This window comes from Streptopelia decaocto (genome assembly GCF_964273445.1).
Source record: "Streptopelia decaocto genome assembly, chromosome: 9".
NCBI classification, from domain to species: domain Eukaryota; kingdom Metazoa; phylum Chordata; class Aves; order Columbiformes; family Columbidae; genus Streptopelia; species Streptopelia decaocto.
Genome location: NC_138664.1, coordinates 14,672,066 through 14,960,423, shown reverse-complemented (window position 1 = coordinate 14,960,423; position 288,358 = coordinate 14,672,066). Strand labels below are relative to the sequence as shown.

The 288,358-nt window shown below is 39.0% G+C and overlaps 6 protein-coding genes across 20 annotated transcripts; 2 read left to right on the top strand and 4 right to left on the bottom strand.

Annotated features, from left to right (window-relative positions):
• Positions 1-35,991: 35,991 nt before the first annotated feature.
• On the bottom strand, positions 35,992-71,807 carry CHRFAM7A (CHRNA7 (exons 5-10) and FAM7A (exons A-E) fusion). The gene is made up of 10 exons (XM_082061280.1): positions 71,306-71,807; positions 70,150-70,289; positions 53,021-53,065; positions 49,764-49,873; positions 45,158-45,237; positions 43,800-43,967; positions 43,217-43,411; positions 41,819-41,905; positions 41,054-41,163; positions 35,992-38,951 (listed from the first exon to the last, which is right to left on the bottom strand). Exons 1-10 carry the CDS (start codon positions 71,358-71,360, stop codon positions 38,433-38,435), a joined length of 1,509 nt encoding a protein of 502 aa, XP_081917406.1. The 5' UTR covers positions 71,361-71,807; the 3' UTR covers positions 35,992-38,432.
• Positions 71,808-87,609: 15,802 nt separating this feature from the next.
• FAM81A (family with sequence similarity 81 member A) lies at positions 87,610-99,873 on the bottom strand (the record flags this gene model as incomplete). The annotated part of the gene is made up of 8 exons (XM_082060916.1): positions 87,610-87,749; positions 88,159-88,354; positions 88,726-88,861; positions 89,907-90,013; positions 91,129-91,258; positions 97,446-97,564; positions 98,323-98,596; positions 99,827-99,873. The coding sequence occupies 8 exons, from the start codon at positions 99,871-99,873 to the stop codon at positions 87,610-87,612; spliced, it is 1,149 nt and encodes a 382-aa protein (XP_081917042.1).
• A 9,131-nt stretch (positions 99,874-109,004) lies between these two features.
• On the top strand, positions 109,005-194,893 carry MYO1E (myosin IE). Of its 2 annotated transcripts, none has more exons than XR_014184861.1 (28): positions 109,005-109,128; positions 141,143-141,286; positions 143,977-144,066; positions 144,988-145,082; positions 151,938-152,025; positions 153,590-153,679; positions 154,638-154,769; positions 155,824-155,958; positions 156,890-157,022; positions 160,556-160,752; positions 161,776-161,856; positions 162,237-162,323; positions 163,551-163,637; positions 164,667-164,834; positions 165,581-165,666; positions 166,267-166,348; positions 167,143-167,249; positions 170,844-170,942; positions 174,726-174,870; positions 178,780-178,894; positions 179,576-179,745; positions 180,170-180,315; positions 183,695-183,841; positions 185,101-185,258; positions 186,075-186,167; positions 189,013-189,217; positions 192,499-192,706; positions 193,122-193,260. XR_014184861.1 is itself a non-coding variant. In XM_082061059.1 (28 exons), exons 1-28 carry the CDS (start codon positions 109,126-109,128, stop codon positions 193,878-193,880), a joined length of 3,330 nt encoding a protein of 1,109 aa, XP_081917185.1. In that variant the 5' UTR covers positions 109,005-109,125; the 3' UTR covers positions 193,881-194,893. The 2 variants fall into 2 exon arrangements, 1 of the variants encoding a protein (XP_081917185.1); XM_082061059.1 differs by lacking the exon at positions 192,499-192,706 and adding an exon at positions 193,804-194,893 and having other exon boundaries at positions 193,122-193,291.
• A 1,521-nt stretch (positions 194,894-196,414) lies between these two features.
• CCNB2 (cyclin B2) lies at positions 196,415-203,376 on the bottom strand. Its single transcript, XM_082061061.1, has 9 exons — positions 203,218-203,376; positions 201,412-201,540; positions 201,206-201,331; positions 200,620-200,790; positions 200,388-200,546; positions 199,817-200,053; positions 198,604-198,744; positions 197,010-197,120; positions 196,415-196,708 (listed from the first exon to the last, which is right to left on the bottom strand). Exons 1-9 carry the CDS (start codon positions 203,245-203,247, stop codon positions 196,604-196,606), a joined length of 1,209 nt encoding a protein of 402 aa, XP_081917187.1. The 5' UTR covers positions 203,248-203,376; the 3' UTR covers positions 196,415-196,603.
• Positions 203,377-203,945: 569 nt separating this feature from the next.
• RNF111 (ring finger protein 111) lies at positions 203,946-259,356 on the bottom strand (the record flags this gene model as incomplete). 9 transcript variants are annotated; one of them, XR_014184849.1, is made up of 15 exons in its annotated part: positions 203,946-204,052; positions 206,865-207,075; positions 207,639-207,766; positions 208,637-208,732; positions 209,671-209,763; positions 217,400-217,526; positions 218,307-218,432; positions 221,450-221,807; positions 221,938-222,193; positions 223,061-223,380; positions 224,244-224,441; positions 227,027-227,190; positions 228,509-228,635; positions 238,338-239,230; positions 259,136-259,356. XR_014184849.1 is itself a non-coding variant. In XM_082060925.1 (14 exons), the coding sequence occupies 14 exons, from the start codon at positions 259,354-259,356 to the stop codon at positions 206,958-206,960; spliced, it is 3,225 nt and encodes a 1,074-aa protein (XP_081917051.1). In that variant the 3' UTR covers positions 206,233-206,957. The 9 variants fall into 9 exon arrangements, 8 of the variants coding, with proteins under 8 accessions (XP_081917051.1, XP_081917046.1, XP_081917045.1 ...); XM_082060925.1 differs by lacking the exon at positions 203,946-204,052 and having other exon boundaries at positions 206,233-207,075; XM_082060920.1 differs by lacking the exon at positions 203,946-204,052 and having other exon boundaries at positions 206,233-207,075; positions 207,639-207,742.
• A 78-nt stretch (positions 259,357-259,434) lies between these two features.
• SLTM (SAFB like transcription modulator) lies at positions 259,435-283,501 on the top strand (the record flags this gene model as incomplete). 6 transcript variants are annotated; one of them, XM_082060929.1, is made up of 21 exons in its annotated part: positions 259,435-259,629; positions 260,398-260,485; positions 267,667-267,731; positions 268,025-268,210; positions 268,655-268,702; positions 269,685-269,712; positions 271,093-271,561; positions 272,126-272,175; positions 274,130-274,248; positions 275,291-275,440; positions 275,531-275,640; positions 275,729-275,889; positions 276,226-276,317; positions 276,537-276,700; positions 277,752-277,926; positions 278,540-278,664; positions 279,819-279,989; positions 280,835-281,149; positions 281,609-281,747; positions 282,507-282,661; positions 283,032-283,501. In XM_082060929.1, the coding sequence occupies 21 exons, from the start codon at positions 259,435-259,437 to the stop codon at positions 283,138-283,140; spliced, it is 3,114 nt and encodes a 1,037-aa protein (XP_081917055.1). In that variant the 3' UTR covers positions 283,141-283,501. The 6 variants fall into 6 exon arrangements, with proteins under 6 accessions (XP_081917055.1, XP_081917053.1, XP_081917058.1 ...); XM_082060927.1 differs by having other exon boundaries at positions 281,597-281,747; XM_082060932.1 differs by having other exon boundaries at positions 267,667-267,740; positions 271,321-271,561; positions 281,597-281,747.
• Between the last annotated feature and the right edge of the window lie 4,857 nt (positions 283,502-288,358).

Genomic DNA, 288,358 nt, shown 5'->3' with positions numbered 1-288,358 from the left:
GCTGCTGTTTGAGCATGGCAGCAAATCTTGCAGAGTTCTAAATGAGAATTTGGGGGCCTGTGCAGATCAGCAGAGAACAGGGTATTGTATGTGTTTCTGAATACAGTATGAGATTAGAATACTTGAGGCGAACAAAACGGTTAGACATAGGAAATATACACTAGAATAGACAACCAGTCCTAATATTGTAAATCTGCTTTGGAAAGTGTAGCATGTGTCCTCATTTCCAGCAAGAGAGGAAATTAATGGGTAGAATTTAAATTATTGGCATCATATGATGTCATATGATGACTCATCTGGAAACAGACCTCAAAATGTCATTCCGGTGTCCTGAACAATTCTGGTTTTTAAGTATATCCAGTAGCCACTAAATAAAAAAAAGGAGTTTTTTCCCCCCCCTTCATAAACACAGAAAAACAAAGTAGCAGTTAGAGAAAACTACTGAAAGCTAGTTTATCACACTACTTTTTGTGTCACAGCAGAATGAAAACAGTACCAGATGTGAAGCTGGCTAGGCACAAAAACATTATTCTGACTGCCTTTTTTCTTAATTCTGCCCTCCACCTCCCCACCCTTCCCAGATATTCATTTGGCTTTGTAAGTAAAGTAGTTTTGAAAATGTTTTATTTTGCCCATCAATGCTGGGAGCAAATACACTGAATCCCAGTGAAGTAGGGCCACTTCTGCATCTGATTTTGCTGACCAGGCAGAAGATGCAGAGTTTCACAGTAGTGGAACAGGAGGCTTTCTCATGGTAGAGCCGTGAGGAGACATGGCAGTGATTCGGAAGCACCTGGAAAAAAAGAGGCATGTTGCTGCATTACCTCTGTGTGTGTGTATCCACAGGTGTGACAGTTTACAATCCAGGTGGTAAGTAGGCCTCTAGGTATGTCTAGGTGGCCACAGTACAAGTCGTTCTAGTTTTGGACATTGCTACTTAATCCTCTAGTTATTATTGTACACACATGTAAACCATGATACTTTTGCCTCAGTATTGCACAATACAGTAAAAATACACCTGAGAATGTGTTGTCTTCTTGCCTGTATCATTGTATCCATAGTCCTAATGTGCAGTGTTGCTCAACTCTTCTGCTGAATTTGCTGGAGTTTATGTAAACATCGGTGTCATTTATGTCTTCTGACATTAAGGCCTTCCATTCCTGTTGTAAGAAGAAACTCTGGTGTTTGGTTTCGGGAAGGCATTCCTCATAAAATTAAAATACAAATGAGCAATAGTAGCAGATAGGGTTCTACAATATCATGAAAGGAAGGCAATTTTCCCAGGGAATGAAAATTGCCAAAGGGCTGTTACAGTAAAATTATCTTGAACTAGGTACTCTTCTTTCATAAGATAATGACTTTCTGTCTTCTAATGTGTTCTGGTAAGATCCCTCAGTCTTTTAAATTAACACTGACATTGCAGGCAAACAAACAAAAAATAATCATGTTAGCTATTAGTGGTATAACTCGCTATCTGTGTCCCAGCCAGGGCCTTTTGACTGTTATTGTCAATAAGAAGTAACCAGCTGTTTAGTTTGGGATGTTAACCTTGCTGTTGGTGAGTCTTCCTTTTTCTAATACGATTAGTTAAACTATTGGTGTATTTTGGAAACCATCTGTCAGAAACACATAGTGGACTTAAAAAAATTTTCCAAACTTGTCTTGTTAGCCTTCAGTGTCCACAAAATCTTACACATTATAAATAAGATTGAATTGTCTTTATTTTTTGTATATACTCAGCCTTCTTGCTAATTTGGCAGGGGGCTTGGGGCAGGATGGGGAGAGTATGCTTAAGCTGTTAGAAGTAGAAAGATCAAAATTCAGGAGGTAATTAAAAAATGATTGTTACTGCTCACAGAATGAAGTTGATTTACAAGTTTGAAGGAAAATGGATGTGGAGAGTTATTGATTAAATATTTCAATATCTCAGAATAGATACATATTAGTAGGCTTACAGCTCGCTCCATCACATCTGTAATGTTTGTGTCATCTATAGTTATTAATGTTACAGCCTTTCTGCTGACAGATGGACTTGGGCCCCCCATGTAATGGTGGTGTCTTTTGGCAATGCCCTGGGCAGATGCTGTGCCAGCCCTGGGTTCTTCTGTAGCTCTGCAGGTGAGCTGCCATGTGGTGCTGGTGTCTTGATTTTTATAAGAGGTGTTACACTGAAGCTGCTGGAAATGTGTATCTGCAGAAACAAAACTGACATTTTAGTTTGCTTTCTTTGCCTTTATAACACATATTAATATAAGTTAATAAATAAAATGTAGGTTATTATATTTTAATGTGACAGCAGTGGAGGAAAGACCATCATTTCTCTGAAAATCACTGTTGACTAGCACTGATGAATGATAAGGGGAAGTATGTCAAATTAAGTGGTTTTGATGTATTATTTAATTTAAATAATTTTATCCCAACAAGCAGGTAGTTGTCTTTTTCTGACAAGAACAGCTAGTCTGTACAGTCACTCATTTATTTTACTTGGACACATCCATATGACTTTGCTGACACAAGCAAAACTTGCTCATTATCTTCTTTTGTTCTTTCCAATTCATCACCCAGGGGCAGCCTTGCCCTTTTATCATTTATTAAATCTTACGACATTATCCTTAAGGCTCTGAGCACTCTAGGCTGCGGTGTGTCTACTAGCCTTGAATCTATTTATTGATGTGAGCACAAGCACACTGTGCTCAAGGATTGCAAATGGTCTCTTAAGACATAATTTTTCATCTGTCTGTAAAAATACAGAGCTGCTTCTCTAATTTTGAAAACGTTTTCCCTTGTATACCTTAGTGGGGCTTTAAATTGTAATTTTCCAATAATTTCTTTTATCTGATAATACAAATACTACAATATGCATATAAGATTATTCTACTTGCTGTATTTTGAAATAAGAAAGCAAAAGGATGAATCTTCCTACAGCCGTACTCAATAGAAGTTGCTTGGTTGAATGTCTGAACGTAGACAGCTCTGACGGTGAATGTTCATTAATATGCTAATAGAAACTGCTGGTAAGAAGATGTATTTCCAGATATGCACAGTGTGTTTGAGACCCTGAAAAGCTCAAAGCTATTCTCAACTGCTTCATCAGTTTTGTGTACAAAACTTGTGGAGTGTTAGAAGTCAGTTCAGCGTGTGCTGCAGTGGCATGGAAATGTGCTTTCATTAGAATAATTGTATTTTGTCAGGTTCTGGGTTCTCTTAGGCACTAATGATTTGTTTTTAATCATAACACAGTGGTTGCTCAGAAGTATATTTCAAACTACTCACCACTTATCTTAGTATATTTTATTATTTTTCTACACATAAATATTTGAGCTGTTGAATCTGAATTACAAAAATGCATAGTAGTCATAATTTAATGAGCCTGTGCTCATTCTTGTTTCTTGGTCTCCTTCCTCCTTAGCACCCTTCAGTACTTAACTGTCAAGTTTAGAGCTTCAGGCACCAATGAGGTGTTGAAATTGCTTCATGGAGGTGACAGGTGTGTTCTTACTCTGTAACAGTAATTCAGTGCTCAACTACTGCCAGGTTCAATCTGTGATGCTCTAGGCAAGAGCAGATTTTTACCTCTTCAAGTCTTTGAAAGTCAATTTGGTAGTAGGAAGGCATAGGGGGAAACAAAAACAAACCAAAACTCCAAAACAAACAAACAAAACTCACCAAAAAGCCCAACAACCAAACAACCCTGTAAGCTAGGCCAGAGGAAAAAACAGGATGAGTTAATAAAGTAAACGTGAAATACAGTCTGGATTAAGGTAGAAGAATGCTGACTGATATTATCAACAGAATGCAGCCATTATTGAAGTGGCACTATAAGATAGTCAGTAAAACCTTTATTGTGTGCCAGTTCAGTATGAAGTATCTATGAGAGAGATCCACTGAGGACACAAAATGAGTTTGAATAACAAGAAAAGCCATGAGAAAGTGAAAAACAGATAAACTGCAAACTAATTCATACGGCCTTTCAAAGTGGTCAGAACTCTCTTAACAAATTCAGTACTCACCAAACAGTATGCTATGTGCTTATACTAGGAGACCTAATACATATGATAATTGATCGTATACTTGCATAGTTAGTGCAACAAATGAATTATATTTTCTGTTAGTGTTTTACTCTTTCGAGTCTTATAACCAGCTTACACTTCACGTATAATTTATGTTGCAGTTCATAGATTGCTCTGGAAAGTGATACAAACTTATATTTGCATGGAAAAATGACAGGATGTTTTGCATTTGTCAGATAAATGTTTGAGATGACAGGATGTCCTTTCATCTCTGTGTCACATTAAGTCACTGTTTCACCATTATCATTTTATTACTGTACAAATTTATGTTCGCTTTGCTGTTCAGATCCTTTCATATTCTCAGCGTTACACTCCTGTCAGAGAGCTGTTTGGGTAATGCATTCCTTTAAATAATTTTACAAAGTAAATATTTATTCACGCTCTTGATGTGGTATTTACCAAATGGCACATGGCCTTGTAGAGTGTATTATAGTTGAATTCCTGTTGGATATTAGTTTCTACTTATCTAGTACTTATCTAAGTACTTAGTACTTAGACTGAGACTTTTCAATGTTACAAGGTCTGTCATTTAAGTTCTTTTGTCTTTCCTATACAAAAATCTTCACTACAGTTCAGACTTCCTAATAGTAAGAGCAGCAGTATGTGGACTGTGATGCTACTGATAGAGCGTTGCCATAACCTTCACATTACTCTTCAAAAAAGAAAAGGCGCCTCAGTGGCAACTGAGTCTATGTCTCAAGCATCAGAGCCAATTATAAGCTCCTAAAGAAAAACAAACCTCACGATATTCCTGATTTCATGTGACCTTACTACTCTATATTGTTAGACTTTCTAATACTTTTTTACCTTCACTTCTTTCTCATACTGATTGTATTCTGTGCAATCAATTTGTCTTTCTGTATGGATCATATCAGTAATCTGTTCTTGTAGAATTATCATATCATTTATCAGTGTTCCTGCAGGGCTTCCCAGGCGCCTGCTGCAGTGTTATGTAAGCTGTTCATAAGATCAAAATCAGCTTCTGATAACAGTTCACCTGTCTTCTCTATATTCTTCCCCCTTCTCTCCTAAGAACAGATGCAAATTACAACTACTTTTATACTTTTTAGGATGAACCAGCTGAGTGAAAGCATGACTAAGCTACTTGTGTCTATGCAGCACATCTCTACTGATGTGCAGGGTGGTTTCACTGCAGAGGTAACCCAGAGTTTCAACCCCCGGATTCCTTTCCTTCAGGCACATGCAATCTATTATGCAGATTTGTTTACACTTAAAATGTAGTTTTGCAACAGGGGCTGGCTCAGTGCTGTTCTGGTGAGTGTTAATGTTCTTCAGGGTCACTCAGGCTGTTAACTTCCTAATGTACTAGCAATATTGTGCGACAGGCTGTTAAATAACAGTGCAGTCTTTGTCCTCTCATTAGCATAGATATGGGGCTTACTTAAAACTACTTAATGTTTGCACAAAGTCTGTCTAAGTACCATTCACCTTGAAATACAGGTATGCACTTGAAGTTACTTTTTTGATTAGTTACAGTCCGAGAGGGTGAAGGAAGGCATTAACATATATATTCTTTTTTTAAGATTTTGTAAAACAGATTTGGAATCTTGTCCATGGCTTTACAGAGGTTTCCCCTCTAAAGATGTGAACTGTTTGTGGTTGAAATCAATTGAAGATCTCCCCTTCAACAGGAATTATGTCAATTATGCTGATGCTTTCATTAATTTTTCAGTATAAAACAGCTTCTTTGTGCCTTAGTAGAAAAAAATGAATTGGATTTTAACAACGGTGGCTTTCTAGATAATGCAAGTTGGACAGTCTTGCCAAGCTATGCTAAGAGCATCTGCTTGCTTGTTAACAGATTGTATGGTTTGCCATGGATGTTCAGTGGTTTACACTAGTCATGCTTATGGCCTCAGCACGTCACTGTTACATTTATTTATTTAAAAAAGAAAATAGAGTTCTAAGGACTTGGGCTGTCCTTTCTGTAATAAAATATACTGAGCTTTGTCCCCTAGAATGTGTGATTATAGGTTTCATGGGGGGGAAAGTTGAATCTTTTGCTTCTCACATACGTTAGACCAATTAATTGCTATATTTTTTTGTATTTAAAATGTCACTTTGACAATTAATTTAAAAAAATAGAAAAAGAGTGAGAAGGAAAGTTTCTGAATGGATGCAAAAAAGGTAGAGTAGGTGATTAAATATCTTTAAAACTATAGATTGCACAGTGAATATTGTGTAATTTGTAGAGAAATGCCATTGTATCTCCCCTGTCATAAATTTCTGTGTTGATGTAATAATACTTGCACATGAATGCCCTCTTGGATTCCAGTTGTGTGATTTAAAGTCCATCCTCTCAGTTGTATGCTGTTGTCCAATTGAACACTGAAATGTGCTATAAAAGTCAGCGTTTAAAATTAATCATCAGCCTTGAGCATGTAAAGCAAATACACTTGAACCCCTGGTGTAAAGTAACATCAGTGCTGTCAGGGATTATTTCATTAAGTGTAACTCACAAGGAGAAACCTTGAAATGCCTTCTTGGATCATCTGTTGTCATTTTCTTGACTTGGAATGAGCTCTACAAGCCCTATGATCTTCGTACTGTATTTATGTTCTCAAAACTAAGGTCTTTCAGAGCATATATTTATTATATATAGAAAGATAGTTTTAATAGTCTGTTTAATAGTCTTGTTTTAAAGTTTGTAACATCTGTGATTAAATTATATTTCATAGCTGAGAAAGAGTGAAGGGTTTTTCAGGTGTGGTACACTGGCTGTTTCAATAAAATAAAAAAAATTATGATGCAAATTAAAATGTCCATATTCCTCTCAGCTGTGACAGTCAAGAATCAGCTCATTCCATTGTGTGAAATACATCTATTTGAAATGCATTATTCATTCTGGTAGTGCTTAAGTGGATCCCCAGTCTTGAAATATCTTTTCTGGGAACACTTACTGTCCACAAATAACCAAAGTCACTCTGTAAATGTAATATTTGTTAGCCTACAGCTGTGTAAACTATATATGAATATACTAGTCATTTCCATTCAAATAGAAATTTTACTTTTAATGCTGAAAACCATCCAGCCTGTGCTATTAAGGTTTTCTTTGAAAATATTAGCGTAACAAAAATGCAAAAAGGGCTGTTTGAATACTCCAGAAGCAAACAGTTCTTTCAGAAGAATACAGTTATTTTAACGTTGTGCAGATTTAAAAAAACAACAACAAACATTTTTTACTGCAGGTCTTGGGTGAGATTATTGACAAAACTAGTTGTGTTTACTTTAAAAATACACAAATTTAAAGAACCTCTGACTGAAATATCTTTAAGTCCAAAGCCGGTTGCTACACACAGAGAATACTTCGAGTTTGAAATCTGGCACATATAAAACAGTTCAAGGTTAGATCTATTAATGTTGTTCCAGGTCACCTGAGCTCATGAGAACATGGCCTCTTCTGAAGATGTATTATTGCACAGTAACACGGACCAGTTCTTAGGGAACATAAGAATCTATGTCCCAGCAGAGACAAAGGTAGGTGTAAGGTTTTTGCCTTTTTTTTTTTTTTTTTTAATTCCATGCCCCTGCCCTGTAATTTGGGAAGGTATATTTAATATATTGTTCTTATGCACATTTTCCTGGTGTCTAACTATTGCTGTTTTCATTTTGATGTTGCAACAGTCTTGTCAGTTCAGCTTTTCAATCAAGTTGAAATCAGTATGAGCAATTTATTCTGATTGATAGTCTGGTACTTGAATATCAAGTTGTGAGTCAGGTATTGCATGGACTGGCTTGTGCAACTTTCGGGAGAGTACTTGAAAGATTGAGAAGCAAGCTAGTCCGTGGTGCTCTTCCCGATCCTGAGTGCCAGTGTGGGCTGAGTGAATCCATCCAGAGTTTTTGAGTGATGTGTTGCTCCAATTAAACATAGATAGATTCCCATTAATCTGTGGACAGGGCTTTTTGGAAATCAGCTATTTTTCCTCAGCAGCTGAAGCACAGACCACTTTTTAAATGGCCAAATATTGGTTTGTCTAATAATGAGATTAATGCTGCTTTTACTGGACCCAGTGGCAAAGCTTAAGTGCGCAAGGCGGGAGCTCCATCTCGTTGGCGTCAGTGGATTCAAAGTTAATATGCTGTGCCTCAAATACACTGCTGCAAATCTTGAAAAATGCACTACTTTTGGTGATGTGAAAGCATACAGATAATGTGGAAATTGTGAACATAGTGCACATACTCTGCATTAATCCCTGATTTAATTTTCTCATAGACTTCATATGCATAGAGAGAGTTTGAAGATTTTTCTGATTACTTCATTACGTGTCCATACACCAGTACATGCTAACTGAATAGATGTTTTAGAGATATTGCTGTCCTGAGGTAAAGCTTGCAAGTGACAGAAAAAAAACCCCACAACATTTTTCTTGATGCATTTTCCCAATGGTTAGTTAAATATATTTAAATTAGCTCCCTTTGAACTTATTTTTCTTCTTATGCAGTCCTTTTAGTCTTCCCGAGATCAAGATCCACCCACAGTCTGGTTTTAAATTTCATTCAAAATACAATATCTTAATTCTTCATCCAAAACACTTAAGCAGATATCCAACATTTGATCACAGGGTTGTTCTCTAAATTTGCTTTTTTAAGTGGCTAATTGAGAAGTGGTATATGACTTATTCAGTTATACTTTCTGACCGTAATCTGTGTTAGATTCTGCTCTCTCCTGACATTCAATTCACAGAAAGTGTCAGATGCCCGAGATGTGGGTTTAAAACAAACAAAAAAAGACCATAAAAAAAAAAAAAAAAAAATGCTTGCTTGCGTGCCACTATCTTGAAGTGTCAGGTAGTGAGAATGAGGGCTGTAGCATGTGATTCAAACTAGCACCATATGGTTAATGTAGCTCAGTGTCTTATGATGCAAAGAAATCATTACAATTCAATGCAAAATGACAAGTAGAAAATAAAAAGTTTTTTTTATATTACAGTGCCCACTTTCAAAATAAAATGCTAATCTAACATTCTGCCTTGTATAAGATGTTTTTATTCTATTTGTGTAGTCAGAAAGTTCTGCTTTCAGATGCATCTGATTTTCGGCAAGGTCTTGCTCTTGGTTGGATGACCTGATTAGAGTATAGCAAGACAGCTGATTTGCTCCGAAGTCCAAGTACTGTAGTTAAAATACAGTTAACTATAAAATATACTGGAGTCCAGAAGTGACCACAAGTCTTACCTCAAAATTTCATTTGGCAACAATATATCCATCCCCTACACATAAGTAGAGGTGTGTTCTCTTGCTGTGACCTTTAGTGCCTTCCCAGTTTTGTCTTTTTTTTTTTTTTTTTTTTCTAAATCTATCAGTTTCTATGTTGGGAACTGCCTAATGCAATTCTGATAGATCTAATCATGTGTGTGCTGAGTAGGTATAGCTGTGGAAACATACACAGCTGCCTGGGCTGTGCAAAGCCTGTGTAAAAGCCTAAACAAAATGGCAAGATCTTTTCTGTGCTTGTGAGTGTAGCAGAAAATCAGTTAAAAGGGGAAGATGGAGGATTATGTAAGGAGCTGGGAGACTTGGTATACCAATTTGCTGGGTTCTGATTAATCATTTTCAAAATATTAGTCTATTCCTTTTTTTTTTTTTTTCTTGTAATAAAATTCTTATTAGGGATTATTGTGTGTGTAAATACTGTGGCATATGCTTCTTGATATACTGATTAAGCATCTATACAATTCAGGAAAAGATTTATGTTCAGGTTATCCCTGAAGTGGTGTTCTCAATATGGAATTAGAAAGTACTGTACTTATGAGTAATGTTTCAAAGAGTAAGCAGCTCACGTGTTGGCACTGGATGAATTCTCTCTAGGTGATTCAATTGTCTGCCAGCATGCCGTTATACTTATGTGACTCAAGGTTTTCTGTGCCCTATGCATTGGAAGATATCTATGCATACTTTATTTCCAAAAGAATTTGAAGAAGTGGGTTTGGTACAGGGTGATCATTTTGATTGTAAAAAGGCTGCTCAATCAACTATGAGCTCAATAGACTGATAATTCTTCAGACATAAAGCCTCTTCTGTTTTAGGTACAAATAATGTCTCTAAAATCATGTTGAATACAGTGATCTGTTCTTGGCAGATCATACCTAATGTCTCTACAGCTATGAATTAAATGAATTAGTGCCAATAAAGCATTAGCAAGCAAAGTTTTAATTTTGATTTTAGCATTAAAGCACTTTCTAGCCAGACCTGCCTTAGCAGAGGAAGCAGAATTTACAAGACACGTGGAAGTGGGCAGAGGAGGAACAGATTTTGTAATAGATGCCCTTCTGACAGCATTTCAGATCTTTTAATTCGTATTAAGACTAACAATGAGGAATCAGGAATATCATGCTATGTGGATCTGCCAGCCATTTTCTTCTGCTTGGCAAACTACACAACCAGGGAGCCTCATTCTTCTTGGCACTGGGGGTGGGAAGGCAGGCAGCTCTGGACACTTCTCTGCTAAATCTGCTTCTCTAGGCTTTGTTTCAAGGTGCAGGGTTTCTTCTTCAAGAAAAGTATACCTGTCAATCCAAAACTCTTAGGAAAGGCATTGCAGCCTTTTCATTTTCACAGCGGAAAAGACGCCTGTTTATAGCAACAATTCAAACTATTTAGTATGCTTGGCAATTAATAGAACTACTTTGTCATCTCTGTTATCCAAGGTAGTGGGAGGTAAGAATGGGAGGGAACTTCAGTGTTGTACAAATTGGGTGCAAATTAGTCCTATGAAAGTGTTACAAATTCAGTAAGATCATTTTTGAAAAGCCTATAAGCAGTATTCTGTACAAAGCAGGTGCTGGGTGCTTTAAACAGCAGAAAGCAGAGCAGAGCCTGATGCAAGTGGCTTCTGTGTGTGACTGCGAGCAGGGAGAGCAGCAGAGCAAAGGAAGGACCAGCTTCATCCCCCACACCGGTACTGACTTCTGCATCACTGAGAATGCGCTGTAGATCCAGCCACAGCATCAGACAGGCAAAGGGTAGTGACAAATTAGAAGTGTCACTGAAGCACTAAATCAAACATAGATGACGGTTAATGCAAATGAAAAAGTGAAGAGAACTTCCTAATCATAAGGCTGTTGCTGTAACTACCTCAGCAGAATCAGAACTTGTGTGAGTTATGTGCCATCATGTCTGCTCCACTGCTGTTCTGATTATAACATGTGCCAAGGGCATGATTCTAAGTGGGTTATAGGAAAGGTTAGAAAGCTCAAAACTCCACACTGTTTGTTTTTTGTTTTTTTCTTCTCTTTTTTTTTTCCTTCCCTCCTTTCTGTCACTTAGGAACAAATGCTACATACTCCCCATGTTAGACTTTTATATGTAGGATCACACATTTTCTTCCTCAAGTATGCAAAAAAATCATTAACTGTTCACTAAAATATATTGAGAAAGTCCAGAGGTACAAGAGAAAGCCATCTGTTTCGTCATCAGGGGATTTTGTTGCTGTCGGGATGTGCATTAAAGGCCACATATTGTCTTGACACACAATCTCTCCTCACTGGGATCAAGGGACAATATAAATGAGATGAGGCAGCGGTTTTACTTAAAATATTCAGTACTGAGCATACAATTAAAAAGATTTGTATAAACAAGTGATTTAGCTGTGCTGGGAATCACTGAGATTGATAATTATCCCCATCAGGTATATTCTGTAATAACTAGTCTTACATGTTTGTTAACAGATTGCACAGTATCTTCCTATTTAACTTGACATCGTACATCATTTTGAAAAGACCCAAGTATAAACATTATGCACTTTCTCACTCCGAAAGGTATTTACAGTTACAGACTACAAGCTTCTTCCTCGCACTTAGTCGGTTTTTTAATTTCTTTTTTTTCCCAAGAAGTATCCCTTTCAATAGATGTCTGAGCTGAATTCTACTTTTTTTTTGTGATTTAATCTTTCTGATTGTGAGGGGGACTAAAGCATTATGTTTTGCCATCACATTTGGGTGCTGCATAAACGTGCAGCCTAATGCCCAGGCATATACCATTTCTTGAATAAGAAATAAGAAAGGGAAGTAATTATCCCCTAGTGTTCCGAATAAATCAAAGCATGTTTTTAATGGACTTACTTGCTCTAAGGATAATACGACTCAGAGTTAGGTCTTAACAACAGTCTATTTTGTGTCACTGTGATTTACAGACCACAGCAGCAATCTCTCAATATGTATTGGTACCATTTATAAATGAACCTGTACTAGGCAGCTGTGCATCATTGTCTACCTATAGAAGTTTTTCTAGTATTACAATTTTAGAAATGTGTATCTGTCAGTGACTGGGAGAGCAACATATACGACCTTAGGCAACAAACAGGTTTTGATGTGCTCATGATGAAGCAGTTGAGTAGCCTGACTGACCTAAGTACCCAAGCATAGAGTGTAACTCCATTCTCAATGAGATCAAAGAGCAAGGAGTAATAAGCTGAAGGGCTTACATTTTAGGTTACTGCAGTAACAATGAATGTCACCATTATGGTCACTGAGCAATGAGAAGTAAGTTTTAAAAACTAATTAAAATAGTACTTTTGTTGTCGTGTCATGTGAAAGCGTGTGTTTTGGAAAAGTTGTTCAATTTGCAAACAGGCATTTAATTAGAGTTATAAGTTAATTAAAAATTTTAGGGTTTTTGGTGATTATGTGACAGCTGAGAACTCTGAATTAGTTAAAAATGTGATTGTGGTATTTCTACTGTGCAAGGCTCCACGGCTTTTCATTTTTAATACTTCTCAGATAACAAGTGAAATAGAATAGTAAATGTTCCTGATGAATAGTAATACTCAATAATTATTCATTTAATTTAGAATTTGCATTTGTATCTCTTTAATTAAAATGCAGTATACTGCAATTAGTCTATATTCAGCTGGTAATATCATCCAATACACACAAGGAAATGCAAATTTAAGGCTTAGTCTGTATTTAAATGTTATCAGGACTCCTCGAGGGTAATGTCTTTAGCATCTAGCTACCCTGGATGTCCTTTGCACTCTGTGTACACTCAGTAACTTGTAGAGACTGTGGTTTTTTCTTCTTTATATTACAATAAATCATACTAATTACGTTCATCTCAAGGGGTTTATAGTTCTGATAGGCAGAAGAGATCAATATCAGGCCCTTCATTGCAGTCAGCAGCATTTTACTTTCTGACAATGCCTGACACCCTGAAGAAAGGGCAGTTTTATTTTCAGTGTTTTGAAGTAATCTATTTGAGGATGGTTACAAACATTTCTGTTAAATGTCATATGTGTTAGTCTGCAACCCTTGAGGAAAAGCAGGTGAGTATGTAAATAGCTTAAGTTCTGCTGGTCAGGAATTGAAATCTCTCCAGACTATCTGTCTGCTTTACTAGAGAGCAAGAAAAGCGGTTTTGTGACATGGTTTTATCACCACTGGTCCGGTGAGTTTGAGTGACTTTTTGAAGAGCATAGCTATGTAGCTATGCCTTTAAACTGAAAGAAGCAGCCATTTCTTTTATTTCTCCCAACAAAAAAAAATAGTTTTGGAAATACTAATATTGTGCTCACTGGATATAACGTACTGACTCTTCTGAGAAGCCATAACTTTTTTTCTTGAGAACATTGCTTTTCCTCTATTATTCTATTTGGGAGGGAGACATTATTTTGTGAAATATAAAGAGGTTGGCCTCTCTCTGTTAAATTTTAGGATTAATATGCAGACTTGATCTGAGCACAAGCAAAATAATTTTTGACTAATACAAAATTTTTTGTATTAGTCACTTGTATTTATTCTGTGGCTGATGGAACACTGATTATTTCTCTAAAACTGTTTATCTAGTAAAAAATCAAGGTCCTTCACAATCTGGCAAGCCTTAAAGGGAGTATATGCATCTTACCATGTTATCCATGTAGCTTAAAAGGTTGGTTACTTCTCACAGTAGTTTTTCAAATGAGAATGTACTGAATGACCTCTCTGTGAGGCTTTCTGATTGAAACCAGTTGGAACTGGAGGTAGTAAGTGTGGCAAGAGCTGTGGGACTTGAGTTGAAAGTATGAAAATTAAGTTTGGTCTGTAGTTATAATAGTATTGTAACTGGATATCAGGACTGTGCCTGTGTGCATACTCAGCGCTTGTAAGTCATTAATTGGTTATCCAGGGGATGCAGTAATTCCCTTGTTCATCGTCTGTGTAGGGGAGATAATGGAGTAGTTGCATCTGGGTGATTGACAGGACAGCTTCTTTCCAGGTGGGAATTCTAGTCTGTTCCTGCTGTGTTTAGTGCAATTTTTATGCTTAAATTACTGCCCTGGGTGCAGTGTCCCAGAGTGTTCCTGATGCAGAATATAGATTGAATATAGATAAGACATTTGTATTTAGTCTATAGAAACTCTTCCTGTGGGTGTGAAAATGGTCATATATAGTTAAGATAAAAGCAGTGGATTACACATGTACTGGAGTGGTTAGGCTGGGCCGTGGGGCAGCTGGGTTGTGAGAATGTGAACAGAACAATGGTCTGGGTACTCCCTCACAATCCAGATGAAGATGACACTGCAAGTATCCTGGCAACGGAGACTCCCATTGCCTTCCAGACAGAAACTGGCCATCCTGGTAGACAGATTTCATTCCCCATGTGAGTGTTACCTGATATTGAGGTCCTAAAGAATTAAGCCTTTCATTTTAACGAACACTCTGTCCATGGCTGTTAATGCAGCAGTAAGCACCATTGAACATCAGCATCCTTTTCTGTCATGGCTAAATGAAATGGTAAGAATGCTCTATTTTGTTTCATTTCATTCACAACTTGTTCATAAATCTGCTTCTGCAGTGTTTGTCCCCACTTTACTCTCCCAGATACCTGCCACCCATCGGATCTGTCAGCTCAGCTGCTTAAAAGAGCCCTGTCTGACCTTCCTCTCTTAAAGCAAGTACCTGAAATAGAAGATCAGAGGGAGCTTTAGCAATTCATCAACTTTTTCATAGTAGTGATCAGTTTCTGTTTATTGGATTAATGATTGTGACCATACTCTTGCAAATATGCATTTTGGTAGCAGTTGAAGGAGATTTATATTTTTTTCCAAGTAAACAAACAAGACTCTTCATCTGCCAGTCTCACTTTGCCAGTGGCTGCAATTTCCATTGTTGTCTGTTCATTCCAGAAAAGAAACAGCTTGAAAAAATTTTTAAAGCTTGTTTTCATTTATAGCTTCTGTCACTTTTATGATGCAGCCTTAATAAATATCGCTCATTGCTTTCTTTGACTTACGTTGTTTCTAGCTGCCAATAAATGTGTTATTGAGTGATTATGATGATGCCATCATCACCACTTTTGCATTGGAAGATTTCTGCTAACTTTTTTTTGGACATGGCAGCAATTTTAGATGCATCAGAATACAGCAGTGTTATTACCAGTGTCGTGTTTCCTTTTTTTTTTTTTTCACTAGGAAACCTTGTAAAAGACACAATGGTGACCCTCTTTTGTTTGCTAGAAATGGTGTTCTGTTTCCCACTAAGCTGTAAGACCCATTTCTAGCTTTCACTTAACAACTTTTGCTTATGTTATTCATGGCTTAAATGGTAGTAATTATTCAAGCGTTAAACAAGTATGCATCCCCTGTGATAGTTTAATGTTTTTCCACTGTGCAGTACTGTCTGTTGATTTATAATGGATAATCAGAACCTATTTATAGAACCATATTTAACTGCTTATAACCATGTTTATATAACCCTTATAACCATGTTCTGCAGAGGATGAAATGGAACATATATTGCAGGTATGTGCTTTCTGACTATGCATCCAGAGTAATAGCACAGAATCAGAATAAATTTGGGTGACTGGGAGCCTTTTACAGCAAATACCTATGGAGTGTTTAGGAGCTCATGTTACTCAGTGAAACTCTCTAGAAAAAGTTAATGATATCATAAGTGAAAGTAGGGTGCTTATGACTTAAAAGTGAAGGGAATTGTCTCCACAGCTTCTCTTCCTGCTTCTGCTCAGGCAGAAATAAACCAGTGTTAGACCTTCTATAAGGATCAAGGGGGAGGAAGCACAGGTGACATGAATAGGGTGACCAGATATCCCAATTTAATGAGGGTAGTCCTGGAGTGAGAGCCACTTTTATGCCAGACTTTATTTGTGATGTAGCAATTTTTTTCTGCCTGCCCCCGCCCCCTTTCAAACCTTATTGCCATGTAACCCCACCCTCCAAGGGTGACTTCTGGGATCTGTTTGTGCTCTGCAATCCTGAGCCATCAGTGCAGTTCTCAATATCTCACCAAGGCAGATTAAGATCCTGTGGCATAGCTCATGTAGTCTGCTCAGAGCCTGAGACTCTTGGTACTAAAAATCCTTGTTTGCATAAGTTTCACACTCAAGGACTGGATAATTTTAAACCACAGACGAAATTGTGCAACTAAACTAGCAGAGTGGAACACAGCTATCACACCTATAGCATCATTTCTAGATAGTGGCTGTTGTGAACATGCGGATCTTCTCATATGCTTCAGCAGCGACGGGTGTTTTTTACAGCCACTAGATGCTGTGTCTCTTGTTGTTGTGAATCATGGCTCTCTGGTAACCATCGAGAGCAAAACCCAGTATACGCTTCAAGCTTCCATTAGTTTCCAAGCCAGGTAGGCTTGAGTTGTTTCCAAACCAAATACAAGAGATTCACAAAGCAACACTGAACAGCTGTAACTCCAAAAGGGAGACTTGCCTGACTTTGTATGCATACAGCATATTGCTATTAGGAAGAATAGGGCAAAAACATGTGGTGGTTTGCCTGTGTGTAGGTTATAAGAGAATCAACTGTAGGACCACTGTAACGTTAACAACGAAATTGCTGGTTTTCACCCAGGTGCTTTGTCTGGTTGGTTGTATGATACACCTTACCTAGGCAGAGAGTTTAGAAAATTGTTGTTCAAATGGAAAGATTGGAATATAAACAAAAGGATTAAATTAGAATAAATACATTGCAGTTATTTTTTCTCTAGACATAATACTAATGCCGTTAGTAATGTTGCTGATGTTTTCAGAGTTGCAGATGATTAACTAGGGTAGATGAAGGCTATTTGGTGCATTCTGGTTTTAGTATAAGCTTATGGAATATTGGAAGACACTCATAACATGTTTACTAGGAAAAGAAAATACTACTTTTCACTTTTCTCGTGTTCCCCTAGTGGAAATCTATAGCATCATGCTGAAGTATTCTGTGTGTGCCTGTTTGTGCTGGATGCTGACAGAGAACAGCAGCTTGAGGGGCTTGGATACAAGCTTCAAAAGAAATGTATTTAAATGCAGACAGACAAATAGGGCAGTTAATATCCAATGTATGTATGTTTATGTATTATTTTATACATATATATATACATGCATGCATAAATATATACACTTACATATACAAATTTGGTTTTTGCCAAAGTTTAAAGCTCCAGAGTATGTTTCATAAACAACCAGCAGAATTCTCCTAGCTTTTCAGGGGAAATTTATAAATGATACTCATGTATGCATCAATATCAGCTAAAGATTTAGCTTGTACTCTTCAACAGGAATAATTGCAAAACACTTCAATATTGTAAAACTGCCATTCAGCAGTTCTGACCATATAATGGGGTTTCTTTATGCTTAATTGTTTAGAAGGACTTCATTTTGTTTTAGTCTTCATCTCTGTCTTCACAGCTGGATGCTCTCTGGAAAAAGTAGTGTGAGGTTTTCTGTTTGTTTTACATCTGTTGCCTGTTGTACTGTGGGAAAAGACATTGTGAACTTTGTCTTGGGCTCTGGGATAGCCTATCACACCCAGTAAGTTCTTGCAAGCATTAGCCAAGAATTCTTTCTGCCACTTCCTTGGAAGTGATGCAGAGGCAGGATAGCCGCTTGTATTATGTACAGTTATTGCAGTCAAACAGTATACTTTAGTAACCAAGGACATTATTTTGACAGGTCTCCACCAACTATTTGCAAGCAGGTAGATGTAAAGAAGCTAGGGTACTGTTCAAAGTTACAGCAATGATTGCTTTAATTTGACCAAGGGGAAAAAAAAAAATCAAACCTTTATTACTTATTTGCCTTTTCAGATAGCTGTGAATGAAGCAGACCTTTTCACAAAATGTCCCTGCAAATACATAATTAGAGAGAATATTTACAAGAGGGAAGAAAAGAAACAAAATCTTTTTTATTACATTTTACAGCAGTGGGGAGCAAAAGCATTAATGTTTCAACCGGGAATTAATGACCAATTAAGAAATACGGCAGTTGTGTTAAAATGATGTGATGCTGCTCGTGCTTCTGGTGTATTGTTAGTTCATTTCTTTGACGCTTTCTTGTTCCCTAAAGAAAATATTTAATATTATGGGATGAATTTTGCTGTACTCTGTGTGCTTTGTCATTCATCTCTAAAATCATGGCCTGTTACTTTGGCTCTCAAGAAAGAGAAAATTTTTGCATAAGTAGCTTAAAGATAATTGCTAGGAAAAGGACTACATCCATTTCATCGGTGTCTATATGGATATTCTTATCAATTTCCAGTCAGATTTCTTATCCTTATGGTCTAAATCAATAGCTATATTCACTTAATGGATAGTTTGTTCAGTGCACAGAGTCCTTGTGCCCAGGTGCCTCCAAGCAGTCAATGCTTGGAGGAAAGTGTAAACGCAGTAACAGACTGAGCGTGTTTTACTGGTCTGTGTTGTGAATCTGGTCTCCATAGCATGCTATAGAAGCAGTAGACAGAGCCTCCTTCAAGGGACATTCCAAGTATCTTGATGACTCAGTCCCCTGTCCTGAGCTTTCCCCAGAGCAGCTCAGCCTTGCATTGCAACTGCCGAGTAGCTGCACTAGCTGGTGAACGAGTGTCTCCTGAATATGCGTCTATGGACTCATCCATTCTGTACAAAACAAGACACCCTGGATAGACGCTTCCACAGAGAAGGGTGTTAGAAAGATTCCTCCATTGAGAGGACGTGCAGACTTCATTTATAATCATGTTAAATCCAGATGAGAGATTGTAATTAATTTTTTTTTTTCCATGTTAGGAATGTGAGTTTATGCAAATGTGACCTTTATACCTGCTTTAAGTACACCTTACAGGCAGAGCACATGTTCGAGAGGCTGCAAACACTAGGAGACAACTGACTTGGTTTAAATGCAGAGCCCTCCTGCTGTGGTAATTAGCAAAAAGATGACAGAGAATTAAGCATGAAGGGCTTGTTTCTTAAACACTACCTTTTGGATGAAGCATAAATAATGAAACAAAATATGTCCATAATTAATATTTTGTCATTCCTACAGTTCATTGAGGATTAGATCAAACTGCAGGAGCACCAGAATATTAAGTAGCTTGTTCTGCTCTTTAAGGAGCTGGTATCAGATTTCTGATCACACTTCTTGGTTTTGAGGCTGTAATGCAGACCTATTTAGAAATGTGTAAGAAGAATTCAGCTTCATCTACTGTTGGGGACTAATTAAAAATTATCTGCTGTTCACAAACAGCCAATTTTAGTATTATCTGGCAGAAATTCAGATTAGATACTTGCTTTCCAAAGTAACAGTGAGGAATATCTCTTCTCCTTTGGCAATTTGAAATATCATTATGGGTGTCAAATTGTATGTTAAATGGTAGGTAGGTGGACTCATTCTGTAATGGTGAAAATTTATCTGAACTGTAATTTTTTTAATTAAAAATAATCTGAAGTAGCTTTATGAATTTGGAGAATGGTAAAATAAATGCTCTTTGAAGTACTGCAACTCATTGCATAGGAATGCTGTAAATACAACCTATATATCTATACATATATATAAAACATAAGTATATACAGACCTGAATGACATGGAAATAATTGCTCAATTTTAACTCAGGAACAAATTTTGGAAATTGTGAAGCATTTGTGAATTTATTAACTTGCTTCTATATAACATTCATAGTAAATCATTAAAAATGTGAACACACCAACATATTTTCATGGATACATTTTCAGTTTATGAGTGGGCCCTTTTGCCTGAATACTGTCATTGAACTCCAGAGGTTCAGGCACTATCTGCAGCTTTGGCCACACTCATTACTTGGAGAAACCTGCGTGTTGCCTTCTGATTTGTATTGGCATTCTCCTCTGGATTCAAAGACGCGTTGTTTTGATTCTCCAAAGACATACCTGCTCACTGAAAAACTGAGTAGAATTTGGAAAAAAAAATCTGTTCCAAATCAATATGATTTGTAAATGAACTCAGTTACAGGTTTTGAAAGAAGTACTTGTTAGGACTGTGCTTGGATTTTAGATAGGCTGTAGTTTTGTCATTTGTCTACTTATCATAATTGGAAAGGGGATTTAAATAAAATGCATGTTCATTCATGAATGGCAGCCCTTGAAAAAGTGGCTGTGAGAGTTTTATGCCTGCTGTCAGACATCAGGTGAAGGGATGGATGTGAGGATACCTATTGTCCTGAAAGTAACAAGTTAGGAGGGCCAAGGGGGTTGGTTGGTTATTTTTTCTAATCTAAAAATAAATCTAAAAATTCCTCCCTTAGTATTTAATTCCTGAATCTGGGATCCAGCAAAGAGCCTTGCTGGAACAGGAAACCTCGATGTTCTTTCACTAGGGCTTCTGCTGCTTCAGCAGCATCTATAGTGTGCAACTGCCATTTGCAGGCAAGAATTAGCAAACATGGTTTTCATAATACAGCATTAACACAAAAGTTTGAACTAATTGTCTGGGTTTAGTAGCGCACAAGCTAGGCAAAATTCTGATTAGGACAAACAATAACCTTTCACTTCATTCAAGGCCACTAAATAATTTAACTGTAAGAATATGGAGGTCAATCTTTCAAGCTCAGTTCCCAAACTCATCAACCAAAGTCCAGTCTTACTAGTATACTTAATTTTGAGGATTTTCACTTCCTAGTGATTTCTTTTTGTTGATGATTAATCTGAGGCCATCAAGAGTGTTACTCAGAAGTTGATGGTATATAGCTACTCGTCACAGGGGAGAAACTTCAATTTACACGGTTTAAATCAGATCAGGATCAAAGTGGTTTATTGGCTTATTAATGACACATAATTAGTCAGCAATAGGGGAACTGTAAATTCGGAATGAAATGGTTTCTATCAAATCCCTAGACGCAGGTATGCTTTGAAAAGTTGCTTATTAAAATAAGATATCCAAATTCCATAGCATCTCCATTAAACACCACAACAAATTTCCAGTGTTTGAAGTAAGTTTATTTAGAGTAAGAGAAGCTGTTATAGCTAAATACAAAGTCCTCTCTGCCTTCCACACCCTCGCAGGCAGCAGTGGCCCTGCCATCAGAAGTCAGTCACCACTACTGCCAATATGCTTCTTCTGCCCTTGTGACCAAGTGCTATGTGAGTCGAGAAAGAATGGGTCCTTTCTGCAGCCTTGCTACCTATGGGGAGAGGATCCTGCTTGATCTCCAGCACAGAGAGAAGATGATACAGAAACTTAAGAGGCTATGCAAGCAGCAACTTTAATTATCCTTTCTAGCTTCAAAATACAACATTTGGGAATTGATTAATTAATTGGGGGAAAAAAGTGTGACACTACAGTGTTTCAGTGACAGCATAGCTGAGAAGCTGTGTTTAATATAAATGTAATCTGGTAAACAAGTTTAAGCTCTTTGATATAATTATATGGGACCCCACGCTGATCAAAGTAGAATAGTCTGGTAATTTATCACAGCAGTAGCCTGTGCTGCTTTGTATAATGTTTACTATTTGGTGAGTTCAGGTCATGAAAAGAACATGATGACCTTGGATCCATATCTCCAGATTAATTTGTAGTTAGCAGGGTGCTGTCTTGGAGAGCTTAGCTGCTTGAATTCTGTTTTAAGTGAAGAACCTTTAAAATGAATTTATCTTCATTTGCAGCTTTGTAGGTCATGGTTTGCAGTTCTGATACCAAATACTGATACTACTAAGTGCCACATACTCCACAGCAAGTCCATCGTACTCATCAGGTCATGTGAGCTGCATCTGCAGCATCTGAGCTGTGCTACAGAGGTGGCCGTCTGGGCAGCACATAGCCAGGGTGGGAGCACATAGCCAGGGTGGGAGCACATAGCCAGGGTGGGAGCACATAGCCAGGGTGGGAGCACATAGCCAGGGTGGGAGCACATAGCCAGGGTGGCCGACAGCTGTGGGCTTGGGCATTGGAAATCAGAGTTAACTCTCTTGGATATTATAATCCCTTTTAGTTTTATTAATTGTCAATGTTGTTACACCAACCACTATCTTGGAACTACATTTCTGATTAAGGGCATAAATAGTCATTACATGTTAAATAATTGTCATTTCTACTTTAACTTGGATTTTTCCGATGAAGCTGTATTATAAATGTAGGATTGCATTAATTGTCATCATGCTCTTTAGATAGTGATAAATTAGAGATAAGACAGAAAACATGAAACTTATGGAAAGCTGAATCTTCAGTTAGATATGAGGAGCAGGGACTTTAAGTGAAAGGGTTGGTGTTTTGGTTACATAATCATTACAAGACTCTTAAGATAATTCAGAATGATTTAGAGGTCTCTGTAATAAGACTGACTGCTGATATCCTCTAAGGTCTCTAATGGCCACTTGATATTTAAAAGCAAAGGAACTCTCATATCAGTGCTCTCTCTTCTGTTACAGAATTCCACCCTCGCAGTAGTATTCTTCTCTTTGGATGTAGTGGTTTTTACATGTTGTGAAATGTAGCCATTCCAAGCAGGTGACTGTGACGGCAGACACGGGGACTCTTAATGTGCTGGCAGTGGCTATGCCTAAAGTAACAATATGCTAATATTGTTCCTAATGAAGCCAGCACTTATCTGGATTTGCTCACTATGCTGCATAATTTATGCTTGAAGTTTATACCCTTCTCTGTCATTTAAAAGTGCAGCATATTTTTTCTGGTACTTTGTGTTAGTTACTCTATGTCAGCTTTTTAAATTTAGTAGGGTAAGTAGGAGGCCACCCCACATACAGGAGGAATGCCAAAGAGTTGAAGCTTTTGGAGGAGACAGGAAATAGAACAAAGCTGGGTTGAAGTGCTGAATAATTTACTGCAGCAAAGGTCATTTTTCTCCTCATGAAAACCATACCTTTCACTGTCCCTTTGGCCTTCACACTAGTTCTCTGTAGACCTGCTTCCAGCTGCAATGGAGTTTCATTTTCTCTTGAAGTTCTTGGATACTCTGCAGTTGCCATCTGGCTCAGCAGTGCTGTGAGATTGGGACTCCTGTATTCACTTATTGAAAAGCTGTTCCTTGGGTTCCTGTGTCCTAACCACATCCTGTCTGGTCAAAAACACTGAACAGATCCTTGTGTAATGTTTTTTGCCTTTTCCCACCATTTCAAAGAGATCTGTTAATCTTGATTAAGGCCAGCTTCATCTTAAATGCTGGCAAAAAAGAGTGATCATCTGGCCTGCTTCTGACCCCTTAGTGGTAATGGTGGATAGCAGGCACTTTAAGTACAAACTAATTCACAGGTTGGCTGCCTTGAATTGTGTTTTGATGAAATGGTGAAATTCCCAGAAGTGCAGTGGTGAGATTGAGGTAGGAGAACATTTCAGGGATGTTGTGAGTATGAATGAATTCATGTTTGTGAGGTGTTACTGTTCTGTGGTGCTTGAAACCATATTGAGTCAAAATAAAGAGTGGTATTTATAGTTTCATTGTTTAGTATTTTTATTCTGATGTGTTTACAGAGAATTTGGGATGTATTGGAATGCCTGTCATAAATCAATCAAGGAAATGTTGTGATTCTGTTTTGTTTAATATTTCATCAAGTTATTCTGCGTTTGCTGAGTCTTTGTATTTTGTGGTTTTAAGGGCAACAAATCTATTTGAAGCTGAAGTGTACTGTATTTTATTTTTCCTGTTTCTTTCTATATATTTGTTTAAAGATCCTTTCCTTTTTTCCATTGATTAGCGTAACCAATGGCAGATTTTGCAGTAGCTGCAGTCAGATCAAGTCCTTTCACCCTGTAAACAGAGAAGTCCTTGTACTCGCATTGTCTGTTTAGTCTCAGTGAGCATTTTGTAAGATTTAAGTGCCCTTGCAAGATGAAATGCCAGACCTTCTCATAAATCAGCTCTTTTACATAATTAAAGAAACTGTATCATATCATTTTATGAAGAGGTATGAATGCTAAGTGAAGAAAGCTTCCATCAATTTGCTTTTTCATTACATTGTAGCATGGAGTTTAAACCATTTTTAAAATTCCTATGCTTATGTTTAACATTTCAGTTACATATATTCCAGTTTATATGACTATTTAATGGTGACAAGTTTTTATATATTCATATATTCTTTTATATATATAAACATAGACACACACATATATCAATAGCGTAAGAGAGTTGAAACATTCAGCTTTATGATTTGTGGGAAATCTGTTGCTTCATTGTTGGCAGCTTTGTAATAAATGAGTAAATTGTTTATAGTTGACACTGCCGGGTGCTGTAAAGTGTACAAAGATACGCATTATGTTACAGCAACTGATTTAGCAATTTTTCTTTCTGAGCTTTAGGAGAATGTCAGGGATTGCATATGCAAATATGCTCCTGTGACCTCTCACCAAGAAATGGGAATGCCTCGCTTTTCAATAGTTTCTCTTCAACTAATGTAAAAAAGTTATTGAAAATCTGTATTACTAGTGAGCGAGAACACTCCTCAGTCTCCTTGTGTAACTTCTGTGAAGTAAACCAGTGCTTTGGCCACCTATTTCAGATTGAGGGGAGTGAAAAGGGGAAGATTCAAAGTAAGATTATTTTATTGCTAGTTTTACCTAAATATTAATATTAGCAAGTCATACGTTACTTACTAAGAATGAGATTGGTTAGGTTTTTAGATTTTGTGTGTAATTTTTAACTTTAATACAATTCATCATCACACACAATAAAGAGATCAGTAAGAATAAAGTGTGAATTCTTCAGTATCAGCATGGAAGGTTAACAATAGTTGCTTTAGCGCTCAACAAGAGAAAGAATACGGTTTTCAGAGTTTACTTGATGATGTATTTAGAAAATCAGAGAGAAAACTTAACTGAATTCAGGCATACTAAGAGAAGCATACTTTTTCCCGTTTTTCTTCACCTGATAGGAGTCTAAACGGTCCTTGTAATGATCACTTGGAAAGTTTTCTATCACTTTTAACATTAGTAACAACACTGTTCTGTCCTTGCATCCCAAGTTGTCCTTTATGCTGACTATAAAAAGTCTCTTAATTCAAGTGCAGATACTTCTGTGGTGGCACCATAATGTAGGAGAGGAAATGAAGAAAAGCATCATTTCCAATTAATGCTGCAGAGAGAATTTAGGTAGGTGGAATGTAATTACACAGATTGGAATTTGTCCAGTGTTCCAGGTCTGACTGCTCTATAATGAAATAAAAATCTGTTGTTTACAAATATTTTATTCTTGTGAGTGCATCTTGCACTCAGTTCCAATCAGTTTCAGTATTACCCAAAAGAAACAAATGACAGCTTGATGCTGTGAGTGGGAGTTACGTTGTAGGGGCGTTCTTTCAGTGATACGTTCTGGGATGCTTATCTCCTGAACCATAATTTCATTTTTCTGGTTTTTTTCACTGTAACATACAGAATGTAAAGTGGTGTGGTGGGGTGACCCTTATGGCCTTAAACACTGACTTGTAGCCTGTCATTCTGATACTGCCATTTAAATCCTCAGTTGTGTTTTTAGCACACTTGATGTGAATTTTGTGTGTTTAAAAAACAAGCAAAACCACAAGCAGATATTCCTAAATACAGTTCCCTTAGCTGTCTCTAAAAGGAATAAGCCAGCAAACTTGTTTGTAATGCTGAAAATCTGTTAATTTCAGCCATAGCTTCATCGTTCCAGCTACACAAAAATTGCAGCTTACTGAACAACTGCTGCAGAGAGGCACTGGAGTCTTTTAATTAAGTACCTGAAAATAATCTTTTGCTGCAGATTATTCCATGTCTATAAAATGCATAATTTCTAATTCTCCATAGTAAGAAGTAATCATGCAACAGATTCCTCTCATTTTTTACTGCAGGCACTGGAGATTTTAAAAAAGGAAGCATAGTAGATTAAAAAAAATATCAGTAACCCAGTCCTATAGCAATGGCCTGTGGAGAACAAAGTCCACATGTTGTGCCCCCAGTGCACAATGTGCTGTTTCAGTGAGGTGCAGAGTTCAACACCCAGCCAGCTCTTTAAACACTTGCTTCTCTGATGCTGATACATCAGTTCTTTAGGAAACACTTGTAGTGGAAAAAAGGTGTGTGTGTGGGGGGGTGTTTACTTAATTAAAAAAGTAACTGCAGCATAGCATATCTGCACTTTGGAGACTGCCACATCGCTGTGTCTCCATGAATATAGCCTGCCTTCAGCTCTACCTCTGTGTCCTCAAAAGAGACTTCACAGCAGACTCCATCATCCGTGTATGAGTGGGAACTTGAAAGCATTGACTCCTTTGCTTCTGCTCAGGACAGGTACAGACAGGCTAATCTGGAACTGGGGAGCCGTGAGATGTTTTTCATGGTTGACAGGCATCCAAAGAAGGGAGCACAGCCTGTTACTGTGGTGGTTTTTTTATTATCCCCGATTTTGCGTTGTTGATTCAGACAAAAGGATGTTGGAACTTGAAGCATATGATTATTCTTGGTATTTGCTTCTCAATCCTTTTGTACTTAGTCATGTATCTCTATAACATAGTCTTCTATGTTTGCTGTCCCAAAAGGTATGGTCTTTTCTTCATTTGTGTGAAGTCTGGGTCTTCACAAACTGTTCCCATTGCTGGTGTAAGAAGGAGAAAACAAATGTGACCCAACAGCATACACAGACCTCCAGTGGTAACGGTTGGCTGGCTTCCCATGCTCCGTTCACGCATTTAGGTTTTCAAGCCAGTAAATACAGCAATAGGAAAACAGCGGGCACGGGTAGGCTTCTTATTCATTTCTGCCTGAGGAAATACCTTCATATCAAGCTGTCTTGACAAAAATAAAGAAGTCTCATACATGGGTGTGCACCTTCATATAATTATTCTGTAAATAATTAATCTCCCCAAGCTTCCAGGAGTCATGGAGTAACTATAAAATTAACGATGTTGTAACACCACCTTCATTTATATTTCCCTAATCATGAAAATCTGTATCTGCAGGTGGTGACTTTATTCTTTATATCTGATAATTATTGTATGAGCTTTATATTAGTTGAGAATAATGTATAATCATGCAGACTAGTACACTGATGGTCTTTGTAGTTTTTCTCATTATTAGATATATCTGTGGTGGCGGTTTGTTGTGGGTTTTTTAATATATATTATTAAATGTCTCTTTCAACATATATTCAAAGGTTATTTTCCTGAAGGTATGATAGGTGCAGATGTCTCAGTGAAGCTAACACATGGATCCACCCTTTTATTTCACACAGTAGTATATATTCAGCTTGACTTAAATTTCTGTAGATCTGCAGGATTCAGATCCTGGAGTTTCAGTAGAATGTCACTGCCTTGTGTGCTTTTTCCTGTTCTCTCTTTTCTTCACATTTCCTTCTTTCAGTCCCTTAGTGTAGAAATCAAGTCTAAATGTATCCCTCCTTGATAAGACCTCTTCTTAGGAGTGCTATCAGGACTATCAACCCTGCTTGGAAGACTGACAGAAAGAGAAGCAGTGAGCAAAGGGCAGAAGACATCACTGAAGCTCTGACACATGTGAAATAGGAAGATGGCAGTGGAAAACATTAAGCCTACGTTTAGTCATTTGTAGGATCTCCGCAGTAGACATGCAATTGAGTTTTTTTTTTTTCCTGCCTACCAATCCTGTAAATCTGATGAAGCTGCATACTTTCTCCTTTGTGTTCTCCACGGCAACTGCTGCATGAACACATTATGGGCCAACTTTTGCCTTGTTTCAAATGGCTCCAATGGTTTGAAGCATTGCATGTACTCAGAATGAAGTTGTTGTGTAAGAGGTTGCCTTGTTTTACACAGAGATAGATCCAAACTCCACTAGACTCAGTGGGAGTCTTCAGCGTTAATGGCTTCAGCAAATTTTATCTCAAGCCTGTGGTCAATTTTTTAACCCTACTGCAGTATAAATTCTGTCTTGTGCCCTCTAACCCTTTTACCAGTCTTATTCCTCATCTTTAAATTAGCTTCCTTCTTCAAAGTGGGTCTCTCAGTTGAGGCTCACTATACATTTTGTTTAAGCTGCTTGCAAAATTTTTAATTAGAATAGTATAAGAACTGAATCCCTCCAAAGATTTTTTTTTTTTTTACTTGGCTTGCTTTTTTCATCTGCTATTTAAGATTATGCAATTTTCCAAGGAAATACCCTTCTGGAAGACAGAATGAGGTTAGCATTGCAAGCTTCATAGTGGATTTAAAAAACGTTTGCTAAAATATAAATTTCCAAGAAAGTCTCAAGATAATACTACTTTTATACTCCTTGCAGTAGCCATCATGGGTTTGAAAGAAGGTAATTACTCTGTCTAGATAGTTCCTGTGATGATACTGTGATACTGAAAATATGATAAAATGCTGCCTTTTAAATGTAAAAATGACATGTGTATACCTATAGTCAGTCAATATATAAGCTACAAAGTGAAATTAATGCATTTTCAGAACTGTATTTACAAATTTACAGAGCAGCATATAATGTTGGTTCTTCAAAAAAATGACCACATAAGTCTCTTTCTAATTTATTTCCTCATGCCCAAAATAATAACGGTTTTAAAGAAATTAGAAAGCTGCAACATTACCTTCTTGCAGTTCCCAAATGCAGGCCACTTCCAGGCTTATGACATTCCCTGTCAAGGCAGTTTTAAACTGACATATTTGATAAAAGTGTATATCCCTTCTCCAGTTGCCTGGAAAGCTTCAGAAGCACAACTTTTCTGAAAACCTAAAGAAGTTGAAGTCCATAGACAGATACAGTGTTTTCAATGAGTTTTGGAATAAATTCTGAATTCCCTGAGGATGGGAACTTGTGATAAACTGCAAGTATTGGCTGCTTACAAGCTGATAAATTTGAACTTGAAAAGACAAACACATTTTGGAATGGACAGTGTTACATCCAAGAAGTTTTGCATTTCACAAATTATAAACTCCAGCTATTACTGTGCAATAAATACTATGGGCATGGATACAAGAGGAGCATGTTAGGAGTTTGCAAAACATACAAAAATTGTTCGGGATCGTGTAATAAGTAATGAGGTTTCCTTTCTATTGCAGTTCCCGATCTTTTCAGCTCATTTCCTTATAATGGATAAAAAATACTAATGAAGAGAAAATAGTGAAACTCTTTGCATTGTGAACCTTACCTGCAATCATAATAAATGCGGTTTGTCTCCTTAGAGACGTGGGTCAATCAAATTGAAATTCTTGAGCTATCCTGAAAGACCAGCTTCATTTACAGGGAAATTGTTACCCATACCCTCCACTAGCATTTGTGGTGGAGGAATTAATGTCAGAATGTAAAAGATCAGTGTGTCATCAGTACCAGCCTGCTGCCCAGCTCTGTTCATCACACACCACCATTGTACATTTGCACTAATACCACCACCAGAGATTATGTGAGCTTTGCTTCTTTCCATCTAAGCTCTTTAGTACACTTCATGTAGTGACTTTCATAGTGGAAATGAATGTTGACCAGACTTCTAGTTTTAACGTTTTTGATCCGAATTATTAAAAGCACTGAGATGCCTCTGAGAATACGAGCCCTTCAAGGCTAAGTGTGCAAATCTGATTGAAAATTGGGCTGAGGTTCTTCAGGCATTTTAACTGCTTTTAAATTATTACCTAAAACCTATGTGTTTGAAAAGCTTAAAGCTTTAACAATTTAGATAAGAAAATTAATTTTTAAAAAGAAGAGAAAAGTTTTATTCAATATTTAGGTAGTAAAAGACATTAAAGGTTTAAATTTGCCTCAGCTCTGGTTCTTGCCAATCAGCAAGTGAAAAAAAAAAATAAATAAAATTTGCTCACACCTTATCTAGAAAATACCTTTTTTTAAAAAGAAAGCTAAATATACACATAAAATCATGCCTGGAAAAAAAAAAGTACATAAATCTTTCCAAATACACTGTGATAGAGTGTTCTTCATATGTGCTGACAGACTTTGACAGACTTGTTAGCTGGATAGGAACACCTCTTGGAGAAAGGGTTGAACTTCTTCATTGCAGTTTTCCTTCTCTGAAGTTCTGCCTAGTCTTTTCCTTGCAGATTATTGGCTTGTATCGAATGACTGTATGACACACTTTGCCTGTGTGCAGACCAGCATTTCTACACTCACGCATCCTCAGCAGCTTTGTGACGCAGCAAGAGCTCGTGCTGGGCTCTGTCAGAGAATGGCGGTGTGGGAGCTGGAAGTTCACTGCCTTACAGCTTCCTTTGAGCCACTCTTGTGATGACAAACACATCTCGCTTCACCAGCTTAAGTACATCTGCTTTCCTGGCCTGGGTCTGCTATCACATATGTTGTGTTCTAGCTACTCTGTGATTTCATCATTTAGGCTAGAGGAGTGTTCAAAAACAAAACAAAATCCTGTAATAATAGTTCCACTTTGGGCTATAATCTCTTGCATTCACTCATGGTACCAAAGTTAAGCAAAGAAAATATGCTTGGGGCATAGGCCTGTGTGTCAGGTAACATGAAGGATGAGTTCTTTTCTTAGTGTTTTAATTTTCATCAGGTGAATGGGAAAATCAATGCTGCTACGGTCTGGGGAAAAATAGCATGGGGTACCCATATCCTCATGATGCTCTGTAGCACAGATCATTTTTCCAAATCAATTACACAATTCGTGGCATTACAGAAGGACTGTTGAAGTTTCCACACTGACCTGTCTTTAAGAGAAAACATTTAGCACCCTCCCTAGAGGGGAAGGCCCCTTACGGAAATTGTCAGTAATGAAAGCTCTTTGACCAAACACTGCATACTAATGAGAAAACAGGGACAGGAAAAATGCCATCTCTGATATCTTAAAGAACTGGAAAATAATTTAAGTTACTTTTGAGCCCACATGGTCTAAATTTAGGTGTATGTATCAAAGATGACAAATATTGCAATTCAGAAAGTGCTCTGGTTTTGTGTAAAAAGTTCTGACATTATTTAGCTCTGAGAAAGCATCTTTCTGCTGCTGTTATTACTCTGCCTGCTGTGCAAAGACACAGTACCACTGTTCTTGGGGCCTTTGGAGCATGGGCAGAAGAGTTTAAACTTGCAGAGGTTGAAAAGGAAGGTATGTTTTGTATATAGTATTGGGATAAATCTCCTGATGTTTACACTGAGGTAGGGTTACTGTTAAAATATAATAAAGCCAATGCCTGGAGACGCAAACTGCAGAATTTGCACTGTGCAGGTTTTATATTGCTGCAAGTAGATAGGACCTTTCCAGCGCACCAGCGAAAGTGCATAAGAAAATAAATGGGCTTTTATTACTGTATTTAGTGGGCATGGATCCAGTCTTTCAGAACTGAGGTTGGATGCTTTAGATCTCTGCAGTGCCATTCATTACAGGTTGGCTTCCGTTGTGTGCGCAGAACAATCCATTAAATGATTACAAATGAACAGTGAGCTTTTTTAAAAGACAGGCTATAGTGCACTAAGGCTAAAAGCTGTGCTGGCTGTGGGGGTTTTCCCTTATACCCTATTCAGCCCACAGAGATTGCTTCAAAATTTCAGCAGGAAGGTTGTTAACCCATCCCATTTGTCAGCTGGCCTTCTAAAAGCCATGGAATATTACTGCAACTGAAAAGCTACTGGAAAGCTATGAATTCCAGTGTATCTTTAGCAACTGAAATAATATAGATTTTGAGTTTCTTCTGCATACATTTTTCAGATTATTTTTCAAGTTTTTATTTACATCTTTGAGTATGTTTTAACTTTGTCTCCTTGAAGAAGCAGACTTTATTTGTACTGTAGAAACAGGAGGAGGGCAGAGACATGTTCTCTGAGTTAGATAAAAGGGACAAGAGGGCTTCAAGCTATGACCAGCTCTAGATCTTTGCACATGTGTGTCATGAAATGAAGTGCAGTTCAGATCATTTGTCTCAAATGAGGCTCTGCACATGTATGTGAAAGACCTAAACTGAAGTGTTGCCATTTGTGACAAGTCTGTCCCCAGTCAGTGTGGACTTGCCCTCTCTCAGCCCCCACTTGCTACAAACAGCACAGGCTGTTGCTTCGGTGCTGCTGGTAAGGAACCTCTCCTATGGCTGGCTGGGCTTTGGAGTGCAGCTGTGGTACTGATGCCCTATGTCACAGCTCACTGTTGCTGATGTTATCAAACCTGCCTTGCCACCATTCTCTACCAGTCTTTCTTATGCCCTTTTACCTTGTACAGCTTGTTTTAGAAGATTCAGTACTGCAGCAGCTTATCCTTGGTTCTGGTCTCTTCACTGCAAGATACTTTTGATAATGAATGAGTGTTAAACTCCACTGCAAAGAAAGTCACAGTGGTTTAACTTCAATAAGTTTTAAAACTGGCTTAGTGAAGAAAGAACTACAGCCACTGTGCTTAGTCCAGGTTAAGCCAGTTTCTGGTAGTCTTAAGAAAAGATCAATTGAGCAATGTACTTCAACCCATCACTTCCAAGTCACTTACATTATTACCTCATCAAAAGAAAGAATTATCTTACAAGCTGAGCTAAGCACTAACCAGTGGGGACAGTATATTAATCTTGTACCCATGCACACAGCATAGTTGGAAGAACCAGCAGAGCTTACTCCCTTTTGACGCAGCGCAGTGGAAGTGGCGAGGCTGCTCTGCCCTGCAGGTGTGCTGCTGAAGCTGGGAAGGCTCCTCCGCCGTGACAGGCCTGAATGTGTGATTGGAGCATATTCCTTCTCGTGCACACGATAATGTCGAGTTTTGTGACTACAGTCTCTCTTGGGTCAAAGGTTAGACTTACATACTCTTCCTGAATCTTGGTCCTATAACATTTATTCTGACAAAACAGTCTGCTAATTAGGTTTCACTTGGCAATAATGTCTGAAGGATGTTGTACATATATCTTGCTCTAGGATGCAGATTTTATATTTCTAAGCCTGAAGTTGATTTAATATAAATATTTAATATTTGAGAACTAATAAATTATAACTGTGAGGTTTGTTGGACTGAATATGGTCCTTATCCCAGACTTCTGGAGTCAGTAGAAAGATTTCTCTGCTTTTTATAGGCACTGAGGCACTGGATTGTATCCTGAATTATTTAGTCAAGAGGAAAACCTCTATGGATGTTACTGGGTGGGTTTGGTTTGGTTTGGTTTTCAGGTAAAATATACACATTGTACAAATGATTTTGGAGTTTAAACTGCTATTCCTGTATAGCTTTATTACAGGGACAAGGCACAGCAGTTCTGAAAACCCAGTGATTTACTAGTAATAGGTTTACAGTGAGGGTATAGATAAGACACTGATGCTACGTTTTGGACTTGAATACTTTCATGTTCTGTTAATAAATTGCAATTTTGAAAGTGGTCATTGGAGTGTGAGAGACTGTTGTTTTCTCTCTCTACCATCATCTGCAAATTGCTTAATAGCACAAATAAATGTTACATAAACGTTGAAATTTTCTTCTAAGCAGCAGAAGCAATGTGGAAAAAAAAATATGAAAAATGAAACACTTTCATTTGTGGCTGTGGTTCTTTTACGGTCCTGTTTGATTACCAGGTTAGATTTGTTGTAACATGCAGGCTCTGTTCATAGCGTTTTAAGATTTACTGGTATTTTAATATCATGAGGGTAGGCTAAGAAATAATTTTGTTGAAGAGAAAATATATTCTGATTGTCCTTATAGGATTAAAATCGGGTGGCTGATACTACTACTCTCTATAGCCACAGGACCCAGTGCTCTGATGGACATTGCCACCCACAGGGCAGTGATGTTGGGTCTGTTAATGTGTAAACTCCTACACCAAAGCAGCTTTCAGCCTGATGTTAACCAGCCAGCTGCCTCAGAGTGGTAGCAGACAGCAGCCAGATGTTAATCCCCATTCTCAGGTGCTTCAGAGCTGTATGTGTGATGGCAGGTTTATACGCAGTGCCAGGAAATGGCCTGGTGTGTGCTGAGCTGAGCCTGTCTGACCATGCCAGAGTCTGGCACTAAGTCTGAGGTGCTGTGTACTGCTTGTCAGCACTCTGGAAGAGAGAGGGGGTGGGTGTGGTGGCTTTGGAGGAGTGGGCACCCATCAGCATGGCCTCACTGGAACAGCTGACATTGTGACCCTGGCAGCTCTTAGCCAAAGACAGGTTGGATTCAGTAACAATGGCATGCTGTATGACTTGGGGTGTTGACCAAACTGTTCTCCATCAGCTGTTCCCTTACAAGCTTTTGGAAGTAATAAGAGAATAAAGTCTTGCGTTCAGCAACCCTTGATTTTCACTACTGGCAGATGCTCAGCAGGATGTTGTAGGGAGAGAAGACTTTTCAGGAAGCTGTTTCAGCATGTGGGCAGCACAACTCCTCTGTCTGCAAAATCTACTGACATGGTTTTTTTCCTCCATTTGGGGGATATTCTGCTGATTAGATGCATTTTCAGCAGTAGTCAACAAACACTTGCAGCTGGCAAAACCAACAGTTTATTCAGCTGGAATGCTTTTATTTTTTCTCTCTTGTTTCTGTCTTCTGTGCTAAACTTCAAGAAGTAAATTAATATTGTCACTGAGGCCAGTCCAAAACTTGTATGGTATTCCCATCCTACTCAGTTAACTTTGATCGTTTATGTAAGACTGAAGAAATATATGTTTGGTGTGGGACTGGTGTACTAGGAGGACATTAATGTATTTTTAATTATCAAAGACCTTTGTCATCCTGGATCAAAATATCCAAAGACTTTTTTTTTTTTCTCTTTTATGGCTATTTATGTTTTCTACCACTTGAATTTATTTCCATCTTAGCAAAATGAGAAAGAATCAAAAGTCTCTTGATCTAAATATTTTATTTGTACTGGACTGAAAAGGTATTGAATTACTTATACGACAATCAGTACCTGACAGATGTAACATCTATTTCTAATGCCCTTTATGCAATGTTTCTTGATGTAAAAAATAGTATAACAAAAGGAAGGAAAATCTGGGACTTTGGTTTACCTTCTTCTCCTGTTAGAGAAGGTGAAAAGTTGAATTGTCACAGGTGAGCTCAGATTAAATCCTGCAGCTAGTGAGAGTGCAGAGAGAATTTAAAGAAACCTTCAAAAAGTCTTAAATAGTATTATCAATTCCTATATAAAATAATTTAATATTTTAAATACTGTTTAAATAATTTATCTTTATTTAAATGTCATATTTGGAACTTTTTTGGAATTAACACTTAAATAAAATTTGTTAAATATTAAAAAATCTTTTAAATATTTAATACAATTCAATATAAAACCAGAAAAAGTAATATACATTGTTCACACATAGTATTGTACCTGACAGCTGAGCTCTAGAGTGAGCTTTTGAATTTGTCAGACAAGTCATAGCTTAGTTGTGGTGAACCACTTGCTTATTCTCTCTCTGGACTCGTAAGATGATAACAAACCCTTACCACCAATATTATATACACATACTGTATACAGTAATTAATTTTAATCTCTGTGCTCAGAGCTGTAAATAAGTATTTTTCTCAGCATTTAGATCAAAATATTGTTTAGTGGATACACATATATGTTTAAGACACATACAATTTGACAAGAAACATAGCAAATTTACTCAGCTCAGTTACAGGAAAATTTAATTTCTATGCAAAATAATGTAACTGAGAAGCTGTCACTGTTGCTTTTAAAATTTATAATAATCTTATTACCAAATGTTTACAGGTTGTTTTAACAGTGGGAAAATTAGGATTCACTTGTCCCCTTGGTGCCTTTTCATTAATCCTGCCCAGGATAAAGGCAGTAGCGTAGGCGTGGTGCTGGTGTCTCACAGCTGGTATTCACTGACAGTATTACAAACTCTGTGCTAGGCTTTGGCAGGACTCCTCTAAAGGCCAAATACCAGTCTCCAGTTTTTAAGCATAGGTGTGTCTGTCATTGATATTGAAGTTTACTGTCAAATTGTGAATTGCTTTTTCCATCCTTCTGTAGAGAACTCTGTATTTAGCAAGATGATTTCTACAGATACTGTAAATGGATTCAGGTGGAAAGAGGGGGACTCTCATGCTTTCTATGTTACATGCATCTTGTATTGTGATTGCAATAGTTGTGTCCCCTTGCACAAGGCGGTCCCCAGAGTCTTCGTGTCTTCTTGAAAAATTCTTCTCCAACAGGACCCCAAAGACTAAATGGAACATTCTATGTAGCTACTTAAGGATACTTGCAGAAGGAAAAAATACCAATGCAAATCAACATTTGCATCAGGAAGCCTAGTCTAGAAACAATACTCAGAAGAGCAACACATGCCACATGATATGTGTAGTTATTCACAAATAAACAAAACTCACATTTCCAATTTTGGACTCATAGTTTCCTATTCATATGCAATCTACAAACTAGAAACTATTTGCAGGAATTATTGCATGGCTAATTCTTAATAATTATTCCTGAAAGTATAGCTTCTTCACAGATCATGTGAGGCACAGTTTCAAGATGAGCTTTCAAGAAGGATCGGAATGCTTTGCTCCTATCTTCGCTGTGCGAGATTCTGAATGAACCTTGAGGAAGACAGAATTCTCAAACTGTGAGAAATACCCTGCCTTCCTTTCACTCCTCCTGCCCTTTTCCCGGGCATGAAGGTGCTCGACCAAGATGTTCACTCAGGTGATGCACTGTACCTGTGGTGACTCTGGGCTTGGTTTACATTAAATTTGATTCTCCTGCTTTCAGGGGAGCAGACTCTGCAAAGGAAATAGTTACCTAGGGAGAATGAGTATTTCAGTCACTTTATTTTAGCCCATCTTAAGAGAGAAACTGAGGCCTTGAGTTTATTTCATAGTAAAAACATGGTACAACAACAGGCCTCCATTTGTGTCTCTGCGGACCTCAGCCAAAAATCTGGGATTCTGTAGGATAAAGCAAGCAGTCAATGCTAAAAGTAATGCTCCCTCACATCTTTTCCCACTTACATCACTGGTCAGGAATACTGTGTGTCAGCAACAGGCTGATTCTCAGCTGTTTGTAGACACAAAGTTTCTGGTATTCTCAGCTCAGCCCTTTTCATTGAGATATCGAAGTCACGTGAAAACTAAGCAGATTTTGATGGGAGAATTTCAGAATCAGAAAAAATGAAGTTATGAACTATTAGGTTTGTCTTTGCAAATGTCTGTGTAGACAAGATAATTTGTATTTAAGTCTTAACCTTTCCTTGGACATATATGCAGTGTGTATATATCAATATATATTTATACAGTTCATAGTTTATATCAAACCAAAGAAAGCTTTATTATTCATTAGTGCTCTCCAGATGATAAACTGAGCAGAGAAGGTGAGGTTTTCTTGTAGAAACATGTTATGGTGACTCAACAGAAGGAGGTCTATAGAGAACTAAGCATACAACATTTGATTTTTAAATTAAAAACTTAATCTCAGGATTTAATGGCTTCTTTTCTGCTTTAGATAGTTCATTTATGCTTATGCCTGTAAAAGACACTGAGTTACTTTTTCCATACTGGAATCTGGTTAACAGTAAAGAGACGAGTATGTGTAATTTTTTGATAGTTAAAAGGTCATGAGTCTTTCTGGGGAGAAGGAAGAAGTAGTAAACCCTGCAAAAATTACTGTGAAGCCTGTTTAAGGATTCAGACCAAACTTCTAGGTCAAATCCAGAAAGATATAAAAGGACAAGTTATGTGATGTATCACCTCAATTTTCAGATTTCTGGTGTCTCAGACAAATTCAGAATGCTGTAAAGGCCATGTGCTCTATGTAAAATGCATGGTGGAAGTTTATGGGTCTGACTGTCTATGAGTGAGCTGGACAGTTGCATACCATAACTCAAGAAAAAGCAGTAACTGAAAAGCAACCTCTTTCTCCCTTTTCTCTCTGCTGTTTGAGCTTCCATCTATTGGATTTAATCCTCTCCTAAATGTGTTTACAGTCACTCTTCCAAATAGTTAAGATGGACCACCTTCTATCGTTTATAACCAAGTCTGAAGAAGTGACATTCCTGGAATTGCCTGTTATTCTGTAACAGGCAGTTCAAAAAATGTGTAAGAGACAGTGGTGCGATACCGTGTCATTCTGAAGGGGCTTGCAGCCGCTTTGCGTCTCCTACGGAAGAGAGCTCAGAGGGGCTGCGCACGGGCAGCCTGGGGGAATCCTTGGCTTCCCCTCTGAAATGGTGCTGCTTTTCCGAAAGGAACTCGGGACCAGACCGGGGGACAAAAGAAAGTGGACAATGAGGGGCAGCATACTCGTTAAAAACAAGCGGTCAAACAAAACCCACACTCTTATTTGCTACATATGAAATTTCAGAGAATCAGATTGTAGTTAGGAGTTAGGCAAAATCTTTAGACACAGCCTCTACAAAGTTTGGTGCTGACATTAAAATACCAATTGTACAAATGATTGTGAAGACTGAAAAAGCCATCAAGCAGAGCCGATCCACTACAGAGGCTGCGAACTTCCATTCATTGCAAATTGCTTCCACTTCATCCTGGTCTCTGAACCGGTTTGCAATGTACCTGACCTCTTCCAAAATTTTTGCCAAATCTGGGTCACCTTCAGAGGGGTGCCCACTGTGCAGCAGGTTTTCTTCATCTGTTGGTGAGCACGTCATCCTCCCACAGATCACTCCTGAATCAGTGGTAGGTGTACAGTGGACCCCTTCCAGCCCCCTAAACCCAATGTACAGCATATTCCCATTACTGGATTGCTGTCCACTCACAGTGTTCATCTCCATGCTGGACAGGCTGCATCGACGCTGTTTATGTTGACAGGCAGGACGCACTTTATCTTCCCCTGGTCTTTTCATCCTCAGAAACCAAGCACACCAGTTGAGAAGGATGATTCTTGTCTGAAAGAAAATTTTTGAGAATAAGCACATCTTGACACAGCCACCGTCTTTCGTATTGGTATTTTTGCAGCCTGGGTGACTGTCTGGTCCATGGTCTCTGCTTAGCCTGCACAGGAGTTCTGGAAAATGGTGCCAGAGTTTTCCAGCTGATTAATTTCCCAATCACTGAGGCTGCTTTCTTATTCTAGCAGTGCTGTTGATCACTATTGGGAGTCCCCCCTTGTCGGACGGGAGTCTCCACAGTGTTGATTCTTCCTTGCACTTGAACTGCAATATGGCAGCCTTGTCCATCTTTACTAGAAACCATGAATTAAAAAGCAAAACAACACACAAAACCCCACAAACACTTACTGAAGAAGAATTACTTTATAATAGTCTTATTATAAATAATTACAATTCTTTGACTTATATTTGTGCCTTAGTATTAAATTCACATGACATTACTGTTTGGAGGGGGCTGCTAAAAGAGATGCCAGACTGGACTGGACTGAATAGAGCATACATGCATGAAGCACCAAGCTCTATAATGTTTGAGTTCTGTTTTCACGTTGCTTTCATTACAGTTGATTGCAGAGTTTAGAAAACAGATCTGGATATAGCATGGAGAAAAGATGGAAAAATGATTTTGATTTTTTAAAAATATTTTGCAGATTTAATCAGTGTATATACCATTTTATTGTTTTCCACGTTGCCTTATTCCAGCCTTACAGAAAGTGCAGACAAGACAGAGACTGTTCCAGTTCAGATTCAAGCTTCTGTAATTTATTTGTCAGATTTTAAGAGCTCATTCCAGGGTTTCTTTTCCAGAGAACTAATTAAATATTATTGTCTCATATAATGTGAAAATCTTACACTATAATTAATATTAGATTTGGTCCATTTATTCTGACTGTGGATTGCTACTCGGAGTAGATATTATATCCAAGCAAACATCCCAACCAGAGACAGATCTTGCCCTGTTACTCTATTTACATTCTGAGGCTTTACCAAGAAGGATAATATTCCATTAACTGAGGGCCTGATCCAAAATCCACCACTATCCAAATAATGTTTCATGGACTTCAGCTTCTCAACACTAAAGCTCACTCCTCCACCTCAAGTACACTGTTTCCTGAGGATGTCCGGCTCAGTACTAAACATTGGTCCCCTTCAGGTCATCAAACACGTCTAAAGATATATCTTTTATTAATTGAAATTTATTTTAAAGTCACTAACCCAGAATAGGCCAGGGAATATCTCATTATCTCTTGACTGCAGGGCACTGCTGTATGTACATTCTTTTTGCCTAATCAGGATAATAATAACTCATTGTTCTGGAGAGAAGAAAAAAAGGGAGAAAGGTCTTTCCATCTTCAGTAATGCCTGATGCTGCCATGAGCTGGGTGAAGTCAGAAGAGTGGCCAGTTAGCTGATAATACTCATCGATATTTTGTAATCCAATATCAGTGTAATGTTCTCTGTAAAAACAACCACTCGCAAAAGTATAGTATAAAGAAAGTTGTATGTGCTTAGGAAAAGACTTAAATTTTTCTTCACGCTTTACAGATGTTTTTGACAAGAAGTGTAAAGACGAGGATTTTCAGAGCAAGTTTCTTTTCCACTTTAGCAGCCATTTTTAACAAGTGTTTGTTAGGCTCCTGATGTGTCTGTATGCGCAGCAGCTAAATATGTAGCAGTTGCACAGTTGAACCTTGAGGCTACTATATTTCATGCATTTATAATCTCCATCAGCACCTTATTCTTTCCTTCTACTTGTTTCACTTCTGACATCTGCAGCTTATTAAAATATCACCTTCACTTATATATTTAGGTTTTAGCAAAATCCTGAGGTACTTCTAGCTGTTGTGAAGGAGATTCTGAATATAGAAGCAAGTTGAGGCATATTCATTCTCTCTCTTGCACATAGATGCTCTCTGGGAATCAAACCACGTGAAAGGTATCTGGCCATCTCATTTCTGGTGAAACTACTTTTCAAAACAAAGCCTTTAGGAAGGATTTTTATGTTTTTAACAGTAAGAAGTAGACATGGGTCACTAGCTACTCTATCACATCCTTGAACTGGACGTTTATGCAATGGATAGTGAACGAAAATCAAACCTTACCCATTTAGGCATTTTCCCCCCATCTGGATCATGATGATGATATTGTAGAACAATAACAGTGACAACAACAGAAAGACCAACGATAATCATAGTGCTGGCAAAATACTGAGCTGCAAAATAAACAGATAATTACAGCAATATACTTTGGTTGATATAGCTTTGTAGCTATAAGAGGTATTCATATACATGCATACATGGTGCTATGTTCTTTTTCCAGTGTAGTGATACATGTGCTGCTTTAGGTATTTGTGAAACATTTCTCAAAAGCAGACAGAGCAGCAGTCACTTGAGAGGAGACCAGTCTTTAGTAATTGTCTTTGTGGAACTAAGCACCTGCCTTTCTAAGCAACCTTGAAAACAATTGTCCTCCTAATTTTCTTTCACCAGTATTGTGGGGACTGGCTAGTACTACTTTTGAGAAGTTTATCTTTGTTTGAGCAGTTATAGTGGGAAGATTTAATCATGTTTAGCTTTGTATTCCTAATGTCTGGTCAGTTGTGTCAAAACTGCAACAACTTCTTCCATGGCTAACTGACTCCTTTATGCTTTCCCAAAATACACATATGTTCTCTGTTTTGTTCAGAGCAGAAAGCATGAAAGTTGTATAGGGAATCAACCTATCAGAGCTTCTCATCAATTGGCAACATTTTTCTAATTCAGTTGCAGTAGGCCATTGTAAAGGTAGTAATTTGCCTTACTGCTGGTAAAGTCACTGCCCCTCATTTGACAAAAGATAAAAGTGAATAAAAGCTGTAGTTAGCTTACCAATTAAGGGCACAGAATCAGATGTTGCTGGCATAATTTCAGCCACAAGCAACATGAAGACAGTGAGAGACAATAAGACTGTTATACCTGAAAGATAAACATGAAGTATGAAATTAGATCAGCAGGTTGTGATTACAAGGCAGCAAAAAGCAGAAAATGAACCTGAAGGAAGGCTCTTTGCAAGATACATTCCCACAGTTACCCTTGCACCAGCAAATTAGTAGTGCTCCTGTCCTTTCTTGTATTACCTCAAGTTCAGGGTAGCAGTGCTGCCAAACTAGTACCAATGCTTGCACAGACATATATATTTTTAGGCCCTTGTAGCTGTTCAGCTTTTATCACCATTTGCTAATTAGCTGAGGTAATTCAAAGTAATTCTTGCTGCTTGTTTGCTTTAGAAACATGGTGTGATTTTGAGTATTTGAACGTATGACACTTGAATAATTGACAGGGAAGCTACAGGTGGTGTAATGCATAATATTCCTGAAAAACAGATTTGCTCTCCTGGACAGACTTTGATATCTTCTGATATTAGCTGTTGGGTCCTGCACGTGGCTATGCCCAAGCTGTCTTTACAGTGGATCTTTGGAGTTTGACTTCTGCTGCTCAGTGACAAGTTCCCATCTTTCTGGAACAGAACTCACTCAGGACTGGTCTCAAACAATAAGTCATTGTAAGGTGGAAAAGGATTTAGGGACAAAGAATCTTAAAATATGAAGAGGGACTTCTTGATTAGAGAGGCTATTACTCAATTAAAGGATGTTCTGGAGAAATGTCAGTTCTGTTTCTACCTTCTAACAGCTATTTTCACTTAGTAGAAGCCAGTGTATCTACAGTTTTGTATGAGGCAAAATGTTTCATGACATATTTAACCTCCATCTTAAGGACCAAGTACTTAAAGTCATCAGATTTGTTTCATGAACCAATACTGTAGTTAAAACTTGCTACAAAAATTAGAATAGTAGCAGTTAGAATCAATATTTCTGATAAGGCACCTTAGGCTCTTAATACATCCCACTATTAAAAAGAAATATTAAGAAGAATTCCATGTTAAAGTGTTCAAATGCACATTTGTAAACTTAAGCTTTACTCAGTGAACATGAGATTTTTCATCAGCAGATAAACATCAAAAAATGAAGCCCTGCTTCCTAAGGAAGCCAGTCAGGAATTGTTGTGCTTCTGCTCGGTTGGCTGGAATTTCTCCATTTCACAACTTCAGCATAGCCAAGGAAGGCTTAAACATCACATGGCTTCAGCATCAAACAGTAAAAATAGCTCATGAGCCAGAAAAGGGCACACAAGCTATTCCTCCTTGCCTACTAAGACTGTTCAAAAAACTTTAAAAAGGATGACTTCCTTTGGTTCAGTCATACTTAAAATGTCCTATTACAGATTTACCTAGTGAGATCTTTTCTCCTGAGTCTGCAGGAAGCAGAAAAACTAACAAAGCAAGTGCTGATATCAGTACACAGGGAATAAGAAGATTGAGTCCATAATAGAGAGTCCTACGTCGCATAGTTACTGTGAATGTTACATCTGGGTAAGGTTCTTTACAACATTCATAAAAACTCTCAGTTCTCTTCCCAGGAACTCCTGTGGAGGAGGGAAAAGGAAGAAAAGCATAAATTAATGTGAATAAATTATGTTATGTAGTGATTATTTTTAAAAAGGATAAATGTAGCTTCCTAAGTTTTACTATAGGTAAAACAACTTCTTTAAGCTTAAATCCCAATTAAGTCATTTTTGTCAGATAATAAAGGAAAATCAGATAAAAGATACTTAGTGAATTCAAGCAGCAATTTTGTGACCTACTTTTTATGTTGATTTTCACCTGACATCTGTTCTCAGACTTTCAAATGTCACTAGCTAGGTCATTTATTAATTTAATTTCTGTCTTCATTTCCCAATCATTATTCCATCCATTTCAGCGGTGGAGACAAGGTTACAAGTTCACAGTGTAAATAAGAAATCAAGAGCTTACCTACTAAATCCCACTCTCCATTTGAAATATAGCCAGATATATCTGCTTCTTGCATTTGTAAGTCCAAGGACCAGCCTCCATAAGTCCAGGATCCAAACTTGAGGTTACACTTCTGAACGTCAAATGGAAACCAGCGCACGTCTATGTAGCACGAGCTTTTAAATATGCCTAGGTTGGATTTGAAATACCACTTAATTTAAATGCTTGTTCCACATAATTCTACCTACATTTTGTCACCATACCTTTTTCTACATTGTGCCCTCGTTTTTTTATTTGTAAAGCATATTTAATCTCAGTTGTGTCTTGACTTGTAAATAGCAAAAGTCAGGCACAGAAAAGGGAAAGAACTGCACTATTAAGGTACTGATGTTATAAACTATTTCTGAACTACGTTTCCATTTTGTCACATACTGGGAGAATATTTAGAGGAGAGCTCAGGTTTTCTAGATACTATATTTCAAAAAAGATGAAGCAGAATATGCAGTCCATTTCTTCTGTTTCTTTTACTGAATAAAATAAGAAATCTTGAAAGATTATTGTCTATCTTTTACATTATCTTGATTTATTCAGGAAAGCTAGCTTCTTATTTTTCTCTTGTTGAGTCAGGCCCTGTGATTTAGCAGCTTTCAGAATTGAACTGAAAACCCCCCATCAAATGGAACATCCTAAATCAAAAGAACAGGCAGACCCTTGAAATCCTCTGGGGATCTTAGATGGAAAACCTCATTTGTCTGGAAGGCACTTGGCTCTGTTGCTGTAGTTTCTAAAATTCAGATTCTAGGAACAGTTAATTCTAAGAATTATGCTAATTGAGTTTGGGACCAGAAACAGTATTTCAGTGCTATACATCCAGAGAGTCAGTGATGTATTCCTGATATCACATGAATGTCAAACACAGACTACTTTCCTTTCAGACTAAAAATTACTTTGATGAAGCATCCAGTGAATCATTTCCAATAGAAGATACATCCAAGATGTTACTAAGAATCTTACTATAAAGTTCATATATTAGTAGAAGCAACAGCCAAATTAATGATTTTTTTTAATTAAGTATTGCCATGGCTTTCATAAACAAGATCTTTTTTATATTAAGAGTTTTTATTTTTCTCTTCTTTTATACTTCTGCACTTCTGAAATAGTGCATTACAGAAGAATTTACATAATTGCAATAAAAAATGTATCACAGTGGTTTTCTTACGGAAGTGTTAACCATGTAATTCATGATGCATCTAGGCTTAAATCAGTAAGATAATAGCTAGTTAAATTAAAAAAAAATCAGACAATTGATGTTAAATTTGAAACCTCACCATATATAAGTAGTCTGAGTTATCAAAATTTATGGCATGCAAACAGCCTACCTGGTGGCAGATACTGGCAATGTCCTGAAGAATTGACTAAAACATTAGTGTGAAATGTTGCATCAAATCTTTCATCAGCACTAGAATAGGGAAGAAACAAAATGGGTTATATGCTCTTTGGCTAAGAATATGTGAGACAAATCTGCGCTTCAGAAAAGGACTTGACAGCTTTTCTCCTGTCACCAGTTCTCTGTGACCTCAGAGTAACTGGCCTGATACTGTTGGGTTTGTTCCTGAAGAGCAGTGGTGAGGGTGAGCCACCTGGCTCTCGCTGCTCACCTGTCCCGCTGCGGTCCTTACGCTGCCGTGGTTCCATTTATTTCCATTTGCAAAGTAAGCACTTTTCGCAAACTTCTCAAGCAGCCATACAGGGAAATCTGTTCTCTTGCTGTCTACATTAACAGCAGCTAAGGAATACTGAGGAGATGGATACTCCAGTGCTCATCCTACCTATCTGCATGGCTGAATGTTATTACTATAATACATGTCATACGTAAGACTGTTTAATGCAGCTCCAGCCTTCATTATCTACTTCAGAACCACAAACTGATTTCAGCAAAAAAAAGAAACCCTACTAGAGGTGCCAGTGTAGTGGTGCAGCCGTTCATAATGTTACTTGGAGAGTGCTTCAAATCATGAACTGACAGCTAGTGCCAAGGAATATCTCAACTACCTATCTGACACTATGAACCAGGAATTTACTAGGCATTAACATGTTAAGAACCTCTTGATGGGAAACAACCTATTTTCAAACATTTAGATGATGAAATAGAGACTCTTTCCTATGAAAAGGTTAGTAAGTTTGCTGACTTAAATCACTCTAAGATGTTTAGATTACTTAGCTTTGCTATGGATATACACTCATATAGCATTGTGCTCTATTTTACAGTTCTTGTTTACTACTGCAGGATTTTGTGATAAGGTATCTCAGATTCTGATCTATACCTCCTTTAAATATCGGGGCCTAGGTGTTCAAGAAATTGTCATAGCTATTTAAGTTGGTCTCTAGATTAAATTGCACAGAATGTACTGGCAAGGTACTAGCAGTGCGTGATCTTTGCATCTCAAAATTAATTCAGGAACTGCCGACTTGGGGTCACGTCTGATGGCTGTTGGCCCTGATTGTAGACACAGGCTCCTTTCTTGGGCTTCTGTTTGTGCAGGGGATCAGCAGAATGAGATACAGGCTGTTGCACTTTGGTGTGTTGTTTGTAGTTTCCCAACAGTCACCTTGTGAAGATGGGTTGGTGCACAAGGCAAATCCAGTGCCAGCTGCCCTGGGGCAGGACAAAGGAGGTCGCATGAGCCTCAGGGTCTGGCTTCTTGCTGCAGTCTGTGCTTTCTGCGTTGTCTCTAGGACAGTTTGAGCATGAAAAGTCTCTGATGTCTCTGCCTATTAGTGGTTTAGCATTTCATAATTTTCTAAAAACCTTCTAAAACATCATCATAAAAATAAGGTAAGAATCTGAGATGGAGAGAAAGTGAACTATTTGAAATTCTGTCAGAAAATGAAGTATACTAATGGTATATTTTTCCAGTAGGAAAACCTGTACTGAAATATTTCTTTTTAAAAGAGGACTTTAATATTTGATATATTCTGATGCAAATTTTGTATCTCACAGGCTAAAATGAAGCAATCTTTATTTTAATCATTATTACTTTGCATTTTATTTTCATCTTATGTATTGTAAGAAATTACATTTAAATAATATCGGGAGTGGTCTGTGAAATACGCAGACAAGAAAAAACTAAATCCAAGTAATTACTTTCCCACCTGTTCTCTTCCCCACAAGCAGAGGGCAGTTCAGCATCAGGGGTGCTTCTAAGACATTGCTACTCTTCCTGGTAATTGGCAAAAATAAGTTTCAAAAGGACATGAGTGACCAAGGAACCTAGGTTTCTTTGCCATGTGATTTTGCCTTCAAGAAAACACATTCTTGAAAGAATATCAAGAGGTACATAGAATCAAATATCAAATGATTTTTTCTGAAAAAGGAGCATGTGTTTTTCTACAGTGTGCTGCTTATTGTTTTTGAAATCCACCAAGTAGCTATGCATTTGCTTGATGAGACTCTGTGCTCAAATGTAATGATAGAAAACCATTTCTGCTACATTTCTTCTTCAGGATATAACCACTCAAAAGCATATACTGACTGCAGTACATTGAGATGACAAAGCTGTACATAGCAGATATAATCCCACTGGGACCAATCTGGAGAATCTCAGGTTTATGAAACTGGAAAAATGAAACTGCTAAATGAGACATAACTACCAGGATTGTTGTTATTCCATAAAGTACTGAACACTATATAGGTGTTTGGAAAATAATACCACCAGAAATGAGGACTTTCAGTAACCAAGTGGAAGAGAGCCACACATGACACTAACTCAATCCTAGAATTTGTACATAGGCCAAGATTTTCTTCCCTTAGAAAAACTACAGATGAACTGGCGCCGCTCTCTTCACAATAGACTGGTTCTAAAACTTAATACAGCTGCCACTAGTTTCTCTGTACAAGGCTGCAGCAAGATGCATAAAGGCTCATGACATAGTGAAACATGCATTCATTAAAATGAAAAATGAATTCATTCATTTATTTGTAACTGCAGATGCATGTTGCTAATGAAGTGTATAGAAATTGAAAGCATCTATCTCAGAATAAGATGACGCTATAAGAGAACACCATAACATTCCCAATCCAATTTCTTTCAGGACTAAGAATTTATTTTAAATAGCTTTGCTCTCTGACTAAACTCTGATTAAGATTTTTAATTAAATATGTGTTTGAAATATAAACACTGTAGCATAATTACTTTATGATTGTGCCATAGTTAAAATCACAAGATTAAAAAACCTGTATTAACAGAAGGCTAGTGTTTTTGGTTTTTAAGCTTATTAAGTTACCCTTCTCATTCTATAATGCACTTCACCTACAGTTAGCACGTATGTATTAATATTACTCATTTATAAATAAAAATACCCTTCTATTTTGGGTATACTTGCTTAAATCAAGCATAAATCCTAAGACACACTGGAAGTGTCTCTCAGGTATGTGATGTATGCGAGCAAGAATCTTGTCATAATTTATTCTTTTGGAAAGCTCTTAGCCGCTGTTGTAGACTACCAATTTCATGACATACACAGCGTGTTATTCAGCAGAAAACCAGGAAAGAGTGTGTGATTTGTTGGATTCTCCCAAGAATGCTGCTGTTTACAGAATCAAGTTAGCTAGGAATAAATGCTCAAGAGAACAAATTTGCATTGAAAAATACATTAAGCAAGGTTAATGTTGCAAAAACACCTGTCCGGGTTGGATGCTGCTCCATTTTGTGTACAGAGCTTTTGAAAGGTTTTTTAGGCTGGTGTGTGGACAACTGAAGTGCTAATTGCCATGCTTAAACCTAAACAAGAAGTAATCTTGACAGGCAGCTACCATAAGTAGTGTGAACTCCAGTGGAGATCACCTCGAATCATTTAGTGTTAATTGTACCTTTGAGAGGAGCACTGCAGCATGCTGAGCCAAGCAGGAACGCAGGCCCTGGGGAGAGGCACTAAGGAGCTGACAAGTGCTGTCACTGCCTGCTGTTGCCATGTCATGACAATTCAACAACACCTGTGACAGTGACATTGATCACAGAAGTGATCATCAAGTGGCAAAAGGGAGCATAACTGCAGCTGACACATTGGGTACAGCTCTTCTCTAGGGCTTGTTGCAACAAAAAGCAGCTCCTGTGGGGAGGGGGAATCAGGTCGATAAACACAGCAGGGCTGTCTTCTTACTAGTCATATGGCAGAGAAGCAGAAGGAAAAAAGCCTTCAGGAAGACAAAAGGTTCATGTGATCTGCATGAACAAAAAAATAACAACATACCCTGGCTACCACAAAAGAGCCAGTTCAAGATGGACAAAGCAGATATGAGGCCTTTCCAGTACATGGTGAATAGCACACAGGCCCACAGCTGCAGAAAAAGGCAGGTTGTTAAAGAGCAGACAGCTCTCAGCATTTCATCTTTTTAAAGTAAATTCCACAATAGGAACTACCATGTAATAGTGCAGCCAAAGAATCTCTCAATGTCAGTCAAAGGTTCTGCAGTGGATTGATGGCAACCTGTCTGTCCCAGAAATAAGTCCAGCTCAGAACAGGTAGTTTGAAGAAAAGAGCTGCAAATATTCTAGCTGCTTTTGTAGCAGGAAGACAGAGTGACACCAAAACTGGACATGGGAAAATGCAAACATGCTCACTGGCATTTACCTGTCCTGCCTCTTGTGAAACCCAAGCTAAAACTAGGCAAGCAGTCAAAAGTCAGATTTGAATTCACCAGTAAACATTTAGACCAGACAAGTAATTTACAAGGAAATCATTGCTACCTGTGCCATTAAACAGGGGCAGAAAAGTTTCATTTTTTAATCATCTCACAAAACCTAACTGGAATTGGTGGTAGGGAGGATGTTGTTTATATTAAGTATTTGTAAATATGACTTTCTGTTGTGTAACAGGAGACTGGTAATTTTCCAGTATTCTAAAAACCTAGAAAGCTTTAGAAAAGTATTTTAAAGCCTTCCCTCCTTTCTCCCAAGAAGAAAAAAAAAAAAAAGGTGTGTCTACCTGTTATAGAGAAGAATATCTGGCTTCCAAATCAGTCCATCAGGAAAACGGACATTCTTCACTCCTGGGTATTCAGACACGTTCCATTGTAGATAATGATCTATCCAGTACTAAGAAATACAGAAAGTTGGGTCATCTCATGCACTGATTTACTATAGTTCTCGAGGGACTGGATAGCCTGAAACAATAGGTGTTCTCTTGTTAGAGAGACGCTATTTAGCTTCAGGCAGTGACATGTTTAGAAGGGGTGAATTAGGCCACCTAGAGCTCAATGAAAAGCTTAAAAATCTCATTTTCAGTTCACACAGCAGTGCACATAACAGCCTCTAAAAGAAGATTTGAGGTGCTTGTATTTTATTGTTCATGCTGTCTCAGGTGCCAGTTTGGGATAGAACAGATTTTCTTTCACAATTCATACATTAACTTCAATTATGTTTATCTTCATAGGCAACTTTGTTTTCTGTTGTTGGAAATTCTCAGGTTGTAATAATTTGATTACAGACATGAGGTGGAGCAGCCAATAGTCTCCACTGACAGGGAAAATAGCTGTTCTTCCATATTTATCTTGTTCCTTTTTTACTATGAATTTGTAGCACCTTGTCACTTGGACAATTGATCTGAATTTTGCATCGTTTTTTCCTTTTGCTTTACAGATCATAGTTTTCTACAGAAATCTTCAATCAGAATATCTGATTGGCTCTGCTCATAGATTTTTCTTTTCCCTGTCTGCTCCATTCATGGTTCTCTAATTAAACTATGTGTATTTCTCATGCTTATCTCTACACAGCTTCTATAAGCCTCTCATCTCTTTTTTTCAGAAATTTTACATCAATTTTTACAGTAAATTTAAGTCTGTATTAGAGATAATGTTAAGCAGATTCTGTGGCTGCTCTGTTTCGCCATGTGTACAAAGTGCTTCCCATCCAGCTGGACACGAGCTGCCTCATTTTGACTTGAGAGCTACAATCTCCACTGTAGATGAAGTACATTTGATGTGGATTAAAATAGCCAACAGCTTGGGGTACTTGCGTTAGTATTAATCCGTATGACTAGGCAAGGCTCCTGCTGTAACTTAGACCAAGTGTAAGATTTTGATACTGAACAGCATTGCCATGGAGATAGTGGTCAGGATCAAAGAGTATGCACATATAAATACTAGATTTATATTCCCCTTTCTCACAGGTTAGTTTTTATATTTACGTATTTCAGCAATGATTAGATTATACAGACATGTATATCAAGGAAGGGAGTGGAGAGGGATATTCAGGGAAGAAATTACTTCAGACCATGTAGCATAATAAAATGATATATGATTGCCGTAAGCATGCTTTGAATATGTCTAGTATACCATTAATAGACAGTTAATACAGAAACACATTTATTATTTTTTTTTTAATATATACAGAGGTCATGAAGAGTGGCTCCATTTTTGTAGTAATCAAGTGATCTGCTCTTTACAGTTTTAACACGCTCCACACGCAGTATGTGCTAAGGTGAATAAATCAAAAGAAATACAGAATATATAAAAGAATCAAGAATTTATTTAGGGCAAAAAGTCTTTATAAGGATGCTGAGGTATAAAAGAGAAGGAAAATAAGGGATAGATTCTTGAGTAAGAATTGTCATCTGTTTCCTGGTAAGAAATCACAGCAGTTGTTGTGATTGTAGCTCAAAGTCAAAAACGTATGATATTTGACAGTTTTAATCTTACTGTACAACAAACCTGTAAAATAACATGAGCTGAATGCTTCTTTCATGTCAACTTTTCTTTGTGAATAAATGGAATAGCCAAGCTATCCTTCGTAGGTCATTTGTTTGTAAGGCCTACCACAGTACAAGAGAGGTGCTGTACAAAAAATGTTACAATAAAAGAAAAATTACATTTTAATTGAACGAGCTGGTGAAAGAGACTGAAAAGTGTAAAGTTTCTGTGGAAGCAGCAGGCTTGTCTTGAATAATGTAACTCTTCTGTAAACCTTTACTTAACACAAACAGTTCAGTTTCGGTAATACAGATGGGAATTAAACTAATGGCAAATTCTCACCCTAGCTGCTATCATATGCAGAAAGCTCCCCTTATCACCCCGTCTTTGTAAAGCTCAAAATGATGGTAGAAATGTTTTGTGGAAGCATCAGGAGCCCACAGTATTCAGCATGGTAAGAAGTATCTTCTTCATTTTAAGTCTTAGTTTTGCAGCTTTCTCACTAGTTAACTTTACCGAGAAAAGAAAGTCAAAATACTCTCCCTCTTGAATATTCTGTTACCTGTTCCATTTCTTAAAGAGGGAGTCAAACTTACTCCTGCCCAGCAACACTTGCCATGAGATAGTGGGGGCAAAGTTCTCTGCTGTGCTATCTAATGGTAGCAGTAATTATGGTTAAATAATAAGAGAGGATGTGAAATTCTGTGACAACTGTAGCAACTAAACATTGCAACAAAAGGTAAAATAAAGCCACTGTTTGAAAAATGAACATCCTGCGTGGGCAAAAGGAACTGGGAAACCAGGAAAAATTATACTGCTCCCAGCTGAACATTAGGAAATGGATGATCCTATACCTATTTAGTCATGTAACTGAGACAGAATTTGGAGATGTAACATAAAAAACCCTCTCATGTTCACAGTTAACTTCTGATGACAATCCTATGTTTGAAAAACAACATTTCGAACAACATGGGAATAGCATAGCCATTTTAATTAAAATCCTCTTGCATTTCTTAAGGAGATGGACAGCAAAGGAAGTAGGATGGCAGGGACATTCAGTTGGGACAATGGCAGCAGTTCTCAGGAGATAATGAACCTCTTTGGAGCAAGGTTTCCATTTTCAGAGTGCTGATCAGAACAGCTGTTACAGATGAAATGCATTTCTTGCATGTATAGTTCTCTTTCACAATCAAATGATTTATGACATAATGGATTTGTCAAAACGGATGATAAGGCACTTGCACCTGGCACTGGGGACTCTTAGGACACTGGTATCTTGTGACAATCAAGAGTTTAGCATGACTAAATCAACTACAATGAGTTAGTAACTTACTTAGATGTAGTGACTCCAATTATTAAAAGTTTTCAGAAATACCTGAAATGACGTCAAGACCTAAATCTCAGCTTCACAGTTTTCCATTCAGTTTAGCTTTGTCCACTATGTAGCATGATATAAAACAAAAGCTTGAAAGTTTCCTAAAATTCAAACCCCTCACCAGATTAAACTCAAAGACCAAAGGGGAAAAAAAAAAACATGCTTTGTTTCAGAACTCACCATTTGTAGCCAGATGTTTGTTGTTAATACTTGATTCTTTTCATCCTGAGAGGAAGAAATAAAAAACAAACTACAGCTTAAAAGCATACAATTAAAACAATACTGGTAAATATATTTTATTATTTTAGAATAGCCAGTTGTGCTAAGGTACCTTTTAAAGCAACGGGAATCGTTGCCTCTAACTTACTGCAACAGAAGTTTTACAGGTACTTTTTAATGTATTTCGTATTACCACAGTCTGTTTCCTGAGGGTATCCTGCCAGACTCTTCCCTGGGCTTTATTTATTTCATAATACTCTTTACTAAAGGTCAATACTCTTTATTCTTTTGCTGTTGTTTGGTGGACTTGTAACCAAACAGAAGTCCTGAGACACCTTTAATTGAGACCATTTTAGAGCAGCACAATAGGAAAAAAAGAAGTTACACAGCATGTAGAATCAAACACAGTGCAAAGGACAATTTTATTTTTAAAGCAAGTGAAGCCTTTTGAGGAACAGCATCAGTAAATGTATGCCAGTGTTACTAGTCATGTATAATCACAACTAAATATACAACATACAGACAAAAAGATTTTAGGAAAAGATTGGTATAGTGCATGAATAAAGTCTGCCCTCAAATGCACATTCCTACCTTCCCTTAAAATTAAAAGTGAAGTAAAAAATATAAAGCAGCACAGACCACAGGTAGTTATTCAGCACTTTTCCTCTCTATTTTCTGCTTCATCACCTCCATGAACCTTTTTCAAAACTCTCAAGTGAACAACTAATTTAAATGGCATCCTGGGGAAAAACCCTTTGGTTTCGGAACTACATTATTAAGCTGCATTGAATTAGCATGTTGAAGGCATTGCTGAAGATGCAGCCAGCCAAAGCAGTAATTAATTTGCAATAGTAGCTGTTATTCTCTAACCAAACAAACATTAATTCGGTGCCTCTCCCAACAACCTGCTTATAGTGATACAGCACAACAAAACTAGTTTGCATAGGGTATTTAATTCATGAATGAAGAAACAATCCTTAAGAAATCACTCATATCACCATGAACTAAAGTCTATAGACAAGTGTTTTAAATTAAGGACATGTAAAACCTAAATACATTTCTATTAATTATAGCCATTTTGAGGTCAGATGTAAATAACATATGTGATACCTTAGTATTAAAAGTTTGATAGCATCTTCTCAAAGCTCTGTGTGCTGTCCCAGATGAACGTGACAGGTTCCTGTAATGCAGTGTCCCACCTGCTGCACCCGAGCAAAGCTGAGAGCACCTCTGCTGTGTGGTTTCTCTGCAGGGCAGACAGTGGTTGTGCTGCTTTGCAGAGGCACAACTGGCTACTCAAAGGTGCAGAGTGATTCAGAATCCATTATGTTGTGGGAAGCTTGTTTCAGGACTATTAACTGAATGGCATGTACTTCTGCATGGTTAAATTCTGAGTTAAACTCACATTTTATTCCCAGTATGATCTCTTTCTACGCATGAATGGCCCCAGCCTTAGATGTTTCAAAACTGCCTTTTCAGTAGTAGGAAAAGATGTTACTAACGCTGGAGTGCTGCTGATGCTTAAGCTAATGATATGCCGTGGGGGTTTATTTTGAAGCCCTGAGCCCACAGGAGAGTCAGATGAACTATTTTAGGAGTACCAGAAAGGAGGTCTACTATCAACCAGCAGACAGAACCAGGCTAGAGAGCCACTATGGAGCAGTCGAGCTGGCAGAGCTGAGGGGGACTTTTAATCCAGCAAACTACATTAACACTGGTTTTCATTGGAGTTGTGCAGTACTTCACCATAAAATCATGGGTGGGCTTGAAATGCTTTGTAGAACTTCACCAGTTTTTGTCACTCTGCAATATTTTGTAAACACCTACAGAAAAAAAGGTTGAACACAAAAGCAAGGTAGTTCCTATTACAAATCCCTTCTACTATAATAGAGCAGAGAAAAAGGACTTCACAGTATATTCTGAGATGCTGGGAAAATTAGTCAGAGAATGAGACCAGAAACTATATCATGTTGTTTGGATTGTTGTGGGTTTTTTCCCATACCAGCTACTTTAGGTTGCTTGCTGGTCGGGTAGTGCTGGCCAAGCAGCGGAGTTAATGAGGAGCTGGGTTCCATTCGCGCAGTGGGAGGTGGGTGGGAGGCTCCTTTAGTCTACTTGGTTCAGAACTGTAGTCATGATCTGTGAGGGCAGATGGCAAATTGCTGCTGGCCTGCCTATCACATTATTTTATGGCAGTGCACTTAATGAAGGGATAGTAGCTGACATCAGGAAGACTCAAATGGTCCTCCATTTTTTGAGGGTAGAGTTAACAATTTCTGGAAGTTATTGAAGGGAATTGTACTGTTTCCATTCTTCCAGTTCCCATCTCTGGTTTTGTCTCTCTTTTCAACTGAAAAAGTCTATCAGACCAATCACCATTGGAGAAAGAATATAAGATCCTCACATTATCCTTCCCTTACCCTGAGTTCAACAGAATATATAAAGCAGAGAAGAAAATTTGACAATGCTTTGTGAAGGGCATTAGCCTGGACATTACATACTTTGTAAGGAACATTACCTGCTGACTTTCAAAGGGATGTCAGTGCATCTAGCATCCCCACAAGAAAATATATGCAACAAAAAGCAAGGGGAAAAAGAAGTAAAATAAGCCTGCATGCCTATAGACTGGCATGCAGACAGTGACATGCAGCACCCAGCAAGAGAGACACACCTCTCAGAAGACTTGCGTAAATTGATGTACTGACTAAAATCTATCAGCTGTAGTTCTTGTACTTCAAATCCAGATTCTTTATGTTTATATGGTTGAGTCTCACCTAAATTACAGAAAAAGTAATACTTCTTTGAACTGGGCTTCAATTACTATGAACCTTAATAACAGAGTTCATAGAAACATTTAAAGACATCTGTTGTTATAGCAATACTGCTAGGTTTCTGATTGGTACCTCGTAGCAAGACTGATGTTAGTAACTATAGTCTGAAGTTAAAAATGGGCTGGCAGCCAGTGAGATACATGTAAGGCACTTCCTATATAGATTTTCACTTTTGTTTGCTTGAATATTATGCTACTGAAACCAGCAGGTTAATCAGTTCATTAGCTCTTATCTTATTGTCTCAGCACTTACTCATTAAATATTCTCAACATCTTCTGATCCACATTGTGAAATTGCTAGCACCTAATGACGTTTTTTTCCCCACGTCATTTAAAACCCTGTTATGATTAATTTTTGCTTCACACAGCTTGGGGTTTTTTCATCTTCCTTTTAAAGGTCATGCACTGAGCTCACTGAACTGTGTAAAGTAAAAAAGCCCAAATTCTTACAGGATTAGTACTGAGAGAATGGGCTGGAGGGTGAGTTAAGCACTCATAAAAACACCAGGTGACAAAAGATTGATGCTATGGCCAGCATCTTTGGCAGTCATAGTAATATAGTACTTTGGGCAGTCATAGTAATAAGATGAATCTGAGCTCCTAGAACCTTATGGAAAGTAGTGAAGGGGCTGGACTTCTCCATTCCTGCCCATGGTGCTGGTGCACACCAACACCCTGTGTGGCCAGCCTCCAGAAGAAGCCAGAGCAGCATATGGTCCAGCTTCACCCTCCTGGAGTGCATCTGAAAACACCATAGAGGCCTCACATTGCAATTGCAATTACCCTCCTTATGTGCCAAGGTTAGTGCTAAACTTTTCTATTGACGGTGGCTCATAGTAGTGCAGACAAAATTGAATTTTTCCATCTCAGGGGTGAGGATAAAAATCAGTTACCTAAAAAAGTCATCTTCTGCAAGGACACTGAAATGAAAACTGCAGCTGCCTGCCAAGGACTGCCTCTAGTCGTCCATCGGTGGGGGCTGAAGCTGCAGCAAGTCTTGATTCTGAAAAATGTAGTAGAGGGTGCAGAGTCTGGCTGCCCTGTAAGGGGTGCTCATTCATTACCCTAATGCCTAAGGCATCACCTACATTGCACCTGCCAAATGGCAAGATTAATTAAAATGCAAATCTGGATGGAATTAAGGAATCTTGGGGGGAGGGGGACTGTAGGAATGAAGAGCTAGACAGAGTTGGCAATGTGAAAGCTTTTTTAGGTATCATAAAGATGAAGAAAAAGGCAGTGTACAGGATTGGTGAGATGAAAGAGATTTGAACTCCTGGTAGCTCTTCCCCACTTGACTTCCCTTTTACCACAACAGGAATAGGTTAGTGCAGTTACCTTTCACTTCTCCAGTAGTCAGCGATATACCTTTTAACATAGTAAAATGCGCCTACAGCACATATTTCCAATTATATAGAAAATGCTGTATAAACAGGCATTGCCAGTGCATAAATAATAATATTCCATGATCCAGCACGTGAGGGTCAACACCAGGAACAGGACACAGTGATTGTTTTCTTGAAAGTAGATGCAAAAAGTGCAAAACTGTTCAATAAAAAGTCAGAAGTGGAAAACATAAGTCTGTTTTCACTGTTTCACTGCATTTTTCTCAAGACCACTTCAAAATTAAACACCCATTTGTATCTGGTGTTCTGACTTTTGCCCTATCAGTGAGATTTTTATATAAAAAAAGAGCTCTGACATCTATGACTTCATCTTGTAGTGGTACAGCCTACTGCTGGGAAGCCACACTCCTTCCAAATTACAGCAGCTGTCGCGATCTGTTTAAACAGAGTTTAAGCGACATGTTGTACTACACGGCCCAGTCAGCATGGTGTGCCAGTTCTGCCTGACTTGGCCGTGGGCTTGTGCCTGCCTTAGGCCAGCTCTCTTTACGGCAGCTGCTAACTTGCCCTAATTCTGTTGGTGCGAAAAACCTCCTGAAAGTTGGTCTTCATTACTTTATGCTCAGCCGCTCCATGCTGCAAGTGACCTTAGTGAAAGCTGAAGGCATTTAGGACATCACCCTTTCTTCCCCTTTCCACTTCAAAGGCAAATTCAGCCCTGCAGCATGGTCGCTGCTGGGATGACACCTGACTCTGTGACTTTCTCACCTTCCAACTTAGACTCTCTCTGGCTCTTTCAGACCTTCAGGGATAAGGTATTGTAGCAGCGCTCAGGATTTAGTGAAATATCTCCTGTAGCATTAAGGTGAGTTTTGCAGTTAAAGCTCTGAAATCCATCCTCAAAATGTCTTCCTTACTTTGTGTGCTTCCTGATCTTTGATTTATTTTTTTCTAGTTTTTTTTTTAAATCAAAGAATTAAAATCTTGAGGCAAACCAAAATGTAAGTAGTTAATTGAAGTGAAATTTGAAAAGAAAACCTTTTTTGTATTGAGCTCTTAGGTTTATTAGACTTGTGGTGGATGGCATATTAATTGCTTTTCATACTCTCTACATGCTGAAGGTCTTTGTGAAATAAAGAATTGCTCTGTAGAATTATTCCTGACTGGGGAAAGGGGAGTTTTGCTGCTGGACTGGCACATGTTGCTGCCGCTATCAGTTTTTATTTTTTAAGAGGGCTGAATTTGGCCACTAAATTCAAAGAAGAGCAAGGCAATAAATGGCTATTCTGGGACTAATTGAAGTTTTTAGAGTTTGCCTGTTGGGACACACCCTCCTCATTCTCCCCAGCCCCCATTTCATTTGTGATACAGTGAGTAAAGTGTATTGAATCCCGTAGAATACTGCTACGGAACTGTTGCACAGCATTACAGATTTCAGCACTGCTATAAATATCCTTAGCAGCGCAGTCTTTGCACACAGTTATACAGCTCAATGTGTAGCAGCTTAGACTGCCACATCTGCTGACATTAGTTCCAGATGTTTGTTTGTGGTAACAAGGACAAGCAGAAGAGACGGACTGAGGAACAGAGCAGAAACAGCACAGAGTGTTACCACGAAGGAAAACAAGCAGGGGGCCCTGGGGTAGGTTTTGCAGAGGTGCAAACGTTAGCCATGGTGAAGGCCATTATCGTGAGCTCCTGGTTTAATGTGGAAACACGTAGAATGGTCTGCAGGTCACTGGCCAATACTGGTGGGAAATGGCATCCAGGAGCTGGGAGGAAGGGAATGGGAGAGGAGGAAAGGAAATGTCCTGGTGTGAACGGTGGAAAAATGCCCTGAGCGCCAGACTAGCTACAGTTCTGGTCTGTAACACCTGAGCCAGCACATATTTAATACACAGTTTGCTATGAGCTTACCCAGTTACAGTTCACACTTAGTGACTTCAGAGCTTGACCTATGTTTAAGTAAAAAAAAATGGGGATTTTCAGATGCGTTCTGCATGGATGTTGAACAGTGCACCTGACCTGTGCACTGCTCAAGTGCACAAGGAGAGAAACGAAGGAGCAAGGAAGTAAACCTGAATACAACAGACAAGTATGCTTCTGCTTATAGCTGAAGTTCTGTGAAAGTTTAAGAGTTTCTAGACTAGATGCTCATTTTTGGCCTTCTGAATATCTTAATTTTTTCTTAAAAATAAAAATTAGAAAAATGTCATTTGAATTTTACCTGGGTTAAGGTTGAGTTTGGAGTGCGAGATGAGGAGTCTGACTGCTTAACTTAATTCAGGAGAAATTCTGGTTTCTCCACACCGACTAATCTTACGTGCTTTTGCAAGAAGCATCTGCTCTCTCCCCAACTACTTTATCTTACTTCAAAAGAAAGGCAGAGTTTGCTCAAAATATACAGAGGTCTTCCCAGGTGGATGCAAATCTTACACAGCAGAAAAACTGCGGGAGAAAGATCATAGAAGAGCCATCTTAACTGTGGGCAGAGCATCTGCGCAAAGAGCCTCCTTAAAATGGGGGAATGTGTTTCTCTTCCATATACACTCTGACAAGATCTGACAGTCGTGCTTGCCATTGACTGTAATAGGGCTTTGTCTTGGCTGTGGGCTTGAGATGTATTTTCACTGAGTTACACAGAAAATAAGCGAGATTATAATATGTGTAAGAGCCTCATGATGTACCATTTCTGTTACCATGGGGACATAATTGTAATAGCAGTATTTTTTTCACTACATCATTGTTAACAAGAGATTGTATTTAGATTTGAACACATTCACCTTTGCAAAGACAAGCAGGAAACTGGGTGTATGAAATGAGCAGAATACAGCATAGCTAATAACATACTTAAGCACACCTTGTGTGGAAAAAAATATTCTTTTGAAGAGTAAGAGGGAGACGTTGCATTTTTTCAAGTTAGCTTATGAATTCCCATGATTCACTGCATGTTTCACTCAGTTCAGATATTAAATATAGCATAGACCTTAAAGTGCAGTTACATTTATTGCAAGCATGCAAAGTAACAACTTTGTTCTGTTGCTTTATGTACAAACAATTCTTGACTCCATTGTATTCTGCAGCAGACTCCCACTGAGAGGACTGAACCCTGAGTTAAATACTGGCTCTAGGTGCCGATTATCAGTGTCAGTCTGACACAGGCTTCCCAGCTCTGAATGCGCACTGGGATCTGGGAACTACCAACCATTTCTCAGGCTAAGAGGGAATAGTGGAGCCCCTGTAGTCCCACTCCTCAGACAGCGTTAAAACAAGAAGGAATGAAAGCTTTTGAACTTGATTTGTTTGCCTAGAGCTTAGCTGCAAAATGTAGAAGTTGAACTGCTACGTTGTTATGCTCAGATGTAATGCCAGAACAGTATTGTATCAAAGGATTTGACTCTGGTTTTGTTCTTGCTACCCACCTTTAAGTCATATTTGACTTTTTATTAAGTCTTTTTCCTCAAAATGGTCACAAGTCATATGGAAATGCTGTTATAGCATGTATATTTAGCCTGCTGCTGGCATTCTTCTATCCTATTTTTTGTGAATAACAGCAACAGAAATTTCCACACCTGTCCAGAGCATGTTGTCCATGTTTTAGCATCAGTTCACAGCTGAAACAGCAGAACCTTTGGGAACACCAGAGCCAACATGTGACTAGGACACAACCACACAGGATAGCTCTGTCCACTACACATGGACATGGTTAAAGCTGGCTCCAGAGGACCAGTTAGAAAAGTGCCATTACCCATCCCAGACAGACTCTCTAACTATACTGTCTCACCTCCATCTTTCCAAGTGTAGGCAAATTAAACAAAGAGTAGCTCCAAAATTCCTCTGATATGTAACATAATCCATTATCCTTGGTGTCTTGGGGTCTCAGTTCAATCTAGGATACAGCATAGACATCACCATGGCAATTAAAAAATGCCCTGGAGAAGGGTATAGCACAAAATACACTGCTTATCCTGCTGAACGCCTCTGCAGCTCTTGACACAGAAGTTTTACAAAGGCGCCTTAATAACTCAGGAAGAGAGGATGAATCAGCATTACAGAAATTCTAGTTATTCCTTAATCTACGTCCTCTGAGAGACAGGTTTGAGAGTCCTCTTTTAGTGGGCCTCTATTTTCAACTTTCTCTAAAAATCCATACAGTTCCCTCTTCTCTTTAATGCCTGTGAAGAATCACTGAGAAACGTACTGAGAGAAATAGAGAGATGAAAATCAACTGTGTGTCTCTTTCTGCACAAATGCAACAAGCGTCATGACTGAAATGTCAGAACACCTACACAGTCCTTCAGGCTGCTGTTTTCTGCAACACAAAAGAGCAAACTCTCTTCTATGAAATTAACACTTCTGTCTGGTGGGGTTAGACATGGAGTGAATGCTACAAAATCCATAAAAAATGCTTGTTTGAATTTCTTTAGCTCAGTGAGTGGTTCAGTCAGGCTTAGCAGTGCTCGTTATTTTTACTGTCTTCATTCTTGCATGTAGCAGCATCAGTGGCAGAGGGTAAAAGGCCTGCTTCTTTGCTCTCAAATACTTAACTGGCAGAATTGTGTAGTTATTGAGAGTCATTATGGGGATGCCAACCACAGAAATATGTTAATACTTGTGGCTGAACACAGAAAACAAGCCGCTAAATGTCCAAAATAGTAGCGCTGTATAATTAAACGTGTGTGGGTCCACCAACTCTGCACATGGTCATTGACTGTCTTCCCTTCAGGCTACTCCATTATCAGGATCATAAAAGCAATGTGGAGACGTGATTATAGGCCATGCAAATATGGCTTCACCGCTACCAGAGGTGAACTGGATAAATATCATATTCCCATGTTGCTGCCAGTGAGCAGCACCATGGCCTCGTGCCATGCCCTTAGCACTTCCCAGTTAGCTGTTCTTGAAGCCAATGTTAACAGCCTTTGCTTTTTACAAATTGAATTCTAGTTTAAATAACAGGCAAGGACATGAAAGCATAAGTGAAGGTTAAATCTGAATATAAGTTTAGTTCAGACTTATGTGGTTTTTTTTAAAAATAATACTTTTAATTTTAAAAAATCAAAATAAATTAGTTAACACATTAAAACTGAATTATTTAAGTAATTAAAATTCTAAGTGAACTTTAAAAAATTTCTTTTCCTGTTTAAGTGCTTGTACATATATGCTCCCTGCTGCCAGCCCATTGTGACATCTCCTTTTTTTTGTAACTCAGAGATATATTTAGATTGGGAACAGTTGGATTGTTTAGTAGTCTATTCAGGCGAACAGAGTGAGGAGTTCAGGAGAAACTGAAGAATTCACATCTGATTCATCTAAATTTGAAGTGATTAACATCTGAATGTTTCTATGTTAATACACCATTCATAGATAGAAAAGTGTTTGTGTGCAATCCATTGACAATGGATTGGTCTATTGACTTTGTTCAACTACTGTCAGCACTATTAGATTTGTAAATTACTGAAAACTTTTTCTAGTGTGTGCTTTTCTGAGGGAAAAGCAGGCACTGTATCTGCACATCCAAGAATACAGCCCTAAAATGAAACAGAACACAAAGAGAATGCTACCTGCTGCATTGTTCAAGGGCCAGAGCCCCTGATAATTCAGCCCACAGCATTCCTAGAAGCCTTCCCAGAAAAGAAATAGATATGAACTTAGGTGCTAAGTAGGGACATCATGTACTGTCTACTACTTGAATGACAGAAATAATGTCATTTTAACTGTATATAGTCTTTAAAAAAAAAAAAAAAAAAGGAACAATTCTGAGTATTACAGACATTTCAATCCCCAAACTTCTGCAAATTAAAAGCTTCGTGTAAGAACAAGTATTAGTTAGCCAGACCTGGCTCCCAGAAGTTATGTTTTGTGCTGTAATTTTGGTTTATTAGCTGATCTCTGAGGAATAGTAACGATTACTAGATGGTGATTGCAAAATCTGTTGTTCTAATAAGAGGTCCTGTGTAAAATGTGAAAGCTTTTTGCTCTGATGCCTGTACTCTAGAGCAATCTGTCACAAAAGAATTTATTTTCTAGAACCTTAATCATACTTTTCCCAGTAAGGATGCAAACCTTCTTCATCATAAGTGGCATACCCAGTAGGGGTCCACTCACTGTTTAAGTTATTGGCGCATCCATACCAATGTCGTTAGAAAACAAAGAAATTAAGTACTGAGCTTTTATGATTCATCCTGATTATTTGTGTAACAAAGGATAAGAAAAATGTTAGAGAAACTGCTTTGCTTTACTCATATTAAAAAAAAAGCCCAAACAAACAGAAAAACCCCAGGTGACTTGTATTACATTTCCAAAGAGCTCTCCTGTGGAACCAGAAATGAGAACAGAAGCTCTGTTGTTCACATAAAATGAACATCTCTAATGTCCTCCTGTTACCTATTATCAGGAGGTTTTTTTATAGTCTTTAGTCAGTTCTTTTTTCCTTTCTGCAAACTGCCTTAAATTAAATTCCTTGCTTCCCATTCCATCCTGCAGAATAAAGACTGTGTTTAAAGTATCTTTCCAGATCTAATACTGCTTGAGAAGACTAGGTGAAAGAAATGCTGAAGGAAAAAATAGTCAAAAAAGCCAGAAGATACAGAAAATATTTAGAAGCACAGGACAAATATGACAGAAAGAAGGCTGCAGTTTCTCGTAATATATCAGTATCTCACCATAGCAGGACAGGGAGAGGTGTTGTCTGCTTGTTTAAATAGATCAATTATCAGAATATTTCAGACTGTTATTTGAAAATATCTCTTTTTCATATTTCATGGGGAAGCAGAATGCTCTTATTTCTGTTATAATCCAGTAACTTTCATAGGTATTAAACTAACTAAAAATATCAGAAAGCATATCTCAGCACAGTTCCAGTTCTCTAAACTCTCAGAAAAAAAACATGGTAGAATAGAAATGGCCATAAGATGAAAGTGAAAATAGTTTCTCCCTTTAGCATGGAGGGAATAAAGATCGAGCAGCAAAGTGAGAGGAAAATAAAGCTTGGAGAGACTTTTTCTAATGTACACAAGTGGATGCTAAAAATTAAAATAATAATGCAGATTTTATGAGCTTTTGCCATAACCATTGTTTGCAAAGAGGCTGCTGAGGTTCGATAAACAGCTTAGGAACTTCTTTAGCACCATTTCTCAATGATCCTCTTGATTTAGTTTATTCGTCTTTCCAGATTTTTTTTTTTTTTAATGGCGGGGGGATGTTTGGTTTATAGTCTGTTTCTTTACAGAAGCTGTTCTGCTTCCTTGACTACCAGCATAATTTCCTTTTCAAAAATGTCAAGTTATTTCACATTACTCTCTTGCCCGGTGGGTTGAGGGTGTTTGGTTGCAAATACTGAGTTCCAGATTCTTATGCAGAGGCTTTGCCGCTAGGCGCTGTATGTAAGTCATTGAAGTCACCTGTATCACACTATGTAAAATGAAACAAGGACAAAAGCCCTTGAATATATAAACCTAAGTCATACAAGTAACCAAGGGCAATGTAGGATGAGCAAACTGACTGAGTTCAGATAAACATTAAAAAGTTTGCATGCTTTCATATTTCCTTTGGTCTGCATTAGTGAGCTGAAGAGCCTAAAGGAACACGGTTTCTCTTGAGATCCTGCTGCTGCTCACCACGTACAAACAACTATTCAGCACTTTCTTTTTCTCTAACTAGTAATTAAAAAGAACAAGCAGGAGAAACTGGTAAATAAGCAAAAACTGTTGTGTAGTAAATGATTTAATTAGCTAATAAATGTCTGGAGGAGCCATGAAAGATTTCTGACTAAATGGTGTTACGCAACATAAGAACTTGAATATTCATGTAGATAAATTACTAAATTCAACTTTCTTAAATAAATTCTTAAATGTTGATTCATCTGCTAGTTAAAAAAAAAAAAATCAGAGTTAACCAAAATGGACAGATTCATACCCACCAAAATGTCTGTCACCATCAGTCTCAGTACAGCAGTCACAAGCTAGGATAGTATTGATCCAGCATTTTCCCAGGTTTAGCAATTTGGCTCAGATAGAGATGGAGCTAGCTTGTTTTTTTGCTAAGTATATGACAGATTTTAATTGAAGAAGAACCACTGGTAGGGGTTTGTGAGCCGTTTCAGCTAATCTAAGTCCAAACTAAGTACAGCTCATCTTGAAAAATGACTACTCAAAAAATGGGTACAGCTAACTGCTCAGTCCCAGAGGCACCGGGCAAGCCGAAGGGTGGGTTTACCAAGGCCTTATCCTGTAGTTTTTTGCTAAGAATGTTATTCAGAAAGGCTTTTGTAATGTCAAAATATGTACCTTGCTGCAAATAGTCAAGAAATCTGGTTTCACCAACAGTGTCTTATGCTCTGTACTCAATTTTGTTGAAGAAGGAAAAGTGCCTCATTTTTCCATAAGTGTTTTTAGTGTTGTTCCCAAGTTGGGACATGGGAGGTTCTGCTTAGATGTTAGAAAAACAAGTCTAGCAGGCTGATAGTTGAATCCTGAAGTGGGTTGCCCAGGGAATCTCCATCTGTGGCTGGACACAGTCCTGAGTAATGTGGTCTATTTAAACATATTTGGAGCAGGAGCGTGGACTAGATGACCCCTGGAGGCCTCTTCCAAACTAAAATAAGACTGTAGGATTCTTCTACTTGTTTAGATAGCAGTAAAAATGGAGTTTGAACCATCAATGTATCTCTCAATGTATTCCAGTTCTTCATGTCCGTGTTATCTAAGCAGTGTGAATATATGATCATTTTGCATTATTTCTAAAGTGTCATCTTCCGATTTTTGAGGATGGAATTCCCTAAGATACATTTCTCTTAATTCTGTTAACTTACAGTAGATACGAACATGTCTGTTGTAAAAATGTCGGGCTAGGCGCAAAATTAATACCTGCATGACCACTTAATTTGTTTTTCTATGCCACTCACTATTCTGCAGGAGATGCAGCAGAGCAGGAGCAGCACTGCTGCTGTGGCTGTGCCTGGGGTTTGCTCTGAACCCCAATACATGGCAGCTCAGTATTCTACTCTGATGCCACTATTGGGATGGATGTTACAAGAGAAAATAAGAATTTTAGAAGGTGTTTGCCTCCACATAGTATTCTAAAAAGTGGCTTTCATTGTATCCAGTGTTGACATTGTATAGCATCAGCATATTTCAAATTCTGTTTCTCACAAATGCATATGCTGGAAGTTTTTCCTAAGTGTAAGTTAGGCTCATGCTCCATGACAACACTGAAATACCAGACAGGCATAGGCCAAAGACTAGCTTTTTGTGCAGGTAGTGGCGTTTCCATGAGGTGAGTTGTAGAGAAAAATATGTAGCTTCTCTACATCATGTCCCTTATTTTTTTGATATTGTACTGAAGCTATGACCTTGACCAAACATGACCATCCATTAAAGTCCCCTTTCTCTCCTGCCACTAAGGTATGCAGATACCCTTAGTATTTGTCTGTTAAGACTTTCCTTCTGTCAGAGCGGAATGGCAGAGACCTCAAGTAAGGCAGAGCAGCAGCCAGGATCCAGCCTGGTTCAGTCTGTTCTGCCAGGGATTTGACAGATCTGCTCTGGATAGGTCTGACTCCCAGTACAGCTTGTATCAGCTGAGAAGCCATTAAAGTGAACACATAAACTACAGGAAAATGTGATGGTGACATGTTTTGTTTCTAGCTTGTTAAACCAGTAATTGTTATTGCAACTTAGCTGTCATTCCCACCAGCATTTGCTTCTTGTTGACAATGAAGAAAACACATTTGTTTTATAGTGTGAAGCTTAATTTCCTTCATGGTTGGTTTCTTTCTTTGCCTGTCAATCCCAGATCTCTGAGAAAGAAATGCAGTCAGTTTTATAGCAAGCAGAATGATCTGTAACTGAACTGCCAGTACAAAAACTATGGCTTCTTGCTGATTTTGAAGGGATGTTTTGAAAGGCACATAGGATCACAAACTCCCTTTTGAATCATATTGCCTAAGACTGCCAGTCATTCACTGTGCACAGATTGGCTAGTGATGTGTGGATATTTGCCCTTCACTTTGTATGGTTTTTAATTACACTTGACAACTCTGGAAGAAAGTAACTGTGTGAAGTTGACTGCTTGCTGGCCTTCAGGCATTTGTGTCTCCAACAGCCAACTGTTCATCCAGTAGTCAAGAACATGGTATGGCCATGTCAGGAGTGTGGGGAACAGAGAGCCGTAAAGAAGAGAGAGCCGTAAAGAAGGCTTCTGTAAGCTGTGTCATCACTATAGGAGGATTTGGCCATACAACAAACCTTTCTCTGGGTGGTTAATACTTAAAACCATGTTAGGTTAGCATACTCAGGCCAAATGTGTCTATATAGAATGACACCAAATGTGCAGTTTCTGAAAGCCAGGAAAAAAAAGTCTGTTCATAGCCCTGTTCTGTTTAGGATCAAAGTGTTTTTTTGAGCCCTCCTCTTCTGAAATAATTCTGAAATAAATTGTATGTAGTCTTAACCAAAACCCCCACAGCATCAGGGTTTTTATCCTGGTTATCAAAATAAATTAAGCTCTAGAGAAGTGTTTCCTGAACACAGAGTTATACAAAAATCCTATGAAGGGGACTGTGCTGATCTCTACCAAAGCAGGAGATCCTCCAGTAGCCATGAGAAGGCTCATATGTGGCAGGAGGTCATTTCCCAAAAGGGAGCTACAGAAGGCGGCCTTTTCAACTAAGTCCATAGTTGGTAAGGGGTTTTATTAAAGTCTGGTTTAAGATTCAGTTGAAGCACCATGTACTGTGCTGAGTTCTAGAGATAAATTAAATTGTGGAGTTTTGTTCAGGTGCTCAGTTTGACCAGGCCTTGAACCGACTGGCTAAGCTTTCCTGAATATATTGGCCTGTTACTACCAAAGATAAAAATCTAATTAAAGTCAGAGACGCACAGAATGTGTAACTACAGCTGGGGACTAGAGCCAGTAGGAGCTGCTGCAGAAGCCACTAGGTAGCTTGATGCATTGGAAAGAGGAGCTAGACCAAAGCTCCATCACACAGATGATACGGAGCCAAGAGAACCAAGTGGTTATTTCTGCCCTGTCCTCCACGGCAAGAGACCCATGAAGGTTTGAGCCAGTGAGAACAGCTGCAGCAATAGCCCCGGTGGGGACCTTCAGGCATTCAGACCTTTGAAGCACTGCCTGTCCCATGATGTCCGTCGTTCTCTTCAGCTTGCTTAATTTCCTCTGACCTGCCTTGTCCTCATGACTCCCACTGCCCTTCTAATGCTTCTTTCTTTGTGTTACCTTGACACAATCTAAAGGAATCCAATGAGGAGATGAATCATTAAATTAATATATCCCTTATTAACACTGTATCATTTATTCCTTTTGCATTGTTTCTCACTTTTACGCCTTTTCAGTTGTCTCTGATTGTCCAAAGGCATTCTTGCTTACTTGTCTATTTAGACTGACTCTTTGTGCCAACAGTCACCTACTACTTCTACCTGCAGAGTGTTCAGTGTGAGGAGATTCCCTTTTTTCAGTATCTCTAGGCCCGTCCATAATAAACATCATTAGTAACAACAGCGTGCCTACATACAGTTAGTGGGATGTTAGTGTCATCTGTTCTATCAGCCCTGTGGTACAGGCTTCTATATCACACCCAAGTTCTGGTGTGGTGCCTGGCTGTCCTCGCCTAGCTCTCCGATGCCCGTGCAGTACAGCTGCAGTCTGCATCCGTCTGCCAGCACCTTGTGAAGTTGTTGCACTCCACATAAAGCATATTTTTCACTTGCCATCAATCAAAGAATATACAACTCCATATAGCTTCCGTTCTGTTCGTTGGTATCACATATATTAAAACCTCAGGTGCCACAGACAAGGATAAAACTGACATATTTTGCCTGTTGGCTTTAGTGGCACTGACACTGAAACTGCTCACTGACTACAACTGCCTACTCTCACTATAGCAAATAGTAAATATCACACTGGAAATACACAGCCTAGTTTTTACCTTAGGTCTAATAAATCTAAAAGTTGAAAAAATGTGCAGAGAAACTGTGAGCGTTGAAACCTGCGGAGTTCTGTGTGTGTGTGCTGACCTTTAGATATTAAATGAACAGTGAGTATCTGGATTTTGGCAATTGGCAGCTTGCAAGAGAACAGAAAGTAAGCTATTTGTCGTGAATAATCCCACCTTTTTTTTTTAAATTTTGTTGTGCCTCATACTTTTAAGCATCTGATGGAAAGATAATGCCATTTCGAGGTTAACTGCTAGTTTTAAGTAATTAACTTGTTAGTGGCCATAGCTAGTTGAATTCAGTAAAAATGAATACTGTAAACCCACTTATGTGTAGAGTTTGATCTCTGTGCCACAGTGACAGAGTGAAGCTTAAATTACTCATATTTGAACCCAAAAGATCCTAGAGTGCATTTTACAAGCCTGTCAAGCACTGCACAGGAGTGTCTATTGATGTACCAAACAACTGTGGCTGCAAATACAGCAGCTAAAATTTAAACAGAAAGAATTTAGCAATGTTGTCTAAATAAGATAAGAAATAATACCACTTGGATTTTGGCCAGGATACCCCCTTCCTCTCAGTTCTCCTCCATCTCCAAAATGAGTAGGTCTTCAGTGACCACCAGAAATCAAGAACTTTGGTTTTGCACATCCCCCCCAGACTACACTTCTTGTTGGTTCTAAGTACAGTTAGGAATTCAAAAGGCAAAGTATGCAGTTCGAGCTTCACTTTAAATATTTCATCCTGCTAAGAAGGTTGGGAAATACTGACAGATGTAAGAAAGTGGAAAACTTTATTTTTAAGTTTACTTCTTTCAAAAGGCAGTCAAAACCTGGCATTGTGTCTTGAATTATTTGTGCTTTCCAGTATCTTGCTGTCTTCCTTTGCTATCACAAATCTCCATTCTGGGAATGAAAAATCCACCCTTTAAAATAGTTTCCTAGAAGGTTACAGACTCACCACATCCATGATCTGCATGAGGCTGAGAGTGAAATAGACAGTGAGCGGCTGGGAATCATTTGCAACTGGTCGCTCCAGAGGGTTGTAATTTTTCAGCAGCTCCTTATACAGCTTCCTTTGGAACTCTCCTTGCAGGGACTCTTCAGGCACAGGAATAAATAGATAAATAATTAGGATTCTACAGCAGAAAGTAAAGCTAGAACACATGTTCTTTTCCTGCTATTCTGTATCTATTATTTTACCTGCTGCATTCCCAGGAAATGCCACTGTAATTCATATAGTCCATTAGCTACTACAGCAAAATCTTATCACAAATGTATCATTTCCCTTCCAGATCAGCCTGTAAGGAGAATTCCCTCTTCAATCATTTCTTGGCTGGCCAGGAGTAATAAATTCTAAATGCTAATGATGCTTTGTCAACATATGCACCCTTTGGTGCAGCAGCAAGAAGTGATTAAGAGGAAAATACACTGCCCGTATTTTGACACCTGTCCTGGTACAGCTATAACCAGGAAAGCAGAACAGAGATATGGCAGAGGGCATCAGCAAGGCAACGGTAGAAAAATGGCCACAGGTTAGACTGAACCTGAGAGACTGCTTCAGACTGAGAACTCTGCGGGGCAAGTGCTCTCTGCTTTGTTCTCTCTGTTCATGCAACTACAAAGAAAGTGGGGGTACAGGGTTCCTGGCAGAGATGATAGGCACTACATTAATATATGTGATAATAATCAGGGATTTCTGTCTTCTTTACACTTCAAATCCAGGGAGGGTCTTTATTCTGCCATTTTTCTATGGAGGGAACGGGAGCAGGTCCATATGGATGGAGCAGAGCAGTGTCAGAAGGAAAGGAAATCTGGGTCAGGGTAGGAACAGGTCCCCTGGATGCAAGCCCTCCCTGACCCCCCTCCAGACGGATTTTCCTCTCCCTTCTTATTTTCTAGCCCTGAATTCCCTCCACGGAAAGCCACAGTCCCAGCCCTGAGGCAGCTACCACTTAAGCTTCTTGCCGGAGTTTGCTCCCCCATCCCCATCGCTGTGTCTCTTGCCGGCAGCTCCCAGCGCTGCCGAGCCCACCGAGCTGCCCGGGACAGAGCGGGGGCTCCGGGGCAGCCCCCCCGCCCGCCCTGCCGGCCCGCGGCAGCGCGGAGTCACTCACCGCGCACGAGTCCCGCCGCCGCCAGCAGCCAGAGCGCCAGCTCCTGCAGGCCCATCCCGGGGCACCCGCCGCGGCCGGGGTCGGTGACGGCAGCAGCGGCTTCTCCCGCCGACGAGCCCTGCCGGCCCCGAGCAGGGCTGGGGCGCGGGCCGAGGCGCGGATCGGCGCCGCTGGGAGCCGCCGGTGCCCCGGGGACCTCCGGCAGCTCGGCCCCTTCCTGCGCCCGCACCGGAGCTCGCCCTACGGCGCTGCCGGCTCGGGCGGAGCGGAGGAATGCTGACGGCCCGCCTCCGCGTCCTGCCTCTCCGCCTGATGGATTTTCCTCTCTTCCCTAATCCTTGAGCGGCCCCGGGCCGGAGGGGAGGGGGTGAAGCCGCTCGCTGGCTGTTACCGCAGCCGGAGCGATGCGTTGCGCTGGGCAAAGCGGCCCCGGCATTATAGGGAGGAGATCTGGAGCAGCCCCCTCCCCTGCTGGGCAGCCGCACCCCGCAGCCCTCCCCGCTCCGCGGGGCCTGTCCCCGAGCCCTGCCAGCTGGCGCCCTCCCGCAGCAGTCTGGGCTCCCCGGCCGCGGGACGGAGTCCCGGAGAGCGGAGGCGGCTCCGGGCGGGGCAGAGCTCAGCCCAGCTCCCCGCAGGGCAGCGCCCGTGCCCGGGGCCGCGGGGACGACGCCCTGCCCGCGCTTGCCCAAAAAGCCAAAGGGCATCAGGTCCCTGAGCGCCACGGAGCTGCCCTCCCAGCTCCCTCCTCAGCCCAAGGGCTTGGCCAGTCTGTTTTGCCATCAGCAGCGGCTGCTGCTGTGAAAGGCAGGAATTTAGCCCACAGGGCAGCAGAGTCCCCTGGGCAGGGTGGGGATCCAGGGCAGGGCCAGTCCCTGCTGGCCTTAGCCAGGAATTGGGCTTCGGTCACATTTGGGAGAAGTGGGAGATGGGCAGAATGATGTTGCACACATGGCTGTTAAATCCCCAGCAGAGACGCAGAGCTGGCGGCTCAGGTGCCACATGTTTTGTCTAGATATAGGAGAAACAACCATAGCTGAGCGGTGCTGTGTTTAGTGCTTGACAAACACGACTGAGTAAAATGATGCCTGAGCTCCTGCCTGCCGTAGATGTAAGTGCAGCGCAGTTGGAAAGCAAGCCTAAAACATCTATTGCATTTTGTTGATTGTTTTCCATTTGCATCTTTAAAGCATATTTTTGAGACCATGCATGGGTTATTTCTTTCAGTCCAAATCCCTGCCTTTCAAATCCAGTTGCTGCCTTAAATTAATGTCTTAGGTAGCTGCATTTGAGGAAAAATGGTATGGAAGAGTGTGCTCATTTGCAAGGGGTAACTAAATGCTTGTTTATCAAATAACCCAGCAAACAGCAGTTTATTAGTCCATGTTAATTCTCAGCTTTAAAAATCCAAGTGGTCTGTTTTGGCTGAAGCACTGAATTAATTTATGTAGCCACTGTTTAAGTATTTTTAAATGTTGAGCACAGGACCAGAGGAAACTAGGGGCAAACCAAGTAGTCAGCACATTGATGCATCATGTGTTCCAGCCATAACATACAGGAGGACTGAAACATTCCCCTTTGCAAATGAACCAACATCCGAACAACTTTATGGAGAGGTGGTAGAAACCAGCAAGTGGCAATGATAACTCTCCAAAAGCCAAGCCACAGCGGATGTAGGGACATACACTGTCAAAGTTCTCGGGTACCTTTTTTTTAAAAAAAAAAAACTAGGTTGAGCTTATTGTTTCTCTCCTATGTGTTTTGTTTTGTTTATTTGTCTTTTCCATGAGATGTTGACCTTTTTGGATCAGCTAGCAGACAGGAGCAAGTTGCTAGGGGAGCTATGTGTTTTTCGCAGAGAAACCAGTGTTATTTTCCATTTGTATTAATATTTCAACCCTACCATGGCAATGCTCTTATTATGGTACCCAGATTTGTGCATTGTCTCATTTTGGGAAGGAAACTCATTTTCTTTCCTCCTGCTCCTGTTATCCACTGCTGTTTTGGCAGAGGTGCCCCAGATCTTTCTGGGTGTACAGTAAACAGCATCAGTTCTTCAGGCAAGAAATCTGGAGAGGAAATGTACAAGTCATGGCTGACCTCTACTGTTGGCTCGCTTTTTTGCTGTGCACATTGCCTTGTTGACAACTAGCTCACCCAGTGGTGGTGGCCGGGGCAGAAGCGTGCACAGCCCAAGGTTCCTAAAGCTGTTACAGGACTCAGAAGGTAAAGCCTTCAGGGGATGGTGCTGAAACCTCAAATTCCAGTAGCATAAGCACTGAAAGCATAATTCGTTACTATTTCTTTGATAAATCTTGATTTATTTTTTTTTGTTTGTGGTAGTCTCATTTGTTTTTGATGTTAGCAGATTGAATTTTCTAGGCACTTCAGAAATTCTTTTCTTTTTGTATTCTTTAATAGCTATCAGCAGCCCAGGTGCTTGATTAAACTGTGTTCAATCAGGTGCATTCCATCTAGAGGGTTTACCTTTTTAGTCAGGGATTCTGGTGTGAATGCACACAAAGGGCAAGAAAGGGTTACGTTTGCTTTCTATAGACATCCTGGCTAATAAAATTTACTTTCACAAATATTTATATGGGTTGATTGCCTCGATACTAGCAAAGAAACATTAACAAACACTATACTGAAGCTTTTATTTATGGCAAAAGTTACCTTGGTAAAAGTCTACTGTTTACAACTTAAAAGTGAGCTGTACAGGCTGTTTTCTTTGCCTCCAGTGCCCACCAGAAATAGGACCCGCTCTTGTCTGAGCTTTAATTCTTATTCCTGTTGTGTGCTGTTCAGCCAAGTGATTTGGAGGCAGCTGTTTCCCGTCTCCAGCTAATAACTTTCTAGTCACAATGATCAATGCAAGTTCATTTTACAATTGCAGTCCGTAGAAACTATTGTGGGTCTCCCAGTTCACCTCCCATGGCTGGGTGTTTGCCAGGATATAAACAAGCCCTTAGTTTCTCATATACATTGGACGTAATCAGACACGGCCAATTGTGTGTCTGTTTATGAGTACCCAGTATATTCCCGGAGATAACAGTGTGCACAGATCACACATTTTCACATGAAGATCAAGCATAAGAAACTGTTTGTGGTAATAGTATGTATTTAATACCAGTGTGCTGTCTATTGTTCCTTTATTTGGTAAGCAAAGACATAAATATAGCCTTGTACAAAAGGCAAACATCCTCACCTGAGTAGTATTTTGCATCTATTTTGGTAGTCTGAGTGAGGCGCAGAGCTATTAGAGAAACAGCTACAGGGTTCTGAATTAATGTGTCTATAGAGAGGAACCTCATCATAATTGTAAGGTGTTTGTTTATACCCAAAGAGTATCTTCCTAGTTTCCTTTACAAGGCTAATCTCATACATTGGTCAGTTAAAAGAACCAAGGGCTGAAGAACATTCAGAATGACTCGTGCAGTCATTAGAAGGTGTTGCAGTTGTCCAGGGGTTATAATATCCGGGAGTGTGAGGAATATCCTCTTTTTCTCTTTGCAGAGATTTACAGATGAGCAAAAGCGTGCACCTTACTAATTGTGGCAGATGATAAAATAGCCCTGAGATTAGGCTGATGGTGCAGAAGTGACCGTCTCCTACTATATGCAACTCAAGTGACTGCAGCACTTTCTGACTTGGATCTAATTATTGTGCAACTGCAATGACCTGGCACTTCCATATCCACAAAAAAATCTGCTTTTCCTTCTTTTTAGAGAAGGTGGTAGCATAGGCTAGGATTTTAAATGGCAACGTACAGCATATGTTAGATGAGACATAGGCACTTTTATTTGCATGTTATTAGAATTTAATTACCTTTTTAATTGTTACCTTTTCGAAAAATTCTTTTTAGGTAGCCGTAGTAATTGCATCTCTTGTTATTAGTTATTCTCTGTTGTTTATTTTGCACAACTCTAGTCTTAGTGATGGAGAACGTGTATGTGTTGGCATTGATTTTTTCCTGTAAAATATCCTGAAACAATATATTGCTTCTTGATTGCCAAGAGGTGGCAGGTAGTTTTGATGTTGAGTTTTCTAATTTGAAGGACAAATTAGTGATCTGAAATTTGGTTAATTTTGTAATTAAACTTCATATTCTATACATCCAGTCTTGAACGGAGGTTCACAAAGATAACCTCTTCCCAAATTCTTAGCTCCTGCACTAGTATGTGATTTCCAGAAAATGATCCATTGCCCAAATGTTTTTTTGTTGGGAAGGATAAAGAAGAGCACAAATGATTCTGTTATTTAAAATCAACAAAGCTTCTGCTCTCCCACTTTGTAAAAAGTACAGAGAAGAGCATTTCTGAACAGTGCTCCGCTGTTTGATTGCTTAAAATTTGCCTAATGCATTTGTGTAACTAACAAATAGGGCCATGGTAATTTCTATAATGCCAACATCTTTCAAAATTCATTCCTGTCTTTATTACTGTTAGCATACACTCACATTAAAGTGTGGGCATAGTTATTAAACAGCAGCGGTAACACCACTGTGATATTGTGAATGGAATATCTCAAATGAAACAACTGCAGCATATCTAGCCTACAGGTGCTTTTCTGTGTCAAAAAGTGTCACGGGTTTTCCTTGACATCATGGTTAGCACATTTCCACTTTTTGTGTAAGAAATTATTTGTTCCTCTCATTTCAGCCTCTGTCAGGTCCTTCTGAGTCATTTTGTAATTCCAAGGCTTGGCGTTGGTTTCTCACTGACACAGAATTCACAGCATTACAGAGTCACTTTGCTATCTTTTTGCATGAGTGTGAACAACAGAAAGTTGGCAAAACTGCTTTTCTTCACCCTGGTTAATTTTAAATAACTACATAATTTACTGTTCACAGAAGCTAATTAAAGTTGACAAGAAATCTGCATTTTAGGCCTGCAGCTTTAACAGATCCTCACTGTAAGCATCTGAAGATCAACCTTATTTATCTTGTCCTAAAGCAACACACTAGAAGTTTTTATTTGCTGAAAAAATTACCATCTGCTACAATTCAAATAACTAACATGCGTTCCACAAAATGGTCATTTGATCTGTAAAGGCTGTGCTAATAAGGCCTTTGACCATAAAGCTAATTTCTAATCCTTTCAAAGACAGAAGTGTTTGAAACCTTTTTTTTCCTGGCAATGCTGAATAATGTTGTTTCAAAACTGGGAGTGAATTCATTTAAACTTCGGAGTTGTAGTTGAGGCAGAGGATACGATACAAGTCAGTCTTCTGAAAATAAAAGTAGTCATGGTGTACTTTTCTGCTAGAGAATACTGCATTTTGTCTTGTAGAATTCTAATGGTTAAGTCTCAGTTCATCAAATGCATACAGCTTTAATATAGCTGAGGGGAGAAATAATTTCTTATTTGTCTCTGCATTTTGTCTTGGAATGCACAAATTGCAGATGTACAACTGTATTTCTTACATTGCATAAAACCAGCGTTCCTTAATATTCCCTCCCAGCTTCTCTTGCAAAATCGCAGTGTCGCTCCTAAAGTAAATCAGTCCAGTCCATGTATGATTTATTTTAACTAATCACTGGTGAAGGTGAAGGTGATGTTTTTCAAACATGTGGAACAACAAACATCATGTATCCATTTCTGTTTTAAATAAGATCTCGTCCTTTCTCTGTAATTTTATCTCTTACACTAGCACAGTGCACTGATGCCAGCCACAGGCTACAAAGGGACAAATGCTGTGGTAAGGCACTGGAGACAGGAGGAATTTATCGCTCTTGGCTCTGTGTAATGGCAGCCAGTCATGGCTCCGTGAAAAATGCTGTTTGTCTCCAAACAGCTGGTGACAGCTTCTTCAAGGAAAGTGTTGCAAATGGTGGCATTCAGAGACGGGAAACAAAAAATGAACCGTTTTTGTTGTCAGAACACAGCATATTTGGAGGCCATGGAACCCTCAGAGACAGGGAGATGTTCAGAATGAGATTCCTCCCTGGACTCAAAGGAACTCTTGAATCAGCTATCCGATTGTTTCACCGATGAAGAGCCATGGGAGGAGCTGAAACCACTTTAAATACGTGTTTCGATGGAAAATTCATTACAAATAATTGAAACCACTAGATGTGATCTGTTTTTTCTGGGTCCCTTAGACAGAGAAATACAGCCTTAGGTGCTGCGTGTCCGAAGGCCGGTGGTGGTTTTGCTGAGCTGGGTAGCACAGGCTGTGTTTTTCCGCATGGGCACACGGCAGCGAGCAGCCGGCTCTGCCTCCCCCGCGGCCGCAGATGTGCCTGCTGGCTCTGGGCTGGCTGGCATGGCCACGGGCCGGGGAGTCGCGGGTCCCTCTTCCAGCTGGACTTGTGATGTTATTGTTCGTGACAAAGTGAGTGGGACTTTCCCCTACTCATTCCTGGTTTGAAAGACCAGCCAATCTACTCATCACATCGACTGCAAAGCCAGGGACTGTAAGTGGGCGTACTGAGTGTCAGCAGCATAAATCATGAAGCAGAGGCGTGTGCACGAGCAGTTCTGGCTGTTGTCAATGGAAGTGAAAAATCAAGCCTAAAGCCATGTGTATCAGCACCCACTACCTGGCTTTCGACTAAAATTGGGCCTTGCTGAACAGCTAGTGCCAGAGAGATGGGTTATCACCAGCGTGGGGATGTTGTATGCAAATGAATGGGTATTTTACAATCAGATATTTAAGTAAAACGTAGAAAATATAGCCCTTAGTCATATGTGATTCATCTCCTCAGCACTGAAGAACATGACAGAATAAATGACTGACTAATGGTCCCAGCATAGATATCTGAAGTCAACATTTTATGAGCAAGCTGCGTGGTAGCAGTGAAAATAGACACATGCACTGAGGAGAGACTTTTCAGTAATAAACCTGCCTTTGATTTTAGTGATAGCTGGGTCTCAAAATAAAATTTCCCTGTTTTTCAGTGACATCAAAAGGGTTTTGTTAGTCATGAGTGAATGCAAATTGCTTTCAGCGTGTTTTTCTTGAACTAGATTTAAAAGACTGAGGTTAGTTCAGATAGTTATTATGGACAATTTTTTCTAAAACTTCCTTTTAATATGACAGAGAGGATGAAAAAGGGGAATATGGGGCCATAAAGCAGAGAGAGGAAGGAACTGCCTGTTTTTTGCAGTGATTTTAGTTAAGTTGGAGGATTTTTCAAGCTTGGATAAGCTTCCTTTGTTTGTTTTGCAGGAGGAATTTTAGACCACTGGTTGTTTTAATGACTATTTATAAAATAAAATATATGATAAAAATAAACTAAAAACCTGACCTAGAATTTGTCTACCAGTTAGATGAACATGCTTGAAATGTCTTCTTACCATCAGAAATAATCTAGTTTCACAGAGCTGTAGGACTTTCTTCTTCTGCATATCTTGCTAGTGCAGATATAAGAGGCCAAATCTCTCGTTTTGTATCTCTATTGATTTTGATCCATTTGGTATATTGTTAGATCAGAAGAAAAATTGTCATGGTTACCTGAGTCAGGCAAATAAAGCAAGAAATTTATGGGACCTTATTGAAAGTGTTCTGATTTCATATTTCAAGTTGGTTTCTTTACCTAGAGATGTTTGGATACCCAGACTTCTTTTAATGAAATTAAACTTTCTGAGATTTGTCTATTTTTGCTCTATACATAAAATGTCTACCTAACTAAAACAGTGTTCCTGCTTTTGCTAATTGACATAAGTGAACCTTAGTTTTTAGTTGAAGCTGTTGCTCCTAATAAATCCTCTGGGATGCCTAAATAAGAATGCCACGGGTCTCTTTAGTGACTGTAATTCAAGGCTATCTTTTTATCATGGTCAAAATTGTTCTGGTTTCCCACTTAATTATGAAGGTAATGCAATGTGGCAGGCCAGAGGCAACGATGATACTGCTAATGCCAGGCTGCAGGGATAGCTTGTAAGTAGCTGAGACGGCTTAAATATTTTAAATAATAATTTAATTTATCAGTTTGCTGATGCATTGTCTGTGGTACTGATATTTATAACCCAAACCTTTCAGTGGTTTCACATTATGATGAAGATAGAATATGTTAATAATAGTACCACTTTCAAAAGCATTTCAGTGATTTAAAGCCTGTGCCATACTTTTTAAAGAGACTCTGATCACCTGGGAGCTTAAGTCTTTTGGGAACCCAGTGAGTTTATAGGCCTAAGAGCAGGCAGCTGAGGTTTTTTATTCTTAGGAATAAAAAAAAATAATAAATCAGCAGAAATTTTAGAAAATATTAGTATTTAAAGTTCACATATTGTGTAACAAACTCATTTAAATTATTGATCTTGAAAGTTCTGGATGTCAAAGCCCAGAAATCCCCAATGAATGGTGTCAGAAGAACAGGGTCTCCCCAGATGCCCCTCGCAGAGTGGAGGTGAGCTGGCGTGTGGTGTGTGGCCGCGCAGCGGTGCAGAGTTGTGCTGCTGGCTGGAGGCGATCTGTGCCGGGCTGGAACTCCCCAGCACCATCCCAACAGGTCACTGAGCACCGCTTTGCCTGTGACAGGTGTCTCCTCACTGCCGACCTGGTTTGAAGTTGAGTTACCACACCAAATCCCTCTGTTTCCTGAGGGGCTCTGAGCTGCTCCAGGTTTTCTGCTGCTTCTTTATCCCTGTGTAGCAGTTTTGTGCATCGCTTTGGTAGGTTCAGCCCCAAGTTCCAGTTTTATTGTATTGTTTTTGTAGTTTTTAGGAGGAGATGGCAGGATTCCTTCCAGGTGGAGGAAATAGGGTTGTTGTGTGAATGTGGGAGTGCCCAGGTGAGAAGGAGCAGTGTGCTGAGAGGGTTCCCACCTGAGGGAGACTTACTGATTTTAGGGTTACGGACAGAAGCAGGAGGGACAGATGTGTTCTCTTGAGAGCACTGGCGTTATTACAGTAGTAGCTCACCTTCCCTCTTTATATACTTATATTTTTTTTCTCTTTTTCAATTGAACTGATATCTGCTTAACCAATATGGCTTACCTCTAGTGGAAGGATTAACTGAATTTTGGATGAAGTTTTAATATGACATTTGGTTTGTTAAGAAAGTGAGTAAATGTAGAACTGGTGGTTTTGGGGCTTTTTCTTTTTTTAATGAAGTCTTGGGATTCATAGAGCATCTTATTGTTGGTGGTAGCACACATTCAGGTTAATTATGTGAGAAATGTTCTTCTGTAATTCATAATTCAATGGGGATTAGAGAGATATTTTCAATGCATTTGATTTCTTCAACAGGGACTGCATAGACCATGAAGAAAACAAGAATATTGTTGTCCAGCTGATGAGGCTGAGATGCAAAGCAAGTTAGAAGAGAATGACAGCCAGGTAAGTTTTGAATTTTTCTCTTTGAATGTCTTGCTAGAGTCACATGGTTCTAGAGGGTCTTTCTTTGGGAAAATTCCATTAAATTCAAACCAAATTGAAGTATGGTAAAATACTCAGCAGAGCTCCGCTGCTGAATCTCTACTTTCTTAGGCCCGTAGGGCTTAGCTGCATCTTTCAATGTATTTTGAACTATGTAATTTAACTGAAAGTCCATGGTTTTAATGACCAGGAGCTAAAAAGAGGAATGCAGATTTATAGAAAGCTGTGGTACTACCCATGCAAGGTCTCCAGGCCCATTCAAGTGCTGGGAGGTACCTGTGGGAGATGTGGGGTGGGCTCTGTGAAGAGTGTGTGGGCACAGAGCCACCCCAGGCAGAGTGCTGAGGAAATGCTGGGCATCCGTGCAGACCTTAAGTGTTGTGTTTCTCTCTCTCCATGTGTGCCAAAGGTGTCCATTTCCTATGTGTCTGGAGTGCCTTATAGAAAAGAATTCAGTATTAACCAATGTGTGCTTCTGTGAGCAAGAGTATAGCTAACAATTGAGCTTGTTTATCATTTGAAATTAATGATGATGTGTAGCCTTGGACTGAGAAGACCCTGAGAGCCAGACCTTGTGCCGCTGTTCCAACAGGCCTTTCATGGTTTCTCTGCTGCTCATGAATGGTTCTCAAATGAGCATAGCTGTGCATTTTATTTATATCTCCTTCTTAAACTTCTAAATGATTAAAATATCTCAGTGAAAATTTTGCTCTTCTTTTTTTAATACCATAATATTCCATTGTCTTTGTGAGATGTGAACACAGATGATTACCTTGCTGTAGCATAGATTATTCCATTCTTGTCCTCGTTGTTTATATCTCACCTTGAATCCTCAGTTGTTTCCCCATCAACTTGGCAAGGACTCTTTTCAGGGCCAATGACAAGCAGGAAAAGCTTCACAGTCATCATGAAATGTATGAGGTTCTTTGGTCTCTGCTTGGACTTAGATCTTGTGTGTCAGACAACTATCTTCTTATTCATGGAGTTTCTCCTGTTTCACGGTGCTTTACTGGGAAGGCAGCCGTGGCAGTGCAGGTGGAGGAGGGTTTTTCCCTGGGCCGTGTTTGCCGTGTGCAGTTCTGCCCATTTGTGTGTGCACCAGGGTCAGGCAGTCCCAGCCCATGCCCGGCAGGCCACAGGGAGACTGGCAGTTAACTGAGTATTTATTTTGTCTTGGTTGATAGATTTGTCTTAACAACTACCCTCCATAAGGCATTATCTTTTGGCTTACCAAAATAATTTGTATGACTTCCCTAAGTGCTTCCTACCTGCTGAAATCCTTCCCAGAGCTGTCAGTTCTGGCAGACATGCAGCCTGCCTGCCTCTGCCTGACAAGAACAGTGACATCAGGTGGCAGGAGGGCCTCTGGGACAGAATACTACTCAATCTTACTTCTTTTTTTTTTTCTTTAATTTACTGTAGTGTGGGAGTTACTACAGCCACAGGGCAACCTAATGAATGTAAATAATCAATTTACCACTAGGTACTTCACTGAAATAAAGGGCACAGAGCTATAGATAATGATTGCAAACTAGCCCCAAATCTGTCAGGAGATCCAGTATCTCACCACTGTGCTCTGTCTCCTGGTGCCAGTATTATTTGGATTTTTCTAGTCTCCCCTCACTCTGGATAATCAAAATACATTACTACAAATTGTGATAATATTACAGTATTCATTTTTTGTCTCGTTAGCCCATGATTACTTAACATTTTGGGTTTCCAGTTATGGTTGAGATTTTGCTAACGTGGCAAGATACCAGGAGACCATAACAGAGACCAGCAATCCCTTTCAATTTGCAACATAAAACATTATACATGCAAAGAGGTAAGCAAGCAGTTTACTGTATGCTGTGAGCTGCCACATTCATTTTAGGGAGATTAATCTCTCAAAGGAAAGCATATGTGGAATTGGGTCACAGCACTTCACATATTCAAACTTGTGTAAGATACAAAGTGATCAATCCCCATAAGGTCTTTGCGAAGTAAATAAGCTCTATTATTTATAGTAGCAAACAGGTTAGCATTTATCTTTTCAAAGCATGGTGGTAGCATAAAATCTGTTTTAACTTCTGCATTTTAAAAGCTCTACTTTGAGGTGCTATACCTTCCTAGAATTTCATAGTTTATGTGTGATAAGATACTCGCAATGTACTGAAATTACAGTTCTCAAGACTAGTAAAGAAGAAAAGAACGTGGCACACATGGAAATTCAGTGTTATATATGCAGATGTATATTCCGATATGCTATTAGTGAACCGTTTAAATTATTCTCAGTGGAGGTAGCGAGATGACAAAGGCCACCTAGCAAAGTGGATGCCTACCTCACAGTCCCCATACCATCAGGAGATGGTAGCACAAGAGTGATATGGCAAAGCCAGTAAAATCTGTCTTCATTTATAGGGTGGTTTAACTCAGCTGTGTATAATGGAAGCCTGTTTACTGATGGCATTTGAAAATGACTCTTAGCAGAAACTGAAGTCAGGTTTAATGAAAGTAACTGTTTGGAGGATGTGCAGCAGTGCGTGATGCATGTTATTTTCGTTCCTGTAGCTCTGCAAGAAGCAAATCTCCTTTCTCTTCTCTCACCAGCAGTTCCTTCTCATCCTCTCATACAGTTCAGGCTTTTAGTTTTATGACAATTACTACTTCAGTTTTCTTGTTAAAGGAGATCATAGTTCAGTATACATCACTGATGCTCTGCTAAGATCAAAACAATTTTTTCACTATTTTTTCACAAAAGTTATGGCTCTCCCACATACTTTGCAATGTTTGAGGCTATTCCACTATATTATTTACTGAGATAACCCTTGCATGGATTAAAAGCAGCTTTTTGTCCTAGGCCCAGAGCTTCATTTGGGTAGTAACTGTTCAGATTATCCTGTGGTCTTTCAGCCAGAGTCAGGCTTGGAGAGGGAGGCAATGTGGGGAGAGGAACCTTTCTTTTTTTTTTCCTTGCTTTCTTTTTTTTAAATGCTTTGTGTTGACCCAAGTTCTGCTGACAAAAGGTAGCAGCAAGCTCTGGTTCCCACTCAGCATTCCTCGCACATTGTCTGAAGGACCATCACAATCACCCTCAGAGACTTTTGCTTAACTAAGCATCTGACTTTCTTGAGATTTTACACAGTGATGTCTTTAGAATGTTGTGAGGGTTTTTTGGTGGTTGATTTGTTTGTTTGTTGTCAGAATGCATAATATTGTTAAATATTTTCAGACCCACCTCAGTGGTACTGCACCATCTATGGATCACACAGAGTGAGCAGCTTCTTTTGCTTGCCAAGAGTAACAGTGACACCCTGTGGCCAATTCAATAGACGCTTTGCACTAAATTTCCATTATTTTCTTTCAAATTCACCTCTGAATGTCTTACACTGTGGGGAGTATCACGGGAGGAATCTGTCCTGTGCACATAGGAGAGCTTCATCGACTTGTCATGTCTCTCATTTGACGTTTCCATTACGGGAATACATGTCTAAATAACACAATTAGGAACTTCACTGCAGTGCACTATAGTTCTACTGTGTTCTCACATACTAATGTCAAAGGCATGTACCCAACTTAAAATTGTTTAGTTATTTTATCCTTTGACACTTGCTATGTCATTCAGACAGCTTACTGAATATTATGGTTTGCACACTGCAAGTGGTTTAAGCCTTCTGCATGCTAAGTAGCTGACAAAAGAAAGATTTGGGAACTTCAGGAGAGGAAGTGGTCTGGTTTTGGCTGGGTTTGGTTTGTGGTTGTTTTTTTTTTAGAGAAGTAGGAAGAAGAAAAAAGTTTAGGAAATATTAAAAATTCCTGTGAAACTTCATCTGAATCTTCTGTAAAACACAAATTGCTTAAAAAATTAATGGATGTGGAGGAAAGAACGTCATAAATTAGGTTTTGTGTCCTCTGTGCTTGAAATTTAATCCCATTACATCTTGTCCTATCAAGAGTCCACTTAAGTTAGGTGTTTGGGTGGCAGAGCAGTGGTCGTAGAATCATAGAATGTCCTGAGTTGGAAGGGACCCACAAGGATCATCGAGTCCAACTCCTGTCCCTGCATATGACAACCCCAAATTTCATACCATGTGTCCGGAGAGGGGGTTTTGCCATACAACTTTAAGATGATTGAAAGATACAGGGAGTGTAATTCTCCCTGGAAGAACTTGGCTGTTAATTATCACATATGAGCCCTCCCTGACAGACTAGACATTGTTGACCTGTTTTGTGCAGAAAACTTAACAAAAAATCCTCAACAAAAAACCCCACCACAACCAAAAAGGAAAGTAACTTGAGAGAAAACAGACTCAATTTGTTTTTCCAACTGAGCGGAGTAAAGTGCAGCAGGCAAGTAAGTAGGGAGCATGAATTGTGACAAATTAACTGATGTTCACATCCTTGTGGATTCTGTGTTTTGTGTCAAATATATTATTTTTTGTAACTTTTGGTTCTTTCTAAACTCTGCGCGCCTGTTCTGTGCTTCAGCAGGCAGCTACTCTTCCTTGCTTTTGCCCATGCAGCTGCCATTCCACTGCTCCACTCTTCTGACTCTTTTTCTCTGTGACTTCTCCAGAGATTTCAGTCTTTCTTCATATTGCTGTTTTCTATTCTGGCTTTTCTTCACTTGTTCTGCAGAACTCTCTTGGTCTGGAATACGTGATTCCCTTCCACAAGTGACTCTGGAGCACTGGGAGAAGAGCGTGGGCAATAGACGTGCTGCAGCTCTCTGTGTCCGTGTGTACAGCCAGGTTTCACTCACCCTGTCTGTCTGTCCCAGCATACAAGTCCCCATAAGGCACTGCTTGACAGTAGCTTGTACTTCAATATTGGTTTAGTTGGGCTTTTAGTTATTTGCCTTAGCTGAGATTTGGGAAAAAATAGTTTCAAAACAGCAAAAGTAAAATTGGATGGGGTTTTATATGTTGTTTTATATCTGGATGAATCACACAATATTTTTACAAGAGAACCATTTTATTAAAGTCCTATATAAATTGTTTCTCTGATTCCTTGTATGCTCTTCATATCATACCAGATTCTCTCAGGTACAGATTTCCAATTACAGAAGAAAAAAATTGTTGGGTTTTTGTTCTGTCTGTTTTTGCTTCTTTCTTTGTTCTTTTTTATAAAACACCGGTGATAGCTTTTCCACTGCATATGGCTAAATATTTAAGAATATATAAGAATACAAACATGAAGAATGAATGAATTTTAAAGACAATTCTTAAGAAATATTTGCAAGCGTTTCATTGTCTCCCTTTAGTGAACTGGGCTTTCCCCTTAGCTGCCATTGTAAATACATTTCACAGCACATGGATGATACAAGATAGGAATAGCAGAGGCGATTTTGTTATCAGAGAGCATTGGAAGCCAGACTTGCAAAAATTCCATGTATCTTTGATAAATTAAATTACTTTCAACTCTGTAGGAAGTGAACATAAACTTAGGTGCTAATCCTGTAAGAATGTATGCATTTCCTCGATTCTTACGCACTAACGCTGTCCTACTGAAGTTAATGAGTTTAAGTTTTTGGAAAATTTATATTTCTTTTTTTAAAAGGTGACTCCGTGGGTCAAACCTTCTTTCATGAAGGTGATGAGAAATTTGCCATTGATTTCCCGAAGAGCGATATGGTTTTGCAATACTGGCTGAAAGAAAGGTCCAGTAAGGACAGTGCAGAGACATCATAGTAATTTATTTACATTAACAGTAATTATTTGTAAATTAATTGTATTTGTGTATATGAATTACTGTTAATAGTATGAATTAATAGGATACTGCATGAAATCTTTTCATGAGTGCTTAGTCCTGCATGACTCACAGACATGAGGATCATTGTCAAGCTATGAATGAAGATATAAAATCAACATAATATATATTCCCTGTCTAGATTAAGATGTGTTTTGGGTGCTGATTTTTGTTATGTAATCCGTTCTGGGAACGGAAACAAGCACCATTGTTATTTGCAAATAATGTGGATGCAATTAGCAATTTGAATCTGCTAAATTATTAAAGTCTACTTAAATTTGAAGGATGAGTTGTTTTACTTCAATAAAAATTTCTAAGCAGATAATAAACTGCATTTTATTTTACATTACATTCTCCAGACTCAGTTAGATTATCACCTTCTCTTTTGTTTTCAAACCTTTCAAAGTTTTTATTAATATAATGAAACAAGTCACAGAAACACATATAAAATACTCTATATACACTTTTTACCTTGTCTCACCTCCACTTGGTTATTAATTTTAAAAGGTCACAATACTTAAGACCACGTGAGTTAAGTCTTTACGTTATGCATGAATCTTCTTAGTCTACAACTACATTATATAACACTACTTAGTTTACACACATACACAGAAGATATTTGCAAAATTAAACAAAGATTTTCTGATGGTATCTTGATTTTGAAAACTGGTCAGTTCAGTGCCAATTCTGTCTCCCCAGGAAGCCAATAGTAGAGAAAGTCACTGTAAAAATGTCTCTTGACTTCAATTAAGTGATTTGTATAAAGGTGGAAAGCCTTGCCAAACTGATGCTAAACAAATGATATAAACTTGTTGTGTTTTGTTTGTTGTTTGTTTTAGTTGAGGGTTCTTTTTTCATTTCCTTATGTTTGTTTGTTTTTAAAGAGGTGTGTGTGCAGGCGCTTTTCCATATATAAGCATATACCTTCCTGATCAAGCCTGCAAAACTGGGGAGCACTGGAATGCCTTTAGCAAGTTAGGTGCCAGCTTTACCAATATATTACTCCAGTTATGCATGGTGCTTAATCTCCTGAGAGCAACTAGAGTAGTGCAGTGGCAAATCAGCACCTCAGCCTGTAAAAGCCTGTGGTCAGTTCATCTATGAAGAACTGACGTTCACTGCTCAGAGTAAACATGCGGACCTGCGCAACAGCAGCATGTCATTTGGTACATGCACTTAATCTGGGTTACAGGCTGGAACAAGATTATAGTCTGCCTGTTTAGCCAGGAAAACATGAATCTCTCAGGCAAAATCTTGCAGTCATGGCCCAGCCTCTCCCCATGTGGGAACCTCCTGCTTCATTTGGTGGATCTGCTTCTGTAGTTCATCTCTGTCCAGCTTCATTTTCGCTTCTAGAACTTGCCGTAGAGACCCAATGCTCTCATAGATAGCTGCAAATCCTAGTTGCAGGTGAGAATCAAATTAGTTAATAAGCAAAAGCAAGAGTATCGCATAATTTCTATCAGAATGTGCTTTCTACCATAACGTGCTCTCTGCTTTATAGCAGGAATATAACAGACGTTCTGAAGAAAAATAGGCCTGTAATTGTGTGCTGATGGCAGAAATGCCCCCGATGGCAGCCAGGCTGTGCCTATGCATGCCGTGGGGAGAGCACTTATAAGCTAATAAGATGTCACCTCTCGCTGTGAATTTCACACTTAGTAAAAATGCTTTTTAATGTCACAGGTGCAACCGTTACATCTGTCCCCAAAGTCTACTTCGATACAAGCAAAGGCATTTTGCATATTATTATGAGTCAGTAATTGTTACCACAATTCAGAATAAAGAACTTGATAACTATGGTCCTACCAGCATTAACTTCAGCTTTCATTTCTTTTATATCTTCATTTATCTCATTTTGAAGTTTGCCAATGCGAATATTTATCTTTTCTTCTGACTGTTTTGCTTCATGTGCTTCCATGGTTATCTTCTGTATTTCTTCAATTTTGTCAATTTTCTCTGCCATTTGGTTGAATTTCATCTCTATATTTCTTTCACTCATTTCCTGGAGCCGGGAAAAATAGTTTTGATTATTTACTCTGCATCTGAAATTGCAGTAGTCTTTCCCAAATATGCAATAGACATCAATTTATCATCTTTTATGTGGAATTCAAAGGGGTAAAGAATTATAACTTTTTATAAAATGGTTTAAACTGGCTTGATTACTGTAGGCTGAAATACTGATCTATTTAGAAGTGATCAGATTTGAAGGTGCTCAGACTGTGGGGATGTTGTACTTGACATCAGTGAAAATACAAATATTGAGGAGGTCTGAAATCTCACTCAAATAATACCTCAATTACATCATCTTAGCTATTAGTAATGCTTTTGAATACTTCCCAAGAGATATTATTAGGACATTTGAATGAAACTTACAGTGTTTTCCTTAAAAGTCAATGAGAGTTGGTCAATTTTTTGGACAAGCTCTTTTTCATGCCTTTCATGTTCCTGTTCCATCCAGCTACGTGCAGACAAAATCTGGTTGCTCAGTTCCTCAATAGCATTTTTTAATCTAAGAGCATAATAGAAATGAGCAGATATCAGAGAGCAGAATTTTTGGTCATTCAGCAGTGACTTTCTTTATGAATATGTTCATAAAAATAAATCCATGACAATTTAATACATTCTTGACAGCATATTAAGGTGAATCTTTGAACTTTAATGCTACTAGACTGAGGCACAGTAGATGCAAATTTTTTGCAGCACTGAAAACAGACTATGGTCATCCATGCAGATGATAATCTTCTTTTCCATAGGTGTTAAATCTGAACAAAGATTTAGTACCCATTTATTTTAGTGGCAATGCTGGTTCATATAGCCCCACTTGCATTGCCTATACCCACCTCGAGTTAACACCAACCAAGTGTGCCACTGAAAGTGTTTCTTTAGACAGTCTTTTTTCCAGTGAATATTTGAGATCTGGATGTATTCTTTCATCTGGTTTGCAAATAGTTTTACTGGTGTAACTGACGGGATTACAGGAGGAGGGCAATAAGCGGTAAGGATGTGGATGGCTTAAGCCGGCACTGCGACTGAGTGAAATGCCTGGAGACGAATTAGTATCTAAATTGAATGTATCCCTGTATAATATCTAGTAATAGCAGAGTAGCTTATCGTTAATAATTTAGGTATTTGAGTTATCTATTCATATTTGAAGCCAATTTAAAGCAATAACACTTTGTGAATGCTGTGCCTTGCTTCCGGGTTCCTTGAGTTGAACTTCTTGCCCTGCTCTCAACAGCCACCTCCAGCTTCTTTTGCTTTCTACAGTTCTTGCAAAAAGGCACCAGGCTACTCTTGCCAAAATCCTTACTTGTGTTCTTCAATACAAGTTCTGCCTGGATACTTAACTAGGGACTTAATGGGCTTTTCAAAATGGTCTTACCACATTAGGGGCAGAATTCTTGTTGAAAGTGAGTCCTACCTGACAGACCATTGTGCTCTTGTAGTAACTCTTGAGCACACATATGTATTTAAACAGGTTCATGCTTTTGTAAACCTGAAGACGACAACAGCCAAGCTTGGAAAACGGAGCAGCAAGGTTTCCTGGCACTCACTTCATATCCAGAAGATGGAGCTGTTGGTTGCTCTCTTTGTAGGCAATCTTCAGCTTTGCTTCTTGTTGCATTATTGATTGCTCTACTCTGCTCAGAAGATGAGAAATCTGAAACAAAATTCAGAATTTACTATTTTTCAACGGTGTTTCATCACAGTCTCATTTGGGACGTTTTCATACCAGTAGAGGAGATCTTAAAGAGGGGCTATTTTTGCTGACATTTCAAAAATTATTGAATTTGCACGTTTTACTTGATCATGAAAAATATACTGTCTCACAAGATGAAGGTATCTACATTGTGAAAACTGTAATTTTTCAGCCATAAATTATTTTAATAGTCTTCTCTTGAAAGCATCTGCCTGCTTCCCCCTTGAGACAGCTGAATTTGCATAATACGTACATCTCTATGTTGTCCTATAAGCAGAATAAAAGAATGGCAAAGCACTCCACCAATACTGAGTAATATTCTTCATCACTTCATGTATAATGGCTACTGCAGTGATAAAACTGTTGGATTTAACTGGGCATAGGCCATTACTAAAAGCAAATATTTCTCACTAAAACAATCATCCCAGTTTTACAAAACCGACTGTTCTGTTTCACAAGATTAATGGCAATATGCTCCTGGCATGCTGATGCGTTACATTGAGTCTTCTGAGAAACACAAAGTGGATTTTAACCATTCACCTAGCACAAAATGAAGATGTAAAATACTTTTGTTGCCCCCAAAAATGAGGCCTTGAGATGGACATAGGAAGAATACTTTTCCTAAGTGTTTTAAGTCTCTGCTTGCATCTACTGCTCACTATTGTGTTCAAATACATATGAAATTATCCTGGGCAGCCCAAAACATACAGGGAGAGACACTGATGTTGCATTGTTGTGTTGGTTTCGCAGAGCATCCATGTCATGTTCACATTCCAACCTCAAGAAGCTGTTCAGTGATCACTGACTTCATTCCTGGACACTTTCAGGTGCCTTTAGATACTATCCCCTTCTACACAGCATGCTAAAGGCACCAAATTGAGGGCCTCTTCTCAGTTAGACCAGTGCAATATTGCACCTGGGTACCAATATTTGATCTAATAAGGACTGTGAGCACATACACCTCTCCATTTGTAAATATGTGACCTCCCAGGGTAATAACAAGCAGTAATGGAGTCTGTGTGAATTAGACTACAACTCTCACCCGTACATGAATCATTCTGATCCAAATACCATACCTGTATTTCTGCCTCTTTGATTTTAGATTCTAAGATCAGTTTGGAGGTGTGTTGATCTTTACTTAGGCTCTGAAGTCTTTCATATGTAATTTTATGCTCTGCAGACAGTCTGGCTAACCCAGCATCACATCTGTTTGAAAAAATAAATACAAAAGCAACAGCTGAATAGAATACAAGGTTCAGGCTTTTTAAATTATCCATTTTAGACTAGGCAGTTCTGTGAAATTGCTGGCTGTCTAGCAAAACAATGTCTTATGAGACTATAAGAATGGTGATATATCTCATAGTATTCAGCAAACTGCGCCCAAATAGGACTGGAAGTCAAGTTGTCTGACACATACATTCCTCTTTTCTTGGCACTGATGCGATATGTATAAACTGTGTTGTTATCAGTCAGGAAAATCACATTAGAAATGCAAAGATGCAGAATTTCAATACCTTGTATTTTTGTCATACTCCAAAAGACATCTAGTAACGTGTGCATGATTTCACCTACATGATTAGAAGCCTAAATAATTGAGGACTGTTTTTTCATTATTGTAGCTATGTTCCTCTGAGTTTTACATCTTTTTTTTTTAATTTGTGAAATAGCAGTATACAATTAATGTATAGTAAACAATGCGGGGCAAATTTTACGGTTATTAGTCTTTATTTAGGTAAAACTGTCTTTGAAAGCAATGTCTCACAAAAGACTATGAATTGTAGATCTGGAACTGTTCAGGATAAATGTGCTGTAGAATCTGTGCATTTTCTACCACATTTCAAAAATCCTTTGGCCAGGTCAGTTTCATCTACATACAATAAGGACATTAACTGAGCTGTAAAATATAAGTACTGTAATTTCAAGAGTAAGACTGCTGTGAAGTATGACTCACGTATATTTTTTTGTTAAGGGAAATATGTAATCGGCAATGTTACCATATTTGATCTATGAAACCAATGGGGAACAGATAGCCGTTACAATTTAAGGCAGAAAAAGGCAGTAAAACGGAAGAACGAGCTGAGGCACGTTAAATCATTACCTAAACCAATGGCACATTTTAACCTCTTTTTAGTAGATCTCAGTTTGAAGGCTTTCATTGCAACACACATTTTCATCACCTCGGTTACAGCAACTACCATTATCATTAATCGTGAAGGGAAAGTAACAGCTAAAATGACAAACACAGCATCTGCTTAGTATTATGGTAAAAGTTCAACATGAAAATAATCAGTAATTCAAAATAAGACAAAGAAATTATAAAACGTGTGGAAAATAATTTATAGTTTAGCAGTTCAACATTGCAAGACTGATTAGTAATATCTGTAGAAAGACCAGCTATGGTTTACGTAGCAGTGAACCGTACTTGTAGCTCTTACAATCAGGCAGTTTCTTTAAAAGATGAGAGAAGCCAAATCTCTTCATGTTGTTGTGATCAATCAGAGAGAATCAGAGGAATGAAATCATCTGCATCGAGTCACCAAAAGCCTATGAACTCACAAAAATGGTTAGTTTGTTTCTCTGAGGCACCATAGAAGAAGTAAAAAGCAAGAGCTTTGAAAGTACTGTAGCAAATGTAAACAGCAGGCATCCGCAAGTGTTTTTAAGGCAAATTAATGTTTTGGGTTTAACCACAATTGATCTCGCTTCTTTGCAGAACTCAGTTACATGATCAAAGAGGCCATAGAGTTGCATGGTAACTGAAACATTAAAATTCTGGCTATGTTAATTTAGTGTCAGCTTGGTATGTATTAATCGGAATATTTCATTTTTCTACAGGGATATTAAATTTTCACCCTTTTAAACAAAGTTTGAATAAAGTTTAAATCCCATTTTCTGTTGTTATGCAGTGTTTAACCTACATTCTTTTTTTAAAAACGATATTCTATATGTTGAAGTAGTCAAAGAGAAGTCTCTTTGCTGTATATATTGTACATACACCCAATTAGTTTTGACCTGGAAGAAAATATTAGAGTGCTCCAGACACAAATTAGATTCTGATATTAATCATGTGAATATGCATTTTGAGTTAAAAACTTACAACAATTACATAACTTTAGTCCATGCTTCCACTAGCTTTCAAATGCATGGGGAGGTAATAATAAGATGAACATATGGAAAAACATGGGCTTTCTACCACTATTGGTTCAGGTTTCTACTGCATGGTGGGTCAGAAGAACATCAGTAATCTAATCAAAAGGGCACATCATAGTTTGGAATTTTTCCTTGTTTTTTTTTAATTAAAATATTTTTAAATTTTAATTTAATTTTAATTTAAATTTTTTTAAAGGAGGGGGGAAAAAAGGCACACTGCAATCCCCACTGAATTTCCTCTGACAGTTCTGGTTTGATACTTCTTTATAATATCATGATAAAATTATACCAGAATTCTTCTTAAAAATAGAACCAAATGTTTCTGAACACTGGGTTTAAGTTCCTGGGTAATTTAATCAGACCGTCTATATAAAGAAAGCCAATGGACTATGGATATGAAGACAGAAGTTGAAAACAACTTTTTCAAACATTAAGTTTTCTAGGAAGAACACTAGTTTAAAAATATAAGAGCTCTATATAGAACCATGTTTTATCAGGAAATGCACAATAAATGATTCTGTCTTCACATCTGAAATGCTGAAGCTGGTCATACAAACAATCCAGTGTGGTTTTTCGTGTGCAGTTGCACACATGCACTATTGAAATTTGGGCCAAGGATGCACTAGAATGTGTTCGTTTTACTTCTGTTTGATTCTGGAGGACATTTTCTGAAAGTTCTGATTGCCAAGCTGTGTACTTATCTGAAATTACAAATAAATTGAGAGATTTTGTAGTGCCAAGTATCATTCTTGGTTTCAGAATACAGTATAATTCTGAAATATAAACCAGTAATGTTTAATATAAGCAGTGAATTCATCAAACAGCTGCCTTGCAAGTCATAGTAAGCAAAAGCAGTAGTTATTTTTCTGGCATGCTAAGTAATATTTCTGTTGCCTTCAGTCTCTAAGAAATAAATACACAATGGTTGCTCTATTCAGTATCGCCAAGTAGTAGATAAAGCTGATGACTACACCAATACTCTGCAACAGGATGCTACATAAATACGCTAGAACGGTACATACAAATTTTTAATGTTCCTGTTTTATTATAGCAGGAGATTTTTCAGTTAAAGTACCAGTGTTTCAGTGAAAAACAAGTAGCTGAAGAACAAGTAGTGAAAAGCAAGTTGATGTGTTCAGGGGACCCAGTGGGCAGCAACAGCAGAGCTGGTGGATTCTGGGCAGCCTGGAGCGGGATCGCAGTCAGGCCGTGTGAGCGGCTCCTCCGCAGCTGAGTGCAGCACTTTCGTTGTGCCGATGAGGTTCGTAAATGCACTGCATCCCAGATGCATCAGACTCATTTTCTGTGCAGTGTAGGAAAATCTGCCTACATGTAATGAGTCCAGAGCGTCTGGAATGAATCAGATCTATAATGTAATGCATCTACATATGCAAAGTAGGCCCAATTTGAACATGCATAGCTGCCATTTCTCTGCATGTTTCAGCTATCAGGAAGCTTCTAGAGACAGCTACTGCTATGGTTTTGACCAGGCTGCTGTATTTAAATTTTCCAGACAAATTATCATAGTCCACAAGTTATTCTGTAAATAAATAATAGGGCACTACTCGTGAGTTTTATGATCTAATATCGCTAGAAATAGAACTGGTAAATCTGCATTATATAAAATTGCAGACATCAGGGACAGGAGGCTGGAGTAATGGATCTATTGGCATGTATCTAATTTTCTGCTGAATGTGTCACTGAATTTAATAGAGGTAATATTTTTCTTACAGTTAATGCTGATTCTCAGGAAAATGTACAGCATCATTCATGGTGAACACTATAATGATGCTTTACAAATTCATCAGTAAATTATGCTCAGTGAGCAATGGTTCAGAGACGTGAGCTGTAATGTGTACTCAGTCTTCTTCTGCTAGGGATATTAGTTGATTTTGTGATGCAGGTGAGCTTAATGTGAAGGCTGTTGGGATCTCCCTGCTCCAGAGCTGTCGGTAGTGTGGTTGTGGAGCCGTGCTTCAGAACTGTGTGTGCGTGTAGGGAACCCTGCTCTCACCAATGAAAGCAGCAGCCCTCAAGAAATAATGAGGCAGTTGTTCAATGATATATTGACATGCTACAGAACAGTTGGTATCGGGAAATAAACACCACTCTCTCCAATATTGAAATTAAATAGGATGTTTAGTATGCCTGTAATTACTGGAACTGAAAATTGGCCAGAATCCTGAGATCGATGTTAAAATTATTACATGACCAAAAGGCTCAGACGTAGGTGATGTACTATCATGTGTCATATAGAAACTGATGGACACTGATTGTCCAGCTGCACACTTCCAGCCTGGAGCTACTGTGATGCACTTGGAGTTAAATTAGCCGACTGTCACTCCAGCCCGAGCCACACACCATCCCTTGGCTGTGGCTGAGAGCGGATGTGCAGTAAGTTGGCAACCTGCAGTAATTCAGTCGTGTTTCTGAGGTTTCACTCTTTGAACTTATCTGAAAGCTAGCAGGACCAGATGTAAAAGTAAGATTATATTAGGTGAGTTTAACTTATTTTCTCTAAGGAACATTGGCTAGAGTAATCAGAAGGTGTTTGTCTCAGGGCAAGTTTCTGGTTAAGTATCTGTAAAGTGCCAACAGCATCACAAGCTGCCAGCTTGACCAGGATCTCCAGATATTACTATAGTCATTATTCACAGGAACACTAATTTTCAAAGTAGAATATGTCTGTAAAAGAAGGCAAATAGCTTTCTCCATGGAACACTGCTTTAACTTGATTTCTGATAAAGGAAAACTTACTTTCTTCCTCATTCAGGGAAAATTTACCATAGAGAACGTAACGTTGAATTGAAGTAACCATTACAAGACAATAAACTGATTCTCTTATGGAAATGAATACAAATACCCAACATTCATTGCACAATCTAACATAAGGCAGATTAGTATAATCTCCTACAATTGTCAGATAAATTGCAAGCCTGTCACAGTACAAGGGCATTGCCCTCAGTAAATAAAGGAGGAATCCTGTTGCAGACTGTGCTAATCCCCCCAATCCCCACACCAAATACTTGGGACAGGCAAAGGCCTCATTATCAAATTCATGCTGGCACGTGTTTGTTCTCTTGAGTTCTGTTATGAAAAGCAAAGGCATTATATTTTGCTTCACAAGGTGTCAATAACTCTATTGCTCCAAATACAGACCTCTCTCAGGATGTCATGTGATCTCAAAGTGGATTTTTTATATAAAGAAGCAGGAAGATCTAAGCATGTGAACTTGTCAGGGATTTCTCAGTGAGATAGGTATAAATGTCTATGTTTATCACTCTATATTATTTCAATCAATTTTCTGATTTGACAAAATAAGCTTGTCTAGTCCATTCCTGTTTACTTAAGGACAGTGCATAACTGAAATAAAAAAAAATAAGTAAAATCTCTCTAAAGTATTCTTTACAAAATCGGCTATGAAAGTTACAGTGGAAACTTCAAAAATCAAATAACTGATGAGAAAACTTTACTTTAGTTATCACTAAATCACTCGAAGTACCAAAAAAAAAAATAAATCTGTACAGTATAGACAATAGATCTAATTCAGGACAAGTATAATTCCACTGACGCTATTAGCCAAGCTGCTCTAGGCCAGATCAGGTAATTTTTCTATAGCTGTACGTATCCTCTACCTTTTGTGTTCAACTGTACAGGCACTCAAGCAAATGTTGTTGTACTGGAGTTTGTAAATGTGTCATTGATGGCACAATGTGAAGTCTGTGTAGTTCCACAACTGTAATCTGGAGTTTCAAGTAGCTTATGAAATCTCTGGTTTATAGATTTCTGTTCCTTAATGTGTCAGGTAACCTATTTTTAATTTTTAATATGACTGACTAATTACTGAATGCACAGATTTTTACTTCTAAAACATATGCAAAAATGTGCAGCTATTCTGTTCTTTACAAGTGCAGATTGTTCCATGCTGCCTTTATAATTGTGCTAATTAGTTTGTTTCAAAGATAGACTGCTCTAACCATAGTACTTTTCAAAGCTGAACCAAATCCAAATTCATAAGGAATCTGATGTAATTTATTAAAAACTAATTTCAGGAATTAAGGGTGAGTTTAATGTATAATACTGGAATGCAAAAGATTATTATTCATTTTCTTGAAAACACTGAGCAACATTATCCTGGGAATTTTGCCAAAGTTGAATTAAGCCCATTATCATTAACATTCATACTTCAAGATTACAGCAATATTAGCCAGTCCCCAAAACATACTTCTGTGTTGACTTTTACCTTGCAACTCTTCCCCGAAGATCCCCTAAGCCAGAAAGCTGCCGCATTTCCAGACTCTTCAGAGTAGAGTTTGTTCCATAGCTGAGATTGTCTCTGACACGGATCTGTTCCTGCAGCATCTACAAAGCATTCATATGGAAATATAAACTCTATGTCACATGTAATGTACATATAAAATGTCACATGTTTGTTTTCAGTAACATCACGTACTATTTGATTATTACTTTATTAAAACCTTTTCTTGTACTAAACAAGGCACTTTTAGGTCATTTATTATTTCTTATTCTTAGTATCCAGTCTGCACATAAACACCATAATATGTACAAAGTATAACTTGACAAGCGAATGGAAGCTTAAATATTAATTTTTATCCTTTCGGTTTCCCCACCACACCCCTGTTGCTCATTGCGGCAGAGCTCAGACATGAAGTACATATCTGCATACGATTAGGTCATAAAAATGAGCAGTTGGGTTGGGCTGCTTGGTGTTGTCAGAAGTCGGAAGTGCAAGAAAGTTTATTATAGATCAAGGCATTTCCGAGTGTTTATACAGCACAGCCTTTGGACTGAACTTGAGCTGGGTATTAGTGTCGCATTAATTCATTTTCTCAGGGTTTTCCAGCGCAGCTTTTGAAAGCAAGCTTATTAGTACCACAAAGTTTCTGTGTTTATATGCTGACATCCTGTGCTATTTTCACAGCCACTTAAGGAATTATGTAATTTGTGAACAGTGTTTCAAGTTATAAAAACAATTTATAAGCTTACAGGATCTTCAGACCTTGTCTGACCTTTACTTATCCTCTGGCAAACTTTCTTACTAAATTAGAAGGAATAAGTAGCCTAAATGGCATTAGTCCTGTGAAAAATTCTTAACATACCTCGATGTCCCGATTAAGCTGCCTCACGATCGCCGTTATGTTTCGGATGTGTTCTTCCAAGAGTTGCCTAGCCAACCGGTCGCCCCCCCCTTTGTTCTGCATTCTGTGCAGAGTGGAAACAATGTCCTCCTTAATGCGAAAAGCGTGTTCCACAAGAGCCGCCGTTGTTTTTTCATGGCTTAGGATTCTGTCTTCCAGCTGATCCACCAGGCTTGCAGATGCCAGCGGGACTGCTGTCAGCGCCTGGCTGTGCAGCGGGATGTTTCGAACCCGTCTAGTAGAGAAGAATATCCAGATATTGTGAAGGTCTTACACTAAAGTCCACGATGTCTTTTCCCTGGAGACAGTGCGATGCTGTCTTAGTAGCAATACTGGGGAGAAGCACCAAAGTACTCACAGCAGGAGGGCCCCCTGCTACAAAAAAGTGGGTGCTGTGTTTGCTACTGTGCATATCTTGTACAGAGACAGGACGGGCTCTTTAAGGAAGCTTACAAAAGTGTAGGATCTTAAGAAAAGGACATTAGCATTGCCAAAGTAGTTACAATTCAGACCTCTAATTTGACTAAGAATCCAAATTCAGGACCCCTTTACTGAGTTTGAAATGTACTGCTATTTGTCTCTACAGTTTTCAGGCTTAAAGCAGTAACTATATAGAAGGTAGATGTTGCAAGTTAAATGAAACCAGACCAAGATTAAAAAAGAGTTGCTTGTGCCCATTCCTTTTTTCAGTCTCTACAGCTATCCTGTAATACCATACAGAAGCTTGTCCTCCCATGGAACAGACAGGAGCATACGTAGGTGTGGATAATAAGGAGATACCAAAATCATGACAAGCTTCTCGTAATCTTAGTAGTCAAAATGTCCCCCCAGAATAGCTTGCATTTGGATACCTTCACTGATTGTCTAGATTTTTCAAGAGAGCTCTGCATTGCATAGCTTCCATGGAAAGCAAGGGAGCTCATGGGTGCTCAAAGGAAAAAATTAGGCTGCTAATGCATGCAATCTTTTCCTGCCACTATATTCTGGAAAGAATAAAGACATTTTTCAGAAGCAGAAGGGAACATACAAGTTCAACCCCACTTTGAAAAAGATCTTTTTCTTTTACTATGTATTCTCCATTTTGTTTCCTGTGGATGAGCCAAATTAACAGTTTATTTTCACCATGGTGATATTGATGCAGATGCATGAGGACTCTAAAAAGGTCACTTCTGACCCTGAGTATTTACCCTTACTCCATGCTATTAGAAGACTGGTTAAAGTATAGTAGTCTTGGACCTCTACTCAGTTACAGTTTAAGCTATTTAATTTCTTTGGGAAAGGGTTAAGTAAAAGCTGAGTAAGGAATTGTGATTTGGGCCATGATTTGAATGAATCTACAGTATTTCACTTTGCTTTGCATACTAATGCCAAAGTCCCAAGTCACAGCATTACAATAGATAGGAAACTGAGAGACACATAATACTCTGCAACATGAAGATTTTATTTTTTACATTCCAAACCGTACCTTTCAGAAGGGGCAAGAGTTGGGAAGATTGGGCTTCGCTGGGCCATTTTCTGGTCAATAACTTGTCTGTTGAAAAAGTACACATTGAATTATTTAATAGCTTATATCTGGCACTGAAATAACTTAATGCTTCTGCTTTGAGTGAACCTTTAAGTAAAGTTTAAGATTACGCTGACAGCTCTGATCTTGGAGTTCAAATATTGCTTATAGAATAGAGGCAAATAAAAATCAATACAAAAGAACAAAAGAAGGAAAACTGAAAACTGGTAGAAAGCTTTCTATAGTGAAAATGATACTCTAAAAAAAGGCAAGGTTGACAGCCTTGAAACTGAAATCTGTTGTGGACCCACAGAACTGGTTTGGCAGGACAAAGGCAAACAAACTTCTTGTCCCCAGTTGGTCTGCTGCCCTCAGACTTCATCAATCTATGACTAAAAAAGTAAAATCTGCAGGATTATCATAAAGCTTAAGAAAATATTGGCTAGAGAATTAAATAAAAATATTTCACAACAGCAGATTATTAGCAGTGAGGTGTTTTTCAGGTAAAAGCATTGGCAGTTGGAAACCTAAATAGAATGTGTTAGACATCAGCATAGTTTAGCAAAACTGAGTCTTTTATTAATTTGTCTTCAAATCTAGATGACTGCACTTTATGTTTTAAGAAAATTCTTCTGTGGTAAGAATATAGATTCTGTTTTTAATTTTTAGACATAGCCAGCCAGACTGTGACAGACGTTGCAGCAGGATAACTGTTAAATAGCTTCAGAAAGACATTTTAGATATCTGACTGTGAGACCAATACCTGGCTCAGTAGCTTTGTCCTCTGACAGAAGTTAAATTTATGAAGAAGATGGTAGCCTCAATCAAATCCAGGTATTCCACTCTACATAAAACAAACATTTTTCATTATAGAGATGGCATGAATGAGCATATCCTGAGCCTGAATTCCTTGGAAACCTAAAATCCTCACTGAAAACTGAAGGCTGATCTAGGAAAAAAATTTTGCAATTGCTGATGAAATCCAGTGCAATATACTGTACAAATAGAAGCGGAAAAATAGACTTATTGGAACAAAATAGTCAAATATTGATTGTAAAGCAGTGATAGGGCCATCCTCCAAGATCTTGAAATGCGAAGAATGATTGTGCTTTAGAAATGTATGAAAGCCCTGCCTAAAAGCAGAGAGCAAACATTGTCACAGTGTGTGTGTTCTATTTATAGCACAGTGCTTCAGAAACTACAAATTAGAAAAAAAAAATGTTTTAAGAGAAGCTGGGTTGCTGAGCAGCAATGACACTAGACTGGAATTCAGAAGGTCTGATTCTAATTCCTTGCTCGATTTCTGATCCTGATGACTTTGGACAAGTTATTTCCATTTCTAATGACTCAATTTCCCTACATGCCTGTAAGTAAAAAGCACGGTATAAGAACTGGATATCATTATCATGATTTCTGCATTCAAAATCCTGCGCAGACACAGAATGTCCAGTGCTGCAATCTGTTCCTCACACTCTGCTTTCCCCGCTCAGCGGGCTGTCCCCCAGCTGCACCGCCAGGTTAGACAGGGCCCAGGCACCCAGTGCTCAGTGCATCTGAGCTTGCTCGCTCTTCATCCTCTGGGCCATAACACATTCTAATGATTTTCACGCAGCAAAGCATTTAAGTACAATTTAACTGTAAACCCCAGAATACCCTACTGATTTGAGAAGAGCTATGCGTATCACAGCACCATAACACTGGACACTACCTGGAAAAATGAAGAACAAATTAAAGTAAGGTACATCTAGCAGTATCTTCTTGAAATACAATTTATAAAAACCAGCCAAACAAACAAAAAAACCCCTCCACTCAAGCATTTTAATTTTACAGTCTACACTATCCATTTATTATCAATTGAAAAAACTGTTTGGAGCAGAGTAAGCATAGGATTGTTTGAGGTTTTTACTTTTTCTGCCAGACTACCATTAGACATGCAGCTAATTGCAGATGTCTGGAGAAACTGTGCACATGAAAGAAAAGTTACACAGATGGACTTCTCGTTCATTATTGCTAACTTAAGCACATCACTCGGTACACACTGAAATATCAATTATCGGATTTCTTGATCTGATCCGATATCCAGAAGGGACGTGTTAAGATCTTGTTCAGCAGTTGTACAAAACTTTTCTGCAGTTTGGAGGCAGGTTTTTGCAGTAAACAATAATAGATGGGTGTTGGAACTAATGGCAAATTCCCTCTCTACCTATTTAGACTAATAAGTATAAAATAAAAGAAAAAGTTGTTCTAATGCCTAGATTTAGGAGAATGTAATTTCACATAGCTCAAATTTTAGTGGCAGTAAACTAGGATTAGCTTAGATTGCAGTTGAAATACTGGCTTCAAGTGTTGGTTTTTTTTTTTTCTTCTTAAATGATGTTGTTTCCTGCTTGATACTGCTATAGCAACTTAAATCATAATATATTAACCCAGTAAATTTTTATTGATTGATTTAATTTACTGAATTTCCAAATACTCTTGTCATGTTGACAAGGTAAAGATTTGTCCCTGTTGTAAATGTTATGGCCAATTGCCAAAAATAGCAGTTAACTTGATACATAAGGCAGCTGTTCCGTGCAAACATAGGCTACTTCTTTATCGTTTCTTTAAGTCACTGACATCAGACATGTGAAAGCTTGAAAAAACATCATACATGGGACATGCTGAAAAAACACTTCTAGCAATGCAAAGTTCACTCCTTGCTATTTGTACTGTGGCATCCCTTCCCGCTTCAGCAGACTGCCTTGCATGTTTATTTTCTGCAGATTCTCCATTTCTCCGGGTTTGAAGGATAATTGCATCTGTAGTGTTCAGTTCTCCATCTTCCATTATCACCTACATCTAGTACTTGCTCTAATGTCTGTGCACCTCAGAGCGTTTTTCACGTTCATCCTTGCAATATGCCTGTGGGGTAGGAAAGCGTTATTATTCCTGAAAATGTTATTTTCCTTTTGTTGCTGGTAGGGAGATGAAGCACGAGTGAGACTATGTGACTTGCCACGAGTCACACGGGAATCAAAGCAGACTGAATACCTGCCTAGGCAAACACTTTGATCACTCTTCTTAAAATAGAAACCACTTTGGTTGCTATACAGGGAGCATCTGAGGGTGCCATCCCAGGAACGGCAAGGTCCTGGTGTTACTCTGAGGCACTTTGGGGCAACATTGTGGAGTAAGTGCCAAAGTCCCTGGGTCGCAGCTCAGCAAAAAGATGGGTCAAAACCCGAGTGTATTCGTGAGTCGTGTGAAACAAACCCGTGCAAAGCCCCTCTGTGCTCTGTGGCGTTTGGGAACAGTTACGCGGTGTGCGGTGGAGTGCGTGAGGAGGCTCCGCGCAGGGAGCGGTCACCGTGCCGGCCTGCCGAGCCCAGGCTGAGGGTCCTCTGCAGAAATAGGTCTGATCAGCTCAGGTGCTTGACTGTGCTAATGCAGCTCTGCAGCACTTGAGAGCCCAGCTGGAATCCGTGCCCGGGCTGTGCCGTGTGGATGCACCGGCGCTCCGCCGTGCCAGCTGCTCTGGCGCGCCCGCGGCTCTGCCGGGCAGGCGGGCCCGGGAGCCCGGAGGGGTCACCGGTACACGCGGTGGTGGCTGTAGAAACATGGGGTATACAAAAGCTGACAGGACATGACAGCGCAGACACCACTCTATGGCCATGCAACACGGAGGGACGTTGTTGGGACAGGCTGTCCGGCGGGCGCGGAGCGCAGCGCGCACTCACCAGTGCTGGCTCAGGGCAGGGCAGGGCTGCCCATCGCTCCCCTGCATCCCCGCGGCCGCCCGGGCCCCGCTCTTGAGCGCGCTGCCACCGCTCCAGCGGCCGTTTGCGAAGCGTCGTGGCTGCCCCTGCGCAGCCGGGGCGTCAGTCCGTCCGTCCGTCCGTCCGCGGCGTGGCAGCCGCTGCGCGGAGCGGGGCGGCCGCAGGCCCGGCTGCGGGAGCGGGCGCGGTTGCCAGGACGCCGTCACCATGGGAACCACTCGGCGGGGGCCAGCGCCGCGCAGGCAGCCCTGGGAGGGGGGCGGCGAATCTTGCAGCCGCCGGGGCAAACCCCTGTTGTCATCGCTTCCTCGCAGGTATTTCATAGCAGGGACCGCTCCTTGGGAGGGAGGGAAGGACCCCTCGAATAACAGCGGCGTTCCCTGCGGCGCGGCAGATGAGCAATGGGGACGCGGGGCAGGGGCCGTGCCTGCAGCCCCCGCACCCCACATGTCGGCCTCCAAAAAGAAAGTTTGATGCTGGCAAAACAGTGGTTACTCTCAATTTCTAATGGTGCTGAAGAGCTGAGAGTGTGACTGAAAGTATGGATTTTTCCAGAGCATATAACAAACCTTGGCAGAATACAAGATTGTTAAAATCGATGGTGAATAATAGTTTTGTTTGTAAGATTTCCAGGTTATATATTCAAGCAAGTTCTAGCGTGTAGCTTCAGTAAAACTTCATGTATCACATAAAGGATGATCTGTCCCTTTGCACAGCAGAGGCGTATGAGCTAAGAGAAAGTATTACTGGAAAAACAAAGTCCATCGAGGGTGTGTCTGCCTTCACTGCTGTTTCCTCCTTGTGTCATTCTTTGGACTTTGGTACAACCACCTTAGGTAAACAAAGGGTAAGTGAAATCAGAAGCAAACTTAACTGCGTCAGTTCAATCTGCAATAGCAGATTGTCTCTGATTTTGCTTAAAATATAGACATTTTGCACTGTTGTATAGGCAGACTATTGCAGGCCTGGGTACCTGGCAGATGCGAAGGACAGAAGCGCTATAGCATGCATATGCCATTGTAAAAGCAAGGCAGGGTCTGAATCCACACTCTGATTGACCTATTTATTTTAATACAATTCCTACATCAAAGGATCAGGCCAGAAACAAAATATGCCATAAGTACTTTCAAAATGGGATCATAACCAAGCTGAGAGTCATAGGATTGTGGTATAAGTCAGGTTAGAATGGACCTCAGGAGGACACGTGGCCAACCTCCTGCTCCAAGCAAGGTTATTGATGAGGCCAAATGCAGTTTTTTGCAATTTTACAGAGCCTGCTTGTGAAAACCACCAAGGATGAAGACTGTCCAGCCTCTCGTGGCAGCCTGCTCCCATGTTTGATTGGCTGCTGGGGGAAGAACATTTTCCTTGTACCCAGCCTGCACCTCTCTTGTTTGCATTTCTGTTGTCTTCTGTCCGTGCACCACTGTGAAGAGTTCAGCTTTGCCGTCTTGGTGACTTTCTCATAGGTACTGGGGGCTCCTGTCAGGTCCCGCAGAGTTTGCTTTTGTCAGGCTGAGCAAGCCCTGCTCCCTCAGCCTCCCCTCAGGGAGGGCCCACTGGCCTCTGCTGAACTTGCTCTAGTTTGTTGCTGTACACAGCTGGATTCTCTGACCCAGCGAATACCTAGACTAACTTCATACACCTGTCTAGTGATTTTCCTTGCTAAATGACTGCTCAGATACTCAGTGTTTTCTTGAGAATGTATATCTGCAGGAGTGGGGCTTGAAAGCATATTTTTATTTAAAGCAAATTGATTAAAGTTCTTTTAATTTTAAAACAAGTCAACATTTGTATGTCCTACTGCAGTCTTGAAATCAACTTTAAAAGGTACCTCCATACTAGCTCTTGGTCTGCTTTCTCTCCCTGTCCCTTGTCTGACAACAGCGTTCAGCATGGTGGGGGCTGAGAGGCGGGGAGGGGACATGGAAGTGCTTGTCTGTTCCTCTGCTCTTCCCAGGTACCCATCCTGACCACTGGCCAACACAGGGTATGGAGGTGAATGGTCTTTGATTTGACCCACACAGATACTCTCTTCATCAGAGGTCTTAAAAGCAAATTCAGATCTCTTTTCTTATCAAGGCACAGGATTAACAATAATGTTTATTTATTCTGGAGTGTTGAACTGTCTCACTCATGAAAGGAGCCCCATTTTAAATAATCATGGAAGTACAGAGTGGAGCAATTTAGGCTGGAAGGGAGCTCAAAAGGGAATCTGGTCCAACTCCCTGCTCAAAGCAAGGCTAATGTTGATGTTAGATCAGGTTGCTCATCATAACATAAAGTTTTAATCTTAAAAGCTTGTGTAATGTTTCAAAAAATTTCCCTCTGAGGAAAAAAAATACAATCCTTGTAGTTTTTTTGATGTGAACCTACGTAACGTAACTGAAGTCAGTCACAGGAACGCAGGAGGCAAAACTCCTCGGTTACCAAGTCCTTGTGGACTTCTTCCAGATTTATACCAGCCTTGCAAATAACAACATTATTCATACATTTTGGGTTGCAGTTGGAGAAAATTCAACTCCATGAATTCTGAGTATCTTGTACGTCTGAGGCTTCTCTTAATCAGATCCAGAGTAAAAGAGCTACATGCTATTTTTCCTCAAAAAAGCCTCAGTGGGTGAAAAGGCGCTGTTGACTTTGTTCCTGTACTTTTTACTCTTGTGGCATTTTAGATGGACATGTTGAACCTGTTAATAAGCATGTTTTCTGGACAGGTATGCTTCTCTAATTTAAGGCTAACGAAAGAGAGGAAAGAAGGAAGATGCTGTGTCAGGTACAGAGAAAGGGAGTGGCAGAAAGCTAAAATGGTTATACTGTTTTCTATAACTGGAAAACAGTCCTAATCATTGAAGTGATTTCATCACATTTTAAGTCATAAACTTCTGCCTTTGTTTTTTATGTCTTTGTGTTTCTCCCTACATTTCACAAGTAGAAATTGCTGAATCCCTTTTTTATTTTCTGTAAGTAGAATTCTACATTTGCCAAGTGTAACTGAAGGCAGAATGTAACCATCTGCATTGTAGCAGAAAACATTAAGGTTATAAAATGACTGTTTATTCTTTGGAAAGAAGATACAGCAAAAATTGAACTGAATTTTTAAAGTTTCCCTAATTTTCTACTGTTTGTTTTTATGTGACACAAGTCCTTCCTCTTTCTAAGAAATACTAGATTGTGTGGTTTTCTAACTAAAAGTGTGATGTCTTGTTAAGGGTAGTAAGCCTTATTTTAGTGGCTTTCAGGCATTAAATTATTAATTAAATTATTCTGATCAATAGAAGGCAAATACATTCTAAATGTATTTTGTAAGTAAGAGGAAAGCAGTAATGCCTTATTTTTTCCTTTGCTGTCAGTTTTAACCAATTAGAAAGCAAATTCGTAGTCTTTTCCAGATTCACTGACTTCTCATAAGAGTTGTTTCTTTCTGAAGCCACATTAATGTTTTTAGAATGGAGAGCAAGGGAAAGTTGTACTCTGTGGCACTTCCAGAGTAAGGACCATGTTCTTTTTTCAGACAGTTTAGTCTTTACACACTTCAGCACCAGCCTGATGCCTGTTGGTGTCACACATGGTGTCACTCGGGCAATGGGAAGGTGGAAACACACGTGTGGGTTACCAGACGCATTGTGAAGGCAACAGCTTCTCCCTTGTGGCGCTGCCCAGTGCTGGGCTCTGAATCAAGGCGCGGCAAAGAGGCCGTCATCACTTGGTCAACACCGAGCCTGAACCCACCTCTGAACCAGTCCCAAGTGCTGAGTCAATAAACCCCCTCAGGCACTGGAGTGAAGCTCATCCTTAAATGCTAAGCCGAACCTTAGCACTAGTGATCAGTATCAGGAGGATCAAGCGCTGAAACTGCTTGCAGCCAGAAAATATCCTCAAAATGATAAATGCTCAAAATGATAAAAATGCTTGATGTTAGCACTTGTGTGCAGGAGCTGGTAGATGTTACTAACCAAACACAACACTATCAGACAATACATGCACTGAAAAAAACAATTAAAGCTCTTGCTGTTGGGAATTTTTCTTAGATATTTTCAAGTTAGGTCTCTTAAAGGTAACCTGTCCATCTGAATTTTATGACAGAAATGTCACCATTTCTAAGTTTTGTGTGTCCTTTAAAAATACAAACATTCCTTTTTACTCTGCTGGAGCTCCTCAAGATGAAAATGTGGGTTCTGCCTTTCTCAGAGGTGACTGTTAGATGTTGTTGGCAGGAGGAGCTGGGCATGCAGACCATTCAGGCACTCCACCGCTGGCACTTGAAGGGAAATGCCTTCCCCTCCTTCTCCATGTGGATGTTGAATAAGTGTCATTCACCTAATACAGTCCGCTTGGGAATTAGATGTTTATCATTAAAATAAGCAGAATTAAACGACTATGTTTAAAACCATGAAAAGAGTTCATTGTGAATTAGACTGTGCTTGGTACACACAGTGCTTAGCAAAGGTTCCCGCAGACACGGAGCACTGATGCCTTCAGCTCTAACATTTTTGTTGAAGGTCATCTAGAGTAGATGTGCCCCTGTAGCACACATCAAATGCAGTGAACTCGGGACTAGTTTCTCAGTTAGCTATACAATCTGAATGCACTTTTTTTACTCTTCATCCACAACCTAGTTTCTGTACTTCTTTCACAACTTGTTATAAAGATGTTTCTTTGTATGTAAACACACATACAAATATATGTCTTCGGAAAATGAACATCGACATTAAAAAGACCCGCATACAAAGCAAATAGAAAAACCTACACGACCTGTGAGATTATCTTTCTTTTGTGGGCCTGTATGCTCTCTCTGGATTCTTACAGGTTTTTTTCACCGCTTTTTATCACAGATTTTATCATAGATTTATGTATCCCTTAGAAAGCACAGTCTCTGGAAATCGTATTGATTGTATTCTGATCAAAACGATACGGGCAACATGGAGCAGGTGCCAACCTCCAGGCAAGCACTGTTCGTTTTTTTCGTTTGTGCGGTACAGCTGGGACTGGTTTCGGTATCCATTTGGTATCAAGGTGCTGCGTACTGTCCAGCATTGCCAGGCACTGGAAGCATCTTGGCGCTGTGTGTGTGAAGCAGCTTGCCGGGTGCCCCGTGCCCGGCTGCGGACCCAGCGCGGGGCTGGGCAGAGCGGGTGCTGCGACTGCCCCGGCGAATGTCGCGAGCACCGGCCCCGCAGGCCGCGCGCACGGGATTCCCTCAGGGAATGACGTCCCGGCGGCGCGCGGCGATTGGCTGCGGCGCGGCGAGTTCTCCATTTATGGGCACGGGGCAGCCGCCCCGCGTTCCTTCCTGCCGTTCCCGCCGGCCCGGCCGCAGCGCTCGCGGGGCCGCCCCGCCCGCTCGGGGCCGCTGCGCCGGGGCTGCCTCGCGCCGCCCCGCCCCGGTCGCGAGCTGCGCGCGCGGGGAGGGCGGGCTCGCGCCCTCGCTCCCTCCCTCAGTCCCTCCCGGGGCGCCGGCGTGTCTGGGCAGAGCCGCGGGCAGCGCAGCGCCGAGGAGCCGCGATGGTAGGCGCGGGGCTGCCGGGGCTCGGCCGGCTCTCGCGGGCGGAGCGGGAGGCAGTGGAGTGGGTGGGGGCCGCCCGGCGGAGGCTCTCGGCGAGGAGAGCGTGGCTGCTTCGGTGCCCGTCTGCTGCGTTTCCTCATGCTTTGCCGGGAAGGGGCTGCGGACAGCGCTCCCTGCCCCGCGCTGCAGAGGGGCCGCGGCGAGGGGGGCTTGTGCAACCGGCGTGTGGGGAGCGGGACCGTGCCCGGCGCTTGCCGGGGCGCAGCCGGTCAGGGGCAGCTGGCCCCGTGGAGCCCGGGCGGGTGCTGCCGCCGGGGCACGGCGGCTTCGCTCGTCAGTGGCGTCCCGAGCAGCCCGCGGCCGTCCCCAGCCTGCCCTGGCCGGGCTCCGTCCCGTCCCGCGGCGCTCGGGCAGGGCCGGCTGAGCGCAAGCTTCATCTCCCGTCGTCTCTCGCCGTTTGGGGTCTGAAGAGGTTTTGCGCGGTGTTGTCCTCAAGGAGGAAACATCTCGTGGGAAGGTAACGCGACGGCGTTGTTGAACAACAGGTGACGCGTCTCCGCTTCAGAGAGCCCTTCTGAAGGGGGTTTTGTGTGAGACCGCCCCCCCGAGCTGCTGTTCCCGGGCACCCGTGTCCCAGCAGCGGGGTCGGCTCCGGTCCGCCTGCGGCGGGCAGCGCGGAAACTGGTGCGCAGCAAACGAGCAACCGAAGCCAGGGAATTTGGGCACTGCAAATACTGGGTCTGTTAAATGTCTGGTGTGATGAAGGGGTGTGATACCAGTAAAACACATCAGGGCTAGGCTGAAGAAAAAACTGAGGTTAAGCAGCTGATCCTGGTTTACCTTTAGTAATTGACTCCTGATGATTAATAAATAGCTTTCATTCTGAAGTAATCCAAATAATGGTTATGACTACCTGTTATACAAGAACCAAGAGTCAGTAGTGAAAAATCCTATGTGGTAATAAGCTAGGCTAAAATCCATAACCTTTAAATAAGTAATTTATTTAAAAAGCTGTTCTAAAGTGGAATGCTAAAGATCTGAGAGTTAAGAAACTTGGAAAACTTTTGCATTATTCCTGCTGAAGCTTAACTAAGGTTAAGTTTTAAATACTCATCAACCTAGGTCGTGTGTATTGAGAGCTTTGCTGACTTAGGTGGAATGTTAGCTTGGGCCCTTCACTCCCAGTATGTTTTAAAGGATGCTCATCTTATTACCAGTGTCTGGGCTTCAACTTCCTGCAGCAAGTACAGTTGTACCTGGCTAACACCTGTGTTGAGTACAAGCCTGTGCTTTAAATGAAGCATTGTAGAGATTAGGAAGCTAAAATTTCTGTCACAGTCAGGGATAGGGATACTACCAGATCATACAGCCCTGTTATTGGTAAGGAGCTTTGAATAAGATAAGGTCATCTGTTCCCCGAGAGTTGCCAGGTGGTTCAGATCAACTCTCCAACCATAACCTTTGCTCAGTACTTGCTGGGTCACACACACCTGTGGCACTTACAGACTTCCTGGTAGAGACTGTGTCATTGCCTGTGCTGCTGCCATGTGAAATGGGGTTGAAGTCCTTGGTGCAGAGCCTTCTGAGATGTCTGCCTCTTAACTATAATACTTGGAGATCAGTGAGTCTGTTAGTTGATCTGCTGTGGACTCCATTGATTCCCTTTTAATGGAAGATTTTAATCAAAATGTAGTTATTGTAAATATATGTAACTAGTTGGTAACATACAAGATTAATTTTATGTTATCAAAGAACTAGTTTCTTCCACAAGATGTAATTTCCAGGGAACTATTCAGGCAGTTATTTCTCCAGATTTAGTTTGCTACTGAAGTAGTCTTGAATTAATCTTTTCACTGTGAGGTTTCAAGCTGGTGTTAACTCTATTTCTTAAAATTGTCTGAAAGTAATGATTACAACAAAACCAGGAAAGACTGTTTTTAAAGTACTGCGTTTTTTGTAAGAATTATGCACAAACAATTGTTTGATAATCGTTAGAAGTTAATATTTTGTAACTTAGAAAACTGGCAGAAGGGTTGCCTGGTGGGACTTGCAATGGCTTCTTATGAACATGAATCAACTTACTAATATCCTGAAACTTTATACTTGTTCTCTGTATGCAAAATTCATGTGATTTCCCTTAGTTTTGTTTAGACAATTTTGATTTCCATGGAGAAGCAGAATGTCATAGGTGTGCTTTATGTTCTCTAAATTGAGTCTTTTCTGCCATATCATCTCCGTAGGCCTCACAGTGAATTTTTCCTGTTCTGATGGTGTCCACAGTGCAGGGTGCTGAGATAACGCTGCCGTCGGTTGTGGTTGTTTCATGCTGTTGAAGCAGTCTGATACAGCAGAGTGTATAAAGATGATGCTGGTGTAGATGTGCCGCCTTGTCCAGCCTCTGAGCTGTGCCATGCTGCCTCGCTTAGGTCTGCAGGCAAGGCTGTGCAGATCTGCGCAACTTAGCAATACATTTGTGCTTTTTTGCTAATTTATTTTTAATCCTGACCAAGATCTATATCCGGTTCACGGTGTGGTTTCAGGAGGAGAACTGCAGACATGGAATGGGTGGGCTGTTTTGTGACTATACACTGCAGTACAAGGTGGGAATGAGCATCAGTGGGGCAAAACTGCATTAAAGCAGCCAGTTCTAAAAAATACAATATCTGAAATTTTTCTCTTGAATTGCATCCATTTTATTAACTTTGCATTTAGATTTTTAATATTAAAAGTAAACCAGAGCCTCTAATAGTTCAGCTGTAACTTTTAAGTCTTTCAAAATGTGTATTATATAAGTGTAAAGTAGTCCCGCTCCAGTGCAAGACTGGGTCCCTGATGTTCAGGAGACCTCTCAGCAAAACTAAGCTGAAACTTGCTTGAAGTGAAAAGTAAGATCAGGTGAACTTTATGCAACTTTTGCTTTTATTATGTGAGTTTGGACCTTTGTGGTGTCATTAAGTAGTTCATGGAGGTGCACTGGAGGATCTTGTGTGGAGTTGGATAGAGAATTTGTATCATGTTACAAAAGTAATCTTGTCACGGTAACATGACAATGTGATCTTCAGCCTTTTGTTTAAAGCAGCTCTTTAGTCTTCAGGGAAAGATTGTTCCCCTGAGTACTGTCAGCTGGCTTTGACTTTCTAAAGGATAAAACTTCGAACACTAATCAGCAGACATAATACTATTTCTGAGGTATAAACTGGCACCATATTTATTAGAAAAAGTAGAAAACAAAAACATAAAACCAAATAAACACTCCAACAACCCATCAGTGATAAACTTTGCCTGATTTTGCATAATCTCTGTTCTAGAGGGAAGGTTCCAACAGAAAGCAGATTCATCAGTACCTGGAGTAACTCACAAATTGTTGAGCAAGCCAGGGTTGTCTAATTCGCTTAAGGAAAAGAAAACAAAGTGTTCATATGTTGCCTCTAACCAGTATTTCAATGCTAAGCATTTTTTGTAGCACTGCAGTCAGTACGTGCGTTTTGTCTGGGCATATTTGGTATCTTCATGTTTCCACCTCGTCAACAAAAGATGGAAGGTTGAGTCTTAAAAAGGAACCCTTTTATAGCAGTTAAACATAACTTGACATCACTAAAGGTCAGATACTTATGGCCCAATCCAGCAAGATGCTAGGGGTGTCTTGATTACATGTAGTGTCTGTGAAAGTCTGCAGAAATGAAAATGACTCAATTAGCCTGGAAGGACTTGCTAGCCTTTAGGATTTTGTCCTAAAAGAGCTGATGTGAGCTGGGACCTTATACCATCTTAAGTTTTTTTTCTGCAAGAAAGTCACAAGGAAGACATGGGTGCTTCTATATCTGAAGGGAGCTTTTCTGTCTGGTGCTGCAGACAGTAGCATAAGCTTAAACCTTGTTCTCTGCCAAATGTGGAATAGTAGGGAGGTTAACAGCATGTGCTTTGCATTATGTCTAGAGGTGCATTAATGGAAAAATCTTCTAGCTATATGGCGTTTCTGTCTGGCCAATACATAAAATACAAAAAACACAGTAGCATGTTAAACAGCAAAGCAAGGGACTCATACTTGATGTGTTTTTGTTTATGTTTGAATTGTGTGCGTGCTTTTCTCTGTTTCTTTATAGTTTAGACCTCTAGAATGGTTTATGGATATATTGGGCATGTTAGAGCACTTTTTCAGAAAACACTAACATATGCAGAATATTACCCAAATGCAGCTTTTGCAGCTGAAAGCTGAACACATGATTGTACGTGTGTACATCTTAAACATTTTTCTCATAATTTCTTTTGCCCTACAGAACTGTTTTTTCCCCCTCCATACTTAACTATCTGCTTGTGAAGGAAATGGGGTGACAGTGCTATTACTAGTTTAACTAAACTACTTGCAGTAATTTTTTTCTTAACTTAAAGGGATAACTTGCCCTAGTTTTACTGCCTCATCTTAAAACATTGTTGCATATGCGTAATGGCAGAAGTTAAAACAAGCTTTTTAGAGCTGTTGTGATAGCCAGTGAAATCTAGTCAAGCTTTTACTGAGTTCTCAGTAAAATCTTAGTAATATTTTCATCTTGACATGGAAAGTATGTTTTTGTGCTTGAAACCTTAAGAAGTTGCAAGTCTCTTTAGAGAAGTCTTCTCAGCTCCATTTGTGATAATTTTAAGTATTTTTTTCCTTCATAAATACCAGCTTAATCTCTTCCCAGATTTAGTGTGAAAGTGACTGATCTAAATGGTCATGCACTGCTCTATCCAAGTGATATCAAAGAAGAAAGGTTTTTGTATTTTTCCCCGATTTCAACCTAAGGAATTGCTCTGCCAAGGACCTGGGTAACCCTGGGAGTGACTTTACTGTGGTAATACTAAGAGATCTGAGACAGATCGCTGTTGTTCTGCCAGAGACTAGCCTGGATCTGGCTTACTGTCTCGGCCTGTAAGTTGTCAGGTTTTCGCTTATCCATTTATTCTGGTTGTTACCACAAAACATGGTTTATGAGTGACCAGTTGACCTGTTTTTCAGTTTCCTAAAACACTATTGTAATGTAATACTTGGCTCTGCTTTTTTTAGGAAGCTGGATTCTAGATCTAGATGGTGTGTGGCTACTGGAAAGTATTAAGAGCTATGTTAGAAAGGTATTTTGCACCTAATTAAAACAGGTTTTGTTCTGTGAGTTAACAGTGCAAGAGCAGGAGGAGTAAAATCAAAGCAGCAGTTCTCAGAACTGGGACGTGTGTGTGTATATGTTTGTTTGACAAAAATAAGGATTTGGAAAATAGTTCATTCCCTTTGCAAATGCAGAAATCACCAGGCTTTGGCAAGAACTTGCGCTATTAACTTTTTGAATTAAGCCACTTCGTACTATCTAAAGTCTCACCTTGAATATGAGCAACAACGGTTTACATCAGTGTAAAAGGTGAAACCTTTGGGGGAAGGTTCTCTTACACATTTTCTCATCTGTTGGATGTCATTAATTTCCTCTCTATTTTGTTGTCTGCCAAGAAGATTTTTCTGGTGGTTGCAGGTCACTAGCAGATGACCAGCATTCCAGTGCTTCTGTGGAAGTCTTTTTTTTTTTTTTCTGCTTGTGTATGGAGAAGTATTACAGGTGTATGGGATGCCTGCTAATTTTTGAAACTGCTTGTAGCCAAAGGATTCTGTTAGATGTTGTATGTTGTTTGGCTTTTATTATTCCTACTATATGGGTGTGAAAGTATTCACAAATATTAGAGAAATATGGCAGAAAGTAACCAAGAATTTTCTTCCCAGCTTAAGATCAGAATCGAGAGCTGTCTCTGGCAAGTTGTTTAGACATTCACCTCACCCAATCACTGGGACTCTTGTGCAATCTCAGCCTCCTGTTGCACTCCTGGGGGAGCCTGGGTGTGAGGAGCTGTAGTTAGTCAGACCTTCCTGGGCTCAGGCCAGTCTTTCCCATTTCCCGATCCCTTCCCCACGTTCCTGAGATGCCAATCACTGACCTGCCCAGGAAGTACGGCTATCGCTCATCTCCTGACTCACCTTATCTTCCAGCTTTTCTATCCTCCACCTCCTGATTTCCTCCCCTTCTTCTACCCTCACCTCTCTAAAAATGCAAGAATAGCCCTTGGGCAGACCAGGTGCACTGTCATGTTCTGGCAGTGCATGAGATCTGTTTTCTCCGCTTGACTAAGTCATTACTGTTGTAGGAAAAGGTTTCGTGGTCTGAAGTATTTCCACATACTGAACCTTGCAGGTGTTTTCTGCCTATTTTATTATATATGCTTCATACAAATATCTAAATGGCTTTGGAGTTTGTTGGCTTCATGTACGACAGCAAGTACATCTGAGCTCAAGATTATTTTTCCAAAGACACAGCGGCATTTAATTTGCATTAAAACTATTGGTTACTTGGGTTCATAAACTATAAAGTGTATTTCTAAAAAAATTTCTGATTTTTTTTTTTAAATTGAAACTGAAAATGCCATTTTAAATAAAACAAATGGGAGATCTGTCATGGAAAGCAGTATTGGTAATTGGATCATGAGTCAGAGTTATCATCAGAAGTGATGCTTATTAGGAAGCATGCTTAAGAGGTGCTTTTGAGTACAAATAATTACCTACTAACCTAACTTACTAATATCAACAACTAAATGTGAACTTTAAAGTCAGGTGCTAGCAGATGTTGAGCATGATTTTTGATCAACACCATTATGGAAGCACAAAAAGACTATAAAAAAGGTCTGGTGCTCTTCGCTCCTGTCATCTGGGTGATTCTTCAGCTGCCAGAAGTGTTTCTGGCAAAAGCCACTTCAGGATGGTCAGGGAAGGTGATGGGTTAATGCTCTTGGGGTGAGACGATGATAGATTTTTCTTTAGCTTGCTTCATCAAAAAAAGGAACATAAATGGTTTATGCAAAAGAATGCGCTCCTAGAAGCTATTTTGGTGCTTTGTTCAGCAGTCTGAAGTCTAAGTGTGAGGTTTTTGTTGGCGTCATTCAGACAGCTCTAGCAGTCTTGCAGTGACTGGCTGCACTTGTCCCTGCACAGGAAGCGTGAGGGGTTTTCCTTGCCAGCTCAGAACCACTCACTGAATCACCTTCATCAGCTGAGCCTGAGTCTGCAATCAGTTCTTGGTCAGCCTTGTCTAATTTAAGTGTTGAAGTCGTATTTGAGTCTGAGCAGTGCAGCCTGATATCCTTTCTAAAACATGTCAAATGTTCTTAACACTCAGGATTTCGATCTTTCATGCTTGTCTTATGAAATAATATGCTGCCAGATGTTTTATCCTGCACCTAGGACAGTCTTCTGTTTCCAATCTGACATTCCACAGCACTTGTGAGGCTTTAAATTCTAGGCAGTTTACCAGTGCATGCTGTTATCTTCTGCAGTGATTTATGTCTTTTCCTGTGCTTTGAGTTGTATATTGCTAATAGCAGAAATATGGAAAAATGGAAGCTGGGACCGCTTGTCAGTAATACATTCGCAGTGCCAAGCAGTAGTCAAGAATTTGTCTCATCTTGTGTATGTTCTTTTTTCTTTTTACTGCCTTGAAGGATACAAGTCTGCATAAATGCCTAAGTGCTTCCAAATTTGCTTTTGCAGTAACTCTTAACCCTATGTTATTCCCAACTTTGTAAAGAAGTACACTGCTAAAAAGTGTATTTGAATTGCTTTTAACAAATGCTACCAACACATTTCTTTAAATCCTTTGCATTGTGGCCCCTGTACACTTTGATAGCTCTTCAGTAGTAAGATTCTGAGGACAAAAGGTTATCTGGTTGTCATCAGCATGTATATGTACATAATTAGCATTCTGTTAACTGTTGGGCTTTGAGCTGTTATGGTTCTTCTGGCATGTACTGAGCACCTGTTGATCACTCAGGTTTTGGAGGATCTTATTGCAGATGTTGGTATATGAACTGGAAAACACTTTGCTAAGTGAAAGAACTGTGTTCCTTAGGCATACTGAAGGAGCACTTTTGTTAAACCTAATCTTAAAGGCCTTTTCATGGTATTCAAAAGCAAATGCATATTTTTAAGTTTGAGGTTTTTTTTTTTTCTTTTAGTATTTGAGAAGAATTTGATTTGTGTGTTTATCAGTCATGAAAGAATTTGTTTTCCTGTACTGGGTCCGCAACTGTTTTCAGTACATACCTGAAGAAAGGGAAATACACAAAAGTATTTATAACAGGAATTGAACATACAGTACAGGTATAATTAAATTCAATGGGGGATTTTAAACTTGGTGAGATTAATTCCAGAAAGGATACAAAGTTACAAAACCAGCTAGTTGCTTTGTGAGCACAGTGGTACTGGCTGGCTACAGAGTCTGAATTACTAAATAATTCTGCAGTATCTTATGGTAAGGGCAATGAAACATGGATTTTGTGTAATTATCTGTCTTGATATTGGCACTTACAAATTGTTATCTAAATATATATCATGTTTTAGAAGGACTTAGTGAAAGGATGTAATAATCTAGGAAACAAGCTAATTAATCACAGGAATCCATAATTGTATTAGACTATTTTATCATATTTAGTTCTAGAATTCTTGTTGATTCTTGATAGTACAGTTTTTATGGAAGCAAGTTAGACTGATAAAGTACTTATGTCAGGAAAGTTCTCATATATTCCCTACCATAATTTGAATTAAAAATGTGGGTAGTGTGGAAACTGATGTATTATAAAGCATGATTTTTATTACATATAGCTTGAATACCATATAATATCCTGCTGACGCTGTTCTTGTGTAAACTTGATTAGTTCCTGAATTTTGAAGTGCTTTAATCCACAAAAACAAATATTTGACTTTATCAATTAAAATACAGCAGTCCACTGAGAACAGATTTACTTTAGTTAGATTTTCTTCTTCTCTACTTAAGACCCATGCTTCTGCACAGTCATGTTTCCAGGACTTGATGCTGTAGTGTTGGTAGTCTCCAAAGCCTTTTTCAGTGCTTCCCCTCAACTTTAAATATACACTGGGAGCTACTATATTGGTCAATAATTGCTAGATTCAGCAAACCAAAGATTCCTACAAAAACATGGTCTTTGTGGTGGAAAAATCAAAATAACTTCTCAGGGTAGGGCAATTCAGATGTTTTCTGTTTTGGAGGGTATCCTGGCTGTTCTTTGTGTAACCTGTAGGACTTGAATAGACTGGAAAAAGGTGACTCTTTGGAATGGATTAGCCCTTGTGTCAGGGGCACTATAGACCTACTGCTGCAGCTTAAACCTCCGGAGGTATCTGTGGCAAAAGAGCTAAAACTGCGTAAATCTCCCTTGGTCTGTGCCCAAAGCGTTAGCTGTTTACTTGCTCTGCAGTGGCCATGGGCTTTGCAAAGCATCTCTTCTGCTTCTTCCTCGGGTAGCCAAGAGTTCCTCATTACAGTTGTTTGAAGCACACATTTTTCTAGCTGCTCTATCAAGGGGTGGCATAAGCACACAGGGCTTGTATGGGGAAGAACACTTTTCTTCCAGTGAATTGATGTGACCCAGTGGGCCCCTTGGTGTTAGTTTTCCATGGTCAGTGTCACATTCTGCTTCCCAACAGTTGAAGGCAAAGTCTCTGCAAGAACAACATTTCAGAATCCTCTAAGGACCCAAGTCCCATTCTGTTGGTGAACCAAGGTTGTAGGGATAGGCTATCAGCAAATAGACTTTGCTCTTAAAGTTGGTGTTGTGCTAACTTCTACAAACTATGCTATTTTATTTTTTTTAAGATTAATTAGGCTTGACATGGGAAAAAATGAACTTGAGTGTTTTTTGTAACAAATGGAGATCCTGTTTTGACACTGCTTTTGTCTGTGGAGGTCTGATTTGAGATTTGGCCTTTAATGAGCAACTTGAGTTCCATTTAAAGCAGGGTTCTGTGGGGGAAGGGAGAATGACTTCATTGTAGGCAAGCCACTGCTTTTGCTATTTTGCTGTGTCCCTTTTTTTTTTTTTGTCTCAGCATTGGGTTGCAACCACAGAGTTCAAGGCATGATCGTTTTCAGATGAGAGGATAGGGGTAGGTCTTCAGCAGAGCAAGGCAGATTAGAAGTGTATCTAACCAAGTGAAAGAGGACTCGACAGTGCCTGAATATACAATATGTGGAACTTGAGATATGTTGAGTACCTGTTGCTAGTAACTGAGTCTGGCTTGTGAAGCAGCTTAGTTATTTGTCTGTAACTGTCAGTCTTGCCTTACAGCACTATGTAATAATGTATATCCGCATGGCAATAAAGGACTAGATCCAATGTACTGGAGAAAATAAGAACTTGACCAGTTTGATACTTGCTTTAAATAACAACTTAATCTGCATTTACAATGCTATGTGGTTGACAAAACTTGATTTGATACAGTTGAAATGGGTTCTGTTGTGGTTTAAAAAAGTACATACAATAATGGCGACTAATCTGTTCTAGCTTAAAGCTGCCTTCAAACACACAGGGTATGTACTCTCTGCAGAACTTACTCCAGTCTCCACTGCCCTTGGCATCAGTCTTGGGAATATGTTTAACAAAGTGTGTGAGTAGTTTCACCCTGGCATAGTTTCATTCTAGGAAGACTTGAGAGGAAGCAGAACAACAGTGGCTACTTATTCCCATATTTGGTATTGTTCTAGGCAAAAAGAACATCCTTCTTCACTAAAAGCGAGGGGTGATACAGAGTTTCTGGGCAATTTAACCTTCTTCAAACCATGGGTTAATCTTGATGGGGTCTATTTTCTTTGTAGCTGTGTCCAGTGCAGTTTTCTACATGGAGTTATAGTGATGTTAAGCAGTTAGGTGGCACTAATGGAATGGATTAAAATAAGTGGGCTTGCAGCTTCACAATACTAGAGGTTTGTCTTTAAATGCTACAACTCCTTTTTCTACAGAGAGCTTCCATTGGTCTATACATTAGTAGTGGTGTGTAAAGAATTGGAATTACTGGAGACTACAAAGTACTTCTAGTGAAAAGAACACTGATCCCTTAATTGCTGATAGTGGAAGAGGGCAGAACAACTAGAACACCAGTGTCAGCTGTACCTCCTTGCTTGCTCATTGTTTTCTCTTTCTCGAGACCTGTACATGAATGGGCTCATGTTGTATTCTGTATTCCCAGTGCAGATTTGGGGGTGGGAGGGGAACCCCAAGCCCTAAATCTGATTTCTTAAACAGTCACTAATAAATACTGAGGAAGCCTAAACCTGATTTCTTAAACAGTCACTAATAAATACTGAGGGAGAGGCAAATACAGTGTAGTTCAGAAAGGCATTGCGTTTACTAGAAATGTACTCCCTACTTCTGCTGCCTTACCTGCTCCTGTGCAATTCACCTGTAAAAATACAAATTAATTCTGTGACAGCAGATTTTGATCTTCAATTTAGGAGTCCTGAGCTTGACCTCTTCTTGTTCTTAAGTATTGCAACTAAAAACTTCCCATGCTGGAAAAGAAATGCCTGAAAACCACCCAGAGGAGCAGAACATAATACAAAACTCTTAAGTCCCTGTTTCAGTGACATAGGGTAAGTTTATAGACTTAACGTCTTTTCCAGTCCTGAAAGCTGCTTTTGTGGAAAGCAATTTAAGAGCTGTTTATTCTGAAAACAGTCTTAACTGTGTGAAAGATGACAGGTGCTGAAGCAAGTGTTATATGTTTGGCTGTACTGACAGTACAGCCTGTACCCTTAGTTTATAGGCAGATACGTCATAGACTTCTGCTGTTGCGAAGGATGTTCTGATGAACCTGTACTGAAGGTAGTAGTTTGAATGTAATAGAGAAGCATGTTGTTACCACAATTAATGAATTAGTCATGAATAGCTATTTAGTCTGACACACCTCGAGAGTGTTCACCTACTGAAATCAGGTTTTCTTTTGTTCAGATAATTTCTTAATGATAGAGGCTGAGGCATTTCTGCACCTGAGGCCATTAGGTAACTTTTTCACCTGACTTGTCCAGTACATGGGTCTGTTCTCAGACCAGAATACGTTTAAACTTGAAAAAGCAGTTAGCAGGCTTATCCTGCTACTGTTTGGTGGGATTGTCTTTGTGCTGAGTGTGGCTAGATCCAGCCTGGGACTGCAAGGGACAAAGCAAGTTTGATTGTAAACTGCCCATTGTGGTTTGTACTGGATCTCTGATACTCAAGAACAGTTAAATAGCTCATAACTTACTTTGGGGGAAAAGGGACTTCAATAAAAAAAATATCAGTGGTAACTTTCTATTTTTCTACACTGCACTTGTGGCGTTCTTCCTAGTCTGCACTTCAAAATTTGTAGCTGGAGAGTCAGTAATTGGACTGTTAACTACCTGTTGAGGTAGCTACGGTTGTGAATTCTACATCTGAAGCAGACAGTATTTTGAAAGAATATCCATTTTTATTTCAGAGTTATTTTACCTGGAGACTACAGTTAAGATCTGAAAGTTAAAGTCAAGGTTATTCCCTTCCCCTGCCCAGAGTTTGAAAGTAATTAGTCACTCTGCTCTTTACAGATGTGGAGTGGTAGGCTAACTCTAAAATACTAATCCTGCTGCTGTTTGCTCATTGAGAGTGCAGGTGTACAAACAGGAAAAGAAAAAGGGGAAGTTAATAGCATTTGATTGCCAAAACAAAAAAGCACCCATTCAGTAGCTAAAATTATGTTCAAGCTGGTAACAGGATACAGTGAACAATGAAGAATGTTTTTTGCATTCTGTAGCTAAATGTGTCCTTTTAGGGCTTGTTTTGCAATTACTTTTGACCAATTGAAACTCCTGAGGTGGGTAGAAGTCTACCTCATTTAAATGAACCCACTTTTTTTGGCATGATGTCTCAATGAGATGCCTAGTAACTTTTTTTTCATTATTGGTATTTTTGAAGACTTGGGAATATACTTAAGAACTGAAACTACTCAGTTTTTAATTTTTTTTTTTTTTTGTCAGGGCAAGTCAGGACATGTAAGTAATAGAACTGGCAGGTGGGAGAGTACTTTCTGTTGTCCTATCCATTTGCAACTGTAGCTGTAATAAAACATAATATTCTCCCCCTTATTCCTGTTGCTCTCTTCCAGTCTCTAGTGTGACAGTGTGTGACAACCTTGCTGAAGTACCAAAGCTGTGCAGAGCCTCAGTAATCTCTCTGTGGATGTTGTTTTGTTCTGCTGCTATTTTAATAAGGAAGTACTGAGGAATATGTCTAAGGGGCATGTTCTTAGCAGCTGCCATGGTCACTCTGTTGTGGAGTTCTCCTAGGAGCCTAAATAATCTGTAGTGTGTGAGGGCTGGAATCCTATGCTGGTTTTGACAGACAATGTATGTCCAAACTACGTTGTGTCCTCCATAATGGAAGTGTGACTTGGCAAGTTGGTGGGAGCTGCCTGATCCAGGAAAGCTGCTTCTAATTTTGATGTGAAGTTCTGCTCCTTCAGTTGTACCTTATTTCTCTTTTCATTTGTTCATAAGCCTTCAATATTGCTGATGGAACTGGTTCAGTGTGTGAAACCTTATGTATAGGAAGCCTCTGCTTGTCTTCATCCGCACTGATCAGCCATGTGACTTTGAAATGCTCTGCCTGACACTGTGGTCTTACCTCTTAGCTTCTGCAGTTGTCTTCCACAAGCTTTCCCTTCTACGTCTCTACTTTCAGCAAGCCTTCACCGAGGTCCTCTGTTTGCAGCTGCAAATCCCAAAGGGCATGCTCACTTTGTTACAGTGTGATTGAGTTTTTTCACTTAAATGTTATCCGTAATACTATGTAATGTAATGTGATGTGCAATTTTGCGTTTACTAGTAGTTCTAAATGATTTAGCCTTGCCCAGACAATGGTTCTTAAATGGTGTGTGTAAACATTGAAACATTTCTTTGGTCCCTTTTAAAGTTCAGCTATGTTAGCACATACTAAATGGAAACTTGCAATGAAGTACATTGCATAAAGGCAAGGAAGTTCTATTTTGGACTTTGCAATAAGGTGATGGAGATGAAAATGTATGTACAAATGTTATCTCCATTCATGAACCTGGTTATATAAATAAGTCATGTTATTACTAGAATAATATGAAACATGTGACTAACAGTAGATTAAAAATTATTTGTTATCTTTGTAGTACTTCTTACAGTTATTGCTACAGGGTGTTGATGAATTTTTAGGAGTGCAATGAAATATATACACTACTCAGTTTATGCATTACCACTAAATTAGCAGAACACAGAGGGTAAATTTTTAAAAAGAATCTATGGTATAGTTGGTGTTAGATATTGCCTGTATACCACAGACCGTGTGTGTGTGTAAAAGATACAGGAAAGCCCTTTTGTCATGCTTAGCTATTATCATATGATTTAAAATGCAGAGTATTTTTTGCAGCTGCTGTTAACACTACCTAAAAGCGATACAACTACTTTAGAAGTGGAGTCCAGAGTAAAAAAAACTATTGCAAAATGTTCCATGGCACTTTTAATCACTACAAATAACTGAAACCTCTTTGACACTATTTGAAAGGTTTTGTCCCTTTTGATAGCCCTTCTGCTGAACCATTGGGCTGTTATTGACTTGTGACTAAATTACTAGTCTTGCTCTATTTACAAATTTGGGCTTTAACTGATGCTGTCCTATGCAAACACTATGTAAATCAACCATTGCTAAACACTGAGATTTGACAGGAGCAAACTGCAAAGCAGGATAGCTGCAGGCTGCCTCCTGTTCTTTCTTTACTGTGTTTTGGTGGAAACAAAATGATTCTGTCAGTCAGACTTTGCACGAGGAGTGTGCAGAAGCACATCTGCATATCTGATAGCCTAATTACTTAAGCTACAGATTTTAATAGGTGCTTTCATTCATTGGATGAGGCATGCTTAGTTGCACAACATAGTTTTTCATATGCTTTCTGGGATTAACATTTTGCGGAGGAAAGAAAAAGGCACAGGCAAAGGGCTGGGATGGGTAAAGATCACATGCCTGATGTGTGATGTATTTTTCCACTATTGCTTCACTAGATGATACATAGAACTGTACATCTTAAAGGAACCTTCTAGAAAACAAGCTTCTCTCAGTTGCTGTACTTCAAATAAACCAAGGCACATAATGACATCAGTGGGGGTTTTGAGAGTGGGAGTGTGAATTCCAAATCTACATCACTAAATCACCATCCAATGATCCCACCTCTTTGCTAAAATGCTTAAAGCATTCCTTGCCTTTATTCCCTTTTCCATCATCTGCCATATCACAGGACAGCACGCTGCCCTCGGGTGACCATGGAGGGGGTGAGTGCCCCCTCGCCAACACCAGCGCTGTCCCCAGCAGCATTAGAAGCGGGATGTGCCGTGGCTGTGAACTGGGCCCTCTTGCCTGACCCCACTCTAGGGCTGCAGCGACTTCCACACACTGCAGGAATGTGAGATAATATGTGTTAAAACCTAACAGTTTTTCAAGAAATTAAATTGAAGGTAAATCAATAGACATCTGAAGTGATAGAATGAGATTTTATGGTACTGCATATAAAACTTAATAGGAAACTATAAAGTGGGTTATTCATCTGCATATTTAAAAACTTAACTAGATAAGGCATTCTAGTGCACAAAGGCTTTTAGATGCATGTATTCTGCATTTGAATGCAATACAACCTACAGTGGAGGCATTTTGTTTTTCTTATTAAAAACTCGCAAATTTTACTAAAGAACAGTTTGTACTAATGTGTTTTTTTTGTTTTGAAAAACCTAAAGAAAAACCCTGAGGCTTTCCTTAATTACTATACATGATTCTAATAGCTTTTGTTAATGGGCTGTATTAACAATGAAATACTAAAAACTGTATTATCAATAGCAAAATAGCACAAACTTGCTGATTTGTTTAGTTGCTGGCAGGCTGTACACCTTGCTTGTTAAAAAAATCTGTGTATAAGTTACTCTGGTCTTGTTGTATTTGGTCTTATTGAACTTAGGTTTGTTGATGTTCTCTTGTGTGTATCTTTGAAAGGTTACCTCTGAGGATATTTGAAGCTCCAATTCCATAAGCAACAAAACAAATGTCCTTCATTTCTGTGTGACATATTAGATGGAATCTGTAACTTAAGTTTTCAGCTCATCTTCCAAAACCAGAAATGTACAGACAAGGAGGAAAACTTAAGATCCGTAGGTTATGTTGTTGTGGTGTTTGTGTGTGTGGTTTTTTTTTTGTGTGTGGTGAGGGGTTTTTATTATTATTTTTAAAGAGGACACTATCTATAAAAATGGATAGGCTACCTCAGAATTGTCTTTCCTTACAGTCCTGCAGGGACAAACATTATTAATTGGCCTAGATACTTCTTGCAGAAGCAAGAAGGGAATGGTTTTCTTTTCAACAAAACCTAACTAGGCATAAATAAAACTGGAAGAATATGTTGGCAACTTATTACAAACACTTGGATGTTTCATGGTTCTTTGTTCTTTATTTACATGTTCATAATTAGAAGTAGTTTGTTTTTTGAAAACCTCAATGAGTTTCAGTATTTTAGGTGTTGAATAATTAATGCTAAACTTTGTTTACGCATTGTTTATGGTACCAAAGAACCTTAAGCAAGTGATGAAAAGAAGGCTTGCCGCATTCCTTTATTTACAGTTATCCTCTGGTTAATAGCAACATTTAGACACAACTATCTTGCCAAAATCTTAGCAAAATTTACATAAAGACTGGTGCTATGCCAAGCCTCCTCATTGAATTCTGAGGGCTGCCCAAATCTTTCCCATTTGATTCTGCCCCCCCCCGAAAAACATTCCAACAGACTTTAAATTTGTTTCCAGTTTGGCACTTTTCAGTGCCACTGTTTCCAGTAAGGGCACTTTTCTTTATTTTCAGGTTTATATGGATGCTATGCCCAAGGACAAGCAGCTTACTAGAAAATGAGCTGTGCTGGAGTGTTTATTCATAGATGTTAAAATGATGTTTGTCCTTAAACTTTCTGAGCACTGACTTCTTCTGACCATGCTAGAGTGATGGTTTGTGGTAGTATCAAGGAATGGCTTAGTGCTCTCTGAATAATTATCAGATGCAGTAGCTGCCATAGGGCACAAGGAATTGTCTAAGATTAAATAGAAAAAAAACTCACCTGGAATTTCTCAGAAGAATTTGCCTTTAAGTTCATATCTAAATCTTTTTTCAAAGGAAGAAAATAGATTTTAATGAAAATAGTCTCATAAATATAGAAACATGTACTGCGTCAGTGCCTTGGAATCTTCTCATGTGCATTCCAACATCATAGGTCAATGCTCCAAAAGTTTATGGCATTGACTTAAATTCTTGGTCATCTAATATAATCTCACATAATCACATTGACATGAAATTTAGGGAAAACACAAAATATGCAGTAGTTGTGGTGTCTTTGCTGCACGTACCTGCCTGTCTGAAGGGGCAGGAGGTTGAAAGTCTGTCCTGCTTCTCACCTGGCTCGGAGCTGCCTGATCTGCACCATTCTTGAGAACAGCCGAGCTGTGGGCATCTGCTTCAGAAACCCCGTCAGCTGAGTATTTCTTACAGGAAAAAGGACAAAATAAGGTACATGTGTAGTAGTAGAATTAGAGGCTGATCTTAGACAGTATGCCTTTTCCAGCAACTGTGGTGAAAGCCCTGAAAATGGACCTGCAGGTTTAGGATTATGCAAAGATTAATACAGCATGCTGAACCCGTAGTTAGCACCAGGGAAGTCTGTGGAAAGTGTCAACATTTCTTTCTTAAGCAGTGTGGTGGGGTTTTTTAATTATTTTTTATTGCTCTTAGAATGTTCCTGATACTTCTATTTTTTTCCTTATGGTTCCCAATCTAACTTACAGGTGCCATGGTGTTTCTAGGTCAGGTGTGAGGAAGGTGAAGAAACCAGTGTGGAAGAATAAATATATTGGGAAGGTTTGTCAAAGTTCAGGACAGCCCTGTATGCAGTAATTGGCAGTAATGTCAAGTTGAACTCTAATGGGTATTTCTGGAATTTCTGTGTGCGCCTCGCTGGTGATGATGGCTCACAGCTGAGGGGTGTGTGGCAGAACACACTCTTGCTGACCTGATACAGCATAAGGGTACAGCTACTGCTTGTGTCTTTGGGTCATGTTTTTAGGACATCACCTTAAATTGTTTTTGTTTTCTGCATGTTAGAGTGAAAGGCAGCCACTCCTGTAACCGTGATGGGGTCATAAGGAATACATTGCTTAGCAAGATGACATGTAAGCTTAGAGGAAAGCTACTTATTTTTAAACAACTGCAAATCTTGGCTTTAGTATGGAGTGTAGAAAAAGGTTAAGCTGCCTCTAAGTTATTCAATGGTGTAATGAATTGCAGCAGCTCAAAGTTAAAGGATATCGATAATCTGAGCATCCATTTTGTGTCCAGATTGTTGAAGAGTGGAGAGAAAGAAACAATATTCACCTAACAGCTGTCTTAGCAGAATCAGAATACTATGCTTAGATTAAAAGTCACTCAGCTGCTTTTAGTTTACATTTAAAATTATTTTTTAGTTTATGTTGGTTTGACTTGGATCTCGGAGTTTGAATGAGCCTAGAGGTTGAAGGCAAGGTATGTCACAAACATTTAAGTTTAATGTGGTTTTATGTTGATGCCCTGCAAGCCCAAGTCTTCAGCCATGGTTTAATACCTGAGACTTAAGGGTTTTTTCCTTAATTCCTCCTGCCCCCAATTTTGAGACCATTGTGATTTAGCTTGAATTTCACCTCTTCTGAGTTTTCATTATGAAGTTTAGCATTTTGCATAAGATGGTAAAAGCTAGCTAGCTTTCTGTTTTTGAGGTAAAATGCTAAACTTTTACTGTTATGGAATATAAACAAGTAGTTGGATTCATAATGTTTAAAGTTCTCTAACAGAAGTCTTTGAAGATATAAATGAGATGTACAGGTTGATAGAGATACAGATGATGGTGATGAAGAGAACCCAATGTAGAATATAAAGTCATGTTGAATACAGAATTGCTTCAATATGGTTGGGGGGGAGAGAAACGCTTATTTGGGCTGGGCTTCAATTTTTGGATGCTTTGTGTCCTATTAGCACCATACTTGAGTGTTCAAATGAAAAAGACTTTTAGGTAAATGAGGTGTCTTCAACAGAAAATGTGAATAATTTTCTGACAGGAAGCCAGGGTCAGACGTAGCATCACACTTCACTGCAGAAACTCTTTTAAATAAAATCAGGGTAACTTATCTGCAGTGGGTATACAGCAGTTTTTCTTCAAAGCTGACCCTTAGCTTTTCACTTGGTTTCCTTTTAACAGAAATGGTTTGAAACTGATGTTTATTTATGATGCTGATACTGAATTACAAGTTGTAACAGGCACTTAAATATGGTCTTTTGCATAATTCTGCAAAATCAGTGATAAAATTACAGGTTTGTGAAACAGCAGCAATTTAAGTGTACTGGAGTGCATTCAGAGCTTCTTTGGCATCTCTCTGCAAAGCAGAATTATGCCAATGTATCGTCTGTGATGCTTAATCTAATACATATCCTGATACTATCAGTTTCTTATAGCAAATGTATGAAGTTTGCAAGTGAACTTGCTTGTTCACACATCTGGTAAAAGCCTATAGTTATGAAGATAGCTAGATGTCTGAAGTGGTTTTCAGTTATCTTTCTTGCTCCAGAAATCATTTGAATGCTAGACATTAACATTAAACAATCTAATGTATTTTTAAAAGCAGGGAGCAGGGAATAGCTGTTTCCATGCTAAAACCTGTCTTTTGTAGACTAATAAGAGCTATCACTTTACCTGTTAAGTGAACTTACACCCATAGTTAATAAAACAAAGATAGTACAGATGCAGGAGTCGCACACGTGCATTGTTGCAGCCTGCACAATACCCATGAAGACCCAGTTTCCCAGCTCTTGAAGGTTATATTAAAAAATGTTGGGCCAGAGACTTCCATTATGTAATTCAACTAATAACCATGGTGTTCCACTGGAGCAGAAGGAACTCTTTGTATTCCCAGTGTATCTCTATGCTACCACCTTTTCAGGCCATCAGCTTCCTTTGCAGAATGCAGTCAGCTACTTCGCCAGTGGAGATCAGGTATATGAATTTGTAGTATTATTTTGTTGGGTGCCTTATGAATTATTATGGAAATATGAAAGTCTATAGAACCAGGATACAAGCTTAATACAAATTAGAGTAAATAATTTGAAGCATGGGGTCTGACAGGAGGAAGATATGACTGCTTCATGAAACCTTAAATAGGCTGGGTTATTTAGAAAAATGTTCAAAGAATAGCATTCTCATATTGACTAGAAAGATACTGTTATAAAAGCCAATGGAGTAAAGCTAACATTAAATGAAAATAAGCCAGTTATTCTATACAACCAAAGTATTACCTGCTGTATTTTTAATGTAGTTTCTTCTCAAAGCTGCCCTGAGATGGGTAATCAAAACTGTTAGAAAATTGGTGCAATGGCAAATATTAAATTTTTTCATAATGTGCATGTGGGTGATAATCTGGTTATGAGAATGTCTTCTTTTGTGGACACTCAATGAGACCCGCTTGCCCATAGTCTAATTATTGGTTAAAGTAAAAATCAAACCCTGACAAAGGATGAATGAACCTGTGCATGAAATTGTCCCCAAGCCACTTTCATTAGCCATTCACTGAGCTCCCACTTCTGTATCTTTGAGTAGTTTAGACTTTTCCTGCTGTCACCATGTGCTTTGCAGCGGAAAGATCTCTTTGCCACCAGATATTTAGGTTTAGTGCTTGTATGCATCACTGAAAACCTGGAGTGGTGTATTGGGCCTTTAGATCCTTGCTGTAGGATGAGGGAGGAATGAGACTGTCATACTGGTGGGGAGTGTGCTTTCTGAGGGGGCTGCTGGCAGCTCTGGAAACCCTGTGCTCCTCAGCTGCACATCAGTTGTGCAACCATCCTCAACCGTTATGCTGGAAGTGGATAGTAAGCGCTTTGCAGACCAGGCCAGAGGTGAATGTGCAGCTGAGCAAGTGAAGGGGTATCTGTTTGAGTCTCCTACACAGTGCATGAGGTTTGTTGGGTCTAATGTATACTGCTTTTCTCAAGACTTTGCTTCCTGTTGCTTTTTGAATAATAGCAGCTTTTGGGGAGTTGATGTCAACATGAAGATTTGATCCCTTGGAAAGATGTGTAACTAATATCTGAGGTGGAATGCTCAAAGGAATTGTTTGTATTTATGTAATAATTACACAAGGAAGCAGTTGTATCTGCATGCACTAATATTAAAGTTGGATTTTTTTTAAGAGTTAAAGATTTAATCAATGTATCAAATAGTCTGTCTCCCACAATGTCTGAAGTAAAATCTGATTTCTTGCATGAATAACAAGACATGACAGCTAATAAAAAGGAATGTGTGGGTTGAGCCACATGCATTTTGCCAGCCAGGTGTGGGCTCTGCTGTGGATGGTAACACCACTCCCTGGTGGAGCGTTCCCCTGCTGCTGTGAGTCAGCACTGCCCAGGTAAACAGGAACTGCTGGAGTCCTGAAGCTTTTACTCTGTTTACTCGGTGCTCTCTGAAATTAAAATAAACATAGAAAGCAATTTTTACATTAGAACCTCCCCCACTGTGGAACTCCTTCTGTCCCCCCGAAGAAGCTTCTCCATCCGCTGTCACCAGTGAGAGGAGTTGACAGCTCATGTGTGAACTGGGGATATTGATGTGGGGGAGTGCTCCTGCTTCTCCCTGAACCACAATGACATCTCTTCAGCTCTTCACTGCATGTCCCACCTCCCAGTGCCAGAGCTGTCCCCTGCTGCAGGACTCCTTGTTCACACAGTTCTCCCACAACAGTGACCTGTCTAGAAATCCAGACACCTGAGCTCTACACCTGAGCAAAGTCCAAGGACAGATTATGTAACTCTTTAATCCAACATGAAAGTAGACATTGTTGAAGCCACCTCATAAGGAAAATCCTAGATAAACTACACAGTATACCTTGAGATTCTGCAAGCAGGACTTTGGCAAATCAAGAGTAATCATGGGGCACCACCCTGGTCCAACAGAGCAGTGATTATCTCTTATCATCCCAGTCAAAACAACATGGTGCACACAGGAGGGCAGGTCTCTGTTCTAACATTTGGGAAGATCCCAGCAGATATCTCAAATTTGAAAGTGATGACCATTCCAGTGCCTGCATTAAATGAGCAGTTGATTGTGTGTCTTGTTTTTGGCATTTGAGCAGTTCAATGTTGTAACTCTGAGCAGTGCATTGCACTAATAAAGTTTTGTGGTGTCAGCACAAAGGTGCTTTTTGGTACATACTGTTGAAAAATCAGTCTGGCCACAGTTATCTGCTGTGTTGCAGCTTTTGCTGGTTTATCATGCCTATTACAATAGAGTGTGGTTTTTTTCTTCACTCTGACCTGCCACAGGCATGTGACTACATGACAAACTTCAGTTAAAAAGCAAAAACTGATTGTATTCCCTCTTGTTTGAATATCAGTTCAGAAAATGGCTGTATTTATACCTAAAAGGAAAACAAAACAGAGTACATGTAAAGAACCACAAGCAAACCAACAGTCTCAACTTAGTTTTTCAAAATTATTTTAAATTTACATGTTATTCAGGGGGATGATTTAGCTAATGTGCTTATTTTATAAATCAATCTTTGAATTTTTGTGGAATCGCTACATACTTTTACTCAACTAGATGAAGCAGTTGGCATGAAAGCACGTAGTTTGGTATTCTTGGTTAAAAACAACAGTAATAAGAAAAGGTTCATGCCACTTTCTATAATCTGCCAATCTGCTGTATTCTTACTCACGATCCATTAGCGATTGATGAGGACAAATACACCCAGGAAAACTGTAGATGTTCAACAGTTTATTGAGGAGAAAATAATATCGTTTCATAACATCTTTTGTTGCGGAGTGTGTTAGTGCATCACATAGGAATTAAATTGCTTTGTATCTGGAGTTCTTATGGATATGTGCTAAGCATATAAAAGAAAAAACAGGAGGTTTAGGGTGACAGGTAGGTGATAGTGTCTCCCTAGGTAGTGTATTGTTAAGTTAATGAAGTAGGCATGTTGGGGCATAGATGTCTTTATTTTTTAATTAAATGTATAAGCCAACTAAAATAATCCATTTATTGAGATTGTTTCAGTTTCTTTACTTATTTGAGATAGTTTTGCTCTTCCTAAAGTAATATAGTAATAAAAAAAAAAAAATCTGCCATCTGTGTACGAGAGCTGGTATGCTGTGTTTAAACTGGAGTTTAAAAAGCTTTTTTTACTGGACTGTTCAGGCAGTAAAAAGTTGTGTTTCTGTAGGTCAGAGTTCAATACCCAGGGACTTTAAAAAAGCCATATTGAGGTAAAATTTTAGAATGCGTAAAAAGGAAAAAAAAGCCATGGTGAGCGGGCAGGGCTGCGCTGCCTGATGCCCGGCCCTCGGAGTTTGGCATGAACCGCTTCGCTATCAATTAACCGGGTAACAGAAAGTTACTTTATCTTTGAAAATTAGCGGACTACAGACTGAACATAAATTACTAGATTTCGATTATTCTGATTTCATGAAGCTTTTAAACTGATGTAGTATTTTTAATGAAAAAATAGAACTATCTTGTGCGTTTACTGAAACAGAATAGAAAAAAAAAAATAACCCAAAAGCTGTAACAGTGTGGGAAGATAGGTTATGACTCAAGTTTAACAGATCTAGTGTGCTAAAACACGTACAGGTATATCATGATCGTAATAAAAAATCAAAGCAAAAGCATTACTGGCAGTAAGTTCTTAATCAGTACAATACACTATATAAGATGCTTACTTTCATTTTATTATGTAAAATTTTCCTTTGGTAATGCAATTTCAATAAAATTATTTGCTGAAAAGTAAATATTTTATGACAAGAATAATGTTAGGGTTAACAAAGTTTTATACTAAATTCAAGGAAAGATTCAAAACTCTAATAGTTTGGCATCTCTTTTCATCATGCTTTGTGATTACTGGCAGTACTGAGCATGTTTTTCAAAGACAAGTCACGCTTTACTGGAATGTAACTAAAAATACGAGCTATAAGTATTTTATAGTATCTTCCTGCTAATAATTAAAATATTGAACTGATTAGGTAGACATTTGTTGTTGGGAATGAGATATTTTCAGTCACTTGAAAGTGCCAGTGACATAATTGGAAATTGATTCGGTAGATACAGACAGCGGATTTGTTGTAACTGTTGTAACCAAATGGTATTTCACAGGAGCAGTTTTATTCCCTGAAATTCTACAAATACTTAAATGGTTTCTACATCTTTAATACTTGCAAAATGTATTGATTTTCTCTTCAGCTGGCACCAGCGTAGCATCAAAACGCTGTGTTGTGGCAGTGCCTGTGGAGACACTGCTCCGTGTGTCTGAGCTTGAGTCGGCCCGTTCTGAGATTGCTCTCTGGAAACCAGATAGTAAGCTCACAGTTGACTTCAGTTTCTTATTTGGTTTCAGGCTGATCAAGGAAAAATATTTTCAGTCTGATGCTGTAGGAGAGGCAGCGATGTTTTGTCTGAATTTCCTGATAAGAGTTTTCAAATTACATAATTAAAGACAGTAACAATTTTTTTTTTTTTTTGTAAACGCAATACACAGAGGAATACTCAGAATAAATTCATCATAGACAAATTTTTTCCAGTTGTTTGAAAAAAACCCAAACCAATCAAACCCCAAACAAACAAACAACAGCCAGAAAAAAAATATAATGTTCTTGTTCACAAAGAGGTGGAGGAGACTTTGGGGGCATTGCAGCTGTGGAAAACCCAGTGATATTTGGCCTCTGATCTAGTTGCTCTGTTGTATTTTGGGGAAGGTGGTATGCAAATAATCTCAGAGCATCTCTTTTCCAGGGAGGTGTCAGGAGGGGGAACCATCACTCAGCCTTTTTTTTGTAATGACAATGAAAGAGGGACGAAAAAGTTCCCATACATGCACCTGTATTGTAGAGAACAAATGCCAAAAAGAATTTTAATACTCTATAGCTAAACTGTGATAGTAAGTTTGGGTTAAAATATATGGTATTTTGTAGTATTACATGTAAGATGTATGATTGTACAAACCTCTTTGAAACTTGTTTTTAGTGGAGAAGAGTGACAGATATAAAAGCTTTATTATACATTAAGCACTGATATAGCCAGGGTGAAACTTGTTTGTTGTAATTGTTGTCTTGCTTTTCCTTAACTTGCACAATATGCATATAAAGATGCAAACTGTATATACAATTTACAGATCAAGAGCTAGTGTGCAGGGATGCTGCTCAGTTAAATAATTGGAATGGGGTCTGTGTACGTGTGTGTTTTTATATAGATACACTCATCAACTAAACGTTGCTATTGCAAGCTTTATCCTTAATCCACCACAGTCACCAAAAATGTTGCTACTCGTGTGAGAAGAAAGATGTCAAACTTAGAACAGTTCTGGAGACTGCTCAGTAAGTTGAGGAAGGCCATTCGTGTCTAAGAGCAAGTCAAGCACATTAAGTAGATAGCAGCATTGCATTTCCTTGAGAAGATTGTTTCTTGGAACATTAGGCCACAGCTGCCCAAAAAGCTGTGGGGTATGTTAATACGAATTTACAGTTCATTAACTACATTCTGGTATCAGCCCACTTTCTCTGTAAGTTGTGTCAGAAACGTGTGCGCGTTAGCATGATCTGCTCTTAAGCTCATTCCCATCCTTATTGTGTTCTGTCAAGTAGCTGTACCTTTTTCAAAAATACTAGTGAAAATTAATACCAATGCAATACCTGATCCTCACAGTGAAACACTGCAGTAACTTTTATTTTGGTCATGTTCTGTTATTTATCTTACAAGAATCCTGGTATCTTCCCTGACTGCTGAAAATGAGCATAATGTGTGTAGCCTGTAGGCATCTCGCATTGCTGTAACTGGTGTTGTGTTACAAGCGTGCACCTGCTGCCCAGGTGAGCAGGCTCTGGGTTCGGTTCTGTCCTGTCCCTCCCGCGGCCCCGGCTGCTCTGGCGTTGGCTGCGGGGGGTGACGTGGGGACCTGCCTGAGCTGGCCCTGCTGGGGAGTCAGCCCTTCTGTCACAGGGGCCTGAGCAGACTCTGCTCCGAGAGCAAACACTGAGAACTGGTGATTTTTTTAGTATTTTATTTCCCTAGCTATGGTTTTGGGGATATTAACCTGCTAGTAGTTTCCAGTCCTTAATGCAATGTTGGTATTTTTAGTTCTCTGTATAAAATGTCCTGCTGCTAGATGCTCAGTATTTTTGCTTTGCTCTTTCCTGAAATCTTAAAGCTCTGCTTTTTGTCTCCCTTAATATTTCTGTCATGTTAAATTTAAATAACTTGCCCTCTATCTTTGTTGATCTAGCTGATTCTGCTATCTTCCTTTAATTTCTTTCTGAAATATGGTCACATCATTACAGATTATATCTCTATTTTTTCTAACACTAGATATACAAGAGTATTTTTGTCTACTATGTCTTTTCAGTTTTGATTATCCCAGTCAAGGACCAAAAGCCACGTTAAGTATTTCTGATGTATCCTCTACTGAGAAAGCAGACTTTTCCACTTTATAGAAATACGTGAAAGATTCCTGTAAGTGGATTATAAAAGTTTGCAATTTTGATGGGTTATGTCATTGCAAAAAATTGTGTTTCTTTTTCTTGTTAGATGGAAAACCTGATAGAAATTATGCACGGATGACACTAGTGATATGCCTCCATTGGTAGAAGCATTGATGTCAGGTGTAGAGTAGCTGATATGTGTTTTTTTCAGTTTTGTGACATCTTTGGTTAAGATGATAGCTGTGTATCCTTTAGTATTGTATTCATAATACTTCTCTGAGTAGATAGACACATGCCTCCAAAACTACAAGGATTTTGTGCAATAATATGTTGTCATAACTGAAAAAAATAAAAGCTCATGCTTGTGATCATATGACACTCTTACTTCCCTCGTGGGGGCTGAGAATCCGTTCTGCACTGGGATGGAGGATTGATGTTTGCTACCGAAAAAAGCTGTCAGAGATTCAGGATGGCAATTTTTCCCATTTGGGAACCATGAATGATTATTTATGGCATGTAGGTTGTCGTAGTTTAGACAGAGTTCTGATGGAGAGAGAGAAACAAGGTTCTTTCTCAGGGACAGAATATATACAGTGTCTTCTGATCCCTTGTTTTTAGTGCTTTATTTTTAGACGTACTATTTTTAAACAGCTTGAAATACAAAAATATTTGCTTTTTTTTTCCAGTTTAAAGAAAACCCTGTTGTGACACAGCATGACTCAATCTTTTTATAGCCACATCAAATATGTGTTGCTTAGGATAATGTACAAATATACTAACAATAATAAAGACAAAAAGTAAGAAACCAGCAGTTGCTATTGTAACACAAGGTGGAGGGCAGCAAAAATGTTCTGTAAATAAAAGTCTCATTAATATTTATTATTGACTCCAAATGAAACAATAATATGCTTTAACCATATCATACCAAAAGTAGTACAGAGAGTATAGACAGTATTTAGTACATAGGAAGAATTTTACATTCCCTCTCTTGGTATTAATGTAGCAATTGTCTTAGTCTGTTAATGAGTGGGTGTTAGGGAGATGTACAAAGTGAGAGTAGAATTTTTAACATTCTTTAGAGTCTGGATTGTTTCGACGCTGAAGATAATGAAGTTGTTGAGGTGGAGAGGAGGGTGCCTGTGTGCTCCTGAGGCAGTTCTGCTCAGAAACAGTAGGCTCCTAGCCTGCAGGGTCAGCTTGTGACTCATAAATATTATTCTTGTCAGTGCAAAGCAGATCTGATTTTGAGCCTAAAACAGCAACCGACTGAATAATAACAGCTGACAGCAGTGCAGTACACGCCTTTAACTCCAGCCGGCCCGCCCAGCCTCCGTTCCCGGCGTGAGGCTGGGGGCTGGGCTGGGAGCACAGGAGGCTCGGCGGAGGCCTGGCAGCCGGGTTGTTCAACACCCGTGCTTCCACTTCTGTGGTGTTTAGCCGGCTGTTGAGTTTTTGTTTTTTGTATTTTTCCTAATCTGCCCAGCTCATCTTTTTTTCAGCTGCTTAGGCATTGTTGGTGCTGACACAAAGACTTCATTTGCTTATTTATTGTACAGTTAGACCACATCTTTCCCTGAGAAAAGCTAAGAGAAGCTAAGTTGCTGTTCGCTGACATGTGAACTGTGCAGACCACAAGCTCCGAGCCTCTGTGTGCCCAGATCTGACCACGCCACAGGGGACTCTGTTCCAGCCCCGCTGTGGCCAGCGCTGGCATGGGGCATCCCCACTGGCCCTTGCTCTGCTGGCTCTGAAGTTCTGGGGGAGCCCCAGGAGACCCAGCCTATCCCTGGAGCAGGTGGACGGGACAGTGTGTTGTTTGAAGGGCAACAGAGTGCAATTAGCAGCTGACTCAATTAGTCTGAGTCCTCCTGCAAAGGAGGTTCAAGTTAAGGTGGACACCAGGTAACTAGCTCGGGTGTAAATTGTCTCCAGATCAGAGTACTGCATTTTTATGTGTATGTTAAAATAAAGGTTAAATTCTCAAGAAATATCCAATATGAACAAATAATTAGTGTTTGCAATTTGGGTAACTGAAGAGCATTGTAATTTTTAAGCATATGTCCTTGACCTTTAGGAAATACACAAAATGGAGAAATAGAGTTGCTTTTACAACTCTTCATAATGTGGAGTTTTTTTCAGATGACTTGTGATAGGAAGATTCTCTTATTATTTCAAAACTATATAAAACCTGGTTAACTGTTAGCTGGACATGGTTATAGTACCAGTTGAAAGTGACTGAAGTTGATAAATTCAGGTTAGACTCTCATGCTTGGAGGAGCAAGAACTTGGGAGTAGGTGGTATCCTGTAGAAACAGCACTCCCTGTTTGGTTGCCCAGACCAAGAAGGTGCTAGCCACTGTGTGTGGCCATCCTGCTGGTGTTAGGTTCCTGGAGAAGGAACAGTGAGAGCAAAACTTAACCACAGATGCAGTGAGACACTACTGATACTTGGGCTTATTTCTAGATCCTAGGGAGAAGTCTGACAATAATGTGGTGAGGATTTGCTGCTTTTCTGTGTATTTGCACATAAGGCTGTGCTGTAAGGGAAAAAAGTGTAGTCCCAAGCTACTGATGGCAACTGGTGTTTAAGCTGTGATAGAATGCTAATGTGAACTACTTCGTGCTACCACTCTCAGGTGTCTTCCATGCTTTTGCTTTCTTGGATATTTAGGCTGCTGCCTTTTTATTAAATCTCTCTGCATCCTTTTCCATGTAGCTGTGTGGGACCCTGCAGCACTCGGCCTGGATGGCCATGCTGTAGCAATGTGTGTGCGGGCTGTAGGGCTGTAGTGGTGTGTCAGCTATACTGGTGGTGGTGGGGTGGTGGTGGTGGTGGGGCTGTAGCAGTGTGCATGCAGGCTGTAGCGGTGTGTGGGCTGTAGCGGTGTGTGTGTGTGGACTGTAGCGGTATGCGTGTGCGGGCTGTAGCAGTGTGTGTGCGGGCTGTAGGGGTGTGCATGCGGACTGTAGCGGTGTGTCGGTTGTAGCAGTGTGCGGGTGGGGGGCAGAGCCACTCTGGGGCAAGGGGAGGTTTCCTGGCGCTGCGCTGGCGTGCCCGCTGGCATGGCTTTGGGGAAGAGCCCTTTGGCCCGGCAGCGTGCGTGCCTTAATCACCGCCAGCAGCAGCCGCTGACTGGTACAAAGCCTGCTGTTTTGCAGACTGTGTGCACATTTTCCATGGATCCCGTGGCTTTGTGAGCTTTGTCCTCTTCTCATTGAATTTACTAGGTCTAATGCTGTAGCTTCCAATGGGAAGCTTGATTGTTTTCCCACTCTGGTTTACTACCCATTTTCTGTAGCTTACTCTATTATCTGATACCAAACCACATTCTGTTGAGCTTTGTGAAGAATGCAATTCACTGTATTTATATTGATACCGTATCTTTTTGTCCATCCTGCCAGTTCCTTTTTCCAAGTGTAATATCACAAATAACTGATGAGTACACTGAAGGAAATGCCTCTGTGTTGGATCTCCGTTTTCTCCAATAACCCAACCTTCAACTGATTCCTTTCAGTCACATGTTTTATAACTATTTCCAAGAATTAATTGGTTCCTTCATTTTCTCAGTGTTTCCAGATCACTGCTTCCATTGTTCAAATATAAAATTGACATTGTTCACACAGACTAAGCTTGTTTGAGATTATTATTTTATTAAAACTCACGTAAGGTTGTGGATGTTCAAGAAAATTGATGAGATTATGTGTTTTCAGACATATACTCTGGTATACTATATTTAAAAACATTCTTTTAATTAAAATTTGCAATTGTTTTACAGTGTCGTTTGCAGTGATGGAGCTGCATCAGTGGTAGCAATGGCTGGAGACTTAATAGAAAACACATGTAAAGTCTGCAAATTCTGTGCTGTCTGCAGTAGTATAATGGTCTGGGTTTAGTGCAAGTTAATTTAACTTGAGATAAAAATCCAGCTGGCCTTTGGTTTGTATGTCAGTCAAATTGAAGTGAGGCTAACCTATAGGCCCGACCCCATTTGCTAATATTAATATTGCAAATACATTATGCATTAAATCTGTGTCTTCATTAGGTTTTGTTGGGTTTTCCCCCTAATAGGGACAGTGAGTTTAGTGGAAAAACTTAGTCCAAGGCTAGTTTAATGAACACTTTTAACCAACTCAGCTTAAAATAAAAGCCTTGTGCTCCCCGACCCCATTTGTAGTTCTTACTCTTTTGCCTGGTGTTGGTGCAAGTGCTTGGCTATTTATTTGAGGAAACAATTTGGCAGATGCACTTTTGTGTTAGTAGTTGCATAGGAAGTGTGTACACAGAAAATTTGCACCTCTGTAAGTTACTGATGTCCCATTTCAAAATAGTTGAGTCCAGCCTAAGTATTTAGAGTACCTGTGTTTTCTTACTTAATCTGTAACAAATTATGCATTATTTTGTTCTGCAAAATACTTTATAATAGTTAAGATTTCTTGTATTCTGCTGAATATGATTTGATCCCATAACATACATGAGAGCAATGTAGCTAAATCACATTGCTTGAAATTGTGGTATTAAAAAATGAGGGGAATACACAGAATTGCCATTTTGTTGGTCACATCTTCCTTACCAGTGTACTTGGTAAATTTTCACTGTAAAATGCGTTAATTCCAGCATCACTAATTTCAGTATTGTGTAAACAAAAACTGAAATATAAAAAGGCAAGAGGGTCGAACTCCATTAGCATTATCTGCCAGGTTGGTTAATAGCATTGATCTAGACTGGATTTAAATTTGTTTGTTGGTGTATCCGTAGAACCTAGCTCCTATTCAAATCAGCTGGGGGAAAAAAATAACTATATCTATATATATGCATATATATATATATATATATAAAAACCAAACAAAAACCCCAACCACAACACTAAAACACCCAGATTTTGATTTCAAGTGGTAGAGCTTGAAATGTCACAAGTTTTCAGTTGCATCCTGAAATAGTCTCCAAGTGTGGAGAGAGAATATCTAATTTGATGTCAGTGAAGGATGGTGACTAACATCAAAAGCAACCGATAAGCTGCATAACATAATGTGCAGAATGTCACGGAGTACTTACTGATCAGGCTCACAGCTGCCATTTGTGCAGATTTCACTTAAAAGACTGTGAAGAATGGAGAATCCACTGTACCCAATTTAACAGTTCAAGTGGGAATTATCCTCACTACTAATAGTTGCACTGTTGGAGTGTAATTTATGCATCCTTAGCTTCCAGTAACTGCATCTCAGTTGGAATCGTTGTGTTGTTTGGTTGTGGTGTGGCGTTTTGTTGTTGGTGATTGGGGTTTTTTTTTGTTTGTTTGTTTGGGTTTTTTTGTTTTGTTTTTTTCCGTGCTAGATTTAGAAGTGTCTGCCATCTGAAATCCCTTCTGTGTGCAGACATTCAGAAAACCCCATGGAATTACCCTCTAATGTTTGAGGGCGATTCTTAAGTAGTTCAGAGGCAAGTCAATGGACATATTTTCTGTATGCTTTTGTGTGGTGCCTGGATCAAGGAATAGAATTCAATGAAAGAGAAATATTTTGGAAGTTGGAATTTGAATAGATTGGGTTTGGTTATTTAATGCTAATGAGAAACATAGTAACCTTTTTGATGCTTATTGTGCTTTCTTGCAGGGCAGCAAAGGCCACTACAGATACCACTGGCAGAGCCACAATGTCAAGCACAGCGGTGTGGACGATATGGTCCTTCTTTCCAAAATCACAGAGGATTCCATAGTGGAGAACTTGAAGAAGCGATACATGGATGATTATATTTTTGTATCCTTTATGGTGTTGTTTTTAGTGGGGCCCTGTGGACTTGCTGAGCCAGTGAGAAATTAATTATATGTGTGTATTCTCTTTAAGAAGATTTCTCAAAAATGCTGAGCATTTTATGTGACAGTTCACCCGGGATTACACAAAATGCTTTGTAAACTGAGCTAATTATGAGGGTTGAAATTAAGATCTGAAAAATTATTTTAAAGTATTCTTTTTGATATATGGAATTGTTTTTCTCATTGTTGAAGGCCTCTAGCTCCATATATTTATATATCCATGTGACCCCTGAAGCTACTGCAATAATGTTATTTCTAAGAGTAAGAATTAATAGGTTTAGGGTGTATACATGTGTCTTGAGATCATGTTGTCTTCCATACCTCCCAAATTCTAATGCTTTTCAAAATAGTATTTCTTCTGTGATATAACCCCATTTACAAGTTATTCTGGAATTGTTAATACTGTGAATCACGGGCTGGTGGAAACAGGTGGACATCTGTAAATCTACAGTGTTCACACTTAACATTTTTATTCTATGATTAATGAAAACATGAAAAATTTAATTACCTGAACATATAACCTAAGAAGAAAATCAGATTTCAGCACCAAAGTTTTGCTGGTATTTTAAATATTATTATTTCATATAAAAGGAATTCTTTAAGATAAGAAGGTTACTATTTCATTTTTAGCTTTCACAATGTAGCATGTGCCGCAATAATTAATTTGGTAACACTAGTCAATATGATTGTGCACTAGAAAGTGATACTGTTTCTTCTTCTGCTGTAGCCAGGTTTTCATACTTCCTAGTTGTTTCTGGAGAACAGTTTCCTTGAAGAGTTTAACTTTTTTTAGCAGAAAGGGAAGGAAATATAACATCTGTCTATTTCCATATATTCAGATGGTTAAGAGCTGAGTAGCAGCTCAATTTAGCAAGGACTGATAGATGAAAATTAATGTTGCAGTTGTACTGACATTGCCGTTCCAAACTGCAGAGGTTTTTAATGTGCATGTGCACAAGCGTTTGGACCCTCTGTTCAATGAAGGACCATGCCATTATTAAATTTGCCTTATAGAAACATGGTAAAGTTGCACAGTATTTGCCAAACTGTAGTACTGGGGCAAACTGTAGTGCTTTTCTGTTAGTAACACGAATGCTTTTGTCCCTGTGGAATGTTGCATCTTCCATGCAGTATATTCACAAAGTCTTCAGTGCTCTGTGCTGAAGAAATGGCTTTATGCTTTTTTTTCTTATAAAAATAACTGAGATTAACATTGAGATGGTCTTTCTACTGAAGCAGAAATAAGTCTGTTTTCCAAGGGTACTTGTGGTCGCGCTGAGGGATCAGAGTCTTCTTTTAAAGCATTATAATTCCTTTGTGTAGAGAGAAAAGACTCCTTTTGCAGTTCTGCGAAGGCTTTTCATTCTAAAATGGAGATCATCTCTTGAATCTTTCAGTTGTTTGTGTGTCCACCCATGAATGAACATTTCTCTGTGCTACATTGCAGAGAGATTACCAAATCATCCCAGAAAATGCTGGTATTGTTTACCAACAGAAAACTGTCACTACTGACACAATGAATGCTTGATTTATTATGTTTGAGACCCAGATGTTGTCACTCTTGTTTGCATTAAATTAAAAAGTGTATGAAGAAAGCATTGCAAATTAACAATACAGAAATTATATTCTCTGGGTTATACTTCTTTAATATGTTACCATGTTGTGCTGTGGCACCAAAATAAGACATTCTTATGGTGGATAATCCAGCAGGATAAATTTGTTAGTTTTCCTGCTTTTGCATGGAAAGTTTGGATAGTAACCTTGCCTATGAACAATTCCAGATTGTTTAATGAAAGCTGCAGGGAAGTGTTTTGGACTCATTGGCGTGGGCACACTCCTGACTCCCACCTCAAAGAACCTGTCAGTTCTTCATCAGTTGCTTCTTGTATGTACACCGCACTTCTAATTCCACAGGTTTCTAAAGTATTTTGTAATTGTAGGTACATGTGCAGCTGAATGCAGAACAGTGAAATATGAACATTCAAAATGTTGCAAAAAAGCTTTCTGTGACTAATAAAGGCTTGAAACTGAGTGTCTTCCACGGCAGCCGGCAGGATAAGACTTCTAGGGACTGTTAATAGTTACACTCATAAAATAACACCACACACTGAATTACCTAATCCCTTAGTCCCTCACTGCCACACGCAGCTGAGTGACTGTCCAGTTGAGCTTGCTGTGGCTGTTTCCATCCCACTGTGTGTGCTCAGCGCTCTGACTATGAGATCAGAATTCATCACTGTACTGTGTGCTGCAAAGGTCAAAACAATCTTTTCTAGTACTGACAATACAACATCCTCAGTTACAAAGGAGTAAACCAGTTTAAATATGCCGTTTCCTTTCTGTATTTTGATTCAAGGTGTGTCGTGTTTGGGCTCTGATACATATTTCTATACTTAGCTTCTCCTAAAATAAATATTTTGAGAATATGAAAGTATCCCGTTTTATGATATGTTTATATTCTGGCAAGCCTGCTAATTTCATTTTTATTAACAATTGTTGTAAGCTGTGGGGTTTTTACTTTTTCGTTTGAAGCTGTGCTGGGTTATGTAACAGATGGAAAACTTATTTGGCAGTCACTTGTGGTAAGATAATAGTTTGTGAGACTGTAGTTACCTTAACTTCTTTTGAATACAGACATATATTGGCTCTGTTTTAATCTCTGTGAATCCTTTCAAGCAAATGCCATATTTTGGGGAAAAGGAAATTGAAATGTACCAAGGAGCAGTAAGTAAAGCAGTCTGAAATGTACTGCTGTATTCGGGGACATGTAAATATTTTTCTACGTGGTTGAACTCTTGGAAGCATTTGTTACTGGGTTTTGGTAGCATTGCAGTAGCCTGGGAGGATTTGGCTGATAGCCATTACCATATCTTGGGTCTTCAAACTGAATTTTCTGGATCACAGGATTAGTATTATTTCAAGAAAATACTTGTATTGATTAACTCTAATCCATATCAGGTTTCTGTCTTTGACACACCCCTCCTCCTGCAAAGGCCGTTTTTACGTTATTGTATGCTTAAAGTGTGCTGCACAATACAAAACAGCCATTAGTGCATTTGGAGACGATGACCTGAGAACTCTCTAGCTGGACAAGAAGAATAAAAAAATTGAGATGCCAAAATTAGGTGCCACTTTTGAAAATACAGCTTGAAGAGTGGCTCAGGACAAGGACATTGGGGACTTTAGAAGTCAGCTTTCCACTCCACTCGAGCTGGGCATATCTGTAGATGTGGGAAACTGCTTGGTTTGGTGGGCTCTGGATGAAAGTGAGACCTGCAGCACCAGGCTCTGCCGAGCGGTTTGGGTAGTTTATTGTTAGCATATGACTGCTGGTGGAATAGGCTTACATTATGTGAGTTTCTCTTGGACAAGTAATGTATTTCAAGCACGGACCATTTTTAGGACAGGGTGTTTACAGCAATTTAGGAGAAAATTATGCATGAGAGAAAGATCAGTAACAAAACCCAGACACTGTGATTTGTTTTTATTAAACAAACAAAAAAATTCCTGGGGAAAAATCAGTATAAATTGGGACTCACAATTGTTTTTCCAGGAAAATAATTATTCCAGTTGAAATAAAAATTTATATATAAAATTTATTATTTTATGCTGTGTTGAAAAATAATTCTCTGTTTCCCCTTCTAGGCACAATATGAAAACCCACCACATATTTATGCTCTTGCAGACAGCATGTACAGAAACATGATTATTGACAGAGAAAATCAGTGTGTCATTATTAGGTAAGAAAAAGATCTGTGAAAAAATATTTTTCATCTTCCTTTGGTGTTTTAACTTCAAAAAGCAGAAAAGGTTATTTTTTGTTATATCAATAAAAATATTGTGTCTATGCCCACTGAACGTTTTGGGGTTTTCTAGGACAGCTAAGTACTTTCTGAGCCTCGCTTTTGTTTTCCAGTGAAATCCTGACGATAGCTTAACCACAAGAAATCTCTTAGTCACATAGCCAGCTTCATGCCCCAAACCAAAACTGCAATAGCTTGAGTGGCTACAGGAAAGAGATGGATTGACAAGTATAGCAGCCACAGGAACTGTTAAATCAAACATTCTCACATGGACGGCATTTACCATACTCTGGTTTTAGTGCTATTTCTTTTTTCCCCCTGTTAAAAATAAATGTAGTGTTGATCCTTTTGGAATTTTACTTGCATTCAGTCAGAGACAAAAGGAGGAGAGAGATACAGGAAAAATAATTTTGTATTCACTATTAATCTATTTTAATTATTAGGTGGAAGGAATTCACTGTGGAACTATTACTGAGCGTTTTTAATGACAGGCATTACTTAAGTCACAAAGTGAGTTTTGGGTGGAGGTATGCTTTGTTCTCAGCTGTGGGTTTACCGATGGTGTATAATAATGAAAGTGTGCAGAGAGCAAGAACTGCAGGATGTTTGAGCTGGTACATTGTACCTCCTCTGACTTTCCTTCTTACATGGAAAACTTGAGAGGTTCCCTGTGGCGCACCTGGAACTGCACTTCACCTGCGGCAGAGGTGTCCAGGGTGGGTGCATGCATCACAGGGGCTGTGCAGGGGAATCCATTGGGATGTGGGAAGAAAATATTAGACCTTCAGTAGTAGATGTCTGTAATTTATAAACAGAGAAATCACATACATGAATTGGGAGTGTGTGCTCAAACATGTTTTTTAATGGCGTGGGTGATCAAAAGCATTCATAGAGCGCTGGCCTATGAGACTTTTCCAAGGACTTGGGGAAAAGGAGAAAAAGAAAAAATATTTTGAAGGGAAAGTGTCATTGTTTTATTAAAACCAGCTTTTCTTATGCTTCCTATCATTTGTCTGTGGGTCATGCCGAGAGGCAGCACTATGAATGTAACTGCTGTTGAATTTAACAACAGAGGGATGTCAAGACTGAATGTTTTCTTTGTCCAGGGGCCCTGTCTGGTCTCCTCCCCGGGTGGCTGTGTGCCCCGCAGTGTCACCGCCCAAGGGAGCAGGGTGGCAGTGGCGATCAGGGGCAGGTAACCTAGTGCGCCCAGTTCCTTGGGCTGAACCTGCCAGGAAACGGTGGGTGGTCACTGATGTTTAAAGTTAAATGTCCTTGCACCAGCCACTTACTAATTTGTTGTTGTCACAGGAGTGACAACTGGGCTCAGTATGTGGGTCCTACTTGTGGCGGTGCTCCATCTGCAAGTGTGTCTGTACACTCCTGAATGATCCAGTGTGAAAATGGATTTCATATTAATATATCTCACTGATGAGCTGCCATGAAAGCTTGTGAGGAATAATTGTTTGAAAGTTACATTCACTGTTTTATTCCTTTGAATCTGTACCTGGGGGTTGTGCAGGCAGAGTTTCCTAGGTGACATGTTACAGTGGAAAAGTGCACAGGTGTGTCCCTCTTAGCATCAGCCAAGTGTATGTAGGTATGTGGAGACTGTTGATTTTACATGTAGGAAGGTCAGCCAGGCATTAAGAGTTTGCTGTGCTGAGCTGTACTGCTGTCAGGGCCTCCCTGTTCCTGGGCCCCTGGCTACAGCGTGGTGCCGTATGAAACAAGATGCTTGTACTCCTGTTTGTCATAGATCTGAATTGTTCCCTGAGCTCAGTTGTCTTTTCTGGAAAACGGATGCCTGTTTCCATACTGAAGTTACTAGTCCCATTTAGTCAAATTCAGACTTATTAGGGATGGATAAAATTGGGTTTTATTTTGCTTTTTGAATAAAGTAACATCCCAGAGGCTGGGATGTTTCACATGAAGCTAAATTCATATTAAAAGCCTTTAAGATCTGGTGAACTGTGATTAAAAAAAGTATTTTTTGATCCATTGCAAATGCCTCGAAGTGCAATGAATGCAGACGGTCACATGTTCAGATACCTGAGATGCAGATCTGAGCTGCAGACTTATGGGTTTAAATTCACGTGAGAGTTCTTGAGCTTGAATGATGGATGACATGCTCTTTGGAGTGTCTGCATTTTGTATATGCAGAGTGAATTTTCTCTCAGTGTGTGCACAGCCTATACAAAATCTGGAGTTAATTGAAATCTACTGCAAAACTAAAACAAGAAAAATCATGTCTGCCAGTGACATTTCAGAGAGTTCCTCTTCCTTTCTACACATTTATTTTTCCTGTGATTATTCATGTTACAAACACTGTAAAAACTGTGGACTAGACTTACAAGTAGTTTTCATGATGGTATTTGATATTTTGGGACACTTGGAAATTATTTTATGAAATTAAGTAACTCAGCCATTGGAAAACTGATTTTGTTTGGTTGATACTTTAATCCTTTTGACCGCATTGAATTGAAACTGTTTAGAGACATCCTGTATTTTCTGATTTTAACGTCATCCCTATTTCTAACAACTAGAGCTGGCATAAGAATGAAGTTCTTGAAGTTTGGGGTTTGTTTGCTTACGTTTTATTTCATAGACCAGAAGGCACTGAAGTTGCTGGCAGACTAGGGGCTCCAAAGGTTCTGCCACTCTTGAATGAAATGAACGTTGTAGCTGTTACAGCTTCATGTCTCCTGCCACATCATCCTGCTGCAGTCGGGACCCTGGGTGTGTGTGAGGATCATTTAATTTCAGAACTCTAAATAATACATTTGGACACTGATAGAAAAAGCTCATCTTCAAAAAGTCAGTGAATGAACTGGAAAGCAGATTCAAAAGAAAATACAGTTCTCTGAAAGGCTGAATAGATAGCAACCAAAACTCATCTTTTTAGGTGATAATACCAAACAGCATTTCCAGGGCCAAGGAAGCCTGTTGCACTAGCAGAGTAACAACAGTGTATGTGTATATGCATGAAAAAAATTACATGTACGTGTGCCTAATTCCAGCTGAGGAGCCAGGAGCTGCTTGGAGTGGCAGTTGGTGGTGCCAACAGTGAGGTTTTTGCGGGCTGGGCTCTGCCGGGCTGGGCTCTGCCGGGCTGGGCTCTGCCGGGCTGGGCTCTGCCGGGCTGGGTGCGGGTGCAGAGCGTGTGCTGAGGTGGGAGGAGGGAGCAGCGCCCGCAGTCGTCTGCCCTCCTTTCGTGGCACCGAGCAGAATTACAAAGGAAGTTTAGTCATATGAGTAATGCAGTTAGACTGGAGTTGATTTTGTTGTTAAGTTTATGCTTTACTGGGTCGTGATATTTAAACCTCTGTTGAAACAAGCTCATAAATGTCTGTCACAGCAGACTGTGTTCACATTTCTTCCTCACGTGGAATGGCGGCCCTCCCAAACTGTCCACAAGGAGTTGTCCAATCAGGATTTTGTCTGTTGTGACTTTTTCTTTCTTCTGGACTATCATTGCCGTTAATCAAGAGAAAGGAGATTATGATTATTATTTTTCTATTGTGTAGCAATAAATGTGTTTATTCAGAGTGTTCTTAAACTTTTACTTTTCTATAAAGTTGAGGACTTTATTTTCACTTTCTTTCTGCAATCTCTGCCAGGAGATGATGCAGTTTCTTTAAAGCAGGTTTTCAGTTCTTATTTGTAATTTTAGTTTACATTTGACATCCATGTGGCAGTGCTTGAGCACAGTAAAGCTGTGTATGATGACTGCATACCTGAAAAGACAATACATTTAAAATACTACAAATATATGTTAATGAAAGATCATTTACCACCCCAACTGTTTTTTGTGAACAGCTCCCATCTATCTTGTATATTAAGTTCAGAATTTAATGTGAGATTTCTAGTCAGGTTCTGTATCTCAGCTTTACAGAAGACTCAAATGACTTGATTGTTCTAAAACATCTGTACAGAATCCAACTGGAAATGTGGTTGAATTTTAATGGAGAGGTGGTAGAAACTTAAATCTAGTGCCGGAGGAAAAGTTAGCTAAAGCCTCTGCTTCAGAAGGGAGAAACATTTCTCTGAGGTTTCCTTGAACATAATTAGGGAAAGTGAATTTGCTATATAAACAAACTAAAAAGCTTATCCAAACACATCAGAGTATTTTACATATGCAATGCTCTTTACTGGCAGAACCAAGAGTTCTTTATAAGTATTTGTTATTCAAATTTCGACACTGTCCTGGTGATGTACATAGGTATTACTGGTACTGTACTATAGCCAGGGATTCTATACTAAACATCACTCGGAAAATTAGTTTTAAGGGGAAGGATGAGGCTAGTTATTGCATCTTGCCTCTCTAATCACTGATTGTATTTCTCCTGGGAAGGAAGGAGCAAAAACTTTTCCCTCTGTATTTGTAGTCTTATTCTGGTTTCAGCTAAGTGTTAATTGACTTTGCTGAACAAAATGTGACTTTGCTGAACAAAATGTCATTTTCCTGAAGTAGCAAGTAGTGCTAGAAGAAACAATACCTCTTTCAAAGCATTATCTTTTTTGCTAGTGATTGAGACTATGTATTGTTTCTATTTTTAGTAAGAAAAGTCTGAGAAAATTGTCAGTACCACAATCTGCTTACTTTAAACCATTATAATCATTTTTTCAACCTTCGAAAACCTCTATACTTCCAACATTCTTAAACCTACCCAGCTAGAAATTATTCTTACCCCTCCTTAAAATAGTTTTAATAGCAGCAGAGCAGTAAGATGTATGTGAAAAAGCCTCAGTATGAGAATAATTTGGCAGGAATGCCATAATTTCTCTGCTAGAGCTGACTACCTGAGCTTTCACTGGGGACAAGATACCATCCCATCAGATAAAGTTACTTTGGTTCATAAATAATGCATTATCATGTTTTATTCTAGTTTAATTGGGACAATTTACTCATCCCCGATCAATAAAATCCTAAAAATGAAAAAATGTATGCATGTGCAAATCTAAAGCAAACTCTGAAAGGTAGTCTTTTGGCCAAGTTAACTTACTATAAAGGACCACTTAGACCAAAACAGAGACTAAAATGGAACTATATTCCTCCAGGTCAGTTTCTGTGGCAGACACTATAGAATGAGAAATATAAGCCACCCTTAATTTAAACAAACGGGATAAAGATAATTTATGCATCAAAGAAAATCTTACAGAAAGGTGTTAAATTTTTATTTTGTGATATATAATCCCTGATGAAATTCATTCAGTGTTTGACCCTGGATCCTCTTTTGTATTCAGTTGAAAACTACATATAGAAACTCAAGAGGATGATTCAGTTAGTGGTTTGTCTGTCTCGTTTTACCACAGGATGAGAAAATTTACTGTGAGCAAATTTTGAAGAAATGTTATTTTAATTATCGTACTGTTGCTGATTTGAATTTCTGAAAACAGTTTGCCATCCAGCAAACTTGTCTGTCCCTGTGAAGGCAGCAGATCCCAATAATACAGGCTTTCTTCTTGATGCTTAGGAAAAGATGACTTGGAATAATAAAAATCATAATCCACACTTCACAGATGAGATGATCAAGAAGTTTGTGGGGTTTTGGGGTTTTTTTTTCACCATTTCAAGGTTCCTGTTTGATCTGTAAAACTGCAGTCAGGAGAAGGCAGAAGCATGAACACATTTCTGAGGGGAAAAAAACAAACGTGCCTTTCAGTATGTGTGTACTGTTTGGAAGCTTTAAGGGTGTAAAATGCAGCCTGGCAGTTTGGGGAGCTTTTTCAGAATTAAACCTTTGGAAACGTCTCCATTATTCATGCTGATAAAGAGCTATAAGTTGACATTCTCAGCAAGTCCTTTTCCTGCACAGGACTTGCTGATGTTTCTCTGGCAAACGTAGCTTAAATTTGTGAGGAAAAGATGTGTATTTGATCCATATCCAGGAACAAGTAGGCACAGGATAGAAGAGTCAACAACATTCACTGACATTATTCAGGAGCTTAAAGAGAGCACAGATTTTGCACAAGGAAAAAAAGTCAGGTATCTTTATGACATTGAACCAACACCCATCTGTTGTTTTTTTTGTACTAGTATTGTTGTCCAGGCCAAGGTAAATTCATTAAGGTCAAGGCAGACTTGCACCAACATTGGTGTAAATCTGGAGGAATTCTGCTGAAATGAAGTTAGCTTTAAGGTATGAAATAAAGCATGAGGTTGGATTGTCTGGCATGCCAGTCTTCTTTCCCTCTTGAGAGCTTACTAATTGCAAGAAGGCAAATATACTGATGTTGTAAATGTTATTCACCATTGAAATAAAATATTATAATGGCAAGATGGAATTGTGAAAGCTAATATGGAATATTAAGACTTCTTGTACCCTGTGTCAAGAGGCATAGGAACAGGAAGGAAGTTCTTCCGTCATTCAGGATGTGATTAATAATGTCTCATTATTTCATTCAGGAACACCTAAAACAAAAGACTCCTGAAATGAAGGAGGTATCTGGCATGGCATTGAAAGCTTGGACTTTCAGATGAGTTTCTGTGTTAAGATCTGAAATCCCTCTAAATGTAGATGGGAATTGAGTTCTTAACACGCTTGTTCTCTTTTGAGCATCTTAGTTTAAATATTTTTCTTTCTCAATTTACATAGTTTTCTTTGAAGTCCCATAGAAACTCTGGTGTCCATGCAAAACGATGTATTCAAAATTATTAATTCTGAAAAATTCAGAAAATATTCATTGTTAAAGTACCTAGTCTTAATTGAACAAGATAAACCTCAAATTACTCCATTTTAGACCTATTTTAAAACTAACAGGTACATTTCTGTGTTTTCTTTTTCATAGTGGGGAAAGTGGTGCTGGAAAGACTGTAGCTGCTAAATACATCATGAGTTATGTCTCAAAAATTTCAGGAGGTGGCCCTAAAGTACAGGTGAGTTGATGGAGGTTAATAGTGGAGCACAAGCATTGTCTGAAGATGTACTAGAGAGGCAGAAGGACCAGGGTCTGTGCAGCAGCCCCGCGGCTCTGCCGAAGGTGCTCAGCGGGGAACGCCCACAGGCCACGGCTGCACAGGCAGCTGGAGGGGCTGGGGACCTGCCCTGGGGAAAACCCACAGACCCAGAATCCTGTGTGCTGAAAGTCTGGCAGCTCTGTGCTCAATTATGTCTACTGGCTTTTTTTTTTTTTTTTTTTTTTTTTTTTTAGTTAAGGGGTAAAAGGTACTTTAATTATTGTTCTTAACCAGAGTAAGAACAACCACCAGTCTTCTTCTACTAGATGTGTGGGTTTTTTCCCCTCCTGTGTTGACAATCTATTGAAACTGAACTGGCTTTCTGGCTTTTTATTACTACCATTAAATCTCTGATTTGTATGCATATGTCAGAGAGCCAACAGCAGGAACATCAGCTTGTTTTATGAGGCTATCTTGTCAAAATGAGAGTATCTGCAATCTAGCTGCAACAACAAATAGTTGCTTTTGTTAATAACTACACTAGCAATGTCTGCTCTAGCTACCGAAACATATTAACTAAAGCTTATTGAGCGAATTAGCCATAAAAATTTTCTTAATGACATTACAACGGTATTCACTGGCTGACAGACAGCGGTAGGTACGTAGTAACTGCTTTTATCAGTCTACTCTTTTTAAGGGCTTATTGTTAGTTTTTGTTTCATTCCGGTCTCTGATGTTGAGTACGTTCTTTCCACTTAATTTTCCGCAACAGTGATACTGGGAACATTGCAGAGAATAATTCAGTGACCAAGAGAATGATCCAGAGAAAGTATGCATTGTGTTATTTTGGGAATGAATATAATCATACTTTATAAGTAAATAGTTTGTTTAAAAGATTCCAGCTTTTTGTACAAAATTAAAAAATATTCTTAGTGATTACACAGTAACAGTTGATGAAGTTGATAAGTTGCCTTGAGCATTCCTTTTGAAATAAAACTAGATCTTCACAGCCCAGCATGCACTGGGTTTATTCCAAAGCTGCTGTCTTGCCCACACTTCCAGCAGCCAGGACCATACAAAGAGACAACAGTAACACACTTTGCTGCAGCATCAGTGATCCCACAACAGGTTGCTGAAGCACTTGCAGATTTCCTGCTGCTCTGACTTCATTGATTGTGGTTCCAGACCCAAAAAGATTTAAATGCTCATGTGTAAGAAGGAAATAGTTTAAAATCAAGATGATGAAAAACACCAAATCAATTTATTGGCTCTGTTGCTTGGCAGTACAGTGAACAGAAGGACCAGATTTTAGCCTCAGGCATTTTGTTCAATTTTGTAGGATTTTCTTCAAAAAACAGGAACTAGAAGCTCTTCAAAAGATATGGTTATAGATTCTATTCCTTATCTGATCAAGAGGATTCCTTACAGATGCAGGCTTTCTTGCTTTTTAATATATAATTTAGATGTCGTGGTTTTCTAGAAAATCTGTAAGAACTCTTAAAATGTCAATTTCTGAATCTCTCCTGTTTTCCTAAAATTTTAGCATGTTAAAGATATTATTCTACAGTCCAACCCTTTATTGGAGGCCTTTGGGAATGCAAAAACTGTACGGAACAACAACTCCAGCAGATTTGTAAGTCCCTGTACCTTAAAGATTACTTTATTCTTCCAACTTCCATGCTGTTACAGAGACACTATTCAGGAGTATAATATAAATTGTCTATAAATGAGGTAAATCTAAATTAGTTATAAAGTGTGTTTTAAAACATAAAGTACATGTTGAGAAGCCTGTATTTCATTCTGTATAGCTTGTGTGTTTGTTTCTCTTAAAATATGTACTGGTCACAATTTGTAAAATGTTCAGTCTGCAAGCAAATAATTTATCAGCAACAAACTGTCCAGTTTTCCAGATCAGTAAAATATACACAGTAATAGATGTTTGTTTTTTTTTAAAAAAAGGCTTTTTTAAAAATAGATGATACCATACTTAGAGTTGTTTGATGGGAAATGCCTTTACTAATATGTACGGAAAGTAGGCAGGAATTATTTTCAGTCTGTCATTATAAAATACACAAGATAATGTCGCACAATGACAGTTCACTAGATAACATACTGAAGGGTCTGTTTCAAAAAGTTACATGTAGGTTTTACAAATTTGAGATTGTTCCTCACCCAACATGAATGTTAATGCAATTAACGTTTCCCTGAAAGAAAAAGATAATTGCTTTACCTTGCTTCCAAGCAGAACACTATGTTTGTTGTGGGTGGTAAATCTGATATATTGACTTCCCATATAGGTGAGCCTTATCATTTCCTTTATACTAAGCAAAAGTCTCAGCAGTGAAAAGAAGCCATTGACTTCCTTTCTACATTGGCATTTACATATGACGTATTATTCCGAGTCTAGCGCTGTGTAAATGCAGAAAGAATAAAAGTTCAAGAATCTAAGCTTAGGTTATACCTTGAGGCAGCTGTGTCACTGTATCCATAAAGATTAAACATCCCAGTAACCTTCCTTGAGATACAGTGCCAGTGTGGGATTTCAGATTTGTATTTACTAATCATTCAACAGCTTTAATTGTTTCTTGCAGGGGAAATACTTTGAAATCCAGTTTAGCCCAGGTGGAGAACCAGATGGAGGGAAAATCTCTAACTTCCTACTGGAAAAATCTCGTGTTGTAATGAGGAATCCTGGAGAGAGGAGTTTTCACATTTTTTACCAGGTCAGAAGTTTACAGCTCCTTTCTGAGTTACTTAAAATAACTAAGACCTGTTTTTCCTTTCGATTGAAAAGTTGTTCTCAACACAGTGAGATTACTGGGTGCATACGCAAGAAGGTAATCTGGATATCAGTGGGAAGGAAGCTTGATAGCATGTGGAGGCACCATCCAACATAGAGTTACCTCGCTGCCTTCCAGCTCCACAACAAAAGTGCTTCAATATTTCAAAGGCCTTGCTTGGAAATTCAGTGTGAAATTCTATATGGAAAGGTCCAGTAGCAATAATAGAAAATGAGAACTTTCCAACAGATTTCTGTTTGAACTGGTCTGTATAATTATACCTTCGTGAAAGAGAGATTTGATTCTCAGTTGAATTTTCTAGGACATTTAGGATAATATATCTTCATAGAATCCTACAAACATCCTCACTTTTTTTGTGTTTCAAAAGGCTTTTCTGGCCTTCATTGGTCCTTGACATGTGAGTTCCGTATCTTCTGAAGCGCTGTTGATCAAGCTCTATGAAACTAAAGGCAGCATCGTGACTGTAAGCAGCTTCACATTAAGTTGAAGTGCCCCTGCCAGGATGGAAAGCTGAGTTGGAGCTGGAATTGCTCCAGGAGCTGTGTGTTCTTCTTTTCTGAGGTTTATTAACAATTTTCACTGTCCTGCTGTGGCTTGGAGAGGCATTTTGACAGAGGGGTTAAAAGACCATGGGGGTTTGAGTCTTCTGAGGTTAGTTTGTTCATTCCTTCCTATTGCACAACTGTGTAGACTTCACACAGATCCGAGGATCCTCTCCTCTGGCATCACAGAGAGTACCGGAACCTTTTTTAACGACTATGTTATTTATTCTTGGCCCTGTTGACCTAAATGATGCAAAGAGGGGTGACTTGAGCCATAGTGTTGAAGCAGTTCAAAACTTGCTTAACATACGCCATATCTTAACATATGTTTAACACTAGCCATGTCCCTCTCAGTAATTTCAGGCTCAGTCACCTCTTTCATCTCTCCTGAAGACTGTTGTATGATGCCTAATGTGGGGATTTTTATTCTGCAGCTAATTGAAGGGGCCTCCTCAGAACAAAAAAGCAGTCTTGGAATTACCAGTATGGACTACTATTACTATCTGAGTCTCTCTGGGTCCTACAAAGTTGATGACATCAATGACAAACTGGATTTCCAAGAAACACTGGTGAGTGTTCTACTCTATGATTTGCATAGTGGTGGATGTATGTTCATGTCACTGTCCATTAGTAGCAAAGACCTTGATGTATTAATGTGAGAATGAGAAATGAATGTAGATATAACTTATTTAATTATATTTTATGCTGAGGAGGAAGTATGTTACCCTGAAGAGGTCCTGTGTTGCAGCCTAACAATCTGAAGTAGATAAATACTTTCTTTAGAAAGGTGTTTTGTTTTCTGATTGTTCTTTTTCAGAAGGGTGCAGTTTTAATGAAATTTAATTGAATGCAGATAATCTGTAGTATGAAAAATGTGAAGATGCAAACACAGTGAGGAAATTCCATTAAAAGAAAATATAAGAGAGTGCCCTATTTTAGCTGAATTCTTAGTGGTGACTCATCTTCCATTCCTATTTAAAATGGTGCAACTTAAAGGCTGGAGAAAGGGACTAGAAAGCATAAATCAGGGATCTTTGTCTACTGCTGTTGCCAATTTGTTATGTGACCTTTACACAAGTCATGTCAATTTATTATTTAAAATAAGCATATTAACACATCCTTTATTTATATATGTCACATATGTAAAGGCCTAAAAAAAAAGTTACTGTTGTATTCTAGCTAATTATTAGTGTGACACTTCAGAGCAGATGCTTGTTTATCAGTAACTTTAATTTTTCCAGAGTTAATTTTGCTAACACAGCGTCTAAATGGTGTAGATGCTTCTGTATTAAATAAAAAAAAAAATAAAAATGCTGAAGTAGGACATCTGATACCTTTTGAAACTTCAGTCCAGGCTGTAATAAAATTTGGTTGCCTTAGGTATTTGAACTGTTGTGAAAAGCTCTAATTTTTAACATCAGAATTTGAAAAGGACTTCTATGACAAGAGTCCTTGAACAGGTTCTGCAACTGATTCCATTTTTTTTCTTTTTCTTCCCAGCATGCAATGAGTGTGATTGGGATCTTTGCAGAGGAACAGGCATTGGTGCTGCAGATAGTGGCAGGAATACTGCATTTGGGAAACATCAGCTTCAAAGAAGTTGGCAACTATGCAGGAGTGGAGAGTGAGGAGTGTAAGTACCTCTGGAAACCGTTATGGAATTAGCAATGGGCTAGGTGGTGTAAGGTGAATGGGCTAGATGGTGTAAGGTGAACTGCAATCCTGAGCTGCCTATCCAAACACAGCGCATCATTTCTTACAGTGTGAGGCTGCTAATTTAGATTCTCTTCCAAAACCAATGGTGCTGAGGTCCCTGTTTTGTCTTGTTCAATGCCACAGACTTAACAGCAGTGCCATTTTGAATTGAAGAAATAATTTTTCAGCCTTTAAGTATGAAATAATAGAAATAGTGAGAAATGCTTTCAGGCAAACTTGACCTCTGCTCCTTTTAGTCTGTCAGCATGCATTCCTAAAAACACCTTTTTCTTATGTGCTTAGACCTCCTTGCCATGTGAAAGCAGCTAACAACTTGTGGAGTTTCCCCAGTCTCAGGTACACAGCCAGCTCTCAGGCTGTATATGTATATGTACATGTACATGTATATGTATCTGGAAGAGGTGCCTTGAAAATAGAAATTCAGACTTGAATTGAAATGCAGAATTCACATTCTACTGCTATGTTCCCTGTCTCTAATTTTTCAACCTGTACCTCATCATTAGGTACATCTACTATTTCCTTACCGACAACGCACTGTCCTTGCAACCCTCCCCTGTTGCTGCTGGCTTAGATCAGCTAGGCCCACATCAGCAAGACATTGAAAGAGTAATGGATCTTGAGTTCTAAACATTTTTGTCATGATTTATAAACTTGCATCTAATGTTGATTTTATACTACCTTGATAATTTAAGGACAGAGTGGATAAGCACAACATATGTAGTAGCTTATACATATCTGTCCTCTTAACTCTTATGTCAGAATGGTCCTTTTGTTTAGGAAACTGCATTTATTTAGTTTTAGGTAAGTTAAATATGAATAAAGTTATCTTGTGTATTCAACTTCCCACTCAACTGTATGATACTTGTTTTAAAAAAGCGGGAAATAAAAATACTAATTTTTAGCCTTAATTTCTTAATTTGAGAGAATACTAAGTGAACCCAAAGAAAAACATTTTGTGGCATTTTATACATCCAGATAAAAATATAGGAGTTTTTATATGCCTTATGGTTCCAAATGAGCTACTGTGCTTCCATTTAAATCACAGCATTAAATCTTTCTGTGAAATCAAGACATTTAATAGCCAGACAAGATAGATACAGAGTGTGTTGCATGAAAAGGTAACAAACTGAAAAGACACGAGTTGAAAATAAGTTGGTAAATGTGAATGTTATTTCTGTGATGAGCCATGTACGCCATATTTAAATATATGTGTGTGACTATTATATTGAAAAAATTAGCAGACAAAATGAATATAGAACTTACTCATAAACGTACTGCATTTTTAAGATGCCAGGGAAGAAACAGCAATGTCTCGTACAATTTCTGCATTATGAGGTTGAAAGTTGGGTTCATTTCTCTTTCCATTTGTCTTCCCCCCCAGTTTACTAGTTGTCCTAGCTAACTAAATAGAGTTTATAGCCTGGATAGCCACTAAAGCCAAAACACAAAGACCACTGATAAGTCATGCTTTGCATAAGTTGGAAATAATAAAACGTGTAAGAATTTTGTCCCTAGTGTTCTTATTATTATATAGTCAATCGCACAAAAACAAGCCAAGGCCAAAAACTCTAGTCTTTGAGTCAGAATTAGATCCATACAGCCCATTCTTAAAAGAAATTTAGACAAATACTTCTTTAAAACTGCTGGTAATTATTACCTGTTACAGTGCTTGATTATATTAATAGTTGAAAAAAATGTTATTATTTATTCTAAATCTTGTATGTTGCAAATCACACAAAATACTACTTGTTCTCTTCTGGATGCAGAAAACAATTTGAGCCATTTGTCTTTACATTTGCATTGTACTGAAAGGTCTGTTTTACACTTTCCAAAAGCCAACAAAGTGAACCTAGTGTTTTCCAGCTTTTCTTCACCAATTGTATTTGAAACTGTTCCACAGAATGCCACTGATTACTCTTTGAGGATCATTTTTTCAGTTATGTGCATATCCTGCTTTATGGTGGTTTCTAGATGGTAACTCTGTGGTTCCTACCCAGAGATAATAACCAGGCATCTTAGGAATGTGAAGTTATTATCGTGTCAGCTATTCTTCCTTTACAGTAAATCACAAGCACTGTGAAGAAGAGTTTCTGAGGTATGCGTGGTGGTTCATCCCATTAGACTATCTTCATAAATTCTTACAGCAGTATTGGCTAAATACTTACTCTGGCATCTTTACAGTATATGTGAGCATATATGGTCTGTAATTACCTACATTCTTTTCCATTGTAAAGCATATGACCTGTTCATGTGCTCCTCAACCTGAGTTCTCAGTGAGTTAGCAGAGACGGTGCCAGTGACTCAGCTTTGGTTAGTTGTGTGGTTCCTAGTACCCTAGAGTGTAAATTTAATCAGCTTGCTGATGGGAATAAATAAAATTCCAGAAAGCTGGCAGTTGTTTGCAGTTTTGAAAGTCATTTTGGATTAACGTACGGAAGGGTTTAGTGAAATCATGCTGTGATGTTACAGATGTGTAAAGCACAACGGGCTGCTGCCTTAGTGATTGTTTTACATCCTCCTCACACCAGTAAAGTAGATGTGAAAGCAATGGAACGTGGAGGAAACACTGTTAGAGGATGAGATGGTTTAGCAGAGGTGCAACGCCAACTCCAAGAGCTGCCCTTGGGAGCTATTTCCATGTGCTTTCAAGCTGTTGCTCCTTTTCTGTTCCTTATGGTGTATGACACCTGCGGGTAACATCTGCACAATGTGCTGTGAATGCAAGGAATACTAGACTTGTGGCTGCTTATTGCATAGATGTATTTTTCTGATTTACTTTTAAACAAGGGAAATCAGAATTTGTAAAGTATGTCCAGAATAAGGGATTTAAAAACCCCCAAACAAACAACCCAAAACACCACCACACACAAAACCCAACCAACCCACACAAAAACCATGAACAAAACTACAAAAAACACCAAAAAAATGCACGCCACACAAACAAAAAAACACCAAACCCAAATACATGGCAAGGCAATTGAAAACTTAGAAGAAGAAAGGTAAAGAATATTAGGAAGCAGATAGCAAATTATTATATTTTAAACATTTCATGTTTTCCACAAAGAATTTTAAATTGTCTCAATTTTATTTAATGTTTGAACTCTATGTTTTATTTTACCTCCTCTAAGAGTGACTTGTTTGAACCACATAGTTCAAAACTATGACCTAAGCTACCTTATATGTTTGAAGGATTGAAGGTACATAAATAGCTGATTATTTTGCTTCTACGTGGTTTATCTTAATTGAAATCCACGTAGGTAAAGAGTTGAAAGTGTCTTTGGGGAGCTTAGGGAGATTTTAAAGACATAAATCCCTGGTCTTTTTAAGAGGCATGCCCCATGAGGTTCCTTACTGCTGTCGTTATTAGAGATACAGCTAATTTTTTTTCCCTTCATTCTGTATTGGTTAAGTCTGTAAATCATAATCCAGCAACTCCAACTTTTCTTGCAGTTTTGGCTTTTCCTGCTTTTCTCCTTGGAATTAACCAGGACCGCCTAAAAGAAAAACTGACCAGCAGACAGATGGAGAGCAAGTGGGGAGGCAAATCTGAGTCTATCAACGTGACGCTAAATGTGGAACAAGCCTGCTACACTAGGGATGCACTGGCCAAGGCCCTGCATTCCCGTGTTTTTGATTACTTGGTGGATGTAAGTTGGATTTGCTTGAGTCTACTGGTATCAAAACAAGTACAAGTACACTAGGAATGTTCCTTGCAGTGTCTTACTTGTCCATAATTTTTCACCCAGCATGTTTCTTTGCCTAAACCTTAGTAGCAGTACTGAGCAGAGCAGTGGGAGCATGACCACAGATGTTAAATACTGAATGTATGACAAATGCTACACTTTCTTTGAAGCAAATGAGCTGTGCTTTCAGCACTAAATTTGCTTAGTCTCCTGCCACAACTGTCCCATATGATATTATGACATCTTCCTGTCAGCATCCAGACTGCTCTGAGTCGTTGTCTCATGTAGCTGAGAATTTCTGGATGAGCAGAATTAGTGAATTAGGGTCCCCTGCTCTCTTACCCCACTCTCCTGTGAAGAACACCTTCAGCATCCCAGTGCTGTGGCATTGGGGCAAATGGTCAAATTCCATTGTCCGTGCTCAAGTAGTCTCTTGTTCAGAAGGAGACCCCGGGCTGGACTGGTGGGGTAGAAACCTCGCCTTTGGCCGCAGCTGTGGGCCAGGTGAAGCAGAACAGTCCTCTCTGTGGTGACACTGCCAGTGTGTCCCCACAGTCGCCCTCATCATGACAGGTCTGTAATTACCACTGTGTGCCTGCACCAGCACTGACACTGCAAAGTAGAGTAATACAGAAATGGGTGGAAAGATTCATGGCACTATCTGCAAAATGCATCAGACTTAAAGCTGTTACTTTTTTTGTTAGCTCCTTTTCTTTAACTGAGCCAGTTACACCAAAGGAGAAAGGACAGCAGACCCAAAGGCTCACTAACCTGGGAAACAGGATAGTATGTTGTTCATTTCCTAGCTGTTAATAACAGTTTATTTAAAAGTGAAAGTAAAATACCCTATTACATATATTTGTATTCCATTCAAATAAGTTCTTTTTGAAGAAACCCAATGCTTTTATATAAAGATCTAAGGATATGAATATATCTTTTAAATATGTAAACCACACTTTGTTTTACATTTTGTTTCTGTTTTATTAGTCTATTAATAAGGCTATGGAGAAGGACCATGAAGAATATAACATCGGTGTCCTTGATATTTATGGCTTTGAAATATTCCAGGTAAGGCAATGCAATACGCAGGGTTTAAGCACATCTGACCTGTGAGGTTTTTGTTATTTAGAGAGGGGAAAAAATCCAAAACACAAAAAAAAGAAAATCCTGTGGCCAGAATAAAAGCAAAAAATCCCCAACCCAGCTTCCTGGACACTGAGTTCTCACTGGTAATGTCTCACTTAATAAACATGAATTATTGAAGAAACTTCAAAGAAACTAGGTCATTGATCTTGAAAGAAAGATCTGAGATTACACAGGATGTCCATAAAGTCAGCAACCCATCCATCACTGAACATGTTTCTTTGAAGCTTATTGCCAGCATAAGAACTAAGAATTATTGTATATAAAGCATGAGACTGATTTTTAAATTGTTTCCTTTTCTATAGAAAAATGGTTTTGAACAGTTCTGCATCAATTTCGTTAATGAAAAACTACAGCAGATTTTTATTGAACTGACACTGAAGGCAGAACAGGTAACCAGACATTTATTATTTTTGAATTCATAAGTGAGCTATGAGTTTTTTAGTTGGTGGAAAAACTGAGGTTTCATCATCTATTAACAATAAGATTTGCCTTGTTAAGCAAGATAAAGAAAAAAACCCCCTTTGTTGGCTAACCCTAAAACTGTAAACCACATCAGCTACAGACATTTATTCTGTGATACAGTGGTATAGAAGTGAGTCCGTCAGACAGCGTACTAATGCAGTCATATGACTGCCCAGACTGCTGCATATTCTGACTCATTGACAGGAATGGAAAACTGCTTGGTTCCATTCCTGTGCTTTTCTTGGACATGACACAGTTAAATGGGAATACTTAATTTCCTCCACACCATTTTTCTTTTTTAAAAATATATATGGCTATATGAATGAAATAGATTACTGAGCCAAATGCAAAAATACTTCTGAAAAAATATTTGCAGTTCTCTGCCCATAGTCTTACTGCAAAACCTCACTATACACAAATGTGAGCTACTGCACGGGAGGGCAGGCAATGCAGCGGAGACAGAGGCATTGTCTGCAGCATGAGCTCAGGCCTGGCACCAACTTCAGGACAATGTTTTCAAGAATGCACTTACACAGTTGCCTTTGTATAAACCTAACTGAGGATTGCAGCTGAGCATACAAATGACCTGCTAGATGCAGGCAACTGAGTGCATCAATTCAATCAATTTTTAGTATCATGTTTTTCCCCAGACAGTGTCTAGGTGTCTTTATGGTTGCCATAATTGTGTACAGAAATACAGAGCTGTGTCTCCATTTCACATGCATTTCTAAACGCATTGGTTTTGGGGATCTGACCCTTGATACACCTGTCACTATCGTTACTTTTAAAATAGATTAGGATATGGATGATGAGGTGCACTGTCAAGATACTGTAAAAGTCACATTGTTAGTATTTGCAAAGTGCTTTGACAGTGAATGCACTGCTGAAATATTCTTGCTCTCCTTAGTAACTACTCAAGGGCTATGAATGACAAAAGAATGTGTGGGGAGAAGGATTCCAGTTCATCTCTCAGGCAGCAGAGAGCTGGATTTAACTATCATTAGGGTCATTTCTTCCACCTTCCCCCAGTCACACGTTTGACAGGTCTTTCTGAACACAAGCAGCGCCGAGTGTGTCTGTATGTAGTGCATTGTAAATCTAGTGCTGCGTCCACAGTGCAAAGGAATATTTGCGTCTTTCTTTTCACTTAACAGGAAGAATATGTGCAAGAAGGAATTAGATGGACTCCAATTGATTACTTCAACAACAAAATAGTGTGTGACCTTATAGAGAACAAAGTGGTAAGTATTTAGAACAAACAGATGGAAAAAAACAAGATTATCTTTAAAATAATTGGGCAACTGCTTTGCTGTCAAGAACATTCATAGGAAAAATGCAAATACTGTTGTTCAGTTACTGAGTCATACTAAGCCTATATATAAATCTTATATAACATGTCTTATAAGAGCTCTAAGATATATGTTATCCAAGATATTGACCAAAAAGAGAAGCATAAGATAGCATGACTGGTGTGTGACTAAAAAAAATATAAGGAGTGAAATTAAACTTGTTTTCCACCTAAATTTATCATGAACTTCACGACATATTCTGTATGTCGGATGAGGCTCTCTGTGTCCCTGGGAAGATATAGTTCAGTTTGGGGAAGCTACAGCACTGGCATCCTTTGTGGTACTGTTGCAAATAAAGCGAAAACCAGTGAAGAGGAAGCATTAGGAAGTGTTGGAGATAAAAGAAATTTTGTGTCTTTGCTGCACAGAATGTTCTGCAATTTTAAGTCTTTATGTTCTAATTTGAGGTGACAGCAAATGTTGAGTTGTCCTTTAGGGCAGAAGTAGGTTGTTCTTCAGCTAGTTCTTTGTCCTCACGTAGGCCAGATAATTTTAACAGCAGGAAGAAGACAGGTTTTCTGTCACAATCTTAGATATTTTGCTGTAGATTTGTCCAACTACAGCATGTGAATTTAAGTACTTACCTCAGACATACATTTATGTTTTGGTGGAATGAGAAAGTAGATTGCTTTGTGGAGGAATTAAAAACTTAAACGTTGGGCATTTTGGTGGGTTTTTTTGTGTGTTGTTTTTTTAAACAGCAATCATTGTTTTCTCCATCATTTCCTACTGTCACTATCATTACAAAAGTAGTGTGTCTCAAACTATTTACATGCTGTGTACAAATGAATCTCTACTATGAACTCTACTGATGGAGGGGGAATTCTCCTTGCTCGAACTTTGCTCTAGTGTTTTTGAAACTGGCATAATAATTTTTTCCTGACTTTTTGCTGTTTTTGTTATTCTTTTCCAATGCATTAGAATCCCCCAGGGATTATGAGCATTTTAGATGATGTGTGTGCTACAATGCATGCAGTGGGAGAAGGAGCTGACCAAACACTGCTTCAGAAACTTCAGATGCAGATTGGGACTCATGAACATTTCAACAGCTGGAACCAGGGATTTATCATTCATCATTATGCTGGAAAGGTAATATGGAAAATCATCACTGAATTCTGTGTAATGTATTTATAAAGAAAAAGAACAGTAATGAAAGGGAAGCCATGTAGAGGGCTGTTTGTTTTCAAATAGTCAGATTATCTCAGGAGATGGTGTCCACCTTTCACAACGTAGGGAGCTTAGAACAAATATGCCCTAACGTATGTCCTTTACTTAGGAGAGATGAGTTTGGGCCTTGCTGCTATCAAACATAGTTACCGGAACTTAGTATTAAATGTAATAAGTAAATGCTCCTAGTTTTTATTCATTATCTTAATTGCTGGTTATATTAGCAGAGAATTTAAAGAATTCAGTTATAAAGATGATCTGTAGGTGATGATATACTAATAAAACTGGGAACAGAATGTACAGTTCAGTCTCCTTTGGGTATATTTCTCAAACTATTCATGATTTCCTGCAGATATCGTTAATAACAGTAAACCCATAATATGCAAAAAATTTTCTTCGATAAAATTTCATATTAAATTATGTCATATTTCATTCACTAGCTCCATAACAGTCTTTTCACTGAATTGAAATATGTGGATGAGATTACTTTCTTGTGAAAGAGTTAACTAATAATATATGCAAGGATTTAGTGATCATTGTAGTATCTTTAGGTTATACCAGACTAGCCAAAAAGTTCAGAACAGCTACTGATGAGGACAGGATTTCAATTTTCTTCAATTATTGGGTTCTCAACTTACCACAAACAATCAATTTCCACCTTGGCCCAGGTATCTTATGATATGGATGGATTCTGCGAGAGAAATCGGGATGTTCTTTTCATGGACTTGATTGAACTCATGCAGAGCAGTGATTTGTACGTAAGCAAAACTTGCTTAAAGCTAGGAATAATGTGTTAGTTCAGATGGATGCAGGGGGCCTGACTGCACCCCTTTGCAACTTGTGAACTCATTTGCATAAAAGTGGGAATAAAGCATTGCTGCAGTAGAATAGTGTCATTTGCATTATATTGACCTTCATTTTCTGGAAATCTGAAAAAGTAAGGTACTGCAGTGTCACAAGCAAATGGTGTAATAACCGCCATTTGTTTTGGCCTCAAACAAGGTCATCAGTGATTTCGCATTCTCTCAGAACAGGCACTGTTTTAGCATATAAAGTAACATTTTGTTGTTATGTATTTTAATTAATTGAAGCTTACTTTTTAAGAAGTGCGTGTTTCTTCCAGTCTAGAAGTCTGGTATCGCATCTTCCAAGGCTCACTAAAATAGCAAGGGATCTCTACGAGTAATGAAGCTCATGGAAAATACTAATCTTAAAATAGATTTGATACAACTCCAGATTAATAGAAATAGCTATTTATATTCTCCTCAACTATCAACTTTTACAGCATATTCCTTGATATTCCTACATTGAATTGTCTTTCTATGCCAACATTATTTTATTGATTCTTCCCTAGGCCTTTTATAAAGGCTCTATTTCCTGAAAATCTTCAAGTGGACAAGAAGGGCCGTCCTACCACTGCGGGCAGTAAAATCAAAGTAGGTCTAGTTTTGCTGTGTTAGTATGTGCATATGCGGGTGTGTGTTTGTGTGTGGATACCTAAAAATAAAAGTTGTCTGTCCAGACATTTGTAAAGGTAGGCATCAGGACTGTCTTTACTGCGAAGCGATACATTGTTTCAGCTATTAGAATGGTGTTTTGCCCAGCATCACTGTCCATTAGATGTCTTGTTCAGTGGCATTCTACAGCAATGAATTTTCCAAATGAGCAATTGACAGTCGTGATAACAGTACTTGGTGTGTTCCGGCCACTTGATGTCCTACAATTAACTACAGATAACTGGTCTCCTTTATCGTGCAGCAGTGAGGCAGCACCTGATCCAACGCACACAAAGTCAACAGGAGTCTTCCTATAGACCATAAGGTGCCTTGAATAAAGCAGCAAGTGTTAGAAGGCGAGCATCTTTTTGGAGGCTGGCTGTAAAATATATTCTTAGATTACACATTTGCAGACTTTGGAAATCGATATTTTATCAGCCTCTTTCCTCCCATTCCGTCCTGACAGTCAGGTCCACCTGATGCATTCCTTGTCACTCCATGTTTTTATGTAACAGTTTTATATAGTATTATATAGCTGGAGGTAACGGTGCCTTCTATTACTGATTGTTTTTTTAATGAGGTGCATATTATCCCAAGACACTTTGCCTGAGAAAGACCAAAGTCAACTGGATCCTGTCAAGTGAATCATCAGCAGATGGCTGATAATTTTAGAATTCTCTCACAGGATTTACCCTGTCCAGCTCAGATCCTGTTGTTTTCCCTTAATTTTACAGAAACAAGCAAATGACCTTGTTGGCACCCTGATGAAGTGTACGCCCCATTACATCCGCTGCATCAAACCAAATGAAACAAAGAAGTCTCGAGACTGGGAGGAGAGCAGGTATGGCTAAGCAGAGTATGTGATGAGAAACAGTCAAAAAAAGCCACAAAAATTCCTAATTTGTAATCATACTACCTACAGACAAACAGAACTAGCTACTATAAAACTTCAGAAATGAAATCTGGGATGACCTCTCCTATACTTTGAAGATAAGCTGTGGTCACTTTGTCTAAACCAGCAATTCATATATGTAGTTCTTGGCTTTTCTCGTATCAGTTATGAATAATCAACATTTGCCTAACAGTAACACAATGGGTATATTAAGGTTTCTTTTTCACTTGACTTTTAAGTTTCATTAGCCAGCTCTTCAAAGAGAAGTCATTAGAATATCATATCAGGTGGTTATATAGACATTGAATAGATGTGTAAAACATCAGCTTGGTTTCTCTCATCTGTTTTGAGGCATCTTTTAAGTACATGATGCTTTATAGCATATTCCTGTTATCTGAAAAAAGATGCTCTTTTTTCACTGAAGCAGGTGATCAGTATGGTATGTATACTATTTGAGGTCCTAATATAGATAACATTTCTTACTATCTACCAACTACTTTTGGTATCAGTAAAAGTGCTGATAAAGCAAGTGGTTAATTTTATCACAGTGAAACAACTCCTCTGATAAAAGTCTGATAAAAAGCATTCCTGACCATATCAACACCACACCAGCATTCATTTCCTGCCACTTGACATGCAGATGTAGAGCACTTACAGAAGCCGCAGTTGGGACTGCACTTGGAAGTGCCATTTGGGTCTTGGCAGTAAACGCAGACCATCTTTCTCTAGCCTTTCCACCCCTGAAACTCCAACTATGCAGCACTTCATTCTCCACCGATACTGGGGGCCAAAAGAGGAAAGTAAATAATCTTGGAAAAAGTATGTCTAAAACTTTCACCTGTAAGGTAAAGGGCTTTTAAAATCAACCATTTACATATTGGAAGACAAGCCTGTTGTTGTGGAAGGTGTTGCTAGGAAACCAGTGAAACAAACAAACAAAACCATAGTCCTGAGAAAAGGCCAGCTTTCAGGAAACCCCTTTTGGAGCAAAAACGGGCAAGGTTTCTTCTTGGTTCTCCTGTAATGAGGATGATATTTGGCAAATGCAGCAGCCACTGAGAACAAATGAAATACCAAGGATTGTGTACTCAAACTCAGACACAAGTAGAAGGAGTTCTTATAATGGTAATCCTTCATCTCTCTTTAAAAATGCTGATGTTCTCTCCCATTTCAAATAATGATTTCCCATATATTATACTGGGACCCCATGTAGGCTACCACTGTAACAGTTAGTGACATGTCCAGGGAAGAGAAATTTGTACGTGTATGACAAATGAAGCTTGAGTTTAATTTTGTCATTTTGTGATTTAACTGTGAGAAAGTTTGTTGTTGAGGGAAATACAAAAACTGAGTTTGTGATATTTTGCTGGATGTTGGTTTAGGGCTTTTTGTTTTCTTCTGTGATCACTTAATACCGCAACAGCCAGTGTGATGGGCACAGTATATCTACGGTGCGTAGTAGTAGCCTGTTACTAGACAGTGAAAATGGGAAAAAAAACCCTTCACAAAGCCTGTCTTACTTCATGCTCACAGAAGCCATGTCCCTCCAGCTTTGTACTGCTGTTGAATAATTCCATAATATTTAGCACTGAAACATAGACCTTGTGTAATATTTAAACCTTGGATAATAGCTTAGTTATTCAAAAAATTGGGGTGTTCTTGAAATGTGTTTTTGTTCAGGTCCTGGCACAGCCACTTGGACTTGTATTCAAAATTGCTGCATTAGCTGAATTCCCAGACCCTGACCTGCTTGTGGTTGATGCCTGGAAGGAGATTTTCAGTGTGCCTTTTCTCAGAAAGAAAAGGAAAAACAGAAAAATGTCTCAAATTCTCTGTTGCTGGACACTAATACTGGCAGGACAGTAAGAAAGTGGGAGGAATACTGTTGCTCCAGTGCATTATTCCAGATGTGAACAGGAGGGAAAGCTATAAACAGGAAAATATATTTTTGTCCACCAACTTTCTACTGTACCAGAATTCTTGGAGTGGGTACAAAATATTCTTTATTCCTTGAACACAGCAAGATTAAAATGTGCAGTATTTTTATTATAAGCTAAAACAGTGGTATAACTTAAAATATCTCTCACAACTGCTCTTTAAAAAAAAGGAAATAACTAAAGGGCTTTTGTCATTTGCAGCATGGGATTTCAATTTTTTCCCCTTTATACTATGAGTCATGAGAAAAGAATGTCTCAACCAAAAAAAAAAGGGGGGGAAAAAAATCAATGGGCAAAACACTTCATATTGAAATGTAACATTTCAAAATAGGTACAGAAATAACATTGAATCAACCAAGAGTTTTTCAGGATTTGAAAAATCTTTTGTAAAAATCACAAAATAGTAAGGCTCACTTTTTTCTATTACATATAAATAAATGCTCTTTTATAAACTTGCAGAACTCAAAGTCTTAACAACTCCTATATTTCTGATTGAAAGCTAAAGCTTCTATAATTTGCCCTCTAAAAGAACAGCAACAGAGGCCCCTGAACAGCACATTTCAGTTAAAAACTGACATTGCCTCTTCCAGCCATGACTTAGATGAGGAAATGAAGGACATGCAAAGGAAAGCTGCAGGAGTCATACATTTTTAAGGAAGTAAACTGAAATTCTTCAAATCAAAACTCCAAACATTAACTAGTAGACTAGCAGGGTATGTGAGAAGGAACATCAAATAATGTACCACAGCTCCAGAAAGAGGAAAAGGTGCCAGAAGGAAGCCGCCTTTTTTTTTTTTCTGCTTGTTGTTCTTCTGCTTTGAGATTCATGTGGGCATATTTGTTCCCTTTTTAGCACCTAAATGAACATGTTTTGCATGAGGGAACTGTAATGGTGTTGTTTCAGTTCACACATGCAGCAGAGTCCTCTTTCTGTGGGACTGGTACCAGCTGGGTTGGTGTTTGTCACTGAAGTGTGCCATGGACAGACGTACAGGCCTGCTTCAGCCAGTCTTGTGCCTGCCCACAAATCCTTCCTGTGCAGCATGGTAACGTTAGGATGAATGCCAGCTTTTCAGGAATATACTGGCCTTCTCATTCTTTGTGTAACGGAAGTGTGGCATCTGGGGTTTTCTCCAGCATCAGATTTGGTCCCTTTTCCAGAACAAACAGAAAAGAGCTGCTGTCTGCTACTGTTGATATTTGAGGTTTGTAAAACATAGGTGAAACCTACAACAGAAGAACATGAAACTATTTCCTGCACCCTTAGATACCAACTATGCAGGTGTAATTGTATAGGTTGTAGTTATTTAGCCTTTTATGGGTAATAATGATAGACAAGAAATTTATACACAACTTAGATGGGAAGTTAAACTCTCTAAAAATGCTAAACTTGCTACATACATTTCAGTAATATAGTCTACCTGCCTTTAATATTTTTCCTACCATGCAGTGTGCATGGTAATGCCCAATAATAGATTCATGTACCTGTGTATGAATTTTAGAACTCAATAGTCTGTAAACATGATACAGACTTCTAAGAATACCTCAATCTACAAATACGCTGAAATAAAATGGATTGTAAATCTTGCACTGTTTTTCTCCGCAGGGTAAAACATCAAGTGGAATACTTAGGTCTGAAAGAAAACATTCGAGTAAGAAGAGCTGGCTATGCCTACAGGCGGGTGTTCAAGAAGTTTTTGCAGAGGTAGGGCAGTACTCCTTTTGAACTATTACAGCACAATTGTTTACATGATGAGGAGGAAAACAAGAAGCTGCAAGTTTTGAAAGCTTCTCATTTCCCACTTACCCTTTTTCTCCCATTTACCTTGCTCACAATCTAGGTTACACAGAGATTTCTAACTGTCTTAAAGACTGGCTTTATGTCTTTGAAAGGCTCTTCATATTTCTGTAAACCTGCATAAGAACTCAGTGCTTTTTGTAGTGTTATAGGAGGGTTCCTCAAAGTTAGAGAGTTAGGGGAACTTAAGAGTTGTGAGCTGTAGAGCCTGGAACCTGAGTGCCTAGCTGCCAGCCTTTGGAAAATGTTACTGCTCTTGCTCACCCAAGGACAGAAGACAGGTAAAGAAAAACATGGCTGCCATTCAAATGTAACTAGTGACCTTAGCTGAAGTTGCTCCTTACATCCTTCCCCTGGTGTTCTAGCAGCTGGGAATGGTTACAACTTAAACCACTGCAGCTGCTCACTAAATGAAAGCAAGTCAGAGCTCTGTACCACCAATCCTTTTTTTAGTGTCTCAGGATCAGCTGCTAAGGTGATTAACTACCTCCACTAGCTAATTAAATCCTCTTAAATAAGAGTAATTTCAAGATTTATACAACATTTAGATCGTGGTTTTTAGAAAATTGAGACCTACAGCTAATAAATGCCCAAACTGGGGAATTACATGACAAATCAGATTTCGTTGGAAGTCTTTGTGTTGTGTTTGAGAATATAAAACAAAAAACCCAATAAGTTGTTGCAAGGAATGGAGTATAATTAATCAGACAGCTCAGAACAAAGCCATTGATAGTACTTCATTAAAATGCGGAGAAAGTTCTAACCAATAGACAGACCTAAAATATCTTCCAAGTGTGAATTCAATTTTAATTATGGAACAATTTAAAAATCCATTTTTCTTCATGATCTTCAAGCTCAGACATATAAACATGATATGCTTCAGGTTGCATTAGTTAACAGAGTCTGTTGCTGACGCAGAATAGCAGGTTAATAATGTGTGTTAAGTCAAGCCTCCACAGTTGCAGAACACTGCTTGTGAGGGCTGTGCAGGTCTAGATATCTGCCTGAGAGGTCTGCACAAGGGAAAGCTACCTGGTACTTGTAATAGATTTCTATGCTTTATCTGTAGACATCCACAAGCAACTGAAACCATTTGTTACGGGATTAATCCAATTCTTTCAAATTAGTCTTCTTAAATGTAAGATTTTTTATGAGTAAAACTCTTCCTGCAACCTTTCCATTCACAGTTCTGTAGCATCCAGAACAAGCTGTGTTCTGACAGCCTGAGTCAGTGTGAGTAGACGGGCCGAGGCATGGGATGGCCAGGAAGTGCATGCTTGGACACTTGTTTGCATTGGGAGCTCCTTGGCAGCTCCAGTAAGTGGAAGCTGAATAGACTTTTATGTACTTTTATGTACAAAGTTTACATTTGCATGCAAAAAGCCACAGTCTCTGAAAAGGCCTATGTGTTTCAGAGCATAACCAGTCTGAAAGCTCAACTCCATACTCCCACATTTAGACATAGGACATAATTGCTCACTCTAAATATATAATAGGTAACTTTTGGGGGACAGTCATGACTTGAAATTGTTTCAGAAGCATTTTAAGATCACAGGACTTGTGCCAAAATCCCGTGTAAGATCAAATTACACAAGCTTGAAAAACCTAGATATATGTATATTGATATGACCAGTTTAATGAGAAGCATGCGTAAGTACATTAAAGTGCTATTTCTAAACAACAGTGAAAAATGATGGAATTGTCATGTTATAAACTTGTAAAATTCTTAATTGGTGTATGTTATAGAATAACCTGTTTCTTCTGCCCTGTAGCGTTGTCACACCAGTAAAACATATGAAGTTAGAGTTAATGGAAAAGGAGAATTTTAAATGTATTCTTATTTTGTAACCCAAGAGCTTTACTTATATTAAAAGGTCTTAAGTCATGTTTTTCCTTGTGCCCTCCTTTACAAATTATTTCCTACATCTTCTGAGCTGTAACTTGCTGAAATGCAGCATCAAATTCTGTTGTGTGGAAGGTAGCTGTTTCAAATGCTTTTCTTAACATCAGCTTCCTTAAATTCAGGCTTGCTTAGGCCCACCTGTACAACTATACTGCTGGCAGTATGTGGTGAACCTGCAAAAGAGGCTGTTAATTAACTAAGTTGGGAGTTACTTGAATTTACAACTCCATACTAGGTTGCATCTGTTTATGCTATAATACTGATAAATTACATAAATATAAAAGCATACACATCAGCCGTAAACATAGTTATGTATAATATACTTCTATATTTAGCATGGTAGAAGAGCTACTTTGTTACACCATCAGTCCTGAGCATTTTTTAACTAATAGTAGATTTAAACATAACAGCAGCAGACCCTTTTGAATCCTACTGAATTATTCATAAGTTAACTTTCCCTTTCATATACTTGCTATTCAGAGTTGTTTGGTTTGTGTGGTGTGTTCCTGTTAACTGTTTGCTATTTTTCTTTGTGTGGTATTGTTATTTAAGTTGCACGAAACTGTTTCTGCTTCCTGGCTGGATAACATTTTAGATATTACAAGAACAAGTAACGAACATTCTCTTAATTGATTTTCTAACAATTACCTGTGTGTTTTTTTGAGAAAATTTTATTAGGAACTGCTTAAATCTTCTTAAGAAACAAGAACTTTGGAATTACAACAAACTGAACTACATACTTTTTTCATTAGTTGAATAATTTTACTAAGAAGTTTGTATAACTCAAGTACACTTAAGGCATTTAAAAAAAAGTTGTCAAGAGTAAAGAAAATAAAACATTTTGGGGAGAGTTTTGTCACATCTTTAGCTGTTCTCCAGTCTCATAGTCAAAGGAATCTAAATAGCTTGTGCTAGAGAGGTTACTTGTCCATTGACATGCTGAGGCCGCTAAAGCCCATCAGTGCTCCTTGGTGGGCAGTGGAACAAGGCAGCTTTGTAACTCCAGCCTGGCAGTTCCAAAAGCCCAAGTTAAGCCTGAAAAAGTGTGAAGTTTAAAAGGTACTGCAACCAAGCATCCACCTCATTTGCAAGGCTTAAAGAGAATGAGACAGAAGACTACTCACCTCTTCCTGTCAAAGACATGATATTATAGCACCTTCCTGCCTCCTTCCCTTGCCCCTGGTGTGCTCGGTTCTGGTGTTACCTCCAGGGAGCACCAACATCACTGTATCTTTCCCCTTGTACCGGAGGGCAAGCCAAAGGCTTTCTGTGATAAAGCCAAGAATGACTCCTTGCTAAACACAGAGCAGCTGCTGAACAGGTGGGTTAGGAGCATGAGCTGCCCACTTGCTTGGAAACACAAAAGGCCTTTGTAAGAGTTAAGTCAGAGAGAAAAGGATTAAGTGGGAAGTTGGCCACACATTTAGGAATGAGTCTCAAATACCAAGTGTGCAGGTACTTAAGTCTGGACCATAAGTCATTGCTAGTAAATAAGCTTGCCCTGAACTTAAGGAGGTGACAGCAGAACTTTCTGTAATTAACTACTGCAGTTTCCAAATAGTAACTTAGCATCTGGCAACTCCTGGACACTGTTGCCCTTCTCATTGCAGTTGTTTGGTCTTGCTAAACAAGTAATATCTTAATACTGTCCATCTTCCCACACTCCAAGCTTCTGTAAGTCCCACCAGAATTGTCAGCCCTCCCCCCAGGTTAATACTGACTTAGATTCAGTGGTATTCTGCTGCTCTTTGATGTCAGGTTTTAATCTCTTCTCCTTGGTGTTTAAGGTATGCCATTCTGACCAAAGCAACCTGGCCTTCCTGGAAAGGAGAAGAGAAACAAGGAGTTCTCCACCTGCTTCAGTCAGTCAACATGGATCCTGACCAGTACCAGCTTGGGAAATCCAAAGTTTTCATCAAAGCTCCAGAGTCTGTAAGTGTGGCAGAACATGAGTCTTCAAATACAAAACTGTTTTGCTGAAATAAAAGGCCTGCCCATGCAGAAGTTGAGCATGATATCTGCTAAGGTGGGAGAGGCATAAGAATCTAAGTCAAGCTGGGCAGCTATGTCGTGTGCCTCAAGGCTGTACAGGGATTCTAGGCACTGTTATAATGGGCACAGTACAGAAGGACCCTGCATGATTTTGATACCAATACAAGGAGCATTAAATGCATAAGAAGAGGACATATGAAGGTGCTTTGGTGTCAGGTTGCACATTGTGACATTCCATCAGAGCATCTGTCATATGAAGGAATATTATGGCACGAAAACACATCTATGACCATTAGCCCAAGAAAACAGGTGCTCTTCTCAGTGCAAGAACTACTGATGAAAACAGAATAGTCCCCAGTTATAGTAAGGACGTGTTATGTATTATTGAGTAAATCAATGTTCCAGAATGACCACAACTTGAAATCCTATTCATAGAGAATGTTAGGGAGGCATCATCAGGCTGGTTTTATCCTGTGGCTGATAAAGTGCACAAAATCTGTTGGAAAATAGATTTCTTATGTCACTACTCAGGAAAATTGTCAAGGAAAAAAACTATGCTCACCACCATGTATTCCTTGTTTATCAGAAGCAATGGGGCTCAGTTTGTATAGCATACCTTGCAGTTGAGCATTAGGTAGTTTCTTGGTGCTTTACCTGAAGTTACATATCAAAATAAAAGCAGAACACTTGTATTGCTATAATTTTCTTTCCCAGAAACATATTTTTTGCTCTGTGTAACAACAGTAATTCAGGCAATGATACTGCTGTGCCCAATCACATGGTAAGATCTCTGTGAAAGGGAAAAAGATAATACTTCTCCAAATCATCAGAGAAATTGTGTTGTTTCTACCATAAATAGGGTAAGATAGTATCATCTCTGTTCAGGAATAGTGGGACTTTATATTCCTGCCATCTGAGAGACATGTTTACATAACAAAGCATTTAGCATTCAAGATGTTATTAGAATACTTAAGTGCATGTTGCCAGAGCAGGAAATTCAGGAATAGGATTAATCCTACTTAGTCATTGCAAGTGGCACTGTAGCTAGCCAGTTATGAGAAGTGTGAGCTTTATCTGCTTTCCTCTGTAGCACAGGCCACGATTTATTTCCTAAGATTATTGAGGAGGTTTTTCTTACAAAGTCAGTGCAATAGACTTGAACAGCAGAGGATGTCTTTGATACCTCTTCTTATGACATGACAGTTGTGATTTTTAGTCCTTTTACTGATGACCTCAAGTTTATTATAGGGTGGTGGCAGGTACACATTCTGGTCAAGTATCTATTTGAATTAATACAGGCAATTTAGCTGCTTGTCATGACAAGAGACCAGCACATGTAAGTTAAGCAACATCTTCCAGACCTGTGTTCATTATCTTACACTGTAGCAAACCTGATTTTCTTGGTTTTGCTGTGAAATTATTTTGCATCCCTGCCATTCATTGCAGTTAGTTATGAACCAAATGCAATCTCAGTTTGGGAGATAAACAATTAAGGGAACACACCAAAATATTTTTTGTGTGGTGGCTGTTTTCTCAATGTTATGCTACTTTACGGATAAATCCAAGTTTTTAAAGTATTTTCGTTTTCAGTTTTATGTAATAAATCATATAGGGAATTATCTTCCTTTCCTGGCTGCTGACATACCCTAAGCTTGGTATGTTTGCCCCTTCAGCAGCCAGTGGGTGGGTCTTATTCTGGTTGTTTTGTTCTGTTGTTTTTGAAATGAAATAATTTGCTAGTGTAGGCTTGATGGATCTAGTTCCCCTTCACTCTGAAGTAGCCAAGATGTTAATATTCTGTACCTCAAAATCAGGCACTACTAGGTCATTTCCAAGAAGACTACACTTACTCAATGGATGCATCTTCCCATTCTAATGCATTTTTGTAGCATTAAGTCTTTGTTGATGTATATGCCATTTAATGTGAGTTTTACTGAAGGGCAGTTCTGCCATTTAGGTCATGAGGTTGACTGGCAATAATAAAACTTTTTTGGGTTGCATTTTATTTTAATTCAAATTTATGCTTTCAATTACTGTTTACATTTTATTTAAAAATTTATTTTCTGAAAAGCCCTGAAATCCATTTTCAAACAAGTACTAAAAATAGTCTGGGCTTTTTTCATTTGAAGTTGAAAAATCTTCTATGAACTAGATATTCTAAAGCTTGATTTATATCTTTTAGTATAAAAGGCAATCATCTCCCATATTACTAAAGCATTGGCTAGGGTTATGTTACTTTTGAGAAAAATAATTTTTTAAGTGATAAACAAAAATCTTTATTTCTGCCACCAAAGAGAGCACCTGTTGTGGTTGATCAGATGAAAAATACTTGGGGGAGGCTTCATAATACTTATTTTAGAAAAGCATTTATTCTGTTTATATATTTTATAACTTATGAACTATATTTTCACTCAGTGTTTTCATTGAACTTCCTTAATTGTGACCTTCAACTGCAGGTGACAGACTATTTTTGCATTGAGATTTTGCAATTAGCATTATTGTTAGAGAAACAAATGACAGGTGTTGATGAGAGACAGCATCAATATTGTTAGTGTAGCCTGAACTGCACGAGGGTTTTGATCATGGCCCTGCTGAAGCTGAGGAAGCTTCTGCATCAGGAGCACTCAATGCCTGTGTGCTGAAACCCTGTCTGTATTTTTGGTGTGGTTTGTTGTTGTTTTAATAAGTTGCCTCAAAATGGAGAGTTGCCAACTGTGAAATAAGGTCTTATGGGTGGCAGAAAGAAGGCTTCATTATTTACATTTCCATCAAACACCTGAATAAATAACTCTGCACAAGAGCAAGTGAGATTCTGTGGAAATGGATTGCACTAGACTAAGTTTTCTTTTTAAGATCAATATGAACAACAGTGTTTTTCTAAGTTTGCATTGTTTAAGGCAGCAAATTAAAATAAAAAGGGTCCCAAGGTCCAGGTTTGCTTCTTGAGCCTGAACCTGGTTTTTACTGATTTTATGTTTGTTGAAAACTAGAAGCAATGTTTTTATGAATATTTAACACACACTGGGAAATATTGTCAGGTCAGTGGCCTGATGTAGTACTGTAAAAGTTAGCCAAATGCTTGTGCTTCTAGTGAGACAAGAAAACATTTAACTAAACTTGAAGTATGTAAAGGGCTACAGTGAAATATGTGGTATCCTAAAATAATTATGAAGTTGTTCTAATGCATTAATTTTACATATGTTTTAGTGGGACCTGGAAAGTTCTCAAAAATGGAGATGCACCTTCCATTTCAGTTTTGTTAAATCAGCATTTCTTCTTGAATTCTGACAACATTTTAGACCCCCAAAATCTTACGTCATTCTGAAATACAAGGTCATAGTTGTAAATGCTGCAGCTAGCCAACAAACCTCACTGCTGGCAAAGAATGGAGCCAGTGGACACGAGTATGAAATTCAGACAGTGAAGAAAGTTGCATGCGAATACAGTGCATTGTGTTACAAATTGCACAGATTCCCATAGACACAGTAACATTCTGACAAGAGAAATGTGAATTTTGGAGAATGTGAAGATGGAGGCTGGGTGGATGCCCAGTGGAGAACCTTGAGTTGCAGCAGTAGAACATGTCAGAGAGAATTTGTATTCCTCTTCCTTCATCATTTGGTATCAAGATCAACGGGTAGACTGGTAAGAGTCAGAACCACTTAAGCATCAGATGTTTCTTCCAGAAAAGGCTACCTTCACATTCTGTTCCCAGATCCCACAGTTGGGGTACAGGCACCAGCTTGGATTTAGAGTGAAAGGCACTGGAAAGTTGTTGAAAAGTAGAAATGGCTTTTTCCTGAACTTTTCATGTAAAATGTTTGACCATGCCACTGTCTCTTTGTACAGCTGTTTTTGTTAGAAGAGATGAGAGAGAGGAAGTATGACGGGTATGCCAGGGCCATCCAGAAGGCATGGAGGAAGTACGTGGCCAGGAAAAAATACGTACAGATGAGAGAAGAAGGTAGGTCATAACTTCTGATGACAGATATTTCACAAATGGTTCCAGGAACAGAATGTGCCACAAGAGATGAAGGAAATATCCCCCTTTCCATAGACCAAACCACTGCATTGCAGATGACTGTCTAGGAACGACTGCAAATTATTGGAGCCCTAAGGTGCCAGCGATGAGGCTGGCTGCTCTGCATGCAGGGGTTTCTAAGACTTCCCAGTGTTTTGCTCTCAAAACAAAGCCAGACTCAGTAGAACAGTTCAGTGACGTTCCAGGGAAGCGAAAAAGAAAAAGTTTCCCACAGTTATACAGGACCTATAAATGGTTTATAGATTATATAAATCAATCCAAGGCCTGTAATGCTTAGTTGCCTGTGTGACCTGGGTTATGTGAATAAACAGCATTCTGGGTTTGGAAGAGTTAATCTTTAGTTTCCAGCAATGAGTGAAAAATTCCTTAGTTCCAGAAGTCCTTGTAATTAATCAGAACTGCTAAGCTTGCCATCAGTGTATTTCACTAGGAATGGATTTAATAATCACATGGGTCCTTAGTAGTGGTGTTTTTTCCATATTACAGACGATTTGATTATCACTTCTTCCCAACAAGTTCTGCTTGAAAGGGTTCCCTTTCAGATCATCAGTTTAGAAAATGTAGTTAATAGTATTAATCAATGTTTATTTTTTTGTATTTAAGCATCGGATCTATTGCTTAACAAGAAAGAGAGAAGACGGAACAGCATTAACAGGAATTTTGTGGGAGATTACATAGGGATGGAGGACCGTCCAGAGCTACGCCAGTTTGTGGGCAAACGGGAGAAGATCGATTTTGCAGACACTGTAACTAAATATGATAGACGGTTTAAGGTAGGTTTAAGAGCAACATGCGCTAATGATTCTGCTAGGGAGTTACAGATGTCTTTACCATCTAGGATACCAGCTTGAAAAAAGTGTATTTGTCCCAAAAGACTTTCAGGGAAGCAATTACATACATCCTTGTGGTTGGAACATTGCCATTGTCAAACCTGTTGTCCCAGGATGAAGGTTTTATGGGACTTGCTGGGCAGAAAGCTACATTAGTTAGGAAATGCAGAACAAAGCTGCTTTTCTGTCCTGTGCAATCTGACTCTGAGGTCATGTGATTAATCACATCAAGATTCTTTCCACTCGAACCAAAGACTAACAGTATGGCAACAAACCATAGTACATTATATACCTTTGGAACAGCATCACAACATTAGCGCATTGATCTCTACGTAGCTATGTATTTTCAAACAATTTTGTGTTTCAGAGTGTGAAGCGAGATCTTGTCCTCACTCCGAAGTGCATATACCTGATTGGGCGTGAAAAGATAAAGCAGGGTCCAGAGAAAGGCCAAGTGAAGGAAGTCTTAAAGCGAAGGATGGAAGTGGAGAGAATTCTTTCTGTTTCCCTAAGGTCAGGACCTTGAAAATATCTTTCCATTGACAGAGAAATTTGTGTAGGATGGGGGAAAGGAGCTGATTGATGAAAGGTGAATTTCTTAAGCTATATTAATTGAATCATGTAAACAGAGAAAGCTGAAGCCTTATTTTCACTCCCAGCCCTAGTAAGTGTGTTATAGCAATAGATGTTTATGTTTGTAGCCAACACACATTTTCTTACTAGTTGTTAAAACATTTCTCTCGTACTGGGTAACACCTCTCCATCGTGTCCTCCAGAGTATATTCTATGAAGCATATATTCACTATCCACAAGCAGGTACTAGTAAGTTTTGGCTCAAGATTGTATGCCAGAAATAATTCTAACTTATAGAAGTATGCCAGGTACGTGTCCACTTCTTCCTAAGGGGGTATTCTTTCTCTGAGGAGCTACTAAAACCTTTATTTCTAGTTGGATTTCACATCACTTCTCTTGACTGAATGTCGAGCCAATCCCAGACTGCAGGAAATACCTGAGGTTAGGTGAGGAAAACCAGGAAGCAGCTACCCACAAGACTAGAGGATTCTTGCCTATATCGTTTCTTCCCTTTGAAGACAAGTGAACGAAGTCTCTGGATACCTGGATTTGTTACTGCAGTTTATCAGAACTGGTAGCTGAGTGTACTTTAATACAAAAGAATACTGATCCAGGGCAACAAGTATACTTTCAATATTGAAATAAATTACTATTTTAACATAATACAAGCCTACACTTAAGTACTATGTATTCATAGCCACTGCAAAGGTTTTTTAGTAAATGCTTATAAAATGTACCCATTAGCATAGCCAGAGATCTCACAGACAGTATCCAGTACTTAAAAATCAGCAGATTTCACATTTTTGCAGAATTCTTCATGGCCATTTCAAGATTAGGGAAAGGTCTGCAAGGTTTTTGCTCACAGTACCATTTTCAAAACCTGTGGTTTATTTACCATACATCTTTTCTAACCAAAGCTGCGAGAAAATAACTGTCGTAGCTCTAGGATGAAGAGGAGAGCGGAACCTGTCTTTTTAATGCTCCGCGTTTGGACAGTGTGCTGTGCGCAGCCTGAACAGATTGCAGCCTGGTGCCTGCGTCGGGCCTGCGGCATTGCAAAGGCACAGCCGCATGGAGCCCCTGAAAGGGTGGCTGCCTGCCAAGGCTCTGAAAGCTGCTGCGCTCCTCTCACATACAAATAACAGTTGCACACAACCTTCTGAAGCAAAACCAAAGGTGCCTAGTTCAGAGGAAATATGTACACGGCAGTATGTGTAACAATGTTTTAAATTTAGCCTATTGATTTTATTTTGTTGTAAAAACATTTGATTTTGTATCCGCTAAAAGTAGATTTGGAATTACAAGCTATCAAACTGTCCAGATATTCTTCCAAAACTAAACCCTAAAAACCTCTGGAGGCAAGAGGGCTCTTCCCTGTTAGTATGGCCCAACTTCAAAATGGGTCTTAATCAAGGGATCTCTTAACTCTGTATTGAAGTGGCTTAGTAATAATACAACACCCTGGCTGCAGAGGCTGTAAAAGTTACCAGTTCTGTTGAATCTGAGATAATCTCTGTGACAAGAGTTAGCGCTTGTAATATTTAACAGTCCTCAATTAGTAAAACTAGAGCGAAACCTTTATTTAGTACAGGTATTACCTACTTGTTGGCGCAAGGAAGGGAGTTGGGGGAACAATACACACAAAACAAAAAAAACCTGCAAACAGCTTTTCAGATGTCAGGCTCAAAGCAAAAACTGTGTTAGCTCTAACTTGCATTCTCTGATGTGTTTTCAAAACTCCAGTTTGTTGTCTCTATAGTTTAAATTTTCTAGACCTTTAAGATAATTGGTTCTGACTAGTTTTGAAGGGAATCTCAAACCTCGACACTGGAAGAAAAGAAATGCAATACCATTCTTTGTGAGTTTATCCAGAACAGATTTAGCTCTATTCTGTATTGCAGTCTCAAAGTTTTAAAAGTTTCAATTCTTATTTGTTCTATTTTTCATGCACTATTAAATTTTAACTAAATCAATAGAAAATAAAATATATCTTAAATGGAAGAGAGAGAGAATATAAATGTATTTTTGCATTGCTGTCTAAACAATATCTTCCACAAAACCCATGTGCAGTATATTGATGTAAATTTGTATCAATACACTTAAAGGCAGAATAATCAGCACTATTGACATGCATTAAGAGTAATTAACACTACATAACAATTGAAATTAATGAAGGAGTTGCAATTTAAAGTGCACATGCCCAACTTGGAATTTGTTCAGGGTACAGAGAATGACAACCCACACTCTCATGGAAATGTTCTTGTATTTTTAGTAGAAATAAATAACTGAGCCTTATCATTCATCTGATGAGGAGTGACACAGAACATGCCAACAGTATCATGAAGTCAGACTCTTCACCACATCGGAAAAAATAAGACCACTGACTGGACAATATTTACTGTAGGTCTTGGGCTTTTCCTAAATGTCTCATTGAGAACCTTGCTGAGGCGCTAGATTTGTTTGATGATAGGAAAGAAGGTCCATGCTCTTACTCTTATTTTTATAGATTTCTTATTGCTATTTTTAATGCTACTTAGGTAAGTTTGTAGTTTCATACACTCCTTTCCAAACTAGAAGAAAGACTTCAGAATTTGAAAGGAGATTATGGAATGCACAGGTAGATGATAGATTTTCAGAAAAACAGGCAGTGTACAAACTTATCCTTTACCTAAGGTCCCAAGTAGGTTAGAATTGTATTTTCATACATGACAGCCAAGAGCACCTCTAGCAGCACTATGAAGGTATTTTTGATTCTGCATAAAAGATACTCACAGTCTGTAGAAGAAGTTGTGGTCTTCAGTAACCAGATGCAAAATGAGGGTCAGAAAGATAGGCCTGCCCCCTCCTTTCAGATTTATAGAGCCAGCAATCAGGCAAAGCAGCTGGGAGAGGAAAAGGCAGGAGCATGCTCAAAGTGGAAAGCTGTTGATTGCTGGGTAATTAGGATCAGAAAACTGCTTTACTTTGGGCTTCAGTCCTACCTTAGTGACCTTCAAGTTTCCAGTTCACAAGTTTTTCCCAATCTATGGACTTTAATTGTAACTTTAATAGCACGTGTTCTTCTGGTTGCAGTAATTACTGTGAAATGACTAAGTAGTATTCCTGTCTTTCAAAAAGGATTGCTTCAGGTATTCCATTATCAAGTCCTGAAAAAACCCAAACCTGTTCTCAGAAAGCAAGACTCTATAACTAATGCTACATGGACTTTCTTATGTTTTTAAAAATTAATGATGAGTACTCTGCAAATGTCATTATAATGCTGGCTGTATTTGCTGATGACATTTTAATCTGAGTAGTATATGCTCTGATTTCTTTTCAGCACAATGCAGGATGACATTTTCATTCTACATGAACAGGAATATGATAGTTTGCTCGAATCGGTCTTCAAAACGGAGTTTTTAAGCCTCTTATCAAAACGATACGAAGAGAAAACACAAAGAAAGCTACCTCTGAAATTTAGCAATACGTGAGTTATGGGTTTTTTTTCTTTCAATGCACTTTTAAGAAGAAATAATCTTTGTTCTTGTTGCCAGGGCAAATGAGTGCTAGTTGTCGAGTTCCTGCTAGTATGCTTTGTTTTAAAACCGTAAGAGGCAGCACAGTGTAAAAATCTATATGTGCAAGGAGACCAGACTTTCTGATTAGCTTGTCAGAGTAATAGGTTAGGATTGTAGCTGGCCACTTTTCCCTGTCTGTGCGTCGAGGAGTTGCCTTCATTCTGCTGAACATGGTGTGAGGCTCAAGGGTCTGCTGCTTTGTGCTAGCACAGCTGTGGCCCCACGGCGAGGGCCAGGCCAGGCCCTGCACAGTTAATGTGCAACCACAGTGCTCGCTCTCCATCTCTGTGCTGGCTGCCGCTTCCTGTAAAGAGAAGGGAGCGTCCTCTTCCTTAACCTTGACCTAGGAGTGGAAACGTCACCATGAAGAGTTTGAAAGGGACAGGGGACTGCAGGGTAATAGGCTAATTCTAAAGGAGCCTCATTAAGTATATTATATTGGGAACATATTTTAGAAACAAGCCTGAAAAGCCACAGAATGTTTGATATGGATTTTAGCTGTAAGGACGTGCTGGAAACACGTCCCAACAAACATGTGCTTTTGTTAAAGTCCTACTTGTTAAGCAGAGTAGCAACAGCAGGCCTTACATTTGTATGTTTATTTCCTTTGAAGAAGTGAAAGAATTATAAAAGGTAACAGAAATTACTTTAGTTTGGAAAGGGTGGAGGAGGACGATTCCTGTAGTGTGTGTATATATATACATATATACACACATCTAATGTATCTAGTGGTACATACAGAAAAATGTTTAGGAATGGAGCACGCTAGCTTGCTGCAGTAGTCTGCTGCGGAGGCAGTGATGTTTGATGGCAGACACATAGACCTTTGCACATTTTTCCTCAAGGCTTGCTGTACTTTCCATCCTCTCCAGGGCAACTTAAACCACGTAATTAAACCTCTTTTACATGCTTTAAAAATAATGTTCTTCTTAATTACTATTTTAACTTTCCTGGTAGAGCTACTCAAAGGAAGTTTAAGTCACTCAGGGAATACAGATGCTCAATCTAAGCTTTTTATTTTTGTATTTCTAAGTTATTTGCTGCCAAATGATATTGTCCTGATTTGACATAGAATTGCTTTTTAGTTTGGGGTTTTTTTTGGTTCATTGTTTTTTTATTTAATTTGTTTGGTTGTTTTTTAATTCATGTATTCATGTGCTTATATTAGACTTGAAGTGAAGCTGAAGAAGGAGAGTTGGGGGCCCTGGAGCAGTGGTGGTTCTCGACAAGTGCAGTTTATGCAAGGCCAAGGAGATATAGCCATTCTCAAGCCAAGTAATAAAGTGCTGCAGATCAGCATCGGACCAGGGCTACCAAAGAATTCCCGTAAGTATGAATTTCCTTTAGAAATTGGTGACTGGTTTATAAATTTAGAGAACGGTTGATGCTTTCTCTCCTTGCTTGCCTCTAGCCTCAGCATGTTCTTTATTATTCTGTAACACTTAGAAGATCCAAGTTACAGAATCCTAATGATACAGAATTCCCTGCTGCTCTACAGTCATGCTCAAATTTTGTTACTTTCACTATATACTGTTTCTGAAATGTCTGAAATTCTTTGCCCTGTGGCAAAATAAATGAGGGCATTTCATCATGGGACATAATACAAACGGCACAATGAGCCAACCATTTTTGGGAAGAGTCTTTCACTCTGCTCTGAGCTCCTGCAGTTCCTATAGTCTTGCTGATGAAGAAAGGCTGTGATACAAGAAGAGGTAACCTCTGTATATCACCAAAGATTGAGCTGCAAATATAGCAGCCTCCCAGTTCATGTCCTACATTTTTCTCATAGCAATTGCTTATCAGAAACATTACAGTCAGAAGTATTGCTGCGCTAGCCATCCATGGTTTATAGAGGTCATAAAGCTCATAAGTTCATAAAGCTAACAGTCGTTTGAGTGTCATTTCTTATAGCCTTTTGAGACAGCTTTACTGTAGCTGAACTGGATCACTAAAGGGAGAATATGCTTAAGTCATCCTTGTTGCACCTAAAGCTTTAGTGCAACCTGGCCAATACTGGAGTGAGATTTACTGTTCCTGAAGATCCGCTGTTTCTGATCACAGAGTAGGGGTCTGGCAGCCAGAATGATCTCCCTACTGAATGTAATTGTGAAAGGGTAATAAAATATTGCTGATTTCTTTTAGGTCCTACTCGACAGAACCGTACACAAAGCAGACAGTATTCCAACAGGTCTCAAAGTCAGACTTACCCTATGAGAGCTGCACCGCCTCCTCCTGGTAAGTCCTCTTAGCCAAAACAAAATTCCAAATTCAGGCTCTCACTTTACTATGATTTTTAATGGGTAAAAATTACCAGATGACAAGAGTAAAGGTTTAAAATCCTTCTTAAAAGATCCTGTCAGGAAAACATACATTGTAGGCATTTTATGAAGTGTAGTGTTGGAGTCTCCAGACAATCAAACTGGTATTCTACCAGAGATACCCTGGTTGTCATGGATGCTGGCGTATTCAACCACTTAATGTAAGACACTGGAAGCTAAAACTAACCCCATAGCCTTCACTTTCCTTTCTAGGGTAAAAACTACACACTTACCAAGCTACAGATAATGCTTTGCAATGAAACTGCTTCAGTGCCATTAAAGAATAGAATGCAATTTATGTCTCATTGTCCTACCCTGTTACTTATCAACTTTTGTGTACACGGAATGCTGAGAAGTATCAGCTGTGCCAGTGAGCAGCACAGCTTTTTCTGCATGGGATTGATGTCATTAGGGTGTTTCACTTCTGCCCTTGAGAGATATGATTAATTTAGCCTGTGAACTCAGAGGGGAGAACAATATTCCATTGATCCAACATTTCCCAAGTGTGTTGTGTTTTGTTTTGTGTGTGTGCCGGTCTTTTTTTTTTTTTTTTACTTACAGTCCCAGAGTAATTTTTTTTCTCTTAACAAAGGGTTCTCTTTCAGTCAGCTGCTGGTTAGTGAGAAGCACAGTGCTAACTGTGCAAGCTGGGTATGCAAACAGTCTTGGTCACTAAAATAACTAGACAATTCCCAGTCCTAGTAAATGAGTCAAGCTAAGACTGTGTGATCTGCAAGAACTGCTTATAGTAAAGTAAGAAATTAGAGTAGTTAAAGGAGTTAACCTGTCTGCAGACACAGATAGTAAATATTCATACAGGACAAGTTAAAGCAAGGAAAGTCTGGTTAGTATTTTCAAAAAGCTCAGCAGTTTTATAGCTACAGGAAAAAGACAAAATCATTGGCTGAAGAAGCCCTGTGCATGCAGACCACCCCAAACTTGCCTCATGTAGGTAAGGTAGTTTGGATGTAGATTTGCATGCAAGGCCAAGGCACCAGTGGATGCCCATACCTGCAGCATGGCCTTTTGTAATCATGTAACACCTACTGCTTACAACAGCTCCTGCAACAGAAAGTCATAATTAAAAGAGCATGCCTCTGTGTACAGCAGGACACTGGGCTAACTTTCTGCATGGGACTGATGGCATCAGGGTCTTTCACCTCTGCCCTAGAGAGAAAAAAATAATTTAGCCCATGAACTCTGAGGAGAGAACAATATTCTAATACTGACCCACCATTTCCCATGTATTCCACTGTGGAGTTGAACTAGATGTTCGTGGACCAGGGAAACCACACTGTAGTGTCCAGGCAGGGTAAGTCTAACTGAAGTTAAATGCTCTGTTGACCCTTACATGTTAGGGTTTCGTGTTTAAAAGGTGAGTAGAAGTCCTTCACACAGACCTGAAATCAATTCCTGTAATATGTTTGTTTTAATTCAAACTCTTTTGTAAAGTAGCCAATTATAGCTGGAAAAATAAGACTGAAGACAGGTGTTACAAAAGAGTCCCAGTTAGATTGTCCAGACTTTCAAGGAGGCAATTGCATGATCTGGGCATGTTCCTCCTCGAAAGTTAAACAGTTCTCTCCACCCTGCTCTCACAATGTGGGGAAGTAACACTGTGGGCTGTTATCCTTGATCATTTGAAATGTATTCTTCTATTTTCACATCTGTTTTGACATTAATGGTCCAGTAGCTGAACAGACATTGATATGTGTATGTTCAGAATAAAACAAACCTTATATTACCATAATGTATGTGCCATACTGGCTTGGGTCCCAAAGTGAGTTTTATGTATGAGTTTCTGACTGCTTAAGCTGTGCCACATTATCAAGAGAATATCAGAAGCAAAGACCAGCTGCTGAATGCAGCAAAGGTTTTCAAAGTATCATGATTATGAATTCTCCTCTGCACAGCTATTCATTCTGCTAATTTCAACAGGCATATTCACAAGGAAAAAAGGACAGGATCACCCACAGCATTAACCACTGATTTTCAATATAACCATAACTCCTACTTCATTTAGTGAAGTTTTAGGAATGTAAAGTATGCAGAATTGAACTCCCTAGGCCCTAATCCTTCACTTAGCTCAGGCATGGGTGGGTCTGTTTTAAATTGTTAAAGGCATAATTATTATTTAAAGGCATTTACCTTTGTCATCACCTAGAAAATTCAACCTCCTGTTGAGCTATCGAAGTAGCAGCAAGGCTTTAAAAAAAAAACAACCACAAAAAAAACCCCTCCAAACCCAAACACACAACAAAACACATCACAAAGAAAAAAAAACAACAAACCACAAACCAAACAAAACCACAGGAAAAACCTTACTTGTTAAAATAGACATTTATAGCAATGTATAAACAGTCTACCCAGTATTCAGAGAGCTGGATGGAGTTTGAACTTGAAAAGAAGAGCTACCTTAAGGTCAGCCCTTACGTGGATAAAATTTTATGCCGTGTTTTAAACAGAGGTGTGGTGATTCCTTGCTAGCTAACATTAATAAGGTTGATCCTCCTGTTTGCCTGTAACATTCAAAGGCACATGTCTCAAACTTGAGAACAAGTCCTGAAGCTGTGAAACTAAAACAGATCACCTGCAGCCTTGAAACTGTGTATAAATCACACTTCAAGATTTCAGCATTAATTTGTTTTCAAGTTCCTTGTCAGCAGTGTCTCACTGACAGCTGAGACATCAACACAAGGAGGAGGTTACATTTATTGAGCTGTAGTTTGGACTGGATGTGTTCACACTTTATTTACTTCTAGGTCAGCAGCTAAACGGAGTAATAAATCCCCCCCAGTTCGTACAACTTCCCCAGGGCCCAGGAAATCAACGGGCCAGTCAGAAAAACCTGTATGCAAATATGACACGACCAACTTTACCACGGCAACTTTCAGGAGGCTCAAGCAAGATTTCACAGCAACCAGAAAGCCTGGATTTCCTTAAAGTACCTGACCAAGGAGCAGCCGGGTAAGATTTTACATTAAATCTAAGAAAAAAGGGCCAATTTTTGTAAATAGCCTCACACATTCAAACTGTTCCTGACTGATAAACTTATGTTGTGTACAGCTGTGCTCAAAGGTATCATCATCTTCCATAGGATTTCAAAACACATATTCTATTGTAGGCCTTTAGGAATGAAGGTGAACCAGTTCTAGTTTAATACCTTAAATTTGCATGGTACCTTTTACTTAAGGTTTTTAAAACACTTCTGGTTTACAGATCATAAACAGTACATGTGGTACTTTATGGCAACTGAAACGCCCAGAAATGCTGGCTAATAGTCCTCCTGTTGTAGCTTTGACGCTGAACTCCTATACCAGACTTGTACTTCTTTTTAGGAGGAAGGCTTGGCAGTGTGACATTCAAGATTATTTCAGCATCATTTGGACTTGTAAGCTGCAGCCTTCCAGGATATGTTACTATGCCAATCCTACAAGATTTGGGGGTGGGCAGGTCTTACTGTTATAACTAGGTGTTTCCCAACAGCCAAGAGCCAAAGCATCAAAACAATCACCAGAAGTAGCAAAGACAGAACCAAGAAATCAGAGACTTAGTAAAGCAGAACAAGTTGTTCTCAACTCTGAAACCAGCTGCTTCAGATCTTGACTGAAAATCCAGAAGCAAACAAAACAGCTCTGATTTTTTGAAATCATGAAGTCTTCTGTCAAATATTTATGGGACTCTAGTGCTCCAGAATGTTAAAGGCCTTATAGAATTTTAAGTTTTTGAATGACTGAGCAGTTTCTACTTTAACTCAGCCCTTGTATTCCACTCTCTTTAGAATGTTAGTGGAGCTTTACTATAGTGGAATTTGAGTGACACTTAATTGCCAAAGACTGCTTTCTATTCCACAATTCTAGCAAGACAAAAAAAGAAATACTCTGGTTTTAAATAAGCAGTTTGTGTTTCTCCTTGCCGATGACTTCCTGTTTGTGTGATTTAATTCTGATGTAACCAAGTCTCAGAGAAATTACTCTATCAGTAACAGCTGGTTGTCCAAAGGCATATTAAATCAACAAGGCAATTTACATTAGCAGATAGAATGAAAATCCACTGTGGTACGGTGCAATAACTTTGTATAGTAATGCCTAAAGCAGACATAATTCTATAGTCTGCAGCTCTTCAAATAAACATACATGATAAATACCTCCTTGTTAAGTAGGAAAGTCCTTATATCACTGTCCAAATAATATTGAGGGGACACCCAAAAGGAAATTTTGACTTTTCCTGCTGGTAACTGCTCAAGACTGGTAAAAAAAAATTACAAACAACCGCAGCAGTAATTGCAACAAGAACAAGTAGGGAACAGGCATCAATTGCTCCCCTCTGGATGGATTTTGTGGAAGTCAGGCTTCTCTCTAAGATGCCTTAAGACAAAAGAGTAACATAGCTTATGATTCTGAGGACAGAGGTGGGGAGGGAAGAGGATGTTGGGGAGTGAGGGTTATTTGGTTTGTTTTGTTGTGGGTTTGTTTTTTATTCTTTCAAAGACAGCCATAGCTGAAGGCAACATGCAGTAGCAATATGGATGCTACTGTGTAAGGTAAGGGATCATCTAAAAAAGGACCTGGCAAAGTAATTTCTTAGACCTTGAAATTCTAATATACAAGTTGCTGCCTGTCTGGTACAAATCACAAGTTCTTTGAATTGTGTTTCCTAAAGTGTAAAATAGTATTTTGGACAGAAATGGTGTAAAGTGCTTTACAATTAGGATAATTTCAGATAGGCATTGAAACAAGTAGGTAATAATTTGATTTTACATCTGTGTGACCAGAAAGTGATGGGTTAGTCTAGGAATTTGAGTATTTTGACAGAGCATATTAAATGCTTTGTTAATACTACTAATACCATATTCTGAGCACACAGTCAAAAGACCAATTTGTAATCACCATAGTATTAATATGACATGGTTCTTGTCCTTACCAGTACTAAGTGTTACTGAGGCATAGCTCAGTAGATATTTCTAGGGCTGTTTTATAGCCTAATTTCACAAAAGAGCATATTGCAACACTACCAACAGTATCACTTTGTAAGCAGAACTTCTATGAACAGCTGTTGCAAAGACAGAGCTAGGGTCATTTCCTCGGGGTAAACAGGAGGGGGACGATGACAGCACCCCCTCCCCAGCACAGGGTGCACTGCACAAGCGGGCTCAGCCCTGCCTGCTTTTGCCTCTGGTTCCTGTTGCCAGCGGCAGCACAAGTGCGTTACAGAGACTGAGCAAACCGACTATTCTAGCCAAGGTAGAGGACTGATTTTCAAATAGCTCAATCCCCAAAGCCAGAACAGAGTCAGAGGAGGCAGGTACGCCCAACACCTGAGGGATTCTGCCTGTTTAGTACCAGTCCCAGCATCACTATCTGCAAGTTTCTCCAGTACATGGACCACTGCAAAAAACAAACATCCCAGAGGAGTTTTACAGCAGTAACAGACCAAAGGAAGTACTTGTACAAAAGTGACATTTGCAAGGCTGTCTTCCTACAGAGGATGAGAGCCTTTATTAATGTACTGAAAAGAAAGTATTACTACAGTCAGTAGTTGGTTTCAGTGTTATCTGTGACAGTTCTTTTTCAAAAGGGAAAACACTAGTTTTCTGTACACCAGAAGCTAGAAAAGTTGTGCCTTTAGCATTTCAAAACACCCATTCTAGATATAATTTTTAAGGGCTAGAATTGGCTTCATTTTTAGCAAAGCTGCTGAGCAGGATGCACTGGTACTACCACAGCTTTAATTTCTAGCCATCACTAACAATCCAATACAAGCCTGAGTTTAAAAACATCATGCTCTCACGAACAAACCATCTTATTTAAGGTGGTTGCAGAAAAAACAATGCTCTTTTTTTAAGACTTGCTCTGAATTCTTTCATTTCCACACCTAGGTCTAGGTTTCACAATGTGTCCTATCCCAAAGCAAAGTCAATACATGCTCAACAACAGGAGAAAAATAGTCTCTCCCAGTAGATAAATTTAGAACTGGAATGTTGTTAACCCGTACTTCAAAGCTGTTTTTCTGGTGCAGTTCACTAAACAAACTCAGAACTAGACAGAGACACACTGAAAAAAATTAAGTGTAGGACTGTTAAAGTAACTATAAACCTTTTCTGCAAGAGCTGTGTAACATCATGACATTACCTGACATGATCAGAGTTCAGTCTCCTCCACGTCACCACATTTTTAGTCATTCAGCACATTCATTTATTATAAATTTTAAATTGACATATTGCATCTAATACCTGTTCTCTCTTCCAGCCTTTATTAGCTGATGAGCTGGCAAAATGCATTTCTTCCCTCTTTCCCCTTCCTAATCTTTGGAGTGGTCACAGCTGTGACAGAGTTTGTGCAGCATCTCCCCTGCTGCTTCAGAGTTGACTAGAACAGAACAAGTCCATAGACGGCCCTGGAATCTGAGGCACCTTAAAAGAGATGCAGTCTCTCTTACAGCTTAGTCACAAGAATGGTAAAGTAGCAAGCCTGTGAGCTAGCACTTTGTTTTTAATATTGCAAACTAAATCCCTGTTGAAGTTGGGGCACGGGGAGAGACAGATCAACTGTGCAGATGCCAAGATATGCATGAATTGCATGTGCACATTTGTTTACATTCCACCCTGAACACTAAAATGTCTTTTCCTATGCATTTGAACTGCTGCTTCAAAGTACCTAATAATTCATTTCAGTAGGAAAGAAATGGCAACTTTGCCTTTCACAGGGAAGCCTTACATTGCTATTTTTAATTGTTGTGACATTTAAGAGAATATTTTTTCCCTTGTTTGGTCATATGCTTTAAAATCAATCCACTAGGACAGAGGGGTTGATAAAACTTAGGTTCAAGTCATAACCTTTGAAGCACATTAACATTTTTTTTCTCCCATTAGTGTTCGCAGGCAGACAACAAACCGCCCCCCACCAGCTGGAGGAAGGCCTAAACCACAGCCAAAACCTAAGCCTCAGGTACCACAGTGCAGGGCACTGTACGCATACGATGCTCAGGACACAGATGAACTTAGCTTTAATGCCAACGATGTGATTGATATAATTAAAGAAGGTATGTAAACTGTTTTGTTACTTTAATACTAATCTTGAAGGTACACTGTCATAAGACATGACTTTTTGATCCACCCCAGTTATCTTCCCTCATTACGCTTGCAAATTTCTAGGTAGCTCAGGGAGCAGAGAGGTCCCCACATCAGTCAAACCTGCTCACTTAAGGCATGTCAGAGACAGATCACTTATGTGTTATTTAGTACTGCAGATCTCGAAATTTCATTAGACACCAATTCTATCACTGGCTCTGGTGGAAAATAGGCCTAAAACACAGTTATAGCACAAGAACCAAAAATAAAGCAGTTCCAACTCTTTGAGTCTCCAAAGCAACCTCATAAGGCACAGGGCCATCACCAAAAGATCCGCAAGCTCAGGTTCTCCATTTCTCCTCAGTCCTCCTTCACAAGAAGGCTTTTTCTCACCATGTCAAACAGCTTTGCAAGGCTGTCTCAAAAAAAGTACACAAAAAGGTTTACAGAACCTCACTACTTACTTTGCTTTCTTTGTCACTAGATCCTTCTGGCTGGTGGACAGGAAGACTACGAGGGAAACAAGGTCTGTTTCCAAACAATTATGTCACCAAGATTTAATAGACTGTCAGGCAAAAAAAAAAATCTGCATGAAGTTACCAGTGGTTCAAGATGTTTTCCTTTGCCATCGGACACTGTTCAAGATCTGCTATTCTCAGCAGTATTTTCACCAGTAAAGTTGTATATGAGCAGGAAGAAAAGTACCCACTGTACAGACTTTGATCTTTTGTCTCAGAAGCACACAGCAGTGGACATACTACCAATTATTTATTATATTTAAAACCTGGTTTTAACACCTAGTAAGTAAGGAATATTCAAAGCTACTCTCTTCCTGAAACAGAAAGGTGCTTTGCAGTCTGGGACCAGGGACTTTGAAAGGGGTGTATTTAGTAAGTGCCTTCAGCTGAATATCGGTAACCTTTTTAATTACGTACTGAAGATAATGTTAAATGCACATTTCCTCCAATGAAGATGATTCTGGGGAACACGTTAAGTATGCTGCTACGGGTCAAAAAGATTTAGGCGCATATTACCATCTAAAACCCTACTGTAAAGGTATATTTAAGTAATTGTGTCCAGAGTTGTAATGGAACTGGTTTATGTTTGCTGAAGTGTTCAGGGGCTCCAACAGACACTGTAAGAAGTTAAAACAGAAAACCACATAGTGCTGCATGCTAAACAACGTTGCCTTCTTCAAGATTTATATTATAATATGGCTGGCCCATGTTGGATTTATGTTTGATGCTCTACTTGTTATAAGAAGTGTCTTTATGCAGAGCTGTACATTTATAGAAACAGATCATATACTGTATATAAAAACTGAACATGATAGAAACATGTATGAATGTATAATGTAGTATTCCACTGTTCTTATTCATGAAGTAGTTCTACTCGAATTTTTATGCCCGGTACTTACAGATATGCACTACTCCTTTTATATGGCAAAAGTGTTACTGCTTAAGTCTGACTGCCTCCCACACCAGAGTGGCTGTTGCTTGCCATACAGTTTATCAGCATTCATGCTTTGCCTTCTGAACCTCCATAAAATAAAACACAAGAAGCAGTTAGCTGAACAGGTCTGTTCTCTGCGCAGCTTGTTTTCAGTTACATATCCTAACAGATCCTTTCACAACAATGTCTGTTGGATTTTACCGCACTCATATCAAAAGAATCACTTTGCTGCAAACCAAACAATTTTCACTGTGCCCAGCTGAAGTGCTCTGTATTACATCTTTTCTTGTCAAGAGCAGTTAAAAAAAAAAAAAAACACACAACAAAAACCTTGCATATGTTGATATTAAGTTGTATAAGCTTAAAGATCCATCTAAAAGTTCTGAATCCCCTTCTAAGCCTAACTTAGACACACTTAAACTTCATCTCCATTAAGAGATAACTGACTGTAACAGCTGTTTCAGAAAGCTAGAAACTAGGGCCTCAATCTGAGGGGAGGAGTGGGATGATACCCACAAAAGGGATAAAGCATGTTTCTCAAAAGACCATTTACAGTAAGTGCTAGGCTTACTTATCCTATGGGAGAGAAGAGTCTCCTGCTTGAGAAGATAAAAATCAGGAGCTTCAACGTCCCTCCCACAGAGGGAGCACTGAGGTCTCGGCCAATTTTGTAGTATTGGATTCTTGCCTTCTACATCAGGGCCAGAACACCCAAGAAGAGGAGACAGAGAGAAGGGGGTAATGAGTTCAGGATAACTTAGAGAAAACCTAAGGGTCTGTAACTTAACATTACTTACTTACACAGGACTACGTTAACAAATAGGCTTAAATGAAGTATTGAGGCAGTAGTGTCACATTACTTACATGCTTGCATTCCTTGACTATATGCATAACAATGGTTACTAGACACAAAGGAAATCAAAATGTTAAGTGATAAGGAAGAATCTGCTTATGGTGGCTTTGACTGTATTCTCTCAGGTAGAGAGATTTATTTTTGGGGTGTGTGTGAGTGAGCAGGCAATGAGAAGCTATGGGTTATTTTGTCTAAGAAGTGGAACAGGTTTTAAGAGCTGAGATGGTTTGAAAGATCTCATCCCTATAGTTCCACATCCCCTGCATACAATGGTTAGCATCACAGGAGATTTACTGTTTTCTTACCTTAGCTCCCTTTGTTTAGGTACACAAAGACAGATAACACATTGTCCTGTGTTCACCTAAATGCAAAGATGTACCAGGCTAATATCTGTCACAGCCAGCCCACTCACCCCAAACTTAAGGCAAACTACAAAAAAAAGGAAATTCCTGTATACTTCTTTGGGACAAGGCACTGAAATAAAGTACATATCTTGTGTCTTTTAAGGTACACCAATAAAAGACAAACTGTCTGCCCGTGCTTGCTTAAGTTACTAAAATAACCCTGTATAAAGCCTGAAAACTTCAGTCAGACACAACCACTGAGAATAATCGTCTACATCTCACTGCAAGTTGCATCAGTCACCTATTTAGTCAAATGTCCAGCTCTGACATTAGACTGCAGACATGTCTAAGCAGTTGTCTTTAAGATTCACAGTCACAGTACTACTATTTTTTAATTTTATTTTTAATTTTTCTTTTTTTTCTTTTTTTTTCTTATTTTTCCTTAAAAAAAAAAGGGGGGGGAGCTTTATTTTTAGGTAGAGACTTTTGAATTACAAAGCAAGTTTAAAATTTCACCTTCTGAGTCTGAAGAGTCTGTGGTAAGGCTGGAATGCTATGTACAAAGAGCAGTAGTTTTGCCCCAACAAGCAAGTGAGGATGAAGTGCATATACCATTAGGACTTGGCTGCCCAGGGTTATGATAGGAGTGATGAAGCCAGGTCTTCGATTATCCCGCCGCGCAGTTGAGGGATTGTGCTGATCCTCAGTAGTTTGCTACTTGCGTATTTGTTCTTTATAGCCTGTAGCGGAACAGTGTTACAAAAGATTACACAGAGTATTTTTAAATTCAGGCAAATAATTTGGGGTCAATTAGTCTGACCGCTTGGAAAACAAGCAAGGTTAGAAGTGAACCAGCTTGCAAAGTAGCAGGAGCACAGTCTGTCTAATGTATTTTTTAGTACTAATGCAACATCATCTCACAGGCTTGTCAGAACAGCATATACTTTAACAGAGCATACAGAACATTTACCTAAGGAGCCACAATATGCAGGAACAGTATTTCTGAAACATCAAAAAGAATATTTAGGTAGTTATACTTACTGTGTATTTTGTTAGTTTCTCATTTACTTTGACCACATTCTTGGCCATATGTTTCATAGTCATCACAAGACTGTCTTCTGTATACCCAGTGTAGTACTGCTGCTTTGTACCCTGCAGCATAATAGTAAGAAATGCGGGATTTATGGAGTGCAGAACACTGTTCAAAGCACAATCACTTCAAGCAGCACATGCCCGAAGCTTGAGGCGCTAGCCCTGAGTGCTAGAACTGTAATACTGTCAGTTTAGGTGACAGATCCAGAATAAAACTTCCAGTGTGTAGTACTAGTCCGGACAAATCAAAGCCAAGAACCACATTTCTACACTGCACAGAGGATAAAGAAAGCAACCCTTGTAAGAGCAGCTACTAGTTTAACTACAAGTCACTATTCATGGTCTGTGATTTCATTACTCTATGTGTAACGTGAGAATTACGAAAATCTACATTTACAGTGTGGCCTTCTGTAATTCAATATTTTAGGGAGAAAAATTCCTTTTATAACAGGGGTCACATAGAAAGAGTTAATCAGATTTTAGTGGTATTTCTACATACAACGATGCATCAGGCTCTCCAACTGTCACGTGATCACAGAATCACAGCGTGTTAGGGATTGGAAATGACCTCAAAAGATCATCCAGTCCAATCCCCCCGCCGGAGCAGGAACACCCAGATGAGGTTACACAGGAAGGCGTCCAGGTAGGTTCTGAGCGTCTCCAGAAAAGGAGACTCCACAACCCACCTGGGCAGCCTGTTCCAGTGTCTGTCACCCTCACTGAAAAGAAGTTTCTTCTCAAAGTGGAACCTCTTGTGTTCCAGTTTGAACCCATTACCCCTTGTCCTATCATTGGTTGTCACAGAGAAGAGCCTGGCTTCATCCTCCTGACACTCACCCTTTATGTATCTGTAAACATGAATGAGGTCACCCCTCAGTCTCCTCCAAGCTAAAGAGACCCAGCTCCCTCAGTCTTTCCTCATAAGGCAGATGCTCCACTCCCTTCAGCATCTTTGTTGCCCTGCGCTGGACTCTCTCCAGCAGTTCCCTGTCCTTCTGGAACTGAGGGGCCCAGAACTGGACAAAATATTCCAGATGTGGTCTCACCAGGGCAGAGTAGAGGGGGAGGAGAACCTCTCTGACCTACTAACCACCCCCCTTCTAATACACCCCAGGTACCATTGGCCTTCCTGGCCACAAGGGCACAGTGCTGGCTCATGGTCATCCTGCTGTCCATCAGGACACCCAGGTCCCTTTCCCCTACACTGCTCTCTAATAGGTCATTCCCCAACTTATACTGAAACCTGGGGCTGTTCCTACCCAGATACAAGACTCTACACTTGCCCTTGTTATATTTCATTAATTTTTTCCCTGCCCAACTCTCCAGCCTGTCCAGGTCTCTGGATGGCAGCACAGCCTTCTGGCATGTCAGCCACTCCTCCCAGCATCATGTCACCAGCAAACTTGCTGATAGTGCACTCTATTCCCTCACCAGCATTATTACAGACCTAAATACAATTTTCTGAAGTAGTTGTTTTAACGGTTCAATTCAACTGACTGAAGAATAAAAAACTCCTCACAACAAGTTTGATTAATATACTTACCCATTCATTATGTCCCAGAAGCTTTTGGGACAAGCATATTGCAGCAGCTGCAACCTCTGAAGGACGATGGTGAACCATGTCATAGTCTGTCAGCGTCAGCTCCATTAGGTATTTTGCTAGTGTATGTTGCTTAGCGTCAGCCTACCAGATTGAGAGTTTGTTAATCCACAAAGGTTCACTTCACTGTATCATAATAATTCAGGATTGTGTTTTGTATTCATTAACCAACAAAACAAAAATAGCCAACAAACTCTTGATTAAGGTCTAGGGACCATACTCTGTAACAAGCACTCATCTCAAAATCGAGACCAGAGCCCAAACCAGACTGGTTTAGCAGCTGTTTGGGATTTAAACACAAAGTCAAGCAAGGGATTTTACAGAAAACTGCAGAATCAGGCACTGCTGTGCCCAACTAGGGATAGAAGCGCTACCTCCGAAATGCCCTAAGGGGAGGGGAAAAGTGTAAAATGACTTAGGAGATCCTTATTCAAGCAGTCAGCTAACTTCAAGAGTCACCTAGTGGTCTGTTGAGGAAACTGAAGCCCACTTCAAACACAGGCAGTTCACTCAAGCGTAACTACTGAGGTGGGAAAAAAAGGGCCACGTCAAAGAGAAAGCATGTATTTTGATTCTTAAATAATACAATATTTGCATCCAAAAATTATGAAAAAGTGCAACACTGCTCCCCTTTTACTAGGGAATACCCTGATGACCAAAAGATGACTCTAAAAGCAAGGGTTCTGCTCCAGGTATGTTTAGTTTACTCAGTAAAATCACCACCACTAGGACTGAACACAGGCCCCAGTAAATACAAATGTGAACCGCTACTGGCTACCACAGTGATATTGTCATGTTACTCCACATGGTGGAGCTTTATAGCTGAATACAGGGCGTTTCAAAACGACGGACCAAACACATTACAATTACACAAAAATTTACAAATGGTTGAATGAGTTATCAAATTTTAGTAACCTTTTATAAATGCTCTATGTTCACCTGCTGTACAGACTGTAAGATTTTCATTCATGGGTGGTTTGTGGTTGCAGAGATACAGCCATTTCAAATTGAGTCCATCTTTTTGAAACACCCTGTATTTCTTGATCCCATGTCTAAGCAAAAAGCAAGTAAGATCACACAATAAAAATGCCAGAAGCATTCCTGGTAACACTTTACACATACACTAAAGGTCTAGATAATGAGTACAAGTACCCACCTCCCCAGCTTTCGATGCTCTTCTTAAAAAGTGAATCGGAAGAGGTCGTCCCAAATCGAAGTTTAACCCTTTAAGCATCACAATCTCCATTTCTTTAATTTCATCACTGGTATAGGAATTGTCAGTAATGTAAACCAAGTCTGCTACAGTAGGGCAGAACAGCTCTTCATATTTAGAAGCCAGAAGCAGTGCTGTTACACCCACCAGCTGAAGCCTCTTACGAGGTACTGGGTGACTCTGCAATATAGGAATTTAAAAAACAGACCCCAAAATGTCAAACTCCAGATAAACATATTCTCATGAATCAGTTTAAAATACCATTATGACAGTGCTCATTTTTTTAACATAAATAAGATTTTCCACTTCAAGTCAGAAGTGTCTCTATAATGACGGGCTCAAAGAGGACTATGGCCTCAGAGTTAAGATGCTACATTATACAGAGCTTACACAAAGAGCACATTTTGTAGGTTCTTAGATTTATAAACAAAGGATAAATCCTAGACTCCTTTAAAAGCACAGTCTTTGAACAAGCCTCCTCATCCAAACACGAATTGAAAAACATATTTATTACCTGTAAGAAGCGATCCATAACTGCAACACACATATACAGCGTTTCCTGCAAAAGCTGGAATCTTGAGTGGACCTGGACAAGCCAGTCAACTAAAATTGCACGCATACGCCCATTGAGGGTCTTCCCGTCAAGGTAATGTGGGCGGATCGATTGCTGCAACTGTTGGAGAGAGAGTTGTGTGAGCAACAAGATTAACACTATGCTGCAGAAGCAAAGGCTCAGTATGCCATACCTCAAGATCCTTCAGATACAGGTAGATATCTTTTACATAGTCACTACACAGCTGGGGATTCCCCCCATCCTCAGCATCGATGTCTTCTATATTGTTGAGCAATACATCAGAGAAGGCTTGGCACAAATCCTCCTCTTGCATAGATACATCCATAGGGACAGGAGACAGAACCTAAGGAACAGATTATAGTGCTTATTTATCTATCTACCGTTTAAGCTGCAATGTTGCTTCATTTCCACATTCTTCCTGTTAGCAATACAATTTCTTAAGATAAAAGTTGAAACCGAGCTTACATTCTAACACAGCAAGTTTTCACCAAGATGCCGTACAGACAAAAATCACAAGACCTTCTAGCAATTGCCAGTTAAAGCACAAACTTCATGTAGCTTCAACTGCTACATCTGCCGCTGTTCTGTTAGTCTTTAAGCACAACATGCATTAAACCAAAACCTCAGTACAGAGGCAGGGAAATATATTTCCCTTTATCATCAGAGAAATTAAGTACATCTACACATAAACTAGTACAAAATTAGAGCTCTAAGTTGCAAAACAAATTAAGAATCAGAACAGTATCATTACTTCCTACCTTTGGAACATCAATTTCTTTGAATGCTCGATTCACAGCCGCTGGAGGTTTAGGTGGTACAGTTACTTTTGTCATTTTACTAGGTCCTTCTGTAGGCTTCAGGGATGCTTTGGAGGGTTCTGTTTTCTGAAGTGAAAACAAATACTATTAGTATGCAGGTCATAACCCTTCTTTTCCTTATAGATAGATTTCAAATGTTGCTTTACCTTAGCTATATGTGTTCCTCTTGTGACAACTTTATTTCCTATTTCTTCCAAAGCAGCCCTTTTGCCGGGAATGTGAGTTTTGGCTTTACTTTTAAGGTCAGTCACAGCATTCTCCATCCCTCTAGTGAGCTGAAACAATAAAATTGCAGGTTAAGAGTCAGAGACCAACTTCATTTTCAGATGCCTAACTCCATTATACACTTCCCAGCACTGTACCAGTGTACCTGTGTGCACGCTATCCATTACTCAACCAGTTTTTATTTCCTACCCATTCACACTGTTCAGAGGAAGAAGCCTCTGCCGTGTAGGTTTTAGACAGTACTGCACTCTCTGAAACTCTGTTTCAAGACAAAAGCAATGCACTGTCTCGATATTCCTCACTGACAACTTTCTAACATTAAGACTGCTTACCTGCTACTGAGCTATCTATTGTATTGACACACTTAATAACTATAGCAGTATTCTCATATGCTAGTTTTGGCTCGAATAAAGTTAATTTTCTTCATAGCAGCTAGTATAGGGCTGTGGTTTTTATTTGTGCAGGAAACAGGGCTGATAATACAGGGATGTTTAAGTTATGGCTAAGCAGTGCTTACAAAGAGCCAAGGTCTTTTCTGTTTCTCATACCACCCCACCAGCAAGTAGGACAGGGGTGCACAGAAGCTGGGAGGGACCACAGCAGGACAGATGGGCAATGCCGGATGACACCGTGCTCAGCTAGGGGAGAACTAAAGAGAAGGAGGGGGACATTCAGAGTGATGGCGCTGACTTCCCAAGTAACCACCAGATGAGATGGAGCCCACTGTCCTGGAGATGGCTGAACACCTGCCTGCCCATGGGAAGTGGGGAATGAATCCCTAGATTTGCTTTGCTTGTGTGCATGGCTTTTGCTTTACCTACTAAGCTGTCTTTATCTCAACCTGTAAGTTTTCTCACTTTTATTCTCCTGACTCTCTCCCTCAGCCCACCCGGGAAGGTGAGCAAGCAGCTATGCGGTGCTTAGTTGCCAGCTGGGGTTAAACCACAACAATGAACAGAGCAATTTATTCCTTACACAGGTACCACCACGCAAATAAGAAACTATGTTATGCATACAAAAACCAAATATCCTTTATTACACGCAGCAAAGAAACCACCAGGCTTCGAGAGTTTCTCACAGAGCTTAGTTTAAGCTATGAGACACTGGCGCAGAAGGGGCTCTTGTATTCCGTCCCCGCTCCTTCCCGTTCGGCAGCTTCTTCTCCTTTTCCCCCGCTCCCCACAGCGCTGTGGGAGGGGCGGGGGGCAGCGCCGTGCACGTGCCCGCCGGCCCGGGGGAGCGGGCAGCGCGCGCCCCCTCAGCGCCACTCCCGGGGGGGTCGGTGGGGCCTCAGCCCCCGCAGCCGCTGCCCGCACGCACCAAAGCACGGGAGGCCCCGAACACAGACGACGCTGAGAGCCGCCCCCCCACACCGCCCCGCGGGGCACAGCCCGCTCCGGCCCGCCGCCCCACGTTCAGCCGCCCGAGGGGAAAAAGCGGCGGGGCCCGGGGCGGCTCGCCTGCCCGCTCCCTCGCTCACCCTCTCTCCTTCTCGCCCTCCTACGCCCCCTCTCCTTCTCGCCCGCCCGCTCCCTCCCTCGCCCTCTTTTTCTCACCCGCCCGTTCCCTCCCTTATCCCCTCTCTCTCGCCTCTCCACCCGCTCCCTCCCTCATCCCATCTCTCTCGCTCCCTCGCCTCTCCACCCGCTCCCTCCCCCCCGCTTCTCTCGCCCGCTCGACCCTTCCGCCGCACCGACTCCCGTCCCCGCCCCGCAAGCAGCACTCACAGCGGCACGGCGTGTCACCGGGAGCGCCATGGGCACGGGGAGCAGTGGGGGCAGCCACACACACTCGCAACTCTGCTCAGAGACCCGCTCTCGCCTGAGCAAAACCAGCAACTGCTGCCTCTCGCCGCCGCGATTCCCTTTAAAACCGCTCCCGCTTCCCTATTGGGCAGCTTCGTAGGATGCACGTGCCCGATTGGTCCATCTTCTCAGGCCCCTCCCAAGCAGGAAACGGTTAGAACACCTTCCGGCCAGCCAGGGCCTGTTAGGGGCGGTGCAGCAGGGGAGGGGGCGCCGGCCGCAGGTGCTTCACATCGTGTTTAGACGAGCTCAAGGCCACAAAACAAGAGATTTTACCTTGAGAACGACGGACAGCTGTGCCGGCTACCGCAAAAACACGCGATGGCCACGGCCGTCTGAGCTGCTGGGAGGCGGATGCGGCCGGGCCCGGCTCAGGAGGGGCATTTACTGAGCACAACCGCACTCCGCACCGTGGGAAACGGGCAGATGCGTGTCACAGCTGTTATTTTCACCTTCACGCGTGACTCGAGGAAGGCATGCTGGCCAGCCAGCAATCAGCTACTAACATTTCAATAACCAGTCCTGAGACTCAGGAACTTGAACTCTACACTGACAGAAAAGTCTAATAACAACTATTCTGCAATCTCTACTTTTGGGAGCATTAGGTTTACTCACGTATGCACAAGTTAGTATTTTTATATCCTTCCTAAGGGAAGTATTCCTTGATTCCTAGGTTCTAGATGGTTTTGTTTGTCAACATTTTTAATAGTGGCTAAATGTTGATCCTCCACTGAGAGAATTGTTCCTTAGGCAGTATCTGTAAGAATACACATGTGTAAAGGAATTTTTACAGATCAAGACTTGGAAAGGCAAAACAAGGCAAAAGAAAAAAAAAAACTTACGTAAAACAGATTTAGTGATACCAGTCTAACATTTTATTTATTGCATACAAAAGGATTTCTTTTGACAATGGAATTTTATATGAAAAGTAATTTGATGCATACTGTTGAGAATCTTTAAAGTCAAAGATGCTGCAGAAAACTTAAGGCAATGCATCTAAGCATATAAAGCACAGTAAGTGGTGGAAATTTTCATAATCAAAAGCCTATTCTTTTTCCTTCCCTTAAATATTATTCTTAAGTCACAACTTTCTGGAATAGAAGTAAGCTGCAGCTTTATTAGCCCCTGCAATAGTAAGATCAGAACACTGTGATTCCTGGCAAATACCTAAGTGTTCAACATCACATTACAATGTTATGCACACATTTAAAAGCAAGACAATATCAGTAGCAGTTATAAAACAAGTCAATTCATGGACCACTCAAATACCTCTAGTACCAGGCACCCAAATCAGGTGCATAAAATATTTCATTAAACAAACAAACAAACAAAAAAATCCCCCAAACCTGTGCTTCTTTGTCCTGTAAGGAAGCTAAAGTAGATTCTATCACATACCCAGGGTCTCAATTATAACAGAGGCCCTGGTTTTTTTTTGTCCTGTGTCTCTCAAGTACCTTCTTGGAAACTTTTAAAAGTGAGTATCAGACTTCAAGCATCAGCAGTCAACTAACTTCCCTCCTTTTCACCAGTCACTGAAGAATAGAACATGTGTGTCCAGTCCTTCCAGTTATTTTTATTCATTTTTACCAATGCAGCTTTAACTTCATACTCACTTTCAGTTTCCTACAGCCATAATGTTCAAGAAGCTTTAGCAAAAAAACATGTCAGGTTTTGAAGCAGTCAAATCATGTGTTGCTTCTCTCCCATATCGCCCATTGTACAAGCATAAAGTGGTTTTAAGTTCAGTTTTAGCTATGTAGTTAAGCTTGAAAATGTCCGTTTACCACACATTCTGGAATAACATTTATCTCCACTTAAAGCCTCCGTGCCAGAGGTGGTGGTTGTTGCCAGCAATAGACACTGCACTACCAAATGCTACTCCTGATTAAAAAAAAAGGAAGCAGCTTTAACCAGACAAAACCAGGCATCAAATTAGGTAAGGTAATATTTATAAATGGATCACTTTTTTAGTGTAAACACAACAGTTCATCTTCTAGGTTTACTGTAAACCATTTTACACTTAATCTGCTTATGAAAGACAAATACAAGAGAAACTGAAGGTATTCATTATTCAATCCACTTACAAAGCAGGTGGCTTAATGCAAGCTTATTGACATGTGCATATATGATCCCCGGGGAACATCTTTTCCAAAGTGACAGTAATACTGTCTTGAATGTTTTTGCACACTTGCATTTTGCAATGTTGAGCACATTTAAATAAACTATAATCTATCATATGTGAAAGAATGTTGATGAGCAATTTGAATCCTGATGTGAACTAAAACTTCCTCCAAAGGCGAAATGTTAGTACATTATAACTTAATTCTATATACTATATTATGCAGCAAATCTTAACTATAGAAAATATTTCAATCAGTGACGGACTGTTGGTAATTTATAAAGAGGGAATCTATGACCAAGGCAAAAACTAGGTAACCACATAATCTGTGTCTCAATTTCTACAGAAATTTACAGGCTTTCCATTTACTAATGAAAAATAAAACAAGAGACAAGTAGATTTAGCTAACTTTATTAACTTTAAAACTAATAAAAATCCCAAGACGAGCCTGGAATCCTTAGAAGTTCTATGAATGCATTTATATCTGTCAAACCCCCAAAACAAAAAACCACGAAAAAGAAAACCAAACCAAAACCCCTGCAGCTCTAAGTCCTTATTAATGGTTTCATATTAAAAAACAAAGAAAAAACCCACCCACCCTCAATGTGCGCAGATACTTCAACTTAAGTTAGCAGAAGACCAAACAGATTCAAAGCTCTTTTTCCACTTCCCTAATAATTCTTTCGATCTGCAAGTATCTACAATCCAGCTAACTGAAATCAACATTTAGTGTTCACTAGAGCTGTTTCACAGCAGCAAATATTTAAGTTAGGGATTCAAATTTCTAGACATAGGAAGAAAATGATAAATACAATCCGAACAGCAGTCTAAATGTTTAATATTGACATTCAAATATATCTGCATTGTGCTGAAATTTTAAAAACAAACACAAAAATCTGATCAGACAATAACTCCGGTGATGAGTATGCTATATTATCAGTCAAACTGAATACAGTTCATATTCTGTTCCCAGTATTAAGGATGTTATCTGACTCAGAACTGATATTGTAAATATACAGCAGCCATTTTTTCCTAATTAAGGAATGTCTCAATACATATTATTATCCTTTTCTAGATGATCTTTATACATTTAAACTAAAATATATGATTGATTAAATTAAGGAATTCGAGGTTAGTAATGAGTGAAATCATACTTTCAAAGCTCGATACTATGGAAAACAAACAAAAAAAAACAGACCACACAATTCTACTTACTAAAGCAGCTAATCTTGCCTGCAAGTTTGGGGTCACAAAGCCCATAATATGTGCAAACAAACGCAATACAAGGAACCATGCAAAAATACAGTAATGAATTAAAAGAAAAAATGTAAAACCTAAAAAAAAGTTTTATAAATACACTGAAACTCAACTGTCTTCTACACAAACCGTAGGTCTAGCATTAGTTGTACCATATAGCAGAGCCAGCACTCTAGGTTCAATGCTTCCAAACCTGCGCAGGGAAGTCATGCCATCTTTGGTTGACTGCAGTACCAGGAAGGATGAGAGGGAGAGAGAGGGAGGACAAGAGTTCTGGAAAGCAGTGTCAACTTTCACTGGGCAGTTGGGCCTCAATGTCCACTCTGCAAATGGGGCACTTCTTGTTAGTAATCAGCCACTGATCCACACATACTTGGTGGAAAAGGTGCATACATGGAAGGCGCCTGTCATCAGAACAGAAAAACATCTGTGTTAATAAAGCATTTCCACACTAACATACCCACTGCAAAAATGGTAATGTGCATTTTGCTGTTTTGCTTTTTGCACATGCACGTTTCTCCACAAGTTTCACCAGCCTTTCCAGTTGAACCTGCATTTTGTCTGCTTCCAAGAAGAAACAGATATGGGCAGTGAAGTCAGGCAACAGCTGGCTTCTGCTGTACTACATTGGTTTAAACCTCTTATGGCTTAAGTAGCAATATTACAGAAAAACTAAATTTGACAGTCCTGATTAATCCAGGATGTCAGCTTGGGCTCATTTTAGAAAACAGACGGTCAACTTATGGAAGACCACAAGAAAATAAACTACATTTTACTCAGTGTCAATACAGACTAAAAAATGTGTATTTTCAATTGCAACTTGTTTTATTTATTAGCTCAATGACAGGTAGTCTTTAATTGTAACTGTTAACCTAGGGAGTATTGCAAAGAGTAGAGTACCATGTTCAAGTACGTATGGTCTCAAATCCAGAACACTAATATTATCATTTTCAGTGGTGCTATTTACCTGACATCTTCACCTTCCTCCAATATAGACAAACAGATGGTACACTTTTCCTCTGTGTCTTCTTCTGTTCCTTCTTCCCCATCTTGTTTGCAGTGCAGTTTCCTCTGTGAGAACCAATCAGTTGTTACCTTATTAGTAGAGATGACATTATTGACAAACTGAGTAAAATCTGTTTTTAATACATATTCAACACATACTTCTTTGAAAACATTTCATAATATTTATTCAAATGTATCTGAACCAAAATGAATCAATAACTAGCACTTGGAGCAAAATCACAGGACATTTCAGATTTATTTAGCTATTGTTAATAACAAAAGTCTACTGAACTGTGAATATATTAATATTGTTGCAACCAGTCCTTTTATGTGTGGTAGATGTATAAACATCTCCATTTAATTCATGAAGAGGCAAAAAAAAATCCTTTCAAACCCAGTATCTTAAGTCACTATCAAGTGTGACAGAACACCACATAAACGTGGAAGGGATTCTATATATTATGGTATAATAAACTCCAACTGAAAGACAAGTTGCCAAAACTCCGTGACAGATTCAAAACTTCCTAGTGTCCCACATCTTCCTAATGTAATTGTAGTACAGGTTAAAATGATACACACCAAGCAGGTAACCAAAATGAACAATTTATTGCAGAACTGAAGTTTTACTTTATTTAATAAAGTTCTCACTGAAGTCTGTTGACAATATAGATATTACCAACAGTTATTTCATTTCTCACAAGGCCATTCACAGCTGCTGGACAAGCTATTAAATCACAGCAAAACACTGTTGTTTATCATATTAGAGTAGCTCTTAATCTAGGGACCAAATTTTTATCTTTGTGAAAGGAGTATCATGGTAAGCTTTGCTTACAGTCCTTGAAATTGCAAGATACAGAAAACATGCACACATTGAAGCTGCCATTTCTGCAGATTGAAGCTAAACATAAATGTTATTACAAAGAAATATTACAGACAGGACACAATTTGAGAAATCCTCACCTTTTTGTATTTATGTGGATATGTGCATCTTTCTATAGTTCCCTGTGTTGCTCCACGATTCACGTTGCCTAATCGCTCCTCCAAGTGAATCAGCTCCTAAAATATTATCAAGGAATAAACAGTATAAGAACTGTTATTTCAGCTACCTTGAGTAATATTAATTTTATTCTAGCCCATTTGCAGAATGACAAACTTCCAATTCCCAACTTATTCAAATACAGGCAAAGCAGAAACGAGTATGTTGTGTGGGAAGAGTGTTGGTTTCTGTAGAAAAACCCACACAACACTGCCTGGTATTTTAAGTTATAGGGAAACACTATATTACTAGTAAAAAAAAAAATAGAATTTGTTTGTCACCTAGGAATGCTTATCACTATGTTCACATGTACTTGTGAGGAAATGAGGAAAATGCAATTTTAATGCACTACGTAGATATTTGCTTTCTAACTTTATTTGCCTTCATTAAGGCTTAGAAGAAAAACAGTTGCTTAAATTGAAATATCATGACTGATTTATTTTTCTCCAGCAATAAGTTTATTAGAACCATGAGATGTCACTGAAAATGTTTTCAGTGGACAAGATCATTAACTCTCTGCATCTGATACATTTTATTTTCTCTCTTTTTTTCCTCCTCTCCATTTCAATTCCTGCACTAGATAAACAGGACAGCACTGCTGAAGTTGCCAAGTTTCACCCTTACAAGGGGGATCCTGGCACAGTTACTCAGAGACACCATTACCTTTGACCAAGATATCATGTGAATGCTACATCCGACTAACTGGGCTGGTGTGCAGAGCAAGATGTACTGTCAGTTAATAACCACTTCAGCCTACACTGTCCAGGGTACCTTTTATTGACTGACTTTTCAACACACTTTTATCCCAGTTTACGATAGTGAGGTCATTCTATAAATAAAGGGCCTTTTCTTTACGATTCTTTTATATCTATATATAGAACTAGCTCTACCATACACCCTCCCCATATTCCCTTCATGACACATTTTGACATATATCTAGTTTTATTCTATTACAAACCTCAAAATTGCCCCTGAAAGGGCCTCTGAATGATGTTCCATCCAATCCCGATGAAATGTAACGGATGTGAGGGTAGCCCGCCATGTCTGGTACCTATTCAAACAGCAGATGTTAAGTTAAACCTATTCAGAACAGTTTCAGTACTTTACTGTTCACTTTGTAAAATTTAAGATCCCTTTGCTTTTATTGAATCACTTAATATTTACACTCCTCAGCTTGAGCATACAATTCCAGCTGACGGGTAAAACAACACCACTCCGAGTTCTCTAAACATATCCAGAAGCAAAACAGAAGTGAGACTAGATCCTCTATTATAATCTCTCCTTATCTGCTTTATACATTGCTTGGTCTCGCTTCCCAAGTCTCAAAAATCTCAACCCACTTTGTAGAAAGTGCCATAAACATCCACTTGTTTTTGGAAACAAAACATCTAAATGCTACATCTGAAGTTATGAAAAGGATTCTCAAATGTAATTTTTTGGTACCACGGAAACAGCAAGGCTATCACTCATTCCAGGAAAAAACAGCCAATATCCTTATCTTACCCAAAACAACTGAACATCCTCAGACACACTTTGAATTTAGAAGCAGATAATCCAATTTAGAGGCAGATTAAAAAAGGTAACACTCAAGACTTGCATCTAAAGTCACAGGCAACTCTATATACACTCTATATTCAAGCATCCACTGCCTTCCTTGCATATTAAGAGATACAAGCAATGAACAAAATATCAGTGTCAACTGATACACTCTACAGGCACGTAAAGCACCAGTGTTTGTCATATAGGAAAGTAGAAAGGTAGTTAAAATACTAAGGACCACCTTCACAGCAGGGCCTCTGTGTTGTACTTTTACCCCCGAAAGATGAGTGAATAATGGTATTGACTTTTTGTCAGAAACATGCCAGCAGCAATTCTTAATGAACAGGTTAAAAAAAGCCTCCAAGGATCAGCAGCTTCAGTTGACTTAAACATGTAGACCGTAAGCAGCAGTGCTTTTGGAACTAAAGCACTTGAGAAGTATTATCTTCCCTTCTGTGCTATCAGCTGGTAACACCTCTGCTGCTGTATATGACAGTTCAAAATTAATCTCAAGAGGTTGTCACCAAGTCAGACATTCCAGATATTATTAGTGAAGTCAGGTGGCTTTTCATATTTCCAGAAGACACTTCCAAGCTTAACATATATAAGGGTGTAAAACTGAATGAATGCATTGTGGGAAAGTATAGGCCTACACAGTTACTCACATGACATAACACACCAATACGCTACCTTTCTATATTTTTCAAATCCAGTCTGGTAACCAAAAGCTGACAGGGACAGAAAAAAATTCTCTGCCCTAAATATTTTTTTTCAGAAAATAATAGAAACTAATTATTTTAAAGCAGTTTACATGGTGCTTGTTAAATGATGACCATGTAGTGCCAATATAAGCCACAAACACAACCACAATATTAGTATTAGATTTTTACAAACCACAATAAGAGAAACTGAATATTAAACTTTCAGAATATTTCCAGAATCCTAATACAGGAGGAGCCTCTCTCATAAGCAGCCTAAATATCTCTTGGCCTGGTACTAATTAGAGCTGGAGATGAGAAACAAGCAAGACAGGGTAACTGCTGAAAACAACAGTGTATGAATTTAAAGATCCACATTGTTATGCAACATGCAGAGTGTATTCATAGAGATCATATGCCGATATATTGATTTGGTATAATACTGGGTGGGACAATACATTATCATGCTAATAAATTTGCCTTCATATTATCCTGATGGGGAATAGCATAACATCTCTGCAAAATTATCTGAACATACATTATGCACAGGCTCTTCTAGAAGATATTGTGAGAGTGCAGCTTACATTTCTGGCCAAGTGAAACACTGTATTTTGAAAAACTTATCTCTGTAAGAAAAAAATTGCTTAATCTGCAGGCATAGAAGCTTTCTCCTCACACAGCAAGATTTTAACTAGTTCAATTTGTGACTACAAGCTAAAGCAAAACCAGGCAAGAGCAAACTATCAATAATGCCCAAATAAGAGCAGTCTAACTAAAATCCCTGTGACAACTACTCTCAAGCTTCAAATGCAAAGAGAAGATTCCAGCTCTCTTGAAACAGCTTCTCACACAAACAGACGTGTTTTCAGTAAGTTTTCATATTGAACCTAAGAAAAAAGAAAAAGCTTAAAGCTAATGAAAAAAAGAGCTAGGTAATACCAGCCTGCCCTAAGTACTTGTCTTTTGGACACAGTCAAATTATAATATATACGTTAAAGTGACATAGTCTGAACCTGCAAATTCCACTACAGGTTTGCCAAGTGTTTGTTTCCTGTAGAACAAATATCATCTGTTTCTGGTTTTACACCTTCTATCACCACTTCCCACTACCACAAAAACTTGCAGCAACTTATTCAAGGCTAAAGCTGAACCACTTACAACACAAACATTCGGAAACAGTTTCCAACAACTAACCTGCAGGAAAGATTTTCTTCCTTGGTACCTTCCTTTAAACCCTCCCATCTTTCCAGGATCTTTTTGCCTTTCAGTTGCCACAGTCAGTGAGGAGATTCTTGCATTGTATGGAATTACTTATCTTGTTCACCGCAACCTTTTATTCAATGGTTCACATGAAGTATGATCTTCATACAGGTTAAAACAAATCCAAACAATAAGCTTATCCAGTTAACTGCTTAGGTCCACATCAATACTCCTGAAGTAAAGCTCATCAATATCTTAATAAGCCAAATTCAAACTAGGTAAAGTTGCAGTATTCATAGAGAGACACTGCGAAGGAACAAGTAATGTGTTCTGCATAGCTAAAAGCTAACTGTACCTGTGTCTGAGGGGATCATAAAATGAACACACTACAATAGCCTATATTCTACAAAAAACTGAAAACAGTGATTCACGTTGATATTAAGAAAAAAAAGCAGCAGCTGCATTACAAAGGTTCATTTTCTTATTTGAAAAATGCAGTTAAATTTGAGGCCACTAATCAAGTCTATTTCAAACCTCCAGTTCCCCTTGAACTACTATTGCTACTTTAAGTTACAGCTTTAAGCTAACTAAATGTTCAGATATCTTACCACAAGTTTGCTATCTTTTTTGTATGGAACAGTTGCATCTCTTAGAGCTGTGATGCCCACACGACTGCACTCTTAGTGATGATATTCTGAGCAGCACACATCTACCATAATGTACTGGCACCTATTGGCTGGCACCTCCAAATCCCTCCCAATTTTCACAACTAAGTGTAAAGACAGCCTCAACTACTCTGCATTACTCAAGAGTTAAAGGAACAAACCAGTAAGGCTATGAAACAGAAGAAAAAGGGGGGACAGCATATGAAAACTGGATATATAACACCTGAGAGAGGTTAATCTAGCAAACTGTAAAATCCAGGTCATTTCCCTCCCATGAAATCCACAATCAATAAAACACTATTGAAAAAGGCAGAAGCAGCTGGAGTCAAGAGACTGGAACAGCACATCCCAGGAGCTTCTTTAACAGGTAGCTGAAATAATTGGAGAGGCATGTAGATAGCCTCCGTTATTTAAGATATTTTTTATTAAACAGAAACTAAAAAAACCCAACCAAACCAAAACCAAAAAACCACCCATCACCAAATGCCACTACTACGCATAATATGATCTGAAAATTGTACATATGACAGATCTGCATGCTTTAAAAACTACAGGCTGGATAGAATACTCAGGAGAGAAATAAGACATTCTAGTTTTAACCTTTCACTCCACTTCCCACTACATGACATAAAGGAACAAATTCCATTAATAAAATAACACTTTCTTTAGTAGAGCAGATTTAAACCATAAAGCACTGATTTTTTTTCAGTGTCCTAGTAACAAACTCATATTCAGAACAAGTTCCAGTTTCAAAGCTCAACTACAATTTCTAAATAAATGTCTGCAGACTTTTAAAACTTAATATCACACTATTCTCAGTTTTTCTAATCCTTCCTTATTTTTTGAAGCCTCAAAAACGTCAGAAAGATCATATTTGAAATTACAAAAAGTAACCGACTTTACATGAGGCACAGTAGAGATGGCAGCACAGAGGATGGGACTCAGGCCAAATTTAGAAACATCTGAAGTTTTCTTTTTGGACTTTTGTGCTTCCAGATTTCACTACAAATTAAGATGCCTTTTCTTTCTTGAAGTAACAGAAGAAAGGAATTCTGCTTGGATATGTGCTACAGCCCTAAGTATGACTTGACTAGTCAGACTTACAGCTGGTAGATAGTTCATTATGAAAAAGTCACATTCCTTTCAACAGCTGTCTCAATTGATTACATCACAGAAATTCCCATCCTGTCCACCTATACGTGATAACTGGTGCTGGGCGCTCTGAGTCAAAAAGCCTTTCATCAACAGTGCCAAAACAGCAGCCAGAGTCATTCAGAGTAACCAGAAACCAAAGTGGCATCTAAGAACAAGGACCAGCAGCAGAGCAGAGGCACAGAAAAGCCTCTGTCTCCTGGGTCTGTCTTGTCAGATGTTCCATTAGTTGTGCCATGCACTGATCTTCAGCTGATTCTTCCTAAAAACGTTCAAGCTCACAGAATGGGTATTTGTCCAGAATACAATCCAGCATAAAAATCACTTTGACAGATGATCTTTTAACACCATGTATGTGCTGAGGAAAGTAATAACAACAGGAACACAAACTACTTCTAAGCCAGGGTCACACTTGACGTTATTTGTGTTAGATCAAGCAGGGAAGCAGTCTAATGCTTCTCTACATAGCTATGGAGAAAGTTATTTTTACCTGTTTTTAATCTAGGATTCCTCCTGAAGCAGCATTTAAACATGTGAATGTTTCTTAAACCAAGGTAATAGAAAGAAGAGACTTGTTTCCCCCATCTTCTGTTTGGACTGTCAAAGCTGCTGAACACTAATTCTCTCCCCCAACATTATCATTTTGTCTCCTGAGGGTTAAAACTGCAGTCTTCACCAACCACTGACTAGATGAAGATTAGGTCATCTGCATCCAATTAAAAACTGAAATTGATGTATCACAGTACTAGTGCCATTAAAGGCCAAATAATCCATTATGCCCTTTATGGTCCAGCAGTAGTTTGAAGGGGTTTTAGTACTCCTGAACAGACAGAAAAAATGCACAGTGCATATTGGGCAGTATGGTATTTCAGAAAGTGGATTTAACACAAATGAATTTTTTAGTTGAGCTGCATGAGTTACATTAAGACTGCTTCCCCACAATAAAGAATGGAGAATATAACATCCAATGACATTTGCATCAAGAATACAACTAATGAGCCTTGTAAATGGCTATTTAGTACCATACTTACTGAAGGGAAAAAAGCACTCCTCATTGCATTAATCAGTTAGCAGAGGGACTCTAATCATAGCTTAGCCTCTTCTCCCCTGCCCTTATTCCGAAAGTTACAATGAAAAACCCAGGTGACAACTGCAATTAATGTTGCTCTTTTAATAAAAACTAAAATGGTACTTTTGTTTAATATCCAGCTAAGTTTGTTAGATAAAAAACTTCACTGACTGCTTGGTCTCTAGTCAAAGTCAATTTTGCTAACAGATCTGCCATATTCTTACATACATGCAAATGAAGAAAACTTTGGCTATCATTATTGCCACGGAAGGGGCAGAATCATCAAAAGGCATCTGTAATGCTTTGAACTCAATGCATATGTAACTTCTAGCAGTGCTCTAACCTGTCTTTGTGTTCTTCTAGTGCGTGTAATACGAGTACACTTAAAATTAGTCTCAGAACACAACTCCAAAGTGGCAACGCTCGATCTGATCACAGCAAGGTTCAAAACAGACCCCAAACAGTTGAGGAAGTGCTGCTTCCAGCAGTCTGCATGCTGCAAAACACACTGCCAGCACAGTGTGTACAAAAACTCTACATACAAACAACTTCTGTTCCATTTTGCCCAGCGATTCATGAATTACAAGGGTTAGACATGCACAAATGTAACTCTAGAGTTAAAAACCCTGTTCCATCTGACACCTTTATCAATCAGTAAGAGCAGTTACTGAGCAGAATGGCAAGACCCCTTTAAGTATTTTATTATTCAGAAGATACTTCTGAAGATTCTCTATTACAGCTTTCTTCCATTCTGCTGCTAAAACGAAGATAAACAGTGGGGTCCCAACTACTCGTTTGTGTAACATTTTAGTTGCAGGAATACCCTTATGAAAATGAAAACCCAGTTAAAAGTTTCTCATCGTACTGTAATACAAAGATCAGGTGAACGCTGACATTTCTAGAAACTTCACAGCCGTAGTGGAAGTAAATCCCATAACTGACTCATTAGCTCTGATAGAAAATGAGATGAAATAGGCATGTTCAACCTGCTGCCTGCTCATGCAATTGCAGTTCCTTGAACTGTTAAGGAGGGACCTTTCTCTTTGAGAATCTAAAGGAACTGATGTTACCTGTTACAGTACAACACATGAAATAAACGTAAGAGAGGCAAGCCATTTTTTATCCACTTGAAAAAAAAACCAGACACCTAACTGAAGAAGGATGAAGAAAATCTTAATTTAAATAGATCATGCACAAGAGAAATGGTTATGCAGTAAGAACCTTTTTGGCTAAACTAAAATACTGAACTCTACAGAGTGCTCTAGAAAGTCTGCGGTTAAGTATGCAAACTGTGCATCAATGAATGACCAGCCCTGATTTATCAGGAAATTACTTGAGGATTATTATAATATTTCTCAGTTAAACAACAAGGAATAAGCAATGTAAGACCAGACTATAAAGAGACAGCTATTACAGCTTTGATTGTAAATTTACAGTTCAATCCCTAGATGTTAATTCTAGCTACTAACAGAAGAATTCTGGATGGACAAGACTTGCAGGCTGATTTTTTAATTACAATTTTGGCATTCATTTACAGAGGAGCCCACAATTTTGATTAGATTATCTAGCTTTAAGAGGGTTAAATAATATGGATTAGCCATACAGAATACCACACAGAAACACTAAACATGCTCCATTAAACTCAATTTGTGCCTCTATGAATTTTCATTAGACAAAACTAGGAATATTTTATATGAATCTACAAAACTTTCTTTCAAAAATAAATACTCCATAAAAGTCAGAAAGTATGCTGATTTTCCTTGGTTTCCTACTGTAGATTTAAAAAATCATGTGTAACAAGAGACTAGTTTACCCTCACACTTCTTGTTGCTTGTAACACTTCATGCTACAAAACCATATAGTCACACAGAATTAGGTTGATGAATAACAAATATAATTTGAAAACAACCAAATCTCTAGATGGAATTCTAGCTGTGCTGTATACACACCTTAAAAATAACGCACCAGTGCTAATCCTCAGCACTGGGTGGAAAGTTGGTACCTTTAACAATCCAAAACTCATTTAAGAAAAATCTGAACTTTAAAAATCAGATGCAGAGGGTCAATGCATTACAATGCAAGTGACAAATTAATTCAAATAGGTTTCATTTTACAAGAGCTGAAGTTAGAAATGTTAGTGTCTTAAACTGTGTTCTCTTATTAGACGTGAGCCTGTTCTAGCTCCCCATCTGGGAGTACCACACAGAGAAACACTGGAATATTTTCTTCTTCGGTTGAACCACTAACTTTTCCAGCAATGTATACATGTCAAATTAAATGCAGTAAACCTTAAAATAATTTTACTTAAAAACAAAATCATTACAATGACCAATGATCATCACTTCTCATAAGCTATCTCCTTACCATTAGAGGAAGAGCGCCTATTTGTAAGTGATGAAGTCGAGGAGGTGCGTGGTAGTGGGCCAAGTGGGGATGCAAGGGCCCTGGAGGGTAAGTGGCTGCAGTCACACCAGCTTCAATTCCCAGTTCCCTGTCACATGAAGGAAAGTGGCATTACAGTAAAGGTACATCCTGACTCCAGTTCCACTGCTTTGGAAAGCATACAACACAGCGCACCTACCGTTAACAGTTTTATGTAAGAATTTCTTTAAATTTACTTAAACTTTACTAAAGAATAATCTTAATCCTACTATAACTAAAAGTTGTTTTAAAATCAGCTGTGAAGATTTAGCATGATAAATCGCTAGAGACAACTCTACCATTATTGTGCCCAGTAATTATCAGTATGGAGCCTTCTCTGTAGCTCATGCTGTGTGGAACAGCAGCTCTCAGGCATGCACCTCTTCCCTAATGGTTGAAAATGTTTTTAATAAAAAATATAATACAGAACTTAAATGAAACTTTCATGAGTGGGCCTGATGCAATTTTAGATAAGTTCAGACAGAGGAGAAAGAATAAATTAGTTTGTAACTCAAATCTAAACCTCTATTTTACAAAGAACATAAATACAGGAAGAGTCTTCAGCAGTGTTTTAGTTGCCTATTTTAAAATCAATTATTGAAATAACTACCTAGAGTCAGCAACACACAATTCCACTCTAAAAGCAATGGATAAAACCCCCTAGAAATATATTTAAGATACTGAGTACTCAAAGCAGTATTTCAAACCCATATGAACATCTACACCTTTTAAAGTATAGGTGCATGCAGCACTTCCTAAAATCACAGCGAGCATTATCCACACTGTGATCAGCACATTCTGGTCTTTTGTCCTGAGTCCCAAAGAGCTAAAATAGTATTTGATAACTAACCAGGCAGATCTCTCTGGAGCTTGTCGAGGATGGGAAGACATTGTCTGAGGCACATGAATGTGATGTCCATGACCATAATTGGGATGCATTCTGTGAGGATGCGGAGGAGGCCGTTCATGAGCACGTCTAAACAACATAAAATGGCAACAGTTAATTTAATGTAGTTATTGGTATCAAGAAAGCAACACCCATAACCAAAACATTACAGACTGAATTAATGGAATGCATTTAAAATTTAAAAAAAAAAAAACAAACAACTCCCCATAGAGCATTTCAATTTAAACTTTAGATACGAGTCAGAAACTAATTATAATACAGATTTCATATTCAAAGACAAGACCAGCTTCAGCAACTGTGATCTGCCCTTCACTCAGCAGACATGACTACAGAAGGACTGACAAAGTGTTTAATCCCAACCTCAAACTGCAGGTAGGAAAGCAAAGTCCACATGACAGTCATGCTGAGATCCATAGTCATTCACAGCTTGCTGAAGTTTATTTCTAGTAAAACTATACTAGCAAACACAATTAGAGGAAATTTAATACACTAATCAGACCCTGAAATATGTTTGTATCACAGCTAAAGTATTAAGAAGAGCACACAGTTTCTTTCATGTCAGCTGGTATAGAATAACTACAGTTTTGGAAAAAATCTTAAAAAACACCTGCTGGCTGACTTCTGTTACTTTACCATTTCTCAGTTACAGAAAGAAATGGATTGGTATTTTTCTTTCCATTGCTGTCAATGCAGAAAGTGTGTTTTTGTTGTTTGGTTTTTGTTGTCATTGTTTTTTTGTTTTCTCAACACAGAAACTTGGATTTTGCCCAAAGCAGTACTCTGTCTTCAGATTCAGTACCACCTTAAAATACTTGTTAAAGTGAACTAGACATTTTGTAAATCTACATGTCTAAAGAAGTAAAAAGTTACTTAACAGCACACTGTTCTGATCACTGTAAATTGACACTTCTCCAGAGAAATCTGTGAAGCCTGTATAAATTCTGTCAGAACTACTAGTTTTCTGCAGTGGTACAGACCAACATATGAACAGACCTATCAGTGGAACCTACTCCTAGTCTCACCTCCCTTCAGTTTATCAAATAACTCTGGGGAAAAACATTTTTTTTTGCTAAAAATAGCAAAACAACTTCCATAGTTCCATAAAAACTGAATGTCATATAGGCCCATTTTTCCTAAAATTAGTCTTAATTTAAAAGAAATACCTTTGAAATTATTTCTGTGAATGTCTATCTAGGCTGTCTATCTAGGCTGTCTATCCCACAATCCTAGTATAAAGTGGGTGATCAGATTGGAAATAAATAGAAAATTCCTATGTTATACAAATGCAATGCACCTTCACACACTGCCTTTTGCACATTCTGTGGCTGATTCCAAGAGCCTAAGGAGATTACACCTGTTGTATCCACACTTGAGACATGACAGTGAGGACTCTAACCATTCTGTTTCCAATCCTGAAAAAGTCCTATATTGTTAGACAGAAGGTCTACCAGCTAGATTATCCCATATGTTATTTCTAGAAATGAAGGATGCAACAATATCTTAAGAACACTTTGAGAGGGTGCAACATGGAACAGAAGGAACTGCAAGTCTGCTGGCAGTCTCCGTCTGTGTATTAAATAACTGAGTGAATATACACAAGTTTCCACTTGTCAGAGTATAATCTGATTTATAAGAGGTTGGGCCAAGACACCAACAATACTGATTTTGCACGTAATTTGTATAAGGATTAAAGGGGAAAAGAAAGACTAAGGGTGGAACAATTTCATAAGATTACAAAACAACTATAGAGGAGAAACCATACTGAGCAAATAGACATAGTCTAACCCGAGATGGGCAACTTCGGAAAAAATGTCAAGGAAGAACTTATTATCAACATTTGACTACAGTTTCTATAAAGAAAATAAAATTCACTAGGCTAAGGAATGCCAATATTTACATTTCCAATCCCCAAACAACCAGAAAGTTCCCAGAACTGGTAAATGCTGTCTTCTCTCACATTCACTGGCTTGAATGTTCCAAAACTAATTTTTGGGTATGACTACATAACCATGGGCATACGCAGGCAGCATGCCTGTACGTTTAGGGTAGGGTGTTTAGACATTATGCCATTTGCATAGCAAAGATAACAAAAGAACAGGTGTAGGTTCAGATCACACCTTCAACGACTGAGAAGGCAGGGTTATATTTGACTTTCCTGGGGGACAGGGGCAAAGTCTGTCGATGTCACTTTGTGAGAAGTTGCTGCTTATTGATACTTCTATGAATTACCCACAAACCACCTCAAAAGTTGTAGTTAAGGCAAACTGTTGTTTACACATAAACTTGTAAGTCAGTTTCAAGCTAGTTACCAGTAAAATTTGTATAACAAAGTTAGGAACAACAACCTGAGAGCTCATTCTTGAAAGTCTCTTGGAGATTTAAAAGCATTATCTCCAGAATTAAAATAGCTTCATTTACTTCGTGATTGAATACCAAGCCAGTACTGACCTGATTTCTAGTGTCACAAATCTAGTTCAACAGCAACAGTAGCACCTTTTAAACAGTATCACCAAAGCTACCTCTCAACATTGGTCACATTCTCATGCAGATATTACTCAGTTTCTTCCTTCTCTTATAAAGACATAAAGGCATAGTAAAGCTAGGGAAGTATCTAAGGTTAAATCTGAATTAAACCTGGCAAGCTGTCTCATGATAAATTGCTTGTTTCATTTTAAAGCATTAGTTAGATAAAAAGAATCCTAACAGAATTGAGAAGGCAAAACACACTGTCAAGGAAAACATTTGAAAGGAGCTTATGATGTACTTTCTAGGCTGGCCAGCTGGAAGAGGAATTTCTGCCTGTTATCTGGAGGATGAGTAACGGGCAAGAGAAACATCAGCTTCCCTTCCCTTCCATGCCCCATTCGTGCCTTACCTGGAGACACTGTTGAGAGGTGTAATGGAACAAGCTCAGTCTTAAAGCTCATGTGACTCTGACAGTATTAAATCATAGTAAGAAGAATCTTTACATACCAACTGTTCCTAACCATGCAATTAACAGTTTGAGATTCACATGCAATATTTTACAAACCTGAGGGAAACGAACTACATGTTTAGATATTGTTCTGAGTACATTTGTGACATACGTTGGGTGTTGCATCATCCTTCTTCTCTGGACCTCCATCCTCTGGATCACTTCATGAGGATGTAGCCGCTGTGCTGGAGGTGCCGTTGCAGGGATGTGATGGGATATAGGCTGGTGTGTTGCAGAAAGATGCTGTGGTATCGGAGCAGCTGCACTGGCTAAAGGATGAGTTGGTGGTGGAGGCGGAGGTGGAACAGGATGAGAAGATGCATGAGAGGAGATTGAAGGATGGAAGGGATGCACTGGATGAGGAATAACATAATCTACTTGAGGCGGAGGTTGTGGCTGCGGAGGAGGATTTCCATGAGAGTGAGGACAAGCAGAAGCTTGATGGTGAAGAGGTCTGGTCAAAGAAGCATCTGCAATGAAAACATCAGGTACTTTTAATTTGGTCAGTAGTGGGTTTTAACTTGAATTTATTTTAAAAAGTATCTTCACACAGGTGCTTCAGTTCCCCCCGCCAGGTACCCAGTAATCAGCAGTACTTACAAGGAGAATGCATATAATGCCGACAGGAGGAGAGCGATGCCTGAGGAGGAGGTTGGGGCTGTGGCTGCGCAACCATACTCGATCCGTATCCGTCCATGGTTATTGACTGGCTTGGGCCAGCACCAGCCTGATGCCCGTAAATTGCAGTTCGAGATGAAGAACCAGGACAGCACGGGTCAAAAGCAGATGTTCCATGAAAAGCACCACTTCCATGACTTCTTATACCGCTGCTGCTTAAGTCTACTGGCAATGCCTGCTGCGTAAACAAACCATCCTTTTTTCAAGCAATTCTTCAGACATTGAAAACAAAGTCACCCTCAGACATAATGTGATAAAAAAATAAATACTATCACAAGCAACTGGGATCTAAATTTTAAAGTTTTAAGGCTCAACCTTGGAAGATACTTTAGATATGGTTAACAGTTTGTACTCCTAAGTTCTTGAATCTGGTGAGACACACAAAATTCATTACACCAGATTGTATAAAAAAAACCCTAAAAACCCTATGATGCATTAATCAGTGAGTATATTACAGCTACATGCCCTGAAATATTTGGAGGCAAGAAAAACACTTTAGTGTTTTCAGTTGTACCTAATACACTTAAACCAGAAAGATTCATAGTTCTGCATGTTGTAAATTAGGTTTGTACAGTATTGTTCTTAGTTATAACCATATTGTTTTAGAGCTGTGATTTTAGTTACTTAAAGAATCTTAAAACCCAATGCTTTTAGAAAAGCAACTCTTTCATACCTTTTATAAACAGAACATTAGAGATTATTTTTTTCTTCCCTTAAAGCAACTCGATTATTTGCATTGCAAAACTGTTATGCTTGGCAGAGTGTATTTCAAGGTATTTATGTTTGGTTTGCTTAAACAGCCACTGTCATCTTACAGTCATCAAGAGAATGTCAGCTGTCAATGCTTACTTGTTGGATTATGACTTTCAAAATTGCAATTTTTTGTTTTCATACATTATAGCTTAAATTTTTTTTTTAGTTCCCTTCTATAGTGCCTGCTACACAACAAGAGAATAAATAATCCACAATTCAGCATCCTATTCTATTCTCTAATATCTGTAACAACTTGAAACTGCAAAGGGAGAGTCACAAGAATTAAACATGCCTGGTCATGGTAACTGGTGCCAGAACTGCTGCTCGCTCCACAAGGTGCAGGCACTGGAGGAGGCCGTTCAACAGGGCAGCTGGAGTCACTGAAGGAAGGAGACAGCGGCACAGCTGGGTGAGGGTTGTGGTGGTGGTGGTGGTGATGTTGAAAGTGGTGGCCATGCTGCTGAAAGCAGCTTGCATGCGGGTGCCCCAGGGCATGATGAGTCTGTGAAGGTCCTCCACAAGGAGAATGCTGAGGGCAGCACGACGGTAACCTTGGCATGGCTGGAGGGCCAGTTTCCAGTGTCGTATTAGATGCAGTTCTTCTTATTTCATCTTGAAGATAAAGAAAGTCAATATTGAAGTGAAAGAAATCAGTAAAGCTGATCACCATAGCAGTGTCTTAAATAGAAAAATTGTACTTCATGATTAAATAATTAACTGATTGAAAAACAGATCTAGACTAAAAAAACCCAAACTGGATACAAAAAAGAACATTTAGTTATGTCTGCCAAATGAACCAAAACTGAATGGTTCAAGTTATGTACTCATGGGAACCACAAGAGGCCAAAAACTGACACCTACCTTATTTCACTGATTTGAGGCATGCAATCAGCAGGGAAAGGAGGAAAGACTATCCCTGTAGTTAGTGTGCAGAGACCTCAAATTCTGGTGCAACTGTGGCCAGCTCAGATGTTTTGTAACACACCTGACTTGCAGACAGGGGAGAGCATCCATGTTTCAGAGATGTTATGAATGCTACCTGTATATACAGCTCTATTATAGGTCAGTATCTATACAGATCTGTATAGATGTGCTTCCAGTGATCTGCAAGGGGTGGTTCAAGAAATCTATATACATCCTTCACTTCCTTACAATACACATTAAAAAACCCCATCCCTGTAACACACTGCAATGGAAGACAATTTCCTGTGAACGACATCCTACCTTCTCAAAAAGCAAAGATGTGGTTCATTAGGTATAACCAAATCATTCCAGTGGCAAAGGCAGAAAGCTGCAGCACAATTTCCTTCATCTTTGGGGAGAAATCAATGATCTCTTCCAGATTCCTGTCCTCTCAACTTATTACTGTTATGTTCAGTACTAAAAGCTCACACGCTGTTTAATCTAGAGAGTCCCTCTACCTCTTTTGTACCAGGAGGCACAACACGAGTTTAGAAAGGTCTCTTATTCTGTACCTCCAGCTGAAGTCCCAGCAGAGCCGCCACTGGGAAGACTGGTCGCAGTGTCTGGAGCTGCAGAGGGCTGGCTGCTGGAGCTGCTGGGAGCCACTTCAGAGGCCTGCGCTGAGGTAGACGCACCAGCACTGCTACTGGCAGCAGAACTCACCACCTGCGGCTCCACTCTGGCTGACGTGGTTGGCACAACTGTTGGCTCTAGCAAAACAAAAAGCCTTTATGTTCTTTAAGCTTTAATTCTGTTTCACTCGTGTGTGGGAAAAAAAAATATAATTTTCTTTCTTTTTAAATCAACTCAAATTTTAAGAATTAATATAAAATCAATTCGCAATCAAATCTGACATAACAAGTTTTACTTAGTGAGTAAAACGCTACTGGAAATGAAATTAATTACTTTGATACTTTATGATGAAAACTCTTGCTGAAATCTTTCATAAATCCACAAGCTATTCTATGATTAAGCATTACCATTTTTTAATGCCTCCAAAGCACAGAAAACTTACAGATAACTAACCAAGAACAGCATCACATCTAAACTAGCAGTGCTACTTTACAAACTTGGGTCATTATAGATACCTAGTACTCAAGGCTATAGCAAGATAAACTTGGTTTCTAGTCTCAATACACATTAAAAGCCGATTAATTAAATCAGTATTTGAGACCTGTTAAAAGTACATACAAGTTTATTTTGCGTATTGTAAAGGTAATAGTCAGCAATATATTTAATGGGATCCAGGGAAATAGACAAACCACTTGATAAATCTTGTTCCCTACCACACAATCGTTAACAGATGAAAATTTTAAGAGATACTTAGTGGCACAATTTATATTTAGTTTTGAAAAAGTCTGCCTTTGACTCTAAGTTTGAAATGTCTCTAATTGTTGACAAGGCAATGACATGACTAGGAAGATGAGATACCATAGAAGGGAATATCTTCAGAAACAGCTCGGGTTTTTTTAGTAAAAACGTCTGCATGGATATCAGGAAAAAAAGCATCAAGACACTTCAAATACTTCTCTTACACTGTCTCAAAATAAAATATGACTAGCTTTCAAGATTTCTCTCTATATCTAGAAGGTATATCAGAAACTCAGTGAGCCAGGGAATAAACATACATCCCCTGCTTCAAGTCTTCCAACTCATCACATTAAAAAACCATGATCTGATACCTACATATCAACTCCTTTGGATTTTAATGTGGCATTCCAAGACACTAATTTTATTTAAAGGAAAACATTTTTGAAAAAATACATTAATGTTTAAATTCAGAAAAAAACCAGCAAGTATATAGGACATGTATACATTGATACATGATCACCCTGTGCTCAAGGCTGGATGCTGATCTGTTCTGAACGGAGCGCTGCAGCCACACAAGTCGCAGTCACCCTGTGAGCTGTGTTGACTCACCACCAGCAATACAGACAGTTCTGTTTCTCTCCCCCAAAACCAGTAACAGCCAGTATGCTTGGTCAATTGCCAACTCCTAGCTAACAGAAACTTAATTTCAACACACTTCACATACATTAACCCAGGAAGACAGATGGAGATATGAGCCTTAGGCTCATGGAAGTAGCTAAGCGAAGTTTTAAGATCAGTATCTTTGAAGACATTAATAAAGTTATGATAAAGTGAACTTGTGTCTTGTGACAATGTTAGTTCAGAATTTTTATCATTTATTTTCATGTGTGAAATTTGATGTCTAAACCGCAAAATAACAATCCAGAAATCCTGGAAGCTTCATCTTAAAAATGTATTTCCTCAGGCTGGGAGGAAACAGCTAGTCTTAAATATACACATTATAGAAGTAAAAGTTCATTCTTTGGTACAAGAATTTGGCTCCTCAGTTTAAGACTAAAATCTGTAATTTCAGTTTAAAGAGTAAATTAAAGCCTCCTCTCCTTCAATGATAGAGCTGTTGCAATATTTCAGAGTTAATTCATACAGAAAAGAATTTGTAGATCAACTCATCCTCTTTCTTAAAAAAGATCAAACTACTAACACCAATTCCAAACCCTTCCAATTCTCCAACACACTCCAAAAATCAAGACAACTGGAAAAATACAACATTTGCAAGATACTAGCTTGTAATGCACTCGGGGATGGAACCACAACCACAACAGGACCAAACTTCTATAAAACATTAACAGTAGCATTCACCCAATGAATCCCCAAAACAAAATAAACAAAAATAAACCTCCAAAAATGAACATGAGCTCTGTTTTTCCTTCTCTGAACAACTGACCATACCTGCTCTTATGTTTTTCAGCAGGAATAGACTTAAGTGCCAGTAGGTTTTAAGGTCAGGAAACAATGAAAGGCTACAGCTTCAGGAACCTCACGTACTTTACTAGGTTGGGGTTGTTTATTTTTTTCTTTTTTAAATTATTTTTACTCAAAGGCTTGAAAGAACAGCAGCTATTCCAAAGCACAGGCAATGATTTTCCTTTTATAGTATTGTATTGAAGTGCATATTTTTAAAGAAGTAGTTCCAACCTGTTCTGTAATTTCTGCTTGATGAGTCAGCCCTCAACCACACACCCAAGTCTGTTTTGGAAGAAAAATCAGATCTAGTAGACCCACTGGAAATGGCTAAGCTTTTTATTTTACAAGGAACTTTGCAAGAGGATTTTCTGACAGACTTGGAAATGACGTTGGGTTTTTTTTAATAATTGAGACTTTTTCACAGAATGCTGTTCTAACTGATGCAATTAACTTCACTTCCCTTACAGTGATCATACTGTTGCTGAAAAAGGAAGAGATTTCTCAGACAACTGCAACTTACCGTCTTCATCCACTGTGAGGTCCACCACTTCTGCTGCGTTCTGCCTCAGGGGCTGGATGACCGTGGAGATCCTACTGCGGCTCCGCTGTTCCTGAGGTCGTGCAGCATGAGAACTGGAGCTCTGTCCCCAGTGTGACCTTGTGTGTCCAAGTGTTGAACGAGACCTTAAAAAAAGGTAACATCTTAAATATTGACCTACATTTTGCCACTATTCATTTTTCCCCCTCACTGTTTGAGAAGTTATTTGAAGTTTTTTTTTTTTTTTATCATTAGAAAAGCATTTTTGTTACGTTGAAATACACCACTACTCTGCATTCACTAGATGCGTACTTACGAACCTTACTGCAGCCTTTACCAGGTAACAATGGCAAATACCAATAGGTAGAGTTTAAATGTCATGGAACCATGTTCCTTTAAATACATACAGGTAACATAAAAAAATTCACTGTCAAACCCTGAAACTGCAGTCACGCAGCAGTTATATCTGATGTTATGTTTGAATTTTGTTAATAGTAAATGAAGAGTCTCCAAAACAGTGTGAAAGAACAGTTGTCTGAATGATGACAGAAGCATAAAGACAAAAATCTGTAAACATTAAGCTCTTTTTGCATGTTATTTTGTGACAGAATATCTTCAGAAGATAGTTTCTATACTTCAATTAAAATGTCCAAAATGTCCTAAAAGTGCAAAATATCTGGACTTTTCTCTCTTGAACTTTATTTCCCTCATCTCCTCTAAGAACACAGCTATATGTAACACTTAAATGAAATGTGGCTTGAAGAGAGAATATCACAAGCCTGCAACCATACCTAAGGCAAGGGTTTAACACTTAGCACCCATTCTGTTCAATTTAGCAATACAAACCCACTCAAATCAACGATGCTTTGGAGTTTAAGTTAAGAGGATACTGTCTTTAATTAAGGGAAAAATATTTTTACAGTACTGTATTTACCAGTTCACTCTCAAAAACCTTGGCCTCTCCAGTATTTACATAAATCAAGCAGCTCTTATTTTCCAATTTGGAACAACAATGTACTCAGACTTCAGAAACTCAGAAGAGGAAAATGTGAAGAAAAGGGAATGACTTCACTAAAAACAAACAAAACCCACTGCACAAATCACCATGGAGATCAGTCTACATTTCTGTTCTGCCTGTATTCCCTTCAACCCTATCTGTGCAACTCACAAGATCAGCTTATTTTCCTGCAGGGCAAAAAGCAGTTCGCAACTGGCTTACACTTCAATTCCACTTCAGTACAGCTTTGCTTCCGCAAAATTCTGCTCATTAGTCACACAGGAACTACAACCACCTTAACAATTCCAGATTAGTTTAATTGTCATGCTTTGGCAAAGCTTTGGTTTGGGGGTTTTTGTTTGTTTGTTTTTGTTTGTGTGGTGTGGGGTTTTTTTGTTTGGGTTGGGACTTGCGGCAAATTTGGAGTAAAGCAAAATCGTATTAATACAAAGAGATGCAAGTCTCACCTGTAGTTTTCACCAACCGTGACAATCTCCACTTCGCTATCTGTTGAGGTAACATTTATTTCTTCATTAGCAGTGACCTGGGGAGTGGAGGATGCTTCAATCACCACCACATCTTCATCAATACTTCCTGATGAGGAAACAGGAAGAATGAAGTTAGTATACTCCATCTCAGGAGCTGTCATTGTAAAAGATCACTTTTTTCCTAGACTTAAAATACACATAGGTAGATCATTTAATAGTTTATGTCAAAACTTTAGCTGCAACTGTCAAATAAAAGATGTAGTTATTCAAATCAGCAATTGTGCTGTAAATATACAAGTAAAAAAGGAAGGAGACTGAAGATGGGAGAAGGTATTCAAGCTTGCATTCTACTGTGTATTGTAAGCAATTACAGTGAATTTTATTAGCTGTAACACCAACGACATTAAATAACTTAACTGAAAAAAAACAAACTAGCAAAGCAGTGGTGGCTTGTTAAACAGCGCAACAGGATAAAAATGTTGCACCAACTAATATATTTTATTTCTACAACAAAATGATCACAAATACATTGGTGTTTATAAACACCTTTACACCTACACTTTCAGTGGCATTCACAATTGTATAGCAGACAGAGCAAGTTAAAATGAAACCATCAATGGTAAAAAAACAACCAAAACCCCATAAAATCAATTTAGAGACAAGTTCTGATAGGAAACAATTTCCATTTCAGGATATGTAATTAAAGTTCTAGCCTAATACCCAGACATATGGGAACACACTTCTACAGCTGTAATACTGACGGTGACAAACCTGAGCTTTCTAGAACATTGAAACTGAGCTATGGATTATTCACTAGAGCAATACCACTGAGCACCAAAGAACTTACTAAATAAATGAACTAGACATCTCAGAAATAGCAAACTACCATTTCGAGATTTGCAAATTTCTTCAAGAAAAGTACTTGAAGAATTTGCTCTCATTCAAGTCAATACTTACATCCCATATAGACTGACTGTTCTCAGCTGTTCTCCACCCAATGACAAGGCAAGGCAGATTATTTCCCCCCCACCCAAGTATCAGCATCTCTAGATTTTGAAAAAACAAGTTGCAATACTTATTTTCCAACAGCCTTTGTTTCTGGTCATACTGATCCCAGAGAGACTGATCCTCAGCGTTGAAAGAGTGATGCTTCCAAATATTGATATTCACCAAGTTCTTACAATCGGAAGTAATATGACTAAATTAATTCTCAGAACTTGCATGAAAATTTTAGGAAAAAATGAAAAAGTTAGTGTGTCTAAAAAATAAAGTCACATGCTAAAATTGAAAATACAGAGAGGCCAATTACTCAAAGTGAAAGAAAAGCAGCTAAAGGCATCAGCGCACTCAGAAGTATGTCAATCTCATGCTTCTGACATCTTGTAAGTCATGGGCAAATAAGCAACAGCTTCTTTATGCAAAACTGTCTTAGCTGCTGCTCAGAGAAAACCAGCTAGCCAAGCAGCTGGTGGAAGGTCAGTTAGGGGAGAGAAAAAAGAAACAGAACAACTATTTTACCCCTCTCTCTGTGCTTATAAATATGCGCCTCTCTGAATTACAGTAAGTTTGAGAGTACTCCTGGGAGTTCACATGTCCTCTGGCTCAATATTTATTGAAATTTATGACAAGTGCAAAAGCAGGAAGATTTAGATTTAAGTATGATTATTACTTCTCAAAATAAACAGCACCTTCTTGAGGACAAAAATCATATGCTGCGTAATTTCAGCGTGCATCTCTACCTAAATTCTGACATGAGCTTATCTCACGAAAACCAAAGGGAATTCTCAACTGAACAGCTACACTATTCAGATACTCACCTTTGTCATGGCTTGAGAGTTCATTTTACTTAACGCTTTCTTTAAGCAAATCTTTAGCCAAGATGTGATTTTACAGACATTTTACAGATGGTAGAAACCATCATGACTGTTACGGAATGAACAGGTTTTATGACTTCCAAAATAAGAAAGAAAACCTTTAGGAAAATAGTCAAAGTTGCTGTAAGTGGGATCTAACACGTACAGTTCAACTGTATGCTGTTTCCTGTTACTCATGCTTTCTACTAGCGCCCTCCCAAGTCAAAAGCACAAACTGATGGGGTTTTCATCCTATACAAGGAGCCCATAGTACACACTGACTTCAAAATGAAGCAGAAAAAAACTCCTCTAAACTATGGAAATATCTGTAAGGCATTTAGTAAGATATTTGTAGTTTTGTTAGCAGCGTAATAAGGTGTGATCATACACAACTTTGTACCCTCTATTAAATACAAAGAGCTTTCAAGTGAGTTCTATCAGAAGTATGCCAAGGGGAAAAGTACATCTATGGGGACTTTGCATACGTGTTTTAAGAACACTGCAGTTGTTTGGAGAACAGCAGATGCAAATTAAGACAGCTGGCCAATACAAACTGGCTTAATTATATATAATTTGAACAATAAAAAGTCAGCTGAACAGCAAAACTTCAACAGCATAAGCAACACTGAAGTAATGCTCATTGAGCAGCTCTTGCACAGTCAGACATTAGCCACAGAGCTGGCAGTACTAAGTATGAAGACCCAATGTTTCATTGTCAACAGGACTTACTGGGGTTTTTTTTTGCCTCTCCTCATACTTTACTACAAGGAAGATTAACACAGTTTTTGAAACATCACAAGCAAACCACACCAGCTTATTCTGATTTAGACAAGCTCCTCCAAAGCAGAGCTATGGATAGTAGTAAACCAAAGAAAAGTCTCTGAAATACTCTGTCAAAATGAGGTCTCAGAGGACAGCCCCCTCCACAGGCCAACAGGAAGACAGGGGCTGCAACACCCAAGCAGCAACAGGGCTGCATAGGAGAGTCCCTGAAACTTCAGCAAGCATGTGTGTAAGGGATTTATCCTAGCGTTAGAGCATTTCATTTACATGGCAACTAAGAATTAAAACTGCAACAAAACTAAAAAACTAGTGAAATTTAAGATGTCTTTTTCAAATGTTCTGTAGTACCAAAGTTAAGAAGAAAAATGTTCCCTGAAAAATGCACTTAGAATTCAAGTCTGCCGGTCCGAACTACTTCAAGCCTATTCCTAGCAAAGCCATGATGTTTTGCAGTTCCACATAATGTAACTTTGTGGGTTAAGTTAGTGCCTGAAGATGAACTTTACTGGTATGTCAGTGGGAGTAGTTCAAGATGGTTGACTTGAATTTTAAGAGTGTACAAACCTGTAAAGCAGAAGGAAAATTTCTTTAGTGAAATGACTGACACGCAGAAGTAAAACAAATGGATTTTCAGAGGTTTTGCTATATTGTTTCTAAAAATACTTGCTCTAGGGAATTTTGAGGCATTCACATGCCTCAAATGTTTACCACATATGTAAGTCTTAGGAGCCACCTGGTGAATCCAAGGCTACACATTAGCAGTAAACAGCTGAATATATCTTTAAGGTGCCTATACCTTTAGGTCTACCTGAGAATACACTTGATATATATTTACACACTTTTAAAGTGAATTTCTTAAGAACAGCAGAATTCCAACAGAATTTGGTCTTCGTGTAACCCCCAGTTCTAATGTACTGCACAATTTACAAAACATACCAACACCCAAGGAAAAAAAAACAACCAAAAAAAATAGAAATCCAGAAATATACCAGATGACAGAATACTTGCACATCTTTCTCGGTATGACTTTTCACCCTGTGGTCCACCACACAGAATGTTTTTATATAGTCCACCATGACAAGGAATATTTCATTTATTTTCTTTTATGCATGTACCAGTCATCTTCCATCTGGAATGAACCTGAAGCAAACTTGATCTTACTTAAGTACAAATACGGATACCTTACTCATCAATGCATCATCTAAATGCCTGACCCTGCAAGAGAACAGCTAAATCTGTAGACTACACTAATCCTACACTTGCTGAAGGTAATCTCCCCTTCAAGGAGAAGTGTCACTGGACTGTTGGCAGCAAAATAGTTACGCAGATCTATCAGTAGTATTTTGTACTACTTTCCGCATAACGAACACCTGTGGCTGTAAAACAAACAGAAAATTATCCTCCTGCAGGTACATACAGCTTCTCTCCATCATGGCTTATTCATCTTGCTGAATAACAAAATGCAACAAGCAAATTATACTCTAGTTGTTTGTGACTAAATTAGCCTTTGGGCTACCAATAAAAGACTCATTCTACATTTTAAATGAGTTGGTTAAAAACAAAACCTTTACTGAAAATTACAGCAAGAATTTTATTAGTTTCTGCTGAATTCTGTTTTTTTCCCCTACTCACATCCACAAATAATATTTTATAGTGCATGCAAACCACTAAATTTTATTTTGCAAGTTTTGCATAGCCAAACAAATGAAACTCATCCACAGCAGTCAGTAATTAGGTTTTGTACATAGCTGAAAATCAGTAATAAGCAGTAACTTCTTTACAGAAGCTTCTTTCTTTTAAAGGCCTGGTTTATGATAGGGCCTAGTGCTCAATCAACCGAGCAGAAGGGGTAAACTATACTGGCTTGAATCCAAATTTGCACATGCTCAAAATAATCATCATCCCTTAAAAGCCAAAACACTCCTTCCTCCAGGTCCTACATCACAAAGACAGTAAATCTGTCAGATTGAAGTACTTTATTAAGCAGAATATAACTTTTAAGATAATTTAATACAATGTAGTCCAATATTTACACCAGTAAACGAAGATATCTTTTCCCCAGAAAGTTGTGAGATTATTTCAGAACTACAGCTGCGAGGTGCTGTTGACAGACCCCATGTAGTTCTGGGAAGCAAGTTTTAGAATCAAATACTTATAATAATCCAGAAGTTATAAGCAAGACACTAAGCTTTGCACAGTATAACACGCATAATATATACAATTATACTGTGTATAACAGATATAATTATACTATTATTTAACTCTGAAAGATCATGGCATAACTCAGAAATTAAATCAATCATCATCAACCCAAGTACTCCACCAAGGACATAAATAACACTAGTACAATATCCAAATTTATGTTTGGCTGATTGTTGTCCTTCCTGAACGATGTTTTACACCTATTTTGCAATTAACATGGGGTTTAACTAGCTTAAATATTACAAGTAAGATAGTGAAGGAGGTTTAAAATACACAGTTTCAAATGATACAGTCTGACAAAGCCATAAGTGAAAACAGAAGAGATTTAAAGTAAGCAGCCAAGTTCCAGGGACAGAGATGACTTATTTTGAGTTCCAAGCTTTCACTGGAACAGACCAAGGCCTGGCTGAGGCAAAATGGCAGAACTATACAGTCAGAGTAGAAAATTCAGGGTACAATCTGTAGCTGAAGCCTCTCGCACAACCCAGCATCCACAACAATATTACAGACATCAGAGAGAACTTTCTGGTTGAGTCCTTGCTCAGGGACAGCTGTAGGTGCTTCTAATCCCTTTTTGAACTTGCCGGTATTATGTGCCTCTACAGCACCTTGTGCTGGTGAGTTAATTACCTGGATAGTAATTCAGCTTGAAATGGATAAAATAATGATATCCTACTAGTGTTAATGAGCACTCCCTTCTTCAACTTTCAAACTTCTTGAACTAGGTGTGACCAGCACCCCCCGCTCCCAACCCTGGTAATACAGTTAGCATCATTAATGCCGTTTTATGAGGCAAGCAGCCATTGCCTAGGACCAAGCTGGTCACGTACGTGTTCTCTTTCCCCTCATTCTCAGGCATTGAAGATCCCGAGAACCAGGCAGACAAACCAGACAGACTTCTCTGTCCCCTCCCTATCAGACTCAAGATTCCTGGGCGCCAGGACAATTACTCCCTTCCTTGCTGGCCTTCAAGGTCATGGGCACCTGGCCAACCAGGTGTTCCTGATGCCCCCGTGGGAACGTAACAGCACACAGAACACTGTCTATAAAATCTAGCAGTTAGAAAACATAAGTGGGAACCTGGACCAGAACTACTGCTGAATAGTGAGAACTGTGATCCCCAGAACCCAGGACACCCCCACCACTGTCCACTTCCTCCAGGGACCTAGTGAGTAACCATTCTTTTATATGATTTTATTGTTATGTTGATACAGCAAATCACATATTAAGATTTGACCTGACCCACAGAGGCCCAGGTAACTAGAAATTAGTTAAATTATAAATTCTGTATTACACTACTTATAGATTGTACTATATTGATTCTCCTTGTAAAAGTCCTGTGCCACTCTAATAATAAATTCTGTGCTATACTAATCATAATATCCTGCTAAGGAAACAAAACTTTTATTGTAACTACAATTTAGTGCCATCATCATTCTGCCAAGTATCCCGAAAAGAACCTGCCTTTCCCCTTAGTGCTGGGTGACACCAGGTTAAAAGGTAACAGTTTTTCTGTAGCTGAGACATCTGAAATATACTTTCCAGTAGACGTGCATGATGGGAGAAATTTTCAAAAATAGACAAATTGCTTATGAATCTGCGCTCTGGTGCAAAAGATTGGAATATATACCCCTGAAAGCACTTGCACCTTCACCTGTAAATGAATCACTAAACTACACAGCTGTTTTACCATCATCCTTATGGCCCAACTCTCCTCTGTCTCCTGAATGAGCTTCATCTGGTCACCCCAGATTTAATGAGGACAACAGCCTTTTACAGCAAACGGTAAAACAATATCATCTATTTGCAGTCACAATTTCGTACTTGTTCAATACTCTCCCACTCGCACAGCAAAATGTTCCCTCAGAAGAACAGAAGGAAAAGGAGGAAAAACCTGATACAGTGTTGTTTGGAGGTTTTTTTTATAAAGGTTTTGTAAATAAATAAACCCCCAACACAGATCTCCATTCATATAATTTCCCAGAAATAGCAAAGTTAGTTTTAGTAACTACAAGCACTAACCAACTAAACACTGATTTGGTTAAAAAGATCTGTTACTTTAATTTCTCACAGCAATCAGAAAGAAACATTTTTCAGAATATTATACACTAATTTACTAGTTCTTTAAATGCACAGTATCTTTAGATAAATGTCAACATTCAAAGCAAAGAAATATTGTGACATATCCTTAATACAAATGGCTACTAAGTAGGCTACAAGACTGATCACTCTGATGCCTGCTTATTAAACACTGTAATTACCATATCTTTTAACTTCTTTTTTTTTGCCATTACTATTCTCCTTTCTTAAGTCTATTCTTTATTACTTTTACATATATGCTGCAAGTCTCATATTCCTAGCAGTTCTTTGTCCTTCAGTATACTCAGTAATTTCAGCACATGCATACATAACCTTCACGTGCCACTCTAGAGCAAAAAAATCCTTCCCTCACAGGCTAGCGTAGCATTACTAACAATACAACTATTTCCTCATAAAGCAGCACCATCATGCTTGCTCACTATACGGAGAAGTTGCATAGCTATTTTTCTAGCTGGCCCCATTTCTGCCTAATTAGCTCAAGAACCAGAAATGCCTTATGTAACAGCAGAAAGGTACATAAAGTGTTAATCATACTTTTATCTTACTAAAAATAGGAGACTTTTATACAGGAAGTCTGCTCAGCTTCCCACTTTATCTGCAATGTAAATAAAATGCTCAAAACCTTCCCATCAATACATATTTCCGCTGCAAAAAACCCCGTAATATTCATATACTATAAGCCAGAATTACTTCTCAGCTCACTGCAAGTGCTTGTGGTGAAGTACAGCCACCACAATACACATTCTTTAAAGCTTACCTTATTTCAGTATTATGTCAGTATTTTAATCTCAAATTAACTGGTGCAGAGCTAATTGATTTTTCATTAATGACATGAGAAGAAACATAATTACAGAAATGAATTAAGTGTGCTTTTCCAGTAGTATAAAAATTAACCCACTGGATAATGCACTCTTCCACATAACTGGATGAAACAAACTGCAAGTTTCAGTCTTCCTACCATAAAAATAACATCAAGCTGAATCACTGAATTATCAGAAGTTACCTGAACAGCTTGAACATTGATTGATCATTGCATCAATTTTTAAAGAGATCTCTCTCCAAAAAGATTCTTTTGAAATGCCTATGGAAAGCCTCACCATGGAAATACTTGTTCTACGGTACAAGGGAAATACAAGCACAGAAGTGGTATTAATTGAATTTGCGTTTAAAGAGGGCAGTAGGTTTTAACAGTTCAAGTAGACTAAAAAAAATTATTGAAAATTCTCTCTTTAAATGCATTTATCATGGTTAGAAACAGATGGTTGCCCAAGAAGCCATAACCTACACTCTTTTACCCATATACCTATTTCACCATTGCATGGTGCTCCGTGTGGAGAGAGAGTTGTTAATGGTCTTACATCATTTTACAGTTACATCAAAATCCTTTCTCTCTGAAAATGAGAAGAAACTATTAACTCTGAAACAGAAGTGTTAACACAGTACTTTCCCAAACTGGTTTCTAAGATGAATGTATGCATATCCCCGGACAATTTTTAAAAAAATCATAGCCTTTGATATACTTGAACATGCATGTCAAATGTAACTTTTTTAGACTTAAAAAATTACATCTGACACCCCAAATATGCATGAACATAATTAAGGCTGTGCAATAATTCTTCTGTTTCAGAGTTATTTACGCATCTCTAGCCACTACACTTTTGCATTACAAATTTTACTTCTTGTATGTAAACAGTACATTACAGAACAACACACAAATTATTTCCTGTTGCAGTAGATAACAAGCAATAGCATTTAGTACTCTGGTTCTGTTCAACCATAAATCCTGCCCTAACATGAAACTGTACACTTTTTTTTTTTTTAAGCCTGTGCTTGTGTTTTCAGTTATTTTTTCTTAGAGGAATGATCAGCACAGTCGGAGATATGGTTTTACTTTCTAAAACACACTTGTCACTAGGCAAAAAACATGGCTGCACAGATTAACACTACGCTGTATTCTATGTTTCTACTCCCTATGCTCTCTAAAAAGCCAAAATGATAAACAGAAGGCACAAGTACAACATTGTGAACATTACTGATCCTAGTTCAGGACTGCCTTTCACTTGGCAAGTTTAAGATGAAAGGAAGTCCAGGAAAACTGGTAGATGGCGCAAACAAACAAACAACAACAAAAAAAACCCCACCCACAACGCAAAAAAACGCAACAACCTAAAAAAGCCCAACCAACCGGAAAAAACCCAGAACTCCAAAAAAACTCCCACTCCAAAGATTCAAACATGCCCTCAAATACTGTGTCAAGACATACTAGAGAAACACCTATGTAAACCAAGACTATTGCATTGAGTTTACCTGGGTAACACATTTGCTATGTAAAACACTGTGCTTTCCACAACTTCAGGACTTGGAATTTCTTGCAATAAAGCTACCTTCAACTGAATCCTGTTTTAGGCACTTATCACAATGACCCATTTTATTATTTTTATCTTTTTAAGTTGTCAAGCGCAGTTAATTGTGTATTAACAGATATTTCTACATTCTGAAAGCAGGCAGAATTGGTATTCCCACGATCAGTTAAAGCTATAATAGATAAAATTTTTAATGCAATTCAACAGCTAAAAAAACCACAGAACAACTCCACAGCATGTGACTTTTCAGACTCAGCAATCTTCCAGTACATTGTTTAGAAACCATTAACTTTATCCTTTACATCAAAGATTCTACATTGCTTTAATTTTACTGGAAGCTCTGAATATACTTTTCCCAACAAGCATTTATGGTGTAACATTCACATTGACTGCAGCAAGTCTATTTGTAATAGAACTTCTACAAAAACTGTTCCAAAGCACTTATAAAAAACATACCGTACATGATAAAGCTCATGAACAAAAAGTGCCTCAGGAATTTAGCTTTACCTGAAGGAACAGCTGTACTGTTCTGGTGGTTTTCACCAGGTGACACAAATAAGTCTTCCTCTCCTTCAGTAGATGAACTGGAAGAAGATTCACTACTTAGATCATTCTCACTGGAACTGCTAGAGCTGGGTAGTAAAGCATATTTTCTTCGAGCTAACACTTCCCGCTTTTTCCTCTGCATTAAAATTCGTTCTTTTTGGTTCTGTGTCCGCTGCGATGAACTTTTCACAAATCTCTTCCTATATGGAAGTCTTCTTAAAGAACTGCTGTGAAAACAGGGCCTTTTCATTAATAACCCAGGAACAGAGTCTGCCTCGGTCCGAGGCCACTTTTGTGACCTTGCACTATGAGTTCTACTCGTAGCACTCAACACTGTCTGAGGATGCCTTACAGGAGCATCTTTTTCTTCATCAGATGTTACTGTGTCCGAGTCTCCAAAATGTAGGCTAGATGAAGGCGAAGAGATACAGTCACTAAAAGAAGAATCATTGTCTTCACTCTGTGTTTCTAGATGCTGTCTCAATCCTAAGATTCCTTGGCTTTCTTTATCAGGACAATTTTGACTATATGAAGGACCAGCCTGCTGGCTCTTGCGTTTTTTTCGCACCACGATACCTTTGTCTTGGTCTGTATGGTTCCCATTCATGTCCTTCTGCTTTTGAGAATCACCACATAAGTGAGAGAACTCATTCCCTACTTTACTGGCAATCATCTCAACTTCTGCAGTGAAGCTTTTGGCTGCCCCAATAGGTTCAGGGTTCAAGAGGATCCCCTTCAGACTCTCCTGTCTCTTTGGTGCATCAGAAGGAACTTCACTCTTCATATCCGCTTCTAGAGTATAAACTATATTACATTCAGGAGTCCATTTAGACATGGGAAGTTTTAAGAAAGGCCTAGAAATAAAAATAGATACACATCAATAAAAAGCAGCATCAGATTTTTTGAGAGCAAAACTGAAATAAGAGAAAATCCATTTATTACTAAGTCTACCACCCCATGGGAAAAGCAAAACAGTAGTAACTGAAATACAGCTGTTTCATAATATTAAGACTACAGCTTGACAATGTAATTGGGAATTGAGACAGAACTCTTGTAACTTGCATTGAAGGGAACTTAGAGTCAGTGAAAATATCACTTTCACAGAGCAAGTATTGATGTATGTCACCTGCAAAATACGTGGACGATGTCTTGTTCTACCAATGCGTAAGAATGAGAGTTTTACAGGCTACTCCTTATACAAGTTACAGAAGTTTCAGCTAAATAGCTCCAATAGCCATCAACTAAATAACATGCTAAAAAAGGCCCGCATCTTCCCCTATAGCCATACATATGGATAGTAAATACCTTGAACACAATACATGGTACAGTATGGATACAACTGAGCTGTAAAAATCAGTTACTCAGAATTCATGGTTCATTTCTGACATGAAAATAAATAAAACAGACAAGATTTAGAATCCTCTTATTTTGAGGTAAAGTAATTCATCTATTATCTTGAGTTTCTTAAAAAACAAAACAAAACACCACACATGAACAGCATGGAGTAGCATACGAAACTATTTTCAGTCCACCTGCTTCTGACTTTATTTGCAACACATACTGTGATATATCACATGTTCCCTTAATAGTTGGTACCAGGCAGGTTCCCCTTACTGTCAAAATATCAGGCTGTCAACATACAATGCTACATTAGCCTTAGAGACTATTTCAGAGAAAAACTTCAGTACTGGAAGACTACTCAGAGACACAGGCAACAGTAACCTCAGTAACATATTCACCTTCAAACTGCTTCATCTGGCATCTCTGCCTTCCATTTAAATTCCCAAAAGTGACAGCAGAATTTGGTTCTTACTGTGATAACCACTGAAGTGCTTTTAACTGTAACTAATATCACTTTTTGGTGCCTCAGATGAATAAGGCTAGAGACATCTGACACTTCTACTACTTAAACAGAGAAGTATTCCCACTTCTCTCTCTCACTCGCCACTTGTTCGAAGGAACACCTCCTATGTTCTTCTAGAATGTTTATGCACTGCACCAGAATGTAGAGCTGACCCACGTGAAAAACAAATTTCCCAACCAGATCAGACACCAACCCAGCTCATCACATAAGCACACAAACAGCCATACCTGGCTCACTGCAGGTTGTGCTGAACTATCAGAAGGCTGCTTAAGAAAAATGCATGCAACTCTGCATCATCTGGAAATGAGGCTCCTTAAGCAGCACAGCTGGAGTATGCTTGAAGCCATTAAAAAAAAAATCAGTCTAAGGCAGAAACAGCAGGATTTGTGGCAGGTTAAGTAGCATTGCCCTCTCAGGTCCATAATCTTCTGCCTGTACCTTCAAGTTCTTCAAAATGCTAATGTGTTGTTACATCAGGTGCTAATATTTAAAGCTTTTGTTTGAGAATGAATCAATACAAGATTTGAGACTACAGAACAGAGTCAACTCAACCATTCTGAGGTTGTTTCACAAGCTGATGGTGCTTTCAGGAGCAACTGTGAGCTTGTTGCTCCTCTCAGGCCCTGAAGAATGACTTATCTCAGTCTGCAATGGGTATAAAGTAACGCATTATCCCTGGCAGACTGCATTCTCTTCCTAACCTTAAAAAACTAAAGTAATTCTTCAAGTCATGTCATCTGGAATAAAAAATTGGCACAAAGCACATATGCTGCAGTACTAACATCTACAGAAGCCATAAATTCACCAGGTCTTTCTGGATATCAAGAAACATGTGGATCTTAGAACGGAGAAAATCCATTTGAATGTTCTCACCTATAATGCTACAAATTTAACAATTGCTGTTAAATGTGAGGCCTATACCCTGTGATAGCTAAGAAAGTGTTGCTGATTTCTACTGGAATTAGAGCAGATAGGTATGTTTTACATCAGTAGGTCAAAAGCTAACTGCATGCAACTGGGACTAAACCTCCTCTTGTCTGTGAATACAAGAGGACAGATTCTTACTTTCACTTCATCAGAGCACAATCCACAGTAGGATATAGTTCTTATTTTCAAGTGTTAAACAGAAGACACATGAATCCTGGACAATATATGTAATTGTTTACTACAATAAGTTTTAGTGGAATGTACTACATAAGGCTACCCTATTTTCTAGGGCTGAGAAAAGGAAGTTGCAAAACTGCAAAAAAAACTTGGAATAAACATTAAGAGTGTAAGAAGTCTACGTAGTAAACAAAGAAGAGTCTATTAAAGCTGTAGAATTCTGATATCTACCCTTCTCTGCTCATGAGGAAAAAGCCAGCTCTCACATGCTCCTCCCTATGCACGCACTTACCCTCACATACATTTACCATCTTTCTTTGGAAAATTAAGACCGAGACTTCCATTTTATAAAATTTACAACAAGGGCATGAAATCACAATTAAAACCTGTTACAAGCACACAGAGAACAAGCAGTACCTGGTCTTTTTCTCATCCTCACAAGGTCACCTTTAAGGCAGTATTTTTGGTCTGTTATTTACGCACCACTGTCTTACAGAAACGCAACAAAGACAAAGTTATTTTATTCACAGAGCTTACTGTCTTCAAGGAGTCATAACATTATATACTATGTGTCCAGCCTATATACAATAGTATCCCATTTTTTTAACATTATAAATAAAAGGAACAATTATATTTAGTTCTGAACTTTTCTTAAGAAACAAAACTCTGATCATTTTCTCATTATATGAGCACAGTCAGGGGCTGGTTTCCAACGGACTCAGTTCTACTCACTGGAGTGCTTCCCCCCTTCCCATCTGTTTCATTGTTAAGCTCTAGTGTGGAAATCTCAATCAGCATGAAAGTTCTGCATTCTGAATGCGATTATCTTTGTATAAGCTCTGAAATACAGACAGAGCTATGTAAGTTACAGCAAAAATATTAAAGCAAGAAACTTAACACTTTGAGAAACCTCAAACTACTTTAAGATGACAAAAAACTAAACCATGACACAGTGAAAACTAACCAGAGCACTTAAAACGCTATTTACTAGCTTAGTTTTATTCCAAAGAGCAGCCTAGATAAAATAGCCAGTTAACTCAGATCCATATTTGGCATGTCTTTGCAGTCTTACAACCATGGAAAAGTCTGCAGTAATTCAACTAAGTAATCAAGAAATCTTCATTTTTGCTAACGAATAGAGAGCCTGAAGGACTCCTTACACATGGCAGAGCTGCTGGCTTCCAAAGAAAAATTATACAACAGCTAAAATGTGAGTATATTTTTGAAGTGAATGGCAGCAATAATACATTTGTTCACTATTTAGAAATGCTATTACAAACCTTTGAACAAAAGACTTGACCAAAAAAGAATCTGGAAGAGCTTACCATTTAACTAGATACCAATCCATTTTAAGTATTTTCAGTGGTTGGGCATAAGAAATACCCATACTACATAAAAGTCAAATGCTTTTACACAGAAGACGAAGTTTAAGATAGACTACAAAATTATGCAAATATTTAAGACATTAGAATGAGATAATCTGCTGTTAAACAGTTAGAAGGTCATACAAAATCTCCCTCTAATTAAAAGTAGCCCTCAAGCTTTTCCAAAAAGCTGCAGGATGCTCACTCAGCATTAGTGTTCTTACTTCCCAATAAAAACATTTACCTATTAGCTTACAAAATCAAGACTTTGAGTGGAAAAATGGGGTAATATCTTCTTTTAAATCTTTTTAAGTAAAGACTCAATGAAGAGCTGTTAAGACAGCTACCTGAAAAATAGAAATAATTATTCTAAGTTCCCCCTGAGGCATATAACTCGATTCAGAATCACAAACTGTACACGACACTTACCCATTTATGTCACAAATGAAAGACCTTTGATATTAATCATGCCAAGACGCACAGCAGTGCAAGAAAATTCATGCAAACTGGGGAAGTCCCTCAAAATAGCTAAGTCAAAAACACAGGCTCAAAGTCTGAAATCTTTACAGCAGACAAGCTTATGTCCACATATAAAAGCAGAACACCTTGAGTTATGAGACAGAGCAAGTATTTTGTCATTAAGAATTAATTTCATTACTAGCAATCAAAAAGTATGATAGCATTAAAGCACTATAAAACAGTGAACTGGTTCATTACACAGCATTAACTCGATTTTTTTGTGTAAACTGGGTTGATGAATACATGTAATCTAATACATCATTACTCTGAAAATGTATTTTCAGTTACATTTTAAAATATAGTTGACTCCCTTCAACCTCAAGAAAAAAAAAAAGTCTCAGTTTTAGGTGCCAAAAAGCACTTTGATCAATTCTCTCAAGCTTGGCTCTAGCAAGCACACAGTGCTTTGACAAAAGACCAACCAACCACTTCGCAGAAAATGCCTATCTTAGGAACATGCTTCTTACATAACCCCAAATTACTGGTCTCTGTCCTGTTAGTGTAATACATACACCTCAACCCAGCTAGCCAAATAGTTTATTCATCAAATATCTAGACTTCAAGCCAACTTGATGAAAAGCAGTGAACAAAAAATGCTTCATCTACAAAGCAGTTAGCAGTCTACTTTCTCATTATCTCCATTTTCGATTTCTTGCTCCTCTGTCATGATAAACCCAGTAATTTCCCCTTGTCTGATGCACCCTCCACCACTCAGACCCTAAACACACTCACAGGCAACCTGGCGATCCAGTAGCGCTGAGCACAGAGCCCAGGGTAATCAACAATTCTTCCCTATACAACAGCTCAGCTTACGGAACATGCTGTCATCATAATCTCAGAAAGAACACAGCAGTTCCACTTCCACAAAAATTCTGTGCTACCTTAGACCATTTATGTATCCAGTCCAAATGCCCCTATGTGGAAAGATATCAGGCAAGAGGATATTTACAATTGTCTCAGAAAAGAAGTTTCTATCAATTGCATTGGTAGTTTCTTTATTCAGTCCTAACTCTTATTTTCTTTGCATATGTTCAACTGAACTCATTACTAACTTTTAAAATTAATTCCCTTCCCTAATACATGGCTTTTATTAGATTTTGCTTCTATTTACTTCTATTTTTACTCTGATAAGCTAAAGCTGGTACTGTTATCTTCATAAGAAAACCTCATTGTTGAGGTCTGGTATGCACAAAGAAATCTTACATTGTGTATACTGTTCCTACCACAGTACTTTTTTTTGAACTGGCAAACATGGCTATCAAGAGCCCAAAGAAAGAAACAGTGAATGAAATCATCGCACAAACTGTATTTTGGAACACCAACAGTTGTTTCTTTCCTCTCATTAAAATGATATTTTTGTTCTTTCGGCAAGGCTCTTCCATCAGATGAATCAAGATAACAAGAAATGGGATACAGAAAGAGCTTACAAAATTTGTACAAGACCTTCAGCAAAAGTGAGATAACCTGCATACTACTACTTCCCTTTCTCAAGAGCAGAGAGACAAACAGGACTGACTCATGCGTGACCCTGATGCCATGGAGGCTGACAAAGGACTTGGAGCCATTGGAGGAGCTGCACCCCCAACACAATCCTGTGAAGATCAAATCTCACTGCTATCATGCCCTGCTCCAAGGGAAATAAAGAACTCACTGCGCAGCGCACAAACCCCACCACTTGTTCAGCTAAAAGGGGCAGTCATGCCCTATTCATTTCATTTCTATCAAGCAGGGGACAACCTGCATAATGCAATATTCAGTTCCACTACGAGCAAAACAAGTGCAGACCGAAACTTTATTGCATTATTCTTCACTTTACGTTGCTCTTCATTTTCACCACTTCATGAGACAAACAGTGCTCTTTTAAAGCTTGTTTTAACAACTACATTTTAGTATACTACATATTGGTCTTCTAATCTTTGCCAGAAAATAAAGCAATTGATAGTTAAAGATTATGCATCTTTATAAAACAGCAACAATCGTAAGGTAAACTGAAACTCTACTATGTTTGCTCTGATATTATGTAGTATCAAACACATCTTTATTCCCAGGACATTATGAAATACCATTACAAAGCACTCTCAATTTCCTTTGTTTGCTTTAATGCAGCCACAGTGATGACAGATACTCCAAATTTTGAAAAGACAAAATTGCCTGAGAATTCTCAGAGCAGAATACTTACCCTTTGCTCTATGGAAAGGTACAGTATTACAGAATAGCATCCATAGTATTAGTTACTAACTGCATGACATTGTTCTGAAGACAGGCTCTTGCCTATAGTCTCCCAAAGACATTCCCTTACATCGAGCCCAGACAGAAGTTTGTGCTCTGTAGAGGTGCTACAGGTGCCACAGCAATACAGGCAGGCTTACTCAGTCCTTGCAGACAATTCTAAGAGCCATCACCAGCTTGGAAAGTCTACTCCTAAAGTGCAACCATGTTATTTCAAGTACAGTACTACCTTTGCAAAGCTATCTCAAAAGTAAGTCAGACCACAGTAACCATACTGTAAAGTACTGTAACCAACAGTATCCATCTTCTGGACCAGCAAAGTCTCCTTAATTTTGTCTCTGAAAAAAATTTCCTTTGAGACCTTCAAGGTTTGTTTCTTCACGCATAAGCCAATTCAGATCAGTAAAGCAATTATCTTGCAACAGAAATGCCAGGCCACCTATAGAACAGCTACAGAATGCCCTTGTTATGCCATGTTATCATTCATCTCTGAGACTTACCACTACCGTGTTCTCATGGAGAGACTACTGGAAGTGTTTTTCTCTCACATCTTATAACAGTATCCAGCACAGAACAGCTACAAACAGAAGAGCTCTTCCCTAGGAGTACATCTATGGCCTGGCTCCAGCTGGGACAGACAGAACGCAGGGAGCACACGCAGCTGGAAGCAGCTCAGTTAGATGAGCTGGCAGGCTAAGAGTAGTTCTGCATTGAGCCCTACGAACAAGTTAGTTCTCGCGCAATATACCACGAATCAGTCCAAGACCATAAGGCACCCACAGAAATCCCAGCATCAATCAGGCATCAGTGAAGCATTAGCCTGCACATCCCCACCTGGGCAAGGAATCTGTTTGGCTCTGCACAATGGATGCAAGCAGGTGGATGTGACAAACACGGTGTTCACAAGCACATTCTTCAGTCTAGACATTTATTTGCTCTGTCCTACGCTTAAACTCAGTTAGCTACATTAACACTATGTAAATCACGGTTTTAAGACATAAGCATTATGATTTGGCAACCAGGAATGTTTTGGCTTTAGTGAACTCCAAGACAAACATAACAGCAATGAACTTGAGAATAAGGAGTTGTAGCTTTATAGAAGTCTGGCAAAACAGACTTTTTTATTGGGGCTCAAGACCTTTTCTACAAATTCTGCTTCAACGAACTTTAACAGTATTGTTTCAAGAGACAGCTAGGGAAGTTCTGAGTTAAAGAGCCATCAAAAATAATTTAGAAAATTATTTCTTAGTCCCCATGGCAGTTTTGACCTTTGAGGTAAATGTAACTGTTCTTAATGCAGAGTCATTTTGCAAAGACTTCTTGATAAAGCTCTGAGCAGCAAAGTAAGAGAGATGATCTTTGCCACAACTGCTAAGAAGAACCTTGCAAATGAGAACTAAGAAATTAACCATTAGGACAGTTTTATGCTGTTCTTCAGAAAACCTGTGTGAAGTAAGGGATTTTGAGATACTAAATGAGTAGATCTACCAGTTTAAGAGGGTAGGACAGCACAGCAGAATTCTGTATTCTTCACCCTGTAGAGAGCCAAGTGGCAGTGGGTAAAATAAAACATTTTACTTGACAGCAGCCAAGTGTTAGGACCGTACTTTATTGGTAAAAAACACCACAGAAGAAAGTCTCTCGCTAGTAAAGTCACGAACCAGCCTTCTCAGACTTCACTTGGTAAACACTTAATAAGGAAGACATCACTTTAATTCACAATAGTTACTTTTCCAAATAGCATAAACTACATAAAACAGCAAAATAATCTTGTTAGCAAAATTTTGGGTTAGTGAAAGAAACATTTTGCTTTCTTCCTTCCCCTCTGCTCCATTAGGGGTCCCTGTTAGGCCTGACATCAGCCCACCAAGAAAATCACTCATCTAACTTTAAGCCTGAAGGAAGTTCACTAGTGTAACACTGGCTGCAGATGTATTTTATGTTTCTTTTAAGAGAACTGCAGGCTTTGGAAGCAGCTGATCACTGTCACACTGACAAAACTTAAGAGACTGCGACTGGAAGTAATTATCCTACCCCTATGTTGTACATGTCTCCCATATGACATTACTCAACATAGACATTTCTAAATCTCTTTCTCAACCTCACTGACATACAAACAGCTAAAACACTAAAAATCTGATGATAAAACTGACCTAAAGGAGGTTGCACATTAGTAAAGCTGTGGGGAAATCTTTATACAACATCTACCTTTGGCAAATCTATCTCTCTGTACTATTCCCACTGTTTACATGTGAAGTAAATCATCCTGCTCCCCACCCCTCCCAGCAATTTTTTTCCCCATCTATTCAACAGCCTGACATTTAAGCCTCCACAGTTCATAAACTAGAGCGAGAGGGCACTATTACCTCGATCTTCTCAAAAGAATGTCCTCACCATTAGAGGAAATATAAACCACTGAAAGACCCTTCATCTTGGAAAAAAGGCAGTAACTGCTGTCAGCTAAATGTTATCACAACATGGCCACCTCCACTGAAAGACAAAACTGTTATAAATGATCTGGTTCCGCAGGTCTACAATGTTATTAATTTGAAGATAAAATTCAAGTCACAGACATATTAAGATACACTCTTAATACACTTTTAAAAAAGTCATTGCTTCATAAAAGACACATTTCTGAAAGGTCAGAATGTTCCCATCCAGATTTTGAAAGGACATGTGAAATATGCATAAATACTAAGAGCTGTTGTTCACCCCCAGACTCCTAATACTTGACATAACCACAGCTGTGGCTGCCAGGGCTTCAATCATCAATAAACAGATGCGAGACTCCAACAGTCTTAAAATGGGAAGCTTGGTGTCTTACGCACTTTAACTAAAGTGAAATGCAAAATGTTGCACACAGCCTTTCCTGTCTTATGAATTCAATAGGTCATTTTACACTGTGGATGACAGTGTGAGACAGGTGACCAGATGTTCACTTTATCAAACGAACTAAGCCCTCATCTTTCCCTGTCAAGCCTTGCACATCAGCTGGAATACAAATCTGAGCTGGTGATCATCTTGGCTAACAGTCTTTTTTGTTGTTGTCCCCCCCAGTAGACCATCTATCCAACAGAAAGCTGAAAACATGAGTAAAAACATTTAAATTGGTGAAAAACTACTTTGATAGCAATGACTACAGGTACGTGAAGTAAAAGCAGCTTTCACTTCCGTTTTTAAGAGTGACAAAATTATTCCGATTCTTTAAATATTAATTTTCCTCAAAAATGTTTCTAATAAGTATACAGAATTTATTTTTGGAATTTTCTGTTGGTTACAACAAAGACAATGTAAGGGCTTCATTCACCACCTGAAAACCTAGTTTTTATTTATTAGTTTATAATACAGATATTCCACCATGATAAATGCTAGCAAGGTCTCCATGCTGAGCAGTCAATTCTTATATTTCTTGTCAAATATCTGCCTCTGAATCATGCTAAAATCAAATAAAGATGGACTATTACAGCAGGATCTTACCTCCTGCATTATATCTTCTTTTGGAGAAGTCATTGACTATCAGGAATTAAAGGTATAATTTAATCAGCTAAGGCAACTAGGACTTGCTTATAATTTCACAAAACCATTTCAAGCCCTGGAAGAGCTTACCCAAAAACAAAAATTCCACAAACCTATGCTCAGTGTTAATCACCCAAACACAGACACTTTCAAAAGTACACAGATCCTTAACACCTGTCCATTTCAGTAAGTTACAAACCTACCCACCTCTGAACATCGCGGCCTACATTTCTGAATGAACGTTGCTTCCTTGTTTATTAGGAAAAAAAAAAAAGCTGACAATGATTTTTTTTATGAGTTAAGAAACAGATTACTAACTTTGCAAACAAAACAAATTACGTTGTAATAAACCCTATTACGCACACAAATAAAACTAAATTCTCTATTGTAAGGGAAAATTTCTGACAAATTTTCAAGAAGACAAAACCCAAGAGAGTGCTGCGGCTTCCCGCAGTGAAGATACTGCTTTGTGCGTCAACGAGGCACTGGAAAAAAACAAAAACCACCACCGTGAAGTTCCCACCCGCCCAACGGCCCCCTCGCCCCCCGGGCCAGCCCCGCCGGGAGACGACGGGAGAGGGGAGCCGGCCGGGCCCGGCCAGCGCTGCCGCCACCGGGGCGGGGCTGGGGAGGGGAGAGGAGAGGAGGGAGCCCACCGCCCCCCTCCCGGCCCCCCGGGCCCCACCCGCCACGACACAACGCCCCGCGGGGTGCGGGCAACACCGCGGCCCCCGCCCCCCGTACCTGAGACAGCGAGGCCGAGGGGAAGAAGCGGCTGCCGCCGGCGCCTGCCCAGGGCCGGAGGGGAGGAAGCGGCCCCGGCGGGCAGCGCAGGGACCCCGTGTCGCTGCCCGGGAGGCCACCGCCTGCTGCTCAGCAGCGCCCTGCCCCGCCGCCCGCTGCCCCCGGCCTGGCCGCCGCCCGGACCCGGTGACACGCCGCGAGGCGGGCGACGTTTTGTTGTTGCGCAGCCCCCGCTCCCTCCCCAGCCGCAGCGCGACACTCGGTGCTGCTTTACAGCGCTCCGCAAAGCGCAGCCGCGCCGGCTCGCGCCCCGCCTCCCGTCAGGCGCCGCTCGCGGGGCCGCGCCCCCTGCTGGGCGGAAGCGGCGGCGCAGCGCCGGGCTCCCCTCGTCCCCAGGGCCGGGCCGGGACCACTCGGCACGGACAGCCCGCGGCCCCAGCGCCTGCCCCGGGACACGGACCCGAGCAGACCGAGGGGAAGGCAGCCGAGGGGGCACGGCAGCAGGCAGCCCACACTGCCTGGGCTCCGCCAGCCCCGCTGCTGCTGTGTCCGCATTTCCCCATGCAGGTCTCAGACAAACGCGTTGCTTTGCCACCCCGAGACGGCTCCGTGTGACCGCGCTGCCCGCTGTGCCGGCCGAGCCGACCGGCAGCGGCCAGGACAAGGATCCCGCGCCCGGCCGGCCCACCCCGGCGGTAGCGCTGCCGGGTCCCGCCTGGAAACGCACACACATCGCATCTACTCTCCCGAGAAACAGGGATTTAATTTGCATTTACCGCAGGAACAGGTGAGCCTGCCCGCTCTTCTCACCGCTACGCTGTCAGTTAGACCTTGTGAGACCTTCTCCAGCTGAGGGCTGTGCCTGCTCGTTGTTAACCCACCAGCACTGTGAGCATCACGACTTTGACAAGTCTCTCATTTAGCAGAACTTCCAGCTTAAAACACTGGGCAGAGAAGGGCTGTGTGCTGTCAGTGAGCAACACATACATACACTGGAGATTCAGGAGCAGAGAGCTGTAGTCTGATCTACCAGCAGCTAAAGATATTACTCAGAACACACTGCCACAAGAGACACCAGCATGCAAGAGTTCTGACACGTTTTGGAGGAGGTAAACAACCTTCATGCATCATTACAAAATAAATGGTCATTGGGAAAAAATGCATTTTGAGACTATTAATTGAATGAGTATTTGAATGGAATTTCCTTAAAGCAAAAGTGGATAAAACAACACGGAAGCTATTTCCCAAACAAGGAATAAAGGCTGTAAGGAAAGACTCCAATAAATGCCTAACTCAAAAGAAGATACATTTCTGAGGCAGGAAAAAGGATTACTAAGCAAAGGAATGTCCATATATGTCAAGAAGTGTAGAAACAAAGTGCAAAAGGTGCTAGACCATGGAAATTATATGAAAATAAACAAGTTTTTCAGCTTTATACATAACACAAGAGCAAAGAAGAAAGTGAGACCCACATACAGTGAAGGCGGGAAAAAAGGATCCCAGATGATTTCATGTGGTTCCAGAACCAAAATAATAATTCATTTCAGTTTATCAATAAAGACAAAAATACAGGTCATCCAGCATTACCTTGCTAGCTTTTTCTACACAGTTTTTTGGGGGTGTTTGGTTGGTTTTTTAATTTTTTTAAATCAAGGAATACAGTATGTTTCATGCAGCCAGACTTCAGGAAACAAGGACACCGGGCCACATATGAAATAACCACTGAAACCAGAGAGAATGGGGAGCAGTCCAAAAAAAAGAAACATGCCTAAACCACTCAATAGAAGAAAGCAAAAGACAGTGGAAAGAAGGTCACATCAGATTCTATGGAGGTCACGAATGGCTTGGTCATGTAAGCAATCTTAATATTTTTCATTCATGACTGGAACTGAAGGTGAAATACATAAACAAACATCTGTTGGGGAAAAAATAATACATGGGAAGAACTGAATGACCTTGAAGACCAGACTAATGTGAGCAAGGTGAAAAAAAGAGTAAAATAGAAATAATGTACACTTAAATACTAATGACTAAAAGTTTTGGTATATATTTCGTACTTGTCAGATAGAAGGCAGCAGGATGAGAACTTCAATAAACTATGTAATTAAGAAAATGACCAACAGTCAACAACATGATGTAGACATGAAAAAAATCAAACATGCTTGTACAATATTTTAGTCTAAATATTTTCCAGAGAGAGAAAGGTTTCAATGCTATTGTAAAAATTATTCCTGATGTATTCTTACAACTACTTTATCCAGCTTTTTAAAAAATTTATTCTGGAAAGATGAACTCTAAACAGGAGACTCAAGAGAATATAGCATATATAATATGAGAGGAAGCTAATGAAATTTGGCTGGATTACTTTAAGAAATGAGACAGAGGAACATTCTTTATAAGCTGAACAGCAGCTAATACCAATATAAACAATACACCAACTAGTTATGTATTGATCTGTTTACTTAATAATTGTTTCGGCAGAGAAAATGTAGAGCCACTCTATGCTCACCAATTGAAAGACATATAAAGAGCATTTCAAAAACCAAAAGCAAGGGCTACAGAGTGGCTACAAATCTCAGTTCACAAAATAAAAAGAAACACATGGTAAGAACGGATATTCTTGATTTTCTCCCAGTGCAAAGACAGAGTGGCCACATGATTTGTAAACGCTTTTAACTGTATATAATTTGGTAGACCTTTCCTCCCTGGGTAAATTAAAGGTAGAATTCCTAGCATCCTTACTAGCTATGATTTCCCGGTTCATATTTCACTATGGGCTACCAGCTGACCATATGTTGTGGGCTACGTCACTCTTAAATTAACACTTGATAGAAATTAGTTTGTCTATTATTAGCTGGTTATTAACATATTTTTAAAGCAAAGCAATGGAGAAAAAGCACTTCAATGCCTGGAATTGCTCACTTAAAAAAAAAAAAAAAGTTTTAACTTCTATCTGTGCCCTTTGATATATTTATTAAAGTTGCTTCTGCCATTCTTTTAGGTTATAGACAGCTGTCTTGAAAATATTTTATTGATTCCTTGGACAAAACCAAAGGATTCTCCTTTTCACACTTCTTAGCTACAGAAAACAAAAAGGTTAAATAAATTAATCCTAAATCACTAATGCAAATTTCAGAATAGCTTTCAGACTGGGTGTCATCAATTCATACTAAACTCTTTGACTTCTAAGTAGAGCCTAACAAAACCATTTATATATGCACCCCAGGGCCTGGCAGAACTAAAGACATAAAGCAGCAGCTGTCTTATCTAAGATCAAAATAATGTCAACCAGCAGGAGTCTGCACTTTACATTTTTGGCAAGAAGACAAAAATCAAAGCAAACCCCTATGCCAAGGTACCGTCAGCAGCTCGGCTTCATAGCTGGACGCAGCGCTAGGCAGGAGCACTGTTTCAGTCTGCTCGCCCACAAAGGAAAGCCAGGCACAGCTTCTCCAGGTGCCAACACCAGCTTCTGGGACACCATCCCACCGGGCATGTGGGCAAGGTGCAAGGGGCACACTTGTGCAAGGAGATGTCTTTGCTCTGAGCTCTGTTAACTGCAAGTCTGGTAGAGCGCAGGACAGCATGGATTGTATACACTTATAGACCTCCTGTCTATATATGGGAGTATGTATCTCCTGTCACAAATACCGCAAGAGCTCAAAATTACTTGCAACCAGGTTATTAATCCAGATGAAAACAGCCCATTCTTTGACATTTATGTCATATGTAATCCTGTAGACTTAAAATGGACCATTCTTAAGCATATGTTTAAATGTTTGTAAGTGTTGAATCACACTGAAATTACTAGTACTATTATTAAACTGTAAAGCCTTTCATGGCAGTATGTTGTGAGGGTAATACAGGAGAAAAAAAAAAATCACAAAAATTGTGAGATTGATATTCAGATGACAAAAATTGTCACAGCTCAAACTGGTGAAAACTGGAGAAATAGGGAAGAGGAGAAAAAAATGCTGCAAGATTTGTAACATGAAAAATTGCTGATAGGAAGTGAAAAAAAGGATGCATTTGCAGAGTAAAAAAATACAACTCAACAGCTGTTGTGTTATACATTTTATGATTATAAATACAGGCAATTTTCTAATGTGACCAACGTAAGAGCTTTCAAAAGCTCTGGAACATAACACACACCACTCAGGTAACTGTATATTTTTAACATATACGGAAGAACAAAAAAAAAACCCTACATTACAGCAAAACACAGATAAATGACCCACCAGTCACTCGTTTTGTTTCACACTGTAAAGCCTGATAAGGCTGTGAAAGGTTAGAAGCAGCATTTTCACAACACATTACTTCAGAAACTATGCAAATCCCTACTAAGGTCTCAAGCAGTTAGATACTCTAAGTAAGATATTTTAAGTATTTAACTTGTCATATAATTAAGTAGGCGTGGCATATGTGATTACTTAGAAATAGCTACTTTGTTGACAGTATTTTTAATGTTTTCTTTTTTTTTTTCTTGTCAAAAAACAAATATGTCACCAATCTGTTAATAGAATGATCGCATGAGATATTCCTTTGTATTCTTTCAGTGCTTGTACAATAATGAGGCCAAACAGATTTTTGCATTTTAATGATGAATCAGCAGCTATTTTTAGGGCAATTATGTTTAAAACAAACAAAAGTACCCCGCATTTAATTATCTGATTTTACACTAAGAAATTCAATAGCCATTTCCTAGCATGTACATATATACTTTAAGTAGTAAAATAAAGAAAAATATCTGTGTTTGATTTACAAGTAGCTTATGTTCTTCTTGCTGTTCTGTAGAATTATAACAAGAGCTACTTAAAAATCAGAAACTCTTTTCTACAACCTTCTTCTGACTGCTTATCATACAGTGTATCAATAATACATCAAAAGGAAAACTATACATTTGGAGTGGAAAAAGCTACTTTTTATAGCAGTGATGCATATTAAATTATCAGCGATTGTTGATGTCAAAATATATCTATTGTCAGACATTTGCTGAAAATGTCTCAAATGGCATTATTCATTCTTGCTTTCTCTGGAGGGAAATAGTGCAGCTAACATACCATCTGATAATTTTTAAACGTAAGCTTGATTGGAGGTTTGAATATAGTCAGATTAATATCAAGAATTACTAAAAGGAAAGTTTGAAATTGTAGTAACGAGGCAACATAACACGAGAACTGGGACAAGACTCAACGCCTCTCAAAGTAAAAGGGATTCTTCCTGTTCATTTCAGTTGATCTAGCATCAGCCCAATGTCTCACTTTTTAAAAAAAGGTGGTTAGATCCAAGAAGAAACTGAGTCACTGTATCATTAATTGCTGTAATAACTATCTTTGATGGAGTCAGCACCCAAAATACTATACTAGAAACTTGGATATCTGAAGCAAACAAACAAAAGCCTAAAGTTAGAGTGAAGATACACATTGCAGAAATCAGGTTTTAAAAAAACAGTTTGTTAAGCAGAAAACTGCATACAGTTTTGCTGATAAAGAGACATGGAAGAGCAATGTGTCTCAAATGAGACAGGATCCTGCTAATTGTAGGTACTTTATTTGGAGGTGGGTGACCTTCGAGCGCTCCAGCCCTTCCCCTTTCCTTAAACCAACATCTCTTCTCGGGCAGAAGAGGAGAAAACTGGGGCAGCCTTTTTAGCTCTAGGTGAATGCCCCAGCCAGGAGGCTTCCTTACATAAAAATAATTTTTTAAAAAGGCAAGAACTGCTTCCTATCTTTTAAAAAACACTGAATATCACTGCATTTTTACAAAGCCAAATCACATTAAAACTGCAAAGAGCGTACCAACTGCGTGAAGCTGTAAATGAGGTAAAACAGCCAGTGTTTGGTCCTCCATTAGGCTTCCGTGTGAGGTTAGCAGTAGACTGGTCAGCACTGTTCAAACTGGGCTAATCTTCTATGCAGAAAAAAAGCAAACTTACAGAACCCTGGGGAAAACATTAAAAATTGAAGAATGCTTACAACTTTCAGGTGTCTCACAGACAAGACAGACAAAAAAAGAATTTACAGGAGCAGAGTTTCAGACTTCTTTGTTGCCATTTAGATATTAATATCTGGGCCAAACATTTCTGCTCTTTTAAAGTCTATTACCATTTCCTAATCAAATTCTACGACAAATTTCAGAACCTAATGGTATAAAACAATCTCTTTGAAAAATAGAGGATGTTTCAAGAGTCTACAAAAGGACTAATAAGAGTATTTTTCTTTTAAAAGACCAAACAGTAAAAAACCCCAGGAAATTAGAAATCAGCCAACCTAATTAAAATTCTGGGACAAATTCAGATTATTTGTAGATACCTGGAAAATAGCAAAGTGATAAATAATGACCAACATGATTTGTTCATGACAATCTATCAAATCATTTGAATTTGCATTTATGGTTCCACAGACATCAATAAACTGAAGATGTTCGCTTCACTGAGACTTTTGACATTCTGTTCCATCTATGTTTTCATAGGGAAGATACGGAAATTTGATCTGAATAGAAACTACATAAATCTAGTGCAAAACTGGTTTGTACCCAGAGGATCAATATTACTAGTTTACTATCAAACTGTAAGTTATATCAAATAAAATTCCTCATACACTTCAATATTGTAAAATCTTTGGGTAATGGCTTCGAGATTATGCTCGTAAACCCGGAGCTGACACCAGGTTGAGAGGTACTAGAAAGAGCAGAATTGAAGACTGGAGTTTGAAATAATTGCAGGGGGACAATTCTATAGCATGAGTGCAAAGTTCTGCACTTAGCCAGAAATAATCAACTGCACACAAAAGAGATATCATAATAAACTTGCAGAAAATAAACCAATTGGTAGAGTGGATCACAAGCAGAACATGACAACTAGTTCATGAGCTTGAAAAAGGCATCCACCCTACTGAGATGCATAACTGGAAGTGGTGTCACCAAGATAACTTCAAGAACTTATGCAAAGATTGGTCAGGAGCTAGAAGGGTACAACAACAAAAGGTCATGTGTTTCTGAACTCTGATTTAAAAAAAGGAAATAATCCATGCTTTTAATCAAAAAATAAAAAACTGAACGAAAATATGGTAACAGTCTTAGTTTATGTAAAATAATGCTGTGAAAAAAAAGGAATAATCCTTTACATTCACTTTGAATAAGAAGGCTAAATTGCAGCAAAAGGGATTTAATCTAGACATCTGAAAAAGGATAGGTAAGGACTAGACTGTCTGAGGAACCAGGGGAATCTGTGTTTAAGGCTTTAAGAACAGATGAGGCAAACATCCATCAAGGTTATTCTCATAATAGCTTATTGTGCCTTGAGGCAGGAGGCCGACTGAGAATAGTCTTAAGGTCACTTTTGGCTCTGTTGGCTGATGTTTTTTTGGGGGGGTGGGCTGGGTTAGATGTACAGCTTTCATATCTACATGACATCAACCAACAAGCAGTGAGGTTTAGGTAAGTCAAGCAACCCCTCTCAAACAGTGCGAGCACTGTATGTGTTACCCCTCTTATCTTTCCTCAACCTGGACACAGTAAACTTGTCTTCACCACTACTAGAGCCCAATCATTGGGATTTGTGTGTATTTGTACAGCAGTTTACCGCAATAAAACTGACAGTCCTGAATGAGCTTTTGTTGTGCAGCCAAACTCAAAATATGCAAATAAATCAAACTTAAGACTTTTTCATGCAATGCTGAAATGTTATACAAACACTCACAAAAATCTGGTTTTGTAGTCCAAAGTTAAGCTGTAGAGTTCATTTATTAACTTGAAGGTCAATCCAAATGTATTTGATGCTAATGCAAATGTTATCACAGAATACAGCATCAGGAAAAAATTATAAATTTCTTATTTAAGATCATTATTTTAATAAAATCTTGGTACCAAGTGCAACAGCAGCATTATATTTCTAAAATATACATGCAATTATCAGTCCAAACTGTTTTATTTTAAACTTCTGTGCATGCTTAACTTTTAAATACGTGTATATTAGTCTTTATTAACTGATATGTAGTTCAGCAAAGTATTCTTTAAAAACTTCAAGTGCATGTTGAAAAGAGAGGATGGTGTTACAAATCTTTGTAGGATTCAGGATTTGGTTTGCACAAAAGGTTCTTCAACCAGTATTTATTAAATAGAACTCTCATTCAATTTCTCATTTTTATCAATATGCAATTTCTGAATGACGAGAAGGAACAAGAGAATTGTTGTGACTTATACTGGTTTAGACATACTTAAATTCACAGATTCTGCCTCATTTGAAGATTTAATAGCAGCTGTAGCATCTAATATTGACAAAATAGCTTCAAGTGTTCTCTACAGAAAGCAAATGAAATAGTTATTAAGAAGTCGCACCTTCCATTACCTGGTACAAATACAGCCCAATAGATCATAATAAAAAGTACTTTATTTGTTAACAATATAAAACATTAGTACTGTACTTCTAGAATACTTCCAATAAAAAACCGTTAGGCAAACAGATCTACTTCTTCCTAGATTCTTCTTCCTCTAATATTTAAAATCATTGGAGCTAATATTTCACCTGGGAAAAATTAGTAAAACCAGCATCAATTATTTAAGCATATTTCCTAAACTTTGAAAAGTCAGTGTCCAGAGCAAACAAGAAGGTACGACCCAAGTCGTTAATGTGAATAGAGAAGCACCGATAAAAGGTAAATAAATATTTTGCTTTTATTTAGGAAAAAAAAAAAATCTAATAAGTATTCTGACACGAATCCAATGAACACTTTATTACAAGAGCTAACAAACCGAAAGAGGAGATAAGTAGACAAGCCTCAGGAAGGCTTGCAAAAGCTCACAAAAAAAACCCACCCCAAAAAACAACCCGCAGAACAAAACAAAAACCCAACCAAACAAACCAAACAAACCACCTGTCGCAAATTCCCGCCCTGGGCGAGCACCCTTCAGCTGCTCCGAGCCCCATGGAGGCCCCGCTGGAGCCGGACGCTGTTTGCATTTGATCAAACTCTCCGCACGTTTCCCAGAACGGTCTGGCTTGAGAGGGACCTTAAAGATCAGATCAGCTGGTTCCGAGGGACACCTTCCAGCAGAGCAGGCTGCTCAGAGCCCCGTCCGGCCTGGCCCTGGGCGCTGCCGGAGGACGGGCAGCCCCAGATCCCCGTTCCGCGCTCACCGCCCGGTGCGCTGGTACACACACGCAGTCACCTCACACTTACTCAACGTTACTTTCTCCTGAACAGGCCCACATTTGCATAAGCGAAAGTCTCCGAACGTAAGCTCTCCAGAGAAACCAAGAGTGGACTGTGACATAAGCCTGCACAACCGCGGTTCGCGCAGCGGTTCCTCAGGCCAGTCCCGGCCCGCAGCCGGCGACCCCTCCCGCCGCAGCGCAACCCTGCGGCCCCACGCCTCCCGCCAGGCCCGGCCCCGCCGCCGCCCGCACCGCCCCGGGGCACCTCATGGCTCTCGGCGCCGCTCCCTGCAGAAGCCAGAGCCCAGCCCCGAGCCGTGCCGAGCACCGGCCCGTCCTTCCTGGGCGGGCTCGGCGGGGCCGAAGCGCAGCCCAGTACCCCCACCCGGCCGGCCCGCCCGCCGCCAACCTCTCGCGGGGAGGTCCCGGGGCCAGGTGAGCCGCAGCGCGCCTGCGCCGCGCCGCCAGGTCGGCCGCAGCCTCCATCCGGGTACTGGGCGGCCCGGCCGGGCGGGCGGGGGGGGTTTCATTGTGCGTGCAGCTGCCGCGCTCAGTCGCTCTAAAATGGCCGCCGCCGCCTCGGCTCCCGCGGCCGCGCGGGCTCCTGCGGCCCCCGCCGCCCCGACGGCCGTGGCGCTGCCTCACACCGAGAGCAAGAAGATCACCGACCTGCGCGTCATCGACCTCAAATCGGAACTGAAACGGCGCAACCTGGACATCACCGGGGTGAAGACCGTGCTCATCTCCCGGCTCAAGCAGGTGAGAGGCCGGCACAGGCCGCGGGGGCCGGCCCTGCCCGGCGCTGCCCGACCGGCCCGCTGAGGGGCCCGGCCCGCTGCCGCCGACCGCCAGGCTTCGGGGGCGGGGCCCCCGCGGCACCGCCGGCTGCCTCCGGTGCGGGGGGCGGGACCTCTCTGTGCAGCCGCCGGTGCTGGGTGAGGGTCCGCGGGGACCGGGCAGCCCTGGCTGGCCGGCACAGCCCTCTCGGGCGCCGAGCTGGAGGGGCGGCCGGCCTGGGCCGTGCTCAGTGTCTGGGCCGGCGGAGCCCGGTGTTCCAGTTGGCGGTGTCCGTGCTGGCGGAGCCCTGGCCGGCAGAGCTCGCCCCGCGGCCTTGCGGCCCGTCCGCCGCCCCGGGCGCTGGAGCTCGTCGGGCGGCCTACGGGGGAGCCGCGGGGCCGGGTGTTGCCGTGGGGTTTCTGTGCTTCCCTCCGTCCTGTTTTTGCACTGCCCTTAATGTCATCACGGATGTCGTAGTTGCCTTCTGGTGTTGTGTTTCAAAGAGAAATGTGCTGATCCTTGATAAGCTGTCCTGTGAAAATGTCATTTTAACAGATTAAACTCTTGCCATTATCGTTAGCATTCTTTACCTCCTCTCCAGCTTTAAGTGAAAAGTTTAACCCGAAGTATTTTATAAAATACTTTTGAGGCAGAAAAAAATAATAATTTGGCTCAGTGACTTCTTCTGAAGTCAAGTTGTTTAGCTTCCCACTGAAATCCATTTAAAAATTCATTTTTTCTCCCATTTAGGCTATTGAAGAGGAAGGAGGTGATCCAGATAATATTGAAATAACTGTTTCAGCTGACACACCCACCAAGAAACCAGCTAAAGGCAAAGGTTAAGATCTATCAATATACATTACATTCTTAAGCCGTTTTTGTTGTATATATCACCTTAAAGAAAGAGTGCGAAACTGTGACATGTGGTGACAGTCGTGACTTTCCTGTTTGTGACTTCTGTAATGTAAGATGTTTTGCTTTGCTCATCTGTTTCGGTCACTATGTATGGGCAATGTATAGAGATGCTGGATATATACATGGAAAATGAGTGGGTTAAGAGATGTGTTATGAGGCTGTACTGCCTGCAGATCCTGGACACTTGCGCTGTGTGTGCTGAGGCTGTGTAGATGATCTGTGGGATTTTTGGAATATGCTGTGTTAACAGAGATCCTGATGTTCAGGAGTTTTACAGGGGCAAAGCAAGTATAGGAGCTGCTGGGTAGATCTGGTGCTGGGCAGGGATATCTCTCTAGCGTCCAAGAGTATTTGTGCAACAGCAGAGGGAGAACTGAGAGGTTCTTTTGCTGTGAGAAAGTGCTGGACCTAGACTGGTGCTGAGTAGACTGTAATATGTGGTAGGGGGACCACCACCTGAAGAGGACTGTGTTGTGTGGGTTTATTTGCATACTTTTTGCTGAAGACAGGATTTCGAACTTTGTGAATGGACTCTGAATGTTCACCGTGAAATGTCTAATTAGGAGACTTTTGGTTTTCTGTTGTGAAAAAATAACTACCTAGATTCTAAACAAATCTGTTTGGCAGTGAATATGTTAGGTCTGTTTTCTTTTGCATAAGTATTTAGATATTGTTTTGTGAATTTGGATTCCAAGGGATTTTTGTTTAGTTTTGTTTTCTGTTCTGGGAGCATCCATAGTCAAGTAATACTGGGAAAGTAAATGTGTGTTTTATGCACAGCATTCTTCATTGAACATACGTGTTAAGAATCTTCATATGTGTGCTTTAGATACCTGTTCTGGAAATGATCCATCCTCTACCACTGTCACTTGTCTTAGGCTGAATTTTGTGGTGGAAGCGATTATTAGTGCTTTCCTCTGGTGCTCTGAATGGGGAATTTAATAATAAAGTCTATCTGCTTAGAAACTTTGAATGAGTTATCTGTACTTTTGACACCCTATAAAAGTGAAAGGAAGTAAACTTTCACGATGTGGTTTCATTTTCTTCTGTGACATTACTTCATTCCCTACTCTGCAAAGGTAACTAATGCTTAAGAAAGCTACATGGAAGCTGAATAAGGAAATGCTTCTCCAATTTTTCATGTAGAAACTGAAATGATTACTTGTTCTGCTGTGATGAACACATTTCTTATCTGCCACTTTTCATCCTCCTGTTCTCCAAATTAATATGATGTGCATAATGTTCTTGAACTGGCTTGTTTCATTATTTTATTTTGCTTCTGCAAAGGCAGTTAGTGTACTAGTGGTGCTGCTGCCTGAGGCAGGGCTGCCCTAGCTGTTCCCTGCCACCTCTTCTGTGGATAGGACATGTATGTTCTTGGTAAACCTCAAAGTAAAATACAAGCTTCATGAAGTTCTTATCTGCTCGCTTTGCAAGCTCAGGAGTTTTTCCTCATTACTTTTTGAATTACAAGTCTTATGAGCAAATTTTGTGCCAACAGTATGAGAGGTTTGTGCTGTATTAATCTTCAAGTGTGGAACAAGAAAAACTCACTAATTCGTATAGGGAAAATGTCTTTTTGGTCTTATTGGTTTACTTCCAACTGTAAGAAAGAGTGTATTCTTTCTTTTTAACTATGTCTTGTATGTGTTACCTGCTGATTCTGGTATTTTTTCCCTCTCTGGTGCTTTCTGCTGAAATATATTACTAATAACCAGAAAATATCCTTCAAAGCTTGAAAATCTAGCACTTAAAAAATCCATTCCTAATGAATCCCTAGGAAACTTTCAGAGGCATGTGGAAGATGCACGCCTGCCACTTCGTGCTGGTTTTGCCAGGATTGAGTTAATTTTCTTCATAATAGTTAGAATCTTTTCTTTTTAGTAGCTAGCACAGTCCTTTTTGGGAGGGATAACACACTGAACTTCCCCTGGCTTTGCCTGGGACTGAGTTAATTTTTTCTTTCTAGTAGATGGGCTGTGTTTTGGAGTTGATATTAGAAAAAATGTCATAACTCAGTGATGTTTTGGCTGTTCTTGAGGTGACCAAGGGCTTTTTCAGTTTTCCAGCTGCAGGTGCAGATAGAAGCTGGGAGGGAGCACAACAGGACAGCACCTAGATTGACACCTAGGCTGGCCAGTGAGCTGTTCCCGACCATTAGTCTCATGCTTCATAGATCACGGGAGCCACCTTTTACGGCTCTCTTCTGGGAGGGGCTGTTCAGCACGATCATGTTTGAATGCGAACAGCTGTCTGGGTCTTCTTTGCTCCAGGATCAGCTGCACGGGACTGGTGTCCCACATCTTTGCTTGGTAGTGGGCTAGATATTGGTCATCAGCTGGTCAGCAATTGCATTGTGCATCACTTATTTTGTATATATATATTGTTGTTATTATTTTCTCTTCCTTTGGTGTCCTATTAAACTGTTCTTATCTCAACCCACAAGTTCTTCCCTTCCCTTTTGATTCTCTCCCCCATACTAGTTGGTGGAGGGAGGATGAGAGAGCAGCTGCATGGTCCTAGTTGCCAGCTGGGGTTAAACCTTGACACAACTGAGTAGGACTGAGTTTTTGTTTAAAATTTACTATCTTGATCCTCCTTGTGCTGGTACACGCTCTTCACCATGAGTGGCGTTGCCTCCTTCACTGATTTTGCCAGCAGATTGCTGTGGGCCTTTTGCTAATGCTTGTTTCCCCTCAGCCCCACAACTTCAGACTAATAGTAATGGGTCTTTAATTATTTTGCTGCTGTCCAGTGGGAAAATTAACAGCACTACTAGTCCTACAGTATTTTTTCTCCCCGTGCTGCTATTGCTGTACAAAGGAAGGTGGGGATGTTAGATACTCATTGGAGTTATGAAGAAAGTACAGCCTCAGAAAAGACCAGAGAATGGGAATAATGGATAAACCTCCTCACAGCAGCCAGGGGGAGGTGAATGGGAAGAAGGAAGGAGGTTTCTCTTCCAAAAAAATAAAAAACTTTGTCAGATGGCTATCAGCTTTAGATCTGAATGTGTTTTGTAGCCAGTTTTACTGCAACTCCTAAGGTCTGTGGAAAAAGTGAGATGTCTAATTCCCTAACACTGTCTGTCAGAAAAAAACTTGATCTGGATTGTTGGCGTAGGCTTAATTATAGGGGGAAGTGTGTGTGAGTGGTATCTTTGTTTTCCCTCTCATTACTTTTTTGTGTGTATGTTGACAAAAGTGGAGGAGAATAGGAATGAGGTTAAGGGTGAAACTAGTTTCATAGAACTGGGTTTTGTAGCAGCCTGATAAATTGATTTATCAACTGAGTACAGTGCATACTGCAGATTTTTACTGGACTGTGACAAGCTTTTGACGATGATACAAAGGCAACTTGCTATGAATTATGGAAGAAATGCTGTGAGCGTAAGAATAAGGCCTTGACTAAACTGGTTTGGACCTAGACCTTCTCTATTAAAACAAACAGTATCTTGCTAATGGCCTATACCAAGTTCTGCAGCATAAGATACTGTATGAAAAAGGAGTCATATTTAAAATAGGGCATTTACTGACTTGCCCAAAATTGAGATAATACAGGGGGAGCTGTGTGGATTTTCATTGGAAAAGTGCATGATAGGAGTATTTTGCATCAAGATTTAAAGAATGCTTGCAGACGGGTTCTGTAATTCAACAAAAATCCTTGGTCAATCCTGTATGCGAAATTAGTCAAAATCTGATACTTTTTCCAGAAGCTAGTTTATTTAAATATATTTGGGGTAAAGAAGAACTGAAGAACAGTTAATCGGAAGAGCCATACATGTGAGAGAACAGTTGGTTTTGCCAACTGAAGTTTGAAAACTGATATCTAGAGGAAGTTACCTTATTGCTAGCGTGGAGTATTTTTCAAATGTTTCTGATGGGAACATTCATTTGAAGTACCTGCAATCAGAAATATTGTAGCATATTAGTACATCATAACTTGGTGATTAAAGTTACTTTTCTGCTGAGTTTTGGAATCAGTGTGGATGAAAACCAGCTTTAGACTAATCGATTTTAACCTCAGAGCATTAATACAAGCGACAATGTTTATTTGCTGCTCTTCAAGTTTCTAAGTCCAGTTAGGCACATATTACTTTGTGTCTTAAATATCCTTCTAGATTCTGCTAGACTCTTGCTACTGCAAGGCTTCTAAATGAGATGAAAACTACACCTGCATGACGTTAAACCAACATTTTAAAGATGTTCTAAGTCTTCTACTCGCTTCTCAGAAGAATATTTGTTCTTTATGCAAATAGCCCATTGCAATTTTATGGTGCGTAGCAATTGCCATTGCCAGAAAAGGGATTGAGCATGACTTATAAAGGAGTGCCATCATTCCGAGGTAAATTAGTATTTGTGTTGTCAGGCACCCAGATTTGTGGTGAGTGCTGCTTACTCCACTAACAGTTTCGGTAGCCACTGCATGGATAAGCCTGTACATACATTTTATCATGTATTGACAATTTATTTGAGTTGAGACCTACTATGCTTGTTGTCTGCAGAAGGTCCAGCTGTTCTGACTGTAATTGTTAACATACCTTTTCATGCCAGTTATTTTCCTCAAAGTGCTACTGGTCTTGAGTAAGTTCACAGAAACAGTTTCTGAGAGGTGTTTGTTGCGATCTGACTTTAACTATGTGAAATTATGAGCCAAGTATGCCTTTGTGGATGAGAATCAGTGTGGAAGAGTGTTGGATTTTTGTGGACACTGGCTTTTTGGCAAGTTACTGTACCAACATCTGAAAACTGTTTCAGAACCTTGAAGTGTCACTTTTGCGCAATGTAACTCTAACCAGATCCAAGTAAACCCAAAACACAGAACTGAGAGGGAAAGCAAACTCCTGACCACTTTCTGGCTCAAAGCTGAAGAGCGAACGTCATTTTTCGGGTCTCCTTATGCCATGGAATACCTCTGTACTCAGAGTAAATGGCACTTACTGCAAAGACAGACAGACTAAAAAAATGCTAATGAACACATGTATTTCTGTCTGGCTTGATCTAACAGCAAACGAGTGATATGGACAGCTTCATTATTGGAAGGTATATCTTCCTTTTGATGCGGACATGTCAATAAAATACAGTTCCCTAGCTGCCCTTGCAGAATGGTGGACATGACTTGAGGGAACTTTGTCACTTTTTTTTTTTTTGCTATTCCCTGTAAAGTGTGGGCTCTGATTCACCTGCCAGATTGCCTCAGGCAAGATGAGTGAATTTAAACAGCTTTCATGACAGTACACCCTAGGTAGTTGCTAAATACGTCTAGCATCTGGGTGTCTGCCTGTCTCTGTATGCTTAGCTGAGTATGGGATGCAGGAAAACCTTGGACTTTCAGGTTTAACAAACCGAACAGCTAAAATAGGAGAGTGATAAAACAGAAAACAGTTGAGTGTGTGTAGAAGTCCTTGCTGTCTCACTGTTTTACTTATATTGAAGATATCTGTGGCTGTAGATTCTATCACAGAATACTAAAATAGTAATACAAAATTTGGATTAGTCTTGCTTTCAGGCATCAGTGGTGATACATATCAAAACCTGTCCTTTCCAGTGCCAGTGCGCTCCTCTTTCTGAGGAAGGCAGCTTCCCAAACTATACCTGTGCTGCTGGCCTTTTGTACCAATATTTCACAAATCTATTGCATTACAAATATAAACCAGTGATGTTTTGTTTGTTTTAAATGAAGTAAAGTCAGTGGCTAGATCTCTTTATGCATTTGGATCTGAATGTTTAGATCTCATGTTTCACAGTGGTAGAAATAACTTCTGTCATGTGTCTTTTGCTGGAGTCTAGTGAGTGCTGTCAGAGTGCTGTCTTTCAGTGAAACGAGTAAAATGAATTGGACTCTAAAACCAAGACAGTGGTGTCTCTTCTTGCCCTGTAGTTGAGCAGTTTCCAGCTTTGAAATGCAATTTAAGAACTGTGTATGTAAGACCATTGCTGACAAAAGTTGTCTATTCCAGGTAGCAGAAATGTCTATAATGTATCAGATTTTGGCTTATGTTTTTCTTTTCTATTTCTTTTGAGTATCTATAGAATTGAGGTAGCCATTCATTAGAGGATGAAGGAATGAGGGAGGATGTGATATCAAAAAGTAAGGCATTAAGTGCTGACAATGACTGCCATCCCATTTGCATCTTGAGTTGACACTGAGTTTCAGTAGAAGACAGTGAAGCTGCTTCCTAACAGAAGTGCTTTTGTATGTTGAGTTGCTGAAAACCATCACATAGGATAGCGTGTGATAGAAGGAATCAAAGAGACAGAATGCTTTACAAAGGGTGTGTTTGCATGGGGATGTTTATATCTAATGTTCTTTGGTCTTGTTTTTGCAAAAGATTAAGGAAATGCATAGAGTTCCAAAGGGAACTGTGTCTAGTCATGATCTCCACAGAGCCATCCTCATTGGAGAAAAGTGGGCATGTGCTAGAAGAACGGAATTTTTCATTGGTATTGCCTTTACATTGGTATTGCCTTTACTAAATAAAAGAATATGAAGAAAACCCAAGTGCTTCACCTTACTCAATTCTTTGGCTGCTCGTTCCCTCTAGTGATGAGAAGCACTGAAAAAAGTGGCTTGGAGAAGCTGTGCAATGCTGTGTTTGTGGTTATTCAGAAACACAGCTAGATAAAACCCTGAGCAATCTGATTATACTTGGGACTTAGCTCTGCTTTCGAGCAGGAGGTTGGGTGGACTGTATGACCTTTAGAGGTCCCTTTTAACCAAAATTGCTCAGTGATGCTAATTTTCCTGTAGAGTAAGCCCTTTCCAAAGTCTTAAATCATAAAGTCAAATTAACTCCAGTAATTCTAGAAATATACTCCTCAATGTTCTCCTGAAGTCCATTATCACTCAAAGTAGAAGGATTTGTATTAATATCACTAACTGGGATGTAACTGCTTGTTTATACAACAGCATTGATTGCTCATCTGACGTTTTTTCTCCTCACCTTAAAAATACTCCGTTTTGGGAGGGATATATTACAGTAAACAGTTCAGATAAACTAGAGCGTATAGAGAATAATAAACTAAGACCCAAGGTATAATCAGTATTGAAAGAAAGTCTGCTCTACATAACAGCTCCAGTCATTAGCATGTTCTGTCATTTCAGGTAAAAAGCCAGAAGCTGATGAACTGACTGGTGATGCTTCAGTTGAAGACGATTCCTTTGTCAAGGTAATAAAAGTATGTAAATTTTTTACCCAGTTTATATTTAAGTTCAATGTTTAGCTTGATTTACCAAAAAAAAAACCCAACAAACCTTGCTTCCATTTTCTTTGCACTAATCTATGTGGAAATTTGGAGCATCACAGCTGTGATGCCTAGAGGTGTGAAAGTGTGGGGTTTTTTTAAATGCTGTGAATGGATGTGATGCAGTATTTTGCAGAAGCAATGATTCTGGAAGTGGATTTTTCAGAATATATCTAATACCCTTAGTTATGCCAAGTGTCTCTTGTTCATACCAAAAGGAAAGTGAATTGGAAACTCAAGATGCAAGTGATCAAGATGGAAATGATGAGTTAAAGGACTTTAAAGAATCTGTTGAAGATGAGAACTTGAATTCTAAAGAACTACCATCTGCAGAAAAGAAAAGATACCACGACCTGGAGCCAGCAGAGACTACAGAAGAAGCAGAGAAGGATTTGGAAAGCCAGGTACTTTGTTGTCTTTTACATGCATTTTTATCTGCAAAATGCATTTTTTTTTTCTTGGTGTGTCTCTTCCTAGACAGTCAGAACTAGTTTTTCAGTTTGTCTTGCTTTCTTATCTCCAGAAGATAATTTGGTACTTTTTTCTTTCTGTTCTCCTTGACTTGTGTTTGAATAGTCCTGAAACAAACATGGCATTGATTGGTAAAATTCTACCACAGTCCATCCAGAGTTCCCAAGTGCTCTTCCCTGGTGCTGGTAGTGACATACGTAATCTGAATAGTGAACTGAAAGATGCAAGTCATGAGAACTGCTCGTTGATGTTCACCTTATTGAGCGTGTATCCAGTTAACTAAGATGTTTTCTGAGTTAACTGAATCTCTTGACTCTATGAATTTTTAAGTGTCTTACAAATAGTTTGCTGAGTAAGTCCCGTTTCTGTTCTTATAGGAAAATGAAGGCCAAGATGTAGAAGATTACACTTTTCCAACTGTACATGTAAGTTCTGAATCAGTTCTGTTAACCTGATTTTCATGTCTATTCAGTTGGAAAAGATCACTTTAGACTGGCTTTGTGTTCCAGAATGCATGATGTAATACAGTACAGGTAAACCGTGTGGGAAGCTTTCATTCATATTTTTTTATAATGCTGATAATTGTGATTACCAAATAAGGTGTCTTATTTAAATGCAAATTCCTGTCTACAATTTGGGAGTATTCAGTGCATAGATTTAGCAAGGTATGTTTTTCAAACTCTCTTAAAAACACTTCAGAGAGCCATGCCAAATACTAACATAGTATATACAACAGCCTGTACAGGGGTTTAGAACTGCTGTTTTAATACAGAAATTTGCCTTTGGGGGGATGTAGGTTGTTTGGGTAAATGTTGGTTATTTTGGGGTTTGTTGTTTGGTGTTGTTGTTGTTGTTGTTAATGCTTATATCTGTAACATCTAAGTTCAGAAATTCATTCTGAGTTACATGGAATTCATGTCTGAAAAAGGCCATATCGTACAGCATGTTTTGCTTGGTGAGGATAATGATAAACAAGTAAATACCTATTAAAATCATAGTTTCATTTTTAAGTACTTATTGGAGGAAGTCTACCTCCTTTCTGACTTCTAAGTTTTTAAAGCTAATAATGTATTGCTTGCATTTCATTGAAAGTAGTAATCAGCAGCATGATATCCATTCTCAAAGCTTTAGCAAGACATGGGGACGGTTTAGAAATGTCCTGTTGAGTTAAGGGGGGAAGAAAAGAGCTGCGTGTTCCAACCAATAGCAAACCACAAGTGTTGCAGATAGATATGAGTGAAGTTTTGTGCAAATTTTCAGTGATTTGACAACAGAGATGCACAGGCTTTGTCAGTTTTCAGTTCATTAATTTGCATTCATATGGTAGAAATTCTGTGGAAAGTATGAACTGTTCTGCCTGAAATTTTAAAGTAGGAGATATTTAGTATTGACTTCCTTTTCTTGCAGAATGGAGAAGACGAAGAAAACGAGAAAGGTATGTTTAAAGTTTAATGGAGTTCAGAGGTGTTTAGTTTGCTAGAGCAGGCAACTTTCTCTTGTAATATTCAATCTCTTTACTAATATTAGGTTTGTCTCCAGTACTAAGTATCAGTTGTCTCTTTATTAAGCTCAGCACCTGGAATCATTGCAGTCAGTGGGTTTATCTCACTCATAAGAGTTATTTTACTCTTAAGAGTTTATTACAGTATTTATCAGTTACTGTGGTAGGTGTATAATATAGTTGTAATACTATGATTCTTAATGAAAAAAACATAGTATTCAAGGACTCTGATTTTTATATACGGTAAGTCATGATGCAAAAGCTTCTAACTTGCACTGCAGTAACTGATGTTTAATTGAGCAAAATCATACACCCTTACACTGGACCTGAACACCCCAAAAATGTATGGACCATCATATGCTTGGCTTACTGTCACTTAGGAGTACTGGTTGTATATAGGATGGTAAAACAAGTGTTTGGAAACCTTTGGAGTGGCTACCTTTTTTTTTTAAGCTGTGCTCATTAGCGAAACTATAGAAGGAATGCAATGTATTTGGGCAAACAGACTTCCTGGAGAGAAGTCTTAAGGATTCTGTGTATGGTGGACTAGAAAGGACATGGAACACCATCACTTCACACTAGATGGAATAAACACATTACTGAAGTTACAGGATAAAATTACAGACTCCGTGTTTACAAGGAACCCTATGGCTGGAATGTCTCATCTGCACAAATCCAAGAACACGGCTGGAGATGCCAGCGGTTGGAGATGTGGGACTGAGATGGAAAATCTGTCCAGTGGATGTGGATGAAGACTGAGAACCCTTTGTCTACGAACTCTGGATTAAAGCTCACTCGTCCATTTTCTGCAGCACCCTTGTACAGCTAACTTGACTGCCAAACAACTGCTTAGAAAGGAAAAGCAAAAGGGAACACGAGCACGGAAGACTGACTGAAATTCTCCAAGACTGTAATTCTTTTGGATTTGGGAAGACTAGAAGTCCAAGAACCAGGAAGATTCAAAGATGGATTCAGTCAAACTGTGAGCTTCCAATGCAACTCTTTTCTTCTGGAACGCTAAATCCTAAACTGGAAAAATGGTTACTTCTTGTGAAGAACGGGTATCTCCAGGATGGAACCATATTCTCCCTCCTAATGTTTGGTACTTGTCTCTAGAAAATGTGTTTTGCCATGAAGAATAAGTGATCCTGGGTAAAGGATTTATATTTGTGTTAATACACTTTGTGTTTTTTTCTAACCTTCCATGGGTGCTAATAACTGGCTTTGTATTTTCTAGGTCCTATTCTAGCTTATGCATTTGAAATTGTTTAAACTTCTTGTTTTGCCGTATTTATTCCTGTTAAATCCTCTTAGATAAAGCAGGTTCTGGTGATGGTACACAAGAAGTATCTAAACGTCTTCCTTCAGAAGAAAGCCTAGCTGAGGCTGATCACACGGCTCACGAAGAGATGGAAGCTAACACCTCTGTGAAAGAAGCTGAGGATGATAACATATCGGTTACAATCCAGGCTGAAGATGCCATCACTCTGGATTTTGATGGTGATGACCTCCTAGAAACAGGTAAAAATGTGAAAATTACAGATTCTGAAGCAAGTAAGCCAAAGGATGGGCAGGATACCATTTCACAGAGCCTGGAGAAGGAAAGCAAGGACTATGAGATGACTGAGAACCATAAAGATGGTAAGAAGGAAGACTGCGTGAAGGGTGATCCCGTCAAGAAGGAAGCCAGAGAAGGTTCAAAGAAAGCAGAATCTGGAGACAAAGAAAAGGATACTTTGAAGAAAGGTCCCTCGTCTACTGGGGCCTCTGGTCAAGCAAAGAGGTTTGTTTTTCTATGTCAGTTCTTTACGATACCGAGTACCAGCATTCAATAAGATCACTCTACATTAAGGGGGTTGCAGCAAGAATCTTATAATTAGTATCCTATGCTCCTGCCTATAGATTTTTTTTGACCGCCATAAGTTACTTTTTAAAATTCAAGATCTTCGTATAGACACTATGTCCTACTGATTGCATTGTCGAATTGTCAGCATTTATTTATTTTTTTCAATTTGACGATTTTTTTAAATGTCCTTGTGATGATGGTTATGAACAGCTATCAGTTCTAAGAACACAAAATGAAGTCAAGTCCCCGTCCTGAAATCTGGAGAAGATTGCCATATATCCACTGAATAGAGTTGTCAGAGAATCTAGATCTTCAGGCATCTTGGGGAAAATCAGTGCAAGAATCCATAAGGGAATCATTTGTTCCGATATACAGTCTAGCCCTTTTTTATTTTTATTTTTTGAAATGTTAACTTGTCTATTAGTATTAGTAGTATAAAATGCAATACTTACCAAATTCTGTATTTTCAATTTTCTTCTGATTTTTAATTTGCTTCTTTAGCTCTACTAAGGAATCTAAAGAAAGCAAGACAACATCAAAGGATGAGAAAGGTAACTATTACAATTTAGGGTAGTATTTTTGATAAGTTGCTTGCCACACTAAAATGGCAGATGTAATTGAAATCATCCATCTGTAGTGAATTGTGCTAGAGGCACAGTAGTCATTAGCTGTATGTATATGTCTATGTGCTTTTTCTCCTTATGCCAGGTTCTTTGTAAGATCAAAACTACTTATTCTAAAGACTCAAAGGAAATATATTCTCCTATTTCAAAACACTTTTGGGGAGCAAATTCTGCTTTTTCCTAAGTCTTTATTTTGATGGAAGGTGTAGTTTTCAGATATGCCTGCTGTAACTTACAATGGTTTGGGTTGATGTTATACACAGAACAAGTAGAAAATAATTGCAAGTACTTAAGCATAACACAAATGAAATTTTTTTTTGTCCTAATTCTAGATCATTTTTTAATAAAGTAAATTCTTAACCAAATATAAGAACTGAGATGCCAGCTGGCAAAATTGTGCTTGTGGCTGTTTAGTGCATTAAAGTTGGACCTATTTGTCTGCCTTGGAGTTCCTGTCTGTTACCATAAAACCCCGTATTATGATTACAAATTCACAGAGTGGAGCTTAAGAGCACCTTAATGTCTCCAGTTATACTGATGCTTCATAGCTCAACAAATGCATTTGTATAAGCTCATGTGTCTCCTTATTTTACCTGCTAGCTCTCTGCCAAAAACCTTCGTTGCAAGAGTCTCTTGCCTGTCACTAATGAATGAATGGAACTTGACCTGCTAAATTGATTTCTGAGGAGAAATTTTAGTGACAGACATAATTCAGTCTTCTGTAGACGCATGTCTGTTCATGACGGTTATATGCTTACAAGGAAATTAAATGAAGATGCAGCAGATCTGCTCTCATGTAGCATATATGATAACTGTAACAGTAACTGTCAAAAGCCTGTCTTAAAATGCGTAGCCAAAGCCAGCAGAGTGGCTCTTTAATGATACTCTAAGTCTGTCATGGCTATCAAGATATCTAGGATTATCGAGATAACCCTAGTTTGACAACTGAGCTTTGTTGCCTTTTGCTCTTAGTTCATTTTGATGCATTGAAGAAGGAAAACTACTTTTTTTCCTCAAGGTGCTTACCTTTTAAAACTGCATACTGCCAGATTCTCCAGCTCTTTAGCTGGAGATCCAGTTCTGGTCTATCACTGGCTATGTTTTAACATACTCAAAAGCTATTCATGCATTTAGCAGCAAACAACAACAAGCTGAACTAAATAATATAAGGCTAAAAGATGTGGGGAATAAGATCACATTAATCTCTTGAGTTCTTAGTTGTTGCAAAAAGAGATAATATATGGAAGTGGTGGTGTGGTGGTCTTAAAGGCATGTAATGTTTTTCCAGCTTTTCTTTAGTATTTTCCTTGGCATGTGGGAACGAATTTTGGTGGGTTGCATCTCATTCTACATCCAGCAGCATTTTTAAAAAGCTGCTCTGGATGGAGGGCAGATGCTTCAAGGAGTTGTGGAAATGAACCACATTATTCTGGAGGCTAGGATTAACCAAGTCTCCTCTATTTACCTTTTTGCCGTCTCTTCGGTAAGGTGAGTAGTGTAAAGACGTACTGATGAAGAACAAATGTGGGGTGCTAAAAATATTTTCTCGAATGGAAGTTACTGATAAGAACTGGAAGTTGAAGCTTAATGTACATACCTGAATGAGGGGTAAAGCATGCCTTTAACAAAGAATTGTATGATTTTTCTAGTTCTGTCGTTCGGGTGTGAGTTAGCCAAGCTGTTGGTCTCAATACGTGGCTAAACGAATGAAATCTTATGGCCTATATTTTTTTTATATAGAAGGCTTTTCAAGAAAGGTAACCGGATAAACAGTTACTTAAAGGTAACAGGCTAAGTTTCTCTTTTCAGCAAGAGTTTAGTTCAATATTCACTGTATGTGTGTCTCCTTAATTGTTCGGCTGTTCTGTAAAACTTGTTTCAGGAAGTGCAAGCAGTGTTAGTGGTAGCAGTGGAAGTTCAACTAGGAACCTGTGGGTTAGCGGACTGTCTTCCAACACAAAAGCTGCCGACTTGAAAAATCTCTTTGGCAAATACGGAAAGGTATTTCCTGGGGTGTGATACCATGTGTTGTGTCTGTCTCTTTCTTCTCCTCTATTGAATTACAGAGATTTGATTTGACACTTGATTTAAATAAAAGTCTGCGATGTAATGTCTAACCACTGTAATCTAAAAAAACCCAGTACTTCCAGCATCTAATCTAAGAGTGCATGCTTACAGGAAGGGCCATATGTTAATTTTATAAGAAATTTTTCTTCCTCTTGAGGTAAGATAGATGCAAAAGAAATATCACAAATATGACTGGTTAGGGCTGGCTTTAATTTTTTTTTTAATTAAATAACAATGGCTGTGTTCTTCTGCAGCAATTGTGTTTAACCATGAGTGTAAGATAATGTGTTAACTAGTAAAATTATATTATAAGCAGTCTTTATAGAACCTGCTGCTTTGGGAGACTGTTTTTAAAATGTTTTCTGAGGGCTTATGAATTTTAAAAGTTACAGTTATTGTCTGTTTTTTTAGGGCCTTGACTGGCTACAGTGGTTAGAGAAATTCTAGTGAGGAGCAGGAACGCAAAGCTTCCTTCTCAGGAAGCAAGTGTCAAAGAGCTGGTTGCTAAAATTGCTTTGTTGACACATTTCCTAGATGCCTTTGAAGAACTGGCTCTCTCATAAGTAGTATTATGTATTAACTATGTACCTTCCTGCCATTAATGCGCAGCTGCTGACTTTTTTGTGGGGCTTCATCTATCAGACAAATGGTCAAATTCAGATCAGTGGTGGTTTTGTGAATGAATTTTGACAGTAACTGTCAAAAGAAGCATTTAGATAATGTGCGTGAGGTTGTGTCTGGTCAAAACAGGACGTGAGCATTAATATGCCTTGATGTGAAAGCTGGGATAAAGTTCTCAAAGCTGCAACCTCCTGTGCAATGATACGCTTTTCAAAACTTGGAGTGTCAGTTCTTCTAGTGGGGTGGTGGTGTTTGTTTTGGTGTTTATATACTAGGGTAGAAGTATTATTGGAATACTTTTGCTTCCTGACTAGAAATGTCTCTCTCAAAACCTACATTTTATCTGTTTATGTAGGTGCTTGGTGCAAAGGTGGTCACTAATGCGCGAAGCCCCGGGGCCAAATGTTACGGCATAGTAACAATGTCTTCTAGCACAGAAGTGGCTAGATGTATTGCACACCTTCATCGAACAGAGCTGCACGGCCAGCAAATTTCTGTTGAGAAAGTAGGTTTAATGAGATGAAAACTTTTACCAAAATAGGCCATCTTATGCAAGAATCTGTATTAACCTCTTTGCTTCTGGAAACAACTATAGGTGAAAGGCGATCCCTCCAAAAAGGAGTTTAAGAAGGAAAGTGATGAGAAATCTAGTTCGAGTAGAAGCACGGGAGATAAGAAGACTGCATCGAGTGATAAAGCCAGCAAGTAAGAAATTTCGCTTGTCTTCTGAAGTTGTGAAAACCCTTTAAGGTGAATTTTCCTCATTGCATTTGTGTGTTTCTTTCCTAACAAGAACTCCATCAACCAAAAAAGAAGAAAAAAAATCTGAGAAATCTGAAAAAAAAGAAAGTAAAGAAGCCAAGAAAACAGAAGGTAAAGATGAGAAGAGTGATAATGGAGCAAGTGGCCCTAATCAAGAATCCACTAAAAAAACTGAAGAAAAGAAAAGAATAAGTATGCAATAGAGCCATGTTTCCTCCTGTTGAATCTGTGTGTCTGACTTGTTTTGGGAGCATGTTCTTGCTCTTATTGGAAAACAGACAATTGAACAACCGTTCTTTTTTAGATTCCAGTAACATACATGTAATTACTTCAGAGGCAGTGTTAAAGTTTCTATATCAGTGCTTAATTACAGACGTGCTGGTATGCTCCTACCAGTTCAATCTAGAGATATAGAAATTTAGCCAAGGAAAATCTGTAATAGGCAAATAGGGATGTATGTGTGTTTTAAACCTTTTTTCTTTTTTCTTTCTTCTTTCCACCCCCCCCTTTCTTCACCCCCATTACTAGGTGGTAGAAGCCCAGGTCAAATTGTAATTTTAGACCAAACAAAAGGAGACCAAGGCCACACAAGGACAGTCAGAAGGGGAAGGTTTGATAAAGTACGTATCTGTAGATTTGATGCAATCCTTATCTGGTTTGATACTACCTTACAGTTGATATTTTAATTGAAGAGTCAATAAACTCTTGCAGACTGTTAAGCTTAGAAGTTTTGTATGCTTTGGGATAGCTAAGTAGTTAATGATATTAAAATGTAGCATCCAGAAATCTCCCTAAAGGAATGAGACTTCTGAAATAACTATTGTAATCTCTATCTATAGCCACAGATATTGAGGAACAAAGAGCGTATTATTCAAGATAAAATGAAATTCAGGGAATACAGGAGTAGAAAGGATATCTTGCCTTTTGAAAAGATGAAGGAACAGAGAATGCGAGAACACATGGTTCGATTGGAAAGAATACGACGAGCTGTTGAACTCCGAAGGTAGTAATTCAGCTTTTTGCTAAAGGCTATTTCATGCGTTAATTGATCAGATACTATATTTAGAAATCTAATTAGAATGCATTCTGTCAAACATTTACTCAGATGTTAAAGTCTGGGCTTCTACCTAACAGTATCTTTATGTGAATTAATGGACTCCGAAATTTTTGTTTAGTGTTTTAATAGCCATATATGTGCACACGTAGCTTAGTGTTTGTTATGGGGAGGATGTATCTCATAGGTGTTACTGCATGCCAGTTTGCTCACCTTTCAAAAAGAAGTTGAGTAGGAGATGTGGCCAAAAGTAGTGTTCAGGGGTTTTTTGTTTGTTTGTTTTTAAACAAAGAACTGTTGTATCTTCTAAATGACAGATACATAATACAATTTTGTCCCTTTAAATAAAAGGACTAAATGCTACACTGTTCTATTCTCTTTTCATACGACCAAAAGTTTGCAAAGGATTGTTAAGTGACTTGTGGTGTTAGCTGGATTTCCCTAAACAAAGGAATTCCCAGGAAGCATAAAGCTTAAGGGAGAAAATGCCTTCCTTGCTTCTTTTAAACTGTACTATAGGAGGTGGGAAGAAGAAATCCAAATGAAGCTGCTGCCAGGTGTACCGAACCTGTGCAAGTCAGGCCGGCCATGTCATTCTGTCTTCTTGTTGAACAGAAAACAAGAAGTAATTTTTTTGTTAGCTTGAAGAGGGCAAGAGCTAAAATAGCAAGTACTTTTAAGATCCAAATCATATTCTTTGCTAAGCTGTTGTTACTGTCTGCTAGATGATAACAAAGAAATATGATGTATATACATTATATACATAAAGAACTATGATTCTTGATATAACTTTTCCTAGTATCTGTTGTCTGCTTGAATGGTTCTGTAGAATATATTAAAACCAGTTTGGCTACTTGGGGCTAAAAGGAGTAGACTTCTGATACCAAGACTTCTGTCAAGACTTTACTCTCATAGTTTTTTTTAATGTCTGTGCCTAGGGTGATGTTAGTTTTGGATGAGAACCTTTTTCTGATGAGTTTCTGCTACCTTTTTTCTTTAGGCGAAGAGAAATTGCTGAGAGGGAGCGTCGTGAGAGAGAACGCATACGGATAATGCACGAGCGAGAAGAATACTTGCAGAGAGAAAGGGAACGATTAGAAATTGAAAGGCAAAAACTAGAGAGGGAAAGGATGGAACGGGAGCGTTTGGAAAGAGAGCGTGTTCGTATTGAACAGGTGTGTATATTTACATTGTGAACAATAGTGCAGTATCGTTTTGGAGTATAACACAGTTTGCACTTGCTGTGAATTTTTCTCTTCACCCTTCCGCCCAGACCATGAAAGAACCAACCAAACATTACATTACATTAATCTACATGCACAACAACAGTAATCTTTATCTTGAGTGCTTGACTTGGGAATAGTTTGATGGCAAATTCTTTCTGCTGGTTTATGCTGTGGCTATACGTGTCTGTCTCTCAAACTGAAGTACAGCAGATCATATTGCTCGTACTAGTCTTCCATAATTTTACTAGATTTTTCCTAGAGAATGTCACTGAATGTCACTGAAAACTTAATGGTCAACAAGTATGATAGCAATACAAGAAATTGCCTGGAGATATTTCTGTCTAACAGCCAATAGCTTCTCCAGATCTGTTCTCTACAATTTTAGAGAAGTATTTCTTATGCTCTTTAATCTTAGATGCTTATCCAAGTATGAATTCTATCAGATGGCCTTTAATAGAAACTATCAAGTATTAGTTCTGTATATTTGCTAACAGTTTTATAAGTATCTCCAATAAAGAGCTGTTTTATTTGTTGTGTTTATTCACCCTTCCCTTTATTGCAGGAACGTCGAAAAGAAGCAGAGCGTATTGCTCGTGAAAGGGAGGAACTTCGTCGACAACAGCAGCAGCTTCGTTATGAACAAGAAAAGAGGAATTCTTTGAAACGTCCACGTGATGTAGATCACAGGTAATCTAATTCTCAAACCATTGTCTTACAGCATTCAGTGAAAATAAAGAGCTACCAGTCTTGCGTCAGACTTGAAAATGCTTTTGTACCTGAAAGAAGCATTCACAAAAGAACTGGATTTCTGCTATTTGTTTGGCTTTTGACATCAGTTTATGCCAAGCATGAAACATACCTTATCTGTAGAAGAGAATTTTTAAATAAGAATCTCATTAATTAATTCTTGTTGTACGAAAAGAGCATAACTCAATTCAGTGCATTTGCTGAGAGAAGATGGTCTTTTGCCTTAATGGTTGAAATTTCCATCTTTGACTTCACAAAGAATTCACATTTCTAGTAAATGGATGGTTCAGGAAGTCAGTGTGATGGCTTCTGATTTTTACTGAAGCTGATGACATCTATCATTTGCTGTTTGAGCCACATGAATTGAACTGGCTTTGATTTTTATTTGATTATAAGACTAAGACAGAGACCTTAGCCATAAAATCAACATATCGGTGGTATGATGGAAGGTAAATGGAAGTCGTCAGGGTAGATACAGTAGGAGAACATTAGTGTTTCTTTACCAGATTAATAGAAACAGCTTCATTTTTCAGGGCTATTGATTATACAGTTTAGTTACTCACATTCTTATCGTAGACACTCTTTACCTGAATATTTCTAGTGAGCAAGGCTGTGACGTTTCCTACATTATTGTTTCCCAAGAAGGCTGTTCTGGTTTGTGGGTGTTTTGGTGTTTGTTTTTTTTTTGTTGTTTGGTTGGTTTGGTGTTTGTTTGGTCTTGGTTTTGTTTTTCTAAAAGGCTTTTTATTTTCCTAGAAGGCTGTTTTCAAGACAAAATTTTGCTACAGTTATATTTTTGTCAGGGTCTTCTTTTTTTCAGTTTTTTTAAACTGCCAAACATTATAAACTATTGCTTGGATTTTATTACATATTTAATTGATATTTTGTCTCCTTAATTTGCACTTCAGAGGGGTGTTTTGTTTTCTTATAATTATTTTCTTCACTATTCTGTAAAGAGTCTACCTTTGTAGGTGGCTTCCCAAAGGTCAAATGAGTGCCTTTAAAACAGATGGCTGACTCTTAACAATTTTCTGCAGATTAGACCTTGATTTGGATACATGTAACTGATGAGGGTTCATTTGTTTTGCTTAAAGGAGAGATGACCCTTACTGGAATGAGAATAAGAAGATGGCTCTTGATACAGATGCACGTTTTAGTCATGGTTCAGATTACAGTCGCCAGCAGAACAGGTTTAATGATTTTGATCACAGAGAACGGGGGCGATATCCAGATGGTTCTTCTGTTCCATCATCTTCTTTTGATAGGTAAGTGGAGATGATATGGTAGGTATTTGCCTGCCAGCATCTCTGTAGATTCCACTCTTAACTAATCAAAATTTAAGTGGTGCTAAAGGCTTTTTACAGTTCTGATGCAGTAGAATTGCAGCAGTGTTCTGAAACTTCTTCTGTCTTCAGGCCTGGCAGTTTATGAAATGGAATCTAGTCCACTTTTCTCTAAGGACTTTAAATTAGCTGCCTGGTGATCTCTTTTGGGTGATGTTTTGAAATAATTTTTGCAATTATTCCTTTTTCTCATCTAGTCATAAGTGGGTTCCAATGGATTAGATACATCCAACTTGGTAACTTAGCAAGGCTAAAAGCAACTGATTTAATGAGTTATGAGTGTTACTTGCACGAGTCACATTCATCAGGGTCCGTGCAACTGTGCAGTAAATACTGGTTACAGATGCAGCTTCATGTTTCCATTAAACATCTCCAATAACCATTAAGGCTACGTAGTTGTAGGTGCTGGACTTCTAGTTCATTGCAGCATAAAAGCAGAATATTTTCTAGCTGACTTGAGAAATCTAGTATTTCCTCTGCTTGATAATAGGCAAAAGGGAGGCCCACAATTGCTTACATTATACTGACCAAAATGCAAACAGATCAATAGATAAGGAAATGTTAAACTGGCTGTAAGAACTTGAGTTCAAAATTACAATTGCAGAAATAAATATAATTTGGGGTGGGAAGGATCTTTGAGATATATACCCCATATATAGTAATAAACATGTAACATAAAGATGAATAATAGTTTTGTATACTCAGCGTGTGCTTAAATGGGCAAACGGGAGAGAAGGAAATGATGTTTTCCTACTTTACCAACTTAGGCGAGAACGTTTTGTAAACCAAGGCGAAGCAAAAAAGGCTCGCCCGGCAGGACGAAGAGAAGAGCCAGGGTTTGAGAGGTACCCCAAGAACTTCAGTGAGTCCAGAAGAAATGAACCACCACAACCAAGAAGTGAACTTCGAGATACAGACAGACGAGAAGTGCGAGGAGACAGAGACGAGAGAAGAACAGTGATCATTCATGACAGACCTGAAATACCACATGGTCGACATCCACGAGAGACTGGTTCAAATCCACCCAGGCAAACGAATTGGAAGAGCGAGGGAAGCATAAGCGCGGACAAACGGGATGGCAGGTAAGTTTGCTGGCTAACCAACAAACCAGTGAAGGTGGTGATTCTTGTAGGATTTACCCGTAGCAGCAGTTCCTCAAGAACTGATGTGTAAAGGGAAACAGATTGCCTCCTCAAGAATGGCAGAGTCACTTTCCAAAAGCATTACCAAAAAATTGTCTGTAGGTTGTCACATATGCTAAACCTCATCTGTAAACTTGATGCTGACTCCCAGCAGTCTGTTCTTAATCGTGTGTAGCAATATAGAGTAAGGAGGCTTTTGTGCAAGAATGCAGATGTAAACAAATAACATTTAAGTTTTAATTATTTAGAGAGAAACGTAGATGTAAAATAATGTTTCTAAGAAGCTGACTGCAAGTTGCTAGAAAAACAAAAAGGCATCTTTGAAGTCTACATGTGCTATGATTTGGTATTAATTCTATTATACTGAAACCAAAATTTTGATCAAAGCCATTTTTACAGAGGGGAGAGGCCAGATCGATCGGGAAGAGAAGTGTCTGGGCACGTGAGAGGTGCACCCCCCGGCAGCCGCAGCGGCGCTTCTGGCTATGGAAGCAGGGAAGGAGAACGAGGCGTGATGGGAGAAAGAGGTGGAGGACAAGTGAGTCATCTCTTTGTGTTTGTGTGCATGAGCGAGAGACTGGAAAATGCAAAATCACACTGGAAAAATGACCACATGGCATCACATAACTCACTAGCAAGCATTCTGGCTACTTTCAAATTACTTTATTTTAAAGGTTCTTTTTTGTTGAGTTTTTTAGTAAGCCAAGAAATTCCAGAAAACATACCCAATTCTTCTTAGATCTAGCATCTTTCAAGTAGATCAGAACAATACCTGAATGAGTTGCTGATTTGGCTGTTAAAATTTGTTGTCATCTGATGTTTTCAGGGTCTTAATGTTACACTGCCTGCTACTTTTGGTGCAGTTGGTCATTTTAGTCTGTAATGTGCTGAGAAAAATCTTCTGTAAGACTTGTTTTTGAAGTCTACAGACTAAGTGCTCCTTGCTACCAGATCCCGAACCATGGAAAGAAAAGTTTCTGTGGCTATATGGAACATGCTTGTCAGTGATTGTGTGAGATCAGGGCAGACCTGGGAATAAGTATGAGTTCATGGAACTTTACTCTCTGCATGCCCCCCAGTCATTATTGCAAATTAGTTCATTTTTGTTACCTAGAATTATTTTGAATAGGACTCTTGTAAGCATGGGTTAGCTGCCAATGGCCTGAAATCTTAAAAGATGCTTGACTTTTGTATCTTATATAAATAAGCTGTAAGCTTAACTCTCTTGAAAAGCTCATTTCCTGTTGATAATTAAATATGCCTTTCATTCTGAAAACGACTGTCGCTTTATTCCCAGCACTATAATGAGGACAGACATGTAGTTGAACGCCATAGTCGTGAAACTGGACCAAGAAAAGAATGGCATGGACCTAGTTCTCAAGGAAGCGGGTATCACGACACAAGGAGAATGGGAGACGGCCGTGGAGGTGGCATGATGTCTCCACACACAAGGTACAGAAACTGCTCCTTCCTCTCCGTTCCCTACTGAGCTGCCCAAGCTGTGGTTGTTTAGGAAGTGCAGTAGCCTCAGTGCGAGCAGCGTGACTCTCTGTGGAAGGGTTGCTGCTGCACAACATCCAAAAAACAGCTTTCCAGGCCAGCACACAACTCCGCAGTTGTCACGTTGCTCATGGCACTATTGTTCAGCTGCACAGAAGTGAGGCACTTCTTGCAAAGTCTCTTTTGTGCATGGTTTCAAGTCTGGTTTGAGACTTAGAGTTTAACAGTTAAGTGATTTGAGAAGTAACAATGCTCTTACCTGTACACCAAGAGTTTAGATACTTATTGTAACTTAACACTTTTTTAAAACCTTTGTTTCCAGTAACTCTTCACCAATTAATAGAGTTGTACAGATCACAGGCAATTCCATGCAGAGGGGAAGTGGCTCAGGATTTAAGCCATTTGAAGGTGGACCTCCACGAAGATTCTAAGATCTACAGCTGCTTGGTTTCAAGATAACTTATTGAAATCTCTTGTAAACTTTCTCTGATTAAAAACAGGAAATCTTGTCTGGAAGTCCTGGTTAAATTTTTTTAATTTAACATGATTACTTTCCTCTCAATTTTGGAGGCATTTTAATAGTTACGTTGTAATTTTGGATAGTTTTTGTGTATCTTTGATAAGCATTTTCCCTGAGGCACTAGAGCTGTGTAAAAAAACAAATTGGAACCAAAATATTTGTTAATTCTGTATAAAAGAATAGGTTGCGGCTGTGTGCTAGTAGTTTGATTTACCAACATTAGCCCTGTGGTGTCATGCTTTAAAGTTAGCTACTTATCACAACATACACAACTATAACCTCCATTTGGAAGGTTGTCCAGACTCTTATCTCTGCTTTCTAATTTGTAGAGAAATAAGATTGTTCTTTCATTAACTGGGTATTATGTAACCTATTTTTGCAGAAGGTACTGTTACATTGAGTGCATTTATGTGTATTCTTGGAAATGTATTCTTTTGAAATAAACCTTCATATTCTGTATAGCTTCTAGTAAGTCTTTGAAACAGTCCTTGGGGAAGGAAGACACAATGAAACAGCCATGTTGACAAATCAAAACATGAGTGCCCTTAACTTCCAACTACAACTTCTTTAGTTGTCTCCTTCACTGTTATGGAGAAACACCTCTGATAGCACAAGGAGATTAGTACCAACAAATATAGGAACACTCAGGGGAGGCCTAAAGAAATAATTACACGGTTCACTCCTTAGATCTAGCAAAGCTCTGGCAGAACTTTCAGCTTATCTTAAACCAGAGAACCACAAATGAACTTTGCTTGTAGTGGCTGGGGAATCCTATAGATGCAGTCTTGCTCAGGTACCCCCTGCTGTTCACTGATGTGGTCTCAAGCAAAAGGGATGTGTCTTTTTAAACCTTTTGGTTTAGCCTATGCTACATCTCTCTTGACCAGGCCACATCACAAAGGTAGTCAGTCCAAGACTCGTAAGTATATAGTTACAATGCTGTTTCAGCAACTCAAAAAAACCCCAACTTGTTAAGTCGTATTTGAATAAGAGGTGGAAGTTTTTACTGGTCCAGATTGTCTTTTAAATTATTTAAGTTGCCAATTTTAAGGCAAGAGCCAGTAAGAACACACTGCTGTTGCCCAGGGATCTCTGCCAGCCTCAGCTGCAGTGAAGAACCGCTGCCTACCTGCAGCAGGCCAGAGGGATGAAGTAGCAGAAAACAACTTAAACTAAGTTGTTTCTCAGCAAGTAGCCTTCCCAGAAAGATGGCAGGAGAGACAAACCTGGTACAACAGCATTTTCTCTAATTAATCCTTTGTGAATATTCACAACTGACAAATACTTAGGTTTAAACAAAAGAAATATGCTGTATCAGCAAATGTGTCAGGACACATTTATCCAATAAGTAGCTTATCCTGATGCATTTAATAAATCTGCTCATGTTGTTCAATTCTTAGAAGAAAAATCTAAGAAATCCAATTTACTGAGTGTTTTTTGCATGAGTTTCAAAGAGAAAAGCACAAGTTAAGGGAGTGCATTTGAGAAAGTATTTATCTATTTGGCTGCAGTCTGTGCTTCGTTAGGTGTGAGAACACATACAAAATAAGTATTTTCTATAAGATGAATGTGTAGTGACTAATTGATCAAATGGGAAAAATGAAAGTTTAACCTGAAAGACCGAGCTCTAAAGAGGTACCAAAATAAAACCTGAGATGTGACTTGATAACTTGCCCGCAGTAAACAGGTCTAGATGCACAACTGGTAAGGGTAATAAATGATATTTCCTGTCATTTTTTGTTCAATTATATGAAAATGTGATTGTACATGTGTAGATATTTCACTTAAAATATTGAAACGAACTAGGAGGATATGGAAAAAATCTGATTAAAACCATTTGCCAAAAACTTTGAATTTATAAAATATTTAGATCAAGAGAAGTCTATCCTTTTTCAGAGCAAGATTTTTCTTTTTGTTTTCCCGATTTCATCCAACCTTTATTATTGGGAAAGAACTTAAATACCTAAATGAAATGTTTATTTAAGTTTGCACACTTAAATTTATTTACATGCACTGAATTTCAGAAGACTGTTAACCAAAATATATCTCAATAAGGTAAAGATCTTAAACTACAGAGAGGCTGATAACTGGAGACACTTTAAAAGACAACAGAATTTAACAGTGTTTCTTTTGTGGTACACAAAATGGGGTATTAAGATACAGAACTGGACTTACCTGGAAATTATTTAAGTGTTCAAAATTATTTCAACAATTTACAAGGAAAATGTTGTTTCCTTATAGTCTTTTAAAAACACATTAATACAATATAAACAATTAAGGCTTTTAAAATGCAAAACATTCAGTAGTTGAACTTGTAGATGCCATTACAATGTTGGATAATGGTGTAACATGATGTAAAGGATTGCAGTCACGTACAACGGTAGGAACAATACTGCATGACTAGATTCAATCATGTCATGCACTTTTAAAATACAATTGCTAAAACTTTAACTTCTTGTAAATCTACCATAGCTTGCATTAGCTTTTATTTTTGCATTACCCTTCAGAACTAGAGATGACAGTGAACACGAGGTGACAAACAGCCTCACAACTGAACTGATTTAACACACCAGTTGCACAAATCCGGTGGGTCTAAGCGTGGCATCTTGAAGACATTACTAATCTGGAAGTCTCTTGGAACTTCCCTAAAATATGTATTTTTTTAAAATATAGATATCATTTCATTGTAAAAAGACTCAGTCAACACAGTTAATGTAGTAACAAATATTTGACGTAACACTGGAGAATTAGGGGCAACTTCTGTAGGATTCATTTCTGTATGTTTCATCAGTTTCAGTGGTAGCTTCTTTAATAAGCTTACATGTATATGTAAAAGGTGATTATAAAAAGTTGTGCAATAACAGCTGTGCATCTATTCACCACATAAAAGGATAGTCAAAAATTAAGTGTGAAAACTTTGACAGAACTTTCCCTGAAAGCTGTAATATGAAAGATAAACCAGAACTCTGTCATTTAACATTAAAGCTCTACCAGGTTATTGTGGGGAACTGATAACAGTATTTTTCACCCCCTTACAAAGAAAGTAGCAGTAACGTATTAACATTCTGTGACTTCTTATGGAAGAATTAGTACTGTGCAAATAGCAACAGATTTAGAATTTATTTCTGTGGGAGACAAAAATATACTTGATACTTCCTATAGTTTTAGTACCACTAGCAAATTTTTCGAGACTTGAACTGGCAGCAGTGATTATACACTGCAAAAATGCAGGGGAGGAAGCCGTTCACAAGTGGCATCATTGTCCAGTACAACCCAACAGCCACCTGGGCAAGTTCTACCTGCTGGCTTTTGGCAAGCACGGAGTCCTGCTGACCTGGGGGTGTCTGTGCTGTCAGCGGGTCACCCGTCACACTCCCCAGCATAATCTAACAGCACTCGGCATTTCAAGAGTTACCAAGATATTGGTGAAAAAACACTTGCTATAACAGAGTTGTCTCTTGAAATCATTGTACCTATGGTCACTTTACTTTTGCTTGCCAGCCTGAAAGAGAAAGCATGTAAGAAATCCAGAAGTGCAAGCATACTGCTGTAAACTGAGTGTATGAAATGCAAACGTAATTATGGCAACTCTTCATGATAAAAAATGCAAATGCTGAATTTTAAGTAGTTTAAAAACTCACGAGCAGATTTATTGGTTCACTGCATCCAGCTGCAGTCTTGAAGGTGACCAGCTGCTATACTTTTCCAAGCAAAAGGAGGATTTTATTTTCACAGCAGTATCTTTTCCTATAATAAATACAACTCAATTGTAAAGTATACTAGGGATGCAATTGGACAAAACCCCCATACTGTTATTTATTCACCTCACGTAGAACCTGTTTGTCAACTTTCAATCTGAAGGATTTAGCTAAAATGCAATTGTAAACAAACCCAGTAATTAATAGAAACCAGCTCCTTTTGACTGTGGTTAATCTGCAATAACAAAAGCTCTAAAATTAAGAGGCCAGTCGATGCCCTGACACCAAAATACTGAAGAGAAAACAAAGTTCTGTTGGAAATAAGCGTAAAATACAGAAGAGGTGACATGCTGAAAAGCTAGCAAATCTGAAGACACAGGGAAATTCAAAACTGAGGTTTGTTTGTTTTTTCTCTAAAAATACACAGAATAATCTAACACTAGCTTTCCTAAAAAGGAAAAAAAAAAAAAGGTAGAAACAGCACAGATTAAACTTTCTTATTTGGTCAGATTTTTCAGAGTATTGGCCATAAGCTTCCTCTGCACCCTTTGGAAGCTCCAGCTGAAATACAGGCTTTTATTTCAGTTGTTTCTCCCAGCTCTGTACTTGCAAAGCTGATACATACTGCTAATTAACTACGCAGAATTATGAAACTGGCTTGCGTAAGTCTACACTGAAATGTTCCTCTTCATGGCTGCATCTAGTAGTCTGAAGTTGGACTGGACAGATGTTTAATGAAAAATATTCAAGCGTTAAGCATTACAATACGGCTCTAGAACTTTAAAAGGATCCCAAGACTCATTCAGCCACCACAAATTACTGTAAGACAGCCCTGAACTGCTCGCTATTGCAACTCGCAAGAGCCCACAGTAAAAATAAAGTTACATTATTTTGTTTAGCAATATTTGTTCCTGATATTTATTAAATCTTTCCAGTGAAATTTCTACAGCATAGGTTTGCTACTAATGCAGTTTGTTAGTTCTAAAAGGTGACTGCAGCATATATAGCTAAATACAACATTCCCTTTTAAAATCAAATGTTAAGGTGGTTGGGTTTTTTTATGATATTCCATATATATGTACTACAACACAAGAAAAACATTGTCTCAAATCATTACAGTTCTCCAGAAACCGTCATGCATTCTTTAATTTCCCCAAACTGCAAAAAACAGTATTACAAAGAACATTTCAAGGTAGTTTCAAAGTCTGTTAGGAAAGCAGTCACCTAATTTTCTGTATTTCTTTCACAGAAAGTATGTGCATTTATAGCATGAGCAGAAAGAATCACGCTAGCTCTATTATAGCTGGCACATATAATGGATTATAATATGAATTTAATGACAACATGTACTTGGCATTCATACATTACACAGAGAAGTAAATCCATATCATGTCCTCAGTATTACAACTATTGGCATTAGCTAGGCAAAGA

What these genes read in the sequence shown, in the direction of transcription:
- CCNB2 (XM_082061061.1), bottom strand. Translation starts at nt 203,247, where the DNA reads ATGGCGCTCCCGGTGACACGCCGTGCCGCT. An exon ending in CGGTGACACGCCGTGCCGCT is followed by an intron (nt 201,541 to 203,217) that starts GTGAGTGCTGCT and finishes TTATTGTTTCAG; the next exon opens with CTCACTAGAGGGATGGAGAA. An exon ending in TTATGGATCGCTTCTTACAG is followed by an intron (nt 200,054 to 200,387) that starts GTAATAAATATG and finishes CCTATATTGCAG; the next exon opens with AGTCACCCAGTACCTCGTAA.
- CHRFAM7A (XM_082061280.1), bottom strand. Translation starts at nt 71,360, where the DNA reads ATGGGCCTGCAGGAGCTGGCGCTCTGGCTGCTGGCGGCGGCGGGACTC. An exon ending in GGCGGCGGGACTCGTGCGCG is followed by an intron (nt 70,290 to 71,305) that starts GTGAGTGACTCC and finishes CTGTGCCTGAAG; the next exon opens with AGTCCCTGCAAGGAGAGTTC. An exon ending in CAAACATCTGGCTACAAATG is followed by an intron (nt 49,874 to 53,020) that starts GTGAGTTCTGAA and finishes TGTATTTCTTAG; the next exon opens with TACTGGATAGATCATTATCT.
- MYO1E (XM_082061059.1), top strand. An exon ending in CTCATGCAGAGCAGTGATTT is followed by an intron (nt 165,667 to 166,266) that starts GTACGTAAGCAA and finishes ATTCTTCCCTAG; the next exon opens with GCCTTTTATAAAGGCTCTAT. An exon ending in CCTGACCAAGGAGCAGCCGG is followed by an intron (nt 189,218 to 193,121) that starts GTAAGATTTTAC and finishes TTCTCCCATTAG; the next exon opens with TGTTCGCAGGCAGACAACAA.